Here is a 261,210-nt window from a genome sequence, read left to right as displayed (position 1 = left end):
TGAAACAGTGAAAGCATTTGAGGTTCACTTCCCAGCCGATCAACAGCCACAGGCAACACAGATCCACTCAAGGTCTGAAAATCCAGCGATGTTTCTTGGACTGAGCCTGCCTGTTTGCAGCCAGTCTTGTTCAGAGGAACGGTGCCCTCTGCAACATTCCCAAGCCTTTGTAACAGCAGCAGGGGTGCTAAAAGCAGTGACAGGCATGATTCATTTCTCTCTCCTGTTTGTTTGTGCTAATAAGATGATAGCTTATTATTTACAAGCAGTCTAGTTTCCATTAGACATCAGGGATCACAGCAGCCACGAGATACTCAGCAAAACCACTGAGCTCAACTTGGAGATTCTTTAACAGCTCTGGGCCACCATTTTTGTTTTGTGTGCATGATATACAGCATATACTGAGAAGAATCAATACCAGAAACATCTTTGCATGCATTTCCTGTTTATGGCCGCCTTTTTATCACCAGAAATGCTAGAAATATTTTATGCAGAGGCAAACCAGGAGGTTAATGGTATGCAATGAATTTCACACAGATGAAAAACTGTGGCTTTTATTTTTTAATGTTCTAAGGATATATGCAGAGAGACATGTAAGAGAGATCTAAAGTCATACTTACAACTGGAAAACTGGAAATCTGTTTTGAGTCTGTGTGCCTGTGTACTCTACAAATATATCCTCTTATTTAGGTATCAAGACATACTGGTGAATCTTCTTTCAGGATTTTTTGTGTCATAATTCCAGGATAACATTAAGCTGTTTAAAATAAATAATTCTACAACTTGCTGGGAAATACTGCCAGATTCATCCCAGGTATGACTGAACTGGCTTACATGTAAATCAGATCTTGGTGTTATGTTTAGGAGAGCCATTATTGCTGCCTGCACTAATGTCAAAACAAGACTGTTTTATATTATCTTGCCTGTAGAGAAAGCTTCTGAACTCAGGATAGTCCTGTTTGCTTCACCCTGTAGCATGCTTGTGCATGGCCACCTGTACTTCCATCCACAGTAATCATGCCTTTCCCTTTCCCTTTCCCTTTCCCTTTCCCTTTCCCTTTCCCTCTCCCTGCTGAAAACAAGAGCTGTTCAGCTGCTGAATGTTTGTGTTCATTACATGAGGCTTTGTGTACCAGTGTTTCCTGTTAGTGGCACAGTACAAAGCACTGTTCTTGTCACTGTGCCATCTTAAAACGGTGATTCATGGTTAAACCCGTCCAAATGAAGGGCCTTGGTTTTGGTTTGTCTGATTTGTAAGCGTATCACAGATTGGAATGATGGCTGAGGGTAGACCGAAGCCTTAAATCTGTCCAAAAGTGGGGTGAAACATGGCAGATGTACAGACAGGTCAGCTTTATGTGCCTTGCTTGGAAGGTGGAACTATTAAGGCTGAAAAGTTCTTCACACTTCCCAGCATGGTCCAGGTTTAATCCCTTTGGTAATGGCTCTGAGCTTTCAGTGTGGGTATGGGCAGCTGGCCATCAGAATTTGAACTGAGGACATTTGCAGGCTGCTGGGCCACTGTTATGTAGAACAGCATCAGGTTGCTGTCAGACAGTGCTGAACTTGACCCAGTGTCTTTGCCATGAGGCAAATAATGTTCCTTTTCTGTCCCTTATCAAAGGGATGTAATTGCCTGGCAGCACCCACAGTTATATGTTGACACTTCTGACATAACTAGTAAAATAAATTAATTTTTCCAAAGGTAATGAGGTTGATATTAAAGAAATGATTCATGCCTAAGATCAAAAGGAAATGTCTTCTGAAGCAGTGTCCCATGTCCCTCCAGGGCCTTAGATTTCTGTCATCATAGGTAAAATCATTCCCTTTGGTTTCTCTGAACCTGGAATTTTATTTTCTTATTTTGTGAGGCAGTGACTTGGTGAGGATTCAGGTAAAATCTTCATTGATTCTGAGATTGGTATTACATAAGGTACTGCTGGGATATAGTGGTCCCTTACCATTTTCTGTTTATGAACAACCTATCCCAGGGTGCTAATTAGTTGGAGGAGTTGCATATACACAGAGCACTGGTTTGTTCCTCTGTAAAAATACATTTGGGGTTGATGTGACTTGGCTTAATTGTGAACATCCTGTATTTTCTGAAATCAGCAAGGTAATAGCAAAAATTTGTGAGACTGGTATTTTTCACCTAAAAATCTAATTACAAATATTTGGTTAATTCTTAATAACAACCGTCCTCATTAAGGATTTGTTAGATGCAATAAACACATTTAAATATTTTTTTTAACTTCCACAAAATCTGGCCACATCTTGCTTGCACTGAAGAAGATCTGTACTTGGGGGGTGGTACCTTTGTTCTGTGGTTGTCATCAGCTATTTTCTTGTCCCAGGTGCTGTGCAGGCTGGAAGAAATTCTTCTGTGTGCCTTACTTTGACATACAAATATGATTTGTGTCATGCCAGGTGTTTCTGTTCTGACTTCAAGGATGCCTGAGCAAACATGAGGGAAAGCATGGATGGTTGTAATCTGTGGCTTCTGAGATTAGGTAATGCAGATGCCTTAAACTGATCATAAATGTTCTTTGGGATGCTTTATTTTGCTCAGAGGAAGAATGTTCACATCAGACTCAGATGAAAGTCTTGAAGATATTTGTGGGTTCTAGGTAATAATGATACATCAGTTTTAAATTGAAGTCTGTGCTTCAGAAGTGGCTGCACTCGGAGGAACCAGCATGATCTCCATGGGTTTATGCAACAAAAATGAACACCAATTACAGTGCATTTTTTCCACTGGGACTTAGCCCATCATTTTGTCTAATTATGGTATGAATCCCACAATGGAGAAACCCTTCTTCTGCAAAGAACCAATTCCCCCTAGAAATGCTAAAAATCTTAAAGTACTCCAATTATAATGAATTTTGCAATAGATAAAGAGAGCCTGTGCCAGCCACTTACCACATAAAAATAAAAGAAACAAAACAAAAACTCCAGAAAAACATGAAGGACTACCCTGAGAGACAAAGAGGGAATGTGTAATAGTTTGTATAAACTCCTCTCACTCTTTATCTAGGCTCCTACTAAATAAAATGACTGATCTATGAAGCATTACTGTCAACTGATTGCTGATGGATTTACTGACATACACTCAAGGAATAATGTTGGACTAGAGAGGAAGAAAATGGCTGAAAACATGTTCTGCTCCACTAAGAAATTCTGAGACAATGAGACCAGTAGTTCTGTCACCAGGCATGTTACATCTCCAAATGCTTTGCCTGTGGTCAAGAAGGGAAAAACCTCTGATTTCCTCACTCACAGCCCTATTCTTCAGCCCAAGTTCCAGCACTGCAGATCTGAGATGGTTCACTAAGCTGCAAAGCTCTGCTGAGGGTTGTTCAAAAGACTGCTGAGTGACAAAAAAGTCAGCAGAGAGAAGAGCTACAAGGCTTCTTTGATACAGTGGAGGATGAGAATGACAAAGATTAAGCTACGGTCACTCGGGGATGAAAACTCCACACAAACATATTTTATTTTGCCTGACGTTCTCTTATGAGTTTAAAACCAGCAGTGGTAACTAAAGAGGCAGTGTTTAATATTGAAATTGCCTTCCCCAGCTGCTGGTGAAATTGAATCCAAACTCTTATTTTCCTTCCATAGAATGCAATATACGTTCATACTTTATAACACTGAATAAAAGATTTTTCAGACTCGCTTACAAGAAAGAATAAACAGCCTTCCCTAGAGGAAGACTGCATTTATTTACAGATTGGTCTGCTAAAAAAATCCAAACCAAATGATGATTACTACTGAAAGATGATACCTTGGGAAGTGAAAACCTGGTACAGCTGGATCTAATCACCTGAGGGAGTGACAACAGCTCTCACGGCTTTCAGGCTGTAGAGATGTTTGTTTGTCATGTTTGTCTTTCCTTCAAGGAAACCATTGAGAGAATTTATACACCCAGAAAGACAAAATCTCTGTTAGACAAAACCTTGCAACTCTCAAATCTTCCTGCTTCAATAGCACAACTCAAACCATGTAGTAGCAGTCCAAGGAGAGCTGGTTGTTTTCTCCTTATTTTACCTTTAAATTACATTCAAATATTTTATTTAGATAATTCCTTGCTATCAGTTTCCTGTGTTCTTCTGTGAGTGGTTGTGATGTGCAAAGGTAAATGGAAGGAGCAGCACATGGAATGTGCACAGAGGCAAACTGGGCACAGCCAAGCTGCATTTGCTGTACCCGACCTCAGGGGAAAGGGCTGCTTGTCCAAAGAAACTTTTCAAAGCAGGTCACACCTAGAAAAAGCAGACTCATTCTCTGTCTGCATTCCCAAGTCCTAGGCTGGCAGTGCAGCTTTGACTCCTGCATTTGGTTTGGCTGCTGCTGCTTTCTCAGCGTCTGCTGCCTGCTGTGAAGGAGATCACATTGCTCTGAAGTGAGAAATGACTGGTCTTCTTGTCTGATGTATCCTAATGTGTATTTTTACTCTCTATGAACATCACTGGCACTCTGCTGTTGATTCATTCCTGTGATTTACTGTGTGGCTGTTGTGTTTAGATTCAGCTGGATCATGAGTAAACCAGTAGGAGAAAGCTACAGTCACACATCTCTCCACAACAGACCTTCCTTGGCCTTGCACACCTCTTGTATGGAATAATATTCTCTGTGTCATGGGTACTTGTGTGCCTGCATAAACTGGACACTCTGACCTAAAGTTTTCATGATAAGTATCTTGCTCTGTCCCCTGCTCTTGAGGTGTGAATAATTCTTGTGTTCTCAAGTTTCCTCAGAAAGATAATAAAAAAAAAAGAGGCGACGATGCTGAACTAATCAGTATTCATAAGATGGAAAGGCTTCTCTGAGCTTTTAAGTGGCAGAAGTGACACCAAATGTAAAGGTGTTGTCTACAAGCTTTATGTCTGAACTGTGACTTGCTCGTGGGTATTAAAGGCAGCTTTCTAGAGAAAGGCCTTCAAGACATCCCACTGCCTCAAAGCATGGTCAACTTTTCTAATCTCTTTGTTATTGCTGTTGTCCAGCATGGGCCTTGAAGACACCGAATTTCCACTAAAGCAGTAGCCTTTGGGGGACGTTTTAAGAATTCTAAGCCAGCAAAATTCATTGAAAAAGTAGAAATAGAACAAAATCTCACCCTGGCTAAGTATACACTCAGTCTGTCAGCATTTCTTTTCCAAATTGCTTTGCAGCAAATTATTATTCATCTGAGCAGTGTGAGTGGAGGGAAGCAAGTCAGTGGAGCAATGATGTGTCTATAGTAAATTGATGGATAGGTACCAGCAAAAGTCAAACAAAGGAAAAGCAGCCTCAGCACTCTGATCCCAGGGGTTTCTTTCTTCTGAGAAGCTTGTAGAAGTGCATATGGAGAATATTGCTGTGCTGTGGTTATCTGTTACCCATCCCTTCGGTGCTGGTTATGCTCTGAAACAATAAACACCTCGGAAATTCAGCACAGCATTAGCCCAAACCAGGTGCATTCAGGATGCTTCCTGCTTTCTTCTGTTTTGTTGGACACAAACAACAACAAGAAGTCACATTTCTTCCCCTCTAGGTGCTAACATGAAGTGCAAACTGGTCTGGTGTTCCCATCCTGACAGAGTCAGTGCTGAAAGAGTTGTTCAGAGCTTTTCCGAGGTGTGAAAGCATGAGAAATTTGTGAACAACAGCAAACCCACGTCAGTTTGATTCTGCAGTGACAAGCTGTAAGATTTGCCACCGAGTCTACTGCACCAACCTCACCCTGGCCCAGATTTGAGCTTCCTGGGGCATTATGTCCTAGTCATGCCACAGCAACCTGGACAGGTCCTTATAACCTAAAGATTATGGAGTAATATCACAAAAAGTGCTGCATGCTAACTGCTGTGACCATGAATTAGTTCGAATTAGGATTGCTGAGGCATAAAGAGTAAACTGGAAATACCCACTTTTGAGTTCTGGGCTAAAGACAGAATTCCGATATGGGGAGAATAATGGGAAGCTGGAGGATGCCAAAGCCTGTGGTACACTCAAATCCAGCTCGTGGCTTTGTGCTGTCCTGTAAAGAGTGTCCCAGTGCAGCACTTGCTTGTCCACACAGTTCAAAGGGTAGCCCAGGGCCAGTTTGCTTCCATATCTCCCCTGCATTGTAAGGAAGAGCTTCTCTGCCTGTCGTTTGCTCCCACCTGTGGGGTACACAGAAATATCCCAGACAGGTCCTACTTGATCCTTCAGCATTGTTGGGAGGGATGTATTTTGTTGTTTTTTGGTTTTTTGTTTTTTTTTTTTTCATAAAAATACATAAATAAACTTCATCCAGTAGCTTTGTGGTGCCAGTGTCTGAGGACTTGAAGAAGAACTGGCTTCAGGACAACAGCCCAGCTTAAATGAGATAAATTTCTTGCTTGTAGAGAAGAACAGATTTCAAGCATCAAAGAATGTTGCTGAGCTCTCATTTGGCTTTCAGGTGCCTTTTGTTGTCTGGTAATTGATTTTTATTAAATGGTTCTGTGAGAGCAGGACTATGGCCATGCAGAAAGAATTAATGCAGAGAGAGTCAGCTTAGGAAGTCTGTGGCTATTGCTATTAACTTGATCAAATTATACTTTGAAAATGGATTAATAAATCTAGAGGAGAAGGAAGGGAGGAGAAGGTCTTTTGAATTATTCATCATTTGTTTGACAAGTTTACATAGCCATGAAATGCAGGTGGGAGTATAAGGAGTGGGTTATTTATTAATTGCATATGAATTGCACAGATCTTTCCCTCTTGCAGCCAGATCTGCTTTCACATTTTAGCTTTGACTACAGCTGGACAAATTATTTTTGCCTTCAGCTGAAGAAATTCTAAGTACCTTTGAAAAATCCAATCCATCAAAATTCATATTCAGTTTATTTTTTCACTCTTAACATCAGTCATCTTAGATGATACTTTAACTATTCTTGATAATGAAAGGACTGAGGAGGAAATGTTCATATATCACATTCTGGAGAGCAAGTGTACAAGAAACCAAATTATCCTTGTGGTTTTTTCAGGCTTTATTTTGATATCTGTGCCCACAGAATGAAGGCAAGGAACTGAAGACTGCTCTTACTCTTGCTAGAATTTCACAACCTTCTGTGAAGCCTGAGAATGGTGAAGACCTGAGAGGGCTTTATGGGGTAGGGCTCTTGGCAGATGGAATGTATAACATGCAGTTCCTTTTTGTGAACAAATGCGAACTCTGTGTCAGGAACCGTAACTGAAAATACCTTCCCCAATCCCCAAGTATTTATCCTTTTTACTTAACATTCTGTGTAGTCTTTTTTTTGAGCCCACTGCAAAGATCGAGCAGACCTCACCATCTCCAGGTTTGTTTTTCTACCAAAATGTCAACAATTGAGTCTACAGCTCATGTACCAAGAAAATACCGTTTGAGATTTCCCCTTTCCGGATATATCCCCATCTGAATTTCTAGCCATGAATGTCATTGTACAACTGCACATTTTTTGAAAGACACATGAACAAACTGTGAACAAACGTCCATACCAGAATGTAGCTGAAGTGTAGACACAACACAAAGATGGATACTCTTTGAAAAAAAGTACAACCATCCCACAATTTCACCTCACTTGCTCCCTAACCTGTAGCAAAACAGGTGACTTGTTGCACTACCTGCCAGCAGAGGAATTGTCTGCGTGTCTCCTGCTCTCCAAACCTGCTCTGAAGCTGGAGCTGGCTGGCTGCACTTACCTGGACTCTTCCCTCATAAGCAGTTACGTCATTAGTGACTGCAGGGTAAGGATATGTAAGTTCCTAGTGAGGACAAGTCATACATCTAAGCTGTCATTAATGCTGACAGTTAAATGGATGTGTGACTTCGCATAATTTCTGTGTTTTGAACATTTTTTATTTCTTTTTCAACTAAAATCGGAAAAGGTCCTTTGGGAAGGATCAAGGATCAGGATTGATCCTCTGCTGAGTTATGTTGTTTGCAAAATCACATCTTTCTCTGCAGCCCTGCAAGGATCTGAAAATAAATGTTTATATTTATTCTGACATAGAGAAGGAAAATATTCTACATACCAACCCTTTCTACTCGATACTTAAGGGTCTGTTAATACAGAAAATGCATGCTTGTGGATGGAAATCATGTGGGTGAGATTACTCAAGGATTAATCCCGTCTGGTTTGGGGAGTCACACCATACTCCTGACAGCTCCCAGACTAAGAACCCGGGGAGATTTGGGAGCGATGCTGGTTGTTTGATGAGAGGAGGCTCACTCTGGCCTCACAGTCCCACCCACAAGGGGCTGCTCCTTCAGAACAACAGGTGGCTGTCTTCCCCCGCAGGCAGGGCATGGAGGAGGTGAGGAATTTACTCAATACTCAATTTGTTTCTAGTGTCTGAGATGGGACTAAGGATGGGGGCAGACTGTGCTGGTTCAAGTACTACTCATACAGACTGGTAGAAGGTTTTCTTGCCCAGACACTCCCTGTGGCCAGCAGTTGGTTTGGAATAGTGGCACCATCTGAGTCTGTATGTGAGCTGGTCTTTCAGATCCACGGGTGGGAACATACAGAGCAGTCAGTGACTCACCATTGATAGCACTAAGCCTCTTTATTTTTGTAAAAACCCCCATTTTCGATAGCAGATGGACAAGTGGGAAGGAAACAGCCTGCTGAAGGGGAAGGGTATGACTGTGAGACCTGCAGTGCTCCAAGATGCAGCAAACCCATGCAAAATTTCCAATAACCACTTTTGAAAGCCAAAGAATGCCAAACTCCACTAGAGAGCACTTATCAAACAGCTCAACACATCCCAACAGTCTCTTTTCCCAGAGATATCCCTCAGGTCTGGGACATTGCAAATGATAGTGAAAAGAGGGGAAAGGAATTCTTCTATTTCTCAGTGGGAAAGGCTTTAAAATGTACTGGCATTGTACAGACAAATGAGGCACCCTGAGTGCCTCTGGGGCTGGAGATGTGTCAAGTGGTACAGAGACTTTATGTGAAATGAAGCTTTAGAAAGGAAAACTTGTCCTTTTCGTGTGAGAAGATAGGGCTGCCTTCCATAAGAGTACTACATAAAAATACACAATCTGCCCAAAGATACCATCTGATATAGAAAGTGATTACTCATTTATTTAAAGGATATTTACTGAATATGTTTTAAAGTGTTGTGAGACTTCTGAATTAACATTCCTTGGTGTGATGGAAAGAAGCTCTGTCCTGACAGGTACCTCAGGGGCCATTTTGGCTGAGATCAGAGCAATCAGAATCTGTAATTTTCCATTAGTAGGTCTGATATTTTATGTCAATAAAAGTCTGTCAATAAAAGCTGAGTCTGTCCTGCAGACTCTTGGATACAAGGCTTTTCTGCAGACAGTTGTTCTGGGAAGCTAAGGTGGTTTAGTTGCTGATTTAATAACATCAGAACATTTCTGGTCTAGGTAAGTTGTAGCTTTTGAATGGAGAAGTTTTACAGGGTAAGTCAGATGTTGAGCCTGGGCTACGCTGCCTCATGATGGCTCAATGAATGACACATACCAAGCCAACTTGAGCTGTGTAGATTTTTGTTAATTTTAAATGTCATTGACTAACTCACTAGTCATCTGTCTTAGTTGGATTAATATCCAGATCATCACACAAAATTTTGGCTCTTGTGTAGTACTGAGAGTAGCACTCCTCGAGGAGCCAATCTTTAGATGGGGTGTGAAGCCACCATCCTGCCTGGTGTTGTCCCCATAGAGGGTAACCTGCCTCCTGCCATTTTTCCAGGGGAGCACAGCCAAGCATGGCATGGAGAGACACTGCTGAGAGTGAATTTTTTGCTGTATTCCCTCACACAATCACTGTTCTGGTTCACTGTCCAGGGCCAGGTTGGACGGGGTTTGGAGCAACCTGGGATGGTGGAAGGTATCCCTGCCCATTGGCAGGGGGTGGAATGAGATGATCTTTAAGGTCCTTTCTAACCCAAACCATTCTGGGATTCTGGGATTCACAGATGTGGGGGTTAATGAAGTAAAAAGAAGTTATTCAATGTAAGGAAGCAATGTTTACATGGTTTTGTACTCAATCCATCAGTGAGAAGTAACACTAGTCCTGCCCGTGGATCCAGTGTATCCAGTGGGGATGGTACTCGTCATTCTGCTTCCCCCCTGCCAACCATCTGTACAAGCCACACTCCCAGTCCAAACAGCTCACCCAGACCTTTAAAGGTAAGCAAAAAACCTGTGGTACACAAAGCATTTGAAGAACAATTTCGTGCTACTATCACAAGCCCATGTGACAGTGTCTCCTCTAATTTTGCACTGGGTTTGTGTGAGGACTTTATACTTTCCAAGCCCTTGCAGAGAGCAGAATTGGCAAATAAGAGCCTATGTACATGTGGAAAGCATCCAGGGGATTTTATTGCTAAACTAGAGTTGGACTGTAATAAAGTGGATAAGCTGTGTAAAATACCTGCCCTTTAGAGATGTGGCTGAAACAATTCACTGAAGGCTTTTCTGTGAGAGGCAGTGGCTCTCCCAGGAGTGATTTGCAGTATTTGGTTCCATCTTTTCCATCCGTGGAAGCAAAGCCTACCTCTGTACGCCACTCATAGGACTGGGTCAGATTGTTGTTCCATAAATTTAAATAAACATTTCTTTCCCCCATGAGATTCCATCAGGATATTTGAATCCAATTGTGTCTTTCAGTGCTCAGTGAGTTTACTTTCCATCTGCATGTTCCCTATTAGTCTGTGTCCAAAGCTGTTCCCACTATTCCTTACTGCAGTGCCAGGCCCTGGCATTTCCTCAGCTTTCTTTGGAGGAAAACAAATGAAAAAACTTTGGAAGAACTTGTCTGTCTTTTGAGGAAGAAAACCCAGTATGGATATGAGAGAACATGTTGTTATGAACTGGAGTCTGTTAGGAGAGCAATGTCAATTGGGCTCCCAAAACTCACACTACATTTTAATTACTGAGTGATACTGGGGAGCCTAAAAGGCAGAAAAATGTTTGTATTCAGCTCAGGTAATATAAAGGAGGACAAAGGAAGAGGTAGAATGTCTTTTAAGGTTTTTTTATCTCATTTCCTGCTGCTGCTTTCTTTTTCTTTTAAACCTTGCTTAAATTTTGGCTTTCTTTTCTTTTCTCTTTTAAAGTTCTGTCTCTTTTTGATATCTGGCGTGCAACTAAATGGGTTCTAATGAGAGAAAGGCGTAGTTCCAGCAGGTGATGAAACATTTGTATACTTCAGAAACTCCACTGTTTAATTGCCATTCAAGTGTAAAAGAGCAATTTAATGTTTTCCTTCTTGAGTGGGAGAAATGCCTGAGAATTTTCAAGCCACTGATAATTTCTGTGTGTGCCCTGTGGGCTCTTCCCACTTACACCACTTCACTTCGTTGATTTAGAGAGAGAGGTCAGCAAACTCAGGCTCCAGGACACATTCTGCTGAGTTTCTCTGGTTTTTTGGCTGTCATTAATGTGGCTTTTCCCATTTTCTGTGAGGTTTTTAGAGGGATGTGAGCCTTCCCTGACAGCAGTGGGTTTCTGCAACGCCGATTTTATGGAGACTGTTGCACACGTGCTGCCTGTAGTGCCAACAGCCAGTGACACCCTCCAGGTGCTGCTGAGGGTTCTGCAACAAGTTGTGGGGCTCAACAGGCAGCCAGACCTTCTTTCCACCACCTTTTTGCTGAACAAAGGACCTTTCCCAAGCACAGAGCCCTCTTTGCTTTGGGCTCCCTAAGTGGTGGGGATCCTGCTGTGCATTTCCACGTCTGTGAACTGCTGCACGTTCTCAGTGCTCTCTGGGGAGGCTGAGATGGGGGAGACAACGTGCTTCAGGCGCAGGAGCATGGAGAAAAGCAGGATCAGGAGGATAGCCAGGAGGGTTAGGAACAATCCCACGTACACGTAGAGGCTGGAATATTTGTCTGCTGTCGTGTCTACTTCAGTAGCCAGAGTTGGAAGTTGGACACGGCCAGTCAGGTTTCCACGGAACTTGAAATAAATCTCAGTCATTGCTCTCTGTCAGCTTTGGTCCATTTTCTGTGTTTACCTTCAGATCTCCTGTCTCCCCTCACCAGACTCACAAAGGAGGTCAGGAGAGGAAACTTAGCACAGATGGCATGATGGCTTCAGCAGGAGATGCTCCATCCTCTTGGTGTCACGGCTGCTGTTCACACAGTTAAGCAAACTGCGAGGGACAGGCCTTTGCAAACCATTTTGCACGTTGCTGTCATAATGACAACAAGCATCACACTTGTGCTTTACACTTCCTTCTGGCTTTTATTTCGTCCTAAAAATACTTCGGGCCTCCTTTTGGTAGGTCACCTCCTTTGGCAGGTGAAAAGCTTTGGTCCTTCTCTGAAGCTGAGCTGCAAAGGTTTGCACAGCTTTGGTCTTTGCAAGTGTTGCTTTTCCAGACAGACTGAGCAATCAGCTTTCTGCCAGCTTCTCCCACAGCAGGTGATTTATCCTTGGGTGAGCTGGGGAAGGTTGTTTTCTGCCTTGCCAGACTTCTGGGGGATCCCTTCTCTCCCAATTCAGAGCTATTGGTACTTGCTTAAGGAGTATGCAGTTCTGAATTGCTCATTAGGAACAGTCAAAAAGTCAGCTTTCTAAAGGGAAAAAAGTGAGAGAGAGAGAAGTGACACCAGGTACCAAAATAGCCTAGCCTGTATGTGGTATCTTTAGAACAAATAGATAAGACAACCCCTGTCATGCTCCTGTGAGACACCTTGAGAGGAGGAGAAGCACTGAGTATTTAACTTTAGGAAAAGACCATGCAAATTTAATTGTTAATATCTCCTCTGGTAACACGTTACTTATGGGTACAAGAAGGCCCCACAGTCTGTGGAATCAGATGTCAGAGAGGGAGGGAAGATATGAATCCAATCAGTGTTTTTCACCATGTGTCTCATTTATTGTGTATCAGGACCCTCTTTTTCTGAGTCTGGGTGCACCTGGCAGCTGTCCAGAGCCCTACCTGTCCCCCTGGAGCAACTCTGCTGCAGGATATGATGCTTCCCTCACCTCCTGGCAGCAGAACTTACTGGAAATAGGGGGAATCTTAACGTTTTAGCAGTTTCAGTTCTTCCAGCTGGAAGCAGAAAATGAAAATGCTGAAATTTCACTGCAAATGGTGCATCCAAAAGCATCATGTTCTGCTCTGATAAGACAGAATTTTGGTTTTAGCTGAAACAAAAATGAAAGCACAGAAAAAAGCTGGTGCAATCATTTAGAATGTCCACTGCCTATATACCTACAGGAGATATAAATAGAGTAATATTAACATGGTAATATACTGTGATCATCAGAATAAATGAACCATTAGGTCAATATGATAAAAGCTCTGACACGTGACATTTCACCTGAATGACATATTGCTGCAGAACATTTTGACTTTCAGGGGCCTCAGGCTTTCACTACAAGCAAGAAAGACCTGCTTTGGCTCTCGTGATGGGGAAACATCTCATCTGCTGAGTTTTTGGAGAAGGGACACGGGGGCTTGTCTACACTTTACCTCCCAGCTCCTTCTTCAGTACGAAAGCATTTGAGATAACAGTTACCCACTTTAGGGAATATTGGACCAGATCCTGCTCAGTAATAAACCGGCCCAAATTGCTGATTGAAAAAATGACCTGGGGATTTGACTTCTGCAGTCCCTGTGTGGGCAGTGACTCTGAGCTGTGCTGTGTGTAGGAGGCTGTGGGCAAGCTCAGTGTTTTTCCAGGGGCTGACCCAACCCCTCTGGAGCCAGTTATTCTGGCAGAGGGTTTGGTGCTGATGCAGAGGTGTGGGGAGGGCAGCCAGGCACTTTTGCTCTCAATTACAGGGCAATAACTGTGATTTTCACGCTTGGAATCTATAAATGGAAATTCTTCCCCCGTGAAGAATATTCTCATGTTACACAGCAGGTGGGAAATAGAGGGTGTGAAGGTAACTGACTGTATTAAACTTCTGTTCTTACAATATGATTTCTCTGTTGATAATGAAGTGCAACCAGTCTGCAATCTGACACTTGTGTGAGTTAAAGTACAGAGCAATGTCTTTGCCCATCCCATCTGCTCTGTTACTGAGAGAAAAAGCCAGAGCTGGTTTCTCTCCTTAACGAGCAGAGAGCCTAATGGCTTTATATCCTTCATAAAATTAGACTGCAGAATGCTAAGGACATTAGTCTGAGGTTCAGTAATTAACTGCAAACCAAGATGTTGAATTAGTAAAGCTCAGCTGGGTGTTTATTGATAAAAGGAACAGATTAATAGTAAGAAGTATTAGCAGTGGGGAGCTGGCACTGTTTGGGGGTTTTTTAGGCTCAACTATAGATTTGTCAGGAGCAATCAACTATTCAGACTATTGAAAGCTGTAACATTAACTGCATCTTGTCCAGAAATGAGCCAGAAATAATTCAATAGCTCCAGGCAACCCCAAAGATCTTTGCTTTTCAATCTATCCCATTGAGCACATCACTTTGGATACCAGTAGATTTAGATTTTGTACACTCCCCTTTAAGGAATAGAAGCTGAATGACTGTAGAGACCAACAGGATGTGAAAATAAGTGGTACACAATAATTCTGTGTGTAAAGCAGGTCAGACTATAACTGTGTATGACTCAGATTGGAGGAGGCAGAACCTCACTGGTTACCATGAGGAGCCCTCAACTTCATGGACACAGGAACATTCCCTGTGATCTCAGTTTTCAAGATTTAGTCATTCTCTGGCTGAACAATGCTTCAGTTCTGAGTGATCACTGGTGCTCAGTGGGCGCAGATTGATTCCAAGCAGACACTTGGGGTTTTTTTTATCAGTTTGTGGCTGTTTTTAATCAGGGATTAAAAAAAAAACCAAACCCAAACCCAACATATTTCATCTAATAAAAATCTGTAATGAAAATAGAAGCCTTCATACACAACAAGAGACGGGTTTCTTTTCAGAGTGTGTTGCTGAGCCAGGAAATTCATCAGCCAAAACTTCATGGGCACTGCCATTACCAGCCTCCCACTGCAGCTATCAGGGTGTGGGGAGCTTCAGGTCTGGGGAGTGTTTATGAAGCCTGCATTGCTCTACACTGCACATTTGGAGGTCACAGGGGAGCAGAAAGACAGATTTTCCCCCAAACAGTGCAGACAGACAGACAAACTGATCCTGCAGCTGCAGTAAATGTTTATGTCTTGCCCACCTGATTCCTTCTACTCCCAAGTTCAGTGTGAGCACCACTTGCCAGCACAGCATCTCTGAAAGTGCAGTCAACTTTCCTGAGTTCCCCTTTGCTTTTCCACCCACTCTGGCTCTTACAAACAGGTAAGTGGGACAAAATAGAACAATTACTCGTGTAGCTTCTTTGAGTGCACTGAACTGGCTGGCAAGTACAGGACGGTTTGGGTTTGAACACACAGCACCAAGTGCGTTCTGTCTAGGTCACCTTTACAGAAAAATATCGGCCCTGAAGAAATGCAAAGAAAACACCAAAACTCTCAATTCCATCCATGGCTTGCATTTTCTCCAGGGAGGATCTGAGGGAGAGAAGAGTGGAAGGAGGGTGATGGTGTCTCCTCTTTTAGGGGCAGAGAGGATATTTTGTTCTCATGCTGAACGTGTGAGAGTGCTGGCTGTGGTAGTGCACAGAGAGAGAAGAGCATAAAGCACAGTTACCTTTCAGAGCAGGCAGCAGTGTTGGGATGAGGCACCAGCGTCCCTGCTTCAGACCACGAGCTTGCTGGTGAATCCTCTGGGAACATCTCCTCCCAGGTAGTGGGATCTGTGCAGAAAGGATTTGCTGCCTTATTGCTGGAGTCAGGACAGTGTCCTTTCAGCCAAGTGCACTTTTTCTCCCCTGCTGTTGATCTCCCCGGCAGGGACGGCTCTGACTCCCGATCCTGGGATGTCACCGGAGTAGCATCACCGCTGGGTCCTTCCTTCGCAGGCAGCAGGGGAAGGGGGCGAGGAGCCTTCTCTTGCTGAACTGCGCTGCTGGCATGGAAGCAGCCAGACCCCTCCCTCGGCAGCGACAGGCAACAGGCAGAGGATGAGCCGAGCCACCGGCACTGAGGGAAGGGAGGGAGGCTCTGAGCTCAGCTCACTGCAAAGTTTGTGCGAGGCTCGGCTTAACTCTTTCGTGCTTGCAAGGCTGCGCTGCCTGCTGATTGAGGAGTGAGACATGAGTCTGGAGGGCAGCTCATCAGTTCTCTCATTTTCTGGAAGGTGCAAAGGGTTTTTTTGTGTTTTGTGCCTCTTGGGGAGGGTTACCGAGTGAGGGCTGACAGCTGGGTTCCTGTCTGGAGCATGGACCAGTGTCACCTTTCAGCTGAGACCCTGAGGATAGTCCCCAAGCATTGCTCTTTGCCAGTGGAGCTTTCGATGCATTTTTGTGCCTGTGCCTGCTGTGTGGTGGTTTGGGAAGGGTTGTCCTGAGTTTACAGGTCCTGTCTCCCCTGAGTAGTTTGAAACTGCACGAATAAGCATAACAACTTTGCAGTGTTGTGGGGAAAAATGATTTTCACCGATTTATGAATTCGTGAAGCCCAAATCTACAGACAAGATACCACAGAAATGAGGCAGAGGGAGCTAGGGTTGGGTGAGAACCCAGACCATGCGGATCCCTCTGATTGCCACACCTTTCGACCTGCAATTTCTTCAATGTCCCAGGCTGACAGAGTGAGGATGTTTTGTGACAGATCAGTTTGGGATGCATTGCAGCTGCCCTCGAGGTGTCCCAGCAGAGGAGGTGACCAGCACACGAGATGAAGCAGCTGCAGTTTGCAGCTCTGAGCCCTGCATTTCATGTGCCCGTGTCCCTGTGCTCCAACAAGGGCTGGAGGCACCTTCATGGGGTGAGCCTGACCCACAGCCCCACACTGACCTCTGGGCTTCTGGTAATTCCCAGATTGTCTTCCATGGCCTGTATTTGGGGCACAGGAAACAAGCTTCTCCTCTGAAAAGTAGGTCCCACACAGGGGTTTGGGAAAGATGAGTTAATTCTCTCTTTCTGCAGCTTTCTGTGTGACAAAATAGAGGCATTTAATCTCCAAACTGTCTCCTAGAATAGCTTTGCCTCTCTGGTTCCCTATGGCCACAGCCTGAGCAGAGGGGCCAAAGGGTAATGAAACCCAGAGCTGCACAGCTCTTTCATCCTCCTGGGATGCAGAGCTGTATTATAAATACATCTCTCTGAGGGCTCTTCAGTCTCTGGAGTTCACAAGCACAGTGTATTATCACAATGCAGCACTCTTTAGATAAATAAAACATAGTCCCTTAAAAAAAACCCCAATTCCTCCATGCTTCTGTGCAGGGATGAACTCTGTGCAAACCAAGACATAAAAGGCAGCTTTTATTGCTGATTTTATTTCATATTTCTTTTGTTGTAATATCAAATGCTGTTCCCAATACTGCAGTCTATGCCACCATTCCCTGCTAGGCACACAGGAATGAAAGTACAGTGAGAAGGCAGAAGGAAGAATGTGCATTCTTCCCCTGGAATTGCTACAATTGCTGCTTTACCAACAAACCACCTGACAGCACCTCCAAACCCTTGGTACACATCCTTGTATTTAAGAAGAAACAAGGGAGAGCTCTGTTTAAGCAGGAATTTGTGTTGCTGGTTGAATTGATGAGACCCAGAAGAGACAGATGTGTTGAAACCTGCATCCTTGCTTGCTATATAATGCTAATGAGCAGTGCTGAAATGAAAGGCTCTCTCCCTGTCCATGCCATCCAGCTTCTCTGCTCAGCCTTTTTTCCCCCTTTGTTGATTTTGCAGTAAATTATCTCTCCCTTTTGTAGGGCCAAGCTGCTGCTTGCTGGGTGGGTGCACTTGGGTTTCTTGTTTGCTTTGTAGCTGGGTATAATAATGACAGATGGATTTTAAATACTGCCACAATTCATACCAGCTGAGGCTGATGAATACTTGACTGAATGATTGCTGAATTCCTGACTCGTTGAGAAGTACCTAAATTTTTGGGACAATCAGTGACAAATTTGTGTTACGTGAAATGAAGGTGTACAAATTCCCTTGGAGATACTCGGAGATATGACCCCAGTGAATGTATTTTTTTAAAACAGCCATTGGGAATTCAGGGGCAAAAGCCCAGGGAGGTTGTTGGACTCTTTCCTTTGAATTATTTGATCCATGCCTCAAGCTTTTAATCAGGTCATTTTACACATCTTTCTCATAATGATCCCCACCAGTCTTAGAGTGAAATTTGGATTTAAGAAGCAAACATGATCTCTGAATGATTGTTAGTGAGTATAATCTGTGTGTTCCTATAGGGATTCTTCTGTTGCCCTAACTCATGAATACTATGAACACAGTAAATGCATATTTTGGGTCTTTAAAAATTCCTTGCAGTGCAGCTGCAGTGAATGGAGAGCTGAAGCAAGGGGTAACTGTTTGTCTTGGCAGCCTGGGATCTGTTGTAAATATGTTTTTGTTCTATTATGTTTTGTCTTTAGAGCCACAGCACCGAGTGGCAGATGATCTGTACCACAAACAGGCTGGTAGAACACATAAAAAAGATGTGTTTTGGTAGGCTTTGAATCAGGAGTCTCTAATGGATGGAATTTAAAATATGATAAATATTCGGGTTCATGTGAAATGGGTCCAGCTGCCACCAGCTTTGAGGGAGAAGCACCACAGTCCAGGAGGTGGCAACCTGGAAATCAAAGCCAATTGCCTCAGGCTTGTTCCTTGCTTAGGCCCCAACCAAATGGACTGACTTCTCTCAGTCTCATTTCTTTTTCATGAAAAGGGATAAATTATTAGTTCCTCCCCGCTGGAGTGCTACGCAAATGCAGTGGTCATGTGTCCCCTGCTCCAGCAGCAGCCAGTGCCTTTCCCTCTGTGCATTGCCACACAATCTCCTCTTGTCCAGCACAGCGTGTCTGAAAACGCTCCTGTGTTCAGACTCAAAGAGTTTCGCTGCTTGGAAAGGCTCTGGGGCTGCTTTGACAATTTGGCTTTGTTTGGAACTTCACCATTGCAATGCTTCAGTTTATTTATAGAAACTTCATCTCCCACAGATGACTGAAGAAATTCAGCGTTGTCTGACGCTGCTGCTAATTTTTAGGGACGTTTCTAATTTGATTTACAGTTGTCACTGAAGGGCTACATTGTTCTGCACAGAATTCTGTCTGGAACAGCCCTGAGCTTCGTTTTTGTCAGTGAGCTCATGGAGAAGGCTTTGCATGTCCCCAGAATGGCATTAACACCCCTCACAGAAGGGACTTGCAGTGCTCTAGATAAGTCAGTGAGGGCTGGCTCAGGTAGGGCCAGCTGGCAGTGAACAGGGTCCTGTGGACAGCCCTTGGAGCGAGGGTTATCTGGGAAGCACATTCCACCAGGATCCAAACCACATGTACATGTCAGCCACCCTCTATCAAGCTCCCACATGGATCACGTGGACCTTGGCAAAAATTCGTTGGAAAATGAGGCAGGGATTGAACTTTAAACAGATCCTTGTTCTCCAGCCCGTGGTCTGGAATATTATTATTATTTCTCCTGAAACAGGAATAGTTCTTGCAGCAGTGCCTATTTTTAGGGAGTTCAGCACGAATTCTAGACCCAGGAGCTTCATGCAGGTCTGGAGAAACTTTGAGATGTGCTGATCCTTCCATTTTGGCTGGCCAGTTGCTAAGATACAACCTGAGAGATGACAGTGAGCCACTGTGCTTCACTCACTGAAAATGGGCTCTTGTTTTTAACCCTCCCAGCCCAGCTTGTCCCAGAGCTCACCAGGGCATCGTGACATGACTGGTGGCAGCACAATAAACACAATAAACACAATAAACACAACACCTGGGCCTTGCTGTAGCCACAGGAAGACAGCCTGGCTTCCTGGAGATGAGGTTGTTTCCCTTCAGGATGGACAAATAATCCATGGGGACAACGCAGCATTTGTTGGGAATTGAGTCACCCATGGAATTTTCTCCTTCCTCTCCGCATGGCAGGGCTGGTGCCCCAGGGGATGCTTGGCAGGGGCCTCAGTATCCAACCAACACCTGAGGTGTGTAAATGTGTGGATTTTGCATGTTTTGTGCTATCTGCTCTCCTCTGGGGGTTCTGGATGGAGCCTGGAAATGTGTTTTGTATTCCCACCTCACTCCCCCACTGCCTGGCTCCATGCTCTGGCTGTGGACAGCATTACCCTCAGTGTTCTTGGTAGCACTCCATGGTCACTCTTGGACATGTTGTCACCACAAAGCCCCTCCCAGCCCACCCAGAGCTGTGTGCAAAGAGCCCTTGGACTCCTGTGGGTGCCTCCCAGGTTTCCTCCTGCAGGAACAGCTTGTAGGGTTAATAATGCTCAGGTGTGATTCCCTGAAAGGTTATTTCACAGCACAGATGATCTGAGGAAGGTCTCAGATACAGCCACACAAGCTAAAGGCACCACCTGAGCTTGGCAGGCAGCACTTGGGACCACAATATTGATCAGTAATTCCTGAGCAGAACCATCCCTAAGCTGGAGTTCCCCGTTGTGCAGGATGGCATTTTGGTCTGAGCTCAGAGCTCGTGGACTCAGATGTTGACCAACTCTCTACTGCCAAGGGACCCATGAGGCAAATCTTTAAAATATGAACAGATAATTCCTGGATTGTGACCAAATCCTCCCAGCCAGGGCCATGAAGCTGAGTGAAGGGTGGGTAGAGCACGGGGAGTGTGAGCTGCAAAACAGTTAAACCCTTCTCTGAAGCCTCTGATGCCACATTATTTGCATGATTCACAGTTAACAGATGGGCTTCTGCCTCTATTGCAAGGGGACCAGTTCTTCAATTGCCATCATTAAATAATAATCATGACAGTTTATACTGAAAGGAAAACAATTTTGCGATGACCCCATTACACCAATTTTTGTTTCCTTGGTTTGTTTGTTTTAATTCCAGTCTTAGGGAAGAAAATCTCTTTTCTCAGTTCTCATTTACAAAATATGCAGCTGAGAGAGCTCTGCCCACCCACACACTTTAACATTTCAGATAACAGCATTTCCATGCAGCACTGGATGAACTCTTTCTAAACCTGTCTGGAGGAAACATGGTTGAAATAGTGAAAAACAGTGATAGGTGCAAACACTGCCATCTCTGCTCTGCCACCCATTTCCACTGCAGTTTTGAGGAAATCCTCTGTTTGGATGCATCTGTTCTCTACAGGAGAGCACAGCACAGGAATCCTGAGCTGCTGCCAGTTGTGCTAAAAGAGTTATCATAGTGTAAGCTTTAAAGAAATAATCTTAGAGGTGATACAAAAGCCATTCAGGTATTTCTCTTTCATCCAGTTCCCAGGAGTGACCCTTCTCAACAGCAGGGATCCCTCTCTTGCCATGGCTCCCTAAACACTGCTCTGGCTTCCCCCCCAAAGCACCTGTACCTCAATATCTGCCATTTACAGACCCCACGTGTCTGTAAATGTTATCCCCCTTTATTCTACTGCAGCGAGGGAATGGGCAGAGAGTTAAGCCACGTAAACCAACTCTGAAATCCTTTCTGCTTCATGGGGAGCCCAGTTGGTGCTTGGAGAGTGCTGAGGAGGAGAGCAGGCAGGATGAAGACATGTGAAGAACAACTGCACAGTGTCTGAGTTCCCATTTTGATGCCTTTGTTTGTCTAACAGCAGTCACAAGTTCCCTCTGCCCCAGCCTCTGGGTCAGTAGCAGAACAAGCTCACTGGCCAGTTCCACTTAATTATTGTTCATTTTTGGTGACACAAAGAATAAATATCCCTGTGTGATTCTGCTTAACTGATGTGCCTGGTTATTAATAGCCAGCTTTGGTGTCCCTCTCAGCCTGTGTGCCACAGAATACACTTCCCTTCTGTCTCCAGGATCAAGTTGTCTGGGAAGCCACTGTTCTGTGAAAACACTGGACAAAAAGCTTATTGACCAACCCTTCCTTTTGAACAGAAGACTGATCTCTCTTTTTATTTTTAGCCTGTTAACAACAAATGTTGCTTTATTGGTTCACTTTTCAGAGATGAAGATATGTTTTCAGTTTGGACAAAGACCTTTACCCAGAAAGATTCACCACATGGTTCTGCATGGCCACTTGGTCCTTCTACTCTGCCTTGCTCTACACAACCTCACTGAGTTCTCACTGGAAGCAGGTTTTATCCATGCCCCAGATTGACTTTGCAGCAACTCCCAGCTTCTTAAACCCCAGACTTCTCTAGTGCCTGGGCATCAGCTCCAAACTCAGTCCATTCTGCCACATGGGTCTTGTGCAGAAATCAGGTGATGCTCTTTAGAGGAGAGAGGGGCTTCTTGTCCTCCCTGCTGGGCAGTAGTGGCCAGCTGAGATGTCCCTTGCTGCAGGAAGGACACTGAAAAGAGACAGGGTGTGGATGCCAAGCTGTTGCTGAAGATGGGCTTTTGTCCCTGTTGTTATTTTAACAGCAGTTCCATGTACCCAGATTAAGGGACATTTAAACATCCTGGGCCAGGTCCACTCTCCACACACCCCCGTGACTCCCACTGGAATTGTAAAGGCATTCAACCCTTCTCTGGCAGTGGTTTTGGGAAATATGAAGTCTGTGTCAGTGTCTGTTCAGTGCTGTTCTCTGTAAAGCTTTCAAATTCTCTATTTCCACCTCTGGAAGGGAGAGGAGCTTTCTGTCTTACCCATTAATGCCAGCAAAATCCCTGTTCCCATTTCCAAGGATTTTAGCCCTGTGCTACAGGGAGGACAAGGCACATTATCTGCTTCTGCATACAATTTATTATCAACATTTCTTCCTGCTTCAGCTCTGCTTCTGATGACAGGCTCAAAAGAATAAAGAGAAAGAGTAGCAAGTGTAGGAATAACATGCTGAACTGCTGGTGTCTTTCTTAAGCTGTAAGAGGAGCATGTAGAGCGTGTGTGTGATGTTCTGGGGCTCTCAGTCCTGCAAAGATTATCCTGGGACAAAATGTGTGCATTAAAATGGGATGAGAATGTAAGAGAATAGACCTCTGAGGGCCACTGCTTTAGAATGAGGGAATCTCCACGGCCATGAGCTTGGAGTAGACTCAGAATCATCAGCTAGGAGATTTTCACACCACTCTGTAGAAACTTCTGTGTGTGGACCCCACCAGACTGCAGGAGTGCCCTGCCTGGTTGAATGCAAACAACTGAGTTAATCATACAGATAACTGTGAGAGTGCAGCTTAAATTCCACTGGGGATCTGTAAAGTCCAGTCACTGAAGGACATCATCACAACACCCTGCAGTGTAATCAACTCTGCTGATTTAAATGTAAGTCCTCTCAAGGGAATTTAAATCTCTGAATTTTCCTGAACCACCTGATCTCCTTTCAAGAAGAAGGAAGATTTGTAGCACTACTTTTTCTACTCATAAAATGCCTCTTGCCCTTTCATATTTTGAGATATTTCATTTTCAGTGCCTATAATTCCACAAGGTACCTTCATGCTGTTTAAAATGTACAGACACTTTGCAGTGCATGAGCTGTGATACAGAAGCTACCTTCTCCCATCAAACATTTCCTGTGGGCAGGAAAACACTTTTTAAAAGATATTAGGGAAATCTGGAATTCTTTCCTGCTCTTTGTCCCAGCAAAGCACAATCTCAGACCTGATGGCAATACAAGGTCCACAAAAGAATAACTCTTTTTGAAGGAATCCTGTGTTAATGGAACGTGGCACATCAGTGTCTGCACTCACACGTTCCTGTGTGAGGAAATCATGACTGTCAGTTTCGGAGACACATCCTGTTCTTTCTGGTAGTGGGAGATTGAGGTCTTGCTCAGATCTAGTGACACGTGAGGATTCTCTTTGTTGGCCTGCTTGTGGCTGTCACAGCACATCACATTCATTATCAGCTGAGGTAAGACTTGTTTTATGAGCCTGACAAGAAATGTTGACGTGTCTGAGGTGCTTGGGATAATTCATCTGAGAAAGAGGGTGAATTCCTTGCACAGGGAACATGCTTGTCTGCTGGAAACAGCTAGGGAGGCACAACTGGAGGGAGTGCAGATGTACAGAAGAATTCCATCACAAATGATTGCACCATGTCACCTTCCCTTAATAACCTTGGCCTGACATAGCCAGGTGAGGGATGCAGCTGGCAAGCTGACATTTCCCTCAGGAAATGCTCTGTCCCTCATCTGGTTCCCTCCCTCCCTTCATTTGCAAGATCTTTGATAATTAAATCACTGCGAAGGCAAATGATCTGTCGGTATAATTCATTTGATAATTCAGCCTAAGCCCCACATTTCTCTTTGCACAAATGAAATTAGCTCTGCTCACAAAAGATCTGCTCCTGAGCTACCTGCTCACTCACACAACCCTTTTCCTAATTAGATGGCTGATACCAGCAAAGCACAGCTTTCTTCCCAGCACAGGGAAACCAAAAAGGTGCTTTTCACTAGAGAAGTCCTGGAGACCCTGATGTAAAGGAGAGGCAGAGATTCATTTCTGATTTCTTGCTCTTTTTCTCCCATCACCCAGCTATGCTTCCTTTTCTTTAGTGGGTTTTTCTGAGAGAACTGGATGAAGTTTTGATAAATGCCTATTTGGAGAAGAAGAGCAGCATCCAGGTTTGGCCTGGAGAGCACAGACTTTTTGATAAATACTTTCTTGAAGAAGAGCAGCATCCAGGTTTGGCCTGGAGAGCACAGACTTTTCCCTGGTAGCTGCAAGAGCTGCTCTACAAGTGCCAGCAGACACTTTTTCCCATTGGATCCCAGTCCAACTACTCCAGAGGGATGCAGCACCTGCAGGGAGGGTTCCACTTGAAACAAACCCCATGGACATGATTTCTGTTGTTGCTGTCTGTGGATGAAACTTGAATGTTTTTGCCATTAGATATCAGAGTGGTGTAATGGCCCTGGGCTCTACATCCTTCCCCCAAGGCAGGTGGTATCAAACTGCATTCTCCAGCCATGAATCCCCAAACCTCTCTGGGGCTGCAGCAGATAAAAGCTAAATAAAAGCTAAGATAAAACCCTCTCTGTAGTTAATATGTTTGATAACTAATGGGCAACCAGTTAAAACCCAGGAGATGCAAGGAATGGCAGAAGTAGCTGAGGATGGCAGTGAGAGAGGGGTGGAGAACCAGAGCCAAGCAGGGAATGGGCTGGGACAGGGACTGCTCGTAGCTCACACAGTGTAGGTTCACTGAGACTCCAGAAGAAAGGGGCAACTGAAAGCCAAGACCCCAAAAGCTGTAGCTGACATAAAAGGCTCCTGCTGCAGCGTCAGCACTGCCCAAACTTTACAGCATGGGCAACCACCACCCATCTGGGGCTGACAAACAACCCAAGGAGCTGTTGCCCCAGCCTTACTGCTCAGGTTTTACAGCAGCTTCAGAAGCAGCTGTCAGGCTTTGTCCCTGACCAACAAAACCAGATGAACCCTGATCTGATCTAGCTTCTAGTTTGTGGCTGGCTAAATCAGTGTTAGCTGCTGGCCTCCTGATCATTTGGTGATCCAGCATTTCCCCCTAGAATCAGCCCAAACGAGCACATTTTAATTTGGGGGAAAAGGCAAAACTCTTTGTTGTGTTTCACCTAAAAATCCAGCTTGCCTATCCTTTAGAGGGAAAGCCTTGTTCTCCCGTGCTTCCAGAGCAAGGGGCCCCAGCTCTGCCCACAGCACTGCTGCATTAGCTCTCTCTGCAGGCATGACCCTCACGTGTGGCTTCAACAGTGGAACAGTTTTCTTTGGGGAGCCTGAGGGAATAAGGAAGGAGAAGAACCCATTACAAGCCTTGACTTTTCAAGAGGAGAGTACCACAGGCTGGTTGATATCCTCACATCAACAGAAGGCAAACCCATCTTTCCTGGCTTCTCTACTCAGATTTTGCCTGGAACCCCATGCAGCACAAAGGGCTTAGACTTTAGGAGCCCATAATGACTGAAGAGGGAAATAAATACCTTGTGCAGCAGGTTACAAAACTTACATACTATTTAAGTGTTAGGGTTTCTCTACCACAGCCTTACCTTACCGGTATCAGGAAAAGAACAAGAAAATAATCCATTTTATTTTAAGTACTCTGAATTGTCAGACCTGGCCTTTGCTTTAGAATTGGTTGAAAAAGACCTTCACAATCATCAAGTCCAACCTCTGACTGAATACCACCATAGTACTGGATTTTTAACCTGAAAAGGAAAAAAAAATGCTTTGGATTGTGCAAAAGGTCTGGTTTCACTTGAGTGCTTTTTGTACTGTAGTATCAGAATAAGGCATGGGAAGACTGTGATGACTTGTGCCAAAGATGCCAGGCAGTCTATAGAAGTCTGTGTGCTAAGCTGTACAGACCCTGGACTCCCTCAGCAAGGGAGGCTGTCTGCAAGCGTGGCAGAGAACTGTGTGTTTTGATGTCCCCACTGTCATTTTGGTGTTCAGATCATGGTATTTTCACTGCTGGGGGATTTCCTGACTCAGTGCAGTGGGGTTAAGAACTTTCCTCAGTGTTTTTTTTTCTTCTTCCCCCCCCCCCCCCATGTTGCTCTCAGCTTTCCCTCCTTTCCCTGTCTTCATGCGAGCAAACAGACTGGAAATCATCAATATTTCCTACAGCTTCCGACATGTGCTTGCTCTTAGTGAAACATCAATTCCAGGCTCTTTAAGAGTCGTTCTCCCTCGGTTTGTTCCTTGCCTTGCTCTCCCTTCTCTCCACGCTGTGGATGTGCTCCCTGCTCCAAGTCACCCCTGCTCCGAGCCTTCCCCAGCACCGGAGCGACGCTGGCACGGGGCCACCTCACACTCCAGATGGCTGCCACTTGCTGCTTCTGCCACGGGCTCAGGCACCGAGCTCGTTATTCCAGACACAAATCCAACGCTATTCACTCCAGGGAATGGTTACACGAGGAGGAGTCGCTGCTTGTTTCCCCTCTGAAGGACGCGTTCACCGCTATTTAAGACATCTTTGTTTAGCATCATCTGAATCTGCTCCAGGGGCTTCCTGGCTGAGGCGTGGAGCAGGCTGCCTTCTAACAAAGGTGTAGTAGCACCTCTCCTCCTTGCAGCTGTTGGTCTGGTGATGACTGCCACTTTAGGGCTGGTTATTCTTGGTTTTATCCACCCCATGGCTGTGTTTTTTCCCAGCTGGTGTGGTGAACATAAAGGAAGTAAAAGCTCTTTTGCCAGCTGGTGTGATGCAACCTCTGCCAGCTTCTGAGTGGCTTGCTGGTGGTTGTTTGGAATGGTGCTGCTCCACTCACATTGTGTTCTTTGTTTCAGTGCTCTAGAAATGTGGATTTAGGGCTCTAGGTCTTGTATGGCGTGATTTTGCTTATGGATCCCATTGTACCCTCTGGAGACTTCGCAACAGCAGAGATTTTACAGTAGGGCAGCCAAACCAAACAAAACTTCGCTTATGCTGTGGCTGAAACCAATATGGGCTGTCCACAGCAAAAAAAAAGCTATCTTGGAACCAGTTCTTATTGATGGGAAAGAAAATGGTGGTGTGGGGGAAAAGGTCACTGCATGGAGATGTGTGTGCAGAGAGTCTAGAAAATACTTCGACTTTCTGGGATGTCCATATCCAACTGGATTGTGGCTAAACTGGAGAGAGGAGTTTAGGTGGGGAGTAGCAAAGCTGAAAGTGTGATGAGTGATTGCTTCATGTTAGCAAGTATAATTTGGGTTCAAGCTCTCTACATTCCTCTGGGGCAAAGAGATGTATGAAGGTGTTTGGGAAATGCAAGACAGAGAGCAATTATTATGCAAAGGAGAGGCTCAGAGAGCCCCTGAAGAAGCATAAGAAAAAAGCTGAGCTCTACCTCCTCTGTAACTTGAAGTTAGTTTGAGAAGCCAGAATTAGGAAAAGCCCAAGAGATTGTGTGTGCTCATCCTGGGACTTGTCTAGCTCCTGTCACTGTGGCAGAAACACAGAAATGCCACCTACCACGTCCCACAGCTGTGAGCTGTATCCACCCTGTCACAGCCCAGGCTTGCTCTGCTCCAACAGCCCCCTGACCCAACACGACCCCTGCTCTGCAACAAATCCAATGTGTGCAGTGACACAGCTGCCATCCACAGCCTACTAAATCCTGCAGTGGATTAGAAATGTATTTATAGGAGCTGAGATGAATATTAATAAGTAGTTCCTCCCTGAAATCTAAATGTCTCCTAAAATCACCAGCTTTTCAGCCAACATAAATTAGCATAAAACTACTGCTAATCTCTGTCCTGGGTGAGGGGTTGGAAAGCAGCCCTGCAGCACAGCAACTCCGAGTCTAATTAAAAGCACCACCTCAGTCCGTAGTTAATGGATGGGACCTCCTGTCTATTAATTAGCTGGATGTTTCTGTAATCTTACCCCTCACTAGACAGGTCACTCATATCCCCTTTAATGACTCCAAGTGGTCACTTCAAGTCCTTCTATATGTGTTTGCCATAGTAGTTTGCCCTGTGGAGGGATATTCAGTAGTTCATCTCTTCTCAAGAGAACTCACGTTGGTGAAGATGTGCCTGCATTTAAGGTTTGCTCAAGTGCTGGGAAGACTGAGCAGTCTTCTCCATTTCAGATCTAAATTCTCCACTTTGCAGAAGTAGAAACAGAGGTTTAAGAATAGTCTGGACTCTAATCTGAGCAGGTATCTCTCATGTAGGCTAGGTAAGGCACAGTCAGCAGACAGGCATCTTAAGCTGGGCTCTTTCTCAGCACAGAGCTGCGCCATTGACAGAAACATGAAGGAAAAGCATGTGGGCTGTGGCTTGTCTGAATTCCTGCTCCAGCTTCAGTCCTTGGGGTTCTGCTATGTCCCTGGGCACCCTGGTCCTGTGGCTGTGGGCAAGAATTGCTCCTTCAGAAGAGGCAGCACAGAAAGTCTGCAGGGAACATCAGACCTGCTCCCTGACAGCCTTTGAAAATGCAGGAGGACTCTGCTTAAAGCAATATTGGAAATGTTTTCTGCATCTAAACCTTAATCACAAGTTGTTGGGGGAAGAGGGAAATACAAACAGCAAAACACTGCAATTCAGTGCATAAGGTAGGAGCTCTTCTAGAACTGACCAAAGGGAATTGCTGGGCAAGGGGACTTGAGAAAATGGGCTGAGTGCATATGGATTTATACTGCATGAAATACCAAAGTGTGTGAGTTCAACGCTGTGCTCTGGACAGCGCTGCTCAAAGGAACCCACCTGCATCCAACCTCCAGCGTTGGGAGTGAGGGAGTGAAGAGGGACACTGACACTGCAAAATCACAGCAGGCAGTGACCACATGCAGTGGGATGGACTCCCCATGTCTTAGCACTGAGAAGCCAGCAAGAATTCAGTGGAATGAGTTAAAGGCTATTGAAATGGGTAAGAACTCAGTGGAATGAGTTAAAGGCTATTGAAACGGGTAAGAACTCTATGGAATGAGTTAAAGGCTATTGAAATGAGTATTTTGGGGAATACCTTGAGGGTGTCTCTACTTCAGAGTGGCTGGCTAGAGTCTAAACCACCCAGGCATTCTCTTCAGCCTCTGAGCTCCTTCAGAGGTTTGACTGCAGTGACACAGAGCTTGCCTGACCCTCTCGCTGCGCTGCTGCGGCAGGAGAGCAGCTGCTGGTGGCCGCTGGTCCCCGTGGCTCTGACAGCCCGCGTGGCTCCGGCAGCTGCTGGGAACGCAAACCCTTCTTGGATTGCCATCTGCTGGCACCGCATTTAACTGCTGCCCGCCGGGGTGGCAGAGGGGACACCTACAAAACGGGGACAAAAGGTAAAATGCCCGATAACTCGTTTTCTTCAACTGTCTTTACTTGGTCTGACCCCATTCACATAAGCTGCATTACAGCTGTTTCAATGCAGTATTGATTAAGCTAAAACTCCATCTCTGGAGCTTTTCCCCCCCCTGAAATAACTCAAATTAAAAGCTGGTATAATCTAAATAAGGGCTATTCTGCTTCTGATCCTGTAAGGCAGTCCAGGTCTGAGTAACCATTCAAAATGATTTGAGAGAAGGTGAATAGGGGGAGAGAGATGTGATGAAAGGCTCGTGGGTTGAGATAAGGCCAGGGAGATCACTCAGCAATTACTGTCACGGGCAAAACAGATTCGTCTTGGGGAAATTAATTTATTACAAATCAAATCAGTGTAAGGCAGCGAGAAATAAAAGCAAATCCTGAAATACCTTCCCCCCACCCCTCCCTTCTTCCTGGGCTTCACTCCTTCACTCACATATTCCCACTCCTCTCATCTGACTCCTGCCGCTGTTGTGCAGTTGTTGGGGTTTTTTTCACATCCTTAAATCGCTATCCCAGAGCTGCTGCTGCCACCACGGGTGGTGTCGGTGTCCGCTGTCCCCCCCCGTCCTTCCCCTCGTGTCCAGGGACCCGACCGCGCTGTCCTGATGATGCCATGAAGGTTTTTGCCTTTTCTTTTATACCCCTGTTATACCTTTTTACAACTTCTGTATTCCTAGTGCTTTTTGCCTACACTCTTGGACTTGTTTGTCAAGCTGAGAGACTCAACATTTTAGAAGCTTCATAGCTGGGGATCAGTGTGCCCCAGACCCCAAGGTCCTCTCCAGAACACATTCTGTAAACCAAGAGAGAACCATCCAGGGGAAGGTTCCTTGGGGAGAGGGGCTCACTTGAGCCTCTCATTGGGGAATCTTTGATAGATCTGCTAATTAGTAACACCTATAATGTTATATCCGATGTTGGGGGAGGGGGACAGACATAGACTCGGCGGGGTGCATCTCGATGCATATGACCTGGACGTGTGCACCTAAGGATCCTTAAAATAAATACCAAGGTAAAAATCCCTTTCCCCCTTCTAACCGTGTATGACTCTTGATTTTAAGACCAGGAAAAGGCATCACTGAGCAGCAGTGGCTCGCAGCCCGAGCTGGGGTGGCTGTTCCCGGTCCTGCTGCTCGGTGTCACCACGGGGTGGCATCGCTGCCGCGGCACGGGGAGGTGGCACCGCGGGTCCTTCAGGGTGACCGAGCCCGGCACGGACACTCCGCAGGTCCGAGCTGCTCCGAGGGCACAGGGCAGGTCCCCTTTGGGCGCTGAACTCACAAATGTTGGTGTCTCACAAGTATTTGCTGTCATTCCTTCCAGGCTCACAGGGACCCAGCGTGCACTGATGTCACTCTGTCTGTGACAGGGGTGTGTGATATATACAGATATAACACTGCAGGGAGCACAACGAGAGCTCCCTGCAGGTCCTCTCTCCATGGAAGAGCCGAGGAAGGAGGCCTGGAATGGATGTCCCACAGCGAAGTGAGGGGAAAGTGCTGTAAAGAAGAAAATGAAAGCGTCTCTGGCTTGACCAGCCTGGAGATGGTCCTAAAAGTTTTGTGGGCTAAAAGGGAGACAAGCCCTGCCTTTCATAACTCTCTGCCTGGATTATGGCTACAGCCTGAGCCCACAAACTGGAGATTTGGGCTGGTCAGCAGAGCTGAGGGCTGGACGGCTGCAGGGTGACCACAATGAAACCAGTCACGGCCATGCCCAGGGGACGTGCAGGGGTGTTCATGTGGGGTGGCCCTGCAGTTATGGGGTACAGGGTATCTGTGCTTTCAGGGGTCAGAAACATAAGGATTGAACTGAAAATATTTGTTGGGTTGCCTAGAGAGTGAAAGTCACCTAATCCAACAGGCAGTTTGGGTTTCTAATTGGAAACAGAATAAAAAGTTCAGCTCTGAGCAGCACAGCACTTCATGGATACAGAGAACAAAACAGTGGCCTGTCAGTGTTTATGGCTCACCCTGTTCCTGTAGTGGGGCTGCAGTCAGCTCAGCTGCCTTGCCCTGGTAGTTAGAGTAAAGCAGGAGGTGGGCAAAGGTAGTGGCTGTAGGAATTATATAATAATACACCATTATCCCACGGTACAAAGGTGGGATGGGCACATTCTGCTGGGATTTAATGTACACACAGCACTGGGAAATGAGCCCTTGTTGCTGCAGGAGAGCCCTTGCCTTTGCAGTTTAGCTGCTCTAATGAAAGAGATGCCTGTGGTTACAGCCCACAGGGCCCTTGGTAAAGTCAGGCTGCTGCTGATACAATTTTCTTGCATCTAGCCAGGATTGAAACTCATTTTTTAATTTTTTGTCTTTTTTTTTCCACTACCACAGCATGTCATCAGTTGATTTTCTGTCTTGGGTCACTTGCCCCATGCATCCCATGTAAAGACAGCGCTCAAATTCACACTGGGTGAATTTAAGTCCCATTTACGCACTACACAGTGGTTCTAGGGCTTGTTTCCCTGGAGTTTGGGGCCATAGGAAACAGCCATATCTCCCCGTGACTTGCAAGTAGCTGCTCTTTGGCTCCAGCTCCATGGTGACCAATAATTGCTCAGAATGGATTTTCACTGGAAACCTGCATTTTTTTGGTGCCTGAGCAGCTGCTATCCTTGCTCCATGAGTGTTTACATAGCTGATGCTGGGTAGCCCTTAGGAGAGCTCATGGAATCAGAAATGTAGTTGGCAGCACCTTCAGACAAGACCAGGAGTTTCTTCTTGACCTGGCTCTTCATCCGGACTTTGGGATGCTGATCCTGATGTTCTGATATGGTTCTCATTCCCCTGATCAGTTATTCTGTGGTTCACAAAGTTTTCCAGACTGGGAATTTCATCAAATAATCTGTGAGCAGTGTGTGCCCCCCTGGGAGGGTTTCCTAATGAACAGAATCTGCATAACATGAAGATAAAATAGCATCAGAATCAGCTCTGTGGAGTTTCTGGTGTTGGGTTCTGGTCCAGTAGCTCCTACAATCATCTGTAGGATGATCATCATTCCAACATTCCACTGCAATGTTGAAAAGGGCTTAGTTTCCAGCAAGCTGCAGATGCTCACAAGCTAAAAAGGTGAGTACCAAAGTCACTGTGTCCCTGCTGGGTGATGCTTCTCTCCAATGAGTCTGTTCAGGGCCATTAATGATGCTCAGTGCTTCTCTCTTGATGGTCACGCTGCAGACAGGGAGAACTCCTGCCTGAAGCCATCTCTCACCTGTCAGCACAACTCTGGTGTGTGTGGAGGGAGCAGGGGAAGAGCTGCAGGAGTCCAGCTCAGAGTTTCAGTACTTGAAATAAAGCTGTTCAGAAGGCAGAATGTCCCACAGTGTTTCCCTACTGTAACCTTTGCTTTAAAGATAAAAAATACACAGGGCTGCACGTTGGTTCTCAGGAGGTGTTTTAGAAATCCCTGGATGCCTCAGTAGCTGCTTGGGTCAGGATGTGTTTGGAACCTGCTTCCTTCCCGTGCTCAAGGGTGCCTTGTGCTAGAAACAAACAGGGTATTGCTGGCTGCTGTGTGCAAGACCCAGCTTTCCAAAGCCTGGCAGCAATTTTGGGAGAAGAAGTACCAGATTTGGTTTAGCTGGAGGCAGAGTTTGCAGTGCTGGCTCTCCTTGCTGGGGAAAGGGGGCTGAAGATGCCAGTGCTGACCTTGTACTCGCAGTGTTTAATTGTTTCTCCATCCTGTCAGACTGAGATTCCGTGTCTCTCTGGAGTGAGGGACTGCAGCTCTGCAGACAAGAGACCCCAGTTTGATGTTTAAACAATGGTCTTTCAGTGTGCTCCTAATTTGCATGAGACTTCGGGCAGATAAGCTTTTCTTTTGATGTAGCTAAATGAGTTTTCTCATTGCTGTATCCACCTCTAAATGCCAATACAGATGCAGAGCACTGATAATCAATAGTTCATTGTAGGTACATGATATGTGTGCCTGAGGAACAATAGCAAAATAGCTGGGGAATATTTGCTGCCATGAAAAAAATCACCATTCATTAGTGCTGTGTGAATTTTTAGGATAACACAGATTGGAATCATCTCCTGAAAACAGTAAAACAGGCACAAAAGCTTTCTTTACCTACTCTCCTACCTCTTAATTCCTACTCTCCTACCCTACTCCTAGGACACTGATATGGCTAATCCCACATCCTCTGTTGGGTTTGGTCTGGGATGACACTGAGTGGAAGTCTCATGGAAAACAACTTCTGAACTGGTCTGTTGTTGTGATTTCTAAGCCTGCAAGATGAGCTGTTAGGGTATCTTTTACAAATGCTCCCCCACCTGACTTCACTGTCACTGCCTTCAGAGTGACAGAAAAGGTCTGTGTTTGAAAGGAGACATCTTGCACTTCCAACTTGAATGTGACATGATCCCCAATGATGGCTTTGATGGGATTTTCCTTTCTATCACTTAGAATTCCGTCAGGAAAGTCCTTCAAGCCAATGTTACACTCAGCAGGCATTTTGAGAGAGGCTGGCAATCAGATATTCAGTTAGAATTACTGTATAAAATGAAATTGTCAAGAAGTTACTAAATTCTTGGCCATGAGTCTCCTGACTACGGTGATGCAGCCCGTGGACAACCTCGGGAAAAGGAGAGTTTGGATGTTTTGTTGTTCTGTTTGCCATGACCTCGGCTGGGGCTCACAGACCATGTATCATCCATAACTTGGTCAGCAGAAATGTACTGACAGCCTCAGAGGGGTTCTGCACATCCCCCGGGCTACAGGCAGTGCACAAGGCATGGATTTCTGCAAGCTCTGCGTGTTGATTTTAAGGGACAACGCTGCCACTGAGCTGCCACCAGAGCCTTGGCTCATGGAACTCGCTGTCCCTGGCAGAGTTCACCCAAAATACACAGGGGGTGTGCTGGGGTGGGGTGCTTCACTCTCTGCTGCCAGGGAATTTGTTTTCAGCTGGGAAAGATTATTGATTGTGGTGGTTTGCTTGTAGAAGAGAGGGGATGGAGCCAGAAGAGATCTCGTGCAGAAGGTATTATTCTTTTGAATGACTGTTGTGGGGTTTGATGCTTTGTTGTATCTGGGTGTGTTGGGAACATCTTGAGTGAGTTCATTGAGCTGCACAGTTTCCAGACACCCAGCACAGGAAATGGCCTTTTCACCTTCAGCCTGCTCCCTGATGGCCCCTCAGAGGATGCAAAGGCCTCTGTCTCCCAAATTTCAGAAATATCCGAAGCTAAAGTTGCCTGCTGAGATTGAGGGCATCTGCCCAGGGTGTGGGGCTGCAATGCCCTGACTCAGCACAGCCTGTGGGGTGTGGAGGAGTGGCAGGTCCCACCCAGGGGACACTGCTGCTCTGGGCACAGGTGAGGAGTCCCACACCGAGGTGGCCTCGGAGCCCAGCTTCTTCTTCTTCCACCCTCTCCTCCTTCCTCACACTGAAAGCTTTGTCCCTGCTCCTCCCTGGGGGTTCCAGTGGTTCAGGCTGTGAAGGGTCCAGTTCTTCAACCTCAAGATCTGAGCAGCCCCTGCAGATGTTTCGAGGGCTTGCAGGGGGGAAGCTGCTCTGGGGGTGATCCTCCACCCCTCTCTCCCCAGGGACTGGGTTGGCTTTGGCTCTCCAGCACTGGTATTTAAAAGACTTTCAGATGTGTGTGGTCCCTATAAAAATAAATCTCCAAAGGAAACAAATGTTATGTGGTGAAAGTCTGCCAAGTCCTCATTGCTTATTAGCTCGCAGTATTATGTAGGAGAAACTTAACTCTATAGTCTGAGATAGGATAATTCTTTGATGAGCTCTCAGCTCTTTTGAAGATTCAGATTTAAAGGATGTTGCTCTACAGGGTCAAGATCGAGCCATTGACTTTGTGGCCTTTCAGCTGTGAGTGCCTTGACACACTTGTCAGACCCTTGAAATAATAATTTATCGTTTCAGAGGGTTTTGGTGTGTAAGTTACATCAAGCAAAGCTGTGACAGCAGTGACCAGGGATGACAATTTCAAACCAGTCCAGAACAACAGAGGTTAAAATAAGAATTGCTAACTAAACATGTGCTTCTAAATAGACTGACTTGAAGATGTTGATCCAAGACGTCCTTCAAACCCAGTGATCACTTGATTTTTCCATGATTCTGTGGGACAGCCAGGCCTTGGCTGCATATCACCCTAACTTACATCCTGTTCAGAGAATGTGCTGTGCTATCAGATGCAGTCAGGAAGCTACATAGCAAAGCAACTGGGCATTGACATAGAATATTTGGGACTGCAGCTCCTAGTGATGCTAGAAACTGGATTTTCTAGGTGTATGTGAAGAAGTTAGCACACAGCATTCACACAACCCCTGTCACCTGCAGTCTATTCCTTTCCGAAGTGTCACGGTTGCTCAGCAGTGTCAACAAACATGTATTTATACAGATTTAGTTACACAGGCAGAAGTCTAAATATTACCTTCCTGGAGGAAAGATGATTCACTTGATTCAAGGTAGATAATTTAATCTGAAGAGCTAAATTTATCTTTCCTTTGCAGCTAGATGAAATTATTGATGGGAAGCAGAATTTTCTTTCCAATTCTCAATCACTCATGCTGCCTAAAATTGTTTAGACTATGGTGTTCCAGAAGGTGAGTCTCTCCTGACGTAAATATGTTTTGACTGGCATTAACTCCTTAAGGCCAGGGAAGAAGCTCTCATGCCTGGCCAACAGAAATGAAGTCAGGAGCAGGCCCTTGCTTTCCTTGAGAAACTGCTGTTTATTTCTGTGTCTGTGGTATGAGTTATGAAGTGATTCTGTTCTCACTTGGAGAGAAGCAAATATGGTGTGATTTCACTGAGAACACGTGAAATCAGTCTGGCTCCAGGGCTCTTCACCTCTGATGGTGCTCTGGCTTGTGAGATCCTCCTGGTCTTGTGGCAGGACTAAAGGAGGACACACTGGAGGTGTTTTGGGCACCGTTGAGGAGGAGCTTGAGGTTTTACCCAAGATGAACGTTACCACCATTTGCTATAGAAACCTTATCCTTCAGTCAGGGACAAATTCCTGTTCTCTCGTTGGAGTAATTCTGCTTTTCAAAGGAAGTGCCCATGCTTCAAAAAGCTTCTGTCCGTGTCCTGAGCAGACGTGTCCATACAGACGCGCTCATCTCACAGCGGGTATGGTCTCACATGCAGAAAGAGGAGCCATCTGCTAGTGCTGCTTTACACCCTTTGCTGTCCTCAGAACTTTCCATACAAGTCGAATTTGGGAGATTAACACATTGTGGTACAATCCCACATGCGTTTACATCCTCCTGCCAGGTCACTTTGGTGTAGTACCTGCATCCTTAGCCACCATCCCAAAATCTGCCTCTTCTCAGAGCTGTGTGTGCCACTGAAGGCTGAATGAGGACTCTCCTTTTCTCTGTTCTTGCTGCTGCTGTACTTGGCACATGCTGAATGATTTATATTTTTGGCAATTTTTAAAAGCATGGGCAGATTTATATTTACAGCAGTATTGTGGTAAAGGAAAGAATTGTTAATTCTGGGCAGATTAAGCTCATGGTGATGAACAGCCAGGAATTATCTAATTCGGAATAGGATCTAATGGGAAGGAGAAGGTTTGAAGTCCCACGTACCTCTTGCAACTGCATCCAGAGACCTACTGAAATATGCCCTGGACAGCACAGACCCTGTTCTTCCCCATGGTCCTCTCAAGTGCTGATTCCTGAGGAAGGAGAGCAGATCTGTCTCCTCTGCAGTGATCTGACCACGCACACAAGGGAGCAGCCAAAAGCTCCAGCTCAGAGAGTGCATGGGAGCCTTTGAATAAAAGGGTGGTTACAGGGAATAAGAAACTTTTTGCAAATGTCATGTGTGAAAGTTGCTGGCAAACAAAGATGAGCTCTCAGTGGGTTTGTGTCAGTGTTGCCTGGACTGTCATGCACAGGGCAGACAAAGCTGGAATAAATACCAACTTCTTCTGTGTAAATGTGATACTGCTGCGATGTGCCAAAATGACAACATCTGATGTTTTCACTCGAAACAGACGCAGTGTTGTTAGGAAAGATTTCCTTCTACAGATGGGAAAACTCTCAATTTCCAAATCCCATTCTTTTCTAAAGGAAAGATGAGGCCAGCACCAGTGGGGTTAGGAGCAGGGTTAGTGGTGCAGCAGCATAGAAGCCTCCCCCCCAGAAGGCAGGTGAAAGATTTTGCTGTCAAAGTGAAAGAGCCCAGTACAATTTTTTAACAGCTGTGTCCTCCTGTAGTGGAATCAGAAAATAAACTTCTCTTACTGTGGGATATGAGGCATGCTGGATCTGTTGGGTTTAGCTTGTGTTGAATAACTCCATCCCAAAGTCCCATGGGATTTGAATGAACTGGGATTCAGCACTCTGGCTTTGGCTTGTGTCCAGTGTTAACAGAGAAAAAGTATTCAGGGGCACCTCATGCAGAACCACCAAGTGAATTCTCCCTTTCTGCTTGCCAGTGTAAACCACAGATGCCATGCAAAACCAGCACAGGAGCAGGACTGTGCCCAGTTCCACTGGTCAGAGATTTTCTCAGTTGCCTTCCCAATGCACGGGCGTCTTGTGCCAGCGCTGTGCCACACTGTAGGATTGTGACTGTGACCCCCCTGTACTGCTAATCCTGTAGGATTGGGGCAATTATCCTGGGTTTTTTCCTTCTTTCTTTTTTTTTTGTTTCCTAGTGGGGCCAGATGATTTCTTGGTACAACTGGATTCAAGGGGAAATTTGCATCCTTCCAAACATCACCCCCAAACTTGTCCCTCTAAACCTTTTGTTTATTCATCTGTTGACCTATCCAGAGCTGCAATGAGCACCCTGTTTTCCCCTCAAACACAGACTACAAGCAGACGACTGATGGTGAGAGTGAAAATCACTGAGGCAAAGTTACCGTGAAGGGATGGAACAAGGCACTAGGACCTAGGAGGCGTCTCATCCACCCTGGCAGGAATTTCTTGCTTGGAGCTCAGACAACAAAGGCAGAGTGAGCCTGGTTTTCTTTCTCTCAGCATCTCCACCCTGCGCGCTGAAAACCGGTGAGTAGAGCTTCCCCGAGCGTCTTGCATGCAGAAAAGTAACAGAAAGGAGGAATCTTTCCTTGGTGCCTTACAGCATCTGCAGTTCATTTTAAAATCAAAACCCCTGCAACCTCTGATTCATTCCCGAAGTTGCTTGGATGTTTCATTGTTCAGTGCATGACACCAGACTGAATCTACCCCAGCTGGCATCGTGGGGGGAATGTTCCGAGCTTGGGGTTTCTGTGCAGGTCGCCTGCATTGTCATCTGCCTCACTGCAAGCTGGGGACAATGATTTTTTCTTGCATGGGTCGCGTTGACATTGTAAAATTCAGGGAAGGAGCGAGTGTAAAGGGTGGGGATGAGATAGCAACAGCTTTTCCTGGATTTATATCTGGCTGCCAAGTACTGTTGTAAATCCCATTTCAGCCCTGTGTTAACGTGAGAGCAACATACGTGAGGTGCATGTTCCTGGTGGTGCTGGGGGAGTGGAAGGGTCTCTGTCGCAGGGTTGGGGGGTTCCTTCTCCTTTTGTGTTGGGGTTTGGTGCAGGAGAAAGGTTGTTCTTGAGCATAAACTAGAGACAGTGCAAAATTGCTGCTCGCTGGGTGTCAGCTCCAGTCTCGGCTTTTCTGTGCTCAGAACAATGAAAGGTAAGGAGCAGGGGCGGCGTGTCCCTGGGGCACGGGCACTTCCAGCTATTAAATCACTTAGGGCTGCCGGGGGGGAGTGGGGTGGGGTGGAAATAGCCCCTTTATTTTCTCCTCATTAAACGGGAGCAAAAATGCAATTCAGAGGAGGCTCGGGCTGAAAAGAGCTTACCGAAGCTGCGTTTCAATGACAGATTTTTCTTTGCAGTCATTTCTTCTTAGAGATGTAGGCTGGTCCTGGGAATTGATTGATGGGCTAGGAGGGGGCTGCGGATAGGGGGAAGGGTGGGCTGGATCTCGTTGCTAACCCTTATTGAACAGGCTGTCACAAAGAAACTGCTTATTCCCCTGTGACCATTCTTTCATAAATGCCAGTTTATTCTAATGTTAAACATTCAGATGCTCTGGGTCCTTCCGTGATTCGACAGATTGAAGGGCTGACTTACTGGGATCTCCTTGTTTTCTGTTGCCAAAGGAAACCTCACAGGGCTTAGAGGTTTAATTCATTGCCAACTGGTGTTTGGATGAGTTTTTGGGGGCTGAGTTGTGATTGCCATGTATCCCTTTGGCCCCAAGTCCCAATTTGCTGCACTTTGAAAACTCCCAGGTGCAGGAGCAGGCAGCTCTCTAGAAACGTGTTCCCTGCCCCCAGTAGTTGGATCCCTTTCAAAATGCGAGGACCCCTCCTACTCTCAGTCCCCAGAATCGATACAAATCTGGGTCAGGGGAGGGGGCGCTTCCCAAATGCATCTGTCCTGCTCCAGACACAGCCTTAGTGTCATTTTGCTCTCCGGATTGTGGCTCTTGCTGGGCTCTAACCCGTCCCTTTGCCCTCCTTCTCTCCCCATCTCCTTCCTGCCTAGCTTCAGATCTTTAGGGTTCACCAAACTATGGAACTTGATTTTGGACACTTTGACGAAAGAGACAAGGCGTCCAGAAACATGCGAGGCACACGGATGAACGGCTTGCCCAGCCCCACTCACAGTGCTCACTGTAGCTTCTACAGAACCCGGACCTTACAGGCGCTGAGTAACGAGAAGAAAGCCAAGAAGGTGCGTTTCTATCGCAACGGGGACCGCTACTTCAAGGGGATTGTATACGCCGTGTCCTCCGACCGCTTCCGAAGTTTTGATGCCCTCCTGGCGGACCTGACCCGGTCCCTGTCCGACAACATTAACCTGCCTCAGGGAGTGCGGTACATTTACACCATCGATGGCTCGCGGAAGATCGGGAGCATGGACGAGCTGGAGGAAGGTAAATGAGCATCGCCGCCTGGTGCAGTGAGGAGGAGGGGTGGGGAGGGGGCTGCAGCACTCGGGGCTGCCGAGCAGCTCGCGTTTCCCCGGGCTCTCGGCGATGCTGAGCCCCGCTGTGCCGAGCCGTGCCCTGCCGAGCGCTGCCGGGGCGGGGGCGGTGCGGGAGCCGGCCGGGTGTGCGGCCGGAGGGGTGTGTCCGACTCGGGGCTCTCTGTCCGTGCCTCGGGGGCTGGCTCAGGGTGTCCCCACGGCTGTCCGGGCTGGGGGGTGACCCCAGATGGGTGCGGGGGGGGTGCGCTGGGTTTCCCAGTGGGGTGGGTGGGGATGAAGGGAAAAGGAAGGGGTGCTGAGGCACTCCGGTAGCGAGTGTGTAATGGGGGCGGGAAGGGTTTGTGCGCTCTGCGTATGGCGGGGTTTTTGGGGTATTATGCGCACAATGTGTGTGCAGAGGGGTGTGGTCAGGGCCGTGCAGGCACTTGGGGGTGTGTGGAGAGGGGTGTTCGGGGTGCGGGCAGTGTGCGATGGATGTTTGGAGGGCGGGGTGTTGGGGGCTGTCAGTGTTCGGGGAGCGTGTGCAGGGGTGTGTTGGGAGTTCACACAGCCTGAATAGAGAGGGGATTTAATGAACAGGGGTTGTGAACGGAGCAGGGCGTTTTGGACAGGTTGCACTCGGTGAAATTTGGGGGTTTATGCGCGTGTCTGTGCGGAGGAAGGTGTGAGGAGGGTTAATTACAGCGGAGGTGTGGGGGTTTCTTTGAGCAGGGGTTTGTGCTCAGGAGGCGTGTGGGGTGTGCTGGGCTGTGTGTGGTGTGTCAGGGGGCGTCTCGCAGAGCGATGTGTGCGGAGAGGGCACGGGGAGTTCACGGGCTGCTCACGACCGTGGTTCGTGCAGGGGCTGTGTGAAAGGGAGGTGCCTCGTGTGTATTTGGGGAGGGTTTCTGCGGGGATCGAGGGTGGGGTGGTTGCACTGGTGGGTCTGGGGGGCGGTGTGGGAGGCATCCCCTGCCTGGCCGGTCTGGGTGTGCAGGGGGTGCTCAGGGCAGGGCTGAGCGTGTCCGTGTGTCCAGAGGGGGTGTGGGTGTGCCTGTCCCTCCGCGTGTCACTGTGGCATGAGGGATGAGTCAAAAATCAATGCTGCTCGGAAGGGGTGCCCTGGGGGAAGGTTTGCTGCCGTGGAGCTCAGCTGCCAGCCGTGCCTGTGCCTGGGGTGCTCCCTCTGCTGCCCTGGGTGCTGCCTTTCCCGGGAGGGTCAGGAGAAGCCCTGGGATGAAATTGCTGGGATGGCCAGTCCCGCCTCCTTGCCCGAGGCACGACCGTGGGCCAGCTCTGCTGGCAGCACAGCCAAAGCGGGCTGGACACAGGGCACCCACAGCCACCCTGCTTTTCTCTTCCCCGAGCAGTTCGTTCTTTGTTTGCACCTGGAATATCCTGCCGCAAGAGGGGAGTTGCTCTTCCCTTTTCCTTGGTGTTTTTCTCCAAGCAGACGACCTGGCCGGTTTGGTAACTACCGAAAATCCACGAGGCTTTTGCCTTTAGTAAAAGACAATGGATGTGAGTGTGTGAGGCGTGAACTGCAGGGGCTGCCTCGGCAGCGAGTCATTGTGTGACCTTGACTAAAGCAGCTCTCCCTAGAATTCCTTGACTGTGAAGCAGGATCCTCATTTCCCCAAAATACTTTGCGGGGACAAGGACACAGAATAAATCTTGGTTTCCACAGAGGAGTTTTCCTGGGAAGAAATTGCTGCCTTTCAGAGCTGTGATGCTTCCTAGTGGAGTTATTCTCAGCCCAATTACAGCTGTCGAATGGAGGTGTGGCCTCCCTTAATTTTTAGAGATTCTGCCATGTTTCATTCTGGTCTCTTAATATGGCCACAGCCTTTCTCTAATGGCAGCTCTCAGTCCTGCTTGTCCTAGGTTTTATGCAAATCTTCAGAAATAACTCCAGGAGAAAATGCAGTTCTTTATTCTCTTTTTACACTCTTCCTGCTTTTTGTCCGTGGAGTTAAGAAACCTTTAGTTGTTACAGCTGCTTTACACTGGGTTTTGCTGCAGGTAAGGAGGTACCTACTTTATGAAAATGTATCTTGCTCGTTCAGGTAGAGACAGGAGGTGCTGGCATTTGGGTTCTGGCTTTGTTCTGCCAAAATGGCATCTGGAAACAGCACTGAAGAAGAGACACTAGAACCAAAATGGGATTGTCTGTGTGGCTGTGTCCTCAGCAGAGCATCATCTAGGAAAATAAAGCCTGAGCAGAGTGAAGACAAAGGAATCCATTTTTTGAACATGCCAGAGTGGGTCTGCATGCTGCTATTGATCCCGTATTTCTAGGGGTGACCTCCACCTCTGTTGGAGAAAAGCAATTTACAGCACCGTGGTTGTAACCAGCCTTGTGGTGAGCTCTGCCATGAGCTTGGGTGTTTGCATAGCTGTGTGCACGGTACCTGCATGAAACCCAGGACCTGGGAGTAATTCTGCTCTGTCACACAAGAACAGTGCACACACAGCCAGGGCATGTCTGCCTTGTAAATCGGCTTTCTGCTTGGAGACTGGGGATAACCAAACCAGTGCTTGTTGCTGTAGTGGGGCTAATTTATCATTGTGATTTCCAATAAACAAGTAGAACGTAGGAAAAGTCATCAAAGAGGCTTATCTCAGTGGTTTGATGGCAAAAGCTTGTAAATTACTGACAGTATTTCACATCATGTACAAAGAACTTGATTACTTCTGAGTGATTTAAAAATGTACTTACATAGCATAGCCTGAACGTAGTTCTGGAGGGCAGAGAGTGATATTGCACAGTAACAGCATCCTAGAGACACACATTCCAGGTGAACAAAACCCACATGGTGTGCTGCTAATTGATTGGGACTTGGAATCACCCTTTTGTTCTCCAGACCCGGAGTTCTTCCCTGGCCTTCGGGGTTACTCTCATAATGAGAGCAAGTGACGTTTTTCTTACTCTTTTTTCACATTCCTTCCATCTGTTGGGATGTGCCTCTTGGTCCTTTCCTGTACTGCACTCTAACACCTCACATTTTGGAAGCCCACGGAACTCTGTCACACAGGTGCCTTTTTGCTGTCATATGAATTCTCCCTCACTGGTCACAGGTTGCTTTTTCCATTCTTTTCCAGGGAGCTGTCTGGTCTCCCAATGACCTTCTCTCAAAATCCACCTGCCTGATCATTTTTTCTCCCCCCTTCCAGTCCTAATGGCCATCTTCCATCGCTGTAGTCATTGTCTCAATCCTAACTCCCTATTTTCAGCAGTCAGCTTTAATATATTTGTAAAAAATGCACCTGCTGCCATTGATTAGGACTGTATTCCTCCTCAATCTCTCTGCTGGTTAAGAGCAGTGCAGCATCCTGGTACTGCCCTGTTCCAGCTGATCCTGGCAGTGGTGAGCTGCTAACAGCACCTCCCACTTGTGTCCCACTGCCTTGGCTGAGACAGGAGTGGATGTTGGGCCCAGGTACTGCTGTTTATCATGGCTGGTGAATCTTTTGGAGAAGAGCACCAGGTGAGCTTTATTCTCCTTCATATAGAATTAGTTCCAGTGACCAAGACTTCAGGAAGTTGATTTATGAAGCTGCATTTTTGGGCGAGTCACTGTTGTAGCGGATAATTCTGTGCCTTGTGCTGTGACAAAACTTGCATATGAAAGATGCTAAAATAATCATGTGCCAGCCTTTCTCAAGCTAGAGAGCTCACATTTCACCCAAGTTTTTGCTAAAATTTAGTTCCTTTGGCATCTGGGCATGGTGGTTTGGTCCTTGGTTCAATTTGAGCCTCTTCTTGTAGACTCGATGCGATGAGAAGTTGTCCCACCTCATCCTTGGCTGGGTGGAGGTGGAAGCTGATGCTGTGCATTGACTTCAGCAGCCAAGATGGCTTAAGAAATGCTGCTCTTGGCCACTTGTTCTAGTCCCTACTGTCCCATAAATGAGTTCTTTGTGGGACAGAAGGGTTTTTTAGCCCTCTCTGTAATTTTGCTGCTTTCCCATGTTCGGCTTCTTGACATAATGAAATGCACAGTGAGGCCCAACCTGGGAGTGAGGGAAAGGCACATCCAGAGGTGGATTTTATGCCCTGTACTGGCCTCCTTGTTTGAAATTTGCTCTTGCTGCAGATCAAACACTAGAAAAAGCTGAATAGGATTTTGTTTTGCTCGGTGTGGCTTCATTGTAAATGTTCTTGGGCTGCGTGAGATATTCCAGAAAGTGATTCCAAGGTTTTTGTATCCTGTCATGCCCTTGGGAATATTTTCCAAAATCTTGTCCAGGAGTATTTAAAGTAATCATAGGAGGGGCTCCAGCCTGGAATTGTGCAGAGTCTGGTGTGTGCTGGGACCAAGGGGTTTATAGGAAACATACTGGAATCTCCACCCAATGTGTGTGTGTTCCAGTTTGCCTGGAAAAGTGAAATGCCTGCAATTTAATACTGAAACCTTGGTAACCTGTGGAATTGTTTTCTGTGGGTGTCTGTTGGCCTGATAGCCCAGCTAATTGTGTCCTACATAACAAGATTTGTCCTCGAGATTCTGTTTTATTTGCTTGCTCATCCTGGCTGTCACGCTAGGACTGGTGTGGTCCCAAAATTCTTTATGGGCATCGTGTTGTTTTGGAGGTGATTTCTAATCAAGCATTTCTTCCACTTCTTCAGCAGAACAAGAGGTGCTTCTGTTGATGGCAGAGCTCCCTGTGGAAGAGCCAAGGGAAGGGAGCTCTTGCAGGGTTCATTTTGCTATGCTGGAGCAGGTCTTTTTAACTCATAAAGCAGCAGCAAGTTCATGCATTTGAAACTAAAGGCCTCCTCCAACACCATATGGAATGAACTCTGCAAGGTGTTAAGTCCACTTAATTCCTGCTGCGGTCCTGGTAAATTCCACAAAACACAAAAGCTGGGCACAGTAGCACAATCACAACTTTGCAACTGCAGAGCTAACAGCCAGAATAATTGACTGCTGCCCACAGAGACTGTTCCTGGAATAACTGTTAACACTTAGACATTCAAAATGGCCTCAATCCAGCTTTCCTGATTTTTCTCAAAAGACTTCTGCCCGCAGTTCATTATCCCTGGAAAGTTGCTGGTGCATGCTGAGGAAGGATAACTTTTTCTGAAAGCTCAGCCTGTCATTTTTGGTATTGTCACAGGGAGCTGCTGTAAGAGGGTTGGAGGATTAGTGCTCATCTGGAGCTTAGAGTTTTTCTAAGGAATCTTCTCTAAGGCAAACCTTATCTTTGCTGAGATCATCCCGTCTTTAGGAGCTGAATAATCTCCTTGTGCTTGCATCAAATTGGTAGCACCGGGATGTGTCATGCACTCGAAGCCAGAGTAATTCTGTGTGATACAAGCCTGGCTTCAAATGGCAAATATGATGGTCATGACAGAAGGTCTGAGGTCTGCAGTCAGCCCATCCATTGCTCAGGGCAGGCAGGAGGAGTGAGGGAATGCCCTGGCTGGTTTGGTGGCACGATAGGAATTGTGACACGTCTGGAGCATCCTGGCATGGTGACAATGCACATCCTCCTGCGGGCTCTGGCTCTGCAGTGCAGAAAGGGCATCATGCTCTGACCCGGCCCTGCACTAAACAAAAGCTGTCCTTGGCACCACAGGGATTTTGTCAGGATGATGCTCCCCACCCCCAGTGCATGGGTGTGTCTCTTTGGGGCTCCCTTTTTGGGGTTTTGTTTGGAATTAATGACGTGGCTGTCCATTGTAGCTTGCAGTGGGATTTCTGCACGTGTGCACAGCTGCTTGCTGGCTTGAGACGTGTGTTCCTGAAAATATTTGTGCACAGATTCTTGTGCTTAGGGCTGGGGAGCAGTATTCTTCTTGGGGTTGTTTCTTTTGCTCGTGACACGATCTCAAGCCTGCTTCCCATTCCTTCTGTTAATGCTGTGCACATCTTCTGCAGCCACGCTGTGTCTGTCAGTCATGTTTCTGTGGCTGGCACAGTTGTACACCTCGACTTCTCATTATAGGCTTAGCACAGACAGATGTGGCAGAGAAATCCACAGAGAACCCACTCCTCCCTCTATGGTAGCACTGTTCCCTGAACGATTTCTCTTTTCTGTGGTCTCCTGGCCACAGTGGGCAGTTCAAAGCTGGAAAGTTCACAGGTCTTCAGCCTGTGCTTGCCCAATCCTGCTACCACCATGGTAAGGTTTGGGTACAGCTCCACTGTGGGAAGTGAAATACACTGTGGAAAGTGTGTTCCTGTCTGACAGATGCCATGTGCCTCACTGAGGAACTTGAACGATGATTTTGCTGCTCTTTGGGGGTCATAAACTGAGTTAGGGAAGACATTAGTTGAAGTGGTTTTTAAATGAAGTTAAAGCTTCAGGTCACATCCTTAGATCAAGGAGGGAGGAAAGAAAAGCTCCTCTTCCCTGGAGCTGTGCTGCTGTGACTGCAGAAATGCTGCTGAGAAGTGCTGCTACTCTGAACTGCTGTTCTGGAGTGTCACTCCAAGGAAATTTCTCTCCAGTTTCGGAATCCAGTAAAGTGTGGATTTTATTCTCTAGGGTTTGGGTTAAATGAAACAAATGGAGAAAGGGCAGATTCCATTTTGCACTTGAGAGGCCTCTGTGTGGGTCTGCCTGAGATCACATCTGTGGAACAAACCCTACAAGAGTTTTGCCTTCGTGCCACCGTTGCCTTTGGTGTGTGGTGGTGTAAATACACAAACAGCTGTGGTGTGTGGGGAGGAGTTCAGGACTCAGCTGGAGCTAAGAGTAATGGTATTGTACCAAACAGATCAAGAACCTCTTCAGCTTACTTCAAAATAATGGAACTCGTTAATAGAAAATATGCTCCACCACCTCCCGTGTTTACAGAACACAGTGCAAACGGGTACTTTCTTTCACTGTGAAAATAACACAGATGAAGGTCAAATGCAGATGAAAGTCGAGCCTTGCCACACTTCAGTGGCTGATAGTCTACTTCTGCTTTTCAGATAGGGAAGCAGAGGTGCAGGTGAGGTCAGGAGCTGGCACAGGGAAGCCTGGGGCATGGGTGACAGCAGCACTCAAATCACTTGTTCTTAGTGCTGCATTTAAACAGAGAAATCCCTTTCCTCAGAGGATAATGCACAGTTCTGCTGAGCACACTTACGAGGGCTCTGCTGCCCAGGAATTATGGGTTTGGGAGGGCTCAGGTTCTTAGGATGGTTAATTCCCTGGGAGCCTTCCAAACTCCCCTTGCTGGCCTTCTCTCAGTTGTGAAAGTGGAGAGAAGCCTGGGCCTGCTCTGCAGCAGGTGTTACTTGGCTGAAGCAGATGAATAAACCACAACTTATCACTTATTAATCAGAAAGATTTGAAGTATTCAAAGCTTCTGGAAAACGATATCCCCAGAGGGAATTTTGTATAATGTATGGTACTCTGGGGGTATATTGAGCGTCTATAGAGTCAGATTCACAAAATGTAAGGGATTAAGGAGCTCCAGCTATGGGCAGGGCTGCATGGTCAGTTTATTGAGGGGTGTTGCCGTCAGCAAATAGAGACTTTTACTGTTTCTTCAAGCCAACAGAACCTGCTGGTGGGATTGTTGTGTTAGTTTGGGGTACACTAGCTGACAAAACGCCCAACTGAGTGTTCATCATGAACCTTGTCAGCTCTCTTCTCTCTTCTGTAGTTGTATTCCATCTTTAGAAGGGGAAACAGAGTATCTGCTTCCTGTTGGTCAAGGATTTTGGTCATTTTTGTACAGCTGATGGAGAAGAGCTGCAGTTGGTTGTATAGGCACCATGAGTGGGCATCACTGTGGGGTTAAAGTAAGTTAGAGTCCCGCTTCTTTCCTATGGCTGCTTGTGCCATCATGCCCTTATCAGGAAGAGGGGCAGAAATGCTCTGAGTGCTGTTTTAAGCCTGTTAAAACCTGTTCATTGTGTGCCTGTTATGGTCTCACCATGGGTTCTATGAAGGGATTAACCTGGTGCCTCCATTAGAAATGCAGTTTAGTCAGCAGAAGAACTTCCAGTATGAACTTCATGCTGGACCTGGCACATGCCTGGGCCATGTGGAAGTCAGTGGGATGTCTGGAAATCCATATTTTACCAGCTGGATGTCAAATCCTGTCCTAGAGATCCCTGATTGGGAACCCAGACACAGCTGTTGTGATTTTCAAAGATATCTGAGCCCTGGAGTTTGCAGTCAAGGAAATGCAGCCAGTCTGGTTTTTGTGAAGAAGGAATTTTCTTAATTTATTTTTTTATTATTTATTTTTTTATTTTCCGAAAGAGTTAAATCTATATTTTGATTTCAAATGTATCGTAGTACACAAAGAACTTAAATTTGTAAGATCAAAGAAAACACCAGAAGAGACTCTAAAATCCTACAGGTACCCATGTCATGCCTTCATTCCTATTAAAGTTTTATCTAATGGCGAGACGAAAGCTCCTTCCTCCGGCAGTGAGTGACTTTTTTTCAGTGCATCCTCAAGTGCTCAGCAGCCTGAGTCATTTCAGACCAGACAGCTACATTCCCTTAGGGATACTGGTTTACAGTCTCGTTCTAGTAATAACTCTTCCAGCATCCATCAGATTTGCAGGCCCAAAAGAAGCTCCTACAAATCCCTTAAGGTGCTTTTAAAACCTTAGATAGATAGGATCCTGTAAATTACAGACAAAGCCTGAAAGTAATTTTGGGTGGGATAGGGAAGGGCTTTTTGTGAATTACTAACAAGACCATGTAACCCTTCTCTGCCATGTCTAAATTTGGATTTAATGTATTTTTGGTTGGTAGCAGCCATGTAAAAGCAAGCAGTGGTATTTGGTGCAGTGTTTAGTCTCAGCTGCCGCTAGGTCTGTCCCCTAATAAACCACTGATGATCTAACAATGCATATTTGTTATGCTTGCTAGATTTATCAAGGCTACTTTTAGTGGAGGCTATTCAGGACAAGATTTTGATTATTTTTCAGGCATGATGCAGAAGGCACTTTGTGGATGAATGTTGATGTCCTCTTGGCAGGGAATGACACACTGAAATAGTAGCTAGGTCTGTAAAGACAAAGGGGAAACTGGCAAATTTATGAAATAATGGGGGTGGTCAAATGAATTTACTGTTCTGAAGCTCTTGGAAAGCTTAGCTGCATCTTGAAGTACCTAAATACTTTTATAACTCAACCTCTTTTAACCCCTGGCTCATGTGATTGTATGTATTTGCTGATGGCTGACTTGCTTACTTTGTGGAAATACTGGCAATATTTAAGATAAGCATAAATACGACATTAAAATAAGGCAGAATGTTTTAAGAACGAGCAAATGGAAACAATTATTAATGGTTTGCATGATCCATGGGGGAAGAGCACAGAGCCTGTTTTCTGGTAGTTACTGTAGAATCTCCTTCCTTCCTCAAGGGGAGAGTTATGTCTGCTCGTCCGACAACTTCTTCAAGAAGGTGGAGTACACCAAGAACGTCAACCCCAACTGGTCAGTCAACGTGAAGACCTCTGCCAACCAGAAAGCACCTCAGTCCCTGGCCAGCAGCAACAGCGCCCAGGCCAAGGAGAACAAGGATTTCGTGCGCCCCAAGCTGGTGACCATCATCCGCAGCGGAGTGAAGCCCCGCAAGGCCGTGCGGGTGCTCCTCAACAAGAAGACTGCCCACTCCTTTGAGCAAGTCCTCACTGACATCACTGAAGCTATCAAACTGGAGACAGGGGTGGTCAAAAAGCTGTACACCTTGGATGGGAAGCAGGTAGGAGGTTTTACAGATGTTCCGTCTTTTTTCTTCCTCTTATCGTGCGGCTTTGCTGACTCAGACCAATTCTTGAAGCCTAAAATTAAGCTGAGATGATTGCTGCCATCTGTTCTCTTAGAAGTGTGGCTTCTCATGCCAGTGGTTAGGTTACTAAATTTTCCCTGATATTAATACCGAGTGAAGAATGTAGCCGTGGGTCTGGGTGGAACAGATGCTGGCCCTGCACGCCGGCGTGTGGTGCGTGTCTTCTGGGCCAGCTAAATAAATAACAGGGGGAGTTGGGCTCACTGCCACCAGCTGATCTGGCTCTGGAGTAACTGGAAGAACTCTCCAGCTTTGGCTTTGCTCAGTGAAAACGTGTTGCTTGACTTTCCTTGCCCTCTGATGAAGGCTTGCTAAGATAAAGTGATTGATCCAAGCGTGCTCTTCTGGCCAGCTCCAGAGTGAGCAGGGAAAGCGTGGAACTGTGGTGCAATTCCTTGAGGTAACATGCAGAAAGAGTCAGAAATATTTAGCAGGTCATCATATTGTGCTTCATGTCTACATGTTGCTGGAACTGAAGGAAACATCTGTCTCTTGTTAGCAGCTACACAGCAATGAGCCATTTCAGATTGCTGTATCTATGAAAAGCCTTAAAAGAATGTGAGGGGATCATTTTTAGAGCTGGGAAGAGCTGGATTCTTCAAGGACAATTCTGAGCTTGATTTAACATTTCTGTTTATTGTAATTGAGGAACGATCTTATTTTTGTCACTATTTTTCCTGCTCCAGATTCTGGAGTGAGGCAGCACAGCTCTTGTGTGGGTTTGGACACTGGCTGTTCTAGGGGTTGATGGTTTTGCTTTAAATTAACTCTGTCCTGTCTCTGGAGAAAATTGTTTAAGTACTGGCTCTATCCAAGAACATGCAGATTTTACATATAAAAATGTTTGTCCCAAATACAGGTCCCTACAGTGTCCTGCACAGTCCAGGTGTAGTGCCTGGGTGCTGAGAGCAGCCTGACAGTCTGGTGGCCCTGCCCATGGCAGGGGGCTGGAACTGGATGATCTTTAATGTCCCTTCCAACCCAAACCATCCTGTCATTCTGTGATTCTTGCTTTGTCCCATCCTCTGTGTCCTGCACATTAGTTACTGTCTGGTTCCAGCTTCAGATACACAAAAAATCCCATCTGTCTGCCGAAGCTTTCCTTTCCACTTGTCTCAACGCAGCACTTTTCCTTCCTAAGATGCATAGTTTGAACATGAGGGGGTGACTGTCCAGCTGCACTCTCCATAGCCACAGTAACCTGCTGTAAGTGAGCAGTGATACAAGGAGCGATGTGCTGGAAACCTTAGGAGAGACCAGGGAAAGAGGAAGGAGAGAGTCAGGTGACCTGTGCTCCCTGAGGTGGTCACACATGGGCACAGGACCATGCCCTTTGGATCACAGCAGCTTTGCAGAGGGTTTAACAATTGCATCTGGCCTGAGAGCAGCTCCCTGCTCATGCTGACGCACAGAGTCCTGTTGTCCTCCCAGCTGGGAATGAGGAGCTTAATCTGAGCCTATGAGTGGCCTCAGTTCTTTGAGAGGTGCTGGCAGTTTGGAGGTGAGATGTTGCTTTGGATGGTGCAGAAACAGGATGCTCCATGAGCTTCCATCAAACTGCTCTCTTCTCCCCCTTTTAGCTGTTTACAGGAGCAAGTGGTGATTCCTCTGGCTGGAGAGCAAGACAGGATCAGCCCTGATATGACATTTAACTTGTTTCTCTGGCTTTATAATTCACCATTTTATGCAGTGAGGTATTTCATTGCATGCTGGAGACACTACTGGGAGTTTGTGTGTGCAAACGCACACCCAGTATTGCAGTCCTTGGAAACAGCAAGACTGTGATTTGGCAATAATGGGATGTTTGATATTTATTTGCAGCATCAATTACTGTTGAAGCTTCCTGAAGAGCACACCTGGTTCACCAAGGCTTTGTGCTTAGTGGAAGGTTCCCTTCCATGCTTGTTTTTCACTATAGATGTGTGTTCTAAGTGTGCAAGTCAGAGCTGGAAGCTTCTGCTGTGGGTGCAGTGCTGGCTGTTTAGGGTTTCCATGACATACTGCTCCATAAAATCTGACCTCCTGACATGACATTAGGGGGTTTTGCATGTCTGATGCTGACATTAGAAAGAGATTACTGAATGCGTAATTCTGACAAACAGCACTTTATTTTCAGGAGGAAATATTCATGCAAAAACGCAAGCTGCTCAAAGCTGAAATACTGACAAGAATCCTGACAGCCTGTCTCTTTGAGTGCCATCAGAGGCACGTTGCTCCCTCTGTTGTGAAATGATAAAATTTACAAAAGGAACGTACAAAGGAAAATCATCCTTCCTCAGTCCACGAGCTGGAACTTAATGAGGGGAGATGATTATTTTATTTATAGGCATTTCCATAGTGCTCATCAGTGGAGTAATCAAGATGCTTCAGAAGTACAGACAGTGGTGGCAATGACAGGGTGGTGTGTGAATAATTACATTTCTGTGCACTGCAGACCTGCTGCAGTTGGAGTGAGAAAGCAGCTAATTGAGAGCTGGTGGGCTGGATTTGAATAAATGTAGCACTTGAAACAATAGTGAGGTTAGGTTATTTTAATGAATTTTTGTTTCTTTTTATGTCTTGGGTTGGCTGGAGAAATACGGCCCTTGAAGCTGCTAAATGAGCATCTTGTGTTTAAGTAGTATATTTAACTTGCACATATTTCTAATGTCTGTACTCGAGCTCCTTCCCTCCCTGGAGCATCTCATTACCTCTTGGTGCACACCACAGAGCTCAAGAGGTTTTTCAGGTAGTTGACCAAAAATGGGTTGTGACGGGGGATCACAACAGAGATTTAACTTTGGAACTTCCGTGGCTGTACAGGAAATGGTGTAGGTCAAAGGATTCAGTGCATTAAACAAATGCTTTAATGGGCCAAATCCAGCACTTTGTTCCACAGCTACAACTGCTGTCGTGTTGAGATGTGTAATACATGTAATTAAAATATACACATTCAGGATTTAATTTGGTTAGGCCTGTGAATCACGCTGGAAAACAGTTATTTTGGTAGATTCTTCCTCCTTTTTTAAACTCTTAGTTCTACCCAATGTCCCAAACAAGTCTGGATTCCTGGCAGCACTGGCTACTTGATAAACACACGATGACAGATCCTGCCTCGTGTCGTTAGCAAACCAAATTAGAAAGCAGAATTTGAGACCGTGGATGAAGTTGCATTTGGATATTCTGAATGCAGTAAGCTGAGCTAGACTCTGCAAATGTTGCATAGATTTACTGTCCTGCTCGTGCCTGAGCTTCCTTCTCACCGTGGTGCACAATGGGTCGGTGCTCTCTGGGATAGGGGAGGCTGCTCCATCGCTGGCAGCCCAGCGCAGCTCCTTTCAGCACCTTGCTTTGCAGGTGGGCTCTGCCTGCATTCCTTCCTGCTTTTAAGTGAACTGTGAAAGCTGGTGTCTTCTGTGCACACTGAACTTCTCTTTTTCTGCCCTGCATTTTACATTTTATTCTAAGGTCTGTGAGTTGTTCAGCCAAGTGCCTGAAGAGATGTAATGAGAAATATCAGTCTTTTTTTTTTGGTCATTGGCTGAGTTGGGTGATACTCTGGCATAACCAGAAATTCATCAGACATGTTTAGTTGTACTTTAGCATTAAGTTTTGGCTTTTTTTTTGGTATAGAATTCCTCCTCCTTTTTCTTCAGCTGTTTAGCTAAACACCCCATTGTGTGACCCAACAATTATCATCACCACAAATAAGCAGAATAGGTGCTGTTCAGAGCAGGGAGAGCTTGTATGCTTCAGTTCCACATAAATGGAGATATTCTGGTCAACAAGCAGGGAACAGATTATGGTTTTAGCCACGATAACATGCAGTGATCTCCTCTGGCCTTTGAAATCTTCAAACACGGGGAGAAGTCAGCCATGCTCTGCTCATTGGCTGTTTTCTTGCCCAGACACAGTGCTGCTGCTCCATCTGAGTGTTAGCTGTCTCATCAGATGAAATTACATCCATTTCCATATGTCAGGGCACTTGTGACTGTGCTCCCAAAAGAGTTTCCAGTCTTAATAAAATGGTCCCCTCTAGCAGCCTTTGCTTTGATAAGGATATCGAGTGGCAGGTGATGAGTGGAGTTCATTCCCTGTTTGCAGAGCTGATGCCAGTGCCCCAGGGGCCAGCCCACCTCTCCTGGCCAGGCAAGAAGTTGCCATTTCATTTCATTTCAGGTTTCCTGCACTGAGGAAGGGCAGCAGCCACGGAGGGAGAAGCAGGATGACTAAGCTTACAGCAAGTTTAAAGTTGGGACTTTGTGATCAAAGTCAATGAAATAGGTTGATAAAGCATCTCCTAAATACTGCACTGGAGAAACCAAACAAACTTTGGAGCTGCTGCACTGATTTTAAGCTGGTATTTGGAAAAAAAAAAAGTAAAAAATTAATTGCTCAAGTGTTAGTACTGGACCAAACTTTTCCAAGATAGTGTAGATCTATTGATTGTATTAATGAAACTGTATCAATGGGACATAGGACAAGGTTTGTACTGAAATACTGAAATTCCTCCAACATCTGTAATCTGTGATTGGTGCTCAGGAAGAAGGTGACACCTGTGTGACTGTACCCAGTAGCATCTGCAAGGCTGGAAGATCAGAGGGAAGCGGTTCCCTCCAGAGCCCAGGCAATAGTTACCCCACACCCTGAGGCACGAGGTTCAAGGTTAGGAAGTGAGCAAATTGCTTTCGGTTATCGCACACGTTGAGGGGAAGGATGTCAGAACTCCTCATCCTTCTAAGTTGTTGGCTGCCCTTTAGGATACTGAAAAACTGCATTGAAGTGACCCCAGAAAAGCAGTTCCATGCACTCATATAAAGCTGGAGCCCAAAGGAAATGTAAGAGCAGGAGAGGAGTGCAAGTGTTTTCTGTATCCCACCTTCTGCTAAAGCTCCTGCAGCAGCCAGTGCAAAGGGGAGCAGCGAGTCCCACCTTCCCTCTCTGCTGCACAGAGCTGCAGCAACAAACCTGGATCTGGTTTGTGTCTGTTTCTCAGCCCTTTCCTCTCGGAGCTTCTTGCTCGCTGCTGAGATTTGCCAGGCCCCGCATAAATCTCCCATTTTAATAGTGAGAGGACAGGTCTGGGTTCACAGAGGAATCGAGCAGGCAGGATCCCTGCCCACAGCCACCTCTCCATCACTCAGGATGGGGATTAGCTCCCAGCCTCACTCCTCCCCAGTGCTGTTGCAGATGCTCTGGCTTAGGGTGCTTGCGTGAGATTACTCCTCTGCAGCAGCCATGTGTCATGCAAGGAGGATTAGTAATAATGTATGGACTGGAGAACTTCTGAACCCAAGTCACTTACAGAGCCAGACAACACAACCTAGTTCTCTATCTTCAGGGAGCTCTTAGTCTAAGCTGGTGGTTCAGCACTGCCTGATTCATGCAGTGACTAGACTCTAACACAGACAAAACCAATTAGTCCGCAGGTATCCCACAAGGATTTTAGCGCTCGGTCGAATGAATAAGCCGAGCTTCCATGAGTGTGTATCTGAGTACTTAGGATAAAATATTCAGAAGACTTTCCGAGATGTTATTCAGAAACCTTGTGCTTATTAATTTCTGTTTCCTCGGGTCTGTGGGCCACAGAATCTGGGTGAAGAGGAACACTGTAAATCCTGATTCCTGTGCTTCTTAAAGCAGACACAGGCTGATCTCAGCAGCTGAAGGCTTGATCAAACCTGTTCTCCTGTGAGCATGGTACTGACCTGGTTACCACTGGTGTGGTCTCCGGCCACTCCCCAAGATAGGTAGTGATGGAACAGGGGAAAATGGATTTAAACTGTCAGAGGGCAGATTTAAATTAGATATTGGGAAGAAATTCTTCCCTGCGAGGGTGGGGAGGTCCTGGCACAGGGTGCCCAGAGAAGCTGTGGCTGCCTCTGGATCCCTGGAAGTGTCCAAGGCCAGGCTGGATGGGGCTTGGAGCAACCTGGGATAGTGGAAGGTGTCCCTGCCCACGGCAGGGAAATGGAGTGAGATGTTTTTTATGAGCCCTTTCAACACAAAGCATTCTATAATTCTGTGTGTAGAGCAAGGGGAGACAGTGGAGGAGAACATCAGCTTGCAGACTTTGCTGGATGTTTTGCCATTGCTTTGCCTCACTCTCAGGTTCTGGAGGAGGTGTCATCCTCCTGCCTGCCATCCAAAGGGCTTTGGTGCTGTGTACTCATTGGCGCATTGCTGTTATGCAGATCCTGGCTGTGGTAAAAAATACTGGTAAATCTGTTTTTCTCTCAAGGCAATGAGGCTCCCAGTCCACAAGCAGGCTCCAGAGTTGTGCTGCTGTTTGCTGGAAATGGTTGATTTTAGAGCCACGTACTGACCACGCTCCACATGAACACCTGCTCCTTGTGTCACAGATGGCAGGCTGTCAAAATTATTGAAAGATGCAGTCAGACCTGACCTGGTGACCTAGAAGTACGTGGCCCCTATTACTGCATCCTGGTGCTATTCACACCCCGAAAGGGACGTATGCTAAAAATTCGATCCTCAGTAGCATCTTTATTTTAGCAGTCCTCTCTGTCATACAGAGTGACATGTTCCCTTTTCACTCTGAATCCCAAGAGAGAAGAGGATTATTCACTGTAGTGCCAGAGGGTTTATCCTGGAATAAATGGGCTGAAAATGAGCAAGGGAAATAAGGCTGAATATCTGGAGCTGTGGACAGGCCAAGAAAGCCTTGTTGTTTTTTCCATTGTGAGTTTGTGTCGCTATATGAAACTTAAGTTTCTGGTTCCTTTTTGATGCTTGAGCAGCAATCCCACCAGTGTGAATGAGAGTCCCTCCTGCTCTGAGAGGGAGAAGGTTACACTTAAAACATTCTGAGCAAACATCTACCTCAGGGTGTGGATTCTTGTAAATGTCTTATTTTGATCACCTGGAATAATCCAATATGTGAATTTGCCCTGTTTTTAGTGGGGAAATGTCTTGCTTATTCTGGTGTGCCAGTGTCCTTAGTGTTAGGCTGTGAGTGGCATCACATGTATTATTTTTGCTCACCTCTCCCTACCTGCAGTAGGTCACAGAGTGAGCAAATACCCCCTGAATTCCCTCAGGGGGACACACCTTGAGAATCTCATGGTGGTTGGTGCCATGTTCCACATCTTGGGGCAAGTTCACCTTTTCTTCTTGTCTGCCTGGAACCACTTCTTCTCTTCCCTTCTCAGCTCCTAACTGGCCTTCAACCAAAAAGCTGTTTTCACTCAGTAGCAGGTAAGTTATGGCACGGCTCACACTTCTCTCTAGGAAAAGCCTGCACTAGGTGTGAATAAAGGCAACCAACCAGGTGACAGAGGCTGGCAAGAAATGGAGTGAAAGAGCTGTCAGCCAGCACAACAGCATTTCCTTCTTTCTTGGCTCTGAAACTGCACGTGGGCCTGAACCAGTGGTTATTCATTTTTGTGTGTCTTGATGGAGCTTAAATATTAAGGAAATTAATCCGTGCTGCAAAGGACCCTGTGAGTGTGAGAGGTTGTCAAAGCCTCCTCACCCCGTCTTTTGACCACGATGCCAGTGACAACAAAGGTGTTTGTGTGGGTCAGTAAGGGAAGGAGTGAGAGCCCTGCTCACGTGCAGAGGATACAGCCTCCATCCACCCTCAGCTCCGCCAGGAGTGACAAAAGATACACAGAAATGTGTGTCATAGCAGTGTGTCTAAAGGAGTTGAGGAGGGAAAAAATAAGTAGGATGCAATCCCTGGAGCTTTTCAGAGCTGGCTAAGGTAGGCCTGCATGTGTGGGGAGGTGCAGAGAGGAGCTGTGAGAGCTGAGGGCTGTCCCAGTGCTCCTCAGGCTGCGGCAAATCGATTGAAACAGAGCTGGAACTGCAGCCCTGCTCCTGGAGATTTGCTCAGGCTGAATAGGGAGGAATAAGCAGGGCTAATAACCAGAGCATTCACTGCTCCGAGCCACAGGCACACCCTGTCCCCTGTGAATGTGCAGCCAGACCTTGCTGAATGTTATACAGTGATATATAATAATAATCTATACTCTTAGACCTAGTTCTAGTTCCCTGGTTAACAGCAGGCACTGTGTATGTGAGTAAACATGATTTTATCTGTATAAATACATTTTATTAAGTGTTGTAAAACACAGCTCTGCAGCTCAATTTGCTGTCTAAGCAATCTAAACTCTTCCTTCATTAAAGAATCCCAGGGACTATTGTGCTCTGATATCCTCGAGCCAAGTTCTTGTTTTTGCTTCCCTCACCCTAATAAACCAAAACCAAAGGAATCTCACTGCAGTCTTTCACTGCACTTTGAAAATATTTGCTTACTTTTAAATTATTCTATGAGATAAATGCAGATCTCATTGTTATTAACAGTTTTAAAATTATCCACATAATCTGAAATAAGTAGGAAATTAGCGTGTATTAGCTCATGGTGCTTTTCTATGTTTTTTATCTTGAAAAATACTTTCAGAACAAGGATTTTTCAGCTAGAGTGGGTGTAAGATCTATCCTTCCTTTTACTGTTTCTTTTTTCTCTTTTTTTTTTTTTTTTTTCCCAAATGGGGGATTTAGTTATGAACAAAAACCAGACATGGGGAAGATGAGATAATATGCACCACTCATTAGCAGGTTTTTCCAGGGGATTTTGCTCCAGTCAGAACTGGCATGAGAGGTCAGTCCTGCCAGTCCTCCAGGTCTGAGCTCTGTTATCTGGAGGACAATGAGCTCAAGGAGCTTTATTGGCTCCACAGAATAATTATGCAGCCCCTGAGCCTGCAGGGCAGCAGGGGAGAGCAGGACTCGGGCTCCTTCCTCACTGCCCTGCCCTCGCCATCTGCTCTGTGCTGCTTATCTGGTGCTCAGTCCCCTGGGGCTGCAGGACCCACAGCTCTGGTCCTGGGGCCGTGGACATCAATCCCTGCCTGTGACAGAGAAGTCCAAGCCCCCACCTGAAGCACCTCTCTGTGCTCCTGGGAGAGCAGCTTATGGCTGCAGGTGTTGGGTTTTCTGTCTTTATTCAGGTTCTCTGAGCAGGGAACTGAAACGGGTTCAGGAAAGCATCTCATGTGTGCACTCTTCTGTGAGTGAAAGCAGCATTTCCTCAAGTTATTGCTGTGCCCCTGCACTCCTGACATCATCTTTGTGCCCTTCCTCACTCCCTCATACCCAAAATAGTGCTGAAAGAGGAGCAGAGTGGGACTAATGGTACCTGCTCTCGTCTGTATGTCTGGCAGTGAAAATACACCAGGAAACTCAGCTTCTGTGCTAGATAAATCAACTGAAAGATAAAACCGTGAAAAAACATGGTATAACATGCAAAAACCCCTTTCAGCTTGATCTGTTAGTATAGAATAATAAAACCATGGATGGAGGAGAGCCAGCGGACATTTGGACTTCAAAATTCATGAGGAAAGAAAGGCTCCTCCAAGAACATGTGAAGGAACCTGAAGCAGTGATAAGAAGTGCAGATGTTATCACAGATTTGAAACAGGTTTAGAAGAAGAAACCAGGGTAGGAATAACTTCTTACCAGAGTAAAAATGAAATACCAAGAAACAAGTGGTATTTACTATCTTCTTGAGTGATCTGGAGGTGGAAGCACTTGGTGAAGATGATGAAAGAACTGTTTGAATTTAAAAAGTTGGGGGACTGAGATGAACAGGCAGTGTAATGGATGATCGTAAGTTCAAAGCAGCACAGGTGGAAATTACTCTTATATTTATCTTTTCAAACTAAAAATAACTATTCTGGAGAATGGATTGTCTTGCTGAGGCAGGCTAGTGAATAATATCTTAGCAGAGAATCAAAACAGCATGCTAAAGCATATGGTATCCATTTGAAATTCACAGGGAAAGGAGTAGCTTTTTAAAATACTGTTGTATTCCATTTATCTTTCCACTTCACCTCTCCACGTTCTCAGATGTGTCTCAGAGTATGGAAGGAAGTAAAGAGCTGCTCGAGTGGCTGTGCCGTGCTCCTGTCTTCTCCTGAAGCAGCCAGCAGGGCTGGGGTACTCGTGTCCCTGTGAGTGGCATCACATGTATTATTTTTGCTCACCTCTCCCTACCTGCAGTAGGTCACAGAGTGAGCAAATACCCCCTGAATTCCCTCAGGGGGACACACCTTGAGAATCTGGGGCTCTGGTGAGGCAGGCAGGAGGTTCCAAATGGTCAGAGCCTGTCCGCTCTGGAGTGGTGAATCACCCCCTGCTTGCTGTATTTTTGTGCCTGCAACTTTGAACCTGGGAGTTTGCCTGTGGCTGGGCTGTGGAGGTGACCTGGCACCCAGGTTCACTTCCTTTGGAGACCCAAAGTTTCCAGTTACGTGAAGATGTTGAGAGAAGCTGTAGCTCTGTGCGTGGGGAATACCCGGAATTTCTACAGGCAGGTGACACATCTTATCCCACTGCATGGCATGGCATGGCACAGCCTTTCTGTAAATAAAGGGGGCTTATAACAAAGATGGGGACACGTTTTTACGTGGGACGAGGTGTAATGGTTTTAAACTAAAAGAGAGTAGGTTTAGATCAGGTAAAAGGAAGAAGTTTTTTACAACAAAGGTAGTGAGGCCCTGGCACAGGTTGCCCAGAGAAGCTGTGGCTGCCCCATCCCTGGAAGTGCTCAAGGCTGGGTTGGACAAGGCTTGGAGCAACCTGGGACAGTGGAAGGTGTCCCTGCTCATTGCAGAGGAGTTGGATGAGATGCCCTTTAAAGGTCCCCTCCAACACAAACTGTTTTATGATTCTGTGGTAGAGCATTTGAAATGGGTTTTTCAAAACTGCATGGAGTCATCCCGCTCTTTACATGAGGGACATAAAATTTAGTGCTTGTAAATGTCTTGCTCTTGATGAGTATGGACCTGTCCATTCTTCAGTCAGATGTGCTGTAAAGCCACTGACTCAGTGTTTGTAACTTCTCTCAGCCACTTTAATATGTAACTTGTGCACTCTTTTTGTCTACCAGATAGTATCACTGGAGTGGAGAGAAAAATCCACCCCTCACTTTTCTCCACACCACCACCCAGTGTTAACAGGAACTCATAAAAAAGGGAAAATCCAGTGCAGCCATTTCAACTTGGTCAAGAGTTTTTAACTTGGCAGATAAATTATTTGGGGAGAAATGCTGAGAAGCAGTTGCAGACAAGCAAAAAATCTCTGTGAAACCCTAAACCTGAGCAGCCTTCCATCACGGAGCTCAGTTTTAGCCCATCAGGAACTAAACTTCCCTTTCTCAAATGTGCAGATATCAGGAACCTTATCAACTGCTGGCAGGCTGCAGGATTACATGTAAATGAAGTGTATCAAAGAGTCGAGTGAGGTAGCCGACATTAGGATCTAAGAATGTTATTCTTGCCTACTTGAAAGCCCTTCATAATGGATTAGAAACAAGAACTTACATCTCTTAATACCAGCTGAAATTTGAAGCATCTTTTTTGCTTCTAGTGAATTTTAATATTTTCAGAGTAAATGGTACTGGGGATTTCCTTCATTTTAGACAACCCTGGTAATGGAGGTTTGCAAAATGATGTGTTCCTTTCACAATCGAAATGAAAGCCATAAGGCTGAATTTTATACAAGAGACTCGGTAGAGTTGTTGGCAAATGCTATTTTTAGCACTGTAGAGCAACAGAGATCTTTACAGTCTTGGCATTTCTTGCAGTTTTAAAATGGAGAACAGCTCTTGAAATGTCTGCTTTTCCTTGAATTTTCATCCATATCATGGGCTTCTTCATAAAGCTTTTGCACTGCTCTTGGCAGCAGGTGGTGATTTAGTGCCAAGCAGTGTAGAACTGCTCCATTTTTACACTGTTTCTGCAGAAGCCTCATGCTTACAAAAAGGAGATGCTGGGAAAAATGGCATCTGACCCTAACATACATTGTTTGGGTTGTTTCCAGTTGCATGTGTTCACTGTAGTGTAAAATGGACAGTAGATAAGGAAAAGTAAAGTTGGACCAAAAGTGCACTGAGCACTCTTTTACAGATCTCATAATGAGTGAAAACCAACTTGTTTTTTTCTTCTAAGCGCACTCACAAAGACCTTCTTTCTCTCAAAAGCAGAAGAAGGTAATTGCCACAGGAAATAGCTGATGTCACAGATGAGTGGCAGTGTGCTGCAGGTATTCAGGAGTGGGTCTCGGGGCTCCTGGCATGAATCCAACTGCACTGTGTGACCAGGAGCAAGGCAATTAATTTGGTGTTCTCAGACAGGGCTGCTGTGGCACATTTAAACTCACAGGGAGCTGAAATGAATTCGTCAATTTGTCTTCAATGTCCAGGTTGGAAGAGTTTTCACGGATCTCTGTCTTAGCTGCCTTTAGGTAAAACAGGACTCACTTGTAAGGCTGCTGAGAGCTGGGGGGAGCTATGGCTCAGGGATGGTGCCAGCCAGGGTTTCTCAATCCTCCCTAAATTCTGCAGGAAGAATGTCTATTGCCCATCCCTAAACAGTGCTGTACAATTGGTAACGAGCAGAGCACACTTTGAATGGTCATTTATCTCCCCATTTTCCCTCCTCCCATTTTTTTCACTCCCTGCCTGTGTGCATGGGGATTTGCCTGTTGGCTTTGCTTTCCTTGCCATACTGTTTCAATTACCAGACAATCCTTTTTCACCTCCACTTGACTTACACGTGGGTGTGACTTACAGCTGGGACCATGCAGTCATTCTGGCAGCTGCATTGTGGGCCACCTTCTGCTGCTTTTTGGACCACCAGCTAAGGCTGATGAAGAGTAGAAGTCTCAACAGCATCCTAACAGCCTGAATCTCCCCTCCTTTCATTGCATCCAAAGCTTACAGAGTACCTGGGCTTAGTTCTGCAAGGCTCTGGCTTCTAAAACAAAAGAAGCATCCGGGTTCTGCCCCCTCAGCGGGTGAGATCCATTGAGGGCGATCTCTGGTGCCATATTTAGGCAGGAGACAAAGCTGAGATTGATTCAGTCCCAACCTTCACATGTGCTTCCTTTCCAGAAGTCATGCTTTCACTTCTTTCCTGCAGCCTGGCAGCTGCAAGGGCTGGTTGCTTGGTGACGCTCTCAGCAGCACAAAGAGCTCTCAGCTGGGAGGCCGGGGCTGTCCGCCACAAACAGCTGGGATAATTTTATTTGTCTTTCTCTTGTTCCTGGTAATTGCAAGGACCTGAATCAAAGTCAACATAATAGAAAAGGGAGCACCAGCAGATACTGTTTATGGCTTCTTTAGCATGCACCTTTTTCTTCCCGAGTCAGGGAAGTGACGGCGTGTGCCAGAAGTGGCCTGATGTTTCAGAAATGCACGAATGAAATTAAAAGGTGTGGTTTCCACTGCTGGTTCAGGCAGGCTTTTACCAGGTTCCATATAAAAGCAACATGTGAGACAGGGATTTGGATTTATGAATCGCTGTTCCTTAATCCAGTGACTGCCTGCCTGCTCATTCTTTGTAATAATCCTCTGCTGTGCAGGTCACATCTATTAAATAGCTATGAATGACTCCTGCTCTGCCTCAGAAGAGCACACTGCTCCTCGGATTTTGTGAAAGATAAAACAATGAATAATGTATTTATTCTAGTCAGGTGTGAATGGCTTTTTGGTAATTTATTTATTTGAGGTGCTCTGTGGCAACCAAACAAGGCACTGAGTGTTTACAGTTCACTGACGAAATGCACACTAACATGGATAAGCTGATGTATGAATGTACTAAGGGTTTGCTGTTAAACTCGAGACCAGAAAGTGTTGCTGGCTTCTGCATTTTCTTCCCTGATCAAAAGCCCTGAGGTACCAAGAAGTAAAACTACCTTTTGAGAGTTTGGGCTGCTGTGCTCCCAGGGCTAAAGTCAAGAATGATTGAGGAATGCGAACTGAAGTGGAAACGTACCTGCCTAACTCAGTGCTAAATGTAGCATGCAGAGCTGCTGAGGGAAAGGGCTGCGTTGGTGTGATCTTCTGACCTTATTGTAAGAATGAGGACTCTGAATTTTAGTGCCTCACACTCATGAGCTGTGATAGCAGGTGTGGTAGTGGACACTTGGGTGCCCTGGACCTTTTATTTATGCCCACATGCCTGCACAGGGCCTTATTACATGAACCTTTTCAGTGAAGAAACAGCAGCTGGGGTGGAATTTCTTTCTTAAAAACCACATACTTAAGCTATAGTCTCTTTTTTGATCTGAAAACATTTTGTCACTCTAATACAGGCACTTATGGCATAGTTTTCATCCCTGAGCTGGTGCTTCTCAGATACTTTTTGCAGGCGTGGTATTTGCATGGATTTTGTTGATTCCAAATCTAGCAGTTTTCCTCACCGATTACTTTCCAGTGCGCTGCTTCGGATGTAAATGTATCGAGACAATAATCGGGGCAATCCTGTAGCTCATGCTTTAGGGTCTACAGTGATTGCTGAAGGGATCAGGAAGGAATTGGCCTTCCCAGGCAGCATCGTGCAGAAAGATGTAAGTACATTTGTGAAGGAGGAGCTTCCCTGTCTGCTGAAACATCAGCTGTTAGCCCCTCACAGAGGCTGTGCATCAGCGAATGATGAACTGATCCTCTGTGTCAAATCCTTATGTAAATGCAACAGCCTAATCCCCTTGCCCTAATAGGAATTTCACACCTTAATCCTCGCTGTGTTCAGGGGCAAAGACATTCCTACCAGGCAGTTAGACGAGTCCATCCTTTTTGAGGAAAATCACTCTGTGTGCGTTTGGGGTAGTAGGGAAACTGTAGTCTCAGATTTGTAGGGAAGACTGAAGCATGTCACTAATAAAAGAGAGGGGATTATGTTCCTAAATTGTCAGTGGATTTCAGAGGATTTGCCGCACCAAATGAGACCATTAACCTACTGAGTCCTTCATTTTGCCCATGGCTGACTTTGCTTTAGCTGGAAATGCTCCCTGGGCAATACAGTAGGGTCTGCAGGAGTGGGAGGAATAGGATTCCCTCCTGAGCCCTGCAGCAATCCAGGTTGTGCCCTGCAGCTTGACATGGCTCCCTGAGTCCTGGGCTTCCACTGCTCAGGTTGGAAGAAGTGTCCATCAGTGCAGGTGGTGTCATTCTGAATAAACCTGTAATTTACATTATTATGTAACCTCGAAGAAGTACTAAAAAGGCTGAAGTATGGCACTGGGCAGTGCCTTAAGCTCATATTTTTCTACATAGATATGCATTACTGTCTCAGGCATGGAGACTTATTTCTTGCCCAGCTGCAGAGCCTCATCCAAAGCTCACTGAAGTCTATAGAACACTTCCACAGGCCATGACCTCAGTCTGATGGTCCAATGCCTTCCATGACAAGGGGAAGACCAGCACTGCTCCTGAATGTCACCTCTGAAAATAAGGATGAAAAGAAGGGTATTCCCTGGGTTTCCCCTCACAGCAGGGAGCTACTTGCCTCACACACAGAGGCTCCTTTTCTCAGCCTCAGAAGGACCACGTTTGTATCTCTTGTGTTCCTGGGTGTGGAAATAGTTTTGTTCGCCAGTGCAGCACCTGGATGTGCTGCTGTGGAGCATCATTTTGCTGTTTGCTCTGCCTCCTCATGCCCTGGGCAGGGTGGATCTCAGTCAGCTAGGATCAAGCACTACCCCAGAGCACGCTGTGTGCCCAGCTTTACAAGCATCAGTGGTTAGCAGGCCATTTGGAAGAAACCTGTATAAATGTGTCCTGTTTTTTCCACTGCCAAAGCTTTTCCAGACCAGCCTTTTGTTTTACTTCATTTCTCGCTGCAGAAGCTTGTTACTCCCTGCCTGCTCTCTTGTTGTGGCTCCAGCCTCTCTGGGCTGCTCTTTGTCTGCCCCGTTGTTACTCCATGCTGCACTTTGGACTTGCTTTTCACCGGTGCACGAATGAAGCTCTTCAACAGTCAGGCCTTTATCCCCATTCTCAGCAGAGTCCATTCTCCCAGAGCAGCCCCTTGCAGCATTTGCATCCCAAATGCCAGCACACTGACTCAAATCTGCTGCTACACAAACTAAGCCTTGATTTTATTTTTTCCACACCTCCCCCCCCAGGCCAGCTGGCTCTAGAAAGTTTTGTTCTTTGTAACTCTAAATGCTTGTGTTGTTTTTAATTGAATTTGACTGTGGCTCACTTAAAGTTTGTGGCTTTTCCTTAGGAATGATATCACTGTCCCAGCCAGCTCCTGAGGAGCAAGGACTGGAAAAACCTACTTTATGACAAACTATAATTTAAGAGTCAGCAATGTCTGATGTAGCAAGAAATGCAATTCTGGAGGGGAAACCATTACCCAGTCATTTAAATGCTTCTGTCATTTGGAATAAACCCATCTGTAACAGCAAAGGTCACAGCATCCCCAAGAGCTACTTGCAGTTTGTATTGTTTTACTCGTCTCTAGTATGGAGTTAGTGACCTGCATGCAGCTCTGTCCCCTCCTGCAGATGTCCCTGCCCTGGCTGGGTTCAGTTTGTGATGTTAAGGAACCCCTGAGAAATCCAGAGGCAGCTGTGGCAGTAATCAAGTCTCTGGGTGGATCCCCTGCAAATGCAGCCTTTTCTAATGGTTTTGATAATTGCATGTCATTTTTTTTCAGCCTGACTAAAGCAATTCTGATATTTTCTGGTCTTGATGCCCTGCATCAGCATTTTCTTGTACTAAAGGTGCCTGAGCAGAGCCTGTTCTCTGTTGCCCAGTGCTGTTTCAGCACTTTCTGCTTGTCCTTCCATAGAAGCAGTGCATCTTGTTGAATGCAGAAATGGGCACGGCTGGAGCTGCCTCAGCCTGATTTAAGATTTTAAATAAGATCTGTAAGAGAGAAAATATCTAAGCTTAGGGGGAGATTAAGCTCTGTGACACTTTGCAGGGGGGAACCTCAGCCCGGGAACATCCGCAGTGCTCCTCTGTTCACATGCAGTGTGATAATTCAGCCACCAGCCAGGCATTAACAAACTCCCATATCAAATAGCTGGGGTCTGCCAGGGCCCGGCTAAAGCTTCCTACCTTGCCTGTCAGGTGGGAAGTTACACCAGTAGCAAGTGCAGATTAATCTAATGGAGATTGCAGGTGGTACCTGGCTGAGTGTGGGTGTTTGTGTTGCATGGGTCACACTGCAGCAGCTGCTCGGCGTAGCCGTGGAAGATGTGGCAAATGAATGCCATAAACATAAATAGCCTCAAGGTTTTTACTGTCTCCATCAGGCTGCAGCAGTAAGGGTAAAGAGGGGTGGTGATCTGGATTCTCAGCATGTGCTCCTGGCCCTGCTCTCAGAATAAAGCAGTGTGAGCTCTGTCCTGGCAGGGGATCCATAGTGGTGTGTACTGACAGCCATTCCCAGTGGAACTGTGCCCCTGGCATCCCTGGGACAGCAGATATTCCAACAGCCACTGCTGCTGCACCATTCTGTGGGGCCCAGAGCACATCCTGTGCCTGCCAGATGGTGCAGAGCAGGCTCTCACCCTGCCCTCACCACGCTCTCATCTGCCTCAGCCGTGTTCCCCTGGTCATTGCACACCAGTAATGCTGGTGTCAGGTCACAGGGGCTTTGACTGGTGTCATTTGGGGACCACACCTCAATATTTGAACTGCTTCCCAAGCAGGAGAGCAACCTCTGTGCTGCTAACAAGGCTTCATGGGAGAGGTAGGAGGCTGCATGCTCAGCCACATCAATTACCAGTTAAGTGCATTTGTAACAACTAGGCGTGATACTCGAGGTTTCTATCCCCTTTCTTCCTTTTAGTTGGGAGCAAGATGCTGAACTCTCAGTGGAGAGCTGTGAAAGAGTGACTTGTGGGTAGCACCCATGTAATTGATGGCACAGTGGTGGGGATGCTATTTCTGGTAGCACTCAAAACAAACGTATTCCCAAAGCGCAGTGCAAGCAGGTCTAGACTTTGCAGAAATCCATTAGCAGGGCTGGTATGGGAGTTGTCTGGCTGTCACATTTTGGGATATGTTTGCAAGAGAGCTGTTTGAAAAATAGACCCTTCTTGACAATGGAATATCCCCAAAGCATGAATTTGAGATGCTGTAAATGGGAAGGTCTGAGGTGCTATTTGCAGAGGAAGAGCTCATATAAGCCTGGGACACTCTATTAAAAACGGTGCAGATTTATTGACTTACACTGGCTGATAATCTGTTCCTAAAGCTGCTTTTAAAACCAAAGTAATGTAGTTCATACTGCTTTCCCTTGTCCTTCCTAACAGTGTTACTTCTGTCCCTTGTTTAAGTGCTAGCGGTTTAAAAATGCATTTGGAAAGGGAGTACAGAGGATTTTGAGCATGATACTGTTAAGAAGAGCATTGTTCTGCCAGTCTCAGAAATTACCCAGTTTTCTCTCAGGGCAAATCTGCCATTTTATCCACTTAGGCACCAGACAAAACAACCTTTACTATTTTCTCCCTGCCAGCATCCAAGGCAGCTCCAGGCAGGAGGCTCAGTGTTTGTCCTCTTCATGGCTGCAGAGGAAGAACAAAACGTGCAGAAGAAAAATCCCTCCTAATTTATCCAGCCCGAGCAGCTCAGGATAATTTCTAAGCGGCTGCATCCTTGTAGCAGAGTTCCCTCAGCAGAGAGGAGGTGAGGGCTGTGGGGCTGCCAGGGGCTGAGCATGCGGCATCTCGGTGGAGCTGGGCTCACAGCTCTCCCCAGCAGCCTGCCAAAGCCGGCAGCAGTGATGTAACCGAGCTCCCGGCACATCCTTTGTCTGAGGAATTGACTCAGCCTGCTGGAAAAGCTGAGCTGCTTGGGCTGTGGCAGAGGAGCTGCATTTCGCAGGAAAGAGCTCCAAGAAATAACTTCTCGTGCTTGCCTTAGAAGGGAGATTTTCCTCAGAGGTGTTTCCCTAATTCCCTTGTTTTCATTCTGTTCATGCCGTTGGCACGGGTCAGAGCTGGACTGTCAGCCACCCAAGCTCCTGCTGTCCAGAGCGTTCCCTCGCCCAGGACACGGCCCCTTTTCCTCTGCTGCGTTGCTGGAGGGTGAGACAAGCACCTTCTGAGACCCTCCTGTGGCTCATTAATTCACAGGGATGTACTGAACAGACGGACTGGAACAGCGAGAAATAGTGGGGTTCAAATCTCATCTGAGGATCTGTAAGCAGAGCTGGACTTAATCAATCCAACCATTTATCTGTTTACCTGCAGAACACAAAACAGTCTCCTGATTCCAGGTTTCCTCCACTCCTTTGGGCTCCTTAACACTCCTGAATTGTCAGACTTTTCTTTTACTCACTGAGCAGACATCTGCTCCAGCTTGCACTTGGCTTCTCCACTGTGCAGGGGCGGTGTGGCAGCAAGCGACAATGAAATGAACCTGGTCAGAGGGACTGAGGTAGGGATCCACTTAATGTGCTGAAAGGAAAATAGGAAAATGTCTGACTGGAGAGGATGAGGGCATTATATGGAGCTTCCAAACAGAAATGTGTGTAGCAAAGGGCTCAGTGTGCCTGCCCCAGAGCTGCCACCTGTAGCGTCAAGCGCTGCAAATTGAGGGCATGGCCCCAATCTGATTGTAAACTTGACACACTTGTAATCTAGCAAGAGTTTAATCCTATTAGTGGAGGTGCTTGTTTATTGCCCAGCTGGCCAGAGAGCCCCTGATTTTGTCTTCCTTTGCTGTCTGCGCTCGCGTTGTGTTGGTGTAAATGACTGAACAAAGCTTGGGGCTGCTGGCAGTGGGGTCTGAGGAGAGCTCTGGTGGTGTGAGGTCCCCAGAGCCAGAGCAGATCAGAAGTGGAGCAAATACAGGGCTCTTCTGCCTTGCTGTGGTAGCACTGCTCTGCAGACAGCCCTGGTTCACCCGGGTCATTGCCAAGGTGCTGCACCAATTCACATTAGTGCGGTTGGCTGGCAGGTCAGCAACAGCAGCTTCTATGTGCCTGTGGAGGGAGACAGGTAAGGAAAGAGACGTTTCTGCACACCCCAGTGGGCAGAGAATTAAAACATGCATCTGCACAGGTGAATGGAAGGGTGCCCAGGGGATGTGCTGACCCCTTCTTGCAAAGAGAATTAAAATTGTTGTAGAAGACCAAATGCTCGGGTGCTCTAAATGCAGCATGGCCAGTGCACTAGACTGGAGAAGTTCATCTTCTTGTGGAGCTCCAGAGGGGCATCATAAGGTCGAAAAGTTCATTTCCTTAGTTATAAAGAGGTATCCAGTCTGATTATTATTTCAGCCTTATCACATTGGTTGCCTGCATTTGCTTGCTAGAGCAGATCTCAAGTCTGAAGGGCCTTGGGTAAGGTGAGCACTTGTTCTGTTGGGGATTTGTCACTGGGGCATCAGGCAGTGAGCAGAGCCATGTGCTTGGCATCTCTGTCTGTGGATCAGTGCTGCTCTAAGAATTAGTACTGGGTGAATTATAACCAAGATACCGTATCTTGGAAGTTACAAAAAAACCCCCAAAACCTGTAGGAGGCAAGTATCCAGTGCCTTTTTGACCTACTATAGTGAATTTGGCCAGATCCTCCTCCCTCTTACTCCAGCTTTTATATAAAATTGGTGGACTGAAAATGAAGCTCAGATAGGATTTGGCCCTTGAACACCAATAATAAAATTCAGTTATGTGAGAGAACCAACATTTGCCTTATGGAGAGATGTTATAGTAATTCCTCTAGCTTTCTATCCCTTTCTCCCTAGAACAAGGAAGAATATGGGTATTTTAGTATACAGGATAGCAATGAATGGGGCTTGGATGCTTTGTTTTTCTTGGTACCTCTTCAGAAGAAAAAAGTAGTCCAGGAAATTTTACGTGCTGTACTAAGTTAATGCAAACTAGTCTTGTTTATTTGCCTGATGTAATGGAATAAAAAGAAAGCAGTGGAAAGGGAGCCAAGTCATTTTCTCGTAGTCTGCAGGAGGGAAGTTCAGTGCATCTGGAAGGCAGCAGTGTAGAGACAGAGTATTTGTAATTGAACTGGCACATGGCAAAAGAAATGTTGTGGCAAATCTGCGTCAAAATAAGGGCGGTGTCAAATTGGGCTCAAATTCAGTAATCACAGGTGCCAAATGGATGAATTTAAGTACAAAGTTTAGAATTGTTGTGATTACTGTGGTTATTCTGGGTTCCTTTTTCAGACAGTCCCAGCAGGCGGCATGAAAGATTAAAAATTTTCATGTGAGGACACTGATAGGGAAAGACACTTTCTCCTGCAGGAATTCAGAGTGGGAAGTTCAGGGAATATTGATGAAATGGAGAAGTACTTGTGATTCAGTTCAATATAGGACACCCTTTTAAGTTTTCCAGCCCTCAAAAGCCGAGTGGTAACTTTGGTAATGAGCATAAGTGGATTTATGGCTCAACAAAACAGAATTACTTTGGCTGAGCACACCTTTTAATCTGGGGGGAGAAGAGCACCTTCCAAAACAGGCAATTAGTCAAGCGTAAGAATACCCCAGGCACCTCACTTGCTTAAATTATTCAAGGGTGAGTGAGACCAAAATCCAGGGAAATCAAGTACATTTGGGGAATGCAGAGACCTTGGTGCTGGATGTGGGAGGTGATGCTGCATCCTCAGGAAGGACATCAGCAGTGCAGCTCAGGTGCGTTACAAATGAAGCACGTGCTACATCTCATTTTGTGGGTAGGAAATGTCACACCAGTCCTAAAAGCAGCCAAGACCCCTTCCCTCACTGATCTCTTTTTACTTTACACCCTCAGCCCTCCTGGCTGGTCCAGGTCACCTGGCAGGTACCACAACTGAAAGGTTTCAGCATTCCCCTCCTCCCCTGCCCAGCTGAGCCATCCTTTCCCACACCTCTCTCCCTTCCCCCACTAATGTAGCCTGGTTCCCTGCAGTCCTTGGAAGGTTTATTTCTATTTTTCCTTGTCAATTAACTAGGCTCCCAACTGCATTGTGCTGAACTGCTGCACTGTGTGCACTCCATACCTGTTTGAAATTGCTCTTCCTGGACAAAGCATGCAGGCAAACTTCATTTATCAAAGTAAGGACTTTGGGGAGAGCATAAATAATCTCCACTTATCCCTGGAGGACCTCCAGGTGGAAATGGATCTGTAGGTGTGAGCAGCTGAAATAACTTGATTTTTTTCACAGCTCCAAAATGAACAAAGAATTCCTTGTGGGGGAGGTGTGCATGGAGAGTACAGGATGAAAGGTGAGGACAACAAACAGGCTGATGACCTAAAGCTTGGGATCCTTACTTGCCCTGAGTGTGTCTGGGTAGAAGAGCCTCTTCATCATTAATTTGTCACAGGGAACAGAATGAATTGGAAGAGCAGGAGAAGGGAATTAGCTAAAATGGGAGTCAGCTGTGCTTTTTCAGCATCCTTTGCAAACACTGAAGCTTGCTGTTTATTAGAAGAGGCTTTTCAAGCTGATTTGGTGATGAGATGAATGGCCTTACCTGTTCCTGGAGCACCTGGATGTGCAGGGAATGTTCTCCCCCTCCTGATCCAGTCTCCTGGCTGCAGAAAAGGTGGAGGGCAGGTCCTTGCTGAGGCACTGCAGGGATTGTCACAGGACACTGGTGCAGTGTCTTCGCGTTGTCAGGACACATCTCTGGGGCTTGGTTTGTGTCAGTGCTCCTTAGTGCTGCGTAAACTGGGAACAGGCTGGCTTATGTCACCTCCAGTGAGAGAGCAAAATGGTTGAATTTGGCTAAATTCAGCCAGTTTAGAGTCTGTGCTTTACTGGCCAAAGAATGTCTGTGCTTTACTGGCACTGAAGCCCACTCAGACAAGATTCTGGCTGCAGTCATGGAAGGGATCTCGACCTGTTCTTCGTGTGCTTGTCTCAGGGAACAGGCTTTGTGTCTGTGATACTCTGTCCCAGGGGACTCCTGTGCCATCTGCTTCTGGGGAGCTGGGTCTCAGTATGCTAATCCAGCCCTTTGGAACCTGGCAGTCTGGGCTTTGTTCTCTGCTCTTCTGCCTAGAGAACATAAGAGGGGAGGGAAAAAAAAGTACAAGGCTGTAGTTTTCTAAAACACTTTTTTCCTTCTCTTTTTCTTTCGCTGCTCCTCTGTTACAAAATCAGGGTACTGACTTGGATTTTCAAAACTGCAGATAGTTTGGGACATGAGTTCCCGAGAGGGCTCCTCTGACCAGCAAAGATCAGGCAGGTGTGCTGAGGGCTTCCCAAATCCAATACCTCAGGAGTAACTTTACCTTGAAGGCCCTCACATTTGGACACTGCCTTCCCAGTGGCCTGAAACACACTGAAAAAATGTCAGTGGTGCTGCTCACTCTTGTGTTTCCCTGGGGATGGTTGGGTATCCACAAAGATGATAACTTTATATATATACATACATACACACACATATGCATGTGTACGTGCATGTTTTTTTAATTAGTTTCTGTAAATCTGCCCTGAAGTGTGTTGGGAAGGGGATGTATTTTGTACTGCTAGAAATAAATACATGTGAAATTTGTTTATTCGATTTCTCGTAGGGAAACAGCCTAAAACTGATGTGTTAAATTTAAATGCAAAAACACATATGGCATTTGATTAAAAAGACGTAACTCTGCAAGTGTATTGATTTAAATTATTTTGATGCACTTGGGCAGCTTTAAGTTCTAACATGGGTCATTAAAGCCACTAGTGATTTCTGTAGACAGAAATCTATTTCCTTATAGGAACTAATTTGATGTAGGACCTTCAACAGCTGCTTTGACATTTTGTCCTTGAGGATCTGATGGTGAAACCGTGTCCTCATTTCCTCTGGGATATTGTAATATATTATATTGCGTGTTCTTTCAAGATGTGAAATCATCTCTGTGTACTTGCACATAAGGATATAAATATACATAAAGTATATAAACATAAACACACACGTGCAACTTTGCAGACAGGACCTTTTATGCATTTTCAGGTGGCTCTTCATAGGATTAGCTTGGGCTGTGGAATGAACTGAATCATCAGACTGTGCTCTACATCCTTCTTGCTGAGCTCTCAAAAGCTGGGAGGCTTCTTTGGTGGGTCAAATAACGTGTTGGAAATAATGCACTGCACAAATATTGATGGTTTCCTGCCTGATTTTGCAGAGTGTGGTGCACTGCAGTGGCCACCCATGAGCCAGCCTCTTAACTCAGAGATAGCAGCTCAGAAAGAAAACGATGGTGAGCTTTGGTTTATCTTTTGTGCAAATAACACATTTTTCTTAATATTTTACCAGATAATAATCTGCATTTCTGTGAGTAAGACTTATTCCAATCAGGATGGCTGTGGGTGAAAATAGAAGTTACAAGATCTGGTTTATCTGGGTAGAGTGGCCGTGGATGTTGTATCTGGAAAGCTGGATGGTGTCAGTTTGTAGGAATGGCCTGAGTGGAGATGGGAAGACATAATATGGGATCATTCTTGTCATGGAAAAGCCATGGGCTGAGAAACCCAGGGATGGAGAACTAAACTGGAAGCAATATACCCAGGGCAAATAGGAGCCTGGAATGATCATTCCCTCCTGAGGACAGGAGGGAATCACACCAGTCACAAACATGCACACAGGGCTACATGCAATCATGGGTTATTAGGCACCATTGCAAAAGCAAAATGCTGGAGGAATTGGTACAAAAAGTGCAATAAAATATGCATCAATATGATGAAATATGTATTGGGATGAATGCTAAGTGAGATGAGCATTATTCTCAACTGAGTGGTGGCCTTGGCAGTGCTGGATTTGTGGCTGGACTCAACGATCTCAAGGTTCTTTACCAACCTAAACCATTCTGTGATTCTTTCTTGTGAGGCAAATCAGATGGGCTATAACTGTTTTTGTAGTGGTTTTGTGTTTCTCACTGCACAAAACACTCCTCCTCTCTGTTGAGACTGTGCTTCAAAGGGGAATTTAGCACCTCCTGATCTCCCCTTCACAAGGAGGGCAGGCAGGGGGCTGCCACAGGCCCTTGGGGAAGGACAATGTGCTGATGCAGGCTCCAAGCCACAGGGCTGTGCTGGAGGTGAAGCATCACATGTGTGCCCACAGTGAGAGTTGTTTCTGTGACAGTCTTTACAGAAAGAAAGGAGGAGAGGTGAAATATTTTCTGTAACTCATTCCCATTCCAACATAGAGAGAGAAAGAACAAGGCAAACCCCAAAAGGAGGAGCCCTGGGCTAAGTTCTGTCCTGCCTTATGTCATCTTCAATTTTACTGAAGACATTAGAATTGGACAGGACATAAGGGAGGCAAGGCTCTGCAATTCTGGCAGTGAAATGCATCTCCAGTGCTGAGGTCTCTTACTACCAACTCTTCAGTGTGATGTTAAGGCTTCTAAAGGTCTCCAGCCACAGTGGAAGGACACAGAGCTCTGAATAGATCTCCACCAAAGGAGATCTCTTTAGGAAGGAAGCTCCAAGGCTCCTGTGGTTATGTTTCTTAGTAGCTGTTTATGGTTTTGGCCATAATCTATTGTAACTATTACTATTAATCATATTACTATCATATTCCTGCAAAGCACCAGGGAAGGTTTTCCTGAACAGATTAATCACTAATGAATTTGTAATCTGGCTTTGATCACTCATTCCTTTTGAATGCTGGTAGGTGGAGTTTACATGCCAAGATTTTCTGAATAATGAAGATGCTGCCTCCAAGGACCCTTTGGAATTAATTTTTTCAAATTTGGATCTAATATGTAAGCTGGGCTCCCATAGTTATCAAGAAGGGACTCCAGCAAATTATGCAGATATGGAGGCTTCCACGTGCTCCTACTGAAATAAAAAGCAACATTCCCTCTTCTTCTGGAGAAAGCTGGAGCAGACAGGTAGAAGAACTTGCAATCACAAAGGCAGACAGGGTGTTACCAGAGGGGTTTGAGCAAATCTCTCTTGAAAGGTTCAATCTCTGATCCTTCCACACCGTGGTTTCCAGAATTGAGCCCTTCTGCAATGTCAGCAGCACCTGACATCAAATATCCAGCCAATAATTATGGTCAGCTTTGACACAGCAAAGTACAAATCTCACGTCTGGTGAGGCAGAAATGTCAGAATACTGTCTGCACAATAGCTAAAGGCAGTGCAAATTGTAATTAAAAGCATTTAATTTAAGTTAATCTTCATTAGAAACATAATTATGTCCGCACACAAATTGCTTCAATGTAATTGTCACAGTTGTAAATACCTAGTTCTGTTAACCAGCTTTTCTTCAGGATAAACTGGCTGGGAGATTATCAGCTGTTTTAGAGCAAAAACCCATTAGTGTTTCTGTGGCACGTGTGTGTGTGTGGAATTAGACCAAACTCACCACCTTCATCCCTGCAGAGTGGGACCAGCTCACACATCCCCCGGGGCTCCAGATAATCCCCTGTGCAGGGATGAGAGGATGCTGTCTTGGAAGTTCATTAATTTATTAAAACTTGGTTGTAGAGAAGCAGAACCAATGGCCCTCCCCCCAAAACCTTGGCTTTCCAAGGGATGGTTTATCTGCAGTGGCACTGGTTTGAGCCTTGTCCCTGTCTTGTAGGTTTGAGCATATGGGAAAAGTTGACCTTCCATGAAGTTTTCCTTTTCTAATCTGATTAGCAATGAAATCTGTACGTGGATTTGCTGTCCTGATGCCCACAGGAGAAGTGCAGGTTTTAGGAGCTGTGTTCCATCAGCAATGTTCCTCTGCTGGAGACAGGCTGGACTCTGCTGCTGCTCAAGTGGCACCTACCAACACACTCCCTGGAATTCTTTCCCTCAGGTCCTTGATTGCCACGGGAATTTGGGCCTGATCCCTCTTGAAGTCAGCAGGGAATTTCCCCAGTGGGGTCTGTGTGGTCGGAATCACCTCTGCTACAGAGGAGTGCAGAATGGAACACGTTTGGGGCTCTGCTGAGGGCAGCCTGACCCGAATCCAAAGAAGTTTGAGAGTGCAAGATTTATCTTAGGAAAGGAACAACTCAGCCTTCTTCACTGCCTCAGGAAACAATGCCATGAATACATGTAAGAAATCAGATAGCACTTGGGAGATGAGTAAAAATAATCTTGTAAGTGGACTTGAATGCTTGAAATGGATGTCCCAACAACATAGTTTGAAAGTAGAGGCAGCTTTTAACTCTTGCCAGTGCTCTTCCCAAATAACCTGCGCTGTTACTGCTAATTGGCATAAATCTTGCTCGTAATACCCATAGCAGAGATTTGCACAGAATCCATTGCTAATCCTATAAACTGGTGAGTTTGATAAAGTGGGTTGTGCTGGGCATTGCTAATTTTGTTTTCATGCTTTCACTTGCTATCATTCATTAACCCCCAAATGGCAGGCTGGGCAGGGTACACGAACAAGAGAGCAATAGTCATCTTATTAGGGGCTGTAACGGTGAGTGGGAAATTACAGCAGAATGAATATATACACAGTTCTAATTGGATGCCTTTTCTTGTGTGTTGCTGTGATGCTACCTGCTGGAAAAAAAACCAAAACAAACCAACCAAACCAAGTTCTCATCAGCACACTCCAAATTAAATCTAATTCAAGGGAATTTTACGTTGAATGGCATTATTTTTCACGTGGACCCAAGGCACCACAAGACGGGGTCCAGCTGCTCTTTGTATCTCATTATTTGTTTCAAAGTAGCTGTGTCACATTGCTTAAATTCTGCCCCACACGCAGCTCCAGGAGCAGCTCTCAAGCGTTGATCTCATGTCCAGGGCTCAGACCTGCTCCTGATTCTCACTGGGTGTGGTGCTCACCAGGGTAAACCCAAAATTCCCCCAAATTCTGGGACATCCCTCATCAGTGTTAGAGGAGGACTGAATTAAAGCACCCCAGGGCTCTTCAGGCCTGTGCCTTTAATGCAGAATTGGAGTTGGACCAGTGTTGCACGCTGGCAGAGTTTACAATAGTGATGCTTTATTTCTAATTCGAGGTAGGTGAGTTGAAATGGGATTAAATGGGCACCTTAAATGGGATTACAAAGAGAAAGGCTCAGGTCATAAGATAAGACTTTCCAGATTTCCATCTGCATCCTGAAGAGAAGAAAAAAAATCTGTTCTGGAAAAGACTGGAAACTTTTTCTGCCACTTGCTGGCCTAAATTTTACACGTAGTAGCCAAATAACATAAAAATGCACTTCTATACATTATATATTATTATAACACTTTAAAATGTATTATTGATATAATGCTTAGTTCTGTGACCGCCTGGTAGTCCTTAAAGAAATGTATATTGGTACAGTCTGGGTTTGCTTCCAGTGAAGGAGGTCTGGGTGCAAAACAGCATCTCACTGAGAGAGCAGTGACCAGAAGAGTTTGGTTTGCACACAACGACCTGGAGAGCTTCCCCCTGCTCTCCCAGTGGCTCCATGTGCCCAAGATGGGATTTCCATGGTCAGAACCCAGCTGAATCAAACTGCGACTTAATCAAACACACCCAGGGACAATGGGTGGATCTATGGGAGCAGATCAGATAACCGGGGGAAAGGGACAGCAGAGTTCTCAGTGAAAACTGAATTATGAGTCAGCTTGGATAAGTGAATTTAATACTTGCCTTGGTATTACAAGGAAGTGAAAAGGAGTTGCAAAGAAAATGTACTGTTCATTATCTCAGGCTGATTTTCTAGGCAGCCAGTATTTTTCTTTTGTCTAAGAAGGCTGCCTTGGAACTAAAACAAGACAATAGTGTAGATTATATATTCTCTTGAGGAAAGAAACAAAATATTTAGCCTGGACTACAAAGGGAGAAGAGTGTCAAGTTTTTAAAATTACTTCAGCATGTTTGAGTTCAAGACAGCAAAAGCAAAATGCTTGTTAAGCCGTTGTGTAGTGTGCAATGTCATGGCTGAGTTGATGTTCCAGGAATTGACTGCACCAGCATGTTAATTGTCAGGACATGATTCCCTAATTCTTTTTTAAGGATGCTCGTGTGTTGCCTTATTTGGTTACAGATGTTTCACTGCCTGGGCACACAGGGGGAAATAGGAGAAAGGAAAAGTGCAGTTATTTCAGCACAGTGACATTTTGGTGAACTCCAGCACCACATTCCGGATGGAAATGCATATTCTGAACATGATTTCTTCAGACACACCAAGGAAACTGTACCACCGGTTTTGTTACCTCTCTCCACTTATTCCTGCTATCCCATGCTTCAGAAATGCTGTGTTTCCCTAGTTCTTGAACCCAGCTGGAATTGCAGACATTCAGTGTTTCTTAGGAAAGCTCAGCCCTGGCTGTCTGCGCTGGATGTTTATGAGAGTGCTGGAGCAAATTGAAAGCACACCACCGTGGGGAGGGAGATTGCTACAGGAGAGGCTGATATTGCTGGATTACCTGTCAGAAATGATCTGGGTCTGAGATGAAAGGGGAAGGCAGCAAAGGGAGGCTGTAAAACATTTGAGGGGGAAAAACTAAAAATACAAAGTTTCAGAAGTGCTGTCAGTGTAATCAGGGAGTAAAGCCCGATTGATGCCCTGTGGAATTCTTCAGCAGATTTGCACCAAGAGGCTCATGTGTCAGTGTGGTTTTGGCCCTTCTATTTACATTCCTGCAAAACTGGGTGCTCAGTCTCTATGCGATGTCTACATACCAGTTTATGTGTGAGCAGCATTCCCATCATGAACGGACAACAAACCTTGTTTCTTTCTTGGCATCCACAACAAAATTAAAAAACCCTGAAACAACAAAACAAAAAAACCCCACAATGACAAGCCAACCAAACAAAACACCTGTATCTTTTAATGGATATTAATGGGTCTGCTTTGCTGAACCTAACAAAGGGTTATTTAACATCCTTTTGTTTAACTGTAGTTGCAAAGTTACCGATCTCCACAGCCACAGAGGACTCAGAATGCTTTGACCCAGGGCTGGTGGGTGCATAATTGAGATCAGAAGCTGACTCAAAACCTGCTAAGGAACAAGAAACTCTTTTCTGCCGAGGTGAGGATCAGCAGGAAGGGTCAGGGGAGGAAAGAATCTACAATACCTACCCCTGCAAAGGTGAAGACCACTGTGAGGTACTCCCTGTGTTCATTATTGTCTCGCACCAGAGTGCCGGTGGGAGTGACCAGCTCAGCCCAGTTCCTGCCCATCTGTGGCAGGAGAAGAGGGAAGCACTGCATGGCAGATGCCAGGCTGGTGTCCTTCACGCCAGCAGAAAGGATCCATTTATCATGGAAATGACACTCAATCTCTAGGGGTGAGGGCTGGGGAAGAGCTGGAGAGTGAAGGATGGGTGAAGAGCTGATGAATTCATGCAGCAGTGGACAGAGGAGTTAAAAATCCAGCTGCATGATTTCTGTGGTTCAAACAAGCAAAGCAACACCCAATTATCCCCAAGAGCGCACAAGGGGAATGTCAGTGTGTGCAACCATCTGCAGCGAGCTGATCTGTGAGCTCATGCAGTCACCTCTGCACCATTCCAGGAGTGGAATGTGCTGTTTCTTAGAGATTGGCAGAGAAACAGATACACTTCTGTTTGTAAGTCTCTGGCCACCTCCTGTTTCCATCATATATCTCTTAGGGGAATCTCATAGCAATTAGTTTCTAATTGCTTCAGTAGTCTACAACTGATTTGATGAGAAATGCCATGCAAATGTAATGGTTCTTGCATGTTTCACAGGAGCAGAAATTAATTGCATCATAATTTTAAAAACTCCTTTCCAGTCCCCCTTCTACCATCACAGGATATTTTATATTGGAAAAAAAAAAGGTCAAATATTAGAAAGTGATATTTTTGTTTCTCTAATCAGGTGCTCTTCTGCCACTGCTCAGTGGCACAGATCCACCCTGATGTGCTCTGTGTTTATTACCATGCTGTAATTGGAGTGGTTACTCCCCAAACCAGTGTGAACCCTGTAATGCCTCTCCCAGGTGCTGTTTAGTTGGGGTAAGAAGGTTTTAACCTCCTGTCTTCTGGAATCCCGCCAGCAAACCAACTGCATCTTGGGATCTTCTCCAAATGAAATTTGCTTGCTACGCAGCAGCAAGGAGACGTGATGGGAGTGTAAAACAGGACAGTTTTTCACTGCAGAAGTACTTGAACTCACTCCAGACAATTACGCAGCCTGCCATTTTACACACCATCTATTTCACTATTCCTGCATCAATTATTCCATTAACCTTGCTGCACACTAAGCTAGAACCTGTCACTGGTCCTGCAGACGTGGAAGGGGTGAAATACACTTCAAAAAAGGTAAAAAAAGGTATTTTCATGTGAAAGGCTTTGGGACATCCATTTCAGCAGCCTCACTACATGTGCTATACAAAGTATTTTTATCTCCCAGCCTGCTTAACACTGTTAATTTCTACTCTAATATGGTTTAGCTCAGGACATAATGCTGAATTTTCCACTACTCTATTCGCTGTCAGCTGAGTTGAAAAGACCTGTTAATTAGAAAAAAAAATTAATATCTTTATTCAAAGATTAACAGAAATTAGGGTGAAAACAAAACTCTTCCGATAGGGAGGGGATATGCATTTGCTGCAAATTCAGGATATCTCCCAAAACACAAAGAACAGGTTCAGAATTATAATTAAGGAAGAAATTTTAGCTTCCTGGAAGAACAGCTTGATAACAATTGTTACTTTCCTTTAGATTTCATGTAGCATCTGTTACAACTTAATTTTTAAAGGCCACCATTTTTAATTCCCATTAATCTCCAGAATTAACAGTGTGATAAAGATCCTGGCAAACACTGAAATTTAACGAGTCAAAATGCCTCTAGGAGCCTTTACAGAATATTTAAGGAATTGAGCAACAGCACCAATGCTTTGAGTGAGATGAAGTGCAAAGCCAGTGTTAATTAAGACACAGACCAGTTGTATCTTCTCATGTAATTCAAGAATTAGGCTGACTTGTATTCTTAGGCTGTAAATGGATTTATACTGCTGGAGGACAGGACAGTGTGTCCCTCACCAGGTTTGGAGATGTTTTAGGAAGAATTACTTGCAGGCTGAATACTTCACACTGGTGTCTTTTTTCCATTAAGGTTGATGGCAGGAAGTAAAAATATCAACTCCTCAACAACTCGCACGATGGGAAAGTGTGTAGGATTTTACAGATGTACAAAACAGAGGGGCAAAACCTGTACCTGTGCCCCAGGCCCCGAAGGATTGGGGCCCGCAGCCCTTGCAGCAGTGTCTTTATTGGGGTGGGGAGCCAAGGATGGCACAGAGGAGTCCAAAAACATTTGCCAAAGTACCAAATAAGATGGATGGAAAGCATTTTTCCTGTTACTGTCTTGATTTATTTTGTTTTGTTGGGTTTTTTTTATTTTTTATTGCCCACTCTTGAAAAGAAAGTTACGTAGGCCAAACAAGGCCAGGCCGCTGTGTCTTTTAGAGTGAGATTTGTGGGGTTTTTGTGAGCTACTCAATCCTAATCAACGTATTCTGTCTGCCACAAGTGCCAAGGAGGACGAGGGTGTCCCTTCTGAAGTGTCAGTGTGCTGCTGTGCCAGGAGAGACACAGCCAGCTCAAAATCTGCTCCTTCAAAGGGGTGCTGACGCCTGACTTGAACTGAAATGTCCCCGAGCTCTCCTGATGCACTGATAAAAACAGCAAGTCTGACACTCGTTTTTCCCTAGCACTTATTTTGGAAGGAAGTTACTGATGTCAGCAGGATGCAGGACAACCTCAATTAACTCCATTTCTCAGAGCGGCTGCTCAGTGAGTAAAACACATCCACGTGCTACGGGGAAACTAAATCGTATTTAATGTAATTTCCTTTGTCACTTTGGGTGGCTTTTGAACACAGAATTTTCTTTCATGTCTCTTTACACCACATCACAGAGGCTGTAGGAACAAATATAGCTATTTTGTGTAATCTCCATTTTTCCAGAACTTTATTCTGCTGGAAAGCCCCGTGCTGGGATGCTGCCCTCTCCTTCCAAAGCTGCGTGCTGGGCAGCAGTTAGGCAGAATGGGTGGGTTGAAAGACAGTGGATTTATCCCTGGAAAATGGAAGTGCACAAATACATCAGTTTGGTCCCAAACCACTCCATCCTGGCACAATGTGTTGTGTTTTAACCAGGGTGAGGATCTATTTCCCAAAGTCTCCTCATCACTGTCAGTGCCTCATTCAAGAGAGAGCTGCACGAAGCTGAACAACAGCCTTTCCCTTTTATGAAACTGTGCACAACAGGACCAGCAACAGCTACAGGTTTTAGGAGTTTTTTGGAGTTGGAAATCTCATTAATGGATATTCCAGCCTCACCTTGACAGGCTCCCTGTGTCCTTAGTTTCAAGACTCCCATTTCAAGTAGTGCTGCTTCCAAAGTCTCTGATGCTCCTCTGTCATCCAAAACTCTTTCCTCTCGAGTGATGAGGGGATGCTGATTAGGATTCAGTTTTCTGAATTCCTAAGTGCTACCTGTTCTGGGGCTATTTGTGCTGGCAATCTTTCCTTTCAAAGTCAATCTGTCACCCAGAATTCCTTGTTTCATGCTTTTCTGGCCGGAGAAATGGTAATGTTTTATAGATTGGTTTGGATGGCTGTGCTCTTTGTTCCCCCAAACTTCACAGCACATTTATCCTCAGTGTAATACCCTCATGAATGCAAGAGCAAGCCTTTCTTCTGGTTAAAAAGAATCAACAGCCTGAATATCTGTTTCATAGTCTCCTCCATATGTATAGGGAATGGGGATAACAAACTAACCTTTCTTCCAGAGGCTAATTGGATTTCACACAGTTTGGAAGCACCACTAATTCATCAGATATATTAAAATTCAGCTTTAACATTCCTACTGGGTAGCTTGGCTATTGACCTTCCTCCCTCCTGCTTTTTATCCCATTCTGTTTCAAACTTACCCATTTCCAGTACTTAAATAAACAGGCACCGTGTGCTGCAGCCCCTTGAGAGCAGCATTTCTTCATGCATGAAGTCTTACAAGCTGCTGTGGACACACATGCATGAATATTTCTCATTCCACTTAAATAAGCATCACAAATGCTTATTCTGGAAATAATGCATATTGTTCAGGAGCTGGTGTCCCTGCTTTGGTTTAGTTGCCTCATAAAGTGGGCATAAAGCACTCATGATCAACCTGCTGGAGTTACGCAGCCTAATTAAGAGCATCTGCATTTTTCAGCAATGAAAAGGTGCAAAAATTCCTTCTTGAATCAAAGAAAACATTTGATCATCCTGACTGGCCCAGAACTTTCTCTTCTGTAGGTGAGAAAAGAAGAAAAAAAACCTCTACCGGAGAGTGGAATTCGATTTTTTCACTCAAACTGTGTAGGTGGGCCTGAGTGGTCTCTGTGAATACAAGAAAAAGTTGAGATCTCTGAATAATGCATGAAGGAATGGAAAAGTCTCTGCATGTTTCTGTTGAGAGGTCACAGCGAAACACAGATGGCAGCGGTGACTTTTCCTGCCCTTCTTGGTGACTCTCAGCAAACACAGGAGTGAGGGGACAGCATGGCCACGATCTGGCCTGGTCTCCACGTGGGTGTTTGGTGGCCCAGGGGGGCAGAGATGAAAGGTGGCAGAGGCCCCTTCCCTCACTGCTGGGTAGCTCAGAGAAGGGCTCTCCAAAGTGCAATTAAAATATTTGTGTGGCACAGGCTGGGCATGCAGGAGTGCTCTGGGTCCACTTTGCAGTGTTAATGTTTGTGGTTTTCCTGCTCCTCTTTCTATTGCTTGTCAATTTTAAGCAGTGTTTTTTCAGGAAAGCAGATCGGTAATTCTCTTTCTGTGAATGCAAATGTGGAATGTATTGAGTGGGTGTGTGCGTACTTTAAAGAAATAATTGAATCCAAACATCTCTTATTTTTAAATGCAGGAAACCAGAATCTAATAAAATGTAAATCAATTCAGTGTCTGCTTTGGGCTTGCAGTCTTCAGACTGTTAAAAAGAAAAATGTATTAAGTGCTGTGCATTCCAATACCAACATCTTTATTTTCCATCACATTCCCTTAACCCTTCAGTCATCTGAAATATTTTTCTTTGTGGGTGTGTGGTGAAGATGGAACTACCCACGTTCATCAATTCCCATATTCCTTCTGAGTCTTTCTGTGGGTCAGTCTGAGCGTGTTTGGTTTCTCTACTGTGCTTTGCTGATTGCAAACACCCAAATGACACATCCTAAAGCACAATTGCCATTGTGATTTAGGACTTTGGCTCCTCAGACCTGAAACAAACAGGCCACTGCCAGTCTGACTTGGAGTACAGCTGATGGGGTATCAATAAATCCATGGGATTGCTGGTGTGAGTTAAAATAGAGTTTAAAGAGATTTTAGTGACCTTCTCAGCTCAGTTAACTCTTGGTGCCTGTCTGGCTGCTGGTCTGACTTGCTCGGCTTAGTGCTGAGAGAGAAAGGACAGGAGCAGGCAGCTAAAATACATTAATTGTCTTTAGCTAACAGATTATTGGATGTGTTCAGTTTGACCAAAGCAGCCTAGAAGAGAAGAGTCTTTCTTAATTCAGCTCTGTTCTTACAGGTTTTACGTGTGTATGGCACACAAATATCTTCTGTGGTCTTTTTGGCCCTAAAGGAAGCTGTTTCAGTAGAGAGTTTTCCCCCTGCTCTGACCTCTGGAAGCCCACAAGCTGAAGGACTGCGATGATTTAAAGAAAGCAAGTGGAGATTGATTTTCTAAGAGCATAATCTTTAGATTTGCAGAAATGTAGGGACTTTGAAGCTACTTATATACTGCTATCACTGTTCTGCTGCCTAAATTCCTAAAGGGGAGGGATATTGCAGAGAGAATGGTTTACAAAATCGTTATGACTGAAGGAGAGAGCTAGAAATAAGAACATTTTGTGACTGAAAAAGACATTTCTTTGAAGGTGAAGAGGACAGTTCAGCTCACCTTCTGTCACTGCTGTGCCCGTGTTGGTCCTGGAGTGACAGTGAGGGACATCATCACCTGTAAGGGACAGCAAGGGGCTGAGACGGGGCAAAAGGAGCTGGGTAATCCTAACCCTTCAAAGCACCCCAGGCTCTGCACTGCTTGGTGATTCAGGCTAAGGCTGAAGTCTTCGGACTTTTTATTTCTCATTCTTTTTAATTGTTTTATTTATTAATAAATTACAGTTTCTAAATAGTGCTGCTGCCTCCTGGAGGAAGGTGGGAACAGCCAGTTACTCTGAGCTGTGCCAGCATAGGTCCTGTGTGTTCACTGCTCCTCTTCCAGGTGACCTCAGAATTCCTGTCTGTACCATCACAGGCATTGCAGCAAACTGTGAGCTCCCGTCCAGGGATGTGTGTGAGGCAAGCTCCATTTTGTTGAAACCCTGAAAAACGCTTAGTTCCACAAGTGCTGTATTAAAATGAAGCAGGGGCTCAGCAGCTCTCACAAGGCTGTAGCTTTTCCTTTCTGCAATTAAAATTGCTGCAGCAGACACTGATGGACTGTCACTGCAGAAATCCCAGCTATATTGTCCTCTCAGGGAAGCTTTTTCTCATATAAGCAGAGAAGGATTTCCTTTAACAAGGAAAACCTAAGGAACTGCAAACTAATCTCTACAACCTTCTGTTTCTTCCATAATATATATCATAAAGGTTTTTAAAGATCAGGCCTTGACACAAAGAAAAATGCTACCATCAGATCTATTAGAAATAATGACTGTAAGAAATAAATTTGTGCATCATCGACTGGAGCATGAGGATATGATTTCCTTCGTTGGAATTGCTTAAGCTACAGGAATTGGAGAGCAAACATTTCATGCAGTATGATCCTTTCCTAAGTCAATATTGTCCTTTCAATCCTGAATTTCAAATTAAATATTACCCTCCCTTAAACAAAGGCATGCTTGGAAATCAATGCTGTTTATCTTGTCTGCTGTAGTTATATACACGAGTTTAATTTTTGTTATAGATGAAAAATGCTTCTAGACTGAGAACTGCAGAAAGACAAAGTCTTTCTGTTTTGCTGGTTCCTGGTGTCATTGCTGAGGGTGCATGGCAACAGTCACCAATAAAATCACCATTTTCAGGTGGCAGCATTGATCCTTGCACTATCTGGCTACTACTGGGGTTTGTCTTGTGCTTTAATAAATTTATAACTAAAAGAAAAACGCAGCATTTTAAAAAAATGATTCTCAGGTTATCATCTGGGATAATTTTTTTGTTGATATGAACCTTCTTTCAGGGTTTGTTTCTTTTTTCATGGTGTTCCAGGTGAATTATTGGATATAATTAGAGTGGTAGATCAGAGTAAGCTAAAGCAGAAAATATTCTTTGAAAAAGTCCTTACTGCATGGGGGAAGACTTGTACTGCTTTTATTTATTTATTTAAACTGAGAAAACACAAGAAAAAAGACTTCTGAAGAATGGAGAGAAGACCAGTAATGTTATTTGGGAGTCACTAAAAGCCTCTACACCATTACTGCAGGTAGAGGTTTGGCCTTGCCTGTCAAGAACAACCCTTAAATATTCCATACTGATTAACAAGGTCTCAAACCAGTTATCCCAGCATGGCCCCACTTCCCAGCTTCATGTCCTTCGGGGATGAGCATATCCAGGGCTTTCTTGTGGTGGGTTTCTTTTTTCCATGCACCCCTCAGGCAAGCTGGCTCTGGTGCTCTCAGATCCAGCAATGAGGTCACAGGTTTTCCCAAAGAAAGTTTACTCCAGCGACTTCCTGTGGACAGGAATCCATCTGGGACGTGTTTTAGGGACTCAGAGCAATCATCAGGGACTGGAGTTGAATAAACAAAAGGTAAATAGAAAATACCACACACGTGGTGAACATAAGCAACAGAGCTACAGCCCCATAATAGTGGACACCAGTTATTTTCTGAATTTTGCAATGTTTTGCACTGTTTAAGGAGAGAGGGGTTGGGTTTTGGCTGTCCTTTCTACTGTGTAGTGGTGAGCTCTTAATAGTGGAGGTTACAACAGGAAATCAAAAAGGAACAAATAAGGCAAATACAGAAGTTATTGCTTCCTGAATATTCAGAGTTCAGCAAGTGGATTACCTAATTCTCTGCCAGCCTCCAGTGCTCAGCCAGCCAGCTGTTCATAACTGTAAAATACCCATAATAACCTGCCCTCTGAAAGGACAGGAATGCAGAAAAGTGAATTGCAAGTAGCTCTGATTGACATGCGATCAGGTTCCTGTCCTTGAGCACGCTGGAACTTCTCCATCATGTTTGCACCCTTGGATCTGAAGGTTTTCTTGGTTGCTTGGACTTCCTTTGTGCTTGGAGTGGTTGTGGGCAGTCAAGGACAAAATCCGCACTTGGGCTTCTGACCTGGAGACAACAAAAGCATCGGTGGGTTCTTTCTGATTTCCTGCAAAAGGCTGGGAAATTTTGGAAGCCTTTTGATCCAACTTTAGATCACGGATTTAACTGCACAGTGGAGCAGAGCAACCCACTGGTCTTTTCAGTGGCATAAGTGTAGTACTCAGCATTCAGATGGGAACTTGTGTGTTGAGCCAAACCCAATTATTTGCAAATGAATCAGCGCCACACATCCTCGGGGGGAGGGCTGTAATACCAAGTGCTGGTTTGAAATGTCATCTTCTCTTTGGGAGAATTCTCTACAGATAGAGTTAGTTATTTTCAATCTAATTTTAGGCAATCAGAAATAGGAATTCACCGGAGTTAGCAGAGAAAATTCTAACTCTGATCAAAGCCACGGCAGATTTCAGCCTGTTCCATTTGGAAAGTCATGACAATGTGAAAAACAGGCTTTTCACCAAGGTTTGGCATCGTAACCAGTGCTGGCACTCACAGGCAGTGCTTTAATTACACATTATACTAACCAGTGTGAAATACTGAGCCTTATTAAGATAGCCAAAAGCCTTCTTTATAGTTGATTTATTAGAGCTTGAAATTAACTTTTCACAGTCCAGCTCCAAGAGATCAGTAGATAGGGAAATTCAGCTCTGCCTCCAGTGAGTTCTGCCATGGTTATCTCCAGTGCTCTCTCCAGTTCCTTCCAGTGCCCAGACATGGTAAAACACTGCTCAGCAGCAGCACCTCTCAGCCTCTTACCTCTGTTATTAAAATCAGTGCCGACCTTGTGCTTGCTTGGAATGACTTCCTGGAAAAATGGAACTTTAGGAAGCCACCTTGGGCTCTGCTGGGTGCTCAGATGTGTGGGCTGCCCCAGGCTGGCTGTGCTGGAGCTGTTCCACACGGGGGTGTTTGCAGACGAGCATTTTTGCTGCTCCTGACACAAGATTTGGTCAGTATATGGCTGGGATATCAGGATATTGTTAGGAATTGTTAAAACAAGCCCGTCCTCTGTAGAGAATTGCAGATCTCTGCCAGCTGAATATGGGGAGGAGCTCCCAGCCTGACGGAATTTTAGACTTTTCTCCTGCTGGAGTGCTCCCAGCAACCTGAATGCATTTTCACATTTCCAAACGCCCAGGTATCAGTTCTCTGATTAAATCAGTGGATCTGGAGCTCCCGCATCTCGTGCTTTGCTTCTGTTTGATGCTACAAGGCAAGGCAGAGTTTGGAGCTTCAGGTACTGCAAGATAAAACTTCCTCCTACTGAGGATGGCAAAAAAGAGAGGAGCAAGGCACTCAGTGAGGGAGAGGCTGGCACAACACCTGCAGTAAATCTGTGGATTTAAATGGTGCTTGGGTGGGAAAGTTGTCCTGTCATACTTTGGGTCTCTCCACCAAACCTTTTGGCTTTAAAGTTTATCATCAGGATTGCTCAGGAGGAGTCACATCTCTACATCTGTGTTTACACCCAGTGGTTCTTTGAAGTTTCAGGCTCTGTAGGTACCAAGACACTCCCCAGGACGGGCAGTGGTGTCACAGCCCTGCCAGCATGGCATGAGGGCACCTCTCCTTCTTTTAGAAGTAGCTGTGTCATTCCTTCAGGTGACTGCTGTACCCTGTCAGCAGGGTGAGAAATGCCAAACCTCCTAGAAGTTGCAAGGGACATGTTTGGGGTTTATTTCTCTGTTTCTTTAATGACTCTGTTACACTTGATTTGCCCAGGGAAGTTGTGTGATGAGCACCTATGGGAAGCAGGACCACGTTAACATGGGTTGGGGGGAACAGCAGAGAGGCAGAGCCCCCTTCTGCTCCAGTGAAAGCTAAGCCACATCAGAATGTTGCCAATTAAAAATAAAATGAATGACTTTGCTCTCTCTGTAGGTGACCTGTCTCCACGATTTCTTTGGGGATGATGATGTGTTTATCGCCTGTGGTCCAGAAAAATTCCGCTATGCACAGGATGACTTTTCCCTGGATGAAAGCGGTAACATCAAACACACACTGTGGTTTTATTCGATTGCCATTCACTTGCTTGTATCAGATAATAATGCTGCATGCCTTTGTTCTGGTTTTTAAGGCCCAGTACATGGAATTTAACATCCTTTTGTGAGACTTATCCAGTCAGCAGATATTATAATCAGGCAAATACCGACTGAGGTAGCCCAAGTCAGAATAAATTAATTCCTACAGCGTTTTGACATCCACTGCAAAATCTGGGAGTGTTTATACTTTCAATTTTCTCCAGTCACAACCAGATAGATACATTTTTCTTGGGAACTAACCATCCTTATGTAGACACATGCATATTAAAGATGGGAACAAGCAACAGTTAAAAAATCACATTTCCACTGCTTTCTTCTGCTGATTCAAAAAGCAGGGCAATAATTCCCTTTTTGGGGGACATGACTGGGGCAGTGCCATTATTTTTCCTTGTTACCACTGCCAGCAGAAGTCTGTAATAATGTGAGTTTCTATGATCAATTAAGCCATGAAATCCTTGATTTTACAGATGTTACAGAGCTTGCTTGTAGGACTTACCACCCACCCCACGTGGAACTGTACTCACCTGTCTGCAGGTGCCAGTGAGTGCAGCAAGAGGAAATTAATGCCATTTTGACCATTTAAACTAAAAGAAAATGTGGTCTCCAAGCATCTAGGCTCATTTCCCGAAGCTCTAGGTGTGCTGTTTAAGGAACACAAGCCTCATCCTGTCCTCCATGCTGCAAACTAGCTCAGCATTGAGGACCAAAGAGGATTTTTGCTGGATGCCAGGAAGTTAAGCAGCCTCTAATCTTCAAACACCATGGTTTTTATGACTCCTTTGCAAGCCTGGTTTTATTTTAGTGCTGGTTCTTCTGACCTGTGTACTCCAGATGAACCCACTTGATGGTCTTGGGTAATTCAAAGAAAGTTTCCAAGGTTCAGTTGAGACTTTGCAGGCAGAGAATAAAGCCCGTGTCAGGCTGGGGAAGTGATCTGTAACCTGAGCTTCATATTGTTTTTTACCACTCAGCAGTTGAGTCAGCTCCACAGGGAGCTCCACGCTGGAAAACAGTTTGGATGCAGCCCTGGCAGAACAACTGGATGGAAAGCCCAGCTCTCTGCCTACACTTCTGGCCACTGCTCACTTTTCCAGCTTGGATTTCTCAGGCATAAAGAAGCCAAATTTGCTGTTGGGAAGGCACTGAGTAGCTGCAGGTCCCAGAGGTATTTTCAGGGGAGCCTTGCAGCTCTCAGGAAGCAGATGAGGAGCCTCAGCACCGTTTTCCCATTGTACACCCATCACCCTTCCTCGTTCTGAGTCAGATGCTGCCAGGAGAAGTGTAATTCCTGAGGTTTTGCAGATGAGTGTCACTCACTAAAATCTCCTTTGTCAGGGGGAAATTTCTCTTGCCTGTTTGGATGACACACACCAGGATTGCTGGTTATTATGTTCACTCTGGCAGGACATCAGGAAACAAAAAGAGAAACAGCATAAGAGAGGATTATGTCATCTTTTTCCTCCTGGCTGCCCACCACAGCTTCCACCCTCTAATCCCTGCTGCTGAGCACCTTCCAGATGACATTGCTCTGTCCCTTTTGTAGCCACTGGTTTCAGCATTATGGAAATGTCACACTTTGGTGACATTTAGAGACCCGTTTACAGCAACTTCAGCACAGCCAGGTTTCCACCTCCTGCAAAAGCTCAGGGATTGCCTCTGGTGTACTGACACTTGCCAAGGACTGAGCTGGAGGAATTCCTCAGAGTCAGCCTTTCTGTGCTGGAAAATGCAAAGCCAGGTTTCCTTCCAAGGAATTACTCCCCTGGGAAGAAGAGAAATTTGGAAGCCCTTTCAATGACATAACGTGAAGTATTTTTACTTTTTAGGTTTATTTTTTTTTTTAGTGAGTAATTCAGGTGACTAAACACAGCTGCCTGACACCCTTTAAGTCCCCTCACTACATCAGTACTGCTCTTCACGTATAAAAAACTGGGGCTGTATTGGTGCTGGACCTGTACAAGCCTTTCTGTGACATCACCTGTGAGAAGTCAAGTACTTTTGAAAAAAAAAAACCCACAACTTCTTCTGTCTCTGATTTACAATTTCCAAAATGGATTTAGCAGGAGAGAAAATAATCTGACTGTAGGTTTGATTCTTGCCATGCAGCATCCCTGGAGCACAAGGCCTCCTCTCCTCACATTCTTGTGCTGCCTGGCCCAACAGCAAAACTCTCTCTCAAACCATCTGGAAGGAGCAGAGATGGACCCTTGGCTGTCTGAGAATGAGGAAAGCCTGGGGAAAATGTTAAGGCAATTACACTTTCATAGATATACTGATATGTAATTAAATAACACATACATTTAGGTCAGACAACTTGCTTTCGGTTGACCAATTATTTATCTGCTCTGTGCTGCCTTAATTCCACTGGGGAATCCGTTCCAGGGGGTCCTCGGTGTGGAGCATGTGGAGCTGAGCTGAACTTTCCCATAAAAAACTGCCTGCACGTGGAACACGTAATTCACATCTGTAAAAACAACACATTTTTCACATCTTGGTGAGGACAAGCTGTTGGAGGAGATGAGGTGGGACTGGCTAACATTTGACAAAAAGGAAATCCCTTTTTTATTGCCTTCTTCTTAACTGGGTTGAGTCAATAACTTGGGGGTGGAAAGTTCTTTTTCTGTTAGCTCTCAGTGTAAATAAAGCCTGATTCTGAAGATCAGGCATGCCTGAAATCCTGGGATGCATGGAGGTTTGTTAGCATTTCAGTTCCCCTCTGCAGGACCCTGTAGATCATGTTTATATTTTCCACTCTTCCTGGCCTATTTATTTTTTAAGAAAGCACACTTGGGGTTCTCTTCTGCTCACGTCTTCCAGGACATAAATCTGCTGGGCTTGTTTATACAAACCTTTCTGAAAGGGACCAGTGGATGTGCTTTGTAAAACCATTTTGTCTTCTTTGCTTTCTGCATCTGAGAAGTTGCAGCTTGTTGAGGACAGAAGAGGCTGATTCCAGCTGGGTGAAAGCCTCCTGGGGCAGCTGCCCCATCTGCCACTTGGAGACTTTACATCACACCATGAGCTGCTTGCTGGCTTTCTGCACCTGAAGAAAGGGCACTCACCATTCCTATTACTGGGTCTTCATGGAAGGGTTACAGCAAATGAGCTGGATTTTTTTTTGGCCTGAGTGTTCCCTCAGTCAGTGCTGACCATTTTCATCGTGCTCATGAGAGCCAAGGGAAGGGGAAAGTCAGAAAATGTTTGGTAGGACAGAGGTAGGAGCCAGCCTGACACCTACAGAGTCTCAGCACCTCTTCTAGAGGAGCAGAGCTGTTCTCTTTGCCCTTCCCTTAAAGAGTCTCCTTTCAGCCCTGGAGAACAAGTGATGATATCAGCTTTCCTCTTGCCCTTGGTATTTTCTGCATCTCTTTGTGGACCAGGCCCTGAGCTGCCCGTGGGTGTTTCACGCCTGGTGTCCACGGGCAGCGGGAGCAGCAGGGCCATAACCAGGTGGGTTTGTGTTTCCCCAGAGTGCCGGGTGATGAAGGGGAGCCCAGCAGGTGCCACGGGCAGCAAATCCTCGCCCACCCCTCAGAAGAGCTCAGCCAAGAGCCCCGCGCCCATGCGCCGCAGCAAGTCCCCGGCCGATTCAGGTAACCACCAAGATGGTGAGTGATTGTTTCTTGGTGTCTGCATTGAACTCTGCTCAAGGGAAAAGCACAAACTCTGTGTGTTTGCATAGGAAACTCGGGTGTCTTTTGGAAAGAAGAAGAAGCTACAGGGGCACTTCATAAATATTGGGAAGGAATTCCCTGGTTGGAGAAGTGCAACTGTGGCTTGAGGTTGTTCCGCCCACAGTCTCACAGCCTCCTTCCCCAACAATGTTTTGAAAGATGTTTCCATTCCCCAGGCAGGAAATCAAGGCCCACAGTGCTCCCAGATGGTCCCTGTAGACAGAGAGTGATTTAAAGTAACCTCCTGTGATGCCTTTTCCTGGTCTTAAAATCAAGAATCAAAAATCAAACACGGTTAGAAGGGGAAAAGGGATTTTACCTTTGTATTTATTTTAAGGACCCTTAGGTGCACACGTCCAGGACAAATGCACCTCAATGCACACCCCACAAAAGATCTGGTATAATATTATAGGTGTTACTAATTAGCAGATCTATCAAAGATTCCCCAATGAGAGGCTCAAGTGAGCCCCCCTCCCCAAGGAGCCTTCCCCTGGATGGTTCTATCTTGGTTTACAGAACGTGTTCTGGAGAGGACCTTGGGCTCTGGGGCACACTGATCCCTAGCTACAAAGCTTCTAAAATGTTGAGTCTCTCAGCTTGACAAACAAGTCCAAGAATGTAGGCAAAAAGCACTAGGAATACAGAAGCTGTAAAAAGGTATAACAGGGGTATAAAAGAAAAGGCAAAAAATCTTCATGGCATCACCTGTGCAAAGCAAATGGTGATTATTGCACAGCTCAGGAGTGGCTCCTTCCAATCATTATTTAAAGTAGACCAGTGACCTTGTGATTGTAGAACTGGTGATGGGTTTATTGATGTGACACTGAGACACTCACTCAGTAGTAGAAGAGAAGGAAAATGGGAATCCTGATTTGCTGCAGCAGCCTGCACCATTTGAAATGCCTCCCTCCTTCTTCAGTAGCACCTGGGTTGGCAGCACGCCTGGAGAGCTGCAGAGCTGTCAGTCCAAGGCTGGGCTGCATATTGCAGTAATTCTGGTAACTGATAGTTTTTAGAGTCATGGAGAGTTTCTAGAGTTGTGATTGATCTCTCACCTGCCTGCCTGTTCTGTTCCAAAAGAGAACCAGACATGGCCTATCATTAAAACAGCCAAATCACCAATTAAGCACATCAGATTTCCAGGAGAGCTTCACAGCTTGAGTTCAGGTGTCCCCCAGCATCAACACAGGTGATATAAACCAGAAATTCCTTTTCACCTTTGTGCTAACACACTGCATATTGCATGGGAACATCACACAACAGCTGCCCATCAATAGATAGGATTTATTAGATACAAAATTCTCTTGGCAGTAGTCAGAAGGATTTCCTCCAGGAAGCAGTTCATTTATTTAGGGTGTGTGGGTGTTCTTCAGCTACATAAAGAGCCAGTGTGAAATTGTCTGGCACATGCCAAGACTCTGTGTTTTTTAAAAAATTATTTCTCTCATAAAGTTTTTCTTCAAGATTCCATTGTTGGCTGTCCTCAAACTCAGGCTTGCCATAATCTAGACCACTTTCACAATCCCAAATGCATGCTAAAGCTGTGTAGGCACATTGAAGGTGTGATGGGAAATGTGACATTGATTTAAAAAAAACCCAAATTAACATTCAGTGATGTGGGAGTCAGCTCCTGCATGAGCAGCTTTAAACCTTCTCCACAAGCATCAGGTGCTGATTCCCACCAGGACCAGACTTCAGTGCATGAACATAACAGTTTAATATGAAACGGCAACTATTGTGTGCCTGATTTTAACTGATTGAGTGACTCCAGGCCCAGGATGGTGACTCATCTGATGAGCTTTAATGAACACATTTAGCAGAGCTTTTCAGAGGGAGATTAAAACAACCAGAAAGGCTGAACAATGACCTGTTCCTGGAGTTAAGGTCAGTAATGAAGAGCAAATCAGGTTTCTTTAATCTGTCCAGACAAGGGTCTTTCGTGCTTTCCTGTAATTTCAATAAAGGAGAAAATGGCACTTGTCCTGCTTAATGAGAATAAAAAAGACTGAACTCTTTCAGCACTGAAAAATAGAAGACTCTTGTTTTCTCAGGACAGAGAGGAAAAAGAATACCATTGTGTATTCTTGTATTGAATTGGTAATAAATTAACTGGATTTACACATCTTTTAAGAATCAATATTTACATTTAGATGGATTTTGAAGTTATCACATTCAAAAAGCAAAGCTGAATGAAGTCTGATTAATAAAAGATGATCTGACCTATTTTTTTCCCCACAGAATCTCACCCATTTAATTTGTGAAACTATTGAAAGCAGTTTTACTTCAAATATATTCAATATTTCTGCTATGTGTTTGCTCTCTCACCCATTTGTACCTTTTGTCTTTGTTGCCTTTCATTCTGCTGTGGCTGTCATCAGAGTTTCTTTGGTTCTGTGTTGCTTCTATTCTTTCCAGTTCTTTTCTGTGTACCTTTCTGTATCCTTTTTGTAGGTTTTGTAGGTTCTGTATCCTTTTCTGTGTAGGTTTCTGTCTCCAAGGCCATTGTGACATATCTGGGTGCTGATGCCAGTGCAGGTTCAGAGGTAAATCTTTGGGTGAGAGAAGTCTGAACCCGCCTCTCAGTGAGGTGTCATGGCCTTACTGTGAAAAACTCAATCCCCTGTTAGCAGCCAGAGCCCTTCAGCTCCCAGGATATCCAAAAAAGTGAGGTTGCTAACCCACAGAGGCATTTTAAACATTGATTTCTTGGCACGGTGCTTTTCTCTTTACTCACCATGCAGTCATTTAAATGAATGAATGAATGCAAATTAAGTGAATGAATGAATGAAGAATGAAGAAGTGATTCAGACCCCAATACTCACATTCCCAAGGAAATCCTTTCTCCCTTCCCTCAGTAACCCCCAACCCATATTTATACACTTCCTAAGCAATGCCAGTGTATTTCTGGCAAAATTGGAGTTACAAAGCTTCTATGTATTTCTAGCCTCAATTTTTCTTCCTCTGGAGTCAGCTTTGCTAAAAGGCACAGCTTAGAGCAGTGAAATTCATACTAAACCACACCTGCAGGGCACCATCCAATTTCTCCTCCTGACATGACAGAGGGAAACTGGGCATCAGGAGAAAAGTCTCTGTGCTGCTGCTCTGATCCCTGAGATTTGAATGGACTAGGGTCAGCATGAAGTTTGGCAACATTTCTTTAACAGACTGCTCCAATAAGAAGTCAAACCAAGCAAAAGCCAGAGCTAAATCTCAGGGGAGAAATACAGGAGAGAAAATAATGATGTCATTTGCCATTCTTTCTTTGTTAAAACAATATGAGTTTATCTTACACTAGCTGACGTACCAAACAAGGGTGCAGTTGTATAAGACCATGTGCTGTGATGGGAGAGCTTATGATTTTTCAAACCAGGACAGAGTCATAGGTACATGAACTGAAATTTGAAAATGTCTTTGCCTTGATCTGGCTCGGGGAGAACACGAGCAGGGCGCTGAGGCTGCTGCAGGACCTCAGTGTCTCTGTCCACTCATGGCAGGGTTTGGACAGAGGGCCAAAAGCACATTCACCAGGCAGCAGCAATTAGCAAGCAGACCCAGAGTGTCCGTCTGTCCTGGCTGCAGGGCTGCTCCCCAGGGTCATTATAGATGAGTGTGTCCAAAAGGCAGCAGATGTCTGGGGAATGGCACACGGGAGAGAGCAGCTTGTTCCCCGCTTGTCCCTGCTGCCAGCCCACAGGGCACACCCACGAGAGATCCCCCTCACCAAACACGGTGGGAAAAGGGTGTCAGCACTGCAGAGCTGAGTGCCTGGAAGTTTGGAGGTGCCTGAGCAAAGGATGCCTGTGCAGTCTGAGTTCTTCCACTCCTGAGGCTTTATTTGTCTGTCTTGAAGGGCAGGATGGCTCGTGCTCACTGAACAAGCTGCTGTTCCTACATTTACTTCATGCTGTCTTTGCTCTGCTTGTTCCCTTTCTTTATTTTCTTGGTGGCACTTCAAACCCTGACCTGGAGACCAAACTATCCATGTATTTCATGGTCCTTTCTCTCACTCTTGTTGTGCACAAGCTCCTCAGAGTGGGATCTCATCTGCAGAATCCTGGGAACCCCAATCAAGCAGGGATTATTGACCTTACTTTACAAATTAGTAGACATAGATACCTACACACATTTTGAGCACTCACTCTGAGCCTCGGGCCCTGCTTTTTCCAGTTCTGTTTGTGGACAGAAATGTTGAGTTCAAAAGATGGACCTCACTAACCTGATTTGCAGGTCTTGGTGCTTATCACCACTGGAAATTCGGATCCAGAGCCCCAGTCATCCCAGCAAACATGAGCAACACTCAGGGAACAACTCCACATGAGAAATCTGACTTAAAAAAGGGCCTAAAAACGGCTGAACAAGGACTTTTGACAAAGGCTTAGAGTGATAGGACAAAGAGGGAATCGACTTAAGCTGAAGGAGGGCAGGTTTAGATATTAAGAAGAAATTCTTTACTGTGGGGGTGGTGAGACCTGGCACAGGGTGCCCAGAGAAGCTGTGGCTGCTCCTGGATCCCTGGAAGTGTCCGAGGCCAGGTTGAATGGGGCTTGGAGCAACCTGGGACAGCAGAAGGTGTCCCTGCCTGTGGCAGGGAGTGGAGTGGGATGAGCTTTAAGGTCCCTTCCAACCCAACCCATTCTGGGATTCTAAAATATCTGTGGGGGAAGCAGACAGAGAATTCAGTTTACCTGGATCTCTCATGGCCATCTCAAACGTGACAGGAATATTCTCCATCCTTCCTCTCATGTGCTGGACAAGCCTGATTTCTCTCCCAAGTACAAACTGCCTTGTGCATGGGGGGAGGTGGGGATCCTATGGAAAAAGGTGCATGTGCTCATGCAGTTAAAGGATCTGACATGCACTTTGAGGTAAATTGATGTTGCAGAGCAAATACAGTGCCATGAACAAGCCATAATGCACAAAGAATAACGTGGTGGGGAAAAAACCCCAAGAATTGAAATGAAAGCTGTTTCTAAAGCACAGTTCCTAATAGCTGAGTGTAGGTGAGATCCTGAGCTACCCTCAATCATCAGCAGGTTTTAGTGGAGCAGCAGTGTTATGCACCACCTGGCATCTGCTCTTTGCCTCCTGTTATTTTCTTGCATTTCAGTTTAAAGGAAACACAGGCAGGTTTGCTTATGAGCACTATTCTTCATTAGCAGACAGAGAAAATTAAGCTAGGCTTCTTCATTGTTGCTCCTGCTGCAGAATTCTGCTGTATTTGTAATGATAGCCATCCGTCTCATTCCATTTCTGGTTTGGATGTCACATCTGGTTTTTTGTTGATGCTCATAAAATATTTACACCCCTGCTGTAGCACTTAAAACTCTCATTGTATTAGGGAATTTCTGTCCTGCCCTGCAGCAATTACATCCATTTTGCTGCACACTGACTCTGCTGTTGTTCCAGTCTTGTTTGTGGAAGGGAAATTGGGGTTTCTTGCAGAGTTGTTAGGTGGCATTCTTCAGCCTTAGGAAGGATCAGTGACAACTGGAGATAAAGAAAGAGGCATTTTAGAAACTGGAAATGGATTCTAGCTAATAGAGATTATATCAGTCCTCTTGTTCCCCCCATTTTCTTTGATAGGAAACACAAATTCACTCAGTGAAATAAAACATAAAAGAGATCCAAGTTCTTTTTTTACTGAATTGCCTTCATTATTTGGCATATAGTTAGAGAACTCTACCTTTTTTCCCCACCAGCCTGGAGGGCAGCTCATTTTGTAGAGCTGGAGCACAGTGAAGAGTGGCACAGCACAGTGCACAGGAGCCAGCAGGAAGCAGCTTCTGCCTTTCCAGAACTGTTTTTTCCCCCTACCAATAAAGCATGGTCTGAGTGGGATAGGGAGGTATTCCTCAATGATCTATAAATCATTTTTTCTACCACCTTTTAAAAATATCCATTTCCTCAGTAAGGTGCATTTGTCATAGGAAAAAAGCTGTGTGTGATGAATAACCTCCTCTTTCAGCAGGGGAGGAAATGCATGGAAATGATGGGTGTGAAGGCAGAGGAGCCACATCACCATGAATTTGTTGCATCTGAGCTGCTTTAACTGCTGGCAGCTCCTCCTTTGTCCTGGGGCTTTGAGCACATGTTTCTTTTCACTTTTGAACTCACCTGTTTGACCCCTACCTGTGCTACAAACCTGAGCTACCCCGCTGTTTCTCACAAGGAGGTAACAGAGAAGAGGGGTGAAGCTTTCTTAGGCATTCAAGCAAGAGCTGTGCTGCTTTTGCTCTATAAAAATACAACATTCACACATCTTACTCTATGATACTTCATATACTTCTTCAGTCTCCTCCAGACACTGAAGTACTTGATGAATTTTAAGTAATGATTTGCAGATTCAGCTGTTACAATTGAAAGCATCATTCCATCTGGCTCTTTGGTCACTTAATCCCACCCACAGCAAACAGGCTGCTGTTTGTGTAATTTGTAATGTGTGTAATTGCCATCTGACATTGCTTGTGTAGTGTTCAGGATATCTTCAGCCTCTGCGTCCCACTCATGCCCTTAAACTGTTTGAGAACACAGAAATTGTCATGTTTTTCTGGTGATCTGTGCCTCAGATCGACTTGGTGAATATTTGTTGTGTGAAATAGTGCTCCTTCAATTTATTTCATATTTCACTGTATTTTGCAGTCACCCTGAGCAGCTGAAATCCTGGAGTTATGTTTCTAGCTATGCAGTTCACTTGGGCTTTTTTCTCCTGCCTAACATGAATAAACCATCGTGTTTCTGTGTTAAATACTTGGAGACCTTCCATCTCCCCAAAGAAGAAGGATTTTCCCCTTGTGTGCCTGATTTCCAGCTTGTGTCTTGTTTTCTGCCAGCAAACGGGACCTCCAGCAGTCAGCTGTCCACACCCAAATCCAAGCAGTCGCCGATCTCCACGCCCACCAGCCCAGGGAGCCTCCGTAAGCACAAGGTATTACGTTTCTTATACCTTACTACATCTCCTTCTGCCTCAGTCCATCACATTTGTGGAACTCTGAAGTCATGGCCATATTCTCTGGAAGAATAACAACAACTCCTGATGTTCAAACAGTGGAATTTGGCCCTTTACCTATAAGGGTTGTCCTTTAGGGCAAGGTGGTGAACAAACCATTGGCCTGATTCCTCCCCTGCAGTGGTTAATGTGTGCTGGAGGCCACACAGAGGGATCAGAGGAGATAACTTGACCATGAACTTACGTCACTATTTGGAAAAGTCATTGATGGATATGGTTTCATGTAAACCCTCCTGTCCTGAAAAGCCTCAAGTGCTGGCAAATCAGGCCCCTAAACAGCAGAATGCAGATGTTACTGGAGCTCTGAAACATCACTTTAATGATGCTCCTCAAGAATTTAAATTTAATTATTTAAGGCCATGCTCTGTTTTACAGGAAGCAGGTGATTCTTACAGCTGGTGGGGTAATTGTGTTGTGGAAGAGTAGCTGGTTTTGCTGGTCACAGACAGCGTGGCTAACAGGTAGCACAGCATCCTGGCAGAGATCAGGAAACCTGTGCTGGCTCATGGATAATTCATGCATTGATTTATTTAAAAGGTACAGCAGCTGTCACAGCTTTTTCAGTTCCTGTTATTCAGGGCCACTCTGTGCTGAGTCCAGACTTTCATTTCTGTGGGCCTTTGCATTTCTGGAGTAGCCACAGTGCTGCTTCCAACAGTTTTCACTTGATACGAAAACTGGAGCTTGGACACAAATGTGGGTGTGAGAGGAAGTCAGGGGGGTTTCTCTTTAGTAACCAGACTGTACCTCTCAGCCTGAGTGTGACTTTAAAAGCATTGACTCGGAATTTTTGAAGGGTAATTAAAAAATTCTGGTAGTGCTGAGGTTTTGCAGTCAGCAGCCACGTGGAACCCGCCATGGGCCACATTGCAGGGGTTGAACTAATTCTGTTTAACGAAGGCACAGCTGAATCCAAATGAAAACTGTGTTTTCCTCAGGACCTCACTCTCTTCTCAGCTGCTCAGTCTAAGTTTGAGGATAAACACCAATTTTAGCACAATGTGTCCAGATTTGTTATTAATTTGTAATTGAGAACAGAATCTGGCTCCTGGTCAGCAGTTCAGCAGGAGTAATGCTGTAAACTGCGTTCTTTGCTTCAGCATCAGGGACACAAAATACTTTCCAAACTTCCCATCTCATTTAGAACTTCGGAGATGAAGATTTGCTTCTTGGTCAAGACAAGTGAAACTCACCTTTTTGATCTTTTATGTATGTTTTCAGCTGGCTGATCTATGACCTTTCCAGTGCAGCCCTGAGACCATTTGTAATAGATGGTGGCTGCTGAGGGCAAAGCCAACCCAGCTATGATTTTCTGCACTAAGTTAAGCCAATCAGCAAACACAAATGCAGCATTTTAGGTTACCAGAATATTCACACATCGTTGTCTTTCTCCCAGGAGCAATTTCCTGCTTATGATGAAATCGCTTTTCTTTTTTCCCCTTAAAGCTCAAATGATAAATGCTTAGGTTGAGTTCACCACAAAGTCCTATTTTACCTCTTCTTGTATCTAGATTTCTGTGAATTTCCTTCCTGAATATTTGGGTTTTTCTTCATTTTGCTCACAGTTATTACTTTCGTGTGGGTCAGAGTTCAAAAAGGTCCCACAAGAGCTTTAGCCCTCAGCCTGGTTCCTGTACCTAATCCCACACAGAACGTTAAACAAATGGAATTAAATGGTTACCCCAGAAAGGGACACTGGAAAAGCTTTTGGTCCAAATAATAAATTTGGGATTATTTTCTTAACCCTTCCAATTGATTAGAAGTTGCTTAAAATAAAGAATAAACCATGGAACATGTGATTTTCCTGGAGATTTGTCCTGAGGGCAGCTGTCAAACCAAGGTAAGACTCTTTATTGTGGACTTAGGTTTAAAGAGATGTGTTTAAGGCAAGGTGCTGCTCTTTCATGCATGTGCTGGAATGGACACATTGATCCAGAACAATAAAAAAACACTTCTCAAACTTATCCCCAGACAGTCAGCAGGAGCAGAGATGCTCTTGCTCCTCTGTGCAAGGAGCCTGCCTTGATTTTAGCCTTGAACTCCCTGGATTCTGGTGAACCCAGCCCAGTCACCAGTGCACGATTCCTCCACCCTCTGACCTGCCAGGAACTGAGCCACTCGGCTGCTTCCTTTTGTGTGGCCAAGGGTGGGAACTGATGGTGAGGGTTAACATTTCCTCCTTTCTCCCTACAGGACTTGTACCTGCCCCTGTCTTTGGATGACTCCGATTCCCTTGGGGACTCCATGTAGAGCGACGTGGAGCTAAATGTCCATATTGCATTTGGGATCCAGCAAAGTACTTCTGCCAGAACAAGCAGATAGGTGACTGGTGCTTTCAAGTCAAAGGACACACGGTTATATGTCATTTTTGTTCTGTGATTTATCCTCTCTGTGCCACAAACCAACACCTGCCAGTCTATAGAGATAGAGGGATACCATTCTTCTAAGTTACAGGGATGCAAAATGGGCATTGTGAGAAATTTGGGGCCGATGTGCCAACGATCCTGTGCATTTCCCATCTTCTTCTATTATTTCTTCTGCTGCAACCATGTGATTTTCCTAGTGATAGTAAAGTAGCTCCCCTGGAGGTGTGCAAATGGACCCCTTGCTGAGCAGTTTGCAAGCTGGAGTAGAGCAGATGATGTTCTCCACCTGTGCAAACTGCCAGCCTTTGCCAGCTCGCCTGCTCCTCATCCCCAGCCCCAGTTTTGGCACCTGCATTCTAACAAGTCTTGGTTTTATTGTGGAGGGCAGGAGGGAAAATGACTTTCTAGTTTGATGCTTAATATGCCAGCAGAAGCTTGGATGAGATGAGGAATGATTGTGTCAGATGCTGAGTAAGGTTAGTGCAATAATTCAAATTATTCAAATATTATTTGGCCTTTTTTTTTTTAATAATTAAGCAAAAACCCATAAATCAGCTGAGTTATCTGGAGTAGAACACCTTCCACATGCAATCCAAGGATGCTGCTAGCTGGTAACAAATATTTATACCTCCCCTATGGTATCTCTCTATCTCTGTAACAGTAATGCCTTGAGAACAGCCAACACTGAAAACACTGTGAGAATTTGTTTTCAGGTTTGACACCCTATAGGTCACTTTTTATAGCAAAAAATCAATACACTTTTTATAAAGGAAAACCTTGTATCTGTGTTTTGGGAGTAAGGATTCAAGCTCCTTCTTTTTTATAAAAGCTGGTGATTTTCTTTTGTTTAAAAAACACGTTCAGAAAAAAAAAAAAGTACAAAAAAAACCAACCACAACTGCAGAACAATAATAACAGCAACTCAGTTTAGAAATCTTGTCATCACTGCCAAAACAGACACGTGTAGGGGGGAAAAAAATGGTCAACTCAAAATATTGAATGTTTTGATAGTTTTTGTAATGTTTAAGATTACATATTTGGTTTTTTACACTTCAGTATTCCTAACTATGGCCAGATTCTCTACTTATATAACAAATGAAGTTTTGTGGTGTTCTAAAACCCGTATTTTAAGAAACTCTTCTATCTGAGAAAAACAAACTCGCTGTATTTAGAGAAAGCTTTTGCTTTTATTAATCTGTAATGCCTCCTCCAGAATGCAAAGTTCATCTCCTCACGCAGGGCTGGTGGTTTTTACAGCGCTGAAGCTTTGTCCTAGGCCAGCTGCCATTGCCTCCCTCCCTCATGGAATAAGCTTTGATGAAACTGATTCTTGCAGAACTTTACCTAAATGAAATCTGTGCAATCAAGTCTTTCTTTGTTGCTCTATTTGCCTTTCTTTTTTTCAACACAGGCACCTACTCCCTCTTGCCTTGCAACCCCTTGTGATTAGGATGGATTTTATCCTTGTGCTGTTTGATGCTCCATGAATGCTGGGTTGTTCCCAAAGCCACTCCACGTTTTGTTTGCTTGCATTGCTGGGATGAAACAATCTGTGCAGGCTGCATCCTTCAAGGCTTGTGTGATTATACTTCTGATTCAACTTTTTAAAAGAGATTTATCAGAGAGAGGCCAGGATTGGGAATTGTCAAGGGGTCACAGTTATCATGCACCAAATTTGCACCCAGAACTCTTAGTGCATGATCATTTACACCCAGAGTTTTGCACAAGAAACCATTTGTTCTCACTGATAACTTCATTTGATTGAGTAACTCTCTGACTGCACAACTGCTAAATGGTCATTTTAAATATTGTAAATAGAATCCTGGGGTTGATTCACAGGCTAAGGGCTCGTGTTGAGGGTTTGTGGGGGGGAAAGGATGGTGGTGTGGACAAAGCTTGGGTGCAGTAGCCAGCACACCTCTGAGCCCTTGGCACTGCTGAATTTCGTGTCTGAATGGGAGCAGGTCTCTGAGTAACCCTGTGCCTCAAGCTGTCTGTCTGTCCCTGCAGGGACAGCTCTGTTCTACCTCACTGGGGGTTGTGAGGCCAAATGTTGGTTAACATTTGTCAAGTGCTTTCAGATCCTCTAACAGAAGGTGCTGAAATATTCTGGGTGCAGATTTGGTTATGGGTGCTAATTTTTGGCTGTTTAATCCCGTGAGTGCTACTGTAGACACTGGTCATGAGCAAAAAGGACTTTTTTTAAGCATAAGGATGTCAAAGGCCTTGGTTATGCTAATAACAATATTATTCATCAGAGCTTTTGTCTTAGGGAAAGCTTTAGTGGGACAGATAATTTGACATGCTTTTACCCTCTCCTCTGTTCTGGTGATGGAAATCTCACAGTCCCTCCCTGAGTCTCTGCTTTTCCAGGGACTCTGAGCAGTAGCCATGGATGGACTGGGATTGCAGTCCAGGGTGTTGTCACACGGTGACAGAGGCCATTCCTGTCACAGTCAGGGTCAGCCTGCCCTGCCACCTTTCTTCAGAAAAAGCAGGAGACCAGCCATGCAATCCCATCCAGGTTCTCTTGCTGCTCAGTGCAGGACACTCGCCACACATCCGCCAGGAAACCCAAATCTCTGCTATCCTGGGCTGCTCTCTGCAGCCTGAGCTGCTGGAGCTGGTGGTGGTAGGAAAGGAGGCTGGGAGATGCTTTTACCCAGTGGCTGGGAGTGCAGTTTGTGTAAGAGAAAGCAGGATCCCAAGGGAGGAATGATCCTTTGTTTGGATGGCTGTTGAGAAGGGCTTCCTTTCCTCCCTGCCAAAAACTGTGTTTGGTTATTTGGAGATGTTTTTCCTGGTGGAGCATCACTAAGAAATCACTGAGCTCTTCCTCCTGAGCTGCACCTGGTGGACACATCTAAAACTTGATCCTGCCAGCTCTCCCTTGGGAATGCAGCTTTGTTTGCATGAGGATCATCCTGTGGTGGGGCTGAGCCCAGCAGTTCCTTCAGGGAATTAGGGAGACCTTTGAAAAGGCCTGAAAGAATTAAAAAAAAAAAAAGTTCAGTGGGAAAAATAGCCATTCAAACCAGCAGAAGCCACAAAGAAAACAGGGTATGAGGCCAAACTCCCAAGTTTTAAGAAGCAATTTTCTATGTAGAAATGCCTGGGCAGTAGAAGTCAGTGAGCATTTCAGCTGTAGCATAGAGTGAAGTCTGTATTAATGCCAATATTGCATGAGTTCTTGTACAGAAATGCATGTGGAATGTTACATACATTCAGAACTAGTTATCTTTGGCTTTGTAGGATCCCTCATGTAGATTTGAATACAAAGAGAAACAGTGCACAGGCATCAGACCTTAGTTTTTTAAACATAAGGACAGCCCTCATTCAGGAAAGAACTTAAAAGCTTAAATTTTAGCACGTGCTTTACTCCTGTTGACTTTTCATGAGATTAATGATTTTTCATGAGATTGGGTTTGGTCAGAAAGCTTTCCTGAACTGCTGTGAATTAGTAATTACTTCCAATATACTACAGCAATTCCAGACCCTGGGAGATCCTGGAGCAGATGATAGTAATTCCACTATATACTCCAGAGTTCACCTTTCATATTTATATTTTTTTTACATTTACAAGTACAATAAAGCTCCACATGATATGAGGATTTGCCATATTAATTCTGCTATAAAACCCCTGTCTAATTTGCCTCACGAGGCTGCCTTTAGTGCTTTCGGAGACTAATTGAATCACTGGGACGATATTGTTTTAAAACAATACAGTATTTAAAAACAAATTGGAGAGACGCTTAAAGTAGTAGGGCTTTGTTTCTTTGAAATCTGCCTTCATTCAGTATAATTTAGCAAATTTGCATATAAAGATCCCTGTTTCAAACACAATCATTAGGAAGGAATAGCACAGACTGAGGGCTTTAGCATTCATACACTCAGGTGATGGTCTTGACTGTAGAAGATGAGCGCAATGCAGCAAAACCTTCAGCCTTGGGATTTTTATCAATTGTACAGCATTTATAATCCTGAAGTTTCTGTTTTAGAGCCTCATCTGTTAACGATTTGGAGCTAGTTCAGTTCCACCAGCTAAATATCTTGAAGTGATTTGGAAAGAGTTTGATAATGGGATTTTACCTTGGTTTGCTCTGTGATGGGAGTTGGAAGTAGCTTTCCCCTACCATTGCCTGTGTTTCCTATATCTGCACATTATTTATTGTCTTCTCAGGAGCTAGAAGCACTAATTGTGTCATTTTCACAGACAGTAGAAGGATTCTGCTTAGAAAACAATTGCCACATCTCTCTCATCCTCAGCTAACACATGTAGGCATACAAAAAAATCACACTTGGTCGAGCTGCTATTTCTCATTTGCTTGTTGAGTACTTCTGAAGAGGAAAAAAAGGAGGGAGAACCAAAAATTGTGGCAAACAGCAAAGCACTGTTATACCCAGGCATTTCCAATGGGAAGCAAGGGCATTAAAGTGTTAGTTTCTCCTTATCCATATGGATAACATTTTCTAGGATGCCTTGTCTTTGCTTTCTCATGCCTTTGAGGTCAGTGCTGCTCTTCCAGCACACCCTGTGGGAGTGCTCTGTGATGCCAGGCTGAATCCCTACACAGACACTGTTCCAGGGACAGCCATCCCTGGAAGTGGCATCTTCTCTGCAGGGGCACAGTGTGGATTTTCCAGTCTGAGCCTTTCCCCAGTGTGCTGTGAGAGCTCTGGCGTGATTTTTATCGCTGACCTCAGTGGTGCCCCACAGCCATGAACCAAGAGTTCTCTTTCACTGTAGGAGAGGCAGAATCATTTTTAGAGAAAGGAATGAAAAATAGCCAAGTAAAGTAGATAGAAAATTAGTCTAGAAAGTGTCTCCTCAAGCTAAGACAATCCATAGCCAGAGAAAAGCTCTGTAGAGGTGTGTTTACTGCATGCCAGGTGCTGACCACAGCCATGACGGAACTAAACAGCTTCTTTTTCCATGGAATGACTTGGGCCCCAAGTTATTTTTCTGGTTGCTGATGGAAGCAGGCTGGGACACTGTTTGGGGCTGGTGAGATTCTTTGTAGAAGCAAATGGATGGCATGAGATGAAGATCTTTTTTCTGTGTATCTAAAGAGTCAGGCCAGTCCATGCAACAGGACGAGTGCTTTACACGAGACACCTGGAAGAGATCCAGCTGAAACCCCACCTTGGTGTAATGAGAGCAGGAAGGTGAAGACTTTTAAGTGCCTTCTTACATCCTTTGGACTGTGCATGTGCCCAGCAAGGCCTAGGGGACAGCAGCCTTGACCATAGCAGACAGGGCACACTTTAATTCTCGAGGTGTTTAGCCCATCTCGTGAAAATTGCTGTCTCCAGAATCACAGATTTCTTCTGGCTGATGCCTTTGTCCCATCTGCATGAATCTGAGCCTCTCCACAGTATCTCAGGAAATGGTAAACCTGAGTCTTGTGCCTCACAGCTGCTCCTCACTGTGGAGTGACCAGGGCTGGGTTCTGCTGCAGCAGTTGTTGATTCTGCTGTTCAGATGTTCTTCATCCTCCTCCTCCTCTGCTCCTGGCTCGAGAGCTGGTGTCTCCTGGTGCCTGCAGGTGAGAGGCTGGGAGCAGCAGTGTATAGACCCCACTCTGTTTTGTCTCCTCTGGAACAGTTCTAGTCCGTGATGATTGAAGGTCTGAGGCCAAGCTGACAAACCCACATATTTTAATAGGGAGAGGGGAGATTTTCAGGGAATATAAGGTGGATGGAAAGGCTTTTTCCAGCAATGCCATTGCACAGCTGCTCTGACAGGATCCCAGTTGCAGGGCGTGGTATGAGTGCTACACCTGCACGTGCGAATGTGGAGTTTTGGGGTCACAGACCACTGTCCATCCCTCAGGACACCGCTTAGAGAAGGTTAAACATATTGACAACTATTTTTGGCCAACAGATGAGCTTCTGAGCAAATGAGAATCACACCTAGTGGATTCAGCAGTGGGGTTTCAGAGCCAGTGGGGTTTCAGAGCTGCTGGGGTGTGGCACAACTCTGGAGAGATCACTTCTCCTTGTGCTGTGGTGTCCCAGTGCACAGAGGGCTGGTCCCAGTACTTCCCTCCACCTGCAGGGTGCTTTGAGATAAGCTGATACAGAGAGCTTGCTTTTAAAATGTATTCATTACTCACCAATGTCTGAACACATTGTAGAAGCAAACTGTGTCTCTGGCAAGTCTCTCACAGAACTCTGGCTCTCTCAAAAACTCTGCTGGAAAAATCCTTAAGTATTTCAGTCATGGTGAAAGACACCTCATTACTAGTTCCCCATCGAAACCATGGGGGAGCCAGCAACATCCCTGGGAGGAGAGGAAGGTGATATCCTCATCCAGCACCCCATTTCTCTCCTGCCTGAATACAGCCCCCCACTGCCCCTCTTTTTATTAGAGGTATGTGCACATATCAGAGGCAATTCGTGTCACCATTCAAAATACGGGCCTTGTGTTTATAAACAGTGAATAAATCTGATTATTCCAGTGGCTTTCTACCAAGAAAACAGTGGGCCAGGTGTTGAAAACCTTGTTTAGAAAGTGTTTGTGGCCAGATGTCTACATGGGAGAGAGCTGCCTTGCAGTGTCCTTGCTTAGTGCACTTGAACTCACCTATTGTGACTCTTGCTCTTTATCTCAGTGAACTCAGGACTCTTGAGCCAGTTTAGGGGTTCCCTAGGTCTGACAGTTTAGCACTCAAACTGAAGAAGGAGGAGGATGCCCAAAGGGAATTAAGAAATCTTGGCAGTGATTAATCTGTCAGCTGAAAAAAGGAAGTTGGCACCATCAGGGAAAGATGCTGTGATGGAAAACACGGGAAATGAAGGGAAAAGCCTGTTCCTTAGAGGAATGGTGGGGGATGTTTGTTAAGAGATAGGTACTGAGTCGTGAAATGAGCTGGGGCTTCAGAGAAAATCCAATGGCAGGGAGAGCATGAGGCACAGCCCTGGACAGGTCAGTGCCACTGATGGGTGAGAATGATGAAAGACAAAAGCCAAGAAATTCTAGGGACAAACTAAAGAGAACGCTGGGGCTAACTGGGGATCTGTGGCTTGGTTTGGACAGAAGAGCAGGAGCAGCTCCTGGCTGCTTGTTGAGACTCACTGTCCCTGCAGGTACCTAGGCCAGGGGACAGGTACCTGCCACAGCAGTGTCTGTCCCACTCCCCTTGGCAGAAATAAGGCCAAACTTGGCTGCAGGCAGGAGAATGTGGCATGAAGCTCCTCCCCTGCTGCCGTGTAACTCTCCTGCCAGCATGTGCCATCCCTCAAAGGGAGAAGGAAGATCCAGCCCTTTGCTGAAGGACAGCACCAAGCTGTGAATTTACACTCCTCCCCATCAGATCAGAAACAGCAATTAATGATCAGCGTGCCCTGGCTTGGGGAGGACAGACGTGGCACTCTGGAGAATAGAAGATAATAATTAGGGCACCTCAGAGCCTCCCATCCCTTCCCACAGAGCTCAACAAACTCTGGGAAAAGTGGCAACCCAGCTGCACCACGATGAAAAGCCAGGACAGGCTCCTCAGGGAGGTTTCCTGGGTTTGCTGTGTGGGCACAGGGGTGATGCTGATCTTGCCCAGGAAATGCCCAGCTCGTGTGTGAGGGCTGCTGCAGCCACCACAGCAATGGGAAGTCTGTGCTGAACACAGGCACCTGTGTTTAACACTGGTTTTCTCATGAGATGTTTTTCCTAAGTTCAGTTGAGCTAGAGTGCTTGTGAATTTAATCCTAAACCACAAAATCACTGACTTATCCAAACACTTTTTTGTTGTGTAGGCTCAGATTATTTTTTTTGTTGTTGCATAAAGATTGCACCTCTTTGTTTCCATAAATTCTCAGACACTCAGTATAATGCAAATGGAACCCAATACACCTAATTTTCTGCTGCTTTAACCAGGCAGAAGCTCCTCTGTAATTAATCTATGAATCTATTTGGTCCAAGGTTGGTCTCCTATTTCAGAGATTGATTACTGTTGATAATACTTGTGTGATTGATTACTTGAGTGGGGATTCAGTTTCCTGGGTGACAGCTGCAGCCTTTGCAGAGGAAAGCTCACTCACCCCAGTTATAAAGGGATCTCTTGTATGGACCTCGAATAGCAAGTTACAGATGGGAGATATCTTGTATAGTTTAATTATAGTTAATGATAAAGCTGAAATAGTTTGTTGAAATACCTTAAAAGTTTTAGAATTGAAAATTAAACAAGGAACATCAGCAAATCAGGGCCTCCTCCATATTTTCTGGTTCTAAAGAGTGTTGGCTTTATCTCACTTTATCTCAGTCTACCAATAGATATGCCCTGAGCCCAGCAGGTTTATGGAACTAGAAGTAGTATTTCTATTTCTAGCAGTATTTTTCTACTCTTGTCCCATCTAGTACCAGGCAGAGATTTATGCTTGGCTTGGTTTTTAGAGAAGTGTTGCCAAATGTCTCTTAAATAAAAAGGAAGGTTTGGTTCATTTTAGGTGACTCATCTAAACTCAAGGCTGCTTTTGAATTTTATCCAAGCTGGTTCTTCCATCTCTATTTGCAAGAGTTATATATAGGAAATGGAGCTAAATTTGAGTCACATTTGCACAGTGGGGCTGTTGCAGAGCACAGTGACTCATCTGGCACGTGCAGTCAGGATGGAACACGGCGGTGGCACCTGGTCAGGGAGAGCCAGAGCCAAACCCTGGCTCTGAATCCCTGAGTTCTGGGAAACCCATGCACAGGGTCAAACTTGGGAAATACTGCAAGGGACGAAATGGATCCCAAGCTTGGGTCCAAGCCCAGTTCTTGACATGACAAATTTTACCTTCAGAGAATCCCTGAGAAACATTTTGTGGGGTTTATTTTTGTTGTGGTTTGGATTTCGGGGTTATGTTTGGGGGAGTATTTTGTTGTTTGTTTAAACTCCAGCATGGCTGCTTTTCTCCATCTGCTTCCAACCCTTGCAGAACAGGTATGGATGGACTTGTAATTCACTTTCCTTAGCAGGTGGCAGGTGAAATCCTGTGATATTCTATTTCCCTCTCATGCTGACTATACAGTCACAGGGGGGTTGCAGAACACACAGCTTTTTTTTTCCTTTTTCTCCCTCTCTTTAAGACAGAGGAGCTTTTTCCAGATTTAGTGTGATGTCTAATGATGCATCTGCCTAAAAAGAAGAATGTCTAGGGAATTAATTGCACTGCTAATTGGTGTTTATAGATACGGTGAAGCAGAAGTATTGAATGTAAGAACAAGGAAGCCTGTGAGTTATAATTACATGCTGAATCTTGACATGTGAAATTGTTGTTAGTTTGCTTCTTATTTAAATGATGGGTGATCCAAGCAGCTTTAGCACCGTGGCAGTCCTAGTACAGCTGTGATTAGCAATTAGAAGACACCCAGGGTCTTTTGGAAAGAGGAAACCTGTCTAGCCAAACCTCTTCTATTCTCTGAAATGATGACACATTCCCCTCCATGATTCTCTGGGTTTTGTGACACTGTCTAGTCTGGAAGCACAGGAAAGGAGGATCAGCCTGCTGGCTTTGCTGTCACTAGCCTTTGTCTGCTTTCTCAATTACAAATCCTGTCCCAAGCTGAGGTGAGCAGCTCCCATCCCCTCAGCCTGAGCTCCACACGCTGCTCTTGTCTGGAGAGCAGGAGCTGCCTTTGCTCAGGACCCTGCGGCTCCCAGAGCTGCAGAGCCACCACCCAGTGGTGCTGAGGGAGGGAGATGTGCAGCTGAACTGGAACGTGATCATGGATTACTGTCTTAGGTCATTCATTGGGTTTGTATGATTTCCTCATTAATGACAAAGCTGCAATATAATATAACTGAGAGGCCACGATGTATTTTCTCTTGTTGCTCAGTGGGTGGGGGTTGGAGGGGCAGCTGGGTTTAAAGTTTAGCTGGTATACTTTAAACTCTGTGTACATAACCTTGGAGGACACGGGGGTGGGAAGGGGTCCGTTGCTATTTTGGTGGGATTGGTAAACTTCAGGATGTTTTTGTTTAAAGAATAAGGTATTTAATTAATGACATTGTACAAAGAGCTATTAATTTAAATGGTGCTTTTGTTCTCCTACCCCAGACCTGTCTAACCTTTCTTTTTGGCAAGCCTGCAGCAATGCTGATCATGTTGACTTTTGTACCTTGGGGGAGTGTGTGGAAGGGGAGGGGAAATGCTTTTCTCTTCAGACAAATAACGTTGCCCATAGTTAACTTCCTGCTTGGATACATACCTTGAATTTCCTTTATGCTGAATTTCTATGTGAAGGTCTCTTCAAAGGGACAGAACAAGCAGAGGTTATTCCAAAAGATCTCAACTGTATCATCTTGTAATATATTGCAGCTTTATGCCAATGATTCCTTGCTTACCTGTACACAGTCCATGCATGTTTTGAACTAATTTTGCATTCTCCATTTGTGGTGAGTTATTTAGCATTTTAACCACCTTTTGTGCCATTCAACTTGTACAGAAAACATTTTTATTGACGTTTTAAAGGGAGGGGGAAGAAAATAAAAAGACCCCTTCTGCTCCCTAGTTGTAAGTAGAACTCAGTTACTTAGCAAACAGATGTAGATGAGTGGTTGTAGTGTTAGAAATGTTGGCTTGCTCGTGAACAAGCTCTTGAGAGTAAATGCATGGTCCTGTACCTCTCTCTTCTTAATTAGCTCTTCCTTTCCTCCTGGAAAGATTCTCTCCCTCTCTCTTACTCTGTCTTTGTCTCTCTCTCTCTCTCGTGGTTGTAAAGTACAGATTTGGGCATAAATAAAGCGATAAACAACCAGGTTTGAAAAGCAGTTCTCAACAGGTTCTCTCGGGGAACGTATTTCTCGCAGTGCCTTGCCTTGGCACGTTGATCAGACTCCATCTTCCAGGATGAAGCAGGTGCAGATCAGTCCCCCGCTGCCTCTGCTCGGGCTGGGGAGCAAATCCAGCCTTTGGAAGTTTGGCTTTGGTGGAGGGTGAGGTGCTGCTGGGCCACCGCAGCTGAGGCAAGAGGCACGAGCGGCGTCGGCCGTGGCCTCCACTCCTGGTGGTGCTGGTTGTCCCTGGGACTCGTCCCACGGCCCCTGATTTGCGGAGTTTGCACACACTTTTGATTTTCCTGGATACGCAGCAAGGGGGTGGGGATGGGATAAGGGAATTATGTTGTTGGGGGGTCTGTAGACAACTCCTTCTCCACACTCCCGAGCTCTGAGTTGAGTACAAGGGGCTTCTTGTTTATTAGCTGTGGTTCTGTTGGCAGAAGATGGGAAAAAGTCTTGGAAAAGATGGGGTCACCCACAAAGATGCATTTTGTAAGAAATGGACTTAAAGAAACCCCAAAAAGCCGTGCCACAAAATCACAAAGTGTACCTAGATCCACACCTCTATTCCCTATGGCTCTTCTCCCTTAACAACATTTCCTTTTGTTAGAAGATTTGACTTTCTAGGAAAAAAATTCCATTTTTGTGAGGTGTTGTGAACTGTTTTTACTACTTGTAATAACCATCCCGGGTCTGAGTATTCTTGTAATGCAATGCCATGCAGCAGAGAACCTGTCCACTTTATAGCTTTGCTCTCAATATTTGTTACTCATTGTTTTCTCATCTAAATGTACATTTGCAAGATGTGTGTAATGTCATTTTCAAAAAATAAAATTTGGTTTCAATATTTAGGCCGATAAAAACCTTTCTGAGGCTTTCATTTGTTGAGTGTGTGTTGACTGTGACTTGTGAATTATAGTAGCACTCTTTCATTTTGATACCTCAGCTTTCCCAGATCTGCCCCACTTGTGTAAATGCTGAAAAAAAGAGACTGGGGAGGGAACCTGATGTCCCTGAATTAATGAAGACCCACATCTGCCTGACTGAAGCAGCCCAATGTGTGCAGGACCCATCCTTTTGCCTAAAGGGCTGGGCTGTGGGTCCCACTTTGGGAGAAAAGGGGCAAATTAGGGCAGGTCTTTCCCCGTGTGAGCACTGCAGTGAAAACTGCTGATCCAAAGCAGCAAACGTGGGCCCCAGCTGAACTCTGTCCTGGCACCCAGGGCCTGGGCAAGGCCTGTGTGGTCCCACGTGAGTTTTGGAAAGTTTGGTGAGATTTGAGAGCTGTGTTTGTCCTGCCTTCCCACACAGGCCTGAAAAAGCTCCGAGTTGTCTTTTCACAGCCTGTCTGTCAGAACCACAGTGAAGACAAAAGCTTTCTTCCCTGTGAGCCCTGAGAAATGATAATAAGGCTTAGACCTCCTCAGTGAACTGTCCAGCACCAGCCACTTTGCTGTTTGTTTCTGCTTCACATCTGCAGAAGTAAAAGTGAGTGTGGTGAGTCAGCTCTGGCCATCCTCGCTCCGGACTGGGTGTTCTGAAAGACCTTGGACTCTCCAGGGTGTTTCATGCTCACATGGAGCCCTTCCTCCCTTTTTCCCTGTGGCCAGCACACATCAGCCCAGGGAGGGTGTCCTCGTTGCCCTCTGGGCCAGAGCAGAGGCTGTGCCAGCTGGCAAACAGCACCAGGGCTACCAACAAGTCGTCTCTCTTGGCCAAGTGCTGGCACCCCCTTGGCTGATCACACCATGCCAGGACAGGCCAGAGCAGCACAGACAGTGCAGTTCTGTTTGCAAGGAAAGACCACATGGGAAAAAAATGCAGTTCTCATCATGAAACCAGGAGAAAATGGCTCTCAGGGCAGCCTTTGTCTGAATGTGCATGGGCTGAAAGTGAAGGAAATGTCAGAAAAGCAGAACGAGTGCTTTTGAAAACTCTCTGCTCGTGTCCCTGTGCCCTGCAAGAGCCAACAAAGCACCCTGGTGTCTCTTGCAGAGGCTGTGTGTTGGATGAGGTCAGTAAAATCAAGGAAGTGCTCCTGCCCAGGCAAAATGTCCAGAAAATGGCAGATTTGAAACCTGCTGTGTGAATCTATCACAGCTATTCCAGGGACTCCGGACAGAGTTAAAAGGAAACCCAAATGCTCGTAGTGTGGCACCCCCAACCAGCACTGCAAGCCATTGGAGATGGTGCTGCTGTCTTAGCAGGAGTTCCTCTGGCACACAGAGAATCACTCCAGGTTTACTGTTGTGTCAGTGACAGTAAAATTCAGCTTCCACAGCCCAGCCTTCCTTCTGCATCAGCCTGGATCTAGACAGAAATGTACATCAGGGATGCCAGAATATGTTGGCAAATCAGAGCAGCAGAAGTGTTTGCTCCTGAGAAGTCTCAGTCTGAGTGTGTTGGCCCTGTGTGGTGTCAATTGCTTGGACTGAAGTAAAAGTTCTGGCCTGGTTCAAAACCCCTTGGCTGCTGTCTTCTCCTCTTCCTGGTGTGTGAAGACAACACAGAGGAGGATTTTAGATCACTGGAAATGATGCTTGGCATCTGTGTTCAGATTTTGGGCTTCTTGAGCCCAGGGCATCAAATCTGGAGTTTGACTCCTCTCTCTGCTGCTCCTTTTCACTGTCTGCCATCAAATCTTGTGATTTAAAAACCTTTTTTCAGGTTGTCACCCCAGGCTGGCTGTGTGCTGCTCTCCAGAAAACACACCAGTGCTGGTCTACCTTCTAAAGCAGAGGTGTCCCAATGGATGGGAGTGTCCATAACCGTGGGGAGATTCTCCAGGGAGCTGTGAAAACCCCTGGGTGGGATAAACACCCTGGTGACACTGCTTTAATTGTATCAGTGCATTGTCAGCCTCATCAGGCTGACCTGCATCTCTAGCTGCCTTACAAGCTTATTAATAAACTTTTAATATTCATATCTTCTGGACATAAGAGACCTGACTAAGAGCTCCCTGTCCTGGTTTGGGCTGGGAGACTTTTTTTCTTCCCAGTAGCACCAGCTCCAGGTGTTGTGGTTTGGGGTCAGTGTGAGGATAATGTTGATAACACACTGTTGTTTTCAGTCACGGCCAAGCAGTGTTTGTGCTCAGACTTTTCAGCTTCTCATGCCCTGCCAGTGAGGAGACTGGGGGGCACAAGGAGCTGGGAGGGGTCACAGTCAGGACAGCTGACCCCAGCTGACCCAAGGGATATTCCAGACCATCTGGAGTCATGCTTAGCAAATAAGCTGGGGGAAAGTCATCCATGGGCTGGGCAACTGCACTGAGCATCACTCGCTTTGGACATTGTAATACTTTTTTATTATCACCACCATGATTATTTTCTTCCCTTCTGACCCATTAAACGGTTGTTATCTCAACCCATGAGTTTTCTCAGTCTCACCATTTCCACTCTCTCCCCGTGCCCAGGAAGGCACTGAGTGGCTGTGTGGGGCTGAGCTGGTGGCTGGGGTTAAACCAGGCCACCCAAGAACATCCCCCAGTGTGACAGGGTGCAGGGGCTGAGCTGGGCAGCACTGGCAGGGTCCTGGAGGCAGCATGGCTCCCTCACTCTCTGATGTGGCCTCGGTGCCTTTGGGGACAGGGCAGGGTCTCTGGGAGTGCCACAGCCTGTGGAAGAGAACACCAGAGAAAGCAGAAAGACCTTCCAGAGGCACCAGGGGCTGCTCAGGTCTTCAGGGTTGGTGGAACAGGAGAACTCAGTTGCTCTTTTTGGGGACAGAGAGGGGGTCAAAGATGCCACTCTCTGACATGGCCTCAGTTTTGCTGGAAAATAAGACACCAATGCTAACATAAGGTTGAATTAGCACAGAAGCCTGGCTGGAATAACCCACAGCCAAATCTGTCAGCAGCCTGTAAATGGCGATTCTTCCAGAACTGCTTTAGAAGGGTGACCAGCACCTAGAGCAGGGTGCAGCAATAAAACCCTCATTTCAAATTAACACATGGCCAGCCTGGCCTCTGCAGAGCGATGCATTTCTGCAAGCAGGAAAGAAAATCTTTGGAAAATTCTGTTCTGTTACAAATTGTCCATGCTTTAATTAAGGAGTCCTCATCGGGGAGGAAGATAACTGTGAGATACATGAGAGGAGGAACACACTTGATCTATAATGAGATCAGCTCTCAAATGAGGTCGCCCACCCATGCACCGCTTGTGCACATGCAGTGGGAGCAGGAGCCAAGCACGGGGAGATGAGGCCAAGCTTTTGTAGCTCTGCAAATGAATGGGTCACGCTTTGGGTGGGGAGGGGACACGAGGGGGAGTGATGCGGTTATGTGCTGGAGAACTTGAGGACAAGGGCAAATGTGTCCTCCCGTGCTCTCCTCACTGCCCTCTTAAAGGACAATTCCCTTATTCCTGTGCCTTGTGACAAAGGACCCTGCAACAGGCTCCAGGCACACACGGGCCAGTGCAGCATCCCCTCATGGGATTAAAACAGAAACTGAAAAACACCTTTCTGTCCCCTTGACACAGATTTAGGTACATAAAACTGAGCCCACCCTTAATATCCTTAAATGTTTAAATGACTCAGGATACTCTGCTTTTCTGGTCAGAAAAGTAGATCAGCTGTGACTTTAATGCCAGGCACCAGCTCTAGGAAAAGAGTATTTAGAGCAGTAGGCTACAACTCAGGAGACTTTCAGCTCCTGCTGTGGCCACAGATTTCTGTGTCACCTAGGGAATCACCTGGGGCCACAGACAAAACACAGCAAGTGCCCAAAGTGGGCTTAGAATTTCTTTGGACTCCAGGTGCCAGCAGGATGGATAGTCACTACTTCAGACTCCATGTAAAGAGTTTCACCTGGGAAACTAAAACAGGTGCTGAGAGGTACCAGCACAAGAAACCACCAGCACTGTGAGAACAGTCCTGGCATCTGAAACTGCAGGAAGACAGATCTTCACTAAATAAAAAAATGTCATTGCATGATCAAGTGTCCAAGGTGAAACCTCCCAGGCTCCAAAGCAGACATGGACTGCAGTGAGCAGAAAAACCTAAAGCTTGGTGCAGTGGGGTTCTGTCTTGGAGTGCAGAGCTGCTGGGATAGGCTTGGACAATGTTCCTGCAGCAGCAGCATCCCACAGACCATGAATGACCGGGCAAACATGAGCCAAGCCCTGTCCAACTCCTGCCAACATTAAACAAGGCTCTGATTTCAGGCTGTGGGAGAGGGGCAGCACTCCTGGAGGCCTCAGCATCGCCGATGGAGAAGGGGAAAGCGCTAAGCCCGAGCACATTTCTCATGACCCTGAGACAGGAACAGCTTTATCCAAATCCCACTGAGAAACAAGAGTGCTACAGGCAATGTTTTAAATATTTAATGTTTACACAACACTCAGAATACAAATGGCAATTCAAAGAGAAGGGAACTCCTGTCTCTGTGAGCTCCTTGGGGAGTTTTCTCTTCATGTGTGGTTTTCAGCTTGATTGATGCCTGCCCACACAGCGAATGGCAGCAGGGGACGTGTCCCGTGTGCCCCAAAAACACCCATCCTGCTGCCACTGCACAGGGCCCTCACTGCCAGAGAATGGGGAGAAGCTGGGGAAGAACCGGCCTCAGCCATGGGCACACAGAGAAGCAGGATGGGCCCAGGGCCACAGATGGCTGAGGGAGAAGAGCCAGCCCCTTCCCTGGCCCCTTCCCCAGCCCTGTGCCCCTCTGCCCTCCCAACACCACGGTCACAACAGTCCCTATCCCAGCCCCTCGGTGATTTCAGCTCCTTTAGTCCCTATCCCAGCACCACCAGCTTTATTTCACTGCCAGCTCTGCCGATTCAGCTCGTTCCACATCTTCCCCTGGCCATCAGCTGAGGCTGCTCCAGGTTCTCATGGCAGGATCTTCGTTATGGCTCCAGCCGAGCCCCACAATGAGCTCCATCACTACAGCTGCTCCCCCATTCCAACAACTGCTATCCCAACCCCACAGTGATTTCAGCTCCAGCCCCACAAGCTTCATTTCATTGCCAGCTTGGCTGTTTCCACTCCAGCTCCACATCTCCCCGCTGCTGACAGGTGAAGCTGCTCCAGGTTCTCAGCAGGATCTTCATTTTAGTTCCAGCCCCCCAGTCCCTACCCTGTCGCTGCCCCACAGGAGTTTCACCCCCAGCCCTACCATGTTTATGTCTTGCCACCTCTGCTGTCTCAGCTCCTGCTCCTCAGCTTCCCTCTGCCTCCAGCTAAAAGCTGCTTCTGGTTCTCACTCCAGCCCAGGGCTGTTGACAAGGACATGAATCAGTCACTGTCATCACTTCAGTATCTCCATGAGCTGTCACACCCATCCCAACAGGGGCTAACGAGACCTGACCCCCAACACACCCCTTCCCACAATCCCACCCCAGCCGGCAATAAGGGCAAGGAACAGCCACTGAGCCCCAGGTTCTCCATCCCAAAAGGTGCCCTTGGGCTGGTTCTGAGTCCCAGGAACACCACTGAGATTCCACCCCCGGCTTGTGCTTGACACCACTGGCTGGGCTGGAAGCCCCTGGGTAGCTCCTGCAGCCCCTGAGCTGCAGCTCCATCCCTGTTTCTGTGGGATTTATTTCAGCTCCCCCACATGGGTTTGGGTCCAGCTCCAGCCCCTGGGCTTTACATCCCCTGTGGCCCCAGTCCTACAATCTTTATTTAATAAACACTGTTTATTTAATAAGAGAATAAAAAAATAGAATAAAAATACTCTAATACAAAATACTGTAGAACATAAAAGCAACACAATAATGGAATAAAACAATTTTATTGCCTTTACTTTTAATATTACTTCAAGCTCCAGATCCCCACAGTGCCTGCCTACCCCTCCCTTGCCTTTCCTTCCCCTCCCTTGCCATGCCTTGCCTTGCCTTCCCTACACCCCTCTTGCTTTGCCTTGCCTTTCCCACCCCTGTCCTTACCTTTCTTACCCCATCCTTGCCTTTCCCACCCCATCCTTGCCTTTCCCACCTCTCCCTTCCCTTTCCCACCCCTGTCCTTGCCTTTCCCACCCCGTCCTTGCCTTTCCCACCCCGTCCTTGCCTTTCCCACCCCGTCCTTGCCTTTCCCACCTCATCCTTGCCTTTCCCACCCGTCCTTGCCTTTCCCACCTCTCCTTTGCCGTTCCCACCCCTGTCCTTGCCTTTCCCACCTCTCCCTTGCCTTTCCCACCCGTCCTTGCCTTTCCCACCCCATCCTTGCCTTTCCCACCCGTCCTTGCCTTTCCCACCTCTCCTTTGCCGTTCCCACCCGTCCTTGCCTTTCCCACCTCTCCCTTGCCTTTCCCACCCCATCCTTGCCTTTCCCACCCCATCCTTGCCTTTCCCACCTCTCCCTTGCCTTTCCCACCCGTCCTTGCCTTTCCCACCCCTGTCCTTGCCTTTCCCACCCCTGTCCTTGCCTTTCCCACCCCTGTCCTTGCCTTTCCCACCTCTCCCTTGCCTTTCCCACCCCTGTCCTTGCCTTTCCCACCCCTGTCCTTGCCTTTCCCACCCGTCCTTGCCTTTCCCACCCCATCCTTGCCTTTCCCACCCCATCCTTGCCTTTCCCACCCACCCCTTGCCTTTCCCACCCCTGTCCTTGCCTTTCCCACCCATCCCTTGCCTTTCCCACCCCTGTCCTTGCCTTTCCCACCCATCCCTTGCCTTTCCCACCCTCGCATCACAGGGCGATGCCGCCACCTCGCGGCCCCCGGGCTCACAGGAGGGAGGGAGGGTGGATTTTGTGTGTGTCCTTCAGGGAAATAAATCCTGGGGCCGCTCCCTCGCAGGGGTGTTCCCGGGCTCCTCCTCAGGCTCCTTCCCCCCCGTGCCCAGCCTGCCTGAAAAATCACTCCAAACGCTGCTGCTCCGGGGAACCGCAGGGATGGATGGATGGATGGATGGATGGAGGGCAGTGCTGCCTGGTCTGTCCCCACAACAGATCATTGTTGTCTCTGAGATGCCTTTGATTTCTCAAGGTGTAGAAATTTTGTTATGTTTGTGGTTAAGGTAGGCGGGGGATGGATCCTGTCCTGTACTCTTCAGCTTCTGTGACAGCTGTAGACAGGGGCAAAGCACAGCCCTTTCTGTGCCCTCTCTTTTAGGGGCTTTTTTAGCTCAGTGCTGTGCAGAGGGTTCAGTGCTAGTCTGGGACCGATCCCTTACTCCAACCCTTCCTGTCATTTATGCTTTGGGAGAAATATCAAAATTCCACAACGCAAAGGATGAGTGATCCAGGTTCAAAATGCTGTTGTTGAGCAAAATCAGACACAACTGGATACACAGCTCTGAAAGTTTTCAGTGAATCTTGGTTAGTTTTCAGATTCAGCCTCTTGGGCTCTTCTTTGTTCCAACTGTTTAAATTAAAAAGAGTAGAGTAAACATGTAGGATTTAAGTCGAATCTCTGCTGGAAACCACCCCATGTTTTATTAATAAATTGCCCCATGAAATGAAGTGAATAATAGATGAACATAGCTCTGGTGGGACACAAGAACCTGGCACTGGAGTGTGTGTGCAAGGTGATGGGCAGGAATTTATCAAGGTACGAATGGGCTTTGAACACAAGGTGCTGAAGGTGTAGAAGACCTTGCACAGGAGCAAGTTCTGTTGTTTACTTGTGCTGTGTGGTTTGTCTTTCCAAAAAAAAAAAAGGCTGGCTCTGGGCTCTGGTTTGCCTGCTGGGGGTGCAGGAGGAGTCAGGTTTGGACAGCAACAAATCTGGAGCAGGGGACGCTGCTCAGGGGGTGTTTGCAGGCTGTGCAGGAGAGCAGTGAGGAAACTGGGGACACCAGGAGATGCAGCACAACCGTGGATGGAAACCAGACCAGAGGAGTGGACACAGCCACCGAGGAAGCTGCAGGGATCATTCAAGGCTTTCAGGTATGATGTTGTAAGCTTCAATGGTTCACAGTAAGTGAGACCTCCTTTACAGGATTTTTTTTTTTCCATTGCTTGTCATCCGTGGGGCTCATCTTGCTGCCTGTCCAAAGGAATTTCTATTTCTGACAAGACTTCCAGCAAGAGCTCCTCCTCAGCCCAGACAAATCCCACACAATTCTTGGATTATGCCACTCACATAAAAAAGTTCTCATGGTTTTGCTCTTCACTGGATCAAAGCAAAGGCTGCTACTGTGAGAACACATCTTATAAGCTGTGAATATTTATTATCAGCTCACAGAGTGGAATTTTGTTGTGCTCCTGTGGGGGTTTTTCATGTTCTTCCCTGAGCTGTGCAAATGAATCGCAGTGTGTGTGTAATATACAGGCATCAGCTTTTTGTTATGCTTTAAACTCTGGTTTAAACTCAGTCAGGAATTGGAAACACATGGCTTTAGTATGTAGAGCTTTTTTACTCCTGAAATGGTAGAACTCTAGTGGCAGCTTCCAGGGACATTCAGTCCAGATTTCAGCATGCCTTCAAAAGGAGTTGGGGTAAAAGAGCAAATAATCCTGCAGCAAACCTTGCAGTACAGAAATTTGTGACACTTCTTAATCATCTTCAGAGTATTTTGTGGATGTAACTCATCCCCTGAAATCCAATCTCCTCTGGGAGATTTGCTCAATAATAATAATGTTTAGGAGAAGGAATGAACTTGTTTGTAAACTTAGACCAGTTGTGCTAAAATGAGGATTAAATGGGGGAAGAAAATTGGGGAGAATGATGAAATTTTCTAAAGCATTTTGAAATGGTTCTTGTTCAAAAATTGGACTACATTTACTAAAATACAAGTAAAAGCCACATAAGGGCAAAGTAAAGGTGTTATAGTCCTCAAATGAGAAAAATTCAAGTCAAATTCACCCAGATGTTTAGGATTTACCCAAAAGGAAATTGAGGCTGAGCAAAGTATGGAGAGAAGCTTGTTTTGCCAAAACCATTTCTTGTCGAGAATTTCTTTGTGTCCTACTTTTTATTTTGCCACAGCACAGAGAAATGTATTATTTCCTGGGTTTTAAACTTTTCTAAACCCATAAAGTGATACCAATTCCTTTACTAGGACAGGGAGAGGAGAAGGATGAGTGCTGTGCAGCCTAATAAGGAATGTAACATTTTTTTTTCATGGTGCACATCAATCTGTTTTCCCTACAAAAACACCAAACCAATCCTGCAGCTCTTGCCAAACAGCCTGGCCTTATCTGCTTCTTCAGGAGTTCATTCACAGTTCCAGCCACAGCCACAGCTGACAGTTTGTGTGTCAGGAGTGCACGAGGCTCTGCACTTTCGGTCAGAGCGGAGCTTTCCTGCTGTCCCTGGGACATCCCTGGAGGAGTTATCCCGACACACACCCCCTTGGAGATGTGGCTGTGGTACAGCCCACAGAATACCAGGTTAAGAAGCCGAGGGATCAGTGTTTGCAGGAGCCACTTTGGAGCTGGATGTGCCCCGAGCAGCGTCTGACCTCAGCCAGGTGAGTGCCTGACTGGTGTTTACTGGGTTTTCACCTTTGTCACAGGGAGAAAACTCTCTGTGTGAACCATAGTGAGCACTTCAGCCAGCACAGGAGAAAATGCTTTGGATTACTTGTGTTTGTTTAATATTTAGTTCTCTCAGAAAGTCACAGCTCTGTGCTAACTCTGAGCCAAACTTTATTGCAGGATTTATTGCCACAGCATGGGTGCTCTCCTTTCTTCTGGGATAACCAGTTTCATTCTACTCTTCTCTCTACAGGCACCTTTTACAGGGGCCAGATTGATAAAGTGTCATTTGATCTCTGCTTGTATAATTCCATTTGCCATCCTGTCTCTGATCTTCCAAAATATTGTCAGTTCTCACCGTGGATTCTCTCACTGTGAAATTCAAGGGGGTGTTTTACTTTTTTTCGTTGTTATGGTTCTTGTGAAGGAGACATTTTTGTACTGTATCTAAAATAATTGATCAGTGGATAGATAAAATAATGGAGTGGCCTGATAAGGAATTTCTGATTTGCAATCTCTTTTTTTTTAAGCTAACTTTTATGAAAAGGCAGAATGGAGAGGTACTGGAATTCTGAAGAAAGCTGTTTCCTGTGGTTTCAGCACAAAACCTTGGCTTGAATGAATCAAGTGGCAATGCTGTTTGCATTTTCTTCAGAGCTTTTAATAGATCACTTGACTGGATTAATCTTAATTGTAACAATTGGCATCTAGCGTACTAAATTACTTTTAAAAAAAAATCTAACTGGAATTGTACCTCTCTAATGTTAACTGAAAATGTGACTGATCTTGAGGCTGTACTGGGAGCCACTGATGGACAAGGTTTTTTGAAACATGGAGACACCTGTGCACTTTGGGAAATCCTGAAAGGAGCCACGGGCTTTTGTCTCTGCTTGCAATGGTCTTTAAGAATTTCAGCATTTCATTTCACCTGGAAACCAATCAGCTGGAGGCAAAAGTCTCCTCTGCTGCTAGCCCCATGGCTTTTTTAATCTTTGCCCTTGCCTGAGGGGAGAGAGAAAATGGTTAAAAGTGTTTCACAGGCTGGGATAAACTCCCATGGGAAAGGCAAGGAGGGGAGGGAGGGAGTCCAGCCAGAGTTATCCTCCCTGAATGTGTTCTGCCAGGACTTGGAGTAGTTTTGACTATGAAATCAGCACTGCACTGCTGAACAATCATATATTGATTTGTATTGATTTCAGTCAGTTCTCAAGCTGAGAAGATCCCGCACACCTCTGACCATCAGCCCTACAAATTTGGGGTGCTGCTCATGCCAGATGCAGTTGTTCCCCCTTGGGCACAGTCACCTGCAAGGGCAGCTTTTCTCAGCAGCTCTTTGCTTCTGTGCTCCCATCCTGAAGGGTCAGAAGGGGTTTACTCTTTATCTCACCAGTTCCTGGTAGATAAGAGGTAGAGAGGTAGGAGAGAGAACAAGCTGTGAAAATCAGTGCCAGGTTCTTGGCAGGGCTCCTGCTGCACTCCTGGGCTTAGGGAATGTCAGGCTTGGCCCTGAAGCAGCACCCACCCTCTGCAGTGCAATCTAAATCCCAACTCCCAGCTGAAATGCCACAGAACCTCCCCAGTCCAGTGAGACCTGGAAGAAAAGCCTGGTTAAGCACTGTGCTGTTGCAATACAAGTGTTGTAATGAATTTTGTGGTAGAAAAGCTTTGGTTATTATAGCCTGAGGATTCTGCCAGGCCTTGATGCCGTCCATGAAAGCAAACAGGTTGCGGCCAGTCCTGTTCCTGATGTCCAATTACTCTCCCCCACATTCCTGCTCAGAGGCGATAGGATATGGGCAGATACTCCCAGATGAAAATATGTGTTTTCCTCTCTCAATTTTAAGTGTGGCAAAACTGCACAGCAGAACAAGGTTGGCACCATCCTGTTTCTGTGAGAAGGCAGATGCTTGTATCTCCTTCCTGTAGCTAATTCTTGAGCTGAGCTAATGGAGAAATCTTTATATGCCTATAAAAGTACTGAGTTACAGAGGCCATAAAATAGTCAAACTAATCTTATTTTGTTGGAAAATCCAAATACTGGATGAAAGAAGGGCTAATGCTGCACAACCATGGTATCCCCAGAGCCCAGAGCACACAATAAACTTGGTGTTTCACCCAGTCATGGAGAGCGTTGCCATCCAAAACTACTGAGAAGCCCTGGCTCACGGTCATTAATACTGGACAGGGTGCTATTAAATTATCCTGTGCAGCAAATTTGATCAAAATTGAATATATTCATACTAATGCACATCCACACGACACAGATTTAACATTGACTTTATACTTCTATATTGGCTTATGCCGAGGAAGAGAGGATATCCAGTCCAGCATAAAGTTAGTGTATTGAGCTGTTTAGAGAATTTGAATGAGTAAGTTTCTCCAGAAGAGGTGCTTCTGCTGCAGCAGTAGCAGCGGAACAGCCAAGGTCATGACACCACAGTGTTTATGAAGTGGAAGCTTTTCAACTGCTTTAAGTTCCCCTGCACCCTTAATACAGATTTGCAAAGTCATTGCATCGTAAGGACCTGTGATCACTCTGCACAGCAAGAGAGAGCAATAACCTTTTCCAGCTGGAGCTCTGGAAGTTCCTTTAATTAGTTTTACAGAAAACCAGTTCAGAGTCATTTAAAGCTTTTGGCTGCAGAGCTGCTTTTTTGGAGGCACTCACGGGTTTGATTGTTCTGAAGCAAACTATGGAGACAGAGATGTTTGGGGAAATACGAAACTATGTTTGCAAACAGTGAAATATTTGAGTCCCTGTTTTGCTGTCATAGTCCAAACAGTGGCTTTGAGGTTTGGTGAGGAGTCAGTATTGAAGGAGCAGAGTTCAGAGCTGGGAGGTTTTTGTGTGTTGTCAAGACAGGCCCACAACTGCAGGTACAAAAGAGAAACCTGACAACCAGGTGTGGGTGGCTGTTGTTCCTGCTAAGGTGACAACTTGGTACGTGCAAATGGACAATAAGCTTAAAACTGGGTTCCTACAATAGCAGAATGGTTTGGGTTGGAAGGGGCCTTAAAGCTCATCTCATTCCACCACCCTGGGCAGGGACACCTTCCACTATTCCAGGTTGCTCAAAGTCCAATCCAACCTGGCCTTGAACACTTCTCTGGGCAACCTGTGCCAGTTCTCAGGAAATCATTTCTTCCTGGAATCCAATCTAAACCTCCTCTATTTCAATTTAAAACAACTTCCCCTTGTCCTATCAGTGTCTGCCCATGTAAAAAGTTGCTCTCCCTCTTTTTTATAAGCTCCCTTTAGGAGCTGAAAGGCTGCTCTAAGGTTTCCCTGGAGCTTTCTCTTGTCCAGGCTGGACCACCTCAGCTCTCTCAGCCTGGGAGGCTACCCCAGAGCATGGAATATGCTGTGTGCATCATTTCTGGCATCCCTCCATGGTCTTCCCAGATGGGGGCTCCTGAGCCAGCAGGAATGTGGGCCTGAGGCTGGGGTGGGCCTGATCTCAGGATCCACTTCTGGAAGAAGCAGTTTCATTTTCAAAGCTGTGTCCATCTGTGGCCTTAAATCCCGCCTGGAAATGCACTTTGCGCATGGAAATTCCTCAGAGTCCTGCAGCTGGAACAGCAAAGTGGGGTGTGTGATGGAATTTATGTTACAACACACCAAGCTCCTCCTTGCAGAGGAGTTTCATCTGGCACTGGGGGCCCTCTGCAGCTGCTTGACCTCTGGGGCTGCAAGGGCTGGCTTTGGTTAAGAAAAACCCAGCCCTGCTGTGCCTGCACCCCTCAGGCCGGGGTGGGAGTGGGAGGGATGGCTTGGCTTGACAGCTGCAAGAACTGCTCTGCCTGAGTTTTTACCCTGCATGTCACTTGGTTACACAGAGTAACAAAACTGGGCTGAGAAGAGGTGGCTTCTGTTCAGGTTTGTGTATTTATTGCATGAATTCAAGGGTAAGGAGGGTGTAGTTATTCCTCACACTCCTGCCTGGACACTCAGTGCTGGTTTTGGTGGATCTCCGGTCTAGCAGCTGGAGGAGAGAAAGGTTAAGACAGGGAAATGTGAGTGTAAAGAAACACTCTTGAACAGTTTAGCACTTGAAGCTTATCTTAATGCCCTGGTAAAGACCTGGATATCAAGTGAATGTCCCTTTAATTTATGGCTCTCCTAAGGCCAGGAGGTGGTATTTGCCCAGTGTTGAATGTGATTTAGCCGTGCTCCCGGCAGAGGAATCATCTCTGAGTATAAACTGTAAGTAAAACTGACATTGTTCCGTGGTCAGGCTGAGGAGGGGACTCTGCACCAGCTCAGCTTCACTCTTCTGCTGAAACCCTTTTTCTAAAAGAATAGGAAACTCTCTGAGAAAACAGAGCAGCAGAGAAAGACTTAAAAGCTCAGAGGTTGGAAGCTCAGTGACATGAGACCTGCTGTACTTCTGCTGAGACCACGGGGGATTGGGTGACCTGTAGAGCTCGTCAGGGCTTTTCCCCCCTTCCTTTCTCCCCTGGAGTGGTCCCTTCTCTCTGCACAGTGGCAGAGTGTCTGTGAGCTGGGGTGCAGTATTTTTAGGACTGTGTTTCTTTGTCCACAGTGCACAGCTCATTCTGTTTCACACGGCAGAGCAGGGAGCCCTGGCAGGGCAGCTGCCAAGCCCTGCACAGTGTTTCCTCAGCACTGCAAGGTTGGAGTGCCAGCTGAACCGGGGTAAAGTTGTGGGTTTGGAGCAGGGGATGCTCTGCTGCTGCGTGTCCCGACTGGAGGAAGGAGTGTGGTTCTTAGTTCGGGCACTTCAGTCATCAACTGAGGGTCAAAAACCAGGAGCTGCTTCAAAAATAAACCTTGCAATGGGAGCCAGGTCTGCCTCAGGCCATGTCCTGGTAGGTGAACACCCCAGGAGAGAAGGGCTCAGCTGTGCTCCTCCATCCACAGCTCTCAAACCAGCAGGCTGTTGTGTAGAAACTGCGCTGACATTCTCGATGGAGGGCTTTCCAATGAGAAAGAGATACTTTTGATGCGTTTAAAATGGGCAGTTTTGGGTTCCTGTGAATGTGGGTTCCTCCTGATTCTCCAGATGGTGGTTGGACTTCAGTTCAGTGCCTCCTGGGTGGGAGTGAAACATCCAGCAGCCACGATGAGCAGCCCTGGGAGCCTGAAACCCCTAAAACACACTCCAGATGTCACAGGGAGCCTTGAGAGGGGCAGGATAAGAGAGCTGCAGGAGAAGCCTCCTCCTTGTTGGTGTTCCCCTCGTTGAGCACTGCTGTGCAGCCCAGGGTGAGGCAGGCACTGTTTTATCACCTGTGCGTTGCCACAGAACATTCCAGGCTGTTGTGGAATGGAGTGTTAATCCTGGAAGGACTCACGTTCCTGTCTGGCAGATAGAAAGGGAGAAAGGGCAGGGGAATGAGGTCATGAAAGACCTATCTCAATGAATTAGGCAGTGACAAAACCCTCATCACCCAGGGGCTAATGTTAGATAGCTCATGGGGAATTTTTAATGATCAAGAATGCCAGTTATCATGAAATAATCTATATCCCACCCAAATTAGTCAAACTATTTTGTTGTGGTCCTTGAGGTACCCCTGTAAAATTGGCAAGTTGTTCTGCACTTGAATTTGAAGAACTGGTTTGTGGGGGGAAGCAAATCTATTTGCCCTGTGTTGGGAGGCCACCTGCCAAGTGAGAGGCCTTGTGACTCTTTTTTGAGGGAGATAAATAACCAGAAAGTAACAGAATCCCAGAATGGCTTTGGTGGGGAGGGACCTTAAAGCCCATCCAGTCCCACCCCCTGCCATGGGCAGGGACACCTTCCACTATCCCAGGTTGCTCCAGGTTCCATCCAACCTGGCCTTGGACACTTCCAGGGAGGGGGCATCCACAAACAGTTTTCACTCACAAGAACAAAGACCATGATAAATTTGATGTTTCCAAGTGTTCCTCATTACTCTTCAGTTTTTCTCTCGCTGTGCTCACTTGCACACCTGCAAAAGCTTGGTTTAGCTTCCTGCAGATTGGTGGAATCTCATCCAATTCATGCTGCAGGTGGCTCAAGGAGCACCAGCTGAGCTCACTGCAGCTGGACACAGCAAGTGGCTGCCAGGACAATGTGGTGCCATGCTCCAGAGCAGGATGTTGGTTAATTCAACTTGCATTTGTCTTTATTGCTGTAGGCAAGGAAGGGGAGATCCATTGTTAACTTTAACCTGTGTCCAGAAGGAAGAGGAGAGGAACTGACACACAAGAATTTTCCAAACAGAGTAAGTTCAGATGCTCTCACCACTCCCTCTCTTGAAGCAGATGTAGCATCCCTCATGTCCTCCAAATTTCAAACTGTCCTGAGTGATTTCTGTAATTGATTTCTCATTCGTAAAATGTTTTAGAGCAATTTATTTGAGCTCAGTGGGTGCGACCCACAGTCTGATAGCCAGGATTCTGGGAGTTAAGGTCTCAGAACACATTGTTTGGGTTTTTTGTTGTTGTTGTTGTGCTTTTTTTAATGCTTTTCATTCTCATCAATTATTTGCAAATATTTTCTCCTTCTGGGAATTCAGTTTCCTGAAATGTACCATAAAGTTCAAAGACAATAGTACAAGCCAAAGTACTGTCACTTAAATTAAGATAGAGAAATGTGGAAATCTGGTTTTGGTTTTTTTAGGCATAAGATTTGGAGTGGATAGTTCAAGCTTTAGTGGCCAGAAGAAGAATGTAGGACAGAAAGATGGCCCAGCCCTTCACATGTGGTGCAGACTGAGAGCCAAGCCTCACTCTGCTACCTTTCCAATCAATTAGACAAAGCAAAATGTTGGGTTTTGCCTGGTCTGGGCTTTTTCCTGGTAAGAATTCTGTTCAGACAAAAATATGATCCTTATATATAAGATCTTTTTGGGTTTTATACTTTCCTAGTCTTTAACATGATCTAATTTATAATCTGGGTTGTTTTGCTTTATTTTAACTAAATCAGTAATCTCGTTTAGAACAAGTTATATGCTCCCTTGTTAAAGACCAGGGAGTGGTATCAGCCATGGACTTTCAAGAACCTTCATAGCTTGTCCAATATTGATCCTATCTAGACAGGAAGATGTCTTCATCAGTGCAGCTCTTCCGAGATCAGAAGTACCACGAGCTGAAGGGGCAGTGCGTCCAGCAGGGCCGGCTCTTTGAGGATCCCGAGTTCCCAGCCTCGGATGAATCCCTTTACTATGACTCAGCAGCAAGAGGGAAAGTGGAGTGGAAGCGGCCAAAGGTAATGGATGAACTCCTGCTGTCTCTTCCAGCAGAGACACTTCCACCAAGAGGTGTCACAGCAAACCTCTGTTCTGTTGTGAATTGCCACCCTCTCCCTCAGCTGTTTCAGTTTGTTTTGCTGAAGCCTTAGCCCCAGGTTCTACCCAGAGAGAGTGGAGAGTTTTCTTTTATTGGCTGATGCCATCTCTGGTCTCTGCATGGCTATGCTGAATTCACAGTGGATTTTGCCTCTGACTTGTGTAAAACCTCAATTACCCAGCAGTGATTTTCTGTGCCAAAAGAACAGCTATTATCTGTAAGCAACCAAGAATGCTGGTGTCTATTTGCCACTTTTACTGGCATCTTAACAGGAAAACAAATATGTCATTTGCTTTGAATTGTGACTAATGTAGTGGGCATTTCAAATCATTAATACTACCTATAGATGGGGTCTGTTAGTTGATTTGCTCTGAGGTTTTATGCTTCACATGTATTTTAAAATCAGTTCACAGCCATAAGAAAACAATTCAGAAGAACACAAACCCATTCCCAGTCCGGCTTTCTATCAGTGTCATCTGTTCTCTTACTCTCACAAGTGTAATGGAGAGGACAGTGGAAGCCCCTAGCCAGATGCATGCAGTATTTTTTCCCTTAAGCGTGATGAATTTCTCCTTTACTTCACTCATGTCTACTTTTGGGATTAGAGTTAATCTTCTGGAAGGACAAACTTGGGTGTCTTTCTTTAGAAAACATGATGCCAATGTGATGTCCTTCATATGCAGCTGGTGCTGTTCTCTGTCCTCTGTGACAGGGGACAACAGATGAGGCTGACCAAGGCTGGACTGTGTTTGCCAGGATGGCCTGAGACTGCTTCTCTCTTTTGCTGCTTCTTGTTCTTTCCTGATGGTGCTCATTCCTCACAGCAGCTTCTCTACTGGAATTTTAATGAGCAGTCCCAGCGTTGCTTTCCTGCTTCCCATTTCAGTTTTCCAAGTAAGACGTGAGACCGAAGAATGGGGAGAATGAATTTAGGAAAGAAAAAGAAGACATTCCAGAGTCTGTGGGTTTATTTTCATTTCTGAGCGCTTTCCTGTTTATTGGAGTCTTTCATCCCCTCCTAGAAGGGGAAATGCTGTGCAACCACTCACGGTGAGGTCAGGAAGAGTGTTTGTTCTTTGTAAGAGATGTGAAGCAAGAGCTAAACTCTAGCCAAGGATGTCATTTTGGGCCATTCTTGTGTGTATGAGTTTGTTCAAGGTGGTGGTCAGTGGTTTGAAGTCTAACTGTAGGTCAGTGATGAGCATTGCATTCAGTTATTACCCACATTAAACATGATGTTAATGTAGGAAACCTCTCATATTAATTAATGTTCTCTTCACATTAATTTCATTCTCATTCATCATGAAACCATGCACAGATTCACCTGACACGCCTGAGATGTTGAACCATATCCCACCAGTGCCTGGCCTCTGCTATTGAGAAGTTCAGAGGGTGAGTTCAGGTGTTGATGCCAACAACACAGAACCATAGAACCTTCTAGGTTGAAAAAGGCTTCTAAGGTCATTGAGTCCAACCCTTACCCTGACACTGCTGAGACCACTACTAAACTATGTCCCTAGCACCAGATCTACACATCTTCTGAATATCTTCAGGTATTTAAAACCACTTCCCTGGGCAGCCTGTTCCAGTGCTTGACAACCCTTTCGGTAAAGAAAGTTTTCCTTTTATCTAATCTAAACCTTCCCTGATAGGTGTTTTTGCTGGTCTTTCTGAACACTGGGCTCTGCTAATACCCCAGTTCCTCTGAGATAAACCTGTACAATAACAACTGGGCTCAGCACCACCTTTTCAAAGGTGCAGCACCTTCCAGAGTCCTTCAGCTCATGCAGGAAGCCTCCTGGGGAGGTTTTCTGTGGGGAAAAACCTTCTGGTTTGTTGGAAAAAGAGTAGAAAGGTTCCCTCCTGTTAGTGGACATTCTTTCTGCCCACTGATATTAGCATCAGAGCCCATCCTGCTCTTTTCCTGTGATTTCCCTGGAGCTTGCCCCCTCTGCCAGGCTGAAGTGGGGCTGGGGGCAGCTGTGTCCTGCCAAGAGGCAGGAGAAGCCTCTGGCCTGGCTCTATCTGGGATGTCCTGGGCCACCTGTCCTGGTTAACTCCTTTCCGAGGCAAACACTGCCTCTCTGTGGTGGTCCTGCTCAGCATGGGCTGAAAACACCCAGGAACGACCGTCACTGCTGAATGGATACTTTGTCTTATTTTTAACTAAACCTCGGGTTCGTGTGAACGTTTTCACTGACCTCGCAAAAAGGATGGAATCTCAAGGACATCTTTGTCAGTGTTAAACAGCAGAGGTCCCCCAAGCAGGGCAGGCAGGCATGTGAGGAAAGAGTGGGTAAGCTTGCTTCAGAGATAAACAGCATTCTTTAGTTCTTCATCAAGGAAAATAGTCTGATCCGACAGAACGAGGCTCTTATCATGTGCTTTCCTGGTTTCCCCGCTTGACCCTGGGTTTTATGAGCCCTGATTCTGCTTTGATCTACATCTTCTCCTTGTGAAAGGGCTGTGATTGCACCCTTATGTTCTGGGAAGACAGAGCTGCTTTGTGTTCAGGAAGACACCATGAGACAGGGCTGCTGAACTGCTTCCCAAGAAACCCCTCCTGTGTCCCAGCCCACAGGAGGGACACTGCTCTGCTTGATTAAATTCCCATTAACTCCAAAGGTCAGATACCTGGCTGAAGGTGGAGAGTTGCATGTGCACAGCCCAGTGCCCTTTTTCCTAGAAACACTGCATGCCATGGGCCCCATTCTCCACCCTTCTCACCAGTTTTCCAGCATTTTCAGGGCTGGAAAATTTCATGCAGTTGAAAAGTCCAGGAAATGAGGCACTGTTGTGTTCTGGGATGATACAGTCCTAGGAATAAACAGGACAAGTGTCTCCCCACTTCCCAAACTGGGGAGTGTGGGATGAGCCGGTTGGTGATTTATCCAGGACCGAGGTGCCAGAGAATTCAGGAGTTCTGACTTCTGCACCTTCACGTGTTTACTGGAGGCAGCACCAGCTTTTGTTTGCTTCTAACTGGTGGAAAACGATTTGCTGTCTCGGGAGCTGAAACATCTTCCCATTTAAAAGTGCTGATTTGAACCCTAAACCCTCCCCTACCTTGCTACCTGTTTAAGATTTTGCTCTCATTTGGAAGGCAGAGGAAGCTTGGGGCAAGTTCCTGCGTGGGTACTTATTCTGGTTGAGCTTTAGAGATTTTGCATTAATGTTCTTTATTCACCAGTGGCAGGACTTGTGGTCTCGGTGTCCTCCAGAATATTTAACAGTAACCCAGTTTTCATAAATTTCATGGAATGAGGGTCATGAAAGACTTGGCTGTAAGCACACTTGGGTTAAACGTCCCTCAGATGCAATGCTGTTCATCAGTTAATTCCTCTGTCTCCTCTGTAGCTGTGTCACTGCAGTCTAACCCTGTTTTCCAGTCTGAACAAGACCAGAGACATCTGCTTATGTTTGGGACTCGTGTGGAGCCCAGTGGTGCCTGCAGGAGAGGGAGGTGTCCTGGCACTGCGTCAGGCTTTGAGCAGTTGCACTACCACTGCAAGAGCGGTTTTGGGGCATGGAGTGGAGTGACAGCTTATCACACCCTGGGATATCTGCCAGGATGGGGCCTGGGGGGAGTCCAGAGCTGCAGGAGAGTGGACATTAAAGGGGAATACCATCAGCTGGCACGGCAATGATGTGCTCTCAGTGTAGCTGCACTGCTGCCTTCAGTGTGGCGAAGCGATGGGATTGTAGCAGCCCCTGTGAACAGTAACACTTGCCTGGTTTGCCAGATCCCCTCTCCATGCTCCCAGCTCCCTGCTGGAGTGTGGCTCTTGGTTCAGTGATCACTTTTTCAGATCTGAATGTGCCTTTTTAATTCCTTCAGCCACTTTTTTCCAGTTAAAAATATGGGGTGACAGCCATGTTCTTGCTCAGTCAGAAGAGGGGTCCCTCCCCACATCCCCTCGTCACCCCTCAAACTTTGCAGGATTTAATTATTGTTTTCTTGAAAAAAATACTTATTCTGCAAAGGCTAAATGTACTGAAACAGCTGAAGTTTAGGCTTGTTTCCCTGCCTATCCCAGAATTGTTCACATTTCTCTGCTGTTGGTGGTTATTGACTCTTGTTCAAGCGTAGGTAAACACAGGTTGCAAAGCTCTGTGTGCTGTGACATTTGTGTTTGCACTGAAAATAATGGCACATATGGCATCTGGGAGGTGAGGAAATGTGTTTCAAAGAGTGGTGCTGAGCTTTGAAGGAGCTCACAAATCCTTTTATGTGCCTCAAGCAAAGCTGGGGACACAAAGGTGGTTTCAGGTGGTAGGCTGTGTGAGCCAATGTCTTGCAGTTTGTTTGTTTGCTGTGCTTCTCTGGGCCCTGTTGGTAGCAGAAAAGGGCTGTGAAAGACTCAGCCTTGCACTAAGAGGAAATCAGTCCTAAGTGGCTTTTTTTCCTTATGTGTTTGTCCCATCCTGGATCTCAACACCATGGATGTTGTCCTCCACATGCTCCAACATCCTTCAGTGGGTGACTTTCAGACATTCACTCCATGAGTGCAGCTGTACAGGGCTACTGGAGGATTTTAGGACTTCCTAGATGACACTGGTGATCATTTTAACAGGCCCTTTTGTATGCTGTAATTAGCTGTGATTACACGAGTGCAGTGGCAGGGAGGCTGTTTGCCATTGTTGCAAATAGTTCTTCTCCTTGCCGTTAAAAGCAGATTTAGCTTGTGACCTTCAGCTACAGCTCATTACCTGTGGCAAAGTTTTAAGTCAGATATTTCTCTGTTAACTGCATGTGTGTGTATATAAAGAGAATGATTGCAGTGCACCTTAATTTTTATAGAAGGGCTTAAGCCTTGCAGGCTCAAAAGTGCTATAAAAGGTCATAGGCAAAAGTAGGCTCTGACCTAAGTTTAAACCCTTCATCTTAAAGAAATAGGAGAGCTATTAAGAGCTAACCTCTGGGAAGCAGTCTGCCCTGGAAGATAATCAGAGAGATTGATGGGGAGGTTTCTGTACACATTAATCGTGGTTTTAAGGTTAAAATTGTGGAGGCAGGGACCATGTAGCCCTCCAGCCGTGATGTTAGCGTGGAGAGGGTGGGTGAGGGGACAACAACAGGCAGCTGGGAAACCACCAGAAGAAGAAAACTCGTAAATGATGGTGAAGGATCTTTTCTTTCCTCGTTAAGGACGAACCGTGTACCCCAAACCTCCTGCAAATGGAGCCTGGCACTGCTGCACGTTTGAGGGGAGCTGTTCCAGCACCCTGCGTGCTCGGTGCTGTCGAGCTGAGCTGCAGCCATCTGTCCCTCTCGTGCAGGTGCCGATCTGCAGAGCAGGAGGAGCAGCTTGCCAAGGGCTGGCTGCTCCCTGCGATGGGAGGAAGGACACGCGGCTCCCGGGGAGGAAGGCGTTAAATCCATCCCAGCTGCCGGAGCTGCGATGTTGGCACGGCTCCCGAGGATGCAAGTGGCAGCACAAAAGCATGCTCCTCACACGCGTTGCCCTGGCAACTGCACATTCAAACGGCAGGAGGGGCAGCGGCATCCTGCAGGAGATGATGCAGTTGCAATTAAGTGGAATTGTCTTCACGTTGTTGAAATTAATTTTGAGCCGGGAGGGTGATGGGTGCACGTTATGGGTAGAACAATGAGCTGCCCCCGTCTGAGATGCCGGGGTAGGTAGGGTTTCATCGTGCTCTGTGTTTCTTTAAGGGTAAAATTAGTGCTGGCACTTGGCTTCTGGACCTTGGGTTTTTGGGGTTTTTTTGTTGTTGGAGAAACTAAAAATCTGCCTCGAGAGCTTTGTTTGTTTAATGAGGGTAGGTTTAGTGGAGTGAGTGATCGTCTGTACAGCTATTGCTGTTCTTGCATCCTGGTGATCCACAGGCTGGAAATGTAGGCTTTACAAAGATCCCAGGGACGTGTCCAAAAGTGGAGGGCAAGGTCTTTCAAATCCAGGTCAAAACAAGCTTTACCTTTCCTGTGTGGCTGTAATTCTGGATCAGCTGGATTCAGAGTCTGCTTTCTTGTTGTCTTATTTGGTGAAATCGGCTGATTTGGATCATTTTCTCCAGCAGCTGGAAATGTAATGTCATTTTCAAGGGAAGTGGTGGCCACCTGGTTTTCCCTGGTGTGATGAGACAGAGGAGGTCAGCTGTGATTTGGTGCATGAGACACATGGGAATTCATTGAAATTCAAAACTTTCTAAAGCACTTAGCTGCCAGGATTTTGGAGGGGATGTTGAAATCTAAATGTAATCTAAATAAGAGTGCTAATAACTCAACTAGATGTGCTGATCAGAGATCAAAAAGGTAACTGGAACCCATTGGAACTGGAATTCTCATTTTGCCAACCAGGAATGGAAGTTCTCATAGAAGGCATCACGATAGAATAACACTGTCACTTTTACTGCTACCCTAATATGATCCTGTAATCATTTGGAAATTAATAATAGTCCTAGCTGTTCTAAGCAATTGGTCTTTTTGAGGAGTGCACACATTTTGTAAAAACGGAGGGGAGGAATGACAGCTTTTTTTGCGGGGGGTAACTACTGGGTTAAAATACTTTTTGGCTTTAATTTTAATGTTGCAACTTTTCCCCAAATATGCTAATAAAGCTGAAATATTTCTTGGAGGCAAGGAAACATTTTTCAGCTCTAAAGAGCCTTCCCTTGTTGGTCTTTTAAGGTACTTGGAACAGCATGTTCTGATGGTGTCCAGCCAAACACTTCACTGAAAACATTGTGGGCTTTGTTTTGTTGTTTTCCTTCTCCCATTATTATTTTCTCCTAAGGTTTTGAGGTTGGGTTGTTTTATTTTTTTTCGCTGAACGTATTCTGAAAAGAGAATGTGACACCTTCTAGCACCCTGGCAGGTGAAGGTAGGGAGCTCCAGACAGCTGTTTTCATCCAGTCCCTTGCCCTTGCTTGGCCAAGAAGTAGCAAAGGTGGGGTTTTTGGAGTGTGTGTTTGTGTGTTTCACAACTGGGAGGTTCATTTGGGCTTTTTTTTCACAGCTGGCTGGAAAAGGAAGAACCAAACAGGAGGATTTTTGTTATATTAGGCATGTAAAACGTGCTTGACAGCTCACAACATCTGAGAGCAGCCTCCTGAGGAACCACAGAGACTCCAAAGGAGTCTCCTGAGTTCCAGCATAACATTGTTATTCGTGTGTTCTTGTTAGCTAATCTCTTACGGAGCCAACACCTGTAGTGCAAAGGGAAGGGCCTTTATTGCCACAGCAGAAGAGACAGCTGCCACAAGACATACCTTGTTGAACATAATAAAAATGTATAATAATCCCTTGAGGAAATGTTATGTTGGTGCCAGGAAAAGGGGATGGGAGGGTTTAAATGCCTAGAGCATGGCCACTGTGCTAATTTATGTTCAATATGACACTGATCCTTTCCCAGTGGCAGTGACATCTCTGCTGCAAGCCCTGCCTCAGCTCCTGCAGGTGTTCTGCTATCACCAGACAAACTGGAAAATGTGTGTTGACTTTGTCTGCGGGTTTGGCTTATTCATATTCTCAAGCAACCTTTGTCACCAAAGCCTCAAAGTAGTAATTAACAGGCTTGTTTCTGGAAATTTGCTGTGCATTGGACCCTGAGAGAATCCTGTTAACAGCAAATATTTCATATTGGATTGCATTTTGCCTAAAGAGAATTTTAAATTGAACAATATAAACTTCACATACAATGATCAATTTCTCCAATGTAAACCCCCAGCAAGCTGAAATCTTGACTCATTTGCAACAGCATTTCTGTCTGTGATGAGACCAACCCAATTTCTAACACAAATATAAAGCCTGTATGATGGGCTGTGAGGGCATGAACCCAGAGCAGGCAGGCAAGGGTGTGTTTAAATGCATATATGCACATGGATGTGTGCCCATGACATGGGGCAGGGACTTGGGAAGCAGGATGCTGCTGTGGCAAGAAGGGTGAAGCAGCACTTTGGACTTGCATTGTCACCCCAGGGCAACTCTGTGGCGTTTGGAAGGCAGGCAGAGACCCAGAATCTGTGCTGTAGGATTTGAGTGGTGGTAGCTCTATAAGGGGAATTTAAAAATTCTTTCTGTGCTAAGAGTAGTGATGGGAAAGAGGGTGGGTCCAAGGAGAAGTCACTGGACAGAGCAGTCACCAAACACAGAGGGTTGGTGCAGATGTGTTGTTAAGCACTTCCTTTCCCAGCTGTTTTGTTCCTGGAGCCAGGAAGTGGAGCAGAGCTGTGTGTGGTGCCCCAGGACTCCTCTCACACAGCCAAACAAACAGGGAAGGATCTCTTAATTCCCTGAATCCCTCCCAGCAGTTATTGCTGGCAGGGGCTGGGATTCCACTCTGGGGGGGGTCATGTCCAGCTGTGTGACCCTTGTCCATGTCCCATATTCCTGGGCCACAGTCTGCAGGCCACATCCAGGCTGAGGTGAGCACAGTGTGCTGTGGCTCTAAACAAGAAGCTCCAAGAAGCTGATGAGATTTCATCCAGATGGGCTCTGTTTCTGTGCCTGTGAAGGTCCTACAGAAACAGGATCAGGAGTTCCATGTTGTTCTAGGATTTTATGTCTCTCCTCACCTTTCTGCAGGTGATGCCCAGCTCTGGCCGAGTGCTTCACCCTGCAGAGACCTTGTGTGTTCATTTGGAAAAGGAAAATGTGGGAGAACACAGTGCTCCAGGACTTGGGAGGGCCTCACTTTTTTTGAGATGGGTGTGTAATTTATGAAGCTCTATTGAGACTGAAACAGATACTGTTTTGTTCTCTTGAGGATGTTATTTTAAGAAAGCATCCTTTACTGAACAATAGACACTTATAAACATAGTTTAACTCACTTTTATTCCCACCAGTGGTATAAGCTGGTACACCTCAATATTAATATCAGGGGTTTTGGTCCCTGGCCCCTTTCAAAGTTTTGGGAATGTCACTGTGCTCTGTTTGTCACCTCGTCTGTCCCCCAACAGGCTGAGTATGGGAGGCATCATGAAAACATCGCTTGGCACGTTTCCATCTTGGTTTCTGACTGGATAAAACATTCCTCCCATAATATTTTGTCCTTAATGATTTCAGCTGGGGAAGTTGTGACATGTTTCTTCTTGGAATTGCCAAAATGTTCCCAGAATCGAGCTGTTGCTCACCCTTATTCTGTGAATTCCATTATTTTATTTTTATTTTGCCTGGAAGGTCTTGCTAAGATGGGGCTTGGCCAGAAGAAGAGATGAGCAAGGAGCTATAAAGCCTTCAGGTCTGACCTCTCCAGTACAGTCTGGTGACTGAGTGGGCCCCGTATGACATCAATTTGATGGCTCAATCCTGTTTCTGGGGTCACCTCCGAAAATTCTTTGGTTTTAGTTGTGCCTTTCTTTGCTGGCTGTGTCATGACAGGAAGCAAAACCGCACAGTGGCTCCTGGCAGCATCCCTGTCCTCCCCACTCCAGCAGCTTTCAGAGGAGCTGGGGGTGCAGTGGATATCCTGGCACACAGCTGCATCCTTCCCCCCTCATCTGGCAGGTACCAGGGCAGTGTGAGGCACGAGTTCCCATTTTTTGTGGTGATACCCTTGGATACACTCACCCTTCCATGAGGGCTGCATTTATTTCCATAGGATGAAGTGGCAGGGTTTGGAAAGTGGCAACTTGCTCAGTGGTATTATTCACCCAAGTCTTCCAGGAATATAATTAAAGGCAAACATTTGTAAATGACGTGCATGCTTGCCAAGCACACAGCTCTCCAGATGCTGGTATTTTGTTATCATCTCTCTTGGCACTTTTTCCAGTTGATATTTCCCTCCCTCAGATAGGATGAAGACTTTCTTATGTTGTTGTGGTTGTTTCCTGTAAAGAAAAGGAATATTAAACGACCTCAATGTCATTTCTAGAACATAAACATTACAATTCCAAGGCTCTGAATGTTTCTTTAAAGTTTAAAATGTCAGGTTTTATTTAGCTGGTTCAGTTGTCATTAGATGAAAATTGGTTTCTCAAACAGCTTCTGTTTGTCCTGAGGCGATGTGGTGATGGTAAGAATGACATGGTAAAATTTATTTTGAGACTGTAAAACAAAAAGCCTGAGGATCATATCCCCAGCCAGCATAAGTCTCCTTACAGTAATTGTTAGTTCATTGATGTAGTCTTCTAAGAGAATTAAATGTCTGACTTCTCTGAAGGAAAAATTACAGCCTAAACGTGCCAGTTGCAAAGGAAATTGAGGTATTGTTCTGTCAACGCTCTTCAGCTAGAGTGGAAAGCATCCACATCCAAAAAATGCTTTCTGTGTGAAGAGCTTCGTGCTTTTCTCATATTATTTCCATATTTAAAAGGGTATTTGGGATGAGCAGAGTCCTGGAATTTGAGGTTGAGTAAGCCATTCTGTCTTAGATTTGCAGAGTAACTTGTTTGAATTTCATGCTGTGTCCCTGTGATCTAAATGCATGTTTCCTTCAAGATTAATTCCGTTTAAAGATTAAATAAATATGTATGTTTTCTTGGCTGAAAAGAAGCTTTTAAAAATCCTTCACAGCTGAAAGAACCTTTTAGAATTGTCTTGCCTGTATGTGGCATTGTTTCTAACTTAATCACAAAGGCTAAAACATTTTGAATTTACATCTTTTCCAGCTTTCAGGAAATAAAATGTCCTTCCTCAGGAGAAATACACATTTTGTTAAGAGCAAGTGTTACCTTCTGGTTTTCATGCACTGAACTTTGGCCAGTGCTGCAGGTGGCAGAGGCCACCTTGACCTTCTCCTGAGCATCAGGAAATGGGATCTGTGTCTGGAGCTGTCCAGAAGCCATCTGGGCACTGCCTGCTCCAGTGACCCTTCCTGAGCTTGGGAGGTGGACAAGTGGCTCCCTGAGATCTGGTTAATAAAGTGTCTGTGCTGTATAAAGCTCATTGAGGTCTGAGTTTTGCCTGGAGACAGCACTTTCTAGTCTGATACAGTGAATAATTATCAAAATAGGGTTGGTTTTTTTCCTAAGACTGTACTAAATCTCCAGTCCTGTGATGATGAGCAAGAAATTAAATCTCATTTAGCAATGATCCACCTGTGGGCTGAGCTTTGGTCTGCAAGTTTGGAGTTTTATTGCTGCTGTGAGTTTACTGCTGGTGGAAGCACTTGCAGAACTGATAAAAGGCAAAAATTCAGGGATTTGCTCTCCCTGGGTCAGTAGGATAACCCTATAGATAATCCATTTGCAAAGATTTTGTGCAGAGCTGCATTTGCTGTGCATGATCACTGCTGCCTGTTTCCTCCTCCCCCCCCCAGATAAAGGGCATTTAAGCCTTGGACATCTGATTTTCCTCCCTAAATGGAGATGTGAATGCAGTACCTCATCCTCTGGCCTCTCCTCCCTCATCCTTCACTCACTGACTGCTCTCCATGAATAAAACTCCTCAGAAGTGATAGCTGCCTAAAAGCTGCTTTTCACATTTGGGCACATGATCTAACTGGTAAAACAGCTGGTGTCTGGACTGTAAGAGGAATAACTCAAATGTAATCCAGATATTTCAGATGTAATCCAGCCATGGCATTTCTCATTCCTGGTCTTAATGAGCACATTCATTTCCCTAAAAGCATGATCAACGTCTCGTGAGCCAAACCAAAGCTGCATCAACCTGTGGACAGAGGTAGATTGAGGGGACTTGCACCTCTGCTTGTTTAAAGCAACATCAGCCCTTGCTTTAGCTGAAGTGATGATGATTTACAGCTGAGCATCTGCCCTGCAGCTCTGCATGTGGATGGAGTGAAATCTGTAGCACTCGGGGGGGGAGGCTGTGCTTGGAAGACACAGGGAGAGCAGGTTAAGCTGCTTCGGCAGACATTCCAAAATGTGCAAAAAATTAAGAATGAACATCCCTCTGATGAGCATAATGGCTGAACTGTAAATGCTTGTGTTGTAAGACAAGGGAAAAGCAGCACTGGCAAACCTCAACATTATTAGAAACAGGCCCTTCTCCTTGAGGAGAAGTCTTTCGAGAGTTAAGAAATGTTTCTCTAGGTTTTTCACTGACTTGACTTTAGCTGTTAGTCCCTGATTAAATAAAGATGATGAAGTTCTCACAGCAATTCCTAAATATTCATAGAGCACCTTCATCTTTAAAGGAAATTTTGTGGTGATTTGAAAGCATAACAGGAACTGGAGGTCTGAATCCCTTTTGTTTTACCCAGAGTGTAGCTTCAAACCTGTAACTCCAAATCAAACACTTTGTGTTATCTGGGAAGTGTTGTGAGACTGGTATGAGATCTCATACAGGGTTTTCTGAAAAGAGGAATGGAAAAATCTTTTAGTGACTGTACCATTAGTTTAGGATTGTCCTAATTTCATTGTGAAGTCTTCAGTTGGACACAGAAGCTCTTCTACACTTCAATTTTTCATTAAGGCTATTTTTGTTAGTTCCATCTTGTGATTGTTGGTGCATATTTGCATTTACAATACACATTTAGGGAAGATGGACTTTCTTGTTAAGTCATTTAAAAATATTCTATATATGAATCAAAATCTATGTATCTAATATTTTTTTCAATGGGGAAATTATTCGATTAACTACTGATAAAGGGATTAATGTTGTTAAATCATCTGTGCTTTTTTTTTTAAATTATGTTTGTATTTCTTTGTGTGGCACTTCTGTGGCTCTGCTATGATTACTACAAGCCATGAAGTCTGCTTTTAGCATCTGGCAACAGTTTGGGGTTTTTGAGCATAGAAGATAACAGGGTGAATATTCCTGTGGCTGCCAGTAGTCATTGCAAAAGATAACAGGGAGATTATTTGGATTCCCCAGATTTCTAAGCTGGTAAATCAGAAGGGTAATTTCTCAGTGAAGGCACTGATGTTAGTGTTTAACAAAGGAATTTGTCTGAAATGAAGTGGTGAATTCAAATCAGAGTATTTAGATCATATTGGGAAAATCAAAAATAAGCTCAAGAGCTACAGAAAGAAACAGCATGGTATAGATAAGAAAAAAAGTTTCTTACTGTGTCTTTGCAAGCAAGGAGTCTCTTAAATGTCTGAACAATTTAATCGCGAAGTTGAAACTCACTGTGCTTCAACTGGGATAAAATCATGACCAAGTAAATATTCTGACTACAGCCTGACAGGCTGAGTCCTCCCAGGCAGCCAAAGGCTCTTGCCCATGGATGTGTCTGACTGAATCTGCTCTAGTCTTTGTTTTGGGTTGAAGCAGAAGAGAATCCAAAATTAATTATCACTAATGGTGCTAGGAATCTCATTGAATATTCAAACAGTGGTAGAGCTCCACATTTTTACAAGTCCTTAAGTGGTTAAAGCAGCCAGGTTCCTCTGACTTTTCAATGGTTTGGGCATTTAAGTTGCACAATAATAACAATATCCAAAGTGACATGCAAAGGTTGTAAAAACATTAAAGCATATTCGGACTGGTTTATCCTGGAAATTCTCTTGAGGCTGGAAAGAAGAAATCCTCAAGATCACTTTGTATAATAGCACCTTATCCAAACATATTTAATTCATTTTAGTCCTCTAATAGCCATCTGTGCAAGACAAAAGAACCTACATGGAGGGAGAAGCATGTGCTTGATTGCCTGGCAGATACAACAACGGTGATTTTGCTTAATAATCTTACTTTGGAAGTCACTGGTGTGGGTTTTTCAGTGTCACCACTCGACACTGAAGAGACATGCTGATAGCTTTATTGCTAAATGAAAATCTTCCCAAGGCAAGGTCTAAGAAGATGTTTTAGAGATAGAAGCTGCTGTTTGTTTTCAAGATGTGTAAATAAAACCCTTCCTGGTGGTTACTGTGAAGATGACACACTGATTTGGCTGAATCAAAAAAGTGCTTTCAGTATTCAGGAGTAAAATGAATGCTGCTGTGGCGCTTTTGAGGCAGTATTTTTATAGCTTAGAATTGGAACTCCCTGTGTTCCTGAAAGACAAATACTCTGGTTTACATCTAAGGCTGATCTTTGCCAGAAAGGATGTCCAGAGTAGAATTTTAAGTCTGATATGTGTCATATTGGGACAGAGACCCTCCCATAGACTCTGACCTTCATAGGCTCAGCAAAACTGTGTTGTGCTGGCTAGAATAAAATTTCTATTAAAAACCAATTCAAAATCCAAAATTTGATATAGCTCAACTCATCTAACAGTCTAGGAAGCTTGTGTCTTATGTTCAGGGCTTTATCTCATTTTACAGCTCCTCTTTTTATGTTAAGAAGCAAACATCTAGTCCAGAATGGTGTGGGCTGGATCACAACCCCAAAAGTGTGTCTGGAAGGTGTCACTGGCTACACCTTGAACTGTTATCCCAGGCATTAACATCTTTTTGCTTGAAGCAAATAAGTGGGAGAACACCTCAAGGTGCTGTCTGAAAGAGATGAGGAGTCTGGGAGAAGAGGATAAAGGATTTTTATCCTCAAGAAAGTGTCTGAGAGAAAATCCATGATTAGTAGGTACTGGAACCTAGGCTGAAAGCAAACCCTGCTGGAAAAGGGATGTGGAAAGGAGGAACTTGTTGCTAAAGGGGTTTATTCTCTTTAATGTGGTGTTTAGACTTATGCTTTTTGACCTTTAAAGTCTGTGCATTGCCACTGGGCAAGGGAGAAATATCTCCTTTGCAGGAAAAACAAATCATCTCCCAGACTAATCTGAATTTTCACTCCAGACAACGTTTGGATGACTTGACTTTAGTTTTGCCACAAAATACTCAGTGTAATAAAGAAAATAAATGTGACTTTGCTGAAATCTGCCTGATACTCTTTTGTAAACAGCAAATTCCCTTCCTTATAATGGAGTGATGGAGAATTCCAGCTGCATCACTGCCAGCCCCCTGAGACACAGCAGAAGGTCAGACTGGACAAGATCATGGCCCCTGAGCCAAAATGATGCTCATTATCAGGCAAAGGAAATATTTTCCTCATCCACCAGAGCTGGACAGTCAGGAGTACTGACCTGGGAATAGTTTGTTCCACACTGGTCCAGTCCTGAATAGTTCAGTGCTGTGAAAAAGTGTGTGTGACTTTTTCCAACCTCCTTTTCTTACTGTTTTTATTCCCCATCTGAGAGAACTCATCCAAGAATTTGATAGACAAACATGTTTTGAGGAAGCAATAAAAAGATGCAGCTAAACAATGGGTGGCCTTTGAGTCTGATGAACTGTGAGTGGCCTTACAGCCCCTGTCTGACCTTGGCCACGTTAGGGTGTGCCTGGATGAGATGTCAGGGACTTGCTCTAAGGACTGGCTTTGTCCTTGACCATCCTGTTTTACTGCATTTAATGCAATAAAAGACATTTCCCCTGCTTTGGTGCATGGCTGCATTCAGGTTTTCTTTAAAATGCTGTTACTACATTTACCTGTTTTTCATCACCACCTCAAAATCAGAGTAAATTCTCATAATAGCATTTTCCAAGAAAACTTCAGATTAGTGACCCCAAAATGGTGCCTTTAGGATGGAAAACTCTCACTCTTTCCAAGAAATTTAAATATATACATTTTTAACCAACTAAATTGGGACTTCCATTAATTTTTTTTCTCCCCACATTATGTCACAGTTGCTGTAGCTTTGGAACAGCTGAAAATCAAGTTTCATAGGGGTTGGAATTGCTCTGAATTAATTGGTTTACATGATCAGGATAGACACAGGCCTCTCTCCAGTGTCACAGCACCATGGCAGTGGCAGGGTAAAGTCTGTGCACTGCTTCCAGGGGAGTTTGGACATCTTGCTGAGAGAATTTGATGTTGCCTGAGGTGAATCCTGTCCTAAGAATGGCATCTCTGATTGCTGCTTATGAGGAAAAATCACACAAATTGTGGGAATAGGTACAAGGGGAAGAAGGCAGGAGGCAAAGTTTTCTGGTAAATTCAGTGAGAAACAAAGTGTTATTCTCAAACAAGGCAGCTTTTCTCCAGAATTGTCATGGATGTGCTGCAGTTCTGTAGCATCACGAACTCAGGTAGTGCAGCAAGAGGTGGCTTGAGGTGATTGGTTCCTGTATGAGGGTTCCTGGAGAACAGCAGATCTTTCATTGCAGTCTGGGGTGGATTTTGGGCTGCAGTGGCAGAGGACTGGCAGGGCTGCAGCAAACACTTTGTTAGGAGGTTCAGAAAAAGGTCAGCCCTAGGGCCCATCATTGAGCCCTTCCCAGCCCTGTCAGCTTTCTGGAGAGAGCAGCTGTAGTGCTCCAGGGGTCAGGTGAAACCTAGAGGCAGCCAAGATACACACCATGTTGCCCAATTGCAATTTTTTGGGGTTTTTCTTCCAAAACACTGGTTCAGATCCTCCCCAAATAAATGTGTCCCATAGGCAGGGCAAGGCTGGAACTCCTGGACTGAGTGTTAGTCACCACTAACCCAAACTGAAAATGGAAAAAAAAGAACACTATAAAAATGTCTGTGATGCATTTGATTTTGTAACAGGATTTAGTGGAGAGGGAGGAGGGGGAAGAAGCATTTCTCAATCCCCAGAGAGCTGAGTTTTCTTTTACACAAGGCTGGAGTTCTTCTCCTTGCTTATGTGTAGCTCAGTTTCTGTTGGAGCAGCACTGGGTGTCATCTTGCTCTCAGGAGCTGATGCTGCTGGATGATGGGCATGAAGTTTCCAGAGGAATTGCACATCCCGAGCTCAGGGTGTACAGACACAAAGCTGGGGCTAAACCTGCCTTTTGTGGGTTTACATGGTGTAACAGCACTGACAAAAGTCCTTCCTGATCTCAGCAAGGGCTTTTTCAGTCAGGTCACATCTGACCCCAGGTTTCTTTGGATGGAGATTTCTCTAAGAACTGTCCCCTGAGGGGTGACTTCTCTTTTTTCACTCTGCAGGCAGGTTCTTTTTCAGCCATAACAAGGTTGTAAAAGACTTTTTGCATGCACTGGAGTATCCAGCGCAGTTGGGCTTGGTTGTTTTGCTTCTTGGGGCTAACTGCAAATGCCTTGGCACACAGCCTGGTCTGGGGAGCGTTTCTGTGACCATGCCAGCACAGCTGGGCTTTATTATAAGATGGACAATCCCATTTACCTCTTCAGCTCCACAACCACAGGGTGCTGTCTGTGCTGCCTTCCTTTAGATGAGGTTGGCTCAGTGTCAGCTGCAGCCAAAGCTGAATTTTTGCATCCATGTTCAGAAAGAATTGCCTTTCCCCCTGCTTCCCCACACTGTCTCTACAGGAGCTGACTCAGGATGATATGAGGGTGGGAGAAGAGAAGAAAATGGGAACGATTCTCAGCTCTGACAGAATTCAAACTGCTTTTAAAAAATTTAAAGGAATGGTTACTGGGCTTAAGTAGATCAGTCTGATAGTGCCTGCCTCTGTAGGTCTTATGTGCAAGCAAAGGTGGGTTGGATTATTTTTCATGCTAGGGCTGAATTCTTTAAAGGGTGCTGGAGAAAGTAAGCTTGGGTGCTTAGGCAGCAAGCAAGAGAAGGGATCAGGACTTCTGAAGTGCCTGGATCACATCTCATGTCAGTGTCCTCTGATAGTATCTGGCTGGGTCCTCAACTATCCTAAATTATCTCTGCTGGGAGCATTGTAGAGAAAAGTGATTTTTTTTAATTTCTATTTTTTTACATGCTTGGAGCAACCAGAAACGCTTAAAGATCCTCACAAGGACTGCAGAATAATATATTGAAATAGCGCATTTCTAACTTGTGTTGGGGGAATTGTGGCTTAGATAGATAAAAGTATTCCTTAGAATTTGCTATATGGCACAAGTGGTGAAGACCACAAAGCTCAGAAGAGGGCAAAGAGCTGCAATGAGCTCTAGGTTGTGCCTCAGTGTTATTGTGTCTCATCTGAGCCACGCAGTGACAGTGACCACAGAAGCTTTTGTAATGACAAGAGAATTCATGACAAAAGAGACAGAATTGGTGGCATTTTTACGCTGTTCTTTAGCCCCAGAAGCCCAGGACTCTGAGGTGGTTTAATCAGAAAGGGTTTATCAAGCAGGATCCTGGAGAATTTGGTGACTGGTGGAAGCAGGGAGGTGCTGTTTCTGAGCTCTGCTGTTCCTTGCTTGCTTTGGGCCCCAGCAGTCAGCAAATGCTGATCTCATCCATAAATGTTGGCACTTGGCACATGCTGCTCTGTTTTGCCTCTGAGGACTTCGTGAGATGCGAGACACACTTCAATTAAAAAATGGCAGTTTAATGTCGTTATTTTTATCAAAACAAACCAAACAAGATATTTGTAATACACAGCAGTGCTTAATTTCTTTCTAAAATTAATTAAAGTTTTGGCTTCCACCAGTGACAGAAAAGTTTGGACACTTTTAACCCCGATGGCTCCGTTTATCCCTTGTTTACTATTCTAACAAAATAACATTTTGAAAGGAAAAACAAACTAGAAATTACTAATGCCAGAGATGCCAGGAAATGGGATATGAAACTGGAATCTAGCCCACGTGGATGTGGGATGTGTGCTACCACCATGAAGGCCAAGTAGCCAAGTGATGTCAACCCCTGCAAGTGGGTGGATTTACATCATCTGAAGTGCCAGCCTGGAGGTCCTGCTGCCATTCCATATCAGAGCATCCAGGGAGGCTGAATGGACCTGTCCATGATGCTGATGAGCATCTTGTACATGGCCAGTTTTCCTCCTGGGCACCGTTTTGTTATCCAGGTTTTTGTTCAGGTCTCTTAATAAGCTTTGAATTTTCCCTAAGTGCAGACACACGTGAGAATTCCTGACAGAAGATCAGTGTCACGTAATGATCAGTTGCTTGTTTCCCAAAAGGCATTTAAAATGTCAGCTGTTATTTAATGAGAGAAGTCTCATGCCAAAAATATAATTTTCTTAAGGAAAACGGCTGCAGCTCCATGAATTCCATGCTGTGAGCTGACTTCAGGTGCCATTGGCTAAACCAGCCCAGGAAAACCATCAGCTGAGCACTGAGGTGGTTCTTTGCTCTGGAAATGTGGTCACCTGGCACTGATTTGTCAGAGCCACATCAGAGAGATGCGTCTCTAGTCTGTAGCCAGGCTTGGGTTGCACCCCTGCTATTTTGGGATCATCATCTTTAATTACCAAAGGGCAGAGGGAATCCATAGGTACGGAGCACAGCTCCTTCCTCTGCTGCTGATGGCAAACAGGACAGACTGCAGGAAATCTGGGGTCTCCTGCCATTTTGAGGTGAGAGGGAGTTATTTATTCTGCATTTCTAATGCTTGGACATAGGATCATTTCCACAGGGTTGAAATTTTGGGTGATTAAACTGTGAAAGAGCAGAATTTCCTACCACTGCCTGCTTTGCCATCCTCTCAGCCAGTGAGGAAGGGCAGTGACTGACAGGAGAGTGTCAGGAGCAGTCACTGGGTTGAACCCAGCAGGTTCCACACCAGTTAAGGATGGTCCCATTACCTGTTTGCTGAAGTGTTTGTGGGAGGTTCCCTCTCCATTCAGCAGAACACCTCTGCCAAGGATTTCTTGGGAACAAACACATCACTGCTGCAAAATGCACCCGTGTGGCTTCCCCAGGGTCCGTGGAACTGGAGGTGCTCCCTTTAGTGCAAGGGGAAAGCCAGGGAGGAGCAAGGAGACATCCCAGGAAGATCCAGCCATGCTCTCTGGGAATCTGCACGTGAATAGAGATGGAGCCAGGAAAGGAGGAACAAAATGTTCTAACAGGAACCCGATCCATGAGAATTACGAGACCCAGAGAATAAAAGGTGCTTCACAAAGAGGTATTCTCTTCCTCCTGTGGGGTTGGGGTCATTGCAGTAACTCAGGCTGTTGCTGAAGGAGGGTTTCCAGTGTGGCAGTGAAGAAAGGAGAAGCTCAGAGCTCAGGTGTCAGCAGCATCATTTCCTGCTGCTTTTCTTGACTGGAAGGATGGTGTGATCATTTCTGGGGTGGAGTCTCCAGTAATCTCTGGTTTGCTTTGCCAGGACCTCTGTGAAGACCCCCACCTATTTGTGAATGGAATGAGCTCCCACGACTTCCACCAGGGCAGGCTGGGGAACTGCTGGTTTGTGGCTGCGTGCTCCTGCCTGGCTCTGAGGAAAAGCCTCTGGCAGCAGGTGGGTGACTGATGTGTGTGGTGCAAGAAATAAAGCAAATAAAGCAGGCCAACCTTGGTTGTTTCCCTGCCTATCAGCTACTGTTTTCCTCTCTAGGATTAATAAGGGGTGAGTTTTGGTGGATTCAAATCTTCCCTTTCTTTAACAGTTTATTTTTCATGTTATGAGACCTCCTCACTCCACACTGAGCACCCAAGAACAGACAGAACAAAGCCGGAGAGCGCAGCGGGTTCTTTTTATCTCTCTCTGCGGATCAGTATGAATTTCACTTTCCTGCAATATTCTTTGAAGTGGGGCTGTGTTTCACTGTGTACCAAATTCACTCTCTCTTTTCACTGCTTCATCTGTGTAGGGTCAGCTGCTCATGGAGCTGAATGCCAGCACGGCCCGTGTTCCAGAGCAGTCTGCCCCGGGAATAAACTCCACACAGGGCACTTGCTGAACCTCCCCTTCCACGCTTTCTCAGGTGATTCCAGACTATAAGGAGCAGGAATGGGACGCTAAAAACCCAGGGAAATACGCTGGGATTTTCCGTTTCCGCTTCTGGCGCTTTGGAGAGTGGACGGAGGTGGTGGTTGATGATCTGCTGCCAACTCAGAACGGGGAGCTGATCTACTGCCGTTCCAACGTGAGAAACGAGCTCTGGAGCGCTCTGCTGGAGAAAGCTTATGCTAAGTATGAGCTGGTTTGTTGTCCTTGTAGTCCTCAGTGTTGTCCCTGTTCTTTTTGTCTTTCAGTTCTATCAGACTTTCCATAGTTTTTAGTTTTGCTGCTGGTAGAGAACCTTAAAAAGACTGAAAACTCTTTCTTTAGTCTCTGTTAAGGATGTAAACCATAAAGGAGTGCCACTCAGTCTACTTCAGCAGTATCCTTAAGGATCCTAGAGACCAGGAAAGATTTATCTGCAATCTGCTTGGGCTTTTTTTTGTTCTGTTTTGTTTTTCCCTTGGTGAGACACAAACATCTTCCCTACATTCAAGCCAAATTAGAGCACTCATCCCAGCCCCCTGTAAACTGAGAATGTTCTGTGTTGCCTCCAGGCTGGCTGGATCCTACCAAGCCCTGGATGGAGGCTGTGCTGCAGAAGCCCTGGTGGATTTCACTGGAGCAGTGGCAGAATCCATTAATTTGGCAGAGGGCAAATATGGTGAGGTTATTTCTGAGCAGATGAAGCTGTTTGAAGACCTGATGAAAGTGCATAAAAGAGGAGGGTTCATCAGCTGCTCCATTTCGGTGAGTACAGAGAGCTGGATTTCAAGGGTTTATTTCAATGAAAATATTCTGGAAGAAATACCATTATTGGTACATTGAGTATGTCCTTCCTTTGCATGTTTGGAAAAGCTTTGTGTGGAGAAATCTAGCAAGTGCTTCCAGCCCAGTACAGCTCCAGGAGCCACTAAATACAATCACAACTGCTTGTGCTGCCACTTCACTGTGTGTCTGAGTTGCTGTTCTTTCTGAATGGTCACAGTTGTGAGTTGACCTGAGATAAATCCATCCTAATTTACAGAGCAGATGGCTGCATTCAATTGCTTTATTTCTTAGAGAAATCTCTTTAGAGAAAACAGTTCTGGCACTGAGCTGCTGAGACTTCTTGACTTTGATTGTGCCAGTGCAGTCAGGATATCAGTGGAGCTGAGCTGCAAGGCTGAGCTCACCTGGTCATTCAGGTGATGCTGTTTGACAATAATTAACCTGTAGAACTTGCCTGTGAGGCAGGTAACTCAGTGCCCACATTAGCAGGCCATGGCCCTGAGGTTCCCATAGTCAGTAGACAGGGGCAAACCAGTGACAAACTGGGCTGAACTCCCCTTCTGTATAATGTCAGGCCCTGATGGGGTAGTGCTGAAATTCTCACCTTGTCCAAAGCTGTTCTCACATGTGAAGGGCTGACAAACTGCCACGGCACCTGAATATTTCCTAAAAGATTGCTTTAAAATGATTTTTCAAATCATTTATCATGGACGATTAACCCAGCAGCCCACAGAAAAGGGATCATTTTCTGGGATTTGCAGGGTTGGCACTAAGTGCACTTCAGCATCTTCCTCCCATGGGCCCTGCTTCAGTTTAAGACCTTAGCTGAGGCTGATCTTAGTTAAATCACTTAAACGCTTTGCTTTCATTTCCCCATCTGTGAAACGAAGATGATTCATTCAGAAATTCTTGGGAGTATCAGGAGAGTTGTGGAGTTGTTAAGAACAACAGAAAATCAGCTGTGTTTGGAGGTTCCTGACAATGTTACCTGTTTAGCTGGCCCTGGCCATGCACTGTCCTGGCACCTTCTGGGACACAAACTTTAACCTAATCTGGGACTAACCTGGGACAGAGCAGGACTCCTGAACTGTCCCTTGCAGCAACCTCAGGAAACAGCTCAGAAACAAAATCGTCAAGGTCTTTGAGTTTTGTTTTACCTTTCTTTTGTAAGGCCTGAATTTTTATTTGGAAGAATTCTGTCTGATTTGCTCAGACCAGGCTGGCAGAGCAGACTTCCTGGTGTGAATTGTTACTGCAGATGTTGTTTCTGGAATGATAGGTTGCTCCCAAATGCTAAGGCACTTCTGTTTCTTAACATGGATCTGGTGAGGGGATAGACTCAGTACAGGGAGCTGTATTTTAAAAAGCAATTAATTAGGCAGTTGTAATGCTTTCACTGATGCCTGGCATTATGTTTCTGCCTGCCAAATTAAACACAAATGCTTCTAAACATTGATTACAGAGAGGCCATTCCTAAGTTTGCCTGCATTTGTCATTTTTTGATGTATTATACACACAGTGGAGCTTGCTAGGTGTGGAATATTTAATACTCAAGTGGCTTCATTGCTGCCTTACGAACATGTCATCATTTTCCTTGGATTACAAAATGGCCCTGAGCATCACCATGTGGAAATGGGAACAGACAGGAGATGTTTAAATATCTCATTTGAATAGATAAATAAATAAATATTTTTGGAATGAGGTGGGAAAGGCCAGCAGTGAGAAAAGCCTGGGGGATAACAAAGGCAGCAGGAGAAGTTACAGACTCCCGTGCTGTCAAGGATTCCTTGTTTGCTTTTAGTTGTGAAGAATGCGAGTGAAAGTGTGACACTGGAGGGAGCCCAGAGCCAGTGGGAATGTCAGCCAGTCTGGGTGGAACACTTGAGCTGATTCTTTGGGAGCTGCTGTCAGCGAGAGGCACAGAGGGCTGGGTGAGACTCTCACAGTTGCCAGACCATCTGTCAGTTCCAATTTGACAGAAATTTCTCTTTTCCCCTCTCTCTTTTTTTTTTTAATATGATTTCTTACCTTTGGAGACTGGGCACTGTTATATCAGTGCAACATTTGCCTTAGGACAAGGACCTTGTCTGTTTAGACCAGTTAGATTTTGAAAGGGGTAAAAATATCTGAGGAAGTACTATGTGCATTTCATAACTCTGCTAAGTCCTCATTTATATTTAAATATTCGTATGTTTATACTACTATATTAATGCATAATGATAAATTATAAATAATATATTTGTATTTAAATATTTGCATTAGTAACACCAAGAGACCATACCTCTTGCTCTCTCCACCACAGCCAAGGCTTGATCGAGCATTAATTAGGTAATTAAAAGGATCTGCACTGAGTCAAATCTTCTTTCCTTGATGTCCAAGGGAATGAGTGTCTCCAGGCCCTATGGGTGATAGCCCAATATAGACAAGACAGACTCAAGGATGGCTTGGCTGGATTCAGTGAAGGTGTGGAGAATCTGGATCCAGGACCATCAAAACAACTCCAGCATCTTTGTATGATGCTGCTTTTCTGGGTTTAGATCAGGAGATTTGGATGCATTAAATGAAATTGTGCTCTTTTTCAGAGCTTGGCTACTTTTATGTATTCTTAGATCAGCATTTGATCAGGCCTACATCATCCAACAGGACAGTTTAGGATTAGTTTAGGGACAGTTTAGGGTTAGTTTAGGGACAGTTTAGGGTTAGTTTAGGGACAGTTTAGGGCCAGCCTGTCCACTGCTGCAAACTGGGATTCTTATGTGGAGTTTATGATGGGCAAACCTAGTTCCTAAAGCACCCTACAGATCTTCCCTTTGCCACATAAGAGAGCCCTGCCAGGACTGAGTGAGCTACAGGACAGGCTTCACAAATGGCTTGGAAGTTTTTTTGCCTTTGCCTGTGTTCTCCCATTTTTACCCACTGCCAGTAGTTCTTCCTGGGTGTCAAATTTATTCCAACACAAGAGCAACCATTGGACTCACCAGCTAAATTCCTGAGTGTCCAGGTGAGGACACCCCCAGAGAGCCTGGGCATCAGCATCCAGAAAAGCCATTTTTTAAAAAGGACAAGATTTTGAAAGGGCTGGTAAAGGTTGTCCATCAGCCCTGTCTCCAACTCTGAGGCCAGGACGAGACAGACTGGCTGCAGCAGGCAGGATTCCCCTGTGCTCTGGAATTGTCTGGCGCTATCCTGCCCAACCCCAGCCTAGTGAGCCCCTCGTTCTGATTCTGCTATTTTCAAATCACTCAGGAAGGAAAACAAGCTCTCCTTGTCCTTCCCCTTGAACTTGGAGCTGCCAGGTTCCTCAGAGATGTGAGTTCTTTTTGTTCAATTGTCATTCTTCGTGCCCAAGGAGTCCCCTGGCCGTCCCAGTGAAGCAGAGACAGAGATGGGGCTTATTGTGGGCCATGCCTACTCCGTGACTGCCATCAGGAAGCTGCGTCTGGGGGAGAGGCTCGTGTTCTCCTTCAAGGCAGAAAAGCTGTTCATGATCAGGCTGAGGAATCCCTGGGGGAAAAAAGAATGGCACGGTGCTTGGAGCGACAGGTAAGAGCTGCAAACCCAGTGGCAAAGGGGTGAAGCTGTGCTGGGGCCACTGGAATTTGTGGATAAACACTGGTGAGACCCCCCTGTACTCAGGGAGACTCAACCTCTGTGCCATCTCTGCCCATTTTCCTCTGAGAAAATGAGCACGTCCTGGAGGAGTTTATGGCTCCCTGGACCTTATTTACTGTTTACATCATTCTTCTGGCACACTGGAAGAAAAACAGCTCATGAGTCAAGAACATGAGGCTTGTTCCCAGCTTCACCAGACTGTGTCTGTGACTCAGTTTCTCATCTGTCATTTCCAGCTGCTGGGGATGGTAAAATTGGATTTTAGATAATTCAAGTGGCGGGTGAAAAATGCTGTAAAAGTGCCATATTTGTGATTTCTTTCTAATTTCTTTCTAATTCATTTTCTAATGAATTTTCATGTGGGCCATGGGTTTAGCAGGCACGTCCACAGCACCAGAAGTGATTGCAGGGGGGGAGGTATTCCATCATGGGTGATTTATACATGAAAACGTGTGACAGTTCAGCACTGGGCTCACCAGCCAGGATTTAGTATTTAACAATGCAGTGTTCTCAACAACAGCATATTAATTTCTTCTAATCCATGCTTTAGCTAGCAAAAATCTGCTACTTTCAGAGAGATTGGTCTGGGTGAAGTGCAAAGAATGCACAAAAGAGCTACTGTGTCCTGTTGAAGCTGAGCCCTTGGGGTTCTCCACTAGACTCTGTCTGACACAGCTGCCACTCGTGCCAGCACTGAGGCCTCTGACAGTGGCCCATGGCTTTTGGTCTAACAGAACTAAATCGACAATTTCCAAATAGTTAAAGAAAATGTCTGTTATGGTGGGCAGCCTCCCTTCCCTCCTGCCAGCCACCTTCAGCTTCAGCCTCCAAGTGCTTTTGGAGAGGCAGTGAGGAGTCGTGGCTCTGTTTGTCTGGTGTAACCCATCAGGGATGGGATCTGTGGTTGGGTTTCAGCAGGAGGCTGCTGGAATTTTGGGGGTGTGCTCCCCTGCAGCAGCAGGTGCCTGCAGGGGCTGTGGAGGCACTGAAGGGGCTGTGCACTGTAATGTTCCTCTGGAAACTGGACACTGTGCTCAGGCTCCAGCAGTTTGTTCTCAAAGGCTCCCTGGGGAAATCTCTGACCTCAGGCCTGTTTTATTTAGGTGATTAAAAGACAAAGAGAATACTCTGCTCTAAGTGAAGCGTTCAATAATCTCCCGAGGAGGAAAAGCAGGTTTCATTTGAGGGGCCTTCAGGGAACTGAGTCAATCTCCTGTGACCTTGGAAACCAGCTGTTTAAGTGTTTAAGAGTCCTAATGGAGGGTGTGACAAAGAAAATCAATAAGATTCTGCTCTAGTTGTGCCCATTTCCTATTCATCTCTTTCTTTGTTAGTAGCTTTCAAATCAATTAATGTTTTAAAACTCCTCCTGAAAGCCTCACATTTTCTTCATGAATATCACCTGCCCTTTCTGTACTCTGATATTCCTTTTAAAATCATGGACCAGAAGAGATTTTTACTTCCATTTTTTTTCCAGGTGAGAGCTTTTAATTTAAGTTAGTAATCATCTTTGTTATTGTTTTTTTCTTTTTCTTTTTTTTTTTCTTCTTTTAGTTCTGAAGAGTGGAAGAAAGTCAGCGATTCTGAGTGCAAGAACTTGGGGCTCACTGTTAAGAATGATGGAGAGTTCTGGTGAGTGGGAATGATGTGAAGGCTTTGGAGACACTGGCTACCCTGAGTAACTGTCATTAATCTGCCATTTAACAGCTCCAAAAACAGATGGGGATAAAATTATCCCAAGGTCTGTTTCTTTCAAATTCCCAAGGGATGACAGGGAAGAATAATAAAAATGGATTTAAAACTAGTAAAACAAAATTAGTGGCTCTCAATATTGTCTATATTTAGGACAATCTCTCAGAAACCAGGAGAACACCTGCTGGTTTACATGACACAATGCCAAATATTGAACACACTGACAGCCCTGTTTATTGCCTGCTGTGCCTGTCTGTAGGTCAGCCATGGCTGAGGCATCTATAAATAGAGTTGCAGCCAGTGAATTTTGATATTTGTTGATGTTTTCCAGCATGGGAATGAGAAGTGTTCATTCTCTATACAATCTCTAGAGCTCTAGTAATTTTAACCTTGCTTAAAGCTTAGATCCTTAGCCCAGCAGCTTCTCCAGCAGACGATCAATATTGCATCAAGTGAGCTGGCACGGCTCAGTGTGAAAAGAATTCTGTTGGCTTTGTCAGGACTGGCAGCTGCAGGGTTTGGCTCTGGGCCATTAATAAGCCAGGCCATGATGGTAATTCAGAGACCCAAGCAGTTTTTCAGTTGCTCTGCAGTCCAGCCTGTTCCTTTAGCAGGCACAGATGAGATGGGGTTGAATAAAAGCTCTGTCCAGAGTGCAGAGGTTTGAGTCGTGCTCAGGGGCAGATGTGACAGTAAGGACTCTAATAATGAGGCGTGGATCCTGCTTTAATTGCAGGTGTTCTCTTTGGCCTTTATAAAATGTGTTATCAAATCCAGCCTGGGAGCTTCAACCTGTCCTTTAGGCTTAGGAGATGCAACAGAACAGATCCAGATGTGACCAAACCCCCTGAGTGATACTGCTCTGAATTAAGCTCTAAGACTCTGTGATTGTGGCTTCACAAGTATTTCCACATGGAAAGCTTTCCAGTGAATCAGTTTGTCCCGTGGACAGCTGAGCAATGCCTCCTCATCAAATTACTGGAAGATTTTGTGTGTTGTTTTGGCTCTTTGCATGAGTATCACTGTTGATTTTTAAACAAACCATTACTTCCCTGGCGTTCCTTGGAGCAGGATGACGTTTGAGGACTGGTGTAAGAATTTCACGGATGTGGACATCTGCCGGACCGTGAACACCTCCTACTTCAGCCTCCACAAGACCTGGGAGAAGGAAATTATCTATGGGGCTTGGGCAAAGCATCCAGAGCCCCTGCTGAACCGCTCTGGAGGCTGCTTTGATAACAGAGAGACCTTCCTTCAGAACCCCCAGGTGTGTTTTGTGAGGTATTTGATAACAGAGAGACCTTCCTTCAGAACCCCCAGGTGTGTTTTGTGAGGTATTTGATAACAGATAGACCTTCCTTCAGAACCCGCAGTGGGAATCCCTGTGTTTTGTGAGGTATTGAAGTGTAGCCACTTTAGCTGGGGCTCCTGAAGTATCCACCCTGTTCAGGAGTTGGCAGTGAGTGCTAGACAAAAATCTCATTGCCCTGGGAGTGTGCTGGGTACTGCATGTTTCAGTGATTTTGGTGCAATTTCTCAGAAGGGTTTAGATATTTATTTAGGACTGATCATGTTTGGGGCTGGTGAGTCACACACACAATGGAATTATTGATGTCCTGCCTGGACTTCTTTCAGTTTCCCAGTCTTTGAAAGGCAACAAGTCTGATTTTCTAATGACAGAACTCACTTAACATCCTTAAACAGCCCGGGGATTTGATCCACTGTATTTAGTTAGTATCCCTTGGAATGAATGTAAGATTCTGGAAGTACCTGGTCTCTTCCCCAGGCTCAGCCTCTCATCAGCATTACAGAATTTTCCTTCCTGGTCATTTCAAGCTATTCAGTTTAGCTGTTCATCCACTCCTACTCCCTTTCCCACCTTCCTGCCCTTCTCCTTGAGGTGTGTTTTCATCCCAGCACATGCAAATTCAGGCATAAAATTTCAGTTACTGTCCATGGGATCTGGCCACTTACTCTGTTAGTACTTTGAAAATTCCCCTTTCTGTCCAGATTATCTAGAGATGGTTTTGGATCTGCTTCTCTGCACTTAAGGGAGGTTTCTGCCTGCACCCTCTGTTTTCAGAGCAGGGTGCTGGAGCAGTGCAGCCTCTGCTGCTCAGATCACATCTCAGATTCCCAGCTCACCCTGCAGTTCTTCACTGCTCTGCCTTCTGTCAGTGCCTCATTTCCAGAGGGTGATTTAATTCAGGTATTGCCCTGTAAGAGTCTGGATGTTTTCCAACTGCTTGTCTGGTCTCATTTGTAAGTGTTTAGCTGTCACAGAGAACAAAATACTCAGTTCCAGCTGAGTGCAGTGCTTGATGCGATGGAAGGCCTCTGTATCCCAGTGTTATCTCTGGGCCAGTTGATTAAAAGGCTCTTAGCAGCAGTGCTGGAACGCATTTATGTTATCTTAGAGCCATTACAGATTACTCTGGCACACACCACCATAATCTAGAGATAATCTCTCTGTTGTCCCAGCACTGAGGCCTCCTTCGAGGTTTATCTGTGCAGAGAGGGATTGTGACACTTCCAGTCCCTTTTGATAAGGCAATTTAAGCCAAGTCTATGTGTGTTCTACAGTCACCTGCTGACTTCTAGATCATTACCCATTAAGACAGCTGAAGTGTCATCAGAAGAAGGTCACAGCTGCAGAGCTGTCATCAGACCAGGAGAGCTTTCCTGGTTCCACTTGTTCTCCTCCCACCCCTCCATGGCCTTGGAACACGCTGAGGGGGTCACCCTGCATATGGTTCAACAGGGACAAGAATTAAAATGTGCCTTAGAGGGTGTTGCTGCACGTTCATATCTCACTTTTTAGGTTCTCTCTGCAGAGGCTCCTTACAACCCCATGGACTCTCCAGGGCCCTGTGCTTTCTCTGCTGCAATAGGTGACACAGAACTCAAATAAGAGCTTGGGACGGGGCCTTGTTCAGCAAAGCTCTAAGGCAGAGGGATGTGGATGGGTCTGTAACCAAGGCAAGCTCAGTATCTACCTCAGAGCAAAGCTCAATAATTTGCTTTTTAGCAGCAATCGAAGGAGAAGGGAGGAGGGAACAGAACCAATGATGATATTCCTCTCCGTGCTGCAGGGAATTCCAGCTTAAATCTGAACATGTGGTGCACGTGGTACCCATCTGTGCACTGCTGCAGGTTTATGTTTCTATTTATTTTCTTCACATTTAAATGTCTTTGAGGATGGAAGAGTACAGCATCTGTCTAAACTTGGGGTAAATAATGTCCTCTTCCCCCCACTGACAACTCAGGTTTGCCCTCTGCATGCACAAAGCAAAATTTAAAGGAGTCTCTAATAATGAACAAATTAATTTAATTCCTTGTCATATAAAGAAACACCTGTCTGACCTTCTTTCATTCATACTTACTTATGAACTGGTCTGGTAGTGATTTTTAGTAATATCTGATTTAGTAAGGTGGGAACTGCTGCTTAAACTTGAGATAAATTCCTTTGATTTGTCTTAAACCCAAGTTGACTCAAGTTTCCTGTGAACAGTTTGGATAAAATATTTGCATGTTAAAGGTGCAGGAGTCTTTCTTAGCTGTTTTTTACTGGGTATTCAGGAAAACTGAGAAGTCCAAAATTAGCATTCGTGTCATTCTTACATTAAATAGGAACGGTAGATGCAGAACAAAGTGCCTTTTAAACTATGATTTGAAAGATTCCTTCATTTGCAGGCCCTATATAAAGATGTTTGAAATTTACAGGCACTGTTGAGGTAAAAGAAGAATCAAAAATTATCTAAGACCCCATGTGGAGTCTGTTAGTTTATTTTTTAAATCTCACTCCTGATTTATAGCTAGATAAATTTAATCTTTTGTCTTTTGCTTTCAAATGAGGTATTCTCTGCTGACTCCAGTTATTTCATAGCTTCATCCCAGGCTGTCCTTTATGTGAATCAGATTCACGGAATGGTTTTGGTTGGGAGGGACCTTAAAGCTCATCCCATTCCACCCCCTGCCATGGGCAGGGACACCTTCCAATATCCCAGGGTGCTCCAAGCTCCATCCAACCTGGCTTTGGACACTTCCAGGGATCCAGGGGCAGCCAGAGCTTCTCTGGGCACCCTGTGCCAGGGCCTCCCCACCCTCACAGGGAAGAATTTCTTCCTAATACCTGCTCTAAACCCACCTTCCTTCAGCTTAAGGCCATTCCCCCATGTCCTATCACTAGGATTACCATTTTCATCAATACCTTTTATTTGCCTGATACTTTTGGTTTTAAGATCCTTATTATTAGCATTAATTTTCCACCTGTGAATTGCTGGCAATATCTGTTACGTGGAGAACTCTCCTTCCTCCCCCAGATGTATTTCCATTTGCCCCCTTTGTATGCACATATTCCCCTGGTGATGGCTTTACCCTCAGTCTCCTGAGGCAATTCCAACAGCTCTTCTCTCTTCTCTCTCCTCCCAGTACATCTTTGATGTTAAGAAGGCCGAGGACAAAGTGTTGGTCTCCTTACAGCAGGAGGATCGCCGCAAGTACAAGAAAGAAGGGAAAGGAGACAACATCACAATTGGCTTTGAAATACTCAAGGTAGGCAGCCAAACTCCTGGTGCAGAGCTTGTTCAGTTTGTTTAACACTGCTTTATCCTGACAGTGAGATCTCTGGCAGACAGAGCCAGGATTATCCTGGGGTCTGGCTCTGCCTGTGGGCACTGCACAGAGCTGGCATTGCACAGGCCATGGGAACTAAACTGAATTTAGTTCAATTCAAACTCTATTTGATTAAATTTCATTTATTTGAAATAAGTCGGTTTTGCCCCTTGCAAAAGAATTTTAAGTGCTTCTCCTACCCCCAAGCTTTCTAGAGAAAGGCAAAATAATATTGATGCCTAAAACGTGGAAGGTTTTTTCTCCTCACTGGAGGCTTCTGCCTCCATTTCATCAGCAAATACAGCCAGGTGAATGAGGTTGAAAAGTCTGCAGTTTTTCTGTTGCCACTTAGAAAAAAAGAGTGTTTTCAAAAGCTGGAGTAGTGAGCAGGAAATGAATATATGGGAAAAGGAACCACAGGGCTCCCAAAAGGTAATTTAATTGCACTCTCAGGGCCAATTGAGTAAAATGAAAACACCCAGACTCAGAGAAGGAGGGAAGTGAAGAAACAGCAATTTTTCTGCTCTTTCACTGAGGATTGGGGTAATCCTGTCATCTGTTGCTACAGCTCCTGGGACTACATTAAATCTGTGTCCCTACCCTGTTGGTTAGACATGCTGACATCTGCATCACACCTACTCATTTGCCAATCACCTGTTAACCACGTATATTGAAAAGTGTCATTGCAGAAAGCAGAATATTTACCTTGTCTTGTTCATGCCTGCAATTTGGAAAGGCTTGAAAATCACACCTTCATAAAAGTTTCAGGGCTCTATTTTTATTTCTGATCAATAATTTTTCTATTTTAGACACATTCTAACACACCAGGCTCATTAGCATGACTAAAGGCCTTTGGAAGAGAAGTGCCAGAAAAGAATGAAGGGCTGCCTTTGCCCCAAGAGCTGCTCGAGAGAAGGCTTTAGGTTTTAACTGTGCTCTGGCAAATACCAGTCCCCTGGAGAGGATGTTAAGAGTTAAGCACAACTTGAAGGCTTAGAACAAAACATGAATGGTTATTCTGTGGCTTTTGCATTCAGGAAAGGGCAAGGAAAATACAGCTGTGTGCATCTGGATTGGGAGCCTGCTGTGAAAGGCTGGAGTGCTCTCTCCACGCTAGGGAAAGGAGGCAGAGGGATCTCAGCCTTGTCTGAGCAGGTGCAGTCCTCAGGGTGTGTGTCCATCTCTGGAAGTGTTCCAAGCTCTGCAGTAGCATCCCACCTCTTTTAGTGGGTTCCTGTCTTTGCCAGCCCCAAACTTTCACCTGCCACGGCTTAAACGGATGAGAAAACACTTGCCGAATGATTTGTCTTTACTGCACGTTGTGTTTTATGGCCATGAAAAGCTGTGTGGTGCTCAGGGAGAATCCTGCCTGTTAGCCCTGCTATCCCTGCTGGCATTAGTCCCTCTCCCGCTGCAGGTGGAGGATAACAGAAGGTACAGGCTGCACAAGCTCACGGTGCAGGAGAGAGTGGCCACGTCTCCCTACTCCAACACACGCAGCGTGTTCCTGAGGAGGACCCTCCAGCAAGGCCGCTACGTGCTCATCCCAACCACCTACATCCCAGGGGTCCCTACAAGGTTTATCCTGAGGCTCTACACAGATGTGCCCTCAAAACTCAGGTGGGTGGCACTCACAGCCCACAGGCTGCAGCTCCGTGGAAGGGGTTGCCTGGTTGTCCTCCAACACCTCCGACTCGCTGGCTCATGTGGCTCCAGAAATGGCCCTGGAGACATCAGGGGCACCTCTGAGAATCTCCAGGTTTGTGCATGGTCAGGTGACACTTTACAATGTCGTAAATCGAGTCTCTCCTGATGGGAGAGAATTTGCTGAAAGTCCTTGCAAGGAGTTTAAAAGATAAAGCGAGGCGTCTTCTGTAGTTTCAATGCTTCCAGATCGTTGTTTATTAAGTTTTATCAGAGGAACTGAGCCACTAGCATGACCCAGGTACAGCATGGAAGGAGGAAAAGTAGGAGTGAGAGCCAATTATCAAGATTTACGCAGCCTTTTAAAGATATTTTAACCAATAGTTACTAAAAATGTACATTATTTTCAGTTTCTTACCAATTATTCAGTAACACGACTAGGAACTGCAGAATTCTCTATCCAATCATTCCAAACTACTTCTACTGCAGAACATGGAGTAGTAGAAGAAGGAGAAGAAGGTCTAGAGAACAACAACAATCCTCCATTTTGATATTTTTAACTCTTATCTATTTACTACAAAGAGAAGCCCAAAACCTCTGAATTTTTCACCCTGTGACAATCTTACATAGTAGTCTATCACCTAATTCACACCACTGTATTTTCTAGTTCTTGTCTGACTGTTGGTAATTTTTTCCAAGGTTTGAAGCTAAAACAGTGTTGTTCAGGGGGGTAAGAACCCTTAAAAACAGGCAGAGAAATGTTCTTGGCACTCTGGGTTCCTACAATCAGGAGATGTTTAGTTAGGGACCTCATGGACAATTAATTTAGGGTCTTTTGGCTTTTTTGTTTGGGTCTTGTAGTGGCCAGGTCAGGACACCGAGCACTGGTGCTTGTGGTTACAGCTGATACTTGTTGTTTCTGTGACCATCTCCTCTGAAACCAGTGGCTGCTGCAAAAGTAGAACCAGTGCTTCATGAATCAGACCCACTGAATTTATTTCTTGATTTGATAGTATTTTCCCTTATTTAAAACTGGGGTTTTTTCACCACTTTTGCTCCCACGCCAAAGATAACACAAATCTGTTTTACTTTGCTTTGCTCTATTTTTATTTCTTAAATCTGTCATTTTTGCACCACAGAATTCAAAAATGGCAGATGAGGAAAAAACTACAAATCTCATATTCTAAAAACACCAGATTTCCACAACCATTGATTGTTTGCTTGACATTCTTTGCTTTGGTTGCCTTTTCCATGATTTTTCAGGGAGCTGAAGGCAGATAGGCCTAAAATGACGTGTTGGAGTCTTCTTTGTGGCTACCCACGCAGAGTCACCCAAATCAAAGTCCACTCTGCAGAGGGTTTGCAGAAGCAAGACAGATCAGGAGGTAAGTGGAAAAAGAGTCTGGAAGAGTGGAATTGGCTTTTCAGTCCTCTAAAGACGATTTGGGTTGATATGTAAGCAGTCAGAAATTATCCACGCAGAGGATTTATGAGTGGAGAGATCAGATGAATATGGGGATGCAAGCAGCAAGTTCTGGGCAGGTGCATAACTGGGCAGGAGTAGCCAGACCCTCCTGAAGAGCTAATTGTGGAGATTAGTAAGGTTCTTCTGTCAGGATTACGTGTTTTCTAAATGCTTCATTCTGGAGCTTCTGAGGACTGAGACTGGCAAACTGCCCTGAAAACATCAGGATGTCTCTAGACCCTGACACTGGGGCTATGCAGGTGCAGAAAGTAAGGGCAGCCTGAACAGAGATACCTTTTTTGTATCACTAGAGCTCAGGGATTTGAGACTGGAGTGCACTGATCTTCACAAAAGCCCATCGCTGTCATCTCAGAGTTGTGCTCAGTACAAATTTCTGAGTAACTGCATAAACAAAACTGAAGGAGAATGAGGATTGCGTAGCTCAGTGCTGCTTGTCATCAGAGCCCTGCTCCTGGCCAGAGGAAGTTTATTTAATCTTTATTTTAAATGTTTATTGGAGAACTCCCCGTGGTGCTGTCTTTGATCCATTGCCCTGTCTGGACAAAATAATGGATGGTTTGCTGTTGTCAGGAATAACGGCCCAGACTCAGTCCTGGATGCTCCTTGTGGAAGTACCTCTCTCCAAGTTAGTGTGTTCTGAAGTGGATCCAGCTGTCTGGGAGTCAAGCATGGGGGCAGGTCTGCAGGATGATGAGGAAGCTCTTTGTGCTTGAGGATTTTTCATCTCTCATTCCCAAGCCTTTAAATGTTTCAAAAATTGCTCTCACTACTGTCTGTCAGGCCTTTTTCCCGAGTTTCTCTTTGAGAACACATCAGCTTTTGCACCTTTAAATCTTCCTACTGACATTCCATGTTGGATTTGCATACTTAGTTGTCTTTCACCACTTATATTCTAAGCTGAGTGTTGAGGCCCGTGGTATGTGACAGCCCTGGAAGCAGAGAATCTGTAGTGGAAGCTGCCTTGGGAGCAGCCTGAGAAGCAGAAGGAAGGAGAAGCAGAGATTCACCTGTAAGAGGCAAAACAACTTGCTGTGATTGCCAGGGCAGTGCTTTTGTCTCAGCACTGTGTCTGCTGTTTGTCCCGTGCCCTTTTCCAGCGGCTGAGGGTGTCAGAGCTCTCTGGGTGCTGGTAAGAGCAGTAGAGAGGAGAGGGAATGCATCTGGGAACATTCCCTCAAGAATGTTTTCCATTTCCTTTTGCTTTGGTACAGTGCTGAAGGATGTGGGTGTTAGATCCTCAGTGCAGTTCTCAAAAACCCAAAAAGTAAGCCTTAGACTACTGATCACAGATTTCTTTAAGCCTTAGAAATGTCATTACTGTTCAGGTGTTTCTGGCTTTTACAGATTCACACATTTTCCTATGCACTGTTCTTTTTTACAACTTCCCAAAGCAGCAGCATGGCCAGGACTGAGGTAAGAGAGCTCTTGTGGGGTTCAGGGCAGAGCTGGAGCCATTTATGTGCCCCAGAGCTGAACCCAGCCCTCCTTCCACTGCCAGAGCCCTTTCCTGAGTAGCAGCTCCAGTTTCATCCCCAGCTCATGGCCAATACCAGGACATTGCTTTTCCACTCTAGCAGACCTTTCTGTTTTTCATTTGTCCTGTAAATAAACCAGGCACGGAACTGGGCCATGCATAGCTGAGAACATCTGATCCCCCCTGTGCTCTCCCATTTCTTCCTTTTGTTCTGGAATTGGAGCCAGTTTTCCTAAAACAACTGACCCATCCAGCACTGCCATCATGGGGTCGTGCCGTGCAGGAACATTTTGTGTCCGTCTTCTACCTCCCTCTGTTTCTCGAGGTCTTGCTGAGAATTTGAATGTTTCCTTCAAATATTCTCTTTCCTGCCACTTGGGAGTCCCCTCGTTAACTGCTCCCTCATCCCTCCAGCAGATGTGCCTGTCACCTCTTTAAGCTCTGTGTCCTTTCCCCACCCCTCTTTATGCTCGCTGTCTCTTAATTACTGTTAATGATCGGGTGTTGCTCTGCTCTTTGCCCTCGGACAAAGCTGTTAACACCATTGGGGTGCCAGGCAAGACCCCGTTTTAATCAGATCCATTTTCCAAATCGCTTTGCAAAGAGGGCAGCTTTTCCACCCCTGATCAGGCAGTGCGGTGCCACCCCATGCCCCAGAGCTGAATTCGCACGTTCAGTGACACGGAAGGCAATTGCCCATCAGCAAAGCCAATATCCTGCTACCTGCCATGGAACTGTGAGGGGTTCTCAGGGAAACGGCCCTCGGCAGCTCTGGCCAGGTGTAACCACGGAGCAGCAGATGGAAAAATCTCTGTCTGCCTTGTACGTGGTTGCGTCTGGTTTGGATGCAGCTGTTTTGTGGTTTGTTCGTGTGAGATGTTGATACCTGATCTTGTAAATGAGGGATGTGTTGGAGAGAAATCATCTGGGTAGGGATTGTTAAAAAGCTGAAGTTGCCTAAAGTTGTGCTGCCTTCTGGCTGTGGTGGCATTATTGAGTAGATGGTTAAAAAATGTGTGTTAGAAACTATCACGAGCCTGACTTAGACTTATAGATGCTCAAGGTTTATTTAAAATCTGTATCTGAGAGGTAACAAGGTGTGGAAAAAAACCTGATATTCTGTCATTAACAACAGAAATGGACAGAGATAGTTGTGTTGAAATACAAAACTTTTTAAACTTTGTTTAATTGAAAGTTAATTAGAAAGTGGAATGGCCCATTCTATTTGAATTTAAAGACAGGTGTTTCCAAATCGGTTCTTGCTCCTTATTGGAAAGGAAAGAAAATATCAACTTTAATAAGAGATAAACATGTTCAGTGTAAAACCAACAAAGAATTCCTAAAATGTTGAACAGTTGCAAGGGGTCATGTATGAGGTTTAGATGGGATATTAGGGAGAAATTGTTCCCTGTGAGGCCCTGGCACAGGGTGCCCAGAGAAGCTGTGGCTGCCCCTGCATCCCTGGAAGTGTCCAAGGCCAGGTTGGACAGGGCTTGGAGCAACCTGGGACAGTGGAAGGTGTCCCTGCCCACGGCAGGGAGTGGAACTGGATGGTCTTTAAGGTCCCTCCCAACCCAAATCATGCCATGATTCTGTGTTTTCACCTGGACAGGGAGCAGTGGCTGTGACTTGCTCTGATGCCCTGTCCTGTGCTCAGTGGCAGCGCTGCTGCCAGGCACAGGAGGGGATTGTCTCAGCTGCCATCCTGTGTCCCCAGAGCTGTGCTGCTGATTGTGTTCCAGGAGCAGATCCCTATGTGCTCATCAAGTGTGACAACCAAAGCAGGCGCTCCCCGGTGCAGCACAACACCACCAACCCCGTCTTCAACACCCAGGTGATCTTCTACAGGAAGGACATCGACAGTCCTGTCACCATCCAGGTGAGACAGCCACGCAGGGCAGCTGCTGAGGGCAGGGAGGGCAGCACAGCAGCATCCCTGGGCTTCACTGGGCCAGCTTTACCTTCGTGTGACTGATACCCAGGAGAGTGAGAAGCTCTGCTCCCTCTTGCTGGGCTCTGCCTGGAGCTGTGCTGCTGCTTCTCCTCCATAAACACCGGCTGATGGCACTATAGAGATCAGAAGGCATGTTTCATTCCAAGGCATGTTTCATTCCAAGGCATGTTTCATTCCAAGGCTTTGAAAGAATTTGCAGAATTCCCTTTTGCCCCATGTGGTACCTGATGAAACAGAGAAAAGCCAAGTGTTGTCCAGAGTCAGTGTTTGGAACAAAACCAAAGCTAATGCTATTATTAAGACGTTTTCTACCCTGAATTCTAGTCCTATGAGAACTAGACCTCCCTGTTTACCTCAGCACTCAGCTGGAGAAATGGAGCTTGGTGTTGAGATGATGCAGCCCAGGAAAACTTTGTCTTCAGGCTAGGCTGTGGGCCAGGCTCTATCACAGGCAGAGGTGGAGCACTGAGGAGGTGCAGAGGTGAGCACAGGCAGGCAGAGCAGCACAGAGGAGCTATTGTAGGTAGGTTTTACTGCTGATGAGCTAAAAAAGGTCATTTTTATTCCTCTCCTAGGCAGGCTTTGACCTAGAAAGCAAAAAAGCTGCATTTCGCTCCTTATTTGCATAGTCTATGTAAATGAGCATGCAAATCCAGACTCTCCCTCACGCTCTCTAGACAATTAGCTAAATTTAGATGCACGCTCCCTCCTCGCTGCTTTTCCAAGGGGTTCACGGGGGTGACCCTTCTCGAGCACAGCCCTTTCCGGCCGAGTGTGACAGCAGCGCTGCCTCAGCCGGCTTTCTTTGTGTCCCCTCGTCCCCAGGTCTGGAACAGCAACCTCCTGAGTGACCAGTTCCTGGGGCAGGCGGTGCTGGCAGCCTCCCCCGGTGAGCCCCGCGAGCAGCAGACGCTGCGGCTGCGGGGCAGAGGCGGCCGGGAAGCAGCCGAGGTGCCGGGTCACATCACCGTCAAGGTTCTCTCCAGCGATGACCTCGCCGAGCTCTGAGCGCCGCAGCCCCGCAGAGCCAGACGGAGCTGTCACCTCGCAGCAGCCGCGCCGGGGACTCGGGAGCACAGGGTGCACATCAGCATAATCGCTTTAAAGGGGGGGGAAAAAAAAGCCCTCCAACTCTCCACATGATCATTGGTAATGGGGAGAGAGGCTTTGGGAGAGGGGGAAATGCAGATTTATACGTATCTATGCTTGTAATACAGCACATGCAGTAGCAGAGGGGCCAAACGGAATGCTGGCGGGTAAGTTCATTAGGATGCGAGCATCTTCCCAGCAGCATCGCTGAGGGTGCAGGCAGGAATGGCTGCAGCTCTCTCTGTCAGGCACCCACCAGCAGCTCGAGGGAGTGGCAAGCACGAGGTGGATTCCTATCATTCTGTCCTTGTTCACTGCCAGGCTGGCTTTGGGAGGGGGGTATTTTTCCCTCTAGAGGGATATAAATGTCTTGATGAAATTTCACTTCCTTGGTGAAAATGTCACTACTCAAGGACTTCAGTCATAGCTCGTGGCCTGATGACCAGTCTTGCCAGGACAACATTAAAATAAGGGGGCAGATCTTGCAGTGCCTGTTTGAACACCCAGCAAGTAAGAGCTTTGTCCACCTGAAGGCTCTCAGATTGACTTTCTGATTCTTCTCTTCTCCACCTCAAGCTGGTGACTCACAGTTTGGTATTCCTGTATCCCTGTCCAAAGGCAGGAAGGGAACCTCACAGTTCAGCTGTTTACCCAGAGCACAGATGCAATAATGGGAGCCTCCTTGCTTTGTTTAATCTACTTAACGCTAAAAATGGAGTAACGACCCTCTTGTTTTGGTAGATGTAGCACCAGCCTGAAAGAGGAGAAAATGAGTTCATGAGAAGGGTGGGTTTGTAAAAGCAAGGTGCCGTGCCCTGGCAGGTGTCAGGTCTCACACTCAAAACTTTGCAGTCATTTATTGCTGGCACGTCTGATGTTCGCAGAAGTTTCACTTGGGTATCGAGGAGAATAGGTGATATTTCACATTTCCATCACAACAGGGGTCTAGGTAGCAACTCTTGCCTTCCCCTGCAGCCCATGGCCCTGCAGCCCATGGCAGGGTTCCCTCAGCAGCTGTTTGGGTGGCCATGCTGGGCAGTTGTTGCAGTGCAGGTGGCACTGGCCACAGCAGCAGAGCATTCAGAGGACTGGCAGCCAGGCCACCAGAACACAGAGGTCTGATTGTCACCCCGTGGTTACGATGAGTTCCCATATTCCTAGTGGTTCTTAGTTCATGTGTTTTAAGCTTATTGATGCAGGAGTTCTCCACCCAGCTTTATGTATAAGTTCATGTTTATGTATTTCCCCTAGTTGCTTATGTATTAGTTCTGGAAAATTCTCCCTTCTTCGACGCCCCATTGGTCTACTCATATAATTCCCTCTCTTAAGTTATCCCTATTGGATATTGTGCTGCCTCGGGCAGCCCCAAAGGTGTCAGGCAGTGACCCTGACAGTGCACGAGGCTCTCTGTGCTGGACACTCAGAAATGGGTTTTCTGCAGATTCTGGTTGGTAAAGTGAAGCTGAAGGACTGTTCTGTCCTTTTTATAGCCAGGAAATTTGGATTTCTGTGTGCTTCGTAGCCACTTCAGCCACACTGTGCGATTTTTGTAATTTATGAAATGGCTCTCGACAAGAGTTAATGTTTCCACAAAACGTTTTGAAGTCTCCTCAGGGCTCCAAAAGGATCTGTGCTGTGGTAGGAAAATGCTTTCTCTGGCATGCCAGAGATGGACTGTGGGGCTGTGAATGATGCTGCAGTGCCATCAGCTTTGCTGCATGTACCAAGGACCTCAATCCAGCTCTTTCCAGACAGTTTGGGCTCGGGCCACTTGGCACAGCAGAGCACTTGTCAGAGGTGTGAACTACAAGCCCCACAGGCAAGTGACATTCTCTGTAAACTCATGGCTTCGGGGCTGCTTACTCTCAGAACTGTTTGTAAACTGAGATTTATCCTTTTAAAACGCGTGAACTGTCTTATACAGACCCAGAGCTTGGACAAGAGGGAACTGCAAATGTCAGGGCTGCCCTAGTCGTGCACTGAGACCTCTTTGCTTTGCTGTTCCTCACACACTGTTCCAGGCTGTGGGAGCTGCTTCCTGCAGTGTTCCCTATGGGATGGGTGCCATTCCCAGGGCTTGGCTTGGCCAGCTGGTTGGCCTGGGTCAGTGTTGGCCCTGAAAAAGGGTCCCCTCTGAGATGGCACTCGAGGTTTGTGCCTCCCTGCCCCACGATTTGGCTGAGAAAGCTCCTGAGCCTGCTGAGGGCACAAAGCCACCTCAGCTCCAAGGTGGAGGGGAGTCCCTCGGCTCTTTCCTTGGAGCTCCACAGCTCTGGCCCCCAATCCCAGCACTACCACCCCATTCCAGCTTCTGTAACGGGCTGTCCCCAGCATCAGTGGGACACAGGGAGCATCACCAGCAGTTCTTGGGCACCTACAGCCTGGCAAAGGGGGAAGTCAGGGTAGGGAGCATAGACATGGTGATTTTTAGGCCTTGATAATGATGCCAGCTCCAGACATTCCCACAGTTTCTCCTGGTGGCATGGGGACAGGCAGCCCTGGAACACCACTGCTGGGCACTGCTGCCCTGAGGGACTGGCAGTGCTGGGAGCTGCGGGAGGCTCAGCCGTGCTGGCGCCAAGCAGGATGTCTGGACCTCTGCATTTATTATTTTTGGGGAGTATTTGGTTTTGCCATCAGGAGGAGCTGATCCAGCCTGGGAACACAACTGGCTCTGCTGGTTTCCAGAGGCTTCTGTCTTCCCAGGTGAACCCCAGGTGAAGCAAGGCAAGGGCAGGTTGACAGGGGCTTGTGCTGCTGCCTGCTTCTAACGTTGTTAGTTAAAATTGTAATTTTTTAACAATTAATATCAACATGTGAGAAGATATGTTGGGGTTGGTTTTTTGGGATGGGGGGAGGGCTGCATTTATGTACACACTCAAGCCACCGTCAACCCCTCAAAAATGAAAACAGGTGGAAGTGGGTGTAAAATGTTTCATTGCAACCTTTTGTAACTTTTCAATACGAAGTGACCTAAATAAAATTTTACCAAAAATTTACAATTTTAGCGATTTCTGCGCCGGCAGCGGCCGCGAGAGGGCGCTCGGTGTCCACCAACACAGGTGTGACCACGGCCAGGTACCGACACCTGAACGCGGCCGGGTGCAACACACCCGGATAAAAACGGGGTTTCATTTACAGAGGATACCACATATCTATATTATATATGTATACATACACATATATATGTGTACAAAGTACAAATATAAAGTACAAAGTACATGTATGTCCATAGCTCTGTAAGACACTATACATATCATTATAATCCTATAAAAATATATCTTATACTATGTATTATAATATATAGTCTAGCTAGATCTATACATATAATAATTCTACAGTACATTATGTGTCTATGTACATTTGCATGCCCCTCATTTATGTTACATACATTTCTTTCTCTATAATCTCTATATATTTTATATCTTTTGTGTCATCGTGTTCTGCCAGGTGGGGGGAGGACAGGGAATTCTCCAAACACTCCACAGTCCCAGCTGGCTGCCTGTATCCAACAGGATGTTTGGCTGCCCTGCTCTTCACCCATTTTTGGCTGGAAATGCAATTGCACTTTATTCCTCATCCAGAAGTACCACAACTGGGAAAATCCCAGCCCGTGGGCTGCATTCCAGAGGCAGTGTGCCCTAGAGTTGATGGATGAATGAAGGAGACCCTTCCCCATTTCCAAACCACACCAAAACCCCCATAAATGGGACTTCGCATCTTTAAGACACAACCAGCAATTCAGAAATGAACGTAACCATTGGGTGAGAAGGGAGCAAATCTCCCAAAGGAGTGAAAATTTTATTTCTGATTTTTCTTTGAGCTGGTACTGCTGCCATGAAGTGTTTCCATGGCTTCACAGACTTTCCTGGCTATACGGATCATTTCAGGCAGGACGGAGAGACTCACAGCTGTTTGTAAAAATGGATGCTGCCCAAAGGGAAAAAAAAAAAAAGAAAGAAAGGAACCATTACTTTCCAAACCCAGTTTCTCACAAGATGAAGCAGGATTCCTCTGGTTACCAGAAATACACGTAAGTAGGACTATGGGGACCATCTACACCTCAGTCTTAACATTCAGAGGCAAGTAATCCCATTAATCCCATTAATCAATTTATCAAGGTGTCTTCATCTTGCTGGGATTTTTGCTCTGCCAGCACTCTGGGAATGCCACTTGCTGTCTCAGGACTTTTTTTCATTTCAGGAGACTCAAAGGACTCACTTCGGTTCCTTTTTTCTAAAGGTAGGGGCTACTTCAGTTGTCAGAAAAGAGAAGTGCGAGCTGTTCCTCAGGGAACTCCAGGACCTCCAAGAAATGTTGATCCCAGTAGGATTTAGGTCTGTGGTGGTCTGAAGAACACTGAGGTGCAGGTTTTCAGCACCAAGACAAGAACAGCCAAATCTCTGACTGCTTGGCTGGGACTGGGTTCCTCTTCCACCACCACCATTTTTGGCCTCTGTACCTGGCACCATTCTACTGCAGTTCTCTTGCCACCAGCTAAAACTGAATGCACTCCCAAAGTACAACACAGAAATGATCAGGGGGTGCATGGAACACTTTCCTCTGAGGAAAGGCCAAGAGAACTGGGATGGTTCAGCCTGGAGAAGAGAAGGTCCCAGGGATACCTTTTTGCAGCCTTTCAAAACTTCAAGGAGACCCATTTTTAGTAGGGCCTGTTGCAAAGGGACAAAGGGTAATGGTTTTAAGTTAAAAGAGGAGAGATTCAGGTTAGATCTAAGGAAGGAATTGTTTATGCTGAGTGTGGTGAAACACTGGCACAGGTTGCCCAGAAAGGTGGTGGATACCTGAAAACATCCAGAGTCAGGTCAGACAGAGCTCTGAGCAACCTAAGTGAGTTGAAGATATCCCTACTCCCACTCATGGCAGGGAGGTTGGACCAGATGGCATTTGAAGGTCCGTTCCAAGCCAAAATCTTCTATGATTCTACTTTGAAAAGCACCAAGACTGGGGATTAACAGGAGAGGAGGACACTCGGTGCCTCTGAGATGAGCTGAGAATTTCCCCTGCAGCCTTTGGCCCTTTACCTCCAGGAGCTCCCTGGCTGTCCAGCGAATGTTGGGGTTGGTGTCCAGGCAGGAGTGCAGGAAGGCGTGGAACAGAACTGACATCTCGCTGGGCATCCTCAGGGGCAGGTACCTGTTCTGGGTTATCAGGTCCTGAGCCTGGGGACAGAGGGAACACGGGACAGCCACTCAGCATCCCTGAGGTGACAGCTCCCCTGCAGGCCCCTCCCGGCTTTCTGATAGCTCCTGAGGCTTCTCAAGGGGCCCTGCTCAACATTGGAGGGTCAGGAAGCAGGGAATTTTCAGCCTCCAGAGCAGTGGTGATAATGACCCTGAGAGCAGCTCAGCTGGTCAGAGCATGGTGCTGATAACAACAATCCCCAGATGGACCATTCACTTTAGAGTTGGACTTGGTGATCCCCGTGGTCCCTCCCAACTCAGAATATTCTGGGATCTGGAAATAATTCTCAGCAGTTTGCTGCCTTATACAAGGCAAAGGCAATCCAAACGTGGTCTTCCAAGAAAAGTAAAGAAACTTTTTCAAAAAGAGTGGAAGACTGAAATCTTCAAAATTCTTTCCTTCCTCAGGAATTAGCTGTGCAGCATTTAACTTGGTTTCAGCTAATAGTCATGAGATTTTACCCTGGCATACATTCCTCCACTGTTCCTTGTTCATTTGGTATAAGACCATTCATTTGGTATAAGACCTGATCATTTCATTTTAAGGAATTAGGATCAAAAACTGAAAACTTCAAACTATGTTTACTACAAGTAGCTTTGCTAATAAACACTTGTAGAATTTTTTTGGGGGGGGTGTAATAGATAATTATGGCATTACTAAAACCAGTGACCCTCCCTGAAAGGCACTGGTCAGAGTTGAAAAAGACTTCTAGGCCTGCAGATACACTTGAAATGCTTTTCCATAATAATTTCCTAATTGGAGAAACTTGCTGATGTCATACAGAGCTACAGCTCAGAGAGAGATCAAACAGAGCAGGAGGAATTCAAGCAGTACTGGAGGCCAAAATGGCACATTTTTGCACTGGCACGTGTCACTTCTCCTCTGATGAGATGTTCTGCAGGATCATTTCTAGAAGTGGGCCTTGCTGGAACTATTTCAGGCTGATTGGAGTGGGATTTTGGCTCACGGGAGACAAAACATGGCACAGACTGGCAAGGCAGTGGTGTCTGACATATCTGCACCTTACCTGGACAGGGCTTTCTTGAAAGTACGGAGGTTCTCCCTCCAGCATTTCAATGGCCACGATCCCAAGTGCCCAGATGTCCACTTGGGTGTCATATTCCTTTCTTTTCAGAATTTCTGGTGCTAACCAGTAAGGAGAGCCGAGCACTGTGCACCGAGTGCGCCGCTCCGGGGTCAGCTGAGCGCACAGGCCAAAATCAGCTGAGGAGGAAAACAAAAATACTGGCAAAACCAGCTTCAACTGTGAAACCAAGCACAAGAAATTCCCCACTCTAAGTCTGAGAACACAGGGATGCTGTGCTGACCAAGAATACCTACTCAGTTTCACAGATCCATCCATCCCGAGAAGAATATTGTCACTTTTGACATCTCTGTGGATCACATTCTTTGAATGAAGGAAATCCAGGGCTTTGAGGCACTGAGACAAAAAGCCCATGAGGATAAAACTTAATTAACCTCATTTCATCACATAAGAAAAGGAAATGGCTCTAAAAGATTGAATTTCTAGGTGAGACACCAATTGTTGATACAGACTGTCCCCTCCAAACCCAGCCAGAATGGCTGCAGTGGCTGTGCTCTCTCCTTCCAGGTGACAAAGGAGGGTTTGTCAAAAAGGAAAACACCTCTCCCTTCATTATGAAGTGGATCAGTTTTGTCTGGGAGGCTGCATGACAAAGGTTTTATGTTGGCCTCAACAGCAGACTTGGAAGCAGCACATCAGTCACTTTTCAGAAGCAAACACCAGTGGGGGTGCAATGCTCTCCTTTTAAGCTGAGGGCTGTGAGAAACGAGGCTCTATTTTAATCTGCTGTTAGTTTAAAATTCTGCCACCAGCATGTTTGCTTTTACAGGCAAAGAATGCAGTGCAGACATGCTCAAGTGTAAAGAGGCAAAGTTTAGAATGTTAAATAAAATAAAATTAAATTAAAAAAGAGAGTACGACGGCAGTGTGAGTGTAATAACAGAGTATAAGAAATGCAGCTGTACTGGCAGGCAGCTCACTTAGATGCCCTTTTATTTTACATATCATAACAGCAGCACTGAAACAAAGCTCTCAACATGAAGCTACTCCTGTCCCACCTTGTCCAAGCCACTGGAAGCACAAGCAGAGTCCCTTACCTCCCTGCTGATAGCAGCTATCACTCTTTCCTGCATAAAGATTTGGGTAAGAACGCTGGTTAAAGTGCCTCCATCCACATATTCCATCACGAGCCACAGGTCTTCATCAACCAGGTAGCTGAGAGAAGAAAACAAAGGCATGGAGATGAATGTGCACAGCTAAATTACCTTGTGGAAAGGATTGCAGGGGAGTTTTGTCTCCAGGTCACTTGTAAATGGAGGCAGAATAAAACGGAGACATTCCTTGTAGGCCTTGCAGTACTTGGAATCTGTGCAGTCTAAATGAGAAAGACAAATCCATGAAAAAGGAGATGCCTTAGATGGCAAACAAGAGAAAAATGCAGTTTAGTAACAGCAGAGATCAGTCTGGAAGCAGGACACTTGCCATCAACTGATTCATTATCTTATCAGTTCCACCATTCACTCCAGGAACAAGGCAACACAACTCCCAGAGTTATCCATGGGAGGAGGCTGTGCTCCACTGAGGACAGATGTTGGCCAACCATTTGGAAAACATTGCATAAAATACAGTCAGAAACAGGAAAATCTATCCAAAAACTGGCAAATTATGTGGTTCTGCAAATGAGAATTTAGTCTTTCTGGCTTCCACAGCAATGGAAAATGGTGGGAGCAGCCTAAGGGAGATAATTTCTATGATGGTTTATCAGCGCTTGTCATTAAGGCATAGAAAATACAATCAGCTTGAAAAAACCAAACCCCAAAACAACACAGAGGTAATGAGCTGACAGGCTGTTGTTTTAGTAAGACCAGGTTTTTGAAAAGGCATTTCCAACTACATATGCCAGAAAAGATTAATGGAGACCATCCCCTCCCATCCACTGGAGATAACAAAGAAATAAGAAAGAGCTCCATGTTCTGCCAGTGCCCAAAGGGGTTTTTTAACCTTTGGCTTGCAGTGTGTGAATGAACATTCCCATGAAAACACCAGAACCACTCACCTGTCTATATAATTGACAATATTGGGGTGCCTGCTCTCCTTCATGATCTGGATCTCACTGACAACGAGTTCCTTTCTGCTCCGTTTGCAGAGAGGCATCTTCTTTAAGGCCACCTAAAATGAAATTGGAGACCGTGGGCTCGAGAAGTTCTGCTGCAGGGGACCACAACGAACAGGGAGCGAGTGTTTTTGGAATGATGAGGCTGGGCTGTGCCAAACTGCCCCGTGACCTTGTGATCAGACACCAGAGCACAGGAAGCCACAGGGAAGAGCTGATTTCTCCACTTGCTTGGGTGCTACTTAGAGGACATTTGCCAGAGATATTTTGCCTTGTAAACTTGGGACAAATTGTCCCTAAACTATCAACCACAGATCTCTGACAACACCCTGCACCCACATGCTTCCCCCATGGCCTCAGTTTATCACCTCTGTTACTATTCACACAGGTTTTGCAAGCAGGATTTTGTGACTGTGAAAATATATCAAAACAGCTGGGAATCCTTTAGCAATTCTATGGGGTTTGGCCATTATTTCAACAGCTGCTGCTGGCCTTGGTTGCATAACAAAGCAAACACGTTCAGTACATGATGGATAAAATCCCACCCTAAAAGATCGTAACAGTTACACACACACAAAAAAAAAAAATACAATCCCCGAACTTTCTAACTTCTTGAACTTTGATTTTGCTACTCCAATGAGAATTCTGTACCACAGTTTAGATTTGCAATTATTTTCTGGGTTTCTAAAGAAATAACCCATTCTCTGGTATTTTAAGCCTTCATTATGTCCTTCTCTGTAGGATACCACTGCCCCTCTTGTGTTTTTCTGGTACTGAGTAGGAACAAAGTCTCTCCAAAATGTGTTTTGCAGGCTCACATTGGTCTGTGAGGAGCAGCCTGTGCAGGAAAGCTCAACTGGCCACCCAAAGGTGCAGCAGAGCTCCCAGCAGAAGGGAAACCCTGAAAAGCTGCACAATGTGCTTGGGGGTGCTGGGACTCACCACTTCTCCTGTGGTTGGGTCGATGGCTTTGTAAACAGTCCCGAAACCCCTGGAAACAAAAGCAGAAGGAGAAGAAAGGAGAAGCAGTTTAGGTGCTGGGAATGAAAGCCAGCCCAGACAGGAGATCTGTGCTGCCTGGAGTGTTTTAAAACACCTCGGTTCATCTATTCTTCAAAAAGCTGCACAGCAGCCCAGCAGCCCTCTGCCATGCAGGGTGTCCAGGAGAAAACTGAGGCTCGACTTGAACAAAAAGAGCTGGTGCACAGATCTTCAAAACCTAAGGGCAGGGGGAGGGTGTGCCTACAAAACCGGGAAAATAATATATTTAATTATTTTTCATTTTGCTTTGTTGTGTTGGGGTTTTTTTCCTTCTTTTGTGTGTGTGTATTTTTTTTCCCAGGGAATGCATGCTGCAGACTACACAGGGTGGGGTTTTGTGTGACAGAGTGAGAGTTTATTATTTCATCTCTGGTTTCATTTGCTAAACTATGTGGTTATAATCTGGATTACCGAATAGTTTTTAAGCAAAATATTTGAAGTAAATGTTATTGAGAACTGTTACCTGACAGCTGTGAGGTGGTAAGGTGCTCTTTTAGGCAAAAAAGTTTGCGGGATGGGAGATCTTTTGGGTGCTGCAGGTGAGAGACTGCCAGCATCAAGTTTTCTTTGACAACACCTTCTGACCACAGTTATTAATTCTGATCTGTACTGAGAGATGGGAGGATCTAAACCCAGTGTCTGATGATGTTTGGAGCTCGCCTGGCTTCATACTTGATATTACAGCAGCAAAATGCCTGGTCCATGACTTTGTAGAAGTAACTGCGATTGGACTTACCCTTGGGCAACCTTAACAAATTCAGTGTATCTCGTCACAGGGTCCCCCTCGGTCACAATGCTCCCTGAAATAAACGAAATCACTTCAGAGACACCACCTTCCAGCAGATCTGAAATGCAGCCCCACTGTGAGCCCTTTGTGAGCAACAACGACAGAGGCAGCTCCAAAGCACAAATGGCTCCACAGATTTTCTGATTTTCTACAGCCCTCTGAAGAGTTACCCCGACAGGAAACCAAGCACATGGAGAAATATCCACAGGAGACAGAAATCAGAAAAGAACAGGTACCAAAGCAAGAGTTTGATTTCTACAAACATTTAAGAGAGCTGGAACAACATGACAATAGAGCCTTTATTTGGGAATAAAGACTTTGTGTGATTTAACAAAAGGTTTAATATTTCTGAAGATTAAATGTATCTTGGGTTCTGGGATTAATTTTTAAGAACAGGTGAACAGTGTTTCCAGGAGAGGAAGGGATCTTCCCAACTTTCAGCGGTTTCCAGAAGATTGCCTTTATGATTTTAAAGAACAGCATCTCATGTTATAATCAGTAATGATGGGGCTTTAAGATTCAAGACCCTCATCACTGATTACCAGGCTGAGTTCTGATGATGACCTTGCCTGTGCCGCTTGAAGAACCACACTGCTTGTCTTCAATCTAATAGATTGCTGTGATGCATTTTTGCTCCGATGACTTATCAGGAGACTAAAGAGAATTTAGGAACCCAAATATTCTGCTTGATTTGGCCATCAGCACCCAGCAGTTCAGTAGTTCATTCACTAGGTCAAAGCACCTTCTTCTGAACCAGAAACAATCTCTGCTTTTGCCTTTAGCACAGATGGAAGCGCAGGGAAACCAAACCCAGTCAGAGCTGCCCTCAGGAACTCCTGAGAGAGCTCCTGCTTCCTCTGTCCCCTGGGCACAGCTGAAGCTGAGGGACACACACCCACACTGCTCTCTGCCAGACAAGAGGCACACCACACGTACTCAGTCGCTCCAGCACTTCCTCTGTGAGCTGTGATTTCTCCCATGGCTGGACCCTGGGTTCGTTCCGAGCTCTTGTGCTGGAGGTGTCACGCAGGAGAAATGTGTCTTCTTCAGCTCCTGCATCTCCCAGCAGAGAGCTCGTGTGGATCTGTGAGGAGAAATATGTCAGGAAGGGAGCTTGCAGGGATCCCCTGAGCTCACATTTCAAGTGCAAACCCTCAGGAAGATGCTGTTGGCCACATCCAGTGCTCTTAAACTGTTTTTTGCTGTCCACGTCACAAACTGAATGAATGAAAACAGAAGGCTGGTTTTACACAAGTTCACGGCCAGTTCCATGTTCAATTTTCATGGATTTTCTCAAACAGTCTGTGCAGAGGGGCAGGTATGCCCAGGAGACAGTTTCTCCTGTATCCTGCAAGGGAAACTGATGACTAAAAGGAGAAGTTCAAAACCAATTTTCCAGGTGCCAGTGGCTGGGGTGAAGCACTGTGGCAGGACTTGAGCCCTCAGCATCTCCAGCTCCTCTCTGACCAGAAGCTTGCTGCTCTGAATTGCACCAGTGGTAACCAAAGCTGGCACTTACTGATGCCATTTCTTCTTCTGCAGCTGCAGGTTCCTTGTCCACCTCCTCCTCCTTATCCTCTTCTCCAGGAAGGGAAGGAGCCAGCAGAGGTTCTGGTGGCAGTATTGTGGCCTGAGGACAGTCAGTAACATGAGTGAGAGTCTTCATTCTGGCACTTGGGAGGTTTGATAGTTACACACAGCTTTGAGTTGCTTCGACATCAGAAACTGATCTAGACATGCACATGCTCCTACAGCCTCAGTTTCCTGTGACACGTGTCACAGTAAAACTTAAATATCTATAAATTATGGGAGGTTGAAACAGCCCCAGCTGCTGCTCTGCAGAGGCAGAGCATTGCATCAAGTTGCCCCAAATTTGCTGTGTTTCCCAACTGCTCTAAAGCTGGGGCCACTTAGAGAACTGAAGCAAATCAAAGGCACCATTCTACACCTTCATGCTCCATTTAGAATGTCATCCCTTGGCTCCAGTAGAAATCCCAGTGAGGGACATCTCACAGCAAAGAGAGACCTGAGCTGGTAACATGGGGACATCCTGACTGTCTCACCACTGCTGTGTCTGCCAAACACCACAGCATCTGCCGAGGTGTCCCTACCCCTGGCAGAGCTGTTGGGAAGTCTTACTCTGCTCTGGTGAACCTCAAGCTTCCTCTGAAAAGTGTGTTTTATTAAAGACAAGGAAAGTGGCATCAAGTGAAAATCTGAAGTGTGAATGTTCAAAGGATTTTAAGTTTATTATCCACACACTCTGCTGTATACTCACAAACCCAGCATGAAGCTGCTCTAGCCCTTGAAAAAAAGGTGAAAGCCCTGTTCAGTCATTTGCTATTTATTGCACTAATATTAACCCTAATAAATTTGGTCAATATTAACGTGGATGTCATTCCTCTCTCTAAGATTGCTACTGCAACCCAACATTTATTAGCATGCATAGTTATTTAAAACCTCCTTTCAATGGTTCCAGTGAGTTCCATTATCAATTATAACCTTATTTATATTCAGCTATATATCCAGCTGCACTAAAGATAAATCAAGAAACTTGATAGAAATGGGATTCTAAGTTGTTAAAACTAAATTGAAGTGGGCTAATTAGACAGTATTGAAAATTGCTCTGAACGAGATACTCCACCATGGCTAAAATCAGCAATCCTCTGCCTGCAAAACCAGACTTTCATCTGTTTAAAATCTTTGAACAGAAAATGAGGAAACAGCCAGGGATCCCTTTGCTGCTGCTGCAAAACCAGACATGGACATTTTTTAAGGCTGGCACACTGCTGCAGCAGGCAAAGCTCACAGCTTGCTCCACAGTTCTTAAACTCTAGAAATGTCAAAGGTTCTTTTCCCACTCACCAAAGGATGGGCTGCCCTGTATCCACCTCTGTTTAATTGGGTGATCCGATCTGCAGTGGGCAAGAGAAGATGAACCAGATGCTGTTAGAAAACTGCCTCTTGTGGGGAATCCTCCGTGGAACAAGTCAGCCCCAATTGGAGAGCATTTTTCTTTCACAACATCCCTCTAGGAACAACGGTTCTTTTCCACAGTAAGCAGCAGAACAGGACAAAATACCAGATTAATCTTTTTCTACGGTCTTCTGTCTATTTTTTTTGTGCTGTTTCATCAGTAAATAAATAGAAACTCGGTCAAGAAAATGCAAATTGTTCTTTAATAGTCAATGATTCTGCTCTGCCCAAGAGCTAAAGCAGTTTTCTTTTCTTTTTTTTCTTTTTTTATGTTTGTTTTGGGGTTTTTTTGTTGTTTTTCTGTTATTAAATTGCATATGTTGGTTCTCTTTAGCTTGCTGAAAATGTTTCCCTAGAAAAGCTTTCCCAAAATCCCCCTTAGCCACGTGAGTTCTATTCTGACACAGCACAGAAACAGCTCCTGGGTTCAGGAGTTACACTTGGGAAGTTATATTTCCGCATGAAGGGGTCATGGCTATTTTAGCACACATTGTCATTAGTGAAATCTTTTAATTATGGGGGGAAAAAAAAGATGTTTTTCCTCAGTCCTGAAGATAATTGCACATTTTTTAGAAGCAGTTCTGAGAAGCTCTTCCAGTCTGCATTTTGGAAGTTGGCTGAAGCAGCAAAGTGAGGGAATTAGACTCCCCACACTGTCCTGTGTAGGGAATGGAATCCCCTCAGGGTTCCCCACATTCCAAATGCTGCCCACATTGAGACACCCCTTTCAGCAGAAGGTGTTGGCAGGAGCTCTACCAAACCAATGGCATCTTACTGGCATTTTTGTTCCAAAATCAGCTCAGTTCCTAAGGAAGAGCATAAAGAACACAGTGACCCCAGAGCCAGATATGCTGCACCTAGGGAAAGCACTACTTACTCCCTAGATGAGCTGTCACCAGCCAGGGTTTATCTGGATAAAAACACATTGCAGTTGTGACAGACAGAAAATCACCCGCTGCAGCACAGATTTTCCGGATCATTTCTGCAGAGCTGTGCTACAGCTTGCAGACCAGCATAACCCAAAAGCCAGATAAAACCCCCTGCTGGTTTGCAGGCAGCCCACTGAGAATTCCTGGAGGAGAAGGATCCTCGTGGAATGACAGCAGAAGGGAAGCATTGAGGAGTTCTGGATTGCAGGAATGGCAGTGTCCTGTTGGCACTGTGGGGACTTGTCAGCCTTTCACTGACACCCCAATGGGCCCTTGACATCACAGTGGCAGCTGTTGTAGGTTCACACTCTGTGGAACGGTTCCAGGCTGATTCTTGACCAGCTGGATGTTCAATTTTGCTCTCATTTTGGAGCCTGACATCCCTTTAAGGCAGCGAGATGTCAACCTTCCTCCTGATGTAAAGCTCGTATTTCTGCATGAAGCTCATCTGGAAATCAACTCTGCACTTCCATGGAGTAATGATGAAAGGCTCAGCTCGTTTTCCTGGTGATTCTTTGACTCCATAACAAGACTCCTCTCTATTGGTAGACAAAACAGTGCCTTTAGGAGCTTTGCACAGGACTTTTGATGCTCAGTAACACAAACACCTTGCTGAAATGATCTCTGCTCTCTGATTAAAGGGTAAACCCCACCCTGATGCAATTCATTTTCAGCACACCAGGGAACACTGCGGGGGAAAGACTCTGCCTCTCAGCTCTCACAATCCTACCACTGAGCTGTAGCACTGCTGCTGAGGATTCCCCTGGTCGAGCTCCTGTAGCTCCGCAGGTTCTCTGCTGTCAACGTACACAAAGCAGCTGGAAAACGCCTGATGCCCCTGCAAAAGCATATTCCCTCAGATTTGTGGGAAAGCTGCAGGATCGGCTCCCTCAGTGGATGTACAGCTCTTCAATCCTCCTCCTATCCAATTTCTGTGTGCACAGAAGATGCACTCAGGCTCTGAATAGCTTTTCTCTCTGCAACAATGGAATATCAGGGCCCTTTCAGAACATAATTTCATCCATTTCGCTCCCTTCCACCCTCTCATGAATTACTAATTTAAAGTGACTTAATATCTATTCTCTATTCCCCGTCGGCTTTGCATATTTTAATTATGGCTTTTCCTAATCCTCATTTTCCCAGAACAGACTTAAATAACCCAAATTACCCCATCAGTAACTGTCTTTGATAGCTCAGTTACTGTAGCTAGTTTGTCACTTTTGCCAAATACGCTATTTTTGAAGTTTTTTTATAATACCAAGTGATCACACACTCTGTTCCACTAGCTTTTAACTACAAACCAAAAGTGATCTGCTGCATGAAATGCCATCTCCATCAAAATCTGCCTTTTTATTAATGCTAAATCACTTCCTTGAAGATTTTAGTGACATTTTGCAGCAATGTCTTTGCAGTCTTATCTTGGAGTGCCAACGGCACGTGAGGACAGTGGGGTTGTTGGGAGAAATCTTGCTTGTCTCTGCTCTGCCTGAGGATTGTTCCAATTCAAAACAGAATGAGATGATAAATGTCCTTTTCAAAGTGATTTTTCTGTCAAGACACACAGGCTTTTGTCAAAATGTTTATCAAGAGAGGAGCATTCACACAGCTATTTCTGCAGGGTGAGGGCATCTTTTGCCAAGACACTAAGTAACTACTGGTCCCAGAGAGCTGCTGCCCACAGGCTCCCAGGAGTGGCTGCAGCCATGTGCTTGTGCAGCACAAGAAAAAGAGCACCAGGTAAGTCAGGAAGCACCTGAAAAGAAAACAAGCTCACACTCATAGTTAATAATGCAGAAATTGGATCTGTCGTATTATTTTAGGAGGCACGGAAAATGTGACCTTTGCATTTTTATTAAGCTTTTCCTCTGTCACTCTGAAGCAAACTTTTGGAGGGTGAAATTGCATTTATTTTCAGGAAATAGAGACTCCAGGGGGAGGGGATAGGCAGAGAGGGAGGGGCTGCAGGAGCTGACTGTGCCCCAGCAGCTGTGACCAAGGCAGGCTGCCAGGCAGTGGGCACAGTCTCAGCGCCTGTCTCATCAAGGTCATTGTGTTTTCCCAGTTTGGAAGGAAGCTCCTTGCAATCCTGTCTTTCTCTGCTCCAGGTAGGGCCCAGCCCCAACTCACTGAGTGTCCTCAGCAAGAGCTGGAGTAAGGAATGGCATTTGAACACAAGGCATGAAGTAAAACCGAACTGTCCAGACAAGAAATGCCAGCAGTGAAGGTGGAGCAGGATTCTCAGCTGCCCCAGGGCTCTTGGACCACACTTGGGTGTAAAATGTGGCACTGAGGTCATCAAAACAAAGAGAGCAAAGCCCAAAAGTGCCATGAGTCTCTGAGGAGTGGGGAGCACTGCCTGGGGATTAACCACAGCAACCACCAGAACTGCTCCAGGCCTGGGTTTCACTTTCCACCTGCTGAGACAGGGAGCTTCATCCAGCTTCAAGCATGAAAGAGCACGTCATGTTTGCAGTGTGCCTTGCTTCAACAGTGATCTTCTCATCCCTGGTGGTTTTCCTTCTCCACGAGCATCCATCTGTTGGGAAATATATTCAGGAAAAAAAAAAAATTACTTAGATAATTAGCACTCAGGAACGATTCCTTTTCCAGAATTTCATTTAGTGTTATGTGAAGAGCTCTTTCCTCACATGTTATCAAGAAATGTGCTCAACTGGGCTTTCCCACTAGCAGAGTGATCTGCACGGGGTGGCTTTACTTGACCCTGCTTGTGCAGCTGTCCAGGGTTTACTTTTACCATCTGCCATGCTCACACATCCCTCGCATCCGCACTTGCAACCATGTTCCTGCTGAGCTGAGACGAGGACGGGCCGGGACAGCGCAGCTTCACTGCAAGGGATCCCACACCCTGAAGGTCCAACCCGACCACGCTCGGAGCTCTGATTCCCCCGAGCGCCAACTCGGGAGCTCCCCTCACGCTGCACACCCCACTCCGGGCACAACTCCCAGTCCCCATCCTTACCCACGGATAAAAGGGAGCCCCTGGACTCCCTGCCTGCAGGGAAAGCCCCCCCAAACACGGAGCCTCCGCGCTGTCCCGCACTGCCCTCGCACAGCGGGGCCCCGCTCCTCACCCAGAGCTGCCGATCCCGTGTCATCCCTCCCCTGCCACCACAGGGCCGCCTCCGCTGCGTCCCCTCAGGGCCCCCGCGCCGCCCGTCCTCAGCGCCCGCCACAGCCGGGCCCGCAGTCCCGTCCCGTCACTGCGGGAGCCCCTCACCTGTTGCCATGGTGTCGCCTCTGGGGTCGTCGCGCAGCTTCCTCCCGCTGAGGCAGAGGATGCCCAAGCTGCCCGCCTCCTCCAAAGCTCGGACGGAGAGGGCGAGGTGCGCGGGGACCCCCAGCCCCGCCGCTGCGGTCCCGGTCCTGGTTCTGGTTCTGGTTCTGGTCCTGGTCCCGCTCCCAGCCCCTGCCCCCTGCCCGGCCGCCATCTTGGCGCGACCCCAACCAGCCCCTCACCGACCACCCGAGGGGGCGTGGCCTCCTCCCGCCCCTCGGCGGCTCCCACCAATCAGCGGCGGGGGCGGGGCCAAGGGGGCGGGGCCCGGCCCGGGGCGGGGAGCGGGCGGCTGTGAGCCGCGGACCGCCAGGGGGCGCTGCTGGGCCGGGACTGGGATTGGGGGAAACTGGGACTGGGGGAAACTGGGATTGGGGGAGACTGGGACTGGGGGAGACTGGGATTGGGGGGAAATTGGGATTGGGGGAAACTGGGATTGGGGGAAACTGGGACTGGGGGAAACTGGGATTGGGGGGAAATTGGGATTGGGGGAGACTGGGATTGGGGGAAACTGGGACTAGGGGAAACTGGGATTGGGGGAGACTGGGATTGGGGGGAAATTGGGATTGGGGGAAACTGGGATTGGGGGAAACTGGGACTGGGGGAAACTGGGACTGGGGGGAACTGGGACTGGGGGAAACTGGGATTGGGGGGAAATTGGGATTGGGGAGACTGGGATTGGGGGAAACTGGGACTAGGGGAAACTGGGATTGGGGGAGACTGGGATTGGGGGGAAATTGGGATTGGGGGAAACTGGGATTGGGGGAAACTGGGACTGGGGGAAACTGGGATTGGGGGGAAATTGGGATTGGGGGGAAATTGGAATTGGGGGAGACTGGGATTGGGGGAGACTGGGACTGGGGGAAACTGGGACTGGGGGGAGACTGGGATTGGGGGAGACTGGGATTGGGGGAAACTGGGATTGGGGGAAAACTCGGACTGGGGGGAAACTGGGATTGGGGGGAAATTGGAATTGGGGGGCGACTGGGATAGGGGGGAGACTGTGACTAGGGGAGACTGGGAAGGGGGTGGGGGGAGAGCCCGGGATTGGCAGGAGGCTGGGAGTGGGGGGTCCTGGGATCGGGAGGAATCCGGGAGTGGGGGGTCCTGGGATCGGGGGATCCTACAGCCGGGCGGGGAGCGGGATCGGAGGGAGCCCGGGATCGGGGGGATCCCTGGAATGATGGGAGCCGGGCCGGGAACGGGGGGCTCCCGCAGCCGGGGTTCGCTGTTGGCTCTGTGGCAGCTCAGGACATCGAGCGCTCCTCGGGCCCCATCTGTGCCAGCTGCAGCAGAGAGAGCATCGCCTGCCTGGGAAACAGGGAAAAAAAAGCCAAGCGAAGAATCTTCATGGCTGAACAAAGGGAATAGCGCCTGGAAGAACAGTTTTGTTCTCTTCCGTTTTCTCAAGAAAACACTTTTGAAGTAACTGTTAATAGGATGTGTTCACGTGTAACAATAAATCATAAGCTCTTGGTGGGGGAGCACCCCTAAGGAGCTGTGCTGGTACCAGTGAGGAGCTGGGAATGATGCTCCTGTGGTTCCCATCCATTAAAAGGCACAAACATCCCCCTTGTGAGCAAAATGCGGAGTACCACGAAAGTCGTGGGATTTTTGGCAATTGAGCAATTCTGGTGTCGGGTGGAGATCCTCTATACCCTCTGATACAAATGTGTGCATGAGAGGTGAAACGTTTCTTGGCACGTATTTCTACGGCTGCCCTGGCTTGGTCCTCAAGAAAAAACCAACTTTGCAATCACATAATGTAGTTTTGGGTCCATTTCACTGGAAGTGAACAGTCTCATATTCTGCAATTATGTATTAAAAAACTGTGATATGAGGTTCTTTATTTTTGCTATTTAAAACAAAAGAGAAACTACTGAGGAAAACAGAATTATGGAATCATTAAGGTTGGAAAAGACCTCTAGGATCACCAGCCATCAACACTGTCACAATGATCACCACTAAACCATGTCCTCATCTGCCATATCCACACGTTTTTTGAACGCTTGCAGGGACAGTGACTTCACCACTTTCCTGGGCAGCCTGTTCCAGGGCTTGACAACTCTTTCCATGAAGACATGTGTGACAGAATCCTGCTAAGTTTAAAGACAGAGAAAGGAAATCGTTCCAAAATTATTGGCATTATTCAAAACAGGTTTTGCTTTTGATAGGAACATTAGATTTCATAAATGGTTCTTACAAACGCACCTTTCCCATCCCAGCGATTGCAGTTTGATTTTTCCCTCGCTGCAGTTGTGAGGGTACGAGGTGTTTAATGCAATCCTAACTTGCCATCTCGTGGCATTTTTGTGAATTGCCACGGTTCAGTTTCTTTAAGTCAGTTAAGGATTACGTTCATTTCCTTAGGAGAGGGTTCCTGTTTGCCCATTCACCCTCCCACCCAGGGGAAAGCCAGCTGGAGGCTGTTCTGCAGCCTGGAGTCATAGAGAGGTCACAGATGGTTGAACCAGGTGCTGTGTGGCTGCTGAAATTGTGGTGGACCAGAGGAAATGTGACACATGCCAGTAGACAAAACAGGGATACCAGACACAGCAGCATCTATTAATTTTTAATTAATTATTTTCACTTAGTAATTGTGTGGAATATTCCTTTGCTTTTAGAGTAATGCCTTTGTTTTCATGCTGGGAAATGCTGGATTGCCTTGCTTTATCTTTGCAGGTGGCAGGAACATGAAATTGCAGGGAAGAAAAACCCCGTGGGATCACCTACAGTTCTCCTTGTTCCTGCTTAGCATCAAAGTGCACATTTAAAGCTTCTTAGCAAATACATGTAGCTCAACAGAATTTTGTTTTCTCAGTAATCTTCCAATTGCTGTTATTGAGATGGAGGGGGCTTCTGCTCTGTTTATTTGTTTTAATAACAGAACTATGCTGATTTCTTTCAGCTCTTTACTAACATGTTTGGGTTTGGTTTTCTTTGTGAGAAAGCCGACAGTATGCCAGGGTGAGTTTCTAAACCCTTTTTTTCCCCACTTGAATATACAGATCAAATTTTTTTCAGATAATCTTTCACTAGCACAGAAAGTTAAGAGCTTGTAGAGCTTCCAGGGAGAATGATTGCTTAGAACAGCTTCTTTCCTGTGGAGGGGCCTAAGTGCTGATGCATCAGTGCTGAAAGTTATCTGGATCATCATTCTTTTATTTCTATCTTCTTCCTCTCCCCTTTCCCCTTCAAAACAAAGCACTGACCCTCTCAAGCTTTGTTTCAAGAGATTAACACGTTCAAGCACAATATTAATGCTGGTGATAGGTAAATAATTAATGTGCTGTGTTTGCCTGTCTGCTGGGGTGAAGACTGCCATGTAAATGAGTTGACACGGCAGAACTCCAGTCAGACTGCTGGAATCAGTGGACAGATCCCTGTTGGATTCTCTGCTCTCCAGATGAGACCCGGGGCACCGTAATTACACACCACATCACTGATTGCCTTTTCTCCTGCTGCTAATTGTTACTTCTTGGTTAGCTGAATACTTAATAGAGAAGAAGTAGAACATCATGTTGTATTGGATCCCATTCAGTTTTATTTTTTTTTGGGTAATTTTTGTTCTTTTCCATTTTGGAAAAGAAAGAGCTGGCTGCTGGCAGTGAGAGCCCCTTTCTTTTTAGTGTTGAACTGTTTAAGTGAATTTAAACGCAATTGTTAAGAATTTATAATTTATATTCCAGTCTTATGATGCAGAAATGATACTGGGTTTGTTTTTTTAAGGTTAAGGGGAGCATTCCAGGGATTTCCTGGCTGCCATAGAATACAGGATCATGGAATATCCTGGGTTGGAAGGGATCCATAAGGATCATCGATGTCCAACTCCCGGCTGGTTTTAGAGTTTTCCTGTAACCACAGAATGGGACCACAAGAGGTCAACAGCGACCTATAATGGCTAGTACCCCTTCTTTCCGTCTACGAAATATATTATAATAAAAACACCTCATCAGACTAGATTTTCTGGTTATTTTAGAGAAGATTTTCTATTGTTTATGGAAATAATGATAAGATTGTTAAAAAAATCTCTTTTTCTAAACACATTTGAAGGGTGATGACCTAGCAGTCATTGTTCACTGTTTGCTTTTAAACAGAGAGTTATCAAAAACTAAGTAAATTGTCTAGCAATGTATGTTTTCCAGAGATCATGATTGGTTTTGTTCATATAATAATAAAATAAGCCTACATTCACTGTGTGAAATTTGTCACCATGGCCATTAATGTGCAAATTTATTCCTATATCTATATACGTATAAAAAAAATACTTCACTGACATGTTAAAGTGGAACATTGACTTCTTTCTTAAAAACTGTATTTGTTGTGTAGGGCTGAGACTGGCTGATCACCCTCTGACAGCTTTTATTGTAGCTGTTTGTGTTGATAGAAAGGAAGCATTTACACCTCCCCATCATTTACTTTACTGGCACCTAAACTTCAGTCTGGGCAGCTCGAAACTGCATTTTCTCCTCACAACTCCTTTTTTTATCATTTAGTGTCTCATAATCTCTTCTTCCTTAAACAGGTAGATGAAGACCTCAGAATTAGCTGTTCTCCAGGGTGAAAAGGCTGAATGAGGGTAACACTCCAAGCTTTTTAATGGGCACCAGTTGTGTTTCTTCTTCATAGAATCAGAGAATGGTTTGGGAAGGGACATTAAAGCTCATCCAGTTCCACCTTCCACTGTCCCAGATTGCTCCAAGCCCCCTCCAACCCAGCCTTGGACAATTCCAGGGATGGGCAGCCGCAGCTTCTGTGGAAAACATTGTAATAGCAAATACAAAATAAAAAATGTCTTGCAATACTTTCCACGTGAATGACACAAGTATGATATAATAATAATGAATAACTGATGCAACAAGGAATTGCTGTTGCATATTTGCTCTTTTTGCATCCACAGGTAATACAGCGAGTTGCCCTTAAGTTCTGAAAAGGAAAACATTTTCATGTATGTGCTTTCAGAAGCTTTAAAAACAGGGGATGCCTTGAATAGAGAGAGTTCAATTAAAGGAAGTAATTTCAGAATATAATTGATAATTTTTAAGTAAATGTGGCCTTGTAACAGAATGCAGATGGCAAACCCAGTCTCCAGCCGACCCCGGGGTGTGATGGAGAAACAAGCAGGAGGTGCAATACATTCTATTAATTATTTTCACTGCTACAGTTGTTTGCTATATAATACAGGTCAACAGGGGTTAGCCTGAAGCTTCTCCTAATATATTAGTAAATAAATTTGAACAGATTTTAATTTGCTAATGGAAAGGTCTGAGCCAGTTGCAAATAAGACTGGAGCGACTTTGTCTTGCTCATTGCTATGCAACATGGCTGCTGCCAGCCATTCATACAAAATGTTACATTTCCATAAAGCACAATGTAATTTGTCACAGGGAGAGGGGAAAAAAACCCCACCAAAAATAACAACAACAACAAAAACCCCAACTCTATAAACTGTATTAAAGATAAATGTGTATCATGGAGCAATCATCCTTACGGAGCCCGTAGAGTGTTGAACACCCGCCCCTGCAGGCTTGCAAAAATATCCAGCATGGAATCTTTGTGATACTTATATGTTTCGGGGAGAAATAAAAATAAGATGTGCTATTTCCAGGGGATATAAACAAGAGTGAGCCCTTTCCCACATCTCCTAATGATTTCTCACCCCCGTTCCAATTCACACAGCTTTCAGTGCTGCACATTCACACAACTGTAACACAGCACCAGCTGCATGAACTGCTCGCTTCTCACTCTCTTTCTGCTCATGATAACAATCCCTAGGGTGGGTTTTTTTTCCCTTTGTAAGTATTTATAAACACTCTCGTTTTAGAGATGCAGGAACACAGAGGCGTCTGGGTCTGTGTCTTGCCCAGATCTAGACTGAAATTGGGAAGAGAGGCTGTTTCCAAGCCTGGTGGCGCTGCTTGGTTTTTCTGCCTCCTTTACGTTTCTTAGGGCAGGACTGCTGCGAGCAGAGATCATGAACACCTTTAAGCAATGCCAGCTGATCGCCAGGTACAGCCAGTGAACTGCTGGCAGGTGTTTTAGCCCAGCAATGCCACCCCATTGCTTCCTTTCGCTGGTTGTGCACCCGTCTTGAGCCTCAACATTCCTTCAATTAGACCACGAAGCTTCCCTCATGTGCATCAATAGTTTAATTACTTTAACATCTCCCTCTCTGGTAACTTTTAAAACTTAGGTTGCCCAATTCACTCTTTGCGCGATAAACAATAAATATAAACGCTATAAATGATTAGAAAAACTGCTGTCACTGATGTGTTCTTCAAACAGGCTTCAGTGGGGAGAAGGGGACGGTTGATGCAAACAAGCATTTGAGGGTTCATGCAAAGAGGGTTTACAAGTTAAAATGTGTGTCCTTAAACTGTATTTGCCTTATCTGCGCACATCATATTTCTCACCATCAGCGCTTGTCTCCAGGTTTAAAATCTCCCTTGGTTTTTTTTGTGGGGTGGGGTTCTGTGCTCGGTTTTAAATATCCTACCTGTTTGTGTTGCTCAGATGCATGAGGTGACAGGAAAGGCTGTTAATGTTTAAACCTTTGTCATTTTCACCTCTTCTTCTCTCTTTTGTGATGAAAGAAGTGGCACTCGATTTTAAAACGGACACAAATTAAGAAGCATCTAAGGATTAGTCCCTTAATTACAACAATCCTTAAAGGATTATTCAGAGATTGGCCCTTACTAAAGTTTTAAACTTAGCCATGCATTTTAAATCAGGAGCGGACTGATCTGTGGCCCGGCAACAAAAGAGAGGGTTCAGCCTTGAGCATGTTTGCATAAATATATTTAGGTTGAGAAAATAGTCTACAATACAACTACTGATGCAGGTCCTGTTTGTTACTGCTCAGCTGCTTGCCCAGTGAATCTCACAGCATTTCACCACTTTTCAGTAATTCAGCGTCCTATTCCTGCAAAGAAACAACCAGAAAGGGGAGCTCCCTGACAGGTGTGAGTTTTCAGGTAAATTCCTGTCTCTACCGTCCCTCAGCCTTGAGTGGGAGAAGTGGGTAAAATGCGCGGCTTTTTTCTGGCCATGTGGATTCCTACATCCAGGTGTTTCAGCTGCTTCTTTCTGTAAACCAAAAGTTAAAATAAAACATCTCGAAAACCTTCTAAATGGCAGTGATAATTTCACTGGCTGTCCCTGCAAGAAACATTTCTAGAACTTTCGCAAGCAATGTACTTAATTAATTAAGATTACAGAAGCTCAACTCACTATGAATCTTTCAGTATTTTGGCCTGAAATTGTAAACAACTCTAATTTGACTGTTTCAGGGAGAGAGGGAGGGAGGAAGGGAAGGAAAGAAAGAACGGCAGAAGGTAAATTATCTTCTACTCTTTTCCTAAATTGTTGCTGTAACCCTCAGCGTTTACCTTGACTCCTTCCAGAAGCAGCCAGAACTACTGTCAAGTGGCTGAGAGGATAAATCAAATGAAGAATGTCAATACATAATTCCACCCATTTTGGCCCAATGAATGAATAGTAAATATTAGCAGTATTTAGTTCTGCTGCGTCTTTGTCCTAAACAACTTTATTCTCATCTACACCTTTTATTTTGTCCAAATCTCATCTGAATTACTCATTGTTTGCCAGTTCATTTCCTTTGCTACATTTCATAGGAAATCTTTTTCCCACATTAAAAAATAAAATCATTATGTCAAGGTGGGGCTCAAGGGGGTCAGAGGGGAACACTTCTCCTACAAGCAAGGGCTGAAAGAGCTGGGGTTGTCCAGACTGGAGAGGAGAAGGCTCTGGGGGGACCCTTAATAAATCCTTTAATAAGTACTCCTTTAGGAATACTTTAATAAGAAAGGTGGGGCCAGACTTTTTAGTTGGTCCTGTTTCAACAGAACAGGGGGTAACAGTTTTAATCTAAAACAGGGTAGATTTAGTCTGGATCTAAGCTATAAATTTTTTGTGATGAGAGTGGTGAAACACTGGCACAGGTTGCCCAGAGAGGTGGTGGCTGCCCCAACCCTGGAAATATTCAAGGTCAGGTTGGACAGGGCTCTGAGCAACCTGATGGAGTTGAAGATGTCCCTGCTCGTGGCACGGGGGTTGGACCAGATGGACTTTAAAGGTCCCTTCCAACCCAACCCATTCCGTGGTTCCATGAAAACAGCTCAGTCTTCCACATTGTCCTTCACAAAATGCTGTTCCCAGACAAAATGAGGGAACAGATAATAATAGTAAATAGCCCCAAGTATTGAAACTAATTTTCCTGTTCAGATTCATGTTCTGCTGGGATTCTCTTCGTAGTCTGCCCTGTGTTACACCCGAGAATTTTCCTGCGCTCGTTTCCACCCAGGAATGTCTTTGCCTCCCAAAGAAATTATACTGTGCCTTTATAGCTGCTGAGTACAGCTACTGTTATTATAGAGCAGCTTAACCTGAGCACTGTGTATCTGCAATTTTAATAACTTCATTGTTCAGGAGCAGTTTGTATTTTAGAGGACTTCCTATTTCCATTTCTCTGCAGCATTTTTGGGCAAACCAGTGCCGAGAAAGCCACCTTAAAGTTCCTAAAGTGTCTTTGTCTTAGCTCAGCTCAATAAAACACTCCTGTGAAAATTAAACACCAACAGGTATTGAGGGGAGGAAAATCAATTTCAAAACTATGTGAAACATTATAAATTACGGTGTTAAAAATGATCCTGAGAGCTGTATCTCCCATGGAAACAAATCATTGCATGATCAGAAGTTTTTAATCACTGGGCTTGTTAAATTCTAAACACTGTGCCCCTGCTCTCGTTCTGCTGCAATCTTGATTCGTTCCCTTCTGCTTTGATTTTCTCCTTTGAAAGCCCACATGGAGAGGTTAGAAGCCAAGGATAGCAATAAAATTTAAACCACACAAAATCTACGCAGCCCAAACTCAAGAATTTTGGTTTTTAATTGTGTTAATATTTTATTGCATCTTAGACAGTGGCTGAATATTTTGAGAATAGGAATGGTTCATTTGAGTACATCTGATGGCAAATGCAACTCGCCAAAAACTTTTCCCTACATTATTCCACCATAAATACTGACTAGAGATAAAGTGATAAAACAGTGAAGTAATTTCTGTAAATATATTAGAATTTACTCTTTTTTTTGGCTAGTACACACCGTAATAAAGGATTTTATGCAGGGTGATAAAGGAATTACCTTTACTTATATTGCCCAAATCTGAAGAATGAAAGCAATTGCTTTGGTAATAAGCTTAAAGAAAGTTCTTTTGAAAATTAGTTACACATGTCAGCTCCTTATTTAGGATAAGATTCCACTCATTGATACTTGAGATTAAGGAAGAATAATCCACACATCCACCAGGAAATCTGCATTCTAGGGAGCATTTCCCCTACACGCTGCAGGAATTTGGAGGAAGTATGTGGGAAAGGCAGTAAGCTCTCAAAAGCAAAACTGATGTTAAATGTCTTTGAAAGCAAAACAATACAATTCCTAAGGCTTTTAATGCACTTTTGTATGCATGTAAAAAATTAGTTCCATTTATCTTTTCCTTATATAATTGAACAAAAGTACAATCTTAAGGCAAGCTCGCATTGCTTTCGAAATCAGATCGTGATAATGTCTCTTACTGTGGAAATGCTTTGCTTTCTAAAGCCACCAGACAGGTATTCAAATCAAGTCAAAGTATATTTACTATGACTATTTTTTTTTTTTTAATTATTACTTGAAACACTTTTTTTTTCTTTTTTTTCCTTGTTTACCTAAAATATATGTTACATCATTTTAAGTAAAAGATATTGTGGGGTCAACATTTAAAACAATTAAATTGTCCTTTTGGGTTTTTTTTTTAAATCAAGCCATTTTATATAAGAGGTGTTTTTGCACTAAAAATCTATTTATGGGTATAACTTTGCAAGCTTTACTTCACCACCCAGTTGTTAACAGCAGGTTTGGGTTTGTCTGTCCATCAATTTTCTACATAAAGGTTTTCAGAAGCAGAGCAGAGCCAGCAGTGCTCTGGGAGCATATCCCACAGTGAGTAGTGTGGAACAGCAGGATTTAGGTTTTGGGGAACAGAAGGATTTAGGTTTGGGGGATTTGATTTTAGGATTTGCCACCATTCCTCTGCATCTGTTTAGAAGAATATTGGTAACTGCAGCTGATGCTCCCCAACCATCCCCTCCTGGATTAAATGGAGAATTGTGTTTAAGGCTTATTTGTGAGCTGTACATCAGCTGTTTCTGTGCACAGGTTGCAATAATTATTATGAACAAGGGGTTCCAATAGAGGTAGGAAGTCTACTCACATTTCCAGTGTGACACGTGGGAAATCCTGGATGTCTGTAAAAGGTGGAAGCGGTGGTGGGAAGTGGACATGATGGCTGGGCTCTCGGAGGGGAAGAAGGTGTGGGCTTTTTACACGGATTCTTCTCATCAGTGAAAGTCTAGAAATGTGGAACATCAGAGAGTTCTGCCACTGTGTGGGATTTGCCTGAGCTTTGGGAGCGGGGAGTGAACTGAGTGCTTTTCCCTGGCCTTTTCCACCTCCCCAGGCAGCACAGAACCCCGAACAGCAGGGGTTGGAAGGGACCCCTGGAGATGGTCCAGACTGACCCCCCCACCACGGCAGGGTGGCACAGGTGGCACATCCAGGTGGGTTTGGGATGAATCCAGAGATTCCCCAACTCCCTGGGCAGCTGTTCCAGTGCTCTGTCACCCTCCACGGAAAGAGGTTCTTCCTCATGATGAGATGGAGCTCCTTGTGTTTTAGTTTATCACCTTACACCTTGTTCTGTTGCTGGGCACCACTGAAAAGAGTCTGACACCTTCACCTGGCACTTCTTGGAGATATTTACGTGTATTAATGAGATCCTTTCACAATCTTCCTTTGTCTAAATATCTCCCTCAGCACACTTTAGATTTATTTCTTGAGGAACACAGGCTAAACCCAAGACAGCAGGAAGTGGATAAGATTACGAATTTCCATTTTCCAAACAACTGAAGAAATGTGTGTTATCAGACAACCATTTCGACACATCAGGGGAGCAATATTTAGTGGCTCTGTTAAGGGCCTGTGTCTTTCCTGGGTATGGCAGTGCTTTGGGAAATGGAGAAAAGTTTAATTTCCTGCTTTGCCACATAGCTCCTGACAAACCACATCCCCTCCTCTTGCCAGTGCTCCTACTTTTTGTTTGTGTCCCCTAGTCTTCACAACAGAAACTTTTTCCTACTGCTTGGTTGTGCAACATTCATCAAAACAGGATTTTGATTTTGGCAGGAAAATCTTTCAAAAATATAATGTCATACTAGTAATAAACAGAACTAATACGGAATACATCACTCCCCAGGAGTGGAATAAGAGGTTACTACAAATTCACTGCATTCAGTTATGCATGTCCTTTGTAAATTGACAGAACACAAATAACGTTTTCCCTGCACTCCCTGACCTATTTTCTAATCTGCTTCTGCTTTCAGAAAAGACATAATAACTGTCTTATTTTTACTCACCTTTCTGACCTTGATTCATCTGTGCTATTCCTTTTGTGCTCATGAAATCAGCTTTAGCATTGAGAACGACTCTTTAAAGAGAGGACATGTCCTGCATGTGTTGCTTTTTCATTCCAGGCTCTGTGTATGTGTGTCTTCATCACCTTATTTACTATAACAATTAATTACTTTGTTTTTGTCAGCTGACAGCAGAAATATCCATGTCAGTATTCATAGGACTGATATCCTTTAATGCCTCTCTTAATTTTCACTCTGGCTGTTAAATGTCAGCAGAGTACTCAGCTCTTTGTAGGAAGAGCATTTACTCTGATGAACACTTCATTATTTCCCAGCACCATCCTAAAAATTCTGTGTCATTTTATTCTAAAATGATCCAGGAATGCCCATAAAATGCCTAGGACATTAAGGGGGAAAAAATGCCATGAGACCATTCCTCGGATGGGCACCAGTGGCAAGAGTTGGACTGGGTTTGTGCAATGGGAAGATGAACATTTTATTTCAGTATTCAAATCCTGAGTTTTATGCTCTGATAAATACTTATATTTTCTTGGCTTTCTGTCCCATCATTTATTGGGATTTTTTGGTTTGGTTTGGGATTGGTTGGTTGGTTTGTTTTTGTGGGTTTTTTAAAATTTAAATACTTTAAAATTTATTCAATGAAACTAAACAGAAACCTGGAATGATGCCTCAGTGCGACCTCAAGGCAAAAGACTGAAGAGAAACAAGACTTAATACCTATTCTTGTGGCATTCAGAGCAGGCTGGACATATTTCAAAGCCATTTTTACGTGGCTGTCACAGTTTTTAAGGGATTCCCACTCACTCCCATCTTTTGAAACCTCAGCTAAGAGAGCAAGTGGACCTAGTGCATGATTTTCACTATTTGAATGTTTAGGTACAGGTGTTGTTGCAGACTGAAAACACTGAGGAATAACCAAGAGGAGATTTCCTGGTTTTCAAAGGACTGTTGAGAAAAATTGAAGAAATATCACCAAACACCCACCCCGTCAGCTGTGATGCCGTATCTCACACTTGGGTGAGGCACTTCGATGCAGGGGGCACTTGAAATTATCTCTGTGAGCAAAAATTTGGGGTTTTTGGTGCTGGCTTGCCTCCCTCTGCTCAGTCTTTATTAGACCTGCTGCTGCCTGTGTTACCTTCAAGTGGAAAGTTAAATGGGACTAATGCATAACCCATGAAACCTCTGCACACCATTTCAGAAGGTAGGGCCATCAAAAAGTTCATGCTAAGTAGACTGCTGCATTCAACCACAAAGTGACATAAAGCACCCACTGTTCATTCAATAGAACACTCAAGACAGGGGGCAAAAGTGCTCCAGAAAAGCAGGTTTGCTGCAGCAGCTATAGACACGTTTTTCATTTCATCTTTCACCCAAACCTCTATCACCTTCATTCAACTGTTAGAGGAGATTGGCTCTCTCCTGATAATGTTTTTTCAGCCTGTTTGCTGATGTCAAGAACGCTGGGCTGCTGGATCTCTATTGCACCTTTACAGGGGTGAAAAGCAATAAAGGCTTGGAGTCAGCCCTTTCTGATAAAAAAAAAAAAAAAACAACCAAACCAAAACATACACATTTAAAGAACCTTTTATTTTAAAGTGAACTGTGCTATATTAGTCAGTGTAGATGCACCAACTTAACTTTTCCCCTATTTAAAGTGGGATTTTTATTTGACTTGCCTCTGCTGAATCAAGTAAAGGCAAGAACCTACAAAAGGCTCAGGGTTTCAGGGAGTTTCTGCTTCTAGATTGGTAATGGTTATCCTCACCAGGGAATAGAAGCTGCATCAAAGTAGAATTACAAGAACTTATCTGACATGTCATTACGTGCATCCAATAGCTTAGGATCTGTGAATGGTTTTGGCTAAACCAGTATTGCACCCTCTGCCCTCAAACGATCCATAAAACAAGCAGAAGGCAGCTTTGGACCTTTGGAGGGTTTCGTTCAACAGCAGACCCTTCCCACTGCTCCATTTCTCAAATGGACATGGACACCCTTTCTCCGTGGCAGAGGGAAACGGGGGCTATGCCAACACTCCTCCAGGTTTATATCAGCCTTAGCACGAGTTGCTTTGCTGAAATAGTTATTGCCTTTCTCTGGTTTTGCCCTGAGCCTCCCATGTTCTCTTAAAAGAGGACAACAGCCATGAAAGAATTCCCATTTCAAAAGCAGAAGCCAAGAATGAGGGTTCTGGAAAAGGAGTCGTCGAAGCAGCTGGATGGACATCCTATTTTAAAAACCCCTGTTTTTTTACATTTTCTCCCTTAAAAAAACCAGTTGAGTGAGACCCAGTGCAATCCTTGAGCTGCCTTCCCTGTCCATATTCCCTCAGCCCTGGCCCTGGGTCAGCAGTGCTGGAAAAACCCTTCCCTCGTTAGAGGCTGGAGCCGTGCCCCGAGTGAGAAAAGCCGGCGCTCCGCGTTCAGCTCCTAATGGACAGGTGTTCGCGGCACAAAACCCTCCCTCACAATCGGCCCTAATTAGCACCTTTATCAGCAGCCTCCCCAGAGAGCCCGGAGAACGAGCAGGCTCGAGAGTGAGCCCCCAGCCCAGCTCATCGCTGGAGGTGAGCCCTGCAGGTCAAGGTTGAGGGGCAGCCTGAGGAAGCTTTGCCTGGGCTCTGCCTGCTCCATGAATAGAGGACTTCAGTCCCCGGGATTGTCAATCTGGCACCTTTCAAAAGCACTAAATTCACTTAATTAACAGGCGGGGGAAAAAAAAAAAAAATAGCCTTCCCTAGCAACTCTTGCATCAAATGGCACTTATGTTACCTTATATTCTGAGCACCTAACCCTATTAGCATGGCATTGTGTGCTCCTCTTGGAGTGCCTTTATGGGCACACCAATCTTAACATCCACACTAATGTAATACCGGGAGATTTAGCAGTATTTTCAATTAAACTGACATTAACGAGTAGAATTTACGGCTTTTAACAAAATTTATTTTCTGTTATCTGTTGTACACCCTTAATATTACAGAAAAGCTTTATTCCCCGTATGAATATTCCTTTCTTTTTCTGTGCAATTAAATCACTTTCTCCATTGAATTTCATGCTTTGCCTGGTCATTTTGTCCTTTTCCTTCTTCTTTTTTCTTCCTTTTTTTTTTCTTTTTTTCTGTTGGCACAAGGCAACACTTTGCATTGCTGTGTTCTCATGAGAGATCAGTTTATTGTCTGCTGGGTCTACAACACAGCACAAAAACGTAGGCCTCATTTTCTTTCCAAAGGGATGCAGGATATACTAATTTGTACAACAACATAATATACAGACAGTAATTACCTATTTTTGCCCTGTTCTGAGTGTGATTATTCATAGTTGTGTAATTCTTAGGGCTACAGGCACGAAGGGGTCTGCACTTCACAAATTTGTTTTTAACAGTAGATAAGTGGAGTTTTCCTGGTATAAAACTCAGATTTCTCAGAAACCTCTTAATCGAGTCTCTTAATACTGTTATAAGTACCCATATTTATTCCAGTAGGTAATGTTTTCCAATAATAATGTGTTTACTCTTCAGGTTGGAGTAGATGATTATGTTCTAAATTAGCTCTCAGTGAATAACCAAGTTATACTTGGCAACTTTGATTTATTTTTTTTTTTGGTCCTAAAACATCCTTTTGCATCTCCATTTTTCTTCTCCTGCCCAGAGCTCTCTCTGTTCCCTGTTTCTTTCTGTAGAATCTGGGAAGGACATTCTCAGCTCTAAAAGTTTTAGGTGAAAACTACTCTGAATATAAGAAGTGTTGTCACATGGTGCTTTCTGAGCAATGGCAGCTGGGAGAGGTTTTCCCTCAAGAAAACAAAGTGATCTCCCAGATATCTGATGAATTATCTTAAAGATAACGGGGCAATACCTTTCTTGGTGGACCTGCTTGCTGTTGTGGCCCAAAAAGCAACCCATTTTTTGCATTATCCTTATTAATAAGGCTTTAAGGTAATAAGGTGTTGTTCAGAGTGGGTGCTGCTTTGCAGTAGCTAACACACATCAGATAAAATCACAATCAATACAAAATACATTGATTTCACTTATAATAAACCTAAGTATGGCAGCATTGACTCTCAGTGAGTCAACTTCAAACTAGCTCCTGATCTTTTTTATTAACTGTCTTTATTTCCCACCCCCCCACCCCCCGAAAATCTGTTTTACATTAATGAATCTGGTATAAAATTTCAGTTCATTTTTAAGCAACGAAGAATGCCGTCAAACCATAGGAATAGATTAATTTCAACACCAGAGGGGTGACAATACAAAGTACAAAATTCTGTTGTAAATGACGTTGTGAAATACTTTCTAAGTGAATTTTAGTCAGTGAATCATTCCTGGTCCAGGATTACAAGGCTGCTTTTAGCTGGTATTTCGTCTCTATGGTTCAGTAAATGATCATCAAGGGTTCTTTCTGGAATTTGGCTTGGCTGCCCACTTTTGCAGCAGTGTATCACCAATATGTCTTTTGTCACAAGGAACGTGGGAGAGCGGGTTTCCTTGACTCCTTTATGTTTGATAATCCATCAGGAAAGACCAGTTCCTTGTGCCTGAGCAGCCTCAGCGATCCCACTGAACTGGGGCTGGCAGGACTGACCCGTTCAGGGTCGCACCCAGGTTCCCACTCCTGTGGTACCGGTTTGGTCGGGTCTGTTATCCTCCATCACAACATTTACATTTGTGAGGGGATGGCCAGTGAACTCTGAGCAGGTCTCCAGGATTCCCTGGAATCAGGGCACATTTCCAGGGCAGGCAGGAGTCTCCCTGTCGTGCCCAGCACGAGGGAGGCATGCATACCCTGAGGCAGGAGCAGATTTCCTGCTCACACCCTTCCAGGCACAGCAGGATTCCCACCTTAAGGTTACAGGCAGGACTTCAGTGGAAAGTAAATCTTTCTCTTCTAAGATCAGTCTTTTTTCAACAAGCCCTTTTTACCTTATCTGCAGTTTCTCAGAGACTTTTCCTCTCAGTCCTCCTTGCTTCTGTTCCTCATTGTCTATGTTGTATTCAAAGTTGACCTGGTCCAAACCTCCACCCTTACTTCCAGTTATCTTTGGCATCCCTCTGCTTTCTCCTCTCTTCAGTTCATCCTAGTGGGTAAAAGCACCATGATTTAAAAAAATAAAATACAGTGTTCAGTCAAAAACGTCCCGATGGTGCCCTGAAGAATACAGTGATCCTAAACCAGAGCAAAATTCACTGGGCATCGGATGGAATATCACCAAAAGTCTCCAAATGTGTAATTAGGCAAAGAATAGGGAAAAAAAAGAGAAAAAAGCACTTTGGTGAGATGTATGGAGACAAATTAATGAACAAAACCAAGCAAAGTGGGTAATAATGAAATTTTCTGTCAAATAGTTGGACTAAAAGTGTGTTGGTAGAAAAGCTGGGGATTTTCTGGTCAATATCTCAAAACACATCACCTACTGCTAAGCATCTGTAAGGAACCAAGATGTGCACTGCAACTACAGTAGAGATATTCCATATCTCTTGTTTTAGGCTGTTTTCTAAATTGTGTTTCTATGAGACTAACTGAGAGCAATCTAGACTCAGTACCATCAATTATTTTAAGCACTTTAATTTTGGTTAATATTTTCCTTTTGTGCTTGCTGTAATCCTGGGACTCCAAAAGATAAATAATGTAATAATTAAACAATGATGCACAGATAATTCTTTTATTCCTTAACATGAAACTCGCATGACTGATACGATTTTAGGAGATTGATCTCTTGGATAAAACTGGGTATTGTGAGAAAACCCTTCTAGAAAGGAGCATTGCAGGCCTGTTTTATCTTCTTTTACTGCCAAGGACAGACTTCCCCATTTCTCTGTTGGTCCATTCAATCCAGCACTGCAGCTTGGAGTAAATTGGAATAAAATTGGATGTGAACATGTTAGATCACATCTGTCTGCTACAACTGATGGGAAAGGGGGTCCTGATTTGTCTCCAGGAGAAGGATTAGCAGAACTCAGCTTGTGCATGTGGCTTTCAAATGTGATTTTCTTTTTCTTTATGGCAGTGAATGCAGTAACTGAGTTGGGCAGCTCTGGATATTATTAGAACTTTCTTTAAAGCAGCAAAGTCTAAGAGCATCCAATAAAAGATTTTGGGAAGGCTCTGATCACCTGAAATTGCACACAACATTGGTACTGTAGATTCCCAAGAAATGAGATTTTTATGCCTACTATGGGCTTCTCCTGGGCTGAAATTGGGTGCATTCTTTGATAAATGGACCCCCAAAGAAGAAATATGTACACAGTTGTGATAAACCCGCTTATTTTTAAGTCAGATTTGTGAATTTGAATCCACAACTGAAAACAAGGCCATGCTGTGGGAATGAAGACGAATATTTAGCACAAAGTCAGAAATGGGTTTCTGAAAATAAGAGATTGTTAAAGTTGTGGTGAACATGTACAAATTGCAAAATATCAGCAAGTCTTCTCTGCTGCAAACTGATCTAAAGCAGCTTTCCTGTTTCCCCAGCAACCTTGAGCAATGCCAGCTTGTTTCTTTGGAAGTAAATTAAATGTGACTTTCAAGTAGTTCATTATTTCAGTGGCCACAATGCCTTTTGGAAGCAAGGGCTTTTGATAAATCATATTAGGATTTGCTGCACTTCTGAAGGGAGGCAGATAAAGGATTGCTGCAGAAATAGTTTTCAAATCTAGTACTTTTTTTTTTTTAGAAATAACAAAAAATATGTTTCTATTGATAAAGGGGAAAAAAAAAGAATAAACTGTATTTGCTGGATGTAAAGAAAGGTTAAATATTGTTTGGTGCTGGAGGTAGATGTGAACAGCCCTCAGACACAGCTCCACCTCAACTGTGGGGCTGAAACATCTGGAAATGCTGGAAGAGAATGTCCACACTCAGCCCAGCCCATCCAGTGTTCAGGACTTGGTATCCTGAGAAATCCTCCAGCCTCTTCCATGACCCAACCTCTGTGTGTGTATCCAAATTCCAACGTCTCCAGAGGGTCTGTAGGATGCGCAAAAATGGGCTGTGCAAGGTTTTTGTACTGATTTTTGGCTTGCTTTTGGTGGCAGAGCTAGAAGAAAAATACAGTGGAAATAGGAGGTGTGCAGGTGGAGCTACCCCTCCGTGCTGCCTCTACAACAGGCAGGCATTTCCCTCTCAGGGAAAAGACAAAAACCTTTCAATTCAGTGACTACACATTTCTTAACCTGGGTTTCAGCCTTACGCTGTGAGAATCTGTTGCTTTGCCTGCCCACCTGAGTTACCTCACGAATTTCCACTGATTTGTACCTGCTTGAACACGAATCCTTTCAGATTTGGTGCGGACTGAAGTTGTTTTGGTTAAGTTCTGGTAGGAGTTCAACAGAACTTCAGGTCAGTCAGTGCAGATTTAGTTTTATGTTGGGATGAAACCCTCTCATCTTTAGTACTTTCCAGGCTGGGAGAAAAGCATTCAGCTTTGGTGCTTTATTTAGTGGAATAAAATTAGGAAAGAAAGCTTATATGGGAGGTCGGGTTTTGGTTGGTTTGGATTTTTTTTTCCCCCAAAATATATGGGTTTGCTGGAAAGAGTGTATGGTAAATATTTTTATTTTTAATGAAAGCAAAAATCTGTCATAGAAAAAAAAATGGGTTTTTTTTAAACCAACAGAAGTCTGTGTAATAAGAAACCCATTTTTCACTTAAAAGCAGTGTCAAGGAAGTGAGATTATTGTCAAAGCAGTGTGGATCATGACTGGTCCTGGCTGAGCTGATCACATTACACAAGTTATTTCAGTGCATAATATTGCTGTTCAAAGGGACTTTGAATGGAAAGAACCACAGCAGAGAATGGAGCAGCCATTAACCATGACATGGAATACTGCATCTCCCACCACCATAATTCATTACTTTTTTGAAAAGTTTACTGGGCTGGAGTCTTGTTTGGTGTGGTCAGAAGAGCTGCTTCAGTAAGAGCCGTAATCATCAGTTTATTTCCCCAAATGTGATTTGTCTGAGAAGACATCCATTTGTAAAAGCAGGAAGTGAGAGTGCCTCACATGTATGAATTTAGTTAAGAAATGTCACGGTTATAAACACCACATGCAGGTTAAGGGGGTTCTGGGGTCCAGTCGGGACGGCCGGACGTAGACGGTGACGGATGGAGACGAGAGATCTCTATAGGCAGGTCTTGGGACACAGTCGGTTTATTGTAAAAGGCGTGGGTGTTGGGGCACTGCTCAGAGCTGGTAGACTCAGCTCTGAGCAGGCCCAAGAGAGCAAGAGAGTGAACGGGTGAGAGAGAGAGTGTAAGAGCAAGAGTAAGAGCAAGAGTAGAAGTGGAAGAGAGAGAATGAATAGAAGAGAGAGAATGAATAGAAGTGAGAATGAGAATGTCTGAAGTCCTGGTTACAATACAATAAATCATCTTCTGTACTGAATATTCTAATTGTCACTAACCAATCTAATACAAGATACAAATCCTATAGCATTTACATACAGCCTATAAGAGTTCTTATATTACCATAGAGTGTTACATCTTAACTTCTAAAAACTACTCTTTGGACCCCTTCTGCTGAGCTAGTAGGGTCTGCTCTGACCCTTGGACCTGTTTGCAAGCAGAGGGTATTGTTCCATCAAGAGGGGATTACTTCAGTGGCCATACCATTGTTTTCTAGTTGTTCAGTAACTAAGACCTGGTATTTCAAAAGTGGCTTTCATTTCGATGTTGCCTGTAGTTTTCATATTCCCAAAATCTTTTGTCAGGCAATCATATTTCCAAGGCTTTCCTGTTTCATCTTCCCCAACAACCACATTTTCTTTTCATAATAACTTTTCCTTCTCGAGAAATAATTTCTTTAAAAATATTGAGAAATGCTAACCAAAAAGAAAATAAATATCAGAACATTTGACTGACAAACTGCTTATTTTTCAGATTATTGGTGTGGGAAATATTTACAAATGTCAGTTTTTCCATCGCATTTGGGAAGAAAATGTTGAAATAAACTGAAAAATGAGAGCAATGCCATTCCCCTCTTGAAAACCTTGACCTAAAGATTGTCTGATTCTCTAATAAAGGGCAGCCCTTCAGGTGTGGAGAGAATTCTTCTCCCGAAGGAAGCCACTGCTGTGCACCTGGACCTTCACAAATATCTGAGCTTTGCCTTGGTTGCACAGATGTGGGGCTGAATCTCACCCTGACACGTGGCAGCTGAAATGGCCATGGAATCATGGAACCATTTGGGTTGGAGGGGACCTTAGAGATCATCCAGTCCCTGCCTGGTGGACATGATGCCTTCCACCAGGAGCACGTGATGCCAAAAACTCTTCACTGGTAAAACTCAGCCCTGGGGTCAGCCCCTGTCCCCAAATGACAGCCTTGGGTCTGTGGTCTTGTCACCCTCACCCAGAACCCCTAAGTCTGGCTCAGTGTCCCTGAATGTGAATATTTCTTTCATAAGTGATTGCTTGTGGCATCTTATATCCTTATCTCGGCTGGTGCAGCCCCCTCATGAATATTCTGCCCATATGGAGGACTTTTCTCTATCATTGCCCATTAACAAGGAGGATAATCACTCATCCGGTTATCGGGAAGTCAGGGAAGGCCTTTCCTTGAGCCCTCAGTGTGGAGAATCATGGGACACCAAGGGAGGTTAAATGTGCCTGACATTATCATCATTACTTTTTTTTTCCCCCCTGTGTAATTACTGTATTATAATAAAGTTGATCTGAGTTAAAGAAATGAGGTATTAAATTCTGTTAGGGCTAAAAGATCGTATTAGTGACTCTTTTACCTTTTTTTAGTCATGGGACAAAATGCATTTTTGGGCTGATATGTACAAGTGAGCATTCTGTCACCAGACCCCCAGGAAGGTCACAACTGTGCACAGAAATGATGTTTTATTACACAATTGCTCTGAAGAGAAGTTGCTCCAGTGTGAAAGCAAAAAGGGGAGGGGAAGGTGTAATGATGCATCATTACCAGCAGCAAAACCACTGAATTTCAGGTTCAGGCTGAAAAGTCTTAACCTCTAGAAAATTTGAACAGTTTAATAATATTAATGAGCTTTTCCGGCCTTTTCTCAGCTGCTCCATCACAATTTAGTCAAGTTTTGAAAAGTCAGTGCACTAAATGCGTTCTTGTACATTAACAGACCTCAGTATTTCTGCAAAAGTGGCTCACCCTGTGCAATTGGTATAAATGCAACACAAAACTGGCTCAGTTACTCTTCTCCTGGCTGTTCTGGATCTTGCCAACACTGCTGCAGAGCCAGCGAAACCAGCTTGCTTCCACTTAGGATTTCAACACAAAATCAAGTTTTCTTTAAATTCCATTGCTCATGTCAAAAAAAACCCATCCAAAACCAAAACCCTAAAAAAACACCACCAACAAAAACAATCAAACAAACAAAACCAAACCAAAAAACCCAAGAAGCAAACAAAAAAAACCCCACATAACCCCCCTAATAATATTCAGTTGCACAAACATCATTATTGCTGTAGCTTTTCCTGCTGGAACTTTGAGAAAGGGCCATCCAAAAAATGAGAAACATACTGTTTCTGACACAAGGCAATATCCTTTAGCCAAAGTGGGAAATACCTCTTGCTCCAGAACCTGCAGTTTTCAGTTCACTCTGGGGCCTTTCCAAGTTGCCCTGTTTTGTATTTGCATGGAAAGTTTCAGTCTTGTGCCTGGTTTTCGATCTTATTTTCTTGCAAGTGATGATTTGGGTAGAACCTCGTGTTTTGAAATTCAAAATTTGGTTTCACTGTGCAATATTTCCCTATTTCACAGGCTTTAAGAAACTGTCACAGGATTTTATTTCTTATTTGTCTCTTACAACGAACATTTTTCAGTTCATTTCAGGAAATAATAGGCTGCTGATTTCTTGAGTCACCTGATGCAGTTGTCCACTGCTCAGTGTTGCTGTCTTTAAGAGCATTCTCTGGGGCACAGAGGTGACACCTAATTACTGATGCACAGCTCCTGCCAGCAGCAATTTTCAGCCTGTAAAATCTGCTCATAATTGAGGGAGAGAAACATGTAAGGTATTGGTAAAGTCATACTCGACTAGGAAAGCTTTCAGGAGGAACAGAGTAAAAAAAAAAAGGGTATAATTCCTGGTAAATATGATATTGTGTCTTAGGGATTAATGGGATATGGGAGCTCGGGTGCCATGATATCAGAAACAACTCTAATAAAGCCTGAGAAAATGACAGTGAGTGGCAAACATAAGACAGAGACAGCCTGAAGTTGCCCACGTTGACTTCAAGCTCCTTTCCAGCCCTAAGTATTCTGTGATTCTGTGATGTTATGACTGCTTAATTTGTAGTAACTTGGAACAATATCCATATTAATTGACTGCACCTCTAGATGCAGAGAAGCCTCATCGGAGAGAAATTATGTTATTTATGTGTTACCTTCATCTGCAGAAATAAAAAAGGGAAATATCAATTGATTGTAAGTAATTATGAAGTGGCTAAGATTGCAGACTGGAAAACAAATCCGCTTGACCACCCAATTCCATGTAATGCCATAAAGAATAATCACTTTCCCAACCAATCTTACTGTAATAGCAACAAGAAAAATCCAGATGTTCCCTTGGCCCTACAGCTTTTACAAGACCTCTACCACAGCGCTACCATCAAACAAGTGAAACGCAGGAGCTGCATCAGATTTCCTTCAGATTGCCCCTTTCCTTTTTTAAATTCAGCTTTCAGGATTAAACTACATCTCCCACCAAGCGGGGCAGGCTCCTCCCTGCCATCGAGAAGGGTGCAGGACAGCAGTCACAGCGAAGACTTTTCTCAGTTCCTCTTTTGTCAGTGTTTGGAATTCATCTCACAGACTCTTTTCGGGTTTAGAAATGTATTTTTTGAGTTCCTCTCTCTTTTATGGATTTTCTGTAGCATATCTGGGGCAGCTACACGTGAGCATTTATTAAATTTGGCGAGCTGGGCAAGGAAACAAAATTGTATGTGGCTAATGAACTCTGCCTTAGGTGTTAATACTGAGACCGATGGGGTGTTTTGTAGGAAGATGGGCTGGGAAGCATCATGCAAAAATGGATCAAAGGCCTTTTGTGTGCTGGGAGCTGGTTAGGAGCTCTCCTTCCTTGTGAATTTTAGTCAAGTATGTTCTTGCCACACGTTTAAAACTCAACACAGCTTCACACAGTCAAGCAAAATTGTGATGCTAAGACAGTCCCAGACATTTGGGCAACTGGAGAAGTTTAGAAATCCTTGTTCCTGCGGGTTTATACCTCATAATAACCTCTGGAAAAGAAGAAAAGGATATAAAGGTGTTGGTAAGGTTCAGCCCAATGATTTCTTGAGAACCCCTTTATTTCCTCGAGCCTTTTCTGCAGCACCAACCCCTGCAATGCTGAAGTACATTTTAGTTTAATTTGAAGCATTTATGTAAATAATCCCAGTTAGGGGTGGGCTTTTGGCTTTGGTTTGGTTTTTAATCCTTTTGTACTTCTGATGGGGACCTTTTGTCTCTGACTTTTCAACCTGCAAGCTGAGGAATACATCCAGCATTGTCCTGCTCTTCATGCCTCAGCACACATATTCACCCTCTGGAGCAGGCATTAACTTTGGGGACAGTTCGACTTTTTAAAGTCATCGGTCAGTGGGACTGTACTCATAAGGATTCCATGGAAGCAAGACAATCTGATGGAGTGCTCTTCAAATTCTACTTTTGAAATGCTAAAAGTTAAGAAATATAATTAAACTGCAACTGCATTAACGTTTATATAAAATATAAACCAAATGCTTATCCTGATTCACCAAACAAATTACAGTTTGAACATTATTTAAAAAAAAAAAAAAAATCCCAGCTACTTATCAACAGCACCATTTGAAATTATTGCCAGTACTACAACTCTAAATGCATAAGATGCCTTAAATACAAACCCTGAACATTTACATACTGATTCCATGAGCAAAGCAAAAGGTATTTGCCAGTAACAGTACAGGACTCAGCATTTTTATTGTCTGAGTAATCCTGGTTCGCTCTGATATGAAAATTCAATTATTTTAGAACTGGTTGTCTCATTAAATTTTGACAAGGAGCACAAGCTCAGTACCAGCTCCAGCTCTAAGAGGCTGTGGGAGCCTGACAGCTCCACGGTGAATTTTAAAATGTAGTATTTTTACAGGACAAGATTATCTGACAATTTTATATTAAAAAAGAAAAAATTAATCAAATACATTGTAATATCCAACAGTGCTAACTTGGCCTTTTTGTAGATATTTTTATGAAAATTCATTGTAAAAAAAGAAGCCCACTGTTTATTGCGTCTTTTCCCCCAAGCCCACCTCCATGTCTTATGCTCCACAATTGCACTAGGAAAAAATAAGTGTGTCTTTATGCAAGCAGCAAGTGTTTAGCCACTCATTGTTAGCACTTCTTCCTTTCCTCAATGGAAACGTGCTTGCAATCATTTGTATAAATATTATTTCCAGCAGTGGCAAATCTTTTATTTCACCCCCGTGTTTACCATCAGTGCTATCAAGGGATGTTTAGACAAAAGGGGTTTTTGTCAGAAAATGTCAGTTCATTGAAACTTAAACTTTTTACTCTGCTAAGACTTTCATTGGAAAAGGCTTCTCAAGTTTAAGGTGACTTTCCATGAACACCAGAGTGTTGGAGCATTTTGATTTACAACCTGACCCTCTTGTAGCACTGACCTTCCTCCACGTGGACCGTCGCAACCTGACCGTGAAGCTGTTGCTGGTTGTGTCATAAATTTCCCTCATCCAACCCTGCTGGGGGTGTGAAGCACTTTATAATCCACATAAATTACACAGCTCTGGGTGGACAACGTGGAAAGAACCCAGATGAGGATGAGATTTGGGAGAGTACAAGGAGCTCCATGGCCTCTTGCCATGCTTGCATCGTTCTCTTGAGCTGTAGCAGACCTCGGTGTGTTCTAGATCCCGTGGAAAGAATATTTAATTAATTTGCAAAGTAGAACAGCTCCAATAAAAAATAGTAGAGTATTCCAGCTCTTAAACTGCTTGGTGCTTATGCCAAAATATGGTGGAACAGACTAGGAAAGCAAGGGCTTGTATTAGATCTTCTATACCATAGCTAGGTGCTTTTGCCATGGGATTCACAGTTCTGAGATTGGGGGGTGGAGGAGGAAATTGAAGTTTGTTCCACCCCAACCTAGAATGTGAAATCTGAGGCAATACTGGAAACACTTTGTAGAGCACAGAACATGGTTTCCCTGCTCAGGTCTCACACATCCTTGTATCACAGAGGTCTGTGAGTTTTCAAGTAACTTATTTCAGCTGTTGAGCAGGTAGCAAGCTGGGAGTGTAAAGAAAGTGATTTGCTTCAAATTCAAAAAGCCACTGCAAGCCAACATTGATTTATTAAGCTTCTTCATGACCATTGCTCAAATATTACTTGAGTTCATTACCATGAAAACATGGAGTTTTCAGACTGATATTTCATCAAGGAAATAAAATTTATTTGTGTATTATGTTATTTCTAACACGTTGTCCTTGCTGCTGTTAAAGAATTCAGAGAATCTGTACACTTGTCACTGCAATATTTACTGCAAATTTAAGATAATGATATTAAGGAAAGAAATCATTACACAGTAACTACAATTATCTTCAAGGTCTTTTCCAACCTAAAAATTTCTATGATTCTATTGCAAGGTCAACACAAATGCTCCATTTAAGATCTACCCCAGGATTTCTTGAGGATAGACTGAATGTTCAAAGCCTAAATGTTACCTGTGGACCAGCAAAAGAGGATTTCTGTTAAACATGTAAATATCAGAGTGCCAGAGGCGTCCTCCCTGTGACAATCTCTAGAGGGAAGTTGTTCAAGGGGACCTTGTATGAGAAATAGGAGACGTGCTGGACTACCCCATATATTGCTTAGGGCCAGGGACATTTGAAATACACACTTCCTAGAAAAAAAAAGCCGTTGGAATTTTTTTTCTCCATATTTTAATTAACTTGTGTGAAGGTCACACATATCTCTATCTCTGCAATGCACAGCATGTCAGTCATTTTAAAAATCTGGATATTTAGCATTATCTTGCCATTATAGTCCAACTTTTTTTTTTTTAATCCAAAATTCCACTTTAGTGATCAAATGAAAGAGATGACAAGCTCCCTATCCTTACAAGCTAAGCATTTTGTGTTTTATACTCAGATATACTCTGTGTGATATAAGATGAGACTTCATAATGGGATTCAGTGCAGTTGAGTGCTAAATTATAGCAGGCTTATATCACAGAACATTATAACAATGAGAGGAGAATTCCTATCATGGCTTTAGGAAGAGAGGAAAATTAAGACTTTGCAATTAAAGTAGTAACCTAAAACTTTAAAATAATTTAAACAGTTTCTGAATACATGTAATGTTCTGTACTTATCTGGAAGCAGGATTGGCAGTTGTTTGAAAGGATCCAAGTGAAATGTGGACAAGGTGTATGTTATGTCCTCAGAACACAGATCTGTCATTTTCTGCATTGTTCACGGATACATTGGTATTGAATATCTCTTTCCCACAAATTCACAGGCTCCATGCAAGGCTGGAGAGAAAACCAGTGTAATGTTATCGTTAAATTGATGTTGCATACAACTTTATGATGGTCCTGACAACTGCAGTTTGTGAATTTGCCAGGGGCAGCCTAATAAGTGATTTTCAGAGACGAACGTGGAGCTATGTAGTAAAATAATCCTTTCCTTCAGAAGGACAGAACTGCAATTTTCTTGTAGACATAATTTACAGAATTATTACTGACAATTTTAGAATTCCACTGGGTGAAACACAGAGGGCTTGAGAAGAGAATTTCTTATCCTTTTAAGAACAGGCAAATTTTAAACAGACAGTGTGTCTATAGCATCTGTGTAATAACACAGGAGGAACCTGACCCAGAAAACCAGTGGTGGATTCCTTTCCTTATTTAAATTTCTGCCTGTTTGAAAGCTGAGGTGCTCTGTGATTCACAGCTTTGGGTAAGAGTTAAAGGAGCTCAGGTTCACATTCTGATTTCTTCTCACGTAGCTTTGGAGTACAGTCAATAATGCACTTAGAAACAGGTTTTTCCTATGAGCACTGCTGCATAAAAAGATCTTGCACAGCTATTTGGGAGATTTCCCACCCTGATGAAACCCAGAAGTTTATGTAATTGTTTAGATTGCAAATCATAGTGAAAATGATTCCATTTAAGCATCAAGAAGGAAGAAAGGCATAAAAAGGTGTTGCAAATTACACTGATAGTTGATGTTTAGATTTCTTGTGGAAAGTTGTTTTATAATCTCATAGGAACAAGAGAAAAGGGAATAGTGTTCCATATAAATGTCACATCTCTAGCTGGTTTAGACCAAATCCTCTGGCACATGAAAATGTCCACCAACATCAGTGAGCTAATTGAAAATCAATGCAATTAATTTCAATGAAAGAGCTGGAGGTATCATTGTATGACTTAGACTCGAAGGCCAGCTCAAAGCAAAATGCCCTGTGCTTGCTTGATTTCTTCCTGGTATGAATGGAGGCACCAAACTCGCTTCTTTTTTAGCTTGGAAAATATCTTTCACGGTGGGCTGGACAACTTACAGGGTTTGACTGTCTGGTAAGAGTCAGTGTTACAAATATCAGTGCAATTCTATCTGTTTTGTGTAAATTCCAACATCCCAGGGCATGGATGAGCTGCTGTGAGACACTTCCAGCTGCAGTGATGTAAGGACAGTAGTTTTCCTTCCAGGTCTCCTGGCTTGAGTGATTTGAACACTTCTGTTCACACCTTCTGTTCACAAGGTCAGAGAAAAACGGGTTTGTGATGGACCCTGGACCAAAGTGGCTTAAATTCAATCTATTTCCACTCTGCTGTCTGAGGGTGACTTCTAGCCTAAGTCAGGATTGGCAAATACAACTGAAATGAGGAATGTCTCCCAGGACTGTCCTAGAGGGGCCTCTGAACATGGAAATGGAAATGGAAATGGAAATGGAAATGGAAATGGAAATGGAAATGGAGATGGAAATGGAAAGGGAAATGGAAATGGAAATGGAGATGGAGATGGAGATGGAGATGGAGATGGAAATGGAAATGGAAATGGAAATGGAAATGGAAATGGAAATGGAAATGGAAATGGAGATGGAAATGGAAAGGGAAATGGAAATGGAAATGGAGATGGAGATGGAGATGGAGATGGAAATGGAAATGGAAATGGAAATGGAAATGGAAATGGAAATGGAAATAGAAATGGAAATGGAGATGGAGATGGAAATGGAGATGGAAATGGAAATGGAGATGGAAATGGAGATAGAAATGGAAATGGAGATGGAGATGGAAATGGAAATGGAGATGGAGATGGAGATGGAAATGGAGATGGAAATGGAAATAGAAATGGAAATGGAAATGGAAATAGAAATGGAAATGGAAATGGAGATGGAAATGGAAATGGAGATGGAAATGGTTGCAGCCATTGTGCTTTACAGCAGTGCAAAGGATTCCTCAGCTGGTTTCAATCCTTCCCTTTAGGGGAAACATTTTTAGGGGGACCCAGGTAACAGCCATTGAGGAGGATGTAATCAAGGCCACCCTTCCCTGCTCAGAATTCCCTTCCTGGCACTCATCTCTTGATCAATTCTTGTGCTCATCACATCACTGGCAAATCTGGTTTTGACAAAAATATCCGTGCTCAGTGCCAGGTTTTGGACTTCCAGATATTTACTGGAAGAGCAGCACATATGGACCATAGACAAACCAAGCAGTGTCCTGTCTTCAAGGAAGGCTAAATAATGTAGGTGGTGTCTGAATCCTAATAAGATTGAAAACAAGAGGGGAAAATGCTCTATAGAATTCAGTTTCATTCCACATTCTAAATTCAGCAGCAGAATTAGTGGATGATAAAACAGGGTTAACAAACAAGCAAAAATCCTCCCATGCTAAATTACTCTACCAACATTCATCATAAACTGCTTGGTCTGGCTTGAAATAACCTGACAGTCCTCCTATAAAAAAAATTTAAAAATTAAAAAATTGGAGAAAGCAATACTGAATCTATCCTGCATGGGTGAAGCAGCACACAGTGAAAACCAAGGCAGAGCTGGAGAAATAACACAGTTCTGAGCAAGAGTAAAGTAGGAAGTTTTGCTGCCATATCTGGATTATCAAGAAATAAAATTGTTTAAACTCATCCTCTGCTAGCTGGTAACCGTACTGGTTTTAGTATGGTCTACACAAGGTGTTTCAGGAGTGCCAGTAGAAAAAAATGAGATATGTTTGCACTGATGCAGATATTCAGTGCTGGACAAGGTGGGATTTTCCCCTGTTGGCACTGAAATTCTAGGCAAAACAAACCCAATTCAAACAGTTGTTAAAATAAGCCATCATCTGCCGTGTGCAGGATCTCTGAAATGTTGTGCAGTTCTCCAAGACTGGATACAGTGGTCTGATACCTTTTAACTGAGGAAATAGGGAATTCAGACCCAGTAAAATACGAATACTGGATTTTTCACAGTTTAAAAAAGTATTTTACAGGAATCCTTTTTCTGACTGAAATATATGATCTCCTCAGGCTGGGCAGATGGGAGGATCTTTCAGTGATTTTGCAAAGTCCTTAATTTACATGAGATGGTGGTGAATGTGAACCACAAAAACATTTGTCTCTCTCAGTGCCAGTATTTCAAACTGCACCTAGACTTAAATTGATGAAATAAAAAATTACAGTTCATATTTTATTCTCCCTTTAAAACTGGCAGAATTTCAGCACAGTAAAGATCAGTTAATTGACACATACAGGGCAAAAATGAGAATCACATATTTATTGTCCAGTTTTAATGTTTTTTTTTCCCCTTTCTGAACCCAGACTCCAGGCCAGCCTCCTATCCAAGTTTTCCTTCATGCCTTATTGTCTATTCTGTTCAGCTATTTAAAAAATGTTGAATATCAACAATGGCTTTCAGTAGTGTATTGTCAACTTTTGTATGAAGCAATCTTGGTTGAATGAGAAGATCCCAGAGCTTATAGTTCTATCTACTGTGCTGCACTGGGTTTCTGCTTGAATGTGTGTGACTGATAACAGGACAAATTTCTACCTTCGTTATTACATTTCAGCTACATAATTCATTTGCCAAAATCTTTTAGGAAATATCTTTATAACACATTGCACGAGACATCAGGTAAGTGCTTGTAACGTAAATATAAGTACAGATCCAGCAACTGCCTTGTCAAATTTTGTTTGTTAATTGTAGATCTGCTTCTGCCAGGTTGTTCTGCAGACTTTCACAATTTTGTGGGGAGCTGTGTGCCATGGCACATCTCTAGCAGAACATCTTTGCTCACACAAAGAAATTTGTACTGGATCTGCACTGCTGTTAAAATCTAAAGGCAATATTTGGAAATATCTTGTGGGGGGGAAATGTTGCAAATGTGTGCACAGCTTATGGGTTTTTCAAGTAACAGATTTTGCCAATGTTATTGTCAATGTTCAAGCTTGTTTCTGTCTAGAATTTGTGCTACTAACACTATTTAAAGCTTTTTTATTTTTTAAACTGCTTCTTAGCCGTCCCAGGCTGATGTATTTTTATTTTGCATAGAGGATAATTGTGATTTAACTTATGTAAATCAGTCACCAACGTGTCTTCGAATGGAAGCTGATTTTCTGGGCCCTCTTTTCAGGAAATCCAAGGATTCCCCAGCAGTGCTCAGTTTATTCATTCCTTTCAGTTAACAGGTGGCTAAACAGGTAAAACACAAGCAGCTGTTTTCCTTTCATTCTCCACCTCCTTTGTCGATAGTTAATGTCACTTTGGAAAGAATTAATTTGAGAGGCCGTTTTTCTAAATTATTTGATTGCTACAATGGCATAAAGGAATACTGCTGCACAGAACTTGATCTAGTTAAGTAAATGAAGCAGAATTTCCATTGCTTGTGTTTTGCTTAGGTTAGCAGAGCAGGATCCAGCTCATCATCTTGTACATAAAAAATTAATTAATACCTTCACCATGTATCATATTTAATAGTATTTACTTAGATCCTTTAGGTTTTAACAGCATAAGAAAAGGTAAAAACAAATTCACAAAGGCAACAAATATCAGGAAGGGCTCCACCAGTTCTGACTCAGGTCATGAACAAACTGATGCTACTGAGTATGAGCAAAGACCTTGAATATCTGACTGCAGGGACTGTGTGCTGCAGCAGGGCTGGAGTTACATCCCAAACCACCTAAAACTTGGCTGGGGAGTTCCCTGCTGGGTGGAATTTGTAGGTATTGAGCAGGGGCCTGTTTGACACCCTGTTATCAGTTTTCCATTAATTCATCTGCTTGTCCCTTTGTCCCAGAGCCTGGACTCCTTTCAGGGCTGGCTCTGCTTTGTCTGTGTCCTGTCTGCAGGCAGACAATGACCATCCAGGACCTCGCACTCTGTGTTTGTGTTTATTTTATGTGCCTCATCCAAGAAAGCAGCATAGGACACTGTTTTAAATTGCAGCAGATGTATAAAGTGCTCCTTATTTAGGGGTCTTTGCTCAGTTACATCCTTGTCAAATGCATGGAAGGTTTCTGTGTTTTGAAAAGTGCATCAAAAACAGCAGAAAAGGAAATTTATTTCAGTGGAAATTCAAACTTTAGGGGAAAAAATTGCCGTTTTTATGGAGGTACTCTGGTACAAACAGTGGCAACAGAATATTTGGGGACAGCATATTAATAATGAAGGTCTGTTTGCTAAATTGCTCATTGGTAACTCACATATTTAAAGTTTTACTAGTTTTGAAACATTGTACACATGCTAATCCATGCTGTTGTTATACTGATTACTGTAACAGTCAAAGTATGAGGATTTAATGACAAATTTCATAATAAAATTTTATTTTTGCCTGAAGGAGTTAAGGATTTTTGTGTAGGTAGGATTAAACAGATGGCACAAGCACTCAGGTAGGGTAAAATGTAGGATTATTTTACATCATAAATTAGGAACTGATGTCATGCAGAGTCTGCAGAGAAAAAGAACAAAACTTTATCTGCTTTTATCTTTTGAATTACTTGAAGAAAGCTTTCTTTAAAAACAAACAAAATTCCATTTCTCTTTAAAATCAGTCTTTCTTTATATTTCAGTCATCATCTTTAATGAGAGCAGATTCACAACTGGAAAAGCCTGAGAGAAAAGTTTCCTGAACCTCTGGAGGAAGATGGGAAAGCAGCAGCAAACACAAAGGTATTTTGTGTTTTATATTTGTGCCCAGTGCAGCTGGAATGTTTTACATACCCAATATAGAACACACCCAGAAGCGTCCAGCTGGCGAATCAATTGTTATAGTTATTGCAAAATCGTCTCTCTGCGTTTAATTAAGAGATTTTACCAGTTACTGAGTCATTATCTTAGCACTCCCTTCGCACTTTGAAATCATTCACACATCTCTTGTGAAATACAGGTATTTGTTAGGTGTCACAATGGTGACTGTGCCCTAAAACCCCAACACACCCTGCCAATGATAATTGTGTGAACTTCCCTGCTTTTAAGAATGTTTTACTTTTCCACGGTGAAATAACAGGGTCTTCAGAGATCTTTTTATATCAGTGGATGCCTGAACTCGTAGAGGTTTATCAAGAGGGTAGGATGGGTGTTCCTTTGTGGAATCTGCTTTACTCTGTACAGTACAAGCTGTGAGAGCTTTCTAGTCTGTTGTTTTAATTTTTAAAAGTCTTTTGGGCTGTGTAGAGGCAATTTAATTCCCTTTCAAAAACAGAAGGCTCTCTGGAAATGGTTATTTAGGGGGCACACAGGTTTTAATTACAAACTGATTCTCCTGTTCTCTTCACCCAGACCCCTCCATGTGAGCAGTGCTAATTGTCCAGGTGATATACTGCAATCTTTTCCTTAATTAGGCATCCCGTATGGCAAGGATGATGTCTGGGCTGCCTGTATGACCCTTGATGGTTGCTGATCTCAAGGAAGGGTGGCTCTCACTGCAGCCATGAGGCTGCCTCTGGTTTTTAGAGCTCTTCAGGCCATTATTTTGCATTTCAGTAGTGTTGTTTTGTAGAGTTATCACAGGCATTAGGCAGGACTCATAATTATGAAGGAGTAAAGCTGTTCCTTTTCATTCTATGAGAGGAGAAATTGAAGTGTGAGGTTTATTTGTCTGAGATCAGCCAGCCAGCTTGGGCGAAGAGGAAGATTTAAATCCTGCCAGTGGAGTTGGGTTGTCAGAACCCAGTCACAGACCCATCCCTGTAGTGCCACAAAGTCTGTGTTCCCACTCATGGAATGGACAGGAAAATGCTCTTTTCCCTCAAAATTCCTTCACTGCCTCACTCCACACACAAATGCATATTTGTTACCTTTCCAATACTCTTTTTTTTTCCCCCTGGATAATCCCACATGTATTCTGTGGCACTTTTAACTAGGGGATGATGCTTCACTCCTGCAGTATTTCCCTCATCCTGAAAGTCCAGGGAAGCACTTTGCCGGCCCAGCTGCTCCAGTCATGCTTTCTTTATCCACCTATAACCACGGAGCTGGCACAGCCTCCTGTAGGCAAAGGAATCTCTAGCTGCTTACTCCATCACTGTGTCTTTGTAGAGGGGAAGAGAAGAAGGGTTTGGAACTTCGTGGGGGTGTGTGGTGGACAATGTAAACCTGGATTTTTGGGGGATCTGCTGAAGAAGTCCAACTTCGTGGTAAGGCAAAGACCTTCAACAAAATTTGAAAGAAAGGGTCAGGGATGACCCCCTCACGTGCTGTAACAATTCACACAAGTTGAGAAAATGAGCCCAAAGCTTTCTTTTTCTGGATTCTGCACACTCTGAGCCAGCCCAAGGCTCCTGCCCACGAGGGGTGGGGAGCAGGACACCCTGCTCCCCAAAGTGTCCTTCCCATGCAGCTGGTCAAGGTTACTGTTTTGCTCCTCTGACACGTTATCAATTACCCTGCCAACAGACTGATACTGGACCTGTGGTTTTCTTATAAAATAAAAAACTGAGTTTAATTAAATCATCAGTAACTTGGACCTAATTATTTCAGACAGTATTTAATTAATGTTTCATGGACACCTAATGTAATTAGGGTTCCTTTAATAAGACCTTCTATGACATTAAAATATATGACCTTTATCTTTCTTATCATCCGTAGTCTGACAACTCAGATTTGTCATTTTCACTAGAGGTATAGTTTGATTAAATAGAACAGAACATAAAATTAATCTGCCAAATTATACTTGTTTGTTTCTCTTTTTTTTTGCTACTTAAAGACTAATAAGTTAAGTCTTTTAATTAGCGGTGTCGGTACAAATGTTCATGCTGGCGTTTTACCTTTGTGTTTTTTCAGACTGTTTCTTTTGTATATCACTTTTATGACAAAAGTAGATAACAACCAGACTTTATTAATCATTGTGAAGGGTTCAGTCTTTTAGATATGAAAAATAAGGAGCTATTCTTTACGGTAACAATGACTGGTAATTTTTTTTTTTTACATTTAAGGCAATCCTGCAAAGCACTTCACTTTTCTGGTCACAAACTTTCCAAACATAAAACTGTAGTTTAAATATGAATGAACATAAGTGAGATGATGAGGCTGGCCTATAGCTGCTTTTCAGGAGCTACAGGTTCTCTGTTCTTTGCTCTTGTTTGGGGCAGTTATCAAGATCCAGTGAAAGAGCATTTGTCATATGCAAAATGTAGAGAAAGAGAGTGATCAAAGGGATTTTGCAGCCTTCCTTGGAGCAACACTCATCTGATCTTGATTCCTCACTCACCAAAGAGCTTTTCTATCTCACTTTCAAAAGTAGAACTGGCCCAGTGCCTTCACTCCTGTTCAAGTTCCACTCACTGAGGTAAATTTGTATTTAGAAAGACACCACAAAGCTTAAAAAGTAGAAGTGAAGCACAGTGCACTTTTTTTTTTTTTTAATTAGACTAAAGAAGAAATTGAGGAGCAATTTCTGTTGTTTTCTGTTCTCCCACTCAATAAAAATGAGCAGGATGAAAGCCACCCTTGGCTCAGAACCTGTGCAGATGCTGAGGTGGGATATCTTTGTTCCCAGTGGAGAATGTGGAGAAGGGAGCAATGCATTGACTCATGCTTTTATTCTCTTCGTAAGGGTTCTAACACCAGAGATGTTGTTGTGAGAAAGAACGTTCTAAACAAATTGTTGAACACTCCAGAGTAGATTTCAGGCACAGTCTTTGAGGAAGAGGGAAGTTTCATCTGTTCCCCTTCAGAAAAGAGCAGAAACTTATGAAATTCAAGCCTCTGAAGAATCCCATTTAAGCCTCTGAAGATATCCCCACAGCTAAAATTAAACATGACCTGAAGGGTTTTGTTCCACTGCCAAGGAACAGGCTTAGGGAACTACTTGGTCTACACAGGATTTGTTGATGTGATAAGGAAAAATGAGCAAGGAGCTGAAGTTGTGGTAATTAAGGGTGGGAAAAAAGCAGCCTAAAGCAATAAAGTGCCAAGTAAACCCTGAACAGCTCGTTGCCTTTGATTTATTCAATATTCTGCCGTAGTTACATCGAATAGGTGGCAGTTTATTCCGTGTGTAACCCAAAATTTAACCTGAGGGTTGTACAGCACTACCACCCAGGTAACATCACCAACTGTGCACCTTCATTTCCTCCTGCTACCCTGAGCCTTTTCCTCCTGACAGAACCAGGCACTGCTTCAGACCTGTTAAATCTCCAGAGATGACCTGTAACCTTCTGGTAAGCCCTGCTCACTGTAGAACTGTGGATTTGTAGCAGGGCTGTCACACTGTGAAATACATGATGACCAAAAGAGGAAGAAAAAAAATTCACACAAAACAAAACAAAACAACAACAAAAAAACCCCCATCAGATGCCAGAAAGAAACAGAGAAATGGTATCTGAAAAAGTGACACCAGCATCTTCTTATAAAAATTACAGAAATTCTTGCCTGGAGGCCTTCCCATGATCTTCTTCCCATTGCCATTAAAGCAGCCACATCCAACACACAGCAACCCCTGACTTCATATATTGGATAAAATTGTCATTTGAACTTAATAAGTCTTAATTAGTAGCTCTATGTTGTTTGCTGATTGCAGACCGTGATTAGTGTTGAGAATGCAGCCACTCAGCAGCACTGGCAGTATCCAATGAAGATTTAAAGATGTAATAAAGGCAGTGACCAAGATTCATCCCACTTGCACCAATTCCCAGGAGGGGAAGAGGATGTGAAGGGGTTAAGCCCAGGAAATTTATCACTGCACAAACAGGCAGCTGCACAGTTCCACCCCTAGTGCTGCCCTGAGTCTGTGCTGAGCAAAGTCTCCCACTGAAGAAAATTTTGGGGATAGGATTGTTTCACAGTTTGGTGGCAGTGACCTGATCATTCTCTCCTGGCAGACAGGTTTGTGATATTTTACCTCACACAACTTTATAGTCACCAGTTAGGTTTCATTAACACGGTGAAAATTGAATTACGGCGAGCCTCTGTCTGAATAGAAAACACCTAATCTACCCACAGATATTCAAGCAAATATGATTAATATAGAAAAATCTATGGGATAAAAAAATCTTGATCCAACCGTGTAAAAACAAATTAATCTGATTACCCAGATTACTGAGAACTTGGCTACATTAGGGCCTTTAAAAGCAAACACAAATCAGTGAATCATTTTAATCAAATTTAATTTAGATTATACACTTTCACATAAAATCTAATTTAGTTGGAATTACTCGGTCATGACTTGTCTGCTCCCCACAGGACAAGGTTAAAGAGATTACATTTGGGTTCATGTCAGCAGCATCTGCTAGTTAGCTCCCTGAATGCTGATTTAATGAGAGAGGTTGTGCTTGGTCTCTTGGAAAGACTTCTGGTTTAGGCAGGTGCTTGAGAGATGTTATTAATTTAGTGTGATACAAAGAGTGATGTTCTCATGCTTGGAAAACTCTTGTATCATTATTTTTGTGTGTATAATAACTCTGGTGGGTTTGTTTACATTTGATGAGCAGCTTTTGAGGGTTTCCCTCTAATCTGTCCTTAATATACTTCTTTAGAGAGAGAGGAGATTCCTGTTAAAGAAAGAACAGCTTTTTTAATATAAACAATTACCTTGGGGCTTGTCTATAAGGGGCAGCAAGAGAGCATTAGGCTGCAATAAGAATTTAGAAGGTACCAAATCCACAAGTAGGCAATGCCTTACTGTCGCCTGGAAAATCTGCACCTCCAGTCAGCCCACAGAGAGCACCTTGCTTGTAGCCCACCTGCTCTGCAAACAGACCCTTTAATTCTGTATATTCAGCTCTGCAGAGCCAGATTCTGTCCCCCTTTGACTCGTAGCACTGAGGTTTTGTGTTGAAATGAATGGGATGCATTGCAGTTGGTTACTAATTGATGAAAAAAGAGCCTCAGTGAGTTTAGCCTTTGCTATTGAGTGCAGTGAGGGCGAGCTCTGTGCTGGTGGAGCAAAACCAGTGGCAACAGTCACTGTTCCTACTCCTTCAGCCCTGTGGCAGAAGATTAGAAGGTCAAAATAATACTGAAAACCTGTTGTCCAATGCCTCAGTCTGAACCAGAAAATTCACAATGGCTTTATGAATCACCAGGGCTGCTAAAGATCTGTCCATGACTCTCCAGGCAGGAATGAGTGCTCAGGTGATGCATCAGGTGCCTGCTGCCTCTCTCACCTGCTGCTGGATGCACAGAAATCAGAGACAAAAAGGTTGATCCCACAGATTCTCCCTGGGCAGGATTTCCACAAGGAGAGAAAGGGCAGACTGAGAAACTCTGTACATACCCAAACTTGACTGATTCCCTAACCAGCAGGTAAACTGGAGGCTTAAATGGACTTAACTCTCCTCAAATATGTCCCTGCCTATGCAGGAGCCTCTCATCCAATCTAGTTCTCTCCCACATCTAGAAGAGATTAGCCAGGAATTCATTCGGGGGAAATCACACTCATTTCACTGAAATCAATCAGAGTTGCATCAATTTTAGATATCCTGCATGTTTTCTGCAGGCTTTTTAAAGCACTGTTTTAGGGTTCTCCAGAAGGGAAATAAAAGTACTACAACTATTAATAGCAGGAGTTCTGATGAAGAATTTTGAGTAACACTTGAAGTTCGTGACAAAATTTGACTATTTTTGATGCAGAATTTCCTTGGTGGAGGGGCTTAAAACTCTCTCTGTAATTACCATAACAGCATAAGGGTCGAGCCATTAAAATAATCTCTGGCAATTCAGTGTGATTCGTGTTATTTATGAAGAATGCTGCAGACACAATGTTCTCTGCTACACCCTCTGTTTCCTGTGGGTCTCCTACCCTTTCTCTTCCCCTGTGTATAAATGGTCAATTCTTAGATATGTACTAGAAGAATGTACATCTCCAAAATTAATAAATCCACGCTGAAGGAATACCATTTATATATGACATCCATAATCATATCAAAGAAAACTGGGCAAAATTGAGAAAAATGGGGACATACCTTATTACAATTACCTTCTATTCTGGCATATTTTTCTTATTAGCAGAACAGACAAAAAGGCAGCCCTCCTATTTTACTTTAAATGAGCCTGATAGAAGTATCTCATCCACTTCATTTTCATATGAAATTGCTCTGTGGAGCCTGATCCTCCTTGCCTTTACTCGGGCAAAATACTCATTGCTGTGCCTGGAAACAAAGTCTCTGTCAAGATTACAGGGTTAGGATCTGGGATATGCACTTTTGCCCTGCATAACCACTGGTATTTGTTCTGTGCTGCATGTGGCATGCCCAAATCATCTTTTAAAGAGGGAAATACTGCACTCACCTTGGTCAGATTTTGGTAAGAAGCATCATGGGCCACGCTGTGGTTTCATCTGGAAGTGGCTCAGTTCTGCACCACTGGTGACAAGGTTAAGTCATGTTCAGCTTGTGTCAACGTATTTCCTAATATATTGGTATTAGTGTTGAAACACCAAATAATTCTGGCATCCAAATTATCTGAGTTTACAGTTTTACTTCCACAAAATGTGGGAAAGCGGATATTAAAGTTTTCTGCCAGTGGTATGTTTGTGTAATCCTGATAGGAGTGTACATCATCTCCAGCATGTTCCTGCTGCCCTGGAATGTCCTTCTATCCCCAGGACTCACCTGAGTGAAATTCATAGAGACAAAGCCAAAATAAAGTAAAAATAATCAAATTGTACGATATTTCATTCTAAATCTGAAATCTTAAGCATTGAAAAATAGATTTTGACACGTTCTCTGTTTGACACAGGAATTTCGATCTTGGAGCGGTATGGAGAAAAAAATGCAATAAAAAATAAAACCAAAATGCTGACCCTAACAGTGCCAAAAATTGGCAGAGTCCATCCTGAGTTGTGAACAGCCCTAATATGAAATGATCCCAATAAACACACAGCTGAATCCAAAATACAGCACAGACACCAAAACCCTCCTGCTTAGCTCAGGCTCATGAAGGAAAGATAAATAGCATTGTCACTCCTCAAAATTAAGATTTTTAGCAAACTGGGGAAAAAAGTGCTGAGTTTAATTACCCCTTTTAATTAGCTCACGAGACAGCTCTTTAGTTGCAGTGATTACAGAGGAACAAGCAGAGCCTTTCACATACTGTTCCTGTCAGGAATCTTCAGATGCAGAAAAAGAGTTTTTCCTGCTCTCTCACAATAATTTTTATTTTTAGACCATTTCTAATGCAAATATTGGCCTAAAATCAAATGTGAAGGAAGCTGAGTGACTCGGCAAGAGAGATAGAGTAGGAATGTAAAGGATTAGAGTGCTTAATATACTGGAAAGAAGTTTATCAATACTGACAATTCTCACAGTGCTTAATCAAACATTTAAGACAAGTGGAGAAGCAGACAGTAGAGACTTAGGGGCTTTTGAACAACAAAAGCAAACAAACTGTCTTGTTAGAACATGTCAATTTATGGTGGAATAAAGAAACACCTACAATTTAGTTACTCTTTTCATATAGATAACAGTGGCTTTAGGGAGTGAGCTGACTTTAAAATGACTGTCAGTAACTCCTGAGGAAAAAAAAAGCCCAACTTCCCTTTTATAATCAAATTTTAATGATTACAGCTTGGTGTAAACAGGATGATTGTGATTTTTTTTTTTTCTTAAAAACAATTTTTAAAAAATCAACACATAATAACAAATCTAGGGGTCTGATCTTTCAGTAACACATCTTGTATTTATCTTATCAGAGCTTGAGTCTGTCTGGAGAGCAGCAGGAGCAGAGCTGGGAGCTCCCTATGTCTCTGCAGGGTTAATTTGGGAAAGAGGCTCACACATCTGCATTGCCTGGGCTAGATTTTCTTAAATAACAAGTCTGCAAATTCCTGCTTGAAAATTTGCTGTTGATTCTGACTCCTGCCTAAAAACCCCTGACTTAACTCCTATAGTTGTGATAAATATTCTTAGTGAAAATCTGGATCCAATGTAAAGAGAAAAGAGATTCCAGTTTCTGGTTGGATTTCAGTGATAACTGTAGGTTAACTCAGCATCACTCACACTGTGGCACTGGATTTACACTCAGATCAGAATGCTCTTAGTCTGGCACTTGGTGTCCCATTACCAGAAATAAAGATCTGTAAATATTTTTAAGAAAACAGGTGCTGTAAGGCCAGGAATGTAAAATTCACATGTGACAGTGCAACAGGAATATACTGCAGACTATGTGAGCAGAGAGAAGAGGAATTTTCTTCCTTCAGATAATCTCAGCAGCCAACTAAATAATAAATATAGGGATAACTGCTTATCAAACTACTGGTAATTCGACACCTACAACAAAAATATAATTGGCATCCAGTTACTTAAATTTAACTCTCAGAACAGCAGAGCAGGACCCTGAGCTGTGTTAGCTGCAAAACAGAAAATGCAAAGAAGATGAAAGTTCAGTTCAAGAGTGAAATTAATTAGAAAGCAGTAAGCAGTTGAAAAGCAGTAAGAATTCAAGATGGGAATTTATTCCCTTTTTTCAGAACTGAGTGTGAATAATTCCAGCTATCCTGAGTTCCTTTACGTAGTCTGCTGCTACAATAAAATATCCTGAGCTTCTCACCTCCCCATATTGCCTTAAGTTCCTGGAAGCTGCGTGTCAAATCCCCCTGAAACACTTCTGGCATTTTTAACTTCGTTTGTATCTATTAGTTTTAACTACATGGCCCATGCAAGCTTTGCCAGATTTCAGGTTAGTTATTGTTTGCTACTTGATCTCAATTATTGCTCTAAAATCTTTTAATCAAGAGGCTTTTGTTCAGTTCATGTTTTCCCACAAAACTGGAAGGTGCAACATAATTGTTCTGATGCAATTGATTTTGACTACAGGGGAAATGTTCTAAAGCAGAATTTTTTTCTTGCCAAGAGCAATGCCAACAAAAGAAGATAATTTATATAACAACCAAGGTTAAATCCTTCATCTGGCAGAGTGAATATTTCAGCTTCGTACCAAACCTTGCTGCTGTACATCACACCCTGTTTGTTCCTCCATAGTCTGGATGGTGTCATTAAGTTGTAGCTTGATTTCACTGTTAAAAAATCCAGTTTGCATTTTGGCAGCCTAGTGACAGTTGTGTTCACACCAACCCTCCCAGTTCGGAATTTCGAATTTCGTATGACTCACAGCTGGACCTTGTGGATCTAGTACTCAAAATTTAAAACTGCCCTGGCTACCTAATGAATATTCAGGATGAACTTAATTCGTGTGTCTGTTTACCCCAGTCTCACATGCAAATAGAAGCTGTCCTGGTGGCCCTTCACACCTGCTAAGAGCCCATATGCACATACAGCCATGGCAGCTTCTCATGCAGATTATAAATTCTGTTGCATGTTCCTGAAGACAGAGAAACCCCACTTAAAACCACCCTAGTATTTTTGCTAAAATGGTTTTACCTTATTCTGTATCATTCTGTTCAGCCATCTGCATTTTTTTTCAGGTAATTTACCTGGGTTTCTAGAAGGAAGCTATTGCACATCACCATTAGTAACAGCCCTAAACACATTTCTGCTACACGGAATTCACACCAAACAAATAAAAATATGCCATGTGCAACATTTATTTATTAATGTTTTTAATTTTCATGTTTTGGGCTGCTATTCCTCCTAGGCAACATGCAGGTGGAGACATCCATAAATTTAACTAGCTTGAATCAGTCAGTTGAAGCCTCTGTAAAAAGTTCCCAGCAGTGTTACCCTCAGTGAATTCACTTATCATTCTTCTATCCATTTTCTAAAGATGGAGTAAAAGGACTTCTTATCTGTTTCCTAAAAAAAAAAAAGCAGTAGGATGTTTTCTTATGATACAGGTGCAGTAAAGTCAATGGTATAACAACATTGTAAAATTTACATCAGTAGTTAATTTATCCTGAATTCCATATGCTTTATCATCAATAATTTTGATTGTGTTGTCATTAACTACTCTTAACCTGGGAAGACAGCAGGGACTAATTCAAAACAGAGAGTCTTCCCAAATGTGTCCTGCTCCTATGCCTCAGACTTCAGAAATGAGAATACAAACTGCCTTGTGTGCAGAACAAATTTCTGGGAAAGACTCATAATTGTGTGGTATTACCTTACTGCTAAATAAGTAGGACAAGTTGGGCTCTGTGATGTCTGATGCCTGCCTGCAACTCCACTGTTATTGAAGTGGAAATACTGATTCAGTCTCACACAACGACCACAAAAACAAACCGGAGAGATTTTTTTTCAGTTTCATCTTGTTCTTGCTTTAAATTGCTCTGTGATTGTGTCTGCCACTGTGTGTGTACACACATGTATTTGTCCTATCTGCAATGTTTAGATCAATCTGTAAAACCCCAGAATTTTGGGAGCATAACATGAAGAGCTAAACGGTATTGATCCCTCTAAGAGTCAGTGTAATCAGAGCCTATGTTTGGTCAATGTGTTAAAAGTATTTATCATCATCCTTTAGATATTACATCGCCTTCAGGTATCTGAGATGTAATTGTGGTGGTTCTGCCACATCTTACTGCACAAACATGCGTGATCTGCCTGATGCCATGAACATAAACAGTAAAAATCAGAATTTTAAAAATCCCTCTCTTTTTGCGAGCATGTGGCTGACAAAAGTGGGAGGTGTGTGATTATTATAATGATTTTGGCTCTACTCGAGGCAATAAGCAACAAATCAGATGTTTCTTCAAGTCTATAAATAAGTAGTTTGTGTTGCTGACTGTCTAATTAGCTTAAAGCAAAATGCATCAAATGAGTAGTGGTAGCAGGGCCAGAAGCTGATAAATTACAAGGAAAAATACTCCTTTAAATTGTAAAAACAGTTTTTCTGGTATGAACCTGAATGTGGAAATGTTGCTTTTTTACTGTGTGTGATGTGAACCCAGGAATAAGGAGAAATATCTGATTAGCAATTTTTTAAAATTCAAAAATCCTCTATTTCATCTCAAGTGCAATGGTATGAACAGAAACAAGGCCTGTTCATCCACCCTTTCCTGGCAATTTAGCTTGGAGGGCTCTTTGTGTGCAGGAGCACTACACACATTTCCTTTAGAACACTCAGCCCATGATCACTGTGTCATAATTGCAAGTTATTGAAGAGTTAATGATGCACAAATGAGTCCAGAGAACCAAGGATTTCCAGCTCCGTGTACATAAGGCAGCAGCACCTAACAAACAGTAGCAATTTCCTTTTGTAACCATCTGGGATCAGCCCCAAAGACCTGGAGATAAAGGGATTCTTTTTGACCAGTCGTCTCTGCCATCTTGTCCTTTCCTGAGCAGAAAGTTATCAGCAAACAGTGGAACTCCCTTTGCTCTTCATCTTCCAGCAAAGTTTTAGAGGTAAAATATAGCAGCAATAATCTCAATCCTGGGTCAGTCCAGCAGGTCTCACTTCCCCCTTCAACCTGGAATTGTGCAGCTTTCCCTGGTGTAAGGTAGCAAACCTCAAAAATATGCAGTAGATTCAAGCTCAAATCTTCACTTGATTCATCTCCAGTCCTGGTGTAACAGCTACCAGTGGAAAATGATTATTGTGGGAAGTCTGAGTGTTGCCTAATTCTGATTATGCATTTTTGTGCCCTACAACAGTGCAGGCACATTTTCTCTGCAGCTCTCATTTCCTCACTTATAATTAAGGAAATCCAAAGGAATAATAACACTGTAAATTTAAATATGTTCTATGGCTCGGGGTTAGTTTTGAATAGGGGAAATAGCAGCAGGACAATGTCCTACCTGGTAGCTGGGCAGCAGTGCAGAAGCTGTGCAAGAACAGGGTGCCCTCTCCTGGGATAGGGAATTATCCCGTTTATCCAGGCAGTGCAGGAGCTGTGGGACGTTCCCAAAAGGCAGTGGGACATGAGGTTATTATTCCCATTTACACTGGCACTCCGAGGTTTAAACTTTCTTTTTCTGGAGAAATCCTAGCTGTCTGTGTCTGTCTTAAGTGTCTTGCATGAGCTTGAAATAAATAATTTGAGGGTTTTTTCAGACTAATTCCTACTGTCTCATCTTTTTAAACTTTCTTTAGAAAGTTCCTTTTTTCTCTTTTTTGCTATAAATACTGCAGTAGAATCTTTTCCTTGTCACTCCAGTCAGTCCCCAGCTCATCCAAAACATATTCTTAACATATTCCTGAAGCAAATTACACAGATGTAGAGTTTTAGATGGGATTGCAAATAGCTTCTTCTCTTTCTGGATTCTTTTGTCCTGGTGTCTGGTTTGGAGTGTTTCCAGGGAGTTACAAAATGCAGATCTGACCATTCCCTTTCTGTTAGTCCATGTTGGTTCGGAGTTCTTTCCAGCTGGTGATATTTATGGGCATGATCCATTACAGATATGCAAGATGGTCAAGCCCTGTGCTAATCTGATTTAGTCCAAGAGATCCGGCCCCATGTATTTCCTGTGTATTTCAGAGACTTTTCACACATTACAATTTTGCCCATTTTCCAAATCTCTCACCTGTTAATAGAGCCAGGGCTTCCTTACTTCCCATGGAATTCTGTCCAGTAAAAACTTCATTTCTTGTAATAGATTCGAATACGGTGATAGGAAGAGCCATAAAAGCATCAAATGGAACCAGTGGTTCATTTTTTTTATGGAATCTGGAGAATAGAAGAGCAAGGCCCTCATTTTTATTTAAAGACTGTCGATGAATGTTGCAGTACTTTGTGTGTGTTTGCTGCCATTCTTTGTGCAGTTGAGCTTGGCTCAACCTGAAATGAGAAGTAGCGACACTTGGTAAGAAGAACTTGTTTTTTTCGTGCAAAACTAGGACAAAACTGCCTCCCTCTAATTTTCCATCAGCTTTCCTGGGAGCCATTGGTGTGCAAATAGAGCAGGCTTGAGTCTTTATGGACTTTGTTTATAGAAGTTGGAAACCAGATACAGAAATCATCTGCATTTGCACTGATTAAAATTATAAAATCATAAATACCACCTATTTTCTTAACACCCTACAATTGTTGTTTGGCTCCAATCCAAATCAATCTATGGGTGAAACAAACTCTGTACAATGTATTTCTGAATGCTAATCCTGGTACTTCACTGGACATAGTTTAGATATGCCCTGTCTCTGAGGTCTTCAAATCAAGTTAAATCAAAGTAGAGTATGAGAGTTTTATGAGATGACACCATTTTCCAAGGGGTTGTGGAGTTCTTTTCAAAAAAGAAACGGAGCTTTTTATTGATGGGCTGTTTTGCAAAAGTGGGAATGGGATGGGCCAGGACAGAGGCAACTGACAACAGGAAAAGAGCTAAAGGGAAACCAGCCATAAACTGTGTGGTGTCCCTTTCCTGGCTTCCCCTCTCAGCCACTAAATTCTTCCTTTTGAAGCCTTTTCCCCCTGTAGCTCCTCCTGCATCACACAGCATTCCCTTCCTCACTTCCTAAAAGGATTCTTCAGGCAATAGCCTCAGGACAGCATCCCAAAGCTCCCCTTCCCCTCCATGCTCCCCTAACTGAGCAGCCTTTTGTTTGCTTCTGCCGGAATGAGGCTGAGTTTAGTGGGGTCTCTTCTCTTTTCTGTCATCATGATCATCCTGTGACCCTCACACACACTGAGATCACACATCTACTCTACCTGGGAACACCTCATTGCTGTCCCACAGAGCAAGGAGCATCATCTCCCAATAATTACCCTGCACGTGTTCCTGGTAGGTGCAGAGAAGGCAGTCCAGTGCCACCAGAAAGCTTCTTAACCAGGGAAAATTGGATTTTGGTTGGATTCTTTGCATGAAAAATGTGTTGGGTACACCAGCAGCAAGATCCACTGTGTGGCTTTAGATGCATTTTGTCTGACTGCTCCACCTGTTTCAAAAAAGGCCTGGAAATACCTATTTGACAAGTCCTTAATTTATGTATCATGAAATAAGTTCTCCCTCTGCAAGTGCTGCTGCACTTGCCCTGCTAGGAGAGAAATTGATGTCTACAGAGACAATTAAGAGCTGGCCCATGGTAAGACTGGGATTTGAGTAGTTCTTGGGAGATACCTTGAATATCAGATAATTCATTTGAGCTATTACAGAAATAAAGGATGAGTGATGAATATTAATTTAGATGGTGTAGTTATTTGTGACTCATGTTCAGCTCAGAAATGTGTTTGTCCCATGGAAACAGCCCATATAAAAATTGTTTCCTCGGTGAGTCCCACTTCTGTTATTTTATATCTATTGTCTGTGTAGATGGATATATTTGCTTTGCAAAAGGCTGGGGGGCAGATATTGCCCTCCTTTATCAGTGTGTGTTAGGGGGAAAAAAGAGCAGAAAGGGTTTTCAGGGCTAGTGAAGTTCTCTCATGACTGGCCACGTGGACTGGAATGGTCAAAGGAGTTGAATCCTTTCCCTGCTAACAGTGAGATGTGTTGATGTCCTGTAGACAGAGCAGGTCCAGCCCCTCCAGCTCATCCCCTCTCACAGCCTGCTCACTCTACTTTTCAATGCTCTTTACATTCCCTATTTCTCTATTTTTTCTGTAGAGCTCTGCTAAAAAATCTCATTGCTCTGGCACTTAAAACAATTTCAGCTGAAATTTTCAGATTCTGAGTGTCGAGGTCAGTTTAGATTCACTTGTTCTCGCGCAGGCAGTTCCTTACCCTCAGCTTGTTTCCAGGGAGTGAAGACACGATCAGGACTGAGAATTGGAGCAGCAGGACTGGGTTTTCCCCAGTTCTTAATCTCCTCAGGGATGCCGATCTTTCTGTGGGTTTTGTATTGTAAATCACAAAGTCTCAACAACACTTGAGCCGCTTATTTGCATGGAGGGAAGTTTTTCCCACTGGTTACTACTAGTACGGGTAGCTTTTCTCAGACACAATAATTTCAAATCAAATGACATTGTAATTAAGATCTTGCAAAACAAATGGAAGGTTTGTTCCGGTAAAAACTGAGGCAGAGGCTTGCATTATTCATAATTTTCTAACTGCTCTCAAGATTACTTCAAATACTGACATGAGTGACTCCACTTTGGGAATTAGAAGATCATTCTTTACCAGATTAAACTATTTCTTTTATTCTTCTGTATCTCAAGGCCAAGAAGGAGTAAAGGGAGATACAGACACCAAATAGAAAGCTCTCATTTGTATTTCACTCTAAAATCACTTCTAGATAGAAGACAAACATGATTTAGGTTTTCAGACAGGGACAAGTAATTTTTCTTGAACACTCACTTGTTCAGAGATGGAGAGGATAACAAGACACCTTATCACAGCAAAACTGATTCATATTTATTTGATCAGGTCTTTGAATTAAACTTCTAACCTGATTTCTAAACAAATAATACAACAGGGAAGGAGACAGGCAGAAAAATAAAGACAGGAATGGGGAGTGGGAAAGGAGGGAGTATGAAAGACATAAATAGATTAGCAGAAAGGATAAAAAAGAAAGTGTGCATACTCTCTGATTTTATGTTATTTTTTAAAGACATCTCTATAGTCCAGCTGAATCTATATGAGAACAGGACTTGTTTAAAATAAAGCTTTGTGGTTATTCTGTTTAAATCATTACTGAAAGAGTATTTCAATTACAGTATATTGATTGGATAATAACAAATTATGATTTGCTTGTTACACCTAATTATAATAAGTGTGGCTAGAGAGAAAAGGCAGAGGAAGAAAGGATTGTTTCTATGATTGCATCTCAGATTCACAAGGAAACTTGTATTATTTTTATATGCAGGAGAAATAACAGTGTTCAAAAATAATGTTCAAACAAAATAACTTGAAAGAGAACTCATATTTAAAAGTTATTACACAACAAGTTATTTTTACATTTTGAGAGTAGAAGTATTATTTCTGAAATAATAATGGGTTAAAAGTAATGTGGGGAGAACCTGCCTGAAATAATCTCTCGGTCCTGAGTGTAGTGAAAGAACACTCAATTTAATTCAGAAGAACTGCAGTTAGTTTTTGACTATAATCAAAAGACAGCAGAGTGTTATTCAGCACTTTGTTTTTCTCAGGTTCTCCAGTCTTATGTTGTTTTCTCTGCAGAATGCACACAAGTATGAGAAGCACATTATGATTTGATGTGCAGTGGAAACATCCAGCTACCTAATGTGAAGTTCCTCATGTTTTACCAGTTCCTTTACTGAATATAATCCATCCTGATTGACCAGGGGAATGCTATACTGGGCTCTCTGAGTATTACAAAATATGTAATATTAGTTAACTGATTATAATAAAAACAAAGGGGAAATGGGCAGACTGCCTGCCTGCCCCGTCTCAGGCTTTTTTTTGGTGCAACAGAGTTTATATTCCCCCCAGTGTTTTTCCACTTTCCTTATATGAAATGAACAGCTGTAATTGAAAAGCAAGAAGCTCCATGGTTTATAGAAATAGGTGTTGTTAAGAGCCTTAGCCATCTAATTTTCTTCCTATTGCAGGGCAGGCTTCCTATTGTCTGTCCTTTAGAGCTAATTTCTTTTCTGATCAAAAGGCCCACATCATTGAAAAGGTAGTAATGACTATTCATTTGCTTGAAACCTCCATGCTGCAGCCTGCAAAGCTTTATTTAGAAACTGCTATTTCTTTCTAAAAGGAAAATCTCATTTGTGTCCTCTATAATGTCAATTAAAGTAGAATATATTTTAATTATTTATCCTGGAGAGAAACCTTTCAGGATCTCAATTTGCTGTGCCAGTGATACAGGCTGTAGTTCGAAACAATATGTGCCTTCAAAACTGTGTGTCGAGAGTGGGAATAAGGTGTGTTTTGATTTTAATTCGCCACTAATGAATAGTTTATTTGCAGCTAATTAGCAAGTTAGAGTTTTACAATTAATGTCCGATTTCTAATGCAACTGCTAAAAAGGACCATGGCCATGATTATCAGTAAATAAGGTGGTTACTGCATCTGTACAGAAAACACCGGAGGAAAGATTCGTGAAGTTTTAAACGGGGAAAACAGAGATGATTTGAGTTTGCGGGGTTCGTTTGGCTTACTGGTTTGGGGTTTTTTTGTGTGTTTAAGAAGGAGAGCAGCGACGCCTCCATTAAAGCACAGCAGCACGTACCCGGGGAGGGGGCGGATTCCCGGCCGGGGGAGTTCCCCTGTCCCTGCCTTGGCCCTGGGGGCGAGTGGCCCGAGGGAAGGGGCGGCTGTGCCCGGAGCCCCACAGCACCCGGGGCTCGCCCGCTCCGTCCCCACGCTGTCCCCGCACCGCGGAGGGGCCGCTGCCAGCCCAGGGCCACCCCACCCGGGCCGCGGTGGCAGGAGGGGACAGCGGGGCCACCGAGCGCGGGGCTGCCCCTGCCGGGGGCGCTCGGCTCGGGGCGGGGAGGGCAAACGGAGCTGAGGTGTGAGAACGATTGAGAACGATGGAATCGTTTAAGTTGGAAAAAAGGCTCCGTGAGAGCAGCGAGTAAAGCTGACCCTGCCAAGCCCATCACGGAGCCACGTCCCCAAGCGCCACATCCCCGAGGCTTTTAAGCCTCCCCAGGGATGGGAGCTCCAGCACCGCCCCGGGCAGCTTGTGCTAGAGCTGGGAAATTCTTTCAGAGGGTTCTGTGCAGTTGGTACTGTAACAGCGAGGGGATGTCACAGAAAGTTCCTGTTACTCTCTCATCCATTGGGGAAGAGATTTCTGCCAGGCTCGGCACGGACTGCGCTGGGGGCAGCGGTGGTGGTCTCCTTAGCATCACTTTTCGTGCTCGTTTTCCCCTCGGTGTTTTTGCGTGAAAACACGTGAGCTAACTCTGTCGTTTCCTCGGGGCTCGGCAGCGAGCCCTGGTGAGCTGTCCTGTGCTGGTGGTCCCCTCCACAACTCTGTTAATTGGTAACTTGGAGATGGAGAGAGTCCTTATTAGCAAACGGCCCCCCTCCGCATCCCTCCCCTCCCGCTGAAGACAACTCCGTGAGGCGATTGCCAGGAGGAGCTGTTTGTCAAAGGCTAATAAACAAATTCCTCGCGAACACCTGAATGAGCCAGGGCCAGGAACAACCCAATTAAAAAACGGAGCTACTGGTTGTTTTTTTGTGGCGGTGGAAACAATCCGGGCTCGAAAAGGGTCTATTCAGCGGGCGCTCCGAGAGGTCTGTTTGCAGCCCGCTATTGTTGTCAGAAGCCAAATAAAAGTTCAGCTGGGGGGGGCGGGGGGAGGGAAGTGATTAAAAAAAAAACATTCACCGCTGCCTCCTGAACGCGCTGGGAGGCTCAGTTCAAAGGGATCGAGCTATGCCCAAACGACGCTGCCCGAGTTTACCCACGCACTTCAGATTTTTGTTCCTAAATGTTGCGATTTTTAATGATGTCATCAGAAGTAACCCTTGCTTCCCCGGAGCCGCGAGCAGCAGGGACAGCTGGAGGCTCTGGTACAGCCGCGATCTCCACGCGGCGAGGCGCTGGGGAAGCCACGGGCAGGAGTTGGAGCTCGTTTGTCGGAATTAATGATTTTGCTGTCCCCCTCGCCGGGCTGGGAGGTCGGTCCGGCCGTGTCAGCCCCGCGGCGAGGGAGGCAGCGCCTCGCAGGCAATCTCGAGCTGTGTTTTGACGTGACAGTAAGAAGTGGAATAAATTAAAAAAAAAACCCACCCAACTCCTAGCAACCTTCAGCTGTAGAACCAGCCTCGAATGGTCCATTTAGCGGCCACATTACCACGCTGAAAACTTCTGGGGGAGGAGATCGATGCGAGCCTGAAGCAGGGATCACGTGAACTTTTATCTTAAGCATCACTAAAAGGCTGGGCATTTTCGGAGGATCAACCTAGCGAGGGTCAGCAGGGTCCAAACGAAAGGGGCGCTCAGCTTCCTTGTCTGGGCAAATTTCGAGGACAAGTCCTCGCTGATCTCGGTCGGGAATTGGGCTGGGCACCAAGGGGATGTTTTAATAACAGGATTAGACGGGGCCGGTTTGTACGTAGCGTTATTCTTTAAAAGCCAGCGATCCTCCCTGACACAGTTCCAAGATTCCCCCGAGCTCTTCTGGAGCTGCAATTAACAAATATTAATGGCTGTTTCTTATGAAGCGCTGATCGCGCAGAAACCCCAGACAGACCCTTTCAAATGGCCCTTTTCAAGCGCGGGTTCTCTCTCGCGTTCAAGTTGGGTTGCGCTGTGAACTCCTTATCTCGCCTCGCGCTCCTTTGTCACCCAAATAAATAAATAGCAATAATAAAAGGCTCCTCAGCCTTTGACAACTGTATTTACACCACCTCAAGTGTTCCCCGACCCCCGCCAGACACACGGGGCTTCCCTCGTAGTGAGTTTAAGAAAATGGCTCCGGGCATCATGTTTCCCCTCGCCCCGTTTATTGTGCCGGGCTGGGTCCCCTCCTGCTCTCTGTCCCTTCCCTGCGTCCCAGCGGCTCCGCAGGCTCCGTCCCCATTCCCGGGGAGCAGGCGGAGGCTCCAAGGGTGGTGGGATGGGGTCTCTTAAAGCGCTCTGCAAGTAACTTTGGGGAGCAGCAGCTGGTCCGGCGGGCTCGCCTCGTTTCCTCCTGCCCCCCACGCCGACTCACGGGCGTTTTCAGGGCAGGGACAAGGAAGGACAGGCGACAGCAGGTGCGGGGTGGCCGCGGGAAGGTGGCGACCTGCGAGCGGCGACAGCACCGGCCAGCGCCGTGCCCGGGCGGGGGCTCAGCCGGGGAATTGCGGCTCCCAGGGAAAGTCCTGAGGGAAGCCGGCTTCGGGCTCGCCTCTCCCCTCCCGAAATCCCAGCCGAGAGCACTAAAGCCGAGACAGAGGGATTGGAGCAGAGGGTCTCTGCTCAACCCTTCTTCTGGAAATAGCAGTGAACCGGAGTTTGAAGCTTTCCTCCGAACATGTGCGGCGTGGGAAGCCAAGCGCAGAGGGAGCATTACAGGAACCTGGGAAGTCTGGAAATCCAGCAATCTATAGTTATATTTTTATTCGGTCAGGTTCAGTTCTTTTACAAAATATGCGATTTTCAAGAGAAATGTTGTATTGGTTTGAAATAGTATGGACCTTAAGAGTGTCGAAGAGGGAAAAAAAATCTAATTTGAGACTCAGGCTGCACAAAGACGAATTGAAAGACAAAGTAAGAGTCCGAAACTTAACGTTGTAATATTTATTTAAACATTGATGGAAACACTGTTCAGGGGGATTTCAGCACGTCCTCTAATTCTCCATACAGCCCAATTTTTCGTTGCATGCCAGCGTGTCCAGTCCCTCCAACAAACGCTTATATAAAGAAATATCAAAGTATTGTCAGGACATATATCAATCCGATTTCCTGCCAGCCTGGCAGGTCTTAAACCTCGACTGGAGCGGCCAAGATATTTTGAGGGTTTGGAGTTAATTACGGTCCTCTGAAGCTTTTCCAGTATATTGCAAAAGTTACACGCGAATCACCCCCGCCTAGAACAACCCTTCCGCTGCCACCCTGTCCCCTCGGGCTGCCAAATTTTGACTTCACTCAATACACCAGCAGCAAGCAAAAACCAAAGTGCTGACTACACCATAGCCGGTCGCAAGCGGGATTTGTTTCCCCTTCGACGTTGTTCACCAGATCATTTTATCAAAAAAGAAAACCGTACAAAACGAGTGAGACCTTCAACTGGTACATCTCTGCCGTGCTCAGATCAGCTCAAACCAACCCCCTCCACGCCATCGTGCTGTTTCCAGAGTCCCTCCAGTGCCCGTCCTGTCCCCGCTCCCGCAGGAAGCGCCGCGCGGGCTGGAGCGGGGCCGGGCGCTCCTCACCACGGCCCTGCCGAACCCCCCCGGCCCGGAGCCCCCTCTCCAGCCGAGAGCCCTGCCCTGGAGGTCTCCTCCTCCCCGTACCGATTACCGTCATCACACTCGCGGTCTCGTCTTTGGGCCGACACCAGTGCGTGCCAAGCCGGGGAGCTGCGGCGGCAGCATCCCTTCTCGCCGGGCCGCCCAGGACGGGACGTGAGGCTCAGACACATTCCCAGCTCAAGGCCCCTGACCCTCCCCTGCGCCCCACACGCCCCTGGGGCAGCTTGCTCATCGCTACAGCGGCGGTGCTGCCCGCGTCCTCCGGCAGCGGGGCTTTCCCCGAGCAGACTGCGGCTCGCTTTGCCTCTGCTGCCCTAGCGCTCACTGGCCCGGAGATCGCCCGGCTTTCCCAGGCGGAGCTGGAGCGGAGGCTGCGGGAGGACGAGGAAGCGCAGGGATGGGGCAGCCCAGCCCCCCTGTCCCGGCCCCCAGCGCAGGGCGAGGAGAGCGGAGAGCGCTGTGCCCGCGGTGCTTTCAGGGAGCTGCCGGCCCTGTCCGTGCAGGTGCGATGTCCGTGCCTCTGGGGAAGGAAGGGAAGGAGGGGTAAAGGGAGGGGAGGGACGGACAGGGAAGCCGGTGATTGACAGCTCAAGTGGGCGCCGCTCCGCTCACATATCCGCCGCCAAAGTTTTCTTTCACACGAAGAGAACTTTCTGTTGCCATGAAACTCGGGGGATTTGCAAGCGCCGTCCCCTCTACCCCACCCCCCTCCCCTCTTTTGGGGCAGCCGAGTGTAAAAGCTCAAGTGGTAACGGGGTGAGTGTAGGTGGGAATGGGCGGGAGTGCCCGGCCGGCAGCCACCCACCCCGGCCCCGCTCCCGCGGGGCAGCCCCTCTCACACCGGCACGGAGTGCCCGGCAGCCGTGCCCAACCCCAGCGTGGTAATGTAGATTCTCCCCTAGGCGACAGCTCAGGAGTGCAAGAGTTTAGCCCGTCCGTCCTTCCCCCGCCCCTTCATCCGCTCCGGGGGGGCGTCCGTGCAGCGCGGGCTCTCTCCGTCTCCAGGCAGCCTCTCCGAGCTTGGCACGGGGCTGTGCATCCGCCCGGGAGTCCCAAACCTCTTTGTGCCCGGCAAACGCGCAGCTCCCGCTCGCAACGCAGCGCTCCGCCCCGCTCCTCCTCCCCGCGGCCCCGCAGGGCACCCCCGGCCCGCTCCTTCCCCCGCGGCACGGCCGCAGCTGCGGGAGCCGCTCTGCCCCGGCCGCCGCTCGGAGCCGGGGGCAGGTGCAGGGCCCGGGGGCCGCGGGACGCGGCGGGAGGGGTCCGGCACCCGCGGCCGCGGCATCCCCGAGCCCGGGTCCCTCCGCCCGCCCCCCCGGCCGGTCAGTTCCCGGCGTGGGGCTGTCGGGAACCGCTCGCTGATTGGCCACCGCCCCCTCATTTATAGCCCGTCAATCACGGACCCCCGCGATCCGTGTGCGCATCGCCTGGTGCTGCCCGCGGGAGCCGCTCTGCAGCGGCTCCGCCACCGCCGGCACCTCGGGGAGCAGCGCTTTCTGCCAGGCACAAAAACTTCCTCCTTCTTCCGCGGCAGCCGCCCAGGCAGGTTTTCTCTTTCTTTTTTTTTTCTTTTTTTTTTTTTAACTTCCTCTCCCCTCTCGGTGCCCGCCTGCCCGCCGCCGCCCTGGCGCACCTTTTGCCGGCCCCGGCCATGTACAGCATGCTGGAGACGGAGATTAAGGCGCCGCAGCCCACGCCGGGCAGCACCGGGGGCAACTCCGCTCCGGGGAACACCGGCAAAGGCGGCGGAGGCGGCGGGGCCGGTAACGGAGCAGGAGCGGGATCGGACCAGGACCGGGTGAAGCGCCCCATGAACGCCTTCATGGTGTGGTCGCGCGGGCAGCGGAGGAAGATGGCCCAGGAGAACCCCAAGATGCACAACTCGGAGATCAGCAAGCGCCTCGGGGCCGACTGGAAGCTGCTGAGCGACGCCGAGAAGCGGCCCTTCATCGACGAGGCCAAGCGGCTGCGGGCCGTGCACATGAAGGAGTATCCGGATTACAAATACCGGCCCCGGAGGAAGACCAAGACTTTGCTGAAGAAGGACAAATACTCGCTGCCCGGCAATCTGCTGGCCCCGGGGGGGGGCAACGCGGTGAGCAGCCCCGTCGGGGTGGGGCAGAGGATTGACACTTATGCCCACATGAACGGCTGGACCAACGGGGCTTACTCACTGATGCAAGACCAGCTGGGCTACAGCCAGCACCCGGGCATGAACAGCCCGCAGCTGCAGCAGATGCACCGCTACGACATGACGGGCCTGCAGTACAGCCCCATGATGTCCACGGCCCAGACCTACATGAACGCCGCTTCCACCTACAGCATGTCCCCCGCCGCCTACGGCCAGCAGCCCTCCACGGCCATGAGCCTGGGCTCCATGGGCTCCGTGGTGAAATCCGAGCCCAGCTCGCCGCCTCCGGCCATCACTTCCCACTCGCAGAGGGCCTGCCTGGGAGACCTGCGGGATATGATCAGCATGTACCTGCCCCCCGGGGGGGATGCCACAGACCCTTCCGCCCTGCAGGGCAGCAGGTTACACAGCGTCCACCAGCACTACCAGAGTGCCGGGACTGGCGTGAATGGTACCGTACCACTAACTCACATATAAACTTGGCTGCTCCGGACGGCTCCCCGTCTTAATCCCTAACCCCACCACCGCTCCCTGACTACACCGGGACGTACGGCAGTGTTGCTCGGCTTAGCAGACTTAATACTAACTCTGGAGAAATTTTAAAAAGGAAATCCGTTAGTTGTGTCTTTTTTTTTTTTTTTTTTTTGTACAAGAAATAATATTTGAGCAAGTTGTTATTTTAATAGAGCACAACTCCTGCCTCCTAGAAGCCGCTGTGAAGTTTTCAAACCACGGCAACTCCTTTCCTGGTTTCGACTAGGTTGGGCACTGTTTTATTCGCTTGAAAGTTTTTTTAAAAATCTTGCATCTTCCAGTTTGATTTCTAGCGTTGCAATGACATAAACAAAAACCGCGGGCTTTTGTTTTTAAACTCGGTTGTTCACATAATCGTTGTGGTTTATTAAGTGTTTTGTTACCGACCCTCGCTTGGTTTCTATCCACAATCTGTAGCTTTCACGACTTTTTAACTTTGAGGTTTTATTCCTTGAAAAGGGGGAGGTGGGAGAGAGCAGAGCTGTGCGGGTCGCAAACGCATTTCTTTTATTTATAGTAAGTTGTGTGTCTTGGTTTTTCTTAAGCTGTAAACTTATGTAAATGGGTTTGTGAATTTTACTGTGAACCATGTTTTGACATATCGGATGAAGAAACGTTTTAGTTTTGTTACCGGATTCCTTCCAAAAAAAAAAAAAAAAAAAAAAAAAAAGTCATCGAAATACTCCTTCCCTGTTCCTAGTCCTCGTTTGCTTCCTTCTTCCAAACGAAGAGAGATCAATAAATTTTATATCAGGCACGTCGGCGGTGTCCGGGCGGTTTGTGCGGGTCCCTCCGCGGCTGCGGGGAGCGCGGAGCGGGGCTGGGCCGAGCCCATCCCGGGGCTCCCGCCGCACTCGCGGCCCCACCGCCCGCTCCAGGAGCTTTTCTGGCCGCGTTTCTGCGGCCGCCGCGCCGGGCTGTATTTTGGGGGGCGGGAGAGGGAGGATGCGCTCTTTGGATTTGATTTTCTCTAAAGTGAAGCGGGACTCGGGCGCCGGGGAAGCCTCGCAGCGCTGCCGGAGCTGCCGCTCTGCGAGCCGCGGCCACTTGTTGCCTCTCCGCCCGGCTGCTTTCCCTCGGCCGACGGGGAACGAAGGGAATCACGTCTCCGCCTCGGCTTGTTGTGCTTTTTCTCCGTTTTTTTTTGTTTGTTTTGTTTTGGTTTTTTTTTTTTTTTTTTTTTTTGGTCTGGAGGATTTGCCTAGAAACGCCAGCTCATCTAAAATATTTACAAAAGTAAAACCCGTTGGGGAACTCTTAATTAGACTCCATTAAAAATGAATGGTTACAGGAGTCCCCAGAGGAAATAAATAATTCAATCTTTTCAGTAGGTTTGACGAGTGCTTTGAGTCTGGACAATTTTTCCTTCCTTTCCCCGCCCTTTTTACATTTTTTTTTGTTTGTTTGTTTTGGTTTGTTTTTTGGTTTTTTTTTTTTTTTTTTTTAGGGATGTGCTTTACTCATGGCTGCGGAACAGACCCCGGGGCGGCCGGCGGCGCAGAGCATCGCTTCGCCCTCCCTCCGAGCCCTGTTCCGGCCGGCTCCCCTCGTGTGTCCCCGGCTCCTCGCCAGGGCCGGGCTCCGAGCTCGCCGCTCCGCAGCGCATCCCCGCCTCCAGCTTTGCCTCTCGCCTGCTCCCGCTGCCTCTCCGCTGCTTGCCTTGGTACAGGAGGAGGGGGAACGCGACGGTGATGCTGGGGCTTGGGTTTGGGTACGGGGACCTGCCGTGCCGCCCCTTTCCGACAGCGGCTTTGGGGAGATTTTGTGACCCTTGGCTATTCGGGGCGGTGGAGCCGCGTTCCTTCCCCGCCACTTCCCTCCCGCGCCGCATCCCGGCCCCGGTGCGGGGATGCCCCGGCAGCGGCTCCTGCCTTCTCCGCCGGGAAGCACGGCCAGGCTCGGGCAGGGCTTTCCTCGGGCTCTTCCAAGAGGCGAGGATGTTCTGCAAACCTCACCGAGAGCCTCGTTCGCTGGCGGGGGGTGCCTGGCTCCTGGCCACCCGGGGAAGGGGCAGTTCCTGGAGCAGGTCCCAAAGCAGGAGAAGCCCCGAGCCCCGCACCCTGTCCCCGCACAGAGCAGCGCCCGGGGCCGGCCGCCCACTGGTCAGTGAGGCAAAGCTCCGGCACCACCACTGCCCCCGGGACGGGCTGGGGGTGACCGCTTTGCAAATGAGAACCCATTCTGTTTCATACCCACAGCTCTGGGGTAATATTACTCTTCCATAATATTTCCGGTGAAATCTGGCAAGCCTGTGATGCTGCTTCCTCCTGTTCGTGCTGCTGCCCTTCAGGTAGGAGCATGAGGGTTTAGTAGCGTGATTTACCAGCTCTGTGAGAAGCAGCAGCTCCATAAAGAACCGGGAGGTCTGAGAGAAGGTGGTAATATCAGTGATGTTAATAGAGTACAGGACACAGGCAGGCAGGGCAGCGGCAGGACTTATTTCATCTCAGCTGGGAGTCAAACTGTGCCCCAGTGCTCTCTCTGCAGTGCCTGGACAGCTCTGAGTGGGGAAGTGTGAAGATCCTGTTCCCTGAAACAATTCTCCTGCCACCTTCCCGGGCAGGTGTGCAGGTGCAGGTCTGACAAAAGCGAGGGCTCCTGGGCAGGTGAGCAGCTGCCAGCACTGGAATTGTATTTGGTGTCCTCAGAGTTGAGCTGCAGCTCACTAGAAATAGTTGCTCCTTACAACTGAGTTTTCTGGAAGCGGATTCTCTGCCATGAAATGGGAGAAACACTTTTTCAAAATTTGTAGTATTTTTAAGCTCAACTTATCCTTGTTTGCCATAAGTCAGGGCCTAAGGAGGGTGTGTGAGCCAGTCCCTGAGAGGTCACGGAGAAAAGTCTCTGTGTAAATATCTCTGCCTTGTTCTCTCTGGAAGCTCCTATCCGTGGTTTTCCTGCTAGGAAAGGCCAGGGTCTAGGGGCTGCTTTTCCTGATTTACTGATTTTGAGATGTCCAGGTAAAATTCCCAATGCAGTTTTCAGCTTCCCGGGGCTAAACTTTATCCTGAAGTTCATAAGCTGTGGTCAGAGCTCGTGGGACGGGTTGTGAAGAGGTGCACACACTGGATGGGGGACAGACCCATGGAACCCAGCCTGGTACATCAAGTACAGATCAGATACAGCCTCTTCGTGCCTCAACAGGAGCGTATTTCATTAGAGAGCCAACAGCACGGAGGGAGACATTGCCTGAAAGACAACTTTTTTTTCCCCATAGAGCACTGTTACATCCTTTGCTTGGGCTCAGGAAATTTTCCTCATGAACAAAAGCAGAAATCGGTTCTCTTTAGAACTGATGAAGGTGTGTTTTACTTGTACTGAACTCAGTTTTTAAATTTGTAGAGTATCTGGCCGTTGACATCCCTCCTGCATGCATTAAATCGAAACAAATGCCTTTTGAGCACTGCCCGTGAGGGATTTCCTTCTCCTGCTGGTGTGGGAGGGCTCAGAATGGAGCCATTAACATTCACAGGGAAACCAGGTAAAGCTCCAAACTATAAAGTGCTGGCTCGTTGCACGTGCACAACCATTAGCAACTCTTTGCACAACTAAACCAACTCCAGCCTTATTCTACAACATCCAGAATAGATGCAAGTGCATCCATTATCTTTAGAACGACAGAGCACCGGCTGTGAAGAGGTTAATGCTGGCATTTAAGTGTAATGACAATATTTAGGCTTTTGTTTTAACATGTTTTTGAGTGGGAGATAACACTTAGTGCTGTTGGTTTGTCAAAACCCTGTATATTGGATTACATTTTCATGGTTCCTTCCTATGCCAAAGAGCTTCAGGGTTAATTTATTGCAACAAAAGTTGGTAAGTGAAAATATTTTAAATTTTTGGAACGGTTTGGTGAATAAAGCCTAATAATTAGCAGAGGAATCTGATTATGGGTATTTTAAGAATATATGTTAAACCACACGTTTTTGTATTTCTAGTATTTCTTTGCTACAAGAAGAGATGAAGAATAAATTCAGGAAAAGCATTAGCATAGACACTTTGTGAAAGCATTCATAAATTATCCTTTTAGCTGTCCCATCTCATACACTAGATTAAGAAAGATACTTCTCAGGAACATTATTAGGAAGACAAGAACTTATCTAACTATCCTCCAGTGTTAATGGAAAGAATGATTTCTCAGGAATGAGTACACCTGAAATCTGAAGTTGGGTGCTGTTCAGGACTGGAATGTTGCTGCTATTCTCAGTGCCTGCAAAAGTGAGAAGCTTGATGGCTTCTTTTCAACTTATACAGACTTTGATCCTAGATTTCTTGTAGTCGTGTCCAGTTTATTCACATAATAATCTGCAGGTTCCAATTAATTCTATCGTAAATTTTGTGGCTGAATTCCGACAAAACTGAAATAACAAAGAGAGAAAATTTGAATCAATTTCTTTTATGATTTCTCCAGGAAGGTGTGGAGAGCTGTCCTTGCAGATGTGTTTGCATGGGGTAATTTAGTGGTTCATGCAGATTTCCAGGACAGTTTTCCACATACTTCCCTATCACAACTTTTAATTGGTGCCACTGGATGCAGCAATCAGTGCAGCACAGTGACTTTTTCCCAACAGAATGTCCTCAGGATGAGGAATTAATTATTCTTTGATGCCAACTTCTTTGTGTTGCTAGTCAAGCAAACAGGATTTTAGATTTGCTTCTTCCAAAGGCATCTTCAGCAGCTCTGTATCCCATTTATACCTCAGTTTTCCAGTTTCTAAAATGCCTCTGCCTCCTTAGTGCAGCAGGGGAGATTGCAATGCATGTGAGCAAACATGTGAGAGAGAGCAGGAGAGCTGGGGGAGGTCACAGCACACCCATAAAAAGATGTATTTATGCCTTCTCCATGATGAAATAAAAAAATTATGTACCACAGTGTTATGCTCAGGATGCTCATCCTTATTGCTGTTGCTAAGTTCAACTATCATATATTTATGTCAGGTTAATTTTATTCAGTAATACATCAAATTAAGACAGATCAACCTGAGCATGGTTTGTGTTGTGAAGTCTCCATTTCATGCCCACGTGAGGAAGAAGTTAGGGGGTTTTAATACATCCCGTTGATCTTGTGGAAAAATCTGCACCTTTTCCTGTGCTTTGGCCATCCCATGCTGGGGGATTGGTGCAGACTCCCCTCGGCTGATGGGGCGAGGTGTGAAACACAAACTCCTGCATAAGCTGGGCTGCCTCCGAAGGAATGCAAAGTGAGCCGGGCTCTCAGAGCCCCAGGTCCCTGTGTGTATATTCCACGTGCACCCAGGGCTGAGAGTGCCAGGCATCCCTGGGGAAGAGCTTAGGAATAAGAGGGAAATTAAGCAATGTTAAAAACTTGTGAGCTTCTGTCATTTATCTCTTCTGGGGCTTCTGATTGAGACTTCTGGCCTTGGTGAGCTTTTTTCTTTGTCTCTGTGGAGAATATTATGCATCTTTTCTATGCAGGCCATAGGAAATAGTAGAGCAGTGATTGCACCAAGCCTTCAGGATTTCCCCTTTGTACAAGGCTCAGCTTATTCATTTCATGCATCATTCACAGCTTGCTGTGCTGATTTCAAAAATTCTATACATCTACTTGACACAAAGAGGAGAGACAGAACATAGTGGTGGAAGTGCCTTCGGTGCAGGTAACGACTGTTCTTGAATGCCATTTGCAGGGGAAGAAATCTTGAAAGTCAATGGGAACTTTGCCCTTTCAGAGTTCGGGGTAAGACACTTGGCATTGATTTCATTTTCATTGTACTGCGCTGCCAAGTCAGAGAAGCTTCTATTCCACAAGGTTAAGGAAAGATATTTTAATCCAAATAATTCATTTCTCTTTTTTTCCCCCCTCGCCCCTGCTTTTTTTTCCCCCTTTCGATTCACTGGGCAGTTTTCCTTTTACAGCCTGTAAACAGCAAGTGTCATAGTAGGAATTCCTTTTAAAAAGCAAGTTATACTTTCATAATTAAGCAAAAACATCCTTTCCTTTAAACCTCAGCCTGTTAAACAGGTGAACATTTGTGAAACAGGTGTGAATTTTTTATGAGCATACCAGAGCTGGGATAGTAACTGAATTAGATGTCATGGCCCTAAAGTTAAAGGAAGTAAAGGAGCTGAATATACAAGCTGGCAAACGTTTGATTCAAGGTAATTCTGTGCAGTTTTCCAGGCATTCAGCTGGGCTGTGTGAGTGGCTGCCGGAAGGATCAGCCCTGCCTGTGTTCTCTGTCCCAGGAACAACTGAAGTTTTCCTGACTTGGATGGTTTTGAGCAGAGCATGGAATATTATAACAAGTTTTTTTTAACCATACTCAAAATAAGGAGATCATCTCCTTGAAAGTATTTTGCTTCCCTTTGCAATAACTCTTCTGCTCCTCTCTAGATTTCAGATTGTACTTGTATCAATTCTAGCCAAGAACAATTGCTTTGATTTAAAAGTCTTGTGTAAGCAGGGACGAATAACTTTGGATTAATTGTTAGAGGCATTAAGGAATCTTTTGGTGTTTTTTGTTTAGACAGCAGTAAAACAAAAAGATTACTGAAGAGTTTAGACTGTGGAGGCATTGACAGATCTCCTGGAGGTTCTGGAGTAGGAAACACGATTGTTTTGGCCTCTAGCACAGGGCTGTCCATCTGTGCCCGGGAGTTATTTTGTTTTCAGTGACTGACAGGCCAGTTAATGATGGGATGAGGCTTGTGAGCTGCACAGAGAAGCGTGGGGCTGCCAAAACCTGGCACATCCTTTGGACTTCCTGTTACATGAAACTTTTCCCACAATCATTTTCTTTTCAATTATTCAAGAGAGGACTAGAATTTAGGCCAGCCTAAATTGAACTGAACAAGTATTTGATGGGGTGTTGCTGTCCTGTGCCTGGGCTCGGGTTCTGCTTGGCTGCATCTCGCTCCTCGATCCTGCCAAGGTTCAGAAACTGGCTGTGAACACAACCTCCACACCCAGGGGACAACTGATCATGCAGTCCTACTCTTCTTTTGGGGTGAAAACATTTTCATTGGGCTGTCAGAATGCCAGGCCACTGAAAGAAGCCAGTGTATGTTTTGATACACACAACCTCGAGAAAGTTGATTTCTCCTCACACTGAGGTTTCACCCCTTCTTTCCTTGCAGAACTACTACCTCTAGCTTTTATCACACTAGAGTTTCTAATGGCTTCACACCAGAATTCTGTTGCTAATCCCATGACAGTTGCTGACAGGAGGATATTGCCAGAGTCGGGTGCTGAGCAGCTCTGTACCTTACTCAGGCAGGACTGCAAGGGGAAAAGGAGGAATAAAGGAAAACACTCTCCAGGACTGGTGTTCCAAAGGCACTGGAAGGCTTTTGATGCTTGATCTGTTTCATCCGCAGTGCAAAGTAGGCAGATGAGTAGCAAATGTTCTTTCTCTCTGTATCCACTTATGGGCAAGGCATCACCAAGTGAAGCCAGAAATTCTGTATCTGGATAGGAACCACTAGAGGAAGGACAAGGTGATGCTGAAATAAGGACACATTAACTGTCTCTAAAGTGCTGTGTGGTTACAGCACCAGATTCTCTGCTTGATTTGTGACAAGGAAGTGGGTGAATGTGGCCCTCGGATGAGAAGCAGTCCATGGGGCCACCTCCTTGGTGGGTTTCCAAGCTGTGATGGCTGAGCTTGTTATCAACCCTTGGGAGAATTCCCTGAACAGTCCTAATAAGAACCACTGCCAGTTGTGGGTTTTAAGATTGGCTTGCCCACAGAAGGACTGGGGAGAGAAAAAGCAGGCAGAACAGACCTTTGTTATCAGGGAGATAAGAAAGTAATAAAAAAAGTCAGGGTTCTGAGCAGAGGACTCTAAGCAGCTCAGGTGTGAGGGAGAGCATTTGAGTTTACCTTGCCTGCTTAATGACAAAAAACCCACTTGCAAATGGGGAGCAGGTGACTTCAGTAGACTGCATCACAAAATTTGTTGCAAAGATAACCTTCAAGCATTTTTATTTTGATGTGCTTTAGGCTGGGAGCTTTTCAGGGGAACAGGACTTGTTTTCCAGCTTCTGAAGTTTTAGGTGTGATTTTGATGATCACATTCATATATCTAAGCAGGTTTAACCACCACTTGTGCCTGCCTTAATTCCAGCTCCAAAGACTGGGGCAGCCCAAAGGGAAGTGTGGGAAAGCAAATAGTAACCCCCAGCATGGGAGGTGAGTGAAAGCTGTGGCTCTGTGAAATGCATTGTTCCAGCTAAACTGAGACCCTCTCCTTCCCTTTGAAGCCTTAGAAGGCGGCTCATGAGCTGCACTGGTGCATGTGGAAGGGAGGACTAGAGACAGGGCAGCAATTTAACATCAGGCTTTTATGATTTAATCACAAATGTTTGCTTGCTGCAGGCATGGGAATTGCAGGTACAGAAAATGGCATCGTGACAAATAGTACCAAGAGAGGGTTTTCTGAGTCCATTTAGTGGAGGGGGCTAGATGTAAAAAAGGAGGATGATACAACTAATGGAGATGGAAGGGGAAAGTCCAAAGGTAATGGGATGAAAGGAGTTTATCACCTTAAAACACGTATGTTTCCCTTCTGAGGATTACTTAAAACCGTGAAGGAAACAATGCAATGTAATTTTGTTTTTAAAATACATCTACATTTTCTGTGTCTCATAGTTATTTTTTCAACATGCACTATGTGGCCAGAATCTTACCCTTACCTTGAAGTGTGAGCACAACAGAAAAAGCAGTTGTAGCTAACGAATGAGCAGGAACAATAGAGATCTACTGGCATTTGTCCCTAAAAATCTCCCTGTGAAGGGGAGGATGGATGGGGGAGCTTTGAGAGGGAGCCAGCCCAGATCTGCTGAATTTCGATGAGGATTTTTCTAGTTTGTCTCCCATTCTGGTTGGCTGCATTATTATTTATCTTATCACTCAAATTGTGGTAGGTGCTGCTTGCCTTGGAGTATGAATAACAAGCTGTTGGGCTCAATAGAGTTCACTTATGCCCTAGGAGAGAATAATTCTCTCCTGTCCAGGAACTGCTGGGTAAAATTTAATAGTCTTTGCTGTGCCTCAAGGATTTAGGGTAAAGGATCATAATGGTGCCTTCTGACCTTAAAGTACAGAAGTTTTTAAAAATATCCAAGTATAGGTCAGGACTGTATCCTGGCCAATGTGCAGTCAGTGAATTCCCCCTGCATTCCCTTGTATCCCTGCAATAACTTTTCCTAAAGTGCAGGGCATTAAAATAGTTTAATAATTGTTGGATCAAGTAGTAGAGAAAATAAATGTACACTCTCAGGTCTCATGTTGTCCCACAAATGCTGCTGCCATATTCTCACTTTTTTAGCATTTTCAAATTCATTTTCAAACTTTCTCGGAAGAGGCAATTTAGTAACAGTTCTCTGGTAAATCTTGGCTAATCCTAAAATAAAAACATTTTCACCTGAGACATGTGCCTGAGCAAATTCTCATTCCCTGGGCCCAGTGAAGTCATCTTCAGGCTGGAATATTTGTGGGTAGGATCAGCGGTTAAATGTTTGGCACCATTTCAGTTTCAGTGGCTTTAAGTGCCCTCAACATTCAGATGCTCCTGAGCTGGGAGGGAAAGGGAAGAGAACACCTCTCTAGTGCTGAGGATTCTGGTGACTGAGTACTGCAGGACTAGCTGAGGTCTCCTTAGAGCCAGCAGGCAGGAAAACTGCTTTTTGTCATGAAAATTTAGATCACCTACAAATGTCCACGCACATCTGAGATCACTGGGACCTGTGGATTCCTGTCCTCGCTGGCAGCTACAAAGGATGGCAGATTTCACAATCCATGAATCATTCGTAATTAGCTCTTGAAGAATCTCTCAGCTGTCCTGGCCGTGGCAGGGGCACTGTACAGATGTACAGGAAGGGCATGTGCTTTTTAATTAAGGAAAATTAATCAGGGAAAGGGAAGGTGAGCAGGACGTTGGTGCAGTCCTCCCATGCGTGTCTGCACCAGCTTGTCACCCACACAGAGCAGATGGACAAAACTGAGACCTCAGCTAACAAAATCACTTAAGAGGTCTAGAAGGCATTCTCAGGAAACACTGGGTACAAAGGTGGAGATATGAGGGGCTGTGGGATCGCTGCTGAAGGGAGGAGGAAGTCTGGAGGTGCATAACACCTGAAGGATGCAAAAAGAAAAGCTCATTGTGCTGGGTGGTGGCCTGCGACACAGCCAGGAAAAATGGGAGGATTTAGTGCCAGGAAAAGAAAAGGCAGATGTGCAAGGTTCTCTCCAGGAGTTTTCAGATGTTTAAGCAGGACTGGATAAAACATCTGTGAGCTGTAGAGAAGAACCTTGTGTTGGAAGAAGGGGAGATCAGCGTTTCATGGCTGCTCTTCAGAGTCATTTGTAAAAGAATTGCTTTTCTCTGGTTGGAACATCCCTAATCAGGTGTGTTCCTAACGTCATGCAAGCCTGGGAGTGCCATACCAGCAGAGAACTTGTGGTTTGATGATGATTCTTAGTTTTGGGTGGTTTTTTTTTTCTCCCCTGTGAGATCTCAAAACACTTTGCAAAGGAATCAGTGCAGTTACATGAGGAAAAAGTCCAGGGGCCCCCAGTCAGGCAGGGGTAGAGCCAGTAGTGATCCCTCACCCCACACTGATGCTCTGCCCCCTGTTTGGAATGGAATTTTCAAGATGGGCCCTGTCTGCAGCATTTCCTCGTGCTGATGGTGGAGCTCCAGCAGCCCTGGAGGGAATTCCTCCCAATTTTCTCCTTACACCTCTGCTTAGGGTTCCTGGCCTTAGAGAGGGCAGGGTTTTTGTGCCAGCTCCTCGGTCACTGCATCCTGGCTTAAAGTAATCACGGTTTCAGATACTCTGGGCTACTTCTGCTAGAGGGCTGGCAATCATCCTGTCTCGTCTGGCTTTGCCACTCTGGTAGAGGGACAGTAAACACTCTGTACTTGTTTTCTGTTTTTCCCCAGTGCAGACTGTCAGAGCTTATCTAAGGAGAGTCAAACTTAAAGATGCTTTTCCTTCTCCCAGTAAATAGCCACACTTAAATATCCAGCATAATTTCACTAAAAAGAAAACCTCTATGAAGCTTTACATACTTTCCATTAAACAGAAAAGGAAATGTACGTGGTTTGCAGTAAAGTGTACAGATGAATCCCGAAGATAAGGAAAGATAATGGGCATTAAGGTCTATCAGTGTTCCCTTGAAGATTTCTACCTGATGGGGGGTTGCTCTAAGTTAGTTTTGTTTCAAAACAGTTCTGTGGGTGGGGTAACTTGTAGCCGAGTTTGCTGCTGGTTTGATGCATCCGTTGAATCTACTAGCAGCTGCAAAATTCCAGGAGCCTGGCCTTTTCATGATTCACTGACCATGTAATTGGCCATGGGATTTATTCAGCCTTTTCATTCTATGTGACCCTTCCGTACAGCATCCTACCAAAAACCTCCTGGTTAAATTCTGTGGCTTTCTGTTGCGCGCTCTGAATGAACGGCTCACAATTTGGAACCCGTTTTCCTTGCACATGCAGCAAGATAAAATATCATATCAATGGCTGCCTGCTTGTTGGCATCACTGTTGAAGCTGAGAATCTTCAAACTGACCTTAAAATTCAATGAACTGGGCCTCTGTGAGCACAGGGCGCTGGATTCGTTCTCTGTGTCTGCTTTGGAGTCAATCGACATCAGATATTTACTGAATGGACCATCAGGAACAGACACAGGGATAAACAGCCAAGCACCTACTCAGCCTTCAGCCTGAAAAAGTCTTAAACACTATGATTGAATCAGTTAGCAGCACTATTTGGGGAGTTTCAAACATCACTCTTGGGAGCCAGCTGCCTCCTCTTTATCCGCCCTCTGGCTGGGAGCTCTGGGTGTGGGAGGAATGCAGGATTGGGTGCTTATCTCTCCATCCTGTCCCGGCCGTGTTTGGAGCTGTTTGGAGCGGGGATTTGCCTGGAAAAGGTTGCCAGGGGAAGGTCAGCTGGTGCGCTGATAGATGTTGGCGGGGAATATCGGTTTTGTGTTGTTCAGATTTATCCTCACCCCGTGCGGTGGAAATGAAATGCAGTATTTTCACATGCATGACGTTTGGTAAGACAGCTTTACCTGGGTCACAGCTGGCAGCCTACCCAGAGGTTATCACTTGTGAGAGAGTTGTTGCTTCTGGCGCTAATGGTGAAGATTTGGATCTCTGTTGTATATTTTGGCATGGAAAAACTAGTTTTACAAAGGTGTGGCTGAAATCAAAACTTACTGTAGGTTTCACTTGCAAGGGCCGCCAGTGTGGCCGGATTAGAGCTGCAGTGTCACCCGGGATAACTCTGCAAAATCACCAAAAGTGCCTTTTACACGTGAAAATTACAGATGTAGGTTGCTTCAGGAAGGAAGGGGGAAAGGGCGCCTTAAAATAGGCTGTTATTAAAAATTTGAATTGAAAAAAAAAATCTTATCGAAGTGAGGGGTTTTTTCTTAAACTGATACATTTTCTTTTCCCAGAGTGGTAAAGCTCACACTATACCAGCTGTTGACTGATATTTGGAGGGGGTAAAAAGTGGTTTTGCCAGTTATTCAGATAAAGAAACCTTGCCAGTGTCTGGGTGAGCAATGAGAGCTATGCGGTAGCGGAATGGAGAGTGGCAAGAAAGAGCTTTGCTTTTTGTCGTTGGAGAAAATGGACACCTCAGTTTTTGGTTTTTTTTTTTTTTCTTTTCAAGCAGTTTTTCAATCCTATAACAGCCGCTGGACATCCTGGTTCACGGCATAGCATTGGGAAAAGCACAGGTGCAGTGTGAGGTAGGCTCAGAACTCATGAGTTCGCTGTATTTCACCCCCTTTGGTGAATTTCCCACATTTTTGAGGTGAAATGCCAACTCCCAGGAGGGGACAGCGAATGCACAAGGCTCTTGATTATTACTGCCTCAGGCTCGGGGATGCCAGAGTGCCCCATCAGTGGCAGTGCAGGGGCTGGCATCCTGCATCTGCATTCAGATCTTGACAGGCTCTGCTTTCCCACACCGCATTCCAGCCGGGAATGACCCCAAAGCGCCGGGCAGACCTCAGCCAGCTCAGCCTCAAGTACCTGTCCTCCCTGGTGCCCAGGGTCCTTGCAGTCCTACAGCATACCTGGGCAGCGATAAGAGATGCCTGGTGATTAGAAATGGATCGTTTTGCATAGAATTACAGATGATGCAGACAAAATATCAGAGCCCGAATGCACAAAGAGAGGGTGGCTTCATGCCTTCACCTTAGTTTAGGACTTTGCTGAACAACCTCTGATAAACTCCATTTTATTAATCTACTGTGACAGATTATCTGTTTGTTCTTGGTGGGTTTGTTTGTTTGTGTTTTGTTTTGTTTTGTTTTCCCCACAGGAGATAGTAATTTAATTGCTTTCTCTTTCTACAAGTGTTATCTTTTTTTTTTTTTTTTCCCCTTGGGAGCCCGGCAACTGATTGAGGCAACCCTGAGCTGATTTATGTAACTTGAAAGTTCATCTTCAAAATTCTTTACCTTGAACCACAAGGCTGACTTGGAACAGCATTATTTTTTATGTTATAAAATAAATTAACCCCATTTGGCTGAGAAAAAAAAATCATTAAAGTTGGGTTTGTATTTTTTTCCCCCTCTATACATCCAAACAACGGCATTTCTGTGGAAAGAGAATTTTAAATATTTTAATGAAAATTATGAAGGCCTTATTATGCTGTGACGGCTTAAGCGATGAATAATTCAATTAATTTATAAATATTGCCTACATGCGATGATTCTTGGTGATGCCAAGCAATAGATCCAAGTTAAAACCCTCACTGGCAGCTCACTCAGTGCAGTTTGGGGCATGAGCGCGTTGGGAACCCCTCCTGGGCAGCTCGGCCACATGCTGAACAATCCGGCTGCTTTCCCTGCCCCTCTGCCCTAGATCACCTGTTGCCTAAAGCCGAACTGCAGCAGAGATGTGCTCCTGAACTGCTGCAATTCACAGCTCGGCTCATTAGCATAACCCGTCATTAGAGCTGCTTTATAGCTCACAGTCCGGAATATTTACATAGCACTTGAGGGAAGCATCCCTGGAGCTTCCACTGCTGAATCCAGTGGGAATTGTGCGTCGGGGCCCTCGGGGATTTACAGCACCTTTTCCAGGCCCTAAATGAACAGCACCGAACGTGAAGTTTTAGAACTTGAAGCAGCAGAGCATGTGAACGTTTGTGCTTTGTGCTGAAAAAAAAAAAAAAAAGAGCTGGGTGCAGATCTGATTTAATTCCTGCTTGCTGCAAAGTCGGAAGAGCAGAAAATTTTCATCTTGAGTGCCACAGGACGCAACCTTTGTGCTCTTAAACTCTAGGTCTCGTAGAGTGCTTTTCAAGGGGGCAGCCAGCTCTGTAAGTCCAATTTTAAGCATTAGGAGACTTGGGCCGGAGGAGCCCAAGGGACTTCTGAAAATTCCCGAGGACAGTGAGGACCAGCAGGGTCGGTGCCTTGTCCCCCCATCCGCGTCACCAGCGCAGCCCCCGGGGCAGCCAGAGCAGAGGATTTTCACGCTGGTGCCTCCTGTGCCTGCTGATGGCCGTGGAGGAAGGTGCTAAAGTCGCACCCTGATATGCACAAGTGCAAATCAGCCTTTGTCACGATCTGGACCCAAACGTCCCCGCTCGGAGGGATTTGCGGGCAGGATGCGGATGAATGGGGCAGGGGGCACGCTGATGGCTGTTTACGGGAAGGGATAGACCAGGGATAGATCCATAGCTGCAGGGCACCCTTCCCAGCCCTGCACCCACCCACCCTGCCCGGGCAGCTCGGGAGCGGGGTCCGTGCTGCTGGAGCGCGATCTCAGAGGGAAAAGGAGGGATTTTACTTGCCGTCAAAAGTGCGGCTTAAGGGCTCAGCGGCTGCCTTGGTCATGGCTGGGGTACTCATTTCCCACCCAGAGCCTCCGAGGGTTGCACTGGGGAGTTCCAGGGGCTGCTAATGAGCAAGCAGATAATTAATTTCTGCCATGCAGAAATGCGTCTGGGAAAACTCAGGTTTTGAGAATGATTCCATATTAATTGCACGTTTATAAGGCACCTTTGGGGTTGAACTATCCCAGCAGGAGTCAAGGCTTGCCCCAAGCCCACGGGGCGAAACCAGACCATCCACGGTGCTGTCCCACATCATCACCCCGGCCGAGGTGTGAAACCTGTGACCCCCAGGTGTGACAAATCCATTACTGAGCCCTAAAGCGATCTTCAGCCGTACTTGGCATTGATGCTATCGGGGTGATCAGCAGCGGGGGGCGGTGGTACCTCGAGCTGTGAAGTTCCCGTGAAAGGAGCTGGCCAGGGAGGAGCTGGAGGCCCATCCCGGTGTGGCTGCTGGGAGGGGACTGCATTCCTCCGCTCCCTTCCACCCAGGGGTGGAGCACGGGCTGTTTGCTTTCATCTGTCCTGGTGATAAGCAGACAACATCCAGGGAACCCTCAAATAACTTTCCCCCTCTGGGAAAGAGGCGTTCATATTCACCCTCTGCCCGGGATGAGTAAACACATGACTGGGTATATAGAATAAAGGGATGCTGAGGGTTGTATTAAGGCTGATCAGGGGTAAATTTGCCCTGAGCTGCACCAGAAAACCTCTTATGGAAGCCTAGACTTTTGCAAAGTGCTGCTCACTTCCTTGGAGTAGGGACAGTGTCTCGACGTAGCGATGCTTCCCGTGGTCCTGCAATTTAAAAATGAAATTTCACAGACGCACGAGAAAAACAAAACAGAACCTCTCAAAGATGATCTGATTGCCAAAACTGGTCAAGTTGTGAGATTGACACAAACAGTAAAAAAATTTCTAAAAGTGTTGTGGAAAAGGATGATAGGGCTGTGTAGAAGTAAAGGCTGTAACTCTGATTGTAGCACGGCTCTAGGTAAGTGAGCAAAGGACTCAGCGTGTGCAGATGATACTCAAGGTGGAAAAGAGCTTATTTTTAATATGACCTGAAAATTTTTATCTGGAAAAATGTGAGGCCAACGTTTTGGTCAGCGGGGTTGTCCTGCCTGATATCCAGCAGTACGTTTAGGATTTTTCACAAGTACTTTAACCCATTTGTAGAGGATCGCTTGTTAATCTGACTCAGGTAACCTTTAGCTTCCCTCCCCCCACTCCCCCAATTTTTTGCCTTAATTTCTTATCTTTGGCGTCCTGTAACAACGCTGGCCTTTTGAAAGTGCTCGTGGGTTGGAAACAGGGTGTAGGTGACGTTATTTTAGCAGAGCTCTAAATCACCCAGCACCATGGGGAGGTGAGGATTCAGCCCATCACTGTTAGCAGGTATTTGGTCTCTGTGTAGGCTGACTTCCAGTCAGGCCGCTTCATATCATCAGAACTTTTCGCTCCCAATTAGATGTTTAAATTAACCCTTCATTAAGGTGACGGGAGGTGATAGAGACACATTTCACTGTAATGAATACAGATTAGGGGTATATTCTGCACCTCCCATTGTTCTGAATGCTGGGCTGGAGATAGCTGCTCCAGGGGCTTGGGAAATAACTGCTTTGAGAGTTGAGATTTTCTCAAAGGATCCGGAATCATACTTAAAACCTGTTTTCTCCCAGTCATGCCCATATAACTGTTTGGAGAGTAGCAATTGGGGTTGCTGGAAGAAGAGCTTCTGGGCACAACTGAAATATTCTGCAGAGTATTTAGCACTGAGGTGTTTGTAACCCCTCATTTCTCATGGTGACTTTGGGCAGAGTTTTGACCCATCTCTGCCAAGAACAAAGATTTCCGTCTGCATTTGGATTGGCACATATTGAATTGGCATTTTTGTAATACACTTAATTGTTTTATTTTTTTTCCTTTTTTTTTTCTTTCTTTCAGGTGGTAATAAATTGGAAGAAGTTTGATTTATTTTTTTTTTTGAAGTCCTGGGCAGAGATGTGTGTAAATTGACCCAAAACACACGACAGCTACTTAACTTGGAGATCACTGCACATGTTGGGCAGTATGAGCCCAAGCATGAAGGAATGAGATCTTCCTGCCAAGTGCTTGGCTGGCATTTTGTTAATTATATATGCTATTTTATAGCCTTAATGCTCATGCCATGGCAGTGCCCAGAGACCTTGGGGTACATTTTCCTGCTGTATCTGCAGCCAAAGGTGCTGCCTTCTGTTATGGACCAGGGCTGAAGTTCTTTTGGTCACTTGGATTAAGAATCTGATGCTGCTGACTAACATTTTTCTTCCAGAATGATTTCTTTTTTTCAGCTGGATTACCTCTTGCAAGTTACCAGTGCAA

General features: G+C 45.1%; 5 protein-coding genes across 13 annotated transcripts; 3 read left to right on the top strand and 2 right to left on the bottom strand.

Annotated features, from left to right (window-relative positions):
* Positions 1 to 6,830: 6,830 nt before the first annotated feature.
* On the bottom strand, positions 6,831 to 15,996 carry SERTM2 (serine rich and transmembrane domain containing 2). The gene is made up of 2 exons (XM_048319247.1): positions 15,585 to 15,996; positions 6,831 to 12,549 (listed from the first exon to the last, which is right to left on the bottom strand). Exon 2 carries the CDS (start codon positions 11,948 to 11,950, stop codon positions 11,672 to 11,674), a length of 279 nt encoding a protein of 92 aa, XP_048175204.1. The 5' UTR covers positions 11,951 to 12,549; positions 15,585 to 15,996; the 3' UTR covers positions 6,831 to 11,671.
* Positions 15,997 to 38,474: 22,478 nt separating this feature from the next.
* DCX (doublecortin) lies at positions 38,475 to 110,140 on the top strand. 6 transcript variants are annotated; one of them, XM_048318646.1, is made up of 7 exons: positions 38,475 to 38,581; positions 40,075 to 40,465; positions 49,827 to 50,167; positions 90,045 to 90,147; positions 93,676 to 93,798; positions 100,710 to 100,804; positions 103,079 to 110,140. In XM_048318646.1, the coding sequence occupies exons 2-7, from the start codon at positions 40,102 to 40,104 to the stop codon at positions 103,133 to 103,135; spliced, it is 1,083 nt and encodes a 360-aa protein (XP_048174603.1). In that variant the 5' UTR covers positions 38,475 to 38,581; positions 40,075 to 40,101; the 3' UTR covers positions 103,136 to 110,140. The 6 variants fall into 6 exon arrangements, with proteins under 6 accessions (XP_048174603.1, XP_048174602.1, XP_048174601.1 ...); XM_048318645.1 differs by having other exon boundaries at positions 100,710 to 100,807; XM_048318644.1 differs by having other exon boundaries at positions 93,676 to 93,813.
* Positions 110,141 to 122,735: 12,595 nt separating this feature from the next.
* CAPN6 (calpain 6) lies at positions 122,736 to 173,410 on the top strand. 4 transcript variants are annotated; one of them, XM_048319100.1, is made up of 14 exons: positions 122,736 to 122,840; positions 130,497 to 130,583; positions 131,397 to 131,569; positions 151,461 to 151,592; positions 152,059 to 152,267; positions 152,633 to 152,825; positions 156,196 to 156,389; positions 158,013 to 158,090; positions 159,222 to 159,417; positions 162,582 to 162,704; positions 164,182 to 164,384; positions 165,672 to 165,793; positions 169,111 to 169,247; positions 170,148 to 173,410. In XM_048319100.1, the coding sequence occupies exons 3-14, from the start codon at positions 131,405 to 131,407 to the stop codon at positions 170,328 to 170,330; spliced, it is 1,935 nt and encodes a 644-aa protein (XP_048175057.1). In that variant the 5' UTR covers positions 122,736 to 122,840; positions 130,497 to 130,583; positions 131,397 to 131,404; the 3' UTR covers positions 170,331 to 173,410. The 4 variants fall into 4 exon arrangements, with proteins under 4 accessions (XP_048175057.1, XP_048175056.1, XP_048175059.1 ...); XM_048319099.1 differs by lacking the exon at positions 122,736 to 122,840 and adding an exon at positions 124,082 to 124,366; XM_048319102.1 differs by lacking the exon at positions 122,736 to 122,840 and adding an exon at positions 128,173 to 128,250.
* Positions 173,329 to 187,971, bottom strand: LOC125333273 (serine/threonine-protein kinase PAK 3-like). Its single transcript, XM_048319103.1, has 13 exons — positions 187,746 to 187,971; positions 184,456 to 187,043; positions 183,468 to 183,517; positions 182,122 to 182,232; positions 181,539 to 181,686; positions 180,552 to 180,615; positions 179,717 to 179,765; positions 178,718 to 178,830; positions 177,759 to 177,876; positions 176,958 to 177,057; positions 176,644 to 176,840; positions 175,457 to 175,594; positions 173,329 to 174,341 (listed from the first exon to the last, which is right to left on the bottom strand). Exons 2-13 carry the CDS (start codon positions 184,556 to 184,558, stop codon positions 174,213 to 174,215), a joined length of 1,320 nt encoding a protein of 439 aa, XP_048175060.1. The 5' UTR covers positions 184,559 to 187,043; positions 187,746 to 187,971; the 3' UTR covers positions 173,329 to 174,212.
* Positions 187,972 to 242,738: 54,767 nt separating this feature from the next.
* LOC125333485 (transcription factor SOX-3-like) lies at positions 242,739 to 244,697 on the top strand. The gene has a single exon (XM_048319393.1). It carries the CDS (start codon positions 242,998 to 243,000, stop codon positions 243,952 to 243,954), a length of 957 nt encoding a protein of 318 aa, XP_048175350.1. The 5' UTR covers positions 242,739 to 242,997; the 3' UTR covers positions 243,955 to 244,697.
* The last annotated feature ends 16,513 nt before the right edge of the window (positions 244,698 to 261,210 follow it).

This window comes from Corvus hawaiiensis, chromosome 14, assembly GCF_020740725.1.
Source record: "Corvus hawaiiensis isolate bCorHaw1 chromosome 14, bCorHaw1.pri.cur, whole genome shotgun sequence".
Lineage (NCBI taxonomy): Eukaryota > Metazoa > Chordata > Aves > Passeriformes > Corvidae > Corvus > Corvus hawaiiensis.
Note: the sequence above shows the minus strand (reverse complement) of the source record. Positions and strands in the feature narration are given on the sequence as shown.

Excerpts from the sequence above, each read along its gene's own strand:
- SERTM2 (XM_048319247.1), bottom strand. The coding sequence starts at position 11,950 with ATGACTGAGATTTATTTCAAGTTCCGTGGAAACCTGACTGGCCGTGTC.
- DCX (XM_048318641.1), top strand. The coding sequence starts at position 40,102 with ATGGAACTTGATTTTGGACACTTTGACGAAAGAGACAAGGCGTCCAGA. Across the intron at positions 40,466-49,826 it reads CATGGACGAGCTGGAGGAAG|GGGAGAGTTATGTCTGCTCG; the intron begins GTAAATGAGCAT and ends TCCTTCCTCAAG. Across the intron at positions 100,808-103,078 it reads GCCTCCGTAAGCACAAGGTA|GACTTGTACCTGCCCCTGTC; the intron begins TTACGTTTCTTA and ends TTCTCCCTACAG.
- CAPN6 (XM_048319100.1), top strand. The coding sequence starts at position 131,405 with ATGTCTTCATCAGTGCAGCTCTTCCGAGATCAGAAGTACCACGAGCTG. Across the intron at positions 152,268-152,632 it reads CTGGAGAAAGCTTATGCTAA|GCTGGCTGGATCCTACCAAG; the intron begins GTATGAGCTGGT and ends TGTTGCCTCCAG. Across the intron at positions 156,390-158,012 it reads CACGGTGCTTGGAGCGACAG|TTCTGAAGAGTGGAAGAAAG; the intron begins GTAAGAGCTGCA and ends TTCTTCTTTTAG.
- LOC125333273 (XM_048319103.1), bottom strand. The coding sequence starts at position 184,558 with ATGATCCGGAAAATCTGTGCTGCAGCGGGTGATTTTCTGTCTGTCACA. Across the intron at positions 177,877-178,717 it reads ATTGTCAATTATATAGACAG|CTACCTGGTTGATGAAGACC; the intron begins GTGAGTGGTTCT and ends TTCTTCTCTCAG. Across the intron at positions 174,342-175,456 it reads CAGCCAGGGAGCTCCTGGAG|CATCCATTTTTACAAACAGC; the intron begins GTAAAGGGCCAA and ends CCCTTTGGGCAG.
- LOC125333485 (XM_048319393.1), top strand. The coding sequence starts at position 242,998 with ATGTACAGCATGCTGGAGACGGAGATTAAGGCGCCGCAGCCCACGCCG.